The following is a 212308-nucleotide window of genomic DNA, read 5'->3' as shown; positions in this document are numbered from 1 at the left end:
TTTTTTTTGTGAGACGGAGTCTGGCTCTGTCGTCCAGGCTGGAGTGCAGTGGCCGGATCTCAGCTCCCTGCAAGCTCCGCCTCCCGGGTTTACGCCGTTCTCCTGCCTCAGCCTCCCAAGTAGCTGGGACTACAGGGGCCTGCCACCTCGCCTGGCTAGTTTTTTGTATTTTTTAGTAGAGACAGGGTTTCACCATGTTAGCCAGGATGGTCTCGATCTCCTGACCTCGTGATCCGTCCGTCTTGGCCTCCCAAAGTGCTGGGATTACAGGCTTGAGCCACCGCGCCCGGCCCTTAATTTTCTAAGCACACTTCCTAGTGACACCTGGCCCAGTTTGACACCTGTGTAGAAGCAAGAGTCAATGAAAGCATCTTCAGACATTCTAGGCTCATACTCTCAGAGCCAGCTGGACTTTGTTTTGGTATTGGTCCTGACCTCTGGGGTGACATATGCTGTTCTTCATTGATTTTGTTCTTGTATGTTTTGAGACAGAATCTCCCCTTGTTGCCCAGGCTGGAGTGTGGTGGCGCAGTCTCTGCTCCCTGCAACCTCTGCCGCCTGGGTTCAAGCAATTCTCACGCCTCAGCCTCCTGAGTAGCTGGGTTTACAGGCATGTGCAACCAAGCCTGGCTAATTTTTGTATTTTTAGCGGAGACAGGGTTTCTCCATGTTGGGCAGGTTGGCCTTAAACTCCTGGCCTCAAGTAATCTGCTCACATTGAGCTCCCAAAATGCCGGGATTACAGGTGTGACCCACCATGCCCAAAATGTTTTTGAATTATAGAAAGCCCCTTGGGTTTGGTGGGAGGGAGTGAGGGTTTCATCCATGATACAGGGACACTTAAAAAATTAGTTTATTCAAATGTACCTAAAGGAATTGCTTGATAAATTAAGGACAGCAATACTTCTGGCCTTCGATAGAAATGATTAGAAGGTCCTTCTTAGATAGAAATGGTTAGAAGTCCAGAGGAATCTGGGAAGGAATTTCTAAATTTTCTCTTTCCATTGACATATGGTACCAGGGTATAAAATTAATTTGTCCTGGTATATATGCATTTATTTAACAGATATTGGGTACCTAATACATATTAGAGAACCATCCCCTGGATTTTCTTGATAGAGAAAGGAAAAGTTCTGGAGAAATGGTGGAGTCATTCCCAGGAATATAGCTTTGTAAGAAAATTTTCCTGGATCAATTGGTAACGTTTTCTGGAACCACTAGGTGGTGATAGTACATTATGAAAATGACATGCTTTCTTTGACACCTTTCAAATAACTGCAGGTGTCTGGTCACTTCTGAGGCCAGTGTCTCCACAACCAAAGAAATGTCTTAGTGAGTAAATGAAGAAAAACACATTCCACCATTTACATGTATAAATTTACACATGTAAATTTAAATGCTCCGGGGTACTGGTAGTTCCTTGAGAGAAGGGTCTGTGCCTATCATTTTCATGGTTACAACCCCAGGTGATAGCCCTGGCATGTAGGAAGCCCTTGATCAATGCTTGATGAATGAATCCATCTCTGAACAATTTTGATGATCATTGAAAGGATCATTCCAAGAGTGTGGCAAAAAGGTGGCACATGTCCAAAAGGCCTAGGATTTTGGGAAGTTAGGAGCTATTGATGATCCTGACAGATCATCAGTTGGGCAGAGAATCAGGAAGGCAGTGTTTGGAAGGGCAGAAATACCGAAAGTGATCTGAGGCACTTATAATTCTTTGTATCCCCAAGCTTAACTTGGCCAGATTTCATCTGTTAAAAAATACAGGGAGGGGCTGGGCATGATGGCTTACGCCTGTAATCCCAGCACTTTGGAAGGCTGAGGCAGGCAGATCACGAGGTCAGGAGATCCAGACCATCCTGGCTAACACAGTGAAACTCCGCCTGTACTAAAAATACAAAAAAAATTAGCCTGGAGTGGTGGCACGCACCTGTAGTCCCAGCTACTCGGGAGGCTGAGGCAGAAGAATTGTTTGAACCCAGGAGGTGGAGGTTGCAGTGAGCCAAGATTCCACCATTGCACTCCAGCCTGGGCAACAGAGCAAGACTCTGTCTCAAAAAAAAAAAAAAAAAAAAAAAAAAAGAAAGAAAAATACAGGGAGGGTGTAAACCAGTAAATTCTGAGTGTATATATATATATATATATATAATTTTTGGGAGGTCTATATTACTTCTTGGGATGGCTTTGCCTTGGACGGAATCCTCTTCAAAAACCTTTTTTTTTTTTTACTTTTCTCTGCCTCTCATTCATTGTTTTATTTGCCCATTTATTTGCTATAAATTCATTCCTCAAATATTTATTGAGCACCTACTATGTACAAAGCACTGGTCAAGCTTGTGTGATCATCTTTGACCTTTTCTTTTTATGGCCCATCTGAATTCGGTTAATCACCAAGTCATATTAGGTGCAGCATCCAAATCTATCCACTTCTCTCTGCTTTTTCTGCTATTACCCTAGTCCAGGTCTCTGTCTTCTTGCATCTGGGTTACTGCATTAACCCCTAGTCTTTTTTGTTTTGTTTTATTTTTTGTTGAGACAGCTCTGTTGCCCAGGCTGCCAGGTTGGAGTGCAGTGGCGCAATTACGGCTCACTGCAGTCTCAACCTCCTGGGTTCAAGCTATTCTCCCATCTCAGCCTCACAAGTAGCTGGGATTACATGTGGGTGTCACCATGCCCAGCTATTTTTTGTAGAGATGGAGTTTTACCATGTTGCCCAGGCTGATCTCAAACTCCTGGGCTCAAGCCATCCTCCCACCTCAACCTCCCAAAGTACTGGGATTATAGGGATGAGCCACCACGCCAAGCCTAACCCCTGATCTTTACCCCGACCATCCATTCTTCCATCTTTCCACCATGTGAATATCATGATACATCTTTCCTTAAAACTCTCCTTTCCCCTTAGGATCAAGCCTAACCTCTTTCACTTGGTTTACAAGCCTCACAAGGCAGGGCTGTGACCTGGCTTGTCTCCCACCACCCATTGCTGCTCACTCTCACCTTGTTCTATGTGCTCCAGCCAAGATTTTTTTCTTTAGGTTCTTCTAACGAACCATGTCCTCTCTTACCTTCTGACTTTTTTTTTGGTACTTTTTCTTCGACTTCTTCTTCCCCCTTCTGCCTATGTTCTACTCATTCTTTAGGTCTCAGCTTACATATGACTTATTTGGGAATAAGCTTTTTCTGACCACTGTCAAGATGAGGTTCCCCTCTTTCACTTTTTCTCTTATAGCCACTATTAGGGTTCACATCTTGTCTGTTGCCACCCTCTGCTGCCAGACTGACTTCTGCGAGTGGCAGAGCTCTCTCTGTCTTCACTGTATAAATATCCAGCACCTCACTGAGCACCTGGCACACTGTAAGTACTTAATAATATATGTTGAATGAGGGAATAAATGAAAAAAATATTTAATGTGTCTTCTTTCTTCAGTGTACTTATAATTCAGCAGTGTGAGATAAGTGGTACAAAGAAAGAACTACAGTGATGAAAAGAAGGAGAGGTCGCTTTGGATATTACCATTTAAGGCTGGGTTGGGTTTTGGCAAGTGAAGATGTTTGTGGAGGTGGTGTTTGAAGTGGAGGGAAGTGACATAGGTGGGAAAAGTTTGGGGAGCGGGCAAGGAGCATAGTGTTCCTATCTCAGAAGAGTAGGAGTGGGACTGAAGACAGCTTGTGACTAGATTTTGCAGGGCCTCGACTCTGATAGCCAATGGGGAGACATTGATGGCTTTTGAATCAGAGAGTGATAGCACTAAATCAATGCCTTAGAAAATGCTAATCTAATGGCAGAGTGAAACATGAATTGGAGAGAGACCAGCAAGATCAGTTAGGAGGCTATCATAGAAATCAGGCCTGAATTATGTAAATGTCAATAAGAATGGAGACAAAGGGATACTATGCAAAGGAAGAATGAACCAGAACCTGGAAACCAGAAAGGAAGAGTAAGGGAAAGGGAGGAGTGAGGTGCTTTATTATTGGAAATGTGAAGTCAAGAGGAAGAACCAATTTAAGGAAAGATAGAGATCATTAATCAAACCTTTACAATGAAGTTGTGGTTGTATATACATTTTACTTATGAAAATTCAATCAATGTGTGGGGTTAAAACAAAAGCCCAAGTGGGAGGGAGTGACAAAGAAGATGTACTACAACTAATGGGAGCTGTTCCAGCTCTACCACTCTGAAAATATGTCCCAGAGGGAGTGTGAGATGGGGAAGGTCAAGTTGCTATTCCTCATTTTATGTCAACCATGTGTATTTTATGGTTGACATAGGGATTATTTAAGGATAACTGTGGTTATTCATGATTTATGTCTTATACACTGATTTTAGAACCAAATTCTCAAGCCAGATTTTGCTTTTTATTTATTTATTTTTAATTTAATTTTATTTTTTGAGACAGAGTCTCACTGTGTTGCCCAGGCTGGAGTGCAGTGGCTCAATCTTGGCTTACCGCAACCTCTGCCTCCCGGGTTCAAGTGATTCTCCAGGCCTCAGCCTCCTGAGTAGCTGGGACTTTAGGCGCCCACCCCCACTCTTGGCTAATTTTTTGGTATTTTTAGTAGAGATGGGGTTTCACCATTTGGCCAGGCTGGTCTCGAACTCCTAACCTCAGGTGATCTGCCTGCCTTGGCCTCCCAAACTGCTGGAATTACAGGCATGAGCCACCGTGCCTGGCCAGATTTTGCTTTTTATTTTTGTGTATTTTTATTTTATTTATTTTTACTTTTTTGAGACAGAGTCTCACTCTGTTGCCCAGGCTGGAATGCAGTGCTGCGATCTCAGCTCACCACAACCTCCGCCTCCTGGGTTCAATTGATTTTCCTGCCTCAGCCTCCTAAGTAGCTGGGACTACAGGCACATGCCACCATGCTAGCTAATTTTTTTTTTTTTTGTATTTTTAGTAGAGACGGGGTTTCGCCGTGTTAGCCAGGATGGTCTCAATCTCCTGACCTCATGATCCACCCACCTTGGCCTCCCAAAGTATTGGGATTACAGGCGTGAGTCACTGTGCCCGGCCAGATTTTGCTTTTTAAAGCATGTGCCAGGCCCCAGGTTGGGCAGTAGGCAGATACTAAGAAAATGCATGTCAGTCACTGCATTGGAGCTGCTGACAGTTTAGTTGGGTAGAAAGATATGGAAGCAGACAATAAGCACTACAGTCTAGGTGAGCAGAGAGAAGGGTGGAGGCAGAGGGAAAGGAGACTGGTGGCTGGTGTGTCAAGGCAGAGGTGGTGCTGGGCCCTGGGAATGGAGAGACATCTGGGAGTCATTAGAACAGGTGAGCGTAGCAATAGGCATGCATGAGCTCTCAGAAGGAAATAATATTGAAGAGGGAAGAGGACTAAAGGCCACAGCCAGGAACACACAAGAAGGTAAGCAGAGTCAGAAAATAGAGGAGTTGTCAGAGAAGCAGCAGGAAAATTCAGGCAAGGGGGTGAGGACTGTGAATAGGCAAGTGGTCTGCATATAATGAAGAAGACAATGGTGACTGCTAAGTGAATGAAGTTTCAGCAGTGTGGCGAGGGCAAAAAAAGGGGTCCCCAGGCTGGAGGCAGTGGCTCATGTCTGTAATCCCAGCACTTTGGGAGGCTGAGGCAGGCGGATCATGGGGTCAGGAGTTTGAGATCAGCCTGGCCCATATGGTAAAACGCTGTCTCTACTAAAAATACAAAAATTAGCCGGGCATGGTGGTATGCACCTGTAATCCCAGCTACTCAGGAGGCTGAGGCAGAAGAATTGCTTGAACGTGGCAGGCAGAGGTTGCAGTGAGCTGAGATCGCACCATTGCACTCCAGCCTGGTTGACAGTGCGAGACTCCATCTCAAAAAAAAAAAAAAAAAAAAAAAAAAAAAAGTAGAAAAGAAAAAAGGGGTCCTTGAGTGATTGGAAAGAATCTGGAAGCAAAGGGAATACATGCCACTTCTCTAAGTTCCAGCTCCAGTACAACTAACTTAGATATGTCCTCTAGTTTCCAATCAGATTTCCCTGGAGAACGTTTGGGATCTCTGGATGCCATGACCTCTGCCCCTGTTTCTTTACAGTATGGTCAGCTATGTCCATTGGAGGGGCACTTCACCATCACAGTACATGGATCCAGAAACAGACTTTACTCTACATAAGCCTTACATTCAAACCTGAGTGCGATCCAGCTGATCTCAACTGTGGTTGTTGCATTTTAGACTACACATATCTATATTATTTTCTTCCATAAGTAGAATCCATATTCCCACATGACTGCAATTGCTAACTTGCTAATAGCTTCCCTGGAGTTTGCTTCTTGCAATTATCCCATCAGAAGGCAACATATGCAGTTTATTACGGGATGCAGGGAGCTCTGGGTGGTGTTGTTTATTTTATTTTATTTTTTAGTCAATGGTTCCTATCCTAGTTATATTGTTCTTTTAAACAGATTTAAATAATAAGAAAAACTCTTTTATATATACCCACGTAGTTAGCATTTCCAGTGTTCTCTTTATTCCTTTGTGTAGATCCAGACTTCCATATGGTACCATTTCCCCGCAACTTGAAAGACTTTAACATTTCTTGTAGCGCATGTTTGCAGATGATGAATTCAGTCAGCTTTTGTAAGTCTGAGAAAAATCTTTATTTTGCCTTCATTTTTGGAAGATATTTTTTGCTGGGTAAAGAATTCTGTTTTTTTTTTTTTTTTTTTTCTTCTTCTTCTTTTTCTTTTATTTTTCTTAAGAGTCAGGGGCTCACTCTCTTGCCCAGGCTGGAGTGCAATAGTGTGATCATAGCTCACTGCAGCCTCAAATTCCTGGGCTCAATCAATCCTCCCACCTCAGCCTCCCGAACAGCTAGGACTACAGGCATGCACCACCATATCTGGTTACTTTTTAAATTTTTTTTGTCGAGATGGGTCTTGCTATTATTTATATACCCAGGCTGGCCTGAAGCCATCCTCAAACCATGCGCTCGCCTCGGCCCCCAAACGTGCTGGGATTACAGGCATGAGCCACTGCACTCAGCCTGTTTTTTTCTTTCAATACATTAAAGATACTGCTTCCCTGTCTTCTGGCACATAGTTTCTGATGAGAAGTCTGATGTCATTCTTATTTTTGATCCTCTGCATGTAATGTGTAGTTGTTTTTTTTTTTTCTGGCTGCTTTTAAGATTTTATCTTTTTTCACTAGTTTTAAGCAATTTGATAATGATGTACTTTTAGGTTTCTTCACGTTTCTTCTGCTTAGAGTTCATTGACCTTGGATTTGTGGGGTTTATAGTTTTCATCAAACTTGGAAAAAGCCAACCACTATTTTTTTTTTTTGAGACGGAGTCTTGCTTTGTCACCCAGGCTGGAGTGCAGTGGTGTGATCTCGGCTCACTGCCAGCTCCGCCTCCTGGGTTCATGCCATTCTCCTGCCTCAGCGTCCCGAGTAGCTGGGACTACAGGCACCCACCACCTCGCCTGGCTAATTTTTTTGTATTTTTAGTAGAGATGGGGTTTCACTGTGTTAGCCAGGATGGTCTTGATCTGCTGACTTCGTGATCCACCCGCCTCAACCTCCCAAAGTGCTGGGATTACAGGTGTGAGCCACCGTGCCTGGCCCACTATTTCTTTAAATGTGTTTTCTATCCCCTACTTTCTTCTGGGATTCCAGTTATTATACATATCTATTCCAGTTAATAATAGGTATCTATTAGGCTGCTTGAAGTTGTCCCACAGCTCACTGATGATCCATTTATTCATTTATTTTGGTCTTCTTTGTGTTTAATTTTGGGTGGTTTCTGCTGCTATGTCTTTGAGTTCACTGATCTCTTTTTGTTCAGTGTCTAACCCAGTATTAATCCCACCTTTTGTGTTTTTTATCTCAGGCATTATATTTTTCATCTCTAGTTGTTCAATTGGGTCTTTTATATATATATAAATTTACATATATAAAATATTTATTATAATATATATAATATACTCATTATATAATGATTACATAATATAATAGATATATATATCTTCCATGTCTTTACTTAACATATTCTTTTTTTATTTTTATTTTTAAACAGGGTCTTGCTCTGTCACCCAGGCTGTGATTATAGCTCACTGCAACCTTGTACTCTTGAGTTCAAGCCATCCTCTCATGGAGCTAGGACCACAGGCATGTGCCATCATGCCCAGCTAATTTTAAAAGTTTTTGTAGAGATGGGGTCTAAGTTGCTCAGGCTTGTCTCAGATTCCTGGCCTCACGCCATCCTCCTGCCTCAGCCTCTCAATGTGCTAGGATTACAGGTGTGAGCCACCACACCTGGCCTACTTAACATGTCATTTCTGAGTTGGTTTCTATTGATTTTCTCCTTATTATGGGTCATATTTTTTCTGCTCTTTGCCATACCTGTTCACTTTTTATTAGATACCAGATGTTACAAATTTTACCTTTTTGGGTTCTAGATATTTTTATATTCTTACAAGTATTCTTGAGCTTGTTCTGGGATGCAGATAAGTTACTTAGAAACAGTTTGATCCTGGCTGGGTGCGGTGCATGCCTGTAATCCCAGCACTTTGGGAGGCCAAGGTGGGCAGATCACATGAGGTCAGGAGTTTGAGACCAACCTGGCCAACATGGTGAAACCCCATCTCTACTAAAAATACAAAACTTAGCCAGGTGTGGTGGCATATGCCTGTAATCACAGCTACTTGGGAGGCTGAGGCATAAGAATCGCTTGAACCTGACAGGTGGAGGTTGCAGTGAGCTGAGATCATGCTACTGCACTCCAGTCTGGGTGACAGAGCGAGACAGTCTCAAAAAAACAAAAACAAAAACACAATCAAAAACAGTTTGATCCTTTTGGGTCTTGATTTTAAGTTTTTTGTTTGTTTGTTTGTTTGTTTAGATGGACAAGTGCAACATTTAATCTAGGGCTGATTATTCCCCACAGCTGAGGCAAGACTTTTCTGAGTATTCTATCTAACACCTCCTAAGGAATTAGAAGGTCTTTCCACTCGGTTGATGAGCTTAAGAACTATTCCTGGCCCTGTGTGAGCTTTAAAAATTGTTCCCTATAATTCTTCGGTGGTTCTTTCCCCAGCCTTGGGATACTTTCCTCAAACTCATGAGCTCATTAGCACTTAGCTGAAGATGTGAGTGGGGACCTCTGGGGCTGTCTCTTTGTGTGACTGTCTCCTCTCTGGTACTCTGCCTTGGAACTTTAGCTGCCTTGGCCTCCTGTACTTCTCAGTTCAGGGATTTGGAGTTGGCCTCAGTTCCCTCTCCCTCTTGGAAAGTCTGTCCCGGGAATAAGCTGGGCTGATCACAGGGCACAGCTTGTCTGTTTTCTGTTTCTCAGGGATCACTGTCCTTCGTTGCCTCATGTACGATATCTTAAAAACCACTGTTTCATGTATTTTGTCCAGTCTTCTGGTTGTTTCAGGTGAAGGGAAAATCCAGTTCCTGTTATTCCATCTTGGCTAGAAGCAGAAGTCTATATTGTTTTTTAATTTTGAAAAACTGAGGGCCTCTGGAATGTAGGATTATGCCAGGCCAAGTTCTCATTATCAGGCCAGGAAAAGCAGCTCTTGAAGAGGCTGAAAGGGCTTCCAGCCTGACTGTGAGGGCGCTGAGTCATTCCAGCAGAGACGGGGCACTCTGCTTTTCTGGCTCTTATCAAGTCTTTAGCTTTTATCTTTGGACTTAACTTACTAGTTCACATTCCTTTGGTGGTGAAGGTTTAGGTCTTTTCCACTTTGAAGCAGTATCTCTCAGCTTACACTTGAAATCTTGAATCTTTTACTTGGTTCTCTTCAGTCCCTGTTTGTGTATTTAGGTCACTAGAGGCTTTTACATCTGGGGCAAATTAAAGTTCCTCAGTGATATTTACAGCAACCAGCATCTGTTCCTGTAGAGAACAATGAACCCAAAGATACTATGTTGTTCTACCTTGAAGATGACTTGCAGAGACACGTTTAAAAGGCAAATCCTTCATTTCAAGGGTGAATAAAATACCACGTAATAAAGCATTCCAGCTGGTTAAATTTAGGACATGAAATATGGTCTGGCTTTGAGCCCAGGGTGTTTTTCCTTTCAGAGTAAATGTGGTACCTTTTCATTCATGTGAAGTCGTTGCCCCCCAGCATTTTATTTCGGGATGAAAGGTCAGCAGGGACTGTCTTGTTGCTAAATCTAATGGACATTTCTCAGTTATTAACCTACTGGACCTCTTAACAATATTTGACACTGTCGACTGTTATTTCCTTAATACATCCCTTGACTTTTTCTTCCCATTTCTGGCCTTTCTTCCTCTGCCTGTTTTTTCAGTTGGTACGATTCTTGGTTCTGTCTTGAGCTTTCTCACATTAAACATTACCTGTGGGCTGTCTTATGCATGCCCATGGCCTCACAGGAAATTCCTAAATCTATATTTCTAGCCTAAGTATTTTTTGCTGAGCTTCAGTCCATTATGTTCAACTGTTCACTTGACATCTTCACTTGGGCGGCACATGGGTCACTCCACCTTAGCAGGCTCACAGTTGAACTCATCCATTCTCCCCTCAGTTCAGCCCTTCCTCCCATGTTCTTCATCTCTGTAAAGGGCACTTCTAAACAATTTCTCAAGCCAGAATTCCTTGCATTCCATCTTCTACTCCATCACCATGGCCTATTGATTCTATCTCTTTCCATCCCTACTGCCATTTCGCTAGTTTGGTCATTGTCATCTTTTACCTGGATGACTAGAAAAGACTTCTAAGAGCAATTTTTGCTTCCAACCCTCATGTCATGCAAATGCCGCCACCCCTAACCAATTCATTTTTTTTTTTTCATATTCTAGCCAGAGCAATCTTTCTAAAATGTGAATTAAAGGCTGTTGAGATCTTGCTTAAAATCTTTTACAACTGCTATATGCTCTTAAAATAAAGCCCAGGCTCCTTATAATAAAATATGAAGCCCTGTATGATTTTTTTTTTTTTTTTTTTTTTTTGAGACAGAGTTTCACTTTTGTCTTCCAGGCTGGAGTGCAATGTGGCGACCTCGGCTCACTGCAACCTCCTCCTCCTGGATTCAAGCCATTCTCCTGCCTCAGCCTACCGATTAACTGGGATTACAGGCATGCACCACCACACTGGCTAATTTTGTATTTTTAGTAGAGATGGGGTTTCACCATGTTGGCCAGGCTGGTCTTGAACTCCTGAACTCAGGTGATCCACCCACCTCAGCCTCCCAAAGTGCTGGGATTATAGGCATGAGTCACCACGCCTGGCTGAGGCCCTCTATGATTTGGCCCCTGTTTGCCTTTTTGCATATTACTGATTCCCTCACAGTCTAAGTTCCCTGCCACATTTCCCATTGTTCAGTTCCTCAAATGTACAACATCCCCTCTCACTTTCTGGCCTTTAAATGTTTTGTTCTTTCTGCCTGTAACCCTTCCTTCCTCTCCTATACTTGGCTAACTCATCCTGCAGGTGACTTTCTTTGGACAGTCTTCCCCGATCTCCTTTATCATCTTGGTCTGCCTAGCTCCCCAGATTAAGTGAAATGTCATTCTGTGCTTCCGGAGGTTGCTGTGTTTCCTATGTTGTAATGCTCACTCAATCTCCCACTTGACTATAAACTCCATCTTGTTCACTGCTATACGTGTCCCTAGTGCCCAGTTACAAGGCTCAGCTCCATAGGTGCTTAGCAAACACTTGTTGAATTGAACTTTAATGTGTCAGTAGCCACAGAAGTCTCAGTCCTGCTAGACTGCTGCCTCGCCACTCCGAGCAGGAGGACTGCTGGGAGAGATGGTATTCTATAATGGTTCTTTTGCTCGGAGCTGGCTTTTTGTTTCCCCACTGTTTATTTACTAGCTTAGCAACCTGATTCAGTTAACAACTCTGCATCTTTGTTGCTTCATATATACATACAAATGCTTGAACTTTCTGAAAGCAAATGATGTGACCAGATTGTTTTTCTTTTTTATTTCCTTGGTTACTAGAAAACCCAGGTAGTTTTTGAGGCAAATTCTATAAGACCTTCAAGAAACAGATGATGCCAATGCAATTTTGGCTATTTCAGAACCTAGGAAAAAAATTAAGAGTTGTCAGCGCTAGGTAGGAAACTAGACAAAGACAAAAACCAAATAAGGTTAGAAACAGGAAACTATAGACAAAAGGTCAAAGGTAAAAATCCCGACATGGACCAATTTGACTGATGACTACAGATGTAAAAATACTAATAAAATATTAGCAAACCAAATCCCACAGTGTATGCATGATCAAGTTGGCATTGATCTCAGAAATGCAAACATGGTTCAAATTTTGCATATTACTAATTGTAAAATTTGCAAATTTATACAGCCAGTTTGCAATGCTTTTCTCTTATAATTTAAAGTATCTTTGTATCTTGGCTTTCTTTCTCTTTCCTAAAGCTGTTTATTTGTAGTTTTCTTTTTATGCATTAGTCAATTATTTTTCCTTTCTTGTACAATGCTTATTCATGTTCTTTGGTACATCTGTCTTTTTCTACTTGACTTATAAGATTTCTTTGTACATATTTGCCATATATTTTATAAACATTTTAAATTCTTTCTTTTTTTTTTGAGATGGAGTTTCCCTCTTGTTGCCCAAGCTGGAGTGCACTGGCGTGATCTCAGCTCACTGCTACCTCTTTAACTTTATTTCCTTTTAAAATTTTCTTCTGGCCGGGCTCAGTGGCTCACACCTGTATTCCCAGCACTTTGGGCAGCCAAGATGGGCGGATCACAAGGTCAGAAGATGGAGACCATCCTGGCTAACAGGTGAAACCCCGTCTCTACTAAAATTACAAAAAATTAGCGGGGCGTGTTGGCGGGTGCCTGTAGTCCCAGCTACTCGGGAGGCTGAGGCAGGAGAATGGCATGAACCTGGGAGGTGGAGCTTGCAGTGAGCCGAGATTGCGCCACTACACTCCAGCCTGGGCAACAGAGCAAGACACTATCTCAAAAAAAAATTTTTTTTTCTTCTGAATTAGCTTATTCCTCTTCTGACTTTTTGAAATGAATTTTTAATTAAAACACTTTAAATCTTTGTTATTTTCTAAATAAATTATCCCCTTGAACTTTCTACTCTATTCCATTGATCTGTCTTTTCTTTCTAGTTTTATTTTCTAGTTTTATATTATTTAACACCATTTAACATCTGGTAGTCCAAGTTCCCTTTATTATTATTTTTCTAAGTTTTCTTGGTTATTATTGGGCTAGATGATATCTTAAAGTTACTAAGCTTCTTTGAGAGTTATTATGAAAATGCACCCAAATAAATCCATTTAGTCCCTTCCTTTCAAAACTCAAGTATTCCTTATTCTTCCAGATATAGTCAGTCTTTAAAAAAATGCCTGAAATCCACCCGCCTTGGCCTCCCAAAGTGCTGGGATTACAGGAGATCAAGATCATCCTGGCTAACACAGAGAAACCCTGTCTCTACTAAAAATACAAAAAATTAAGTGGGCTTGGTGGCAGGCGCCTGGTAGTCCCAGCTACTTGGGAGGTTGAGGCAGGAGAATGGCGTGAACCTGGGAGGCGGAGCTTGCAGTGAGCCGAGATCGTGCCACTGCACTCCAGCCTAGGTGACAAAGCGCGACTCCATCTCAAAAAAAAAAAAAAAAAAAAAAAATGCCTAACATCATTGCTTGATACTTTATTAAGTGCTTCAAATCAATCTGTGTATATGAATACGGTATATATGTAGTGTATGTGTTTTGTGTGCATGTGTCTGTGTGATGTGTGTGCTTATATATATGCATAGGATGCATATATAATGTGTGGGGTGTGTTTGTATATGTATGTGAGGTGTGTATATAGTGTGTTTATGTATGTGTATATGTGCATATGATGTGACTGTGTGTATACATGGGATATGTTAAGGTATGTGTATTTATGTGCACAGAGTGTATTATTGTTATAAAGTGTGTGGTATGATGATGTATGTGTGGAGCGTGTGTGGACATGTGTGAGGTGGAAGAGCCCCAGGGGGTGCTAGAATGCTCAGGACATGTGAGAAAGCCAGGCTTGGTCAAACTCTCCTGCCTTCTTGGGGAAAGCAGGGCCATGACCATGAGCCTTTCTGGATGTTGCTTGTGGACAGCAGTATGGGTTAATAGGGCCAGTATCTCCTGAAGTGCCCTGCCCAAACTCCCACTCACCTCTCTCCTCCATCTCTTGAGGAAAGGGTAATCGACCTGTTCTTTTAGGAAAAGGAAACTTCCAGCATGCTACTAAGTAAAGGAGCCTTACTGGTGGTGGTGAAGGTGATATCACCAGAGGGGCCAGCTCAGGATCAGGCTGGCCTTGTAATCTTCCAACTGAATAGGTCAGCTGCTGAGTGGGGCAGGAATCAGGAGGGGACCTACAAAGCAGTGGGATCTTTGTTCCCATTACTGGGTGTAAGTGCCCAGTGTGGGCCTCAGTCTTTTCTCTCCTAGGTCACATTCAGACAGCACACCTCTGCCCAATTCTCCTTCTGGATCTCACCCTCCTGAGTGTTGCACCTGCAGGTTGCTCACAGCCTCCTGAGTCCAAGATAGTCTCCCCTTTGGGAGGAGGCTCTACAGTGGTCCCTGGCAAAGTTGTGAAGAGGTGACTGTCATCTTGGGCACATCACCTTTTCTTTCCCTGTGGGCCTTGCTTTGCTCTGTTTCCTGAACACCATGCTTTCTAGTTCCTCCTGGGAGTAAACACCCCTTGCATGGGGCATCTTCAGGCCAAACTCATGCTCCCATCTTGCTCCTGCAGGTCTGCCACGTCTCTGTGCTCAGTGTCCTGTCTACATCCTGTAGCTTGAGCCTGAGTTTGCCCATATTCCCTGGTTGGATGGAGTGACTGAGCCCTGACATCACTCTACCCAGAAGAGATGAGTGAACTCAAACTTCTCCAGCCAGGAAGAGGATCAGGCATGCCCAAGTCCAGGGTGCAGGTAAGTCCATCTGTCATTGGCTTGAGGCTAGAAGAGTGGACCTGCTCTTGTTAAAGACAGTGTTCACTGTGTGTGTGTGTAACCGGGGTTGGAGGGGGAGAGCGGGGTGGCGGGTGCAGTAAAGAGCAGGGCAGGACTTCACGAAGTGCCAGGATTCAAACAATCCTATGGCATTTATGTGACTTATCACCAGTTTGCTGATTCAGGGCTCCTTCTCCAGTTTCTGCTTCTCACTGGTGGCCACCTGACCCTGTGGCGTTTGCTCTCTGCACCTGGTGTTGGCCATGGGGCAGATGTGGAGGCCAAGGAAGAATAGGACAGTGGTGTTTAGGGCAGACAGGCCTGGGTTCAAATTTCAGCTGTGCCTATTCCTAGCTGTACAAACCTTGGGCATGTCACCTGTCTTCTCTGCCTGAGGTTCAGATTTCTTCCTGGTAAATTGGGGCTAATACTTATTAGACATACTGTGAAGATTAACTGAGATGATGTGTGTAAATTGCCCAGCTCAGCCTCTGGCATCTGGTACTCAACACATAACTCTTCTCTCCACTTTCTCTCTTGCATCTCCCCATCTTGTTTTTGAGTGGATCACTGAACCACAAATATCCACTTGGCGATGAAGTCTGGGGAACAGGGACAAATACCAACACTTCCCATTTTTAGATTTACGAGACTAACAGCTTTCCTTCCCGCAGTGGCAACAGTCAGAGATTTGCAGAGCAGATGTCTTGGTGTGAAACTGCTACCCGGAGGTGTCCTGTAAATGTTTGCCGACAAAGCAGCACAGGGGTTGACCTTCCAACTCTGCCTCACTGCACCAGGCTGGGGGATTCGCCCATCCCCTCCGTTTCCTGTGCGTTCCTGTTTCTCAGAGGCTGTGGGCCTGTCCTGCTGTCCGATGGCATCAGGCTGTGGGATGGGGGGCCATCAGGTTGGTTGGAGCAAGCTGCTCCCATCTGGACCTGTGTCAGGCAGCACTTGTCCAAGAGGAGGCTCAAGAGAGTGATCCAGGACACAGGGTTTGGGAAGGGGATGCAGCGTGGTGGGGGGCGACCTGTCCAAGAGCAGAGAACACTTCTCCAAACCTCATTGCCCTGGACCATCGGGTGCTCCTTTGCTTGGATCTAATGATTATAGGTGTGAGCTTCAAAGCAGGTTATAAACCCGACTAATTGCTGGTCTAGGAGAGCTGGACGAAGAGGCCAAGCCTGCCCAGAGTAGAGTGGGCACCCTGGACTGGGGCCTCTCGTGGGACTGGCCCTTCAAACTGGGAGCGCGGTGCTGGGGCCGGGAGCCCCGGGGTGACCGCACGGTCCTGCCGGCTCCTGGGGTGGCTGCCCTCTCTGCTCAGCGCGGGTCGGCGGCGCCGCCTCTCCCACCCCGGCCCTGCGCTGCTCTGGCAGGTGGAACTCTCCCCATTCAAACCCGCGCGGGCCAATCAGGGCCGGGCGCGCCCGGGCCGTTCCAACGCGCGGGGCAGCCCTGCCTCCCGCTCGCGCTCCTCCCGCCCTGGAGACTCCGGTGCAGGGGGCGGTGAGCCTGCTGCCTCGGTTACTGGGGAGCAACACAGCCGCCTTGGGTTACAGGCACTCCTGTCCAAGTCGCAGTGGGACGCCATGGAGCGCTCCCTGCACCGCGTCTCCCTCGGGAGCCGGCGTGCCCACCCGGACTTGTCCTTCTACCTCGCCACCTTTGGTAAGTGCCCGCTGGGGCCAGCGGCAGGGGCTGCCTCACCCTGTTCCCAGCGCCCGGAAATGCAGCCCCTCGTGGTGACAGGCGAGGCTGGGAGCAGGTGCTCTTTCTATCTGGGGTCACCTTCTCTGGCCCCTTTCTCCTGTGACTGCCCAGGAGGGGCTCAGGGCACAGGCTCAGTCCAAGCAAGTTGCTGAACACCACCTGCTGTCCGACCATGGGTGCCATCTGCAGTTGGTTCTGCCTCACTTGGCTGGAATAATCACACTCTAGTTAATCTTTCAGAGACCAGGGTTGTCAGGTTGTCACCACTGAGCTTCTCATTAGCAAGCAGCTTAGGTTAAATCAAGGTCTTGTTATAGCAACAGGAGATCTCATTCACCCACTTTCCTTTGGCTCAGGGAGAGGACAGGTGCTGGGCCCTTTGGCTCTGCTGCCTTGCAGGCTCACCTTGGAGGCTGCAATCTGACTTTGTTGGGTATCTGAGCCACAGTGGAGATGGGAGAATTCTCTCCTCCAAGACAGAACAATCCCTTAGGAGGGTCCCAGGGCTGCCTCAGGGTTTGAGGTGGAAAGAAATGAACAGTAGGCTTCACTCACAAGCCCCTAGGTAGCAGACTGAGTTCCCCCAAATAACAGCTGGGCGGCAGCTGCCCAAAGGCCTGGACAAACCTGTCCTTCCTGATAGCCATAGTAAAGGTAACAACCCTACCCTAGAGGGTAGCCCTTCATTTCCTCACTGGTCCTGCAACCCTCTGTGGAGAGGGGTTATTTTTCCTCTGTGAAGACTTGAAACTAAGAAGTCTTCCATGAGCCAGTGGCAGAGTTGGTAGCTGAGCTCAAGCCTTCAAGAGATGACCCGTCCAGCGCATTTTTGTTTGAACTTGCATACAATTTCCTTCTAAAGGTTGGGGCTATTATTGCAACATAACTGGACATTGCCCAGCTTTCAAAGACAGACTGCCCAAGGAGTTGGTCCCTCCCTGGGGTTCCTGGCTCTTCTACTTTCAGGCTTACTCCTGCCCAACACACTTGGTTTTCCACAACCTGCTTTTTTTTCCCTAGGGGTAGAGGGAATGATGGAAGAGCAACGGCTTGGCCCCTTGAAATTGCCTAACATCTGGCAGCAGGAATTCTCTGGTCCAGTTGGTGGAAGATAAAGGGCAATTAACTAGCCATCATTTGTTGAGCACTTACCATTGCCATTCCTTATGTCAAATGTTTTACCTGCATTATCTCATTTAGTGCCCCAGCCTAGGAGGCAATTCCTGCTAACCCCATTGGGATGCAGGACTCTATGAGACAAGGGTAGTTTCCAGGATGATCTGCATTGGCTGGGCTAGGAGTGGTCAGGAAAGGGTGTCAGGGAGCTGTGAGGCCCTCTTACCTTAGCTGTGTCCTGATTAAAAAGTAAAAATATGTTTGCTTTTTTCCTCCTTATTACCATGGTAACATGTGTTTACTGCTGAAAACTGAGTTAAAAGAAGAAAGTGAAAATCACTTGTAATCTGACTTCCCAGGGAGACAGACCACTGCTAACTTTCTGATTTATATCCTTCCATGCTTATTTCCATACCTATTTCTCTCTCTCTCTGTGTGTGTGTATTTAAACATCAAATTTCAATACAATTGAGGTCAAGTTTGTATGGACAATTTTGTAACCCATATGTTTTCCTTAGTGGCCTGATGTGAATATTTCCTTGCATCGGTCCATATTCTTCTATTGGATTAATCTCCCTGCCAGATCTGGGAAGTTGGGGAGGGTTCAGGCCCAGCAGGGAGTGGATCTTCCTGCCCAGCCATGGCCTCAGGGCTGAGTCCGATGGGTATCCGGGAAGGTTGCTGCTTGAAGAAGTGGCTGTGACCTGAGTGTGCAGGAGGCAGGCAGGAGCCTGGGTGGGGTGGGAAGCCACCTGCTCTTATTTGTGCAGGCTCCTCTCACATCTCTCATGAGAGTATTTGAGAAATTCTCTCCTGTTTCCTGCACTGGCTGTGTTTCCCTGGGTGTCATTTGTCATGGTGCCGCTCTTTCAGGCTGCTGATTTTCTTTATCCACTATGATCTTCGCTGATCTACTTATGAGCAAAGATTCCTGTCAGTGGTTTCCAAGCCTGGCCAAATATCAGAAACATGTGGGGAGCCTGTTAAAAATACACAGATTCCTAGAATCTTCTTCCGGAGACTCTAGTTTAATAGGTCTGGGGTGGAGCCTGAGAATATGAACATTTAAGAAGCCACAGAGTGTTCTGACTGTCATCCAGGTTTGGAAGCTATGGATTCAGCATCAGTTTTGTAGCCAATGGGAACCACTTTTACTGTGAAGGTTTTGGCTAAGTTTTTCAGTCCACTGGCCTTTCCTTAGCATAGTAGGTAGCCCCTGGCCTTCTACAGTGAACTTTGCCTTGGTAGAACCAGGTGAAGATGTTGCTTAGCTGGTAGTTTCCTGAACACAGACGTGTAAAGGGAGCGTAATCATCTATGGAAATATAAAGAGACAAAACTGTTTTGATCTGAATTCCCTTTGGGGAGAGTATTGCATGATATATATATATATATATATATATATATGTGTGTGTGTGTGTGTGTGTGTACACATGAACACAACCCCTTGTCCCCCAAAAGGGATATGTTCAAGTGACATTAATTGAAAGACACTGCCTTCTGAGGAGGTGGCCTTACTTCAGGGGAAGGGAGTAGGCAAGTTGAAGCTAGGATCCAGCTACTCTAGAGGGATTTTTTTTCTTTATTGTAAAAACTGATGTAATGTGAAGTCATTATAGGTATACATAATATTTTTCTCCAGGATTATGTATTTTCTTTTGATTAGGATATTTGCTAGTTTTTCTTGTAACAGCTTTATTGAGATATAATTCAGATATATGCAATTCACTCATTTAAACCATACAATTCAATGGTTTTTAGTATATTCACAGAGTTGTGTAATTATTAGCACAATTTTAGAACATTCCCTCAAAAAGAGATATTATGCTCTTTAGCTTGTGCCGTCATCCCTTGTCCCCAGCCCTAAGCAATCACTATTCTCTCTCTCTCTAGATTTGCCTATTCTGGACATTTCGTATAAATGGAATCATATGTTTTTTCGTTACTGACTTCTTTCACTTAGCATAATGTTATAGCAGATATCAGTACTCCATCCATTTTTATGGCTGAATAGTATTCATTGTATCGATATACCACATTTTTAAAATTTATTCATCTGGTGATGAATATTTTGGTTATTTCTCCCTTTTGACTATTGTGAATAATACTGCCATGAACATTTGTGAACAAGTTTTTGTGTGGACAAATGTTTTCATTTCTCTTCATATACACACAGTATATACCTAGGAGTAGATTTGCTGGGTCCTATGGTAACTCTGTGTTTAACTATTTAGGGAACTACTAAACTCTTTTCCAATGTGTGTGTATCATTTTACGTTCCTATCAGCAGTGTATGTGGGTTTTGGTTTTTCCACATCCTCACCAACACTTGTTATTATCTGACTTTTTAATTCTAGCCATCCTAATGGGTGTGAATTGATATTCATTATAGTTTCGATTTGCATTTCCTGATGACCTGTGATGTTGAACATCTTTTTCATGTGCTCTATTTATATATCTTCTTTGGAGAAGAATGTATTCAGATCTTTTGTTCATTTTAAAATTGGGCTCTTTGTCTTGTTATTATTGAGTTGTAAGATTTCTTTATATATTCTAGATGCAAGCTCCTTAACAGATTTCTGATTTGCAAATATATTCTCTCAATCTGTGGGGTTTTTTCACTTTCTTGATAGTGTTCATTGAACCCCAAACTGTTTTTTGGGATGGGGTCTTGCTCTGTTGCCCAGACGGGAGTGCAGTGGCACGATCATGGCTCCCTTTTGACCATGCAGCTTTGACCTTCTGTGCTCAAGCGATCCTCTCACCTGAGCCTCCTGAGTAGCTGGTACTACAGACTTGCACCACCATAGCTGGCTGAATTTTCTTATGTAAAAAAAACTTTTTGTAGAGATGAGTTCTCCTTATGTTGCCCAGGCTAGTCTTGAACTCATGGATTCAAGCAATCTCTTGCCTTGGCCTCCCAAAGTGCTGGGGTTATAGGCATGAACCACTGTGCCCAGCCAGAACCCCAAACATTTTTAATTTTGATGAAGTTCAATTTACTTTTTCTTCTGTTACTTGTACTTTGTGTTATATCTCAGAATTCACTGCCAAATCTAAGGTTCTGTCAGTTACCAAGAGATTTACCTGTATGTTTTCTTCTAAGAGTTTTGTAGTTTTGACTCTTACATTTAGGTATTTGATCCACTTTGAGTTAATTTTTGTGTATGGTATGAGGTAAGAGTTCAGCTTCATTCTTTTGTGTGGCTATCCAGTTGTCCCAGTACCATTTGTTGAAAATACCATTATTTCTCTGTTGGATGATCTTGGTACCTTTATTGAAAATCAATTGCCCATAGACCCATGGGCTTATTTCTAGGCTCTTAATTCTATTCCATTGATCTATCTATTATCATTCCAGTATCACACTGTCTTGATTACTGTTGCTTTGTAGTAAATTATGAAATCAGGTTGTATAAATCCTCCAATTTTTTTCTTCTCTTTTAAGATCATTTTGGCTGTCCTGGGTCCCTTGAGTTTCCATATGAATTTTAGGCATAATATTTTATATAGAAAATAAAAAACCCAAGTTCACAAAAATGTTGGATAAATAGTTTTAAAATATCATCTTGAAGGGATACCAACTTATTAGTTTGACTGATGAATCAGAGACCTGGGGTCTCTGAACCAAATTTTTAACTTGCTTGGGATCTCTAGTCACCTGGATGTGGTGAGTGGTCAGGAGAGAGAACAGGTTGCCTTTTCTACAGGGTATCTGGGTCTGGAGATGATGGGCAAGCTGGACATGTTCTGAGGTCCACAGGTGGCCGTGGACATTGGGTGACACAACGCACCTCTCTTTAGAAATGCCAGCCCCCTGTAAACCTGCAACATGAAAGCTGTCGGGAGCAGCTATAAATGCAGGCTCTAGAGGACTGCCTGGAGTCCCTGATTTGCCAGAGGGAAGTTGGGAAGATGTGGTTCTGGAGACAGCGTAGACTTAGGAGTGTTGTTGATTTGCTCGACATTTAACATTTTTTTTTTTTTTTGCTTCATGTTTGTTGTGTTGGCACAATGTTAGCTGGGGCCCGTTCCACTCCTGTCTCTGCCTCTCTTTAGAAGCCATGGAGATAAATAATTCATTTTCTGTAGTGAGAGTGAAGCTTGGGAACAGATGCCAGCCAGCTGCGTGGTGTGTTGGGCAGTGCACGGTCAGGCCCTGAGCTGGAGGCCTTCAACGTGTCCCTGCCAGCTGCCCCTGACGGGCACGTGTTTCCATTCCTGCTGCTCTGAGCCTGGGAGATTCCCTGGCATGGCTGGGGAAACCTATCTAACTGTTTCTCAGGAGCTCATCATTTGCTGGTCATACTCCTCAGTATTTGTTGGCTTTTGTGTCATTCAGAGTCCATCTGCTCGGGAGCTTTCAGAAATTCCTCAAAGTTTCTAGCCTGTAAATAGCCCTTTGTCTACTTTTCCCATTCTGCTTTGTATGTTCTTTTTAAACATTTAAAAATTTTTGAAATATTATACAGACAGACAGAAAAGTGTCCCCCCCAATAATGTGCAATCCAGTGACTTATCACAAAGGAAATACCTTTGTAACTTTCACCAGAGTCAAAAATTGAACATTTCTAGTATTCAGAAGACTTATGTTGATAATGTAGTTTTTTCTTTATCATTTACTTCAAAATATTTTCTAATTTCATTGTCATTTCTTTTTCAATCCTTGGGTTAGTTAGAAGTATGTTTCTAAATTTCTAAATATTGGGGATTTTCTGGTAATATTTTTATATTTACTTTGCATTTTAGTCAGAGAATATAACCTCCATCCTTTTAATTCTTTGAAATTCTTCAAGATTTACTTGATGGCTCAGCATAGAATTAGTTTTTTTTTGTTGTTGTTGTTGTTTTGAGACTGAGTCTCACTCTGTCACCAGGCTGGAGTGCAGTGGCACAATGTAAACTCACTGCAGCCTCCCCTTCCCAGGTTCAAGTGATTCTCCTGGCTCAGCCTCCTCAGTAGCTGGGATTACAGGTGCCCACCACTGTGCCTGGCTAATTTTTGTATTTTTAGTAGAGGTGGGGTTTTACCATGTTGGCCACACTGGTCTCGAACTCCTGACCTCATGTGATCTGCCTGCCTTGGCCTCCCAAAGAGAGTAAGTTTTTATAAATGTTCTGTGTGTACTTGAAAAGGATTCTGCAGCAGTTGGGTGCAGTGCTATTTGTGTATGTCAAGTTTAGGTCAAGTTTGCTCTTTATATTGTTCAAATATTCTGTATCCTTGTTGATTTTTCCTGTTTTCTCTGTCAGTTACTAAGAGAGATATATTCGAATTCCCACTGCGATTATAAAATTGTCTATTTTCCATTGCAGTTCTGTCAGTTTTTCCTTTACATATGTTGAAGCTATATTAACAACATACAGATTTAGAATTATTATCTTTCTGGTGAGCTGGAATTTTTATTATGAAGTCTATTATTGTTGTGAAGTCTTCTTTATTTCTAGTAGGGATAAAGTCTACTTTTCTTGATATTAACATAGCTACCCATGCTTCTTTCAGTTAATATTTGCCTGACATACCTTTTTCCATCCTTTTTCTTTCAACTTTTCTGGATCTACATTGTAGGCGTACTGTGTCTATAACAAAGAACAGGCACATGGCTGGGAGTGGTGAGTGGCCCATGCTTGTAATCCCAGCACTTTGGGAGGCCGAGGCGGGAGGATCTCTCAAGCCCAGAAGTTTGAGGCCAGCCTGGGCAACATAGTAAGATCTCATCTCTACAAAAAATAAAAAAAATTAGTTGGGCATGATGGCATGTACCTGTGGTCCTAGCTACTTGGGAGGCTGAGGCAGGAGGATCACTTGAGCCTAGGAGGTCAAGACTACACTGAACTATGATTGTGACACTGTACCCTAGCTTGGGTGACAGAGTGAGACCATGACTCAAAACAAACAAACAGTACAGGCACAGAGTTGTTATTATTATTTTCTTCTCAATGCAGACCTAGGATGATACTTTCCTTCAAAAAAATCTTCGTTTGTCAGGTGCTTAGGGTCACTGGGATAGTCTTAATTCAGTGTTAGGACTGAGAGTACTTGAAGTCGAGCTGTAGTCCCTAGAGGAGCTGTGTCTGATTACAGTTCATCCTATTCCTATGGAACAACCCTTCAGGGTCCCTACACAAAATGTGGGGCTCAGAAGAACCCTGCTTCTCGTTGGGCCCTGGTCCCTAGTTCCTATTCCTCTAGCCCTGAGAGGCAGGCAGAAACTCCCTCAGCCTCTTGATCTCTCAATCAGCCCTCTGGAATTTGAAAACACTCCAGGGGAAAATTAGCCCAGAAAAACACTAGGCTTCCTTCTACAGTCCTCCAACCCCCTAGATCCTACCTGGTAGCTCCTCTCTCTCTTGTTTATCTAAGAAGATGCTTTAACATACTTTGTTTAGCATTTCTAGTTTTCCTTAGTGGATCTGTCATCCCAGAAATGGATGTCCCCTACATATGTTTTTTAAGTTTTTTGACTTGGTTTTGTTTTTTTCCTCCCTTTCTGCCTCTCTTGGTCCTTTCCTCCTCCCTCCCTGCCTCTTCCATCCCTTCCTTCCCTGCTCCCTCTCTCCATCCCTCCTTCCTTTCTCCCTGCCTGCCTGCCTGCCTACCTGCAGTTGTCTGAGCAGGCATTACTGGGGCTGGAGGGTCCCTTTCCAAGAGGGCTCATTCACATGGCTCTGGGCAGGAGGCCTCAGTTCCTTGCTACCTGTAATTAGGAGGCTTCTGTTTCTCATTGCATGGACTTGTTCGTAGGATTGCTTGAGCTTCCTTATTATGTGGCAGCTGGCTTCCCTCTAGGCAAGTGATACAAAAGTGAAAGCAAGAAAGAACTTCCATAAAAAGATGAGTAACCTGGTTCAAAAATGGGTGAAGGATTTGAATAGACATTTTTTCCAAAGAAAAATGGCTAACAGCACATGAAAAAATACTCAATGTCATTAGTTATCAGGGAAATGCAAATTAAAACCACAATGAGATACAATTATACTAGAATGAGTATAATAAAAAAAGAGACAATAACAGGCATTGAAGAAGTTAAGGGGAAATTGGGACCCTTGTACATTGCCAGCCAGAATGTAAAATGGTGCAACCACTTTGGAAAAGTTTGGCAGTTCCTCAAACAGTTAAATGTAGAGTTACCATTTGACCCAGCAATTCTACTCCTAGGTATAAATCCAAGAGGAATGAAAACACATGATCACACAAACATATGTACACACACGTTCAAAACGGCATTATTCATAATAGCGAAAAAGTCGAAATAACCTGAAATATCCATCACCAGATGAGTGGATAAACAAAATGTGGTATATCCATACAATGGAATATTATTTGGCCACAAAAGGAATAAAATACCGATACATGCTACAATATGGGTGAACCTTGAAAACATTATGGTAAGTGAAAGAAGTCAATCACAAAAGACGATGTGTTGTGTGATTCTATTTACATAAGTATCCAGAATAGGCAAGTCCTTAGAGACAGAAAGCAGATTCGTGGTTGACAGGGGCTGAGGGGAGAAGGGAATAGGATGTGACTGAGAAGGAGTATGGGATTTCTTTTAGGAGAGGATGAAAATGTTCTAAAATTAGTTAGAGGTGGTTGATTACAGAATACTGTGATGATACTAAAAGAAAATTACATGCTTTAAATTGGTGAAGTGTGGCCGGGCGCAGTGGCTCAATCCCAGCACTTTGGGAGGCTGAGGTGGGTGGATCATCTAAGGTCAGGAGTTCGAGAGCAGCCTGGCCAACATGGTGAAACTCTGTCTCTACTAAAAATACAAAAAATTAGCCAGGTGTGGGTGGTGCATGCCTGTAATCCCAGCTACTCGGGAGGCTGAGACAGGAGAATAACTTGAACCTGGGAGGCAGAGGTTGCAGTGAGCTGAGATCACATCATTGCACTCCAGCCTGGGTGACAGAGTGAGACTCCATCTCAATAATAAATAAAATCGATGAAATGTATGATATGTTAATTATATCCCAATGCAGCTGTTAAAAAAAGAAGGAACTCATAATGCCTTAATATCCTAATGTTGAAAGTCATCCATTGTAATTTCCACCACATTCTATTTGTTAGAAGCAAGTCACTAAGTCCAGCCCATGTCTGAAGGGAGGAACTAGGCTTCACCTCTTGAAAGGAAGAATATCAAAGACTTTGCTGACAAATTTTAAACCCATCGTAGGTATAGAGAGGCTAACAGTGGGGTCCCTGGACCGCCTAAATGCAAACCCCACCTCTGCTACTTACTGGCTGTGTGATTTGGACAACCTGTTTTAGCTCTTTTTTGAGCTGGGGTCTCACTCTGTTGCCCAGGCTGGAGTGCAGTGGTGTGATCATGGCTCACTGCAGCCTCAACCACCTGGGCTCCGGTGATCCTCCCGCATCAGCCTCTTGAGTAGCTGGTACTATAGGTGCACACCACCACGTCTGGCTAATTTAAAAAAAAAAAAAGTTTTTGGAGAGACAGAGTCTTGCTATGTTGCCCAGACTGGTCTCAAACTCCTGGCCTCAAGTGATCATCCTGCTTCAGCCTCCCAAAGTGTTAGGATTACAGGTGTGTGCCACCATGCCCAGCCAACCTGTTTACCTCTTAATAATCTTCAGCTTCCTTGCCTGTAAACTGGGAAAAAAGTAGTAACCATTTCATGGAGTTATCATGAGGAATAAAGGAAATAAAAAGCTTTTAGTAAAGTGCTGAGTACCTAGTAAACCTCTAAGAAACATTGACTTTGTTCTCTCCATGTGTATGCCTAGCCTGGTAGTTCACTATGGTCCTGATCTCTGGGTTGAGATGTGCATGAATCCTGTAGGATGTTTGGGTCTGAGCCCCCACAGGACTGCTAGCCAAGAGTAGATGCTGACTGCAGTAGATTCAGGAGTTTTATTTTACCAGCTTGCCCAGATGGACCTAGAATCCCTTGTGAGTGATCCATGGGAATCTAAATTATCAAGAGACCTGAATGCTAATTTATTAGTTTATGCTGAAAAATAGAATTTCTGACTTATGCTGGCCAGAGCAATCTCTTTCTGGAAGGAAAAAGAGCTCGGGAAACCACATTAGTGTCAGCTTTCACAGGCAGCAGAGAGTCCAGGGGATTGAACTGACCCATCACAATTTTTATCCCGGCACTGTGAGTCCTGTGTCCTCACCTTCACAAACCAGGGCCACTTTTTTGAATGGAACTCAAGGTTCTCCCTCTTTTAACACAGTAGCCATGGGAGATTCTCCTGGGTTATGTCTGTAGAGCTGTGTGGCTGCCTATTTCCTAGTGCCACTACAGCCTACCATGTCTCCCTTAGATCAAGCAGGCAGTGAAATTGGTAAACACATGCTTAACCCTTTCTGAGCCTGGATCAGGGCTGGGGTGTGGATGAGGCAGCTGAAGACCACAGAGAGGGGATGTGCCTGGCATCTGGCTGGGCTACCTCTCTCCTGTGAGCAAGACTTGAGTACAGACGTGTCCTCATAAATGGAGGAGAAATCTGTGGATGTTAGTGGCTGGCTAGGCTCCATGTAGAACCAGCTGCCTTTGTATGTTCATCTGGATATCATCACCCTTCCTGTAGCTTTTAACATGTGACAGTTCTTAAATGGGCAGCAGCTTCTGGGGTGAATTGGATTTTAGGATGCCTGCTGCTTCATGCTAACCAGGCAAGTCCATCATAGATGTATTCTCTGCACATCTCAGGGTGGCATGGGCTCCCCCTGGGACACATTCCAGCTGATCCCTGAGTCTAGCAAAGGTGGGCAGTCCCCATCTACTTCCTTTATTGTCTGAGTATGTCTCTTTCTAATGGTGGCCTGCGGGTTGGAGTTCATCTTCCTGTGGTCCTCTATTGAGTGTTGTCTGCCAGACTGAATTTCTTTAGCTGGTGTCCACATCCATTTCCATGGTGCCCAGTAAGTCTGAGCTCTTCAAGTCCTGTGCCCAGCAGAATATGGGTTTGTTGCCTTTTCCAGGCTTTCTGAAGCTGACTCCCGTCCAGTATTTTTCTTGCCATATGGGGCCCTGTCTATTTTCCCTTTGGCTCTGGGCCCTGGTACACGCTTGCAGCCTCTCTGGGCATCCATCACCACCTTTTGCACATAGTGTTGGTGTCCAACTGCGGTCTCATTGGAACAGGGGCCGTGCCCTGTCGAAGGGCCCTGCCCAAACTCGATGAGGATGACTTCAAGTCCGTTAGCCTGAACACTCCCCGAGTCTAGGGAGGAACTGGGAGTGTTGAAAAAACCAGAGGTGTAGGGGCGGGAATATTATTGAGAAAAGTTTTAGGTTTTTGTTTTTTGAGACAGGGTCTGGTTCTGTCATCCAGGCTGGAGTGCAGTTGTGCAATCATAGCTCACTACAGCTGCAACCTCCTGGACTCAAGCAATCCTCCTGCCTCAACTTCCCAAGCAGCTGAGACTACAGGCATGCACCACAGTGCCCAGCTATTTTTTAAATTAATTTTTTGTAGAGAAGGGCTCTTGCTGTATTGTCCAGGTTGGTCTCAAACTCCTGGGCTCAAGCGATCCTTCCACCTCAGCCTCCCAAAGTGCTGGGATTACAGGCACGAGCCACCACATGCCACAAAGACAAATTTTTAAGGGAACAAGCAAATTTCAGAACAATACATATGGTATGTATCTGTGGAGGGAGGCGAGTGGCGGGGTTGGGGGCGGTTCTGAAAGGATGCCAAATTAGCTGGTACCTAGGTGAGCTGAAGGCTCCAGGGATTAAGCCCAACTTCCCCTTCACCTGGAGGTTTCTTTCTCTAGATTGAAGACATTTCTAGGAGGCTGCCCTCTCTTTTTTTCATTTTCTTTTTTTTTCTTTGAAACAGGTCTCACGCTGTTCCCCAAGGTCCAGGCTGGAGTGCAGTGGTGTGACCATGGTTCACTGCAGGCTCAACCTGCTAGATTCAAGTGGTCCTCCCACCTCAGCCTCCCAAGCAGCTGGGACTATAGGATGTGCCACTATGCCCAGCTAACCTCTTGGTTTCTTGAGAAAAGCTGTGGCACCTGGTACTGTCCCTGATGGTTCTCCCTGCCCCTGGATCTGAAGGTTGTGTTGGCAAACACAGCGGGCACAGTAGAGGAGGTGCATGCTAGAGGGCTGTGGGTGTTCCAGAAGACTGTGCACAGGAAAGAGTGCTGGAGTTGGGGTGGAGTTCTAGTCTCCAGCCCTGGATTCTCTGGGCCCAGAGCAAATCACCTTCCATCTCAGGCATGATGTTCTGGCTACAAAATGAGGAGACTGGACAAGATGACTTCAGGGACCTGTGTGTCAGACATTTGGTAGAGTAGCCTGATGAGGGGAAGGAGGGGACAGGCATGGCCGAGGGAGGGATCTTGTGAACTGGGGCTGGTGTGTCCTGGCCTGGGGAGCCTGGAGTCTGGTCTGCTGGGTTTGGTTTCTCTGCTGTAACAGCGTACAGGGCACCCTGGCCTTCCTGAGAAGCCCCTGGCTGGCAGGACCTGGAATGGGAGCTGTGCAGTACGGTGCAGACTCGTCTCAATCCTGAGTCAGCCTTTGTCCCTAACCCTTCGTCAGCTCCAGCTTCCTGCTTGGCCTTGCCCAAGTCCCTGTCCAACCACTGGGCTGTGAGCCCTGTGAGGGCAGGCACTTGCCCAGCCTCGTGCAGATGCCCAGCAAATATTTGCTAAATGGAATTAGTGACCATTTGTGTCTGGAGATGTCTTGACCCTGACTTCTGGGCAAAGGGCCACTGTTTGTTAGGTGATAGGTGTTGTGGAGCACAGGGCTCCTGTGGCTTTGGGATCCAAGCATGTTTGTGCCAGAGCTGGCTTTGCACAGGTAGTAGTTTCAGAACAAATGTTTCATATTAAACATAGGTGTCTTTGAGTTGGTGAAATTCAACCCATGACTACTGGCTTCATTTGCCTGTTTCCAAACCTCTCTCTCTGCCACCCCACACTAGATCGGGCACAGTTTTCATGGGTTTCTCAACTCTAGGGAGCCACAGTGAAGCAATTGCTCAGACTTTGAGATAATGATACCGTCAGTTCTCCCGGCGCCTTTCATCCAAGGAGTCTTCCTCACCCACCAGCGTTATCTGATCACAGCTTGGAGAGTGCCATAACCCCTATTATTAGCTCCACCTCACATCCATGACCACTGTGGTCCTGAAAGAAGAGGGCAGTTAGGGCTGGAACTGAAAGAGGATTCCTGGGCTTCTGAGATCTGGGTCCTGGACAGGAGAACAGCAGATATTTCTGATGGATGAAGGACTGGACCAGGGTTTGCGGGAGCCTGAATTGCTTGGGACTGAAGCTTAAACACCAGAAGTATGAGGGTCAAGTGATGTCTGGGTCACAGTGATTGGTGGACTTATTCAGAGTTAGGAGACACGAAGGGTTCTCCAAACCTGTCCTCTAACCGGCAACAAAGCACAGCCCCAGCCGCCAGCCTAGTTTCATGAGGCATGTCCAGAGGTGGCCAGATGGGATGATGAGGGGATGTCTCACTGTGCTGCGAGGGATTGTGGAAGGACTTTGGAGTTCAGGTCTCGAGGAAAGAGCCCAGAGAATGCAGGACTAGAGCCGGGCGATGAAAGTTACTGAGCAACCACTGTTGGCTTAATATAAGATGCAGCATTGAATAATCAGAGCTCTTTCAAAGGGGAAAGGGCTCCCACCACAGGAAGCAAGCTCCCCATCGCTACAGGTGACTGGAAAGGGGGAGGGCACTGCTAGTCAGGGTCGTCATAGATGGAGCCATGCCTGGGCTTTCTGGTAGATGTGCCCTGCCCTGCTCTCTGATGTCTCCAGTGCCTGTCCATGGGGTGGACTGAGTTCAGCAGCTTTTTGAGGTCCCAGGGAAAGTCTGCTGGACTGAGAGAAACATTTTCGATGTCTCTCACCGAGGAAGAGGAGTGTGGCCCTCTCTCTCTTCTCTGTCTTGGCTGGAGGCCATTGGGTGTCTGTGAGGATGACCTGAAGTTTTGTCCTGTTTTTTCCTTTTTTAAAAACTTCAAACAAAAATAGGAAAAGCCAGGGGATAAGCCTCGCCTGGCCACTCATTCTTGCCCTGCCTTCCAGCCCCGTCCTACTGTTCTCTTTACATGCCCCCTCCCTCCCTGCTCTCCTCCCTTCCTCCCTGCTCTCTCTCCTCCTCCCCTCCTTTCTCCTGCCTCTTTCCTTCTTCCTTTGTTTCCTTTTTCCTTTGTTTTTAATTATAGAAGTGCTATAGTTCATTGATATATTCCAATTATTAAAACAACAATGAGGATAGACTGAAATTCCTCTTGACTACCCTCCTCCAATTCCTAGTCTGTTCTCTAGAAGGGATCACTGTTTTTAATTTGGCATCCTTTCAGAAGCCCCCCTCCCCTGCCAGATACATACCCTATGTATTGTTCTGAAATGTGCGTGTTCCTTTAAAAACTCGTCTTTGTGGGGTGTGGTGGCTCACGCCTGTAATCCCAGAACTTTGGGAGGCTGAGGTGGGAGGATCGCTTGAGCCCAGGAGTTTGAGCCCAAGCTGGACAACACAGCAAGCAAGAGCCCTTCTCTATAAAAATTAGTTAAAAAATAGCTGGGCACTGTGGTGCATGCCTGTAGTCTCAGCTGCTTGGGAGGTTGAGGCAAGAGGATTGCTTGAGCCCAGGAGGTCGAAACTGTAGTGAGCTATGATTACATGACTGCACTCCAGCCTGAGTGATAGAACCAGACCCTGTCTCAAAAACAAAACAAAAAAAACCTAAAACTTTTCTCAATAATATTCCCCTGCCAGGTCATATGGAGCTCCTCCGTTCTTTATAACAGCTCATACTATTCCATGTACAGCTATAGATGGTTTACTTCACTATTTCTATATTGATGAACATTTCAGGTATTTCCAGTTTTTCCTTAAACAATGCTGTAGTGCCAGCCTTCGTGTGCACATGTTTGTGTTTGTCTACAATAGTGACCTGGAATGAAGACTTTTAGGTGGAAGAATATGCACATTTAAATTTCAGTAGATCTTGGCAGAAATTACCCTCCATTTACACTCCCTCCAACAGAGAATGAGAGTACTTGTTTTCCTACACCTTTACCAACATTTGACAATGGTCCCGCAGTGAGAGCTCCCAGCATCCACCTGGCTGCCCGTACAGTAGTGAGCTTCCCATCACCAGAGGGGCACAAGCAAGGCTAGACAACCACTGCTGGAGGCATTCGAAAGGGACTCCTGATGAGTTCAGCAGGGGCTGAACGCTGAGGTCCCTTCCAGCCAGAGACTGTGTGAGTCTTTGAATGGCTTCACACAAACAAAACAGCATTCCTGTCACCTTTCCTCCAGTTTTTTCCACCATACCCACCAGGTAGCTGAGGCAAGGTTGTTTCTGTTGCTGTTTCCTTAGGTCAGCTGAGGCTGTCCATTGATGCCCAGGACCGGGTTCTGCTGCTTCACAGTGAGTATGGCTTTGTGCAGGCTCACCAAGGAAGGGGCGGGCCACTCAGCTTCCTGCCTGAGGCTGGGGTCAGGGGATGGTGGCACCATAAGCCAAGGCTTCTTTTCTCATTCTTGTATAGTGTCCTGCCATATGTCTATTGATAAAAGCCAGTATTCACCTAGGGCTCTTTCTACAGAGCAGCCCTGGTCCTGCCTTGGATATGTCTGGAGTCCACATGGTAGACCTTTCTCACTGACAGGCTACAGTTGCCCCTGGGTATCTCAACTTCCTTCTTGGCCCCAGCAGAGCAGGGTCACTGAAGAGTTTTCCTATCTTCCCTTCCTTCTTTAATTCCATCCTTTCTTTTTTTCTCTATTTTTCTCATTCATTCGTTTATTCATTGGTTCACAGGCAGCATAGTATCATGGCTAAGATCACAGTCTTTGGAGCCAGACCACTATAATTTGAACCCTGGCTCTGATACTTGCTGAGGGGTCTTGAACAAGCTCAGTTTTCTCATCTGTCAAGTAGTGGTGGTAATAGTATGTATCTTACAGGTTGCTACAAAGATTAATGAGTTACTATTAGTAAAGTGCTTAGAACAGTGCTGAACTTGTAGTCAATCCTGAATAAGTTTTTGTTAGATAAAATAGAAAACCGGCCAGGCACGGTGGCTCACATCTGTAAACCCAGAACTTTGGGAGGCCGAGGCGGGTGGATCACAAGGTCAGGGGTTTGTGCCCAGGCCTACATAGTGGCCAGCATAGTAAAACCCCGTCTCTACTAAAAATACAAAAAAATGAGCTGGGCGTGGTGCCAGATGCTTGTAATCCCAGCTATTTGGGAGGCTGAGGCAGGATAATTACTAGAACCTGGGAGGCGGAGGTTGCAGTGAACCAAGATCATGCCACTGCACTCCAGCCCGGGCGACAGTATGAGACTCCCTCTCAAAAAAAAAAAAAAAAACAAAGAAAACCATACATTCCAAAAATAGCGATTGAGCATTAGCTCTGTGCTAGAGGCTGGGAGGCTGGGAACACCAAGGAGAAGCACCCACCCCTGTCTAGGTGGTATTGATGGGATGTCAGGGAAGACTTGCCGGAGGGGGTGATGTCCACACAGTATCCTAAAGGAGGAATGGGCGTGAGCCAGGCAGAGAGGAGCAGGGAGGGTGTGGCTAGCACTTCATGCACAGGGCTAGCAAGTGCAAAGGTCTGGGGGTCAGAGAGAGCAAGATGCATTTGAATAACTGTCTAGCATGGCTGGAGCACAGCACAGGAAGAGTTCATACTCCACCTGTTTGTCTGTCCATGTGTCCATCCTTCCAACCAGCACATAAATAGTTACATGAGTTGATCTCATGGCCCCCACTGCCAGGACTCTTCTGTTTAGCGCAGAAGGCCCTATCTCTCCAGCCTCCCTGGCTCTTGCTGCTGAAGGTACCCTCCACCTCCAGCTCTATCCAGTTACATGCATTCCCTTGAATGCATCTTGCTTGCTCCTGCCTCTGTGCCTTTGCACCTGCTGTTCACTGTGCCTGGAATAACCTGTCTTTTTTTTTTTTTGAACTCCTTTTGAAAACTAACTCTCTCTCTGCTCTGATTTTGCAAGAAATATGCCTGCCTTCATCATCATTAAGACTCAGGAAGGAAGGCTCATTTTGCCTTATTATTTCCCCCTCCAGGAATCATCCCCCCGACCCACCTGTCTGGGCTGGGTTTATTACTTTCTCCTTTGTGTCTTTGTCACAGCCCTGACTACACTGTGCCACCTGTGTCTGGTCTCTCCGTCAGACTGAGAATGCAATGAGGGCAGGGACTGGGTCCGGTTCATTGCCACTGCTGGCCAGAGAGACCCAGGAGGTCACCAGGCCTGGGTCCTGCCCTCAAGAACCATGCCCTTGAGGGAAGGGATGCACACAGGAACAGTAACTAGGATACTGGGCAGAGTAGACTAGTAGGCACTTGGGTCCTCTGGTCCTGGCCATGGGGGGCTCAATGTGAAGTTCCCAAGGAGCAGTAGAGGGGTGTTCTCTGCCTGCCAGGGCCTGACTCCGGCTGTGCAAATAGTTTTTGCAAAATGCATCTTGGCCTCCACCACTCCATTTGTCCTGCACAGTTTGCTTTGGCTTCACCCCAGTCTCAGGCCCTTCATCCCTTCCCGCCAGTCCCCACTCCTTCCTTTGGCTTCCCAGACTACTGGGAGCACTGTCTTAGCCGAACCCTAGGGCTCAATGAAAACCAGACATAAGGCTGGGTGCAGTGGCTCACACCTGCAATCCCAGTGCTTTGGGAGGCTGAGGCAGGTGGATCACCTGAGGTCAGGAGTTTGAAATCAGCCTGACTAACATGGAGAAACCCTGTGTCTACTAAAAATACAAAATTAGCCAGGAGTGGTGGCACATGCCTGTAATCCCTGCTACTTGGCAGGCTGAGGCAGGATAATCACTTGAACCCGGGAGGTGGAGGTTGCAGTGAGCCAAGATCATGCCATTGCACTCCAGCCTGGGCAACAAGAGGGAAACTCCATCTCAAAACAAAAACAAAAACAAAAAGAAAAGAAAACAAAAACAAACAAAAAACAGATGTAAAAGGAGATAGAACAGAGGCTCAGGTTCTGTCAGGTCTATTGTCTGCTTTCTATAGACCTCAGGCAAATGGTGCTGCTTACTGTCGGGACCACACCTGCACCCACCCCACACCTCTCCCCTTGCCTTTATTACCTCTCCCTTTGCCTTTATTTATTATTATTTTTCTTTAGAAAACATGTTTTGAGCAATTACTTATTTACCAGGCACTCCTCTGAGGACTTCAGACACATTACCTCATTTAATTGGCACAACTACCATGTGAAGTGCATGTTATTATCACTAATCCATTAAAATGGCAAATTCTGTCCCAGGCAAAGCAACTCACTCTAGCTTATATGGTGAGTAAGCAGTGCAGCTGGATTCATGCCTGGGTCCGTCACCCCCTGAGGCCCCAGCTTGTGACGCCTGTGCTGTGCTGTCCGCCAGCCACGGCAAGGCTCACAGCATACCGTGAGTGCCACAGTATGGCTTATGGCACGCAGTCAGTGGCCCCTTCATTCCTAGAAGGCAGTCGTGTGTGGTAGAGCACTAGGCTGGCAGTCAAGAGACATGGGTTCCAAATCCAACGGTCATTCCCATTGTTCTGTGATTGTGGGCAAGTTTCTTACTATCTTTGTGCCCCCCTCCCCGAAGCCTCATTTTCCCCATTACATGAGGGGTTGGATTCTATAAACTATAGTTCTCTTCCAGCTATAAGATTCAGGGAATTGAATATACTCCATTCATTTGGTGAATTGAATTGGCAGCATTGGTGAGGGTGCTGCCAGGGCGTGGGAGATGGTGGGAATGGCCTAGACTGGAGCAGGTTAATAGCCAATGGTGGTTATGCAGGTTAAGGGCCTGGTAGTAGGGGTCATAGCCCTGCTACTCAACAGATATGCTTTTCTTTTCAGGTCTCTTTATTCGTGTGGGTGGATATTCCTATGTGTGTCTCTCTTTCTCGCTGTGTGTGTGTATGTTTCCATTCATCCACCCCAATGTCTGAATTCTCTTTTAGTTATAGAAGGTAAAGGCCTGATCAGCAAACAGCCTGGTGCCTGTGATCCGTATGTAAAGGTATGTGGTAGGGCCAGAGGTGGGGAGCGGGATATTGAGGGGTGATGTTACTGGGCTCAGTCCCAAGGTTCCAGCACACCTGTGGGGCTGGTGACCTTTGAGGAGGCAGTTGCCATCTCACTCATCTTGTCAATAGGCATTTATTGGGCCCAGTGCTGGAACAGACCCATTCCCTTAGCTCGGCTGGGTCCCTGGTGCTTCCTGTAATAGCCAAAATCTTAAGGGAGATCTTGGTCATCCACATAGGTGGGCAGTGAGTATGTGGATGGCTGAAATCCACAGGCGATCCCAAGCCCTCTTGTGAAAAGCACCGTTTTCATCCACTTTCCCCCCAAACTAGGGGCAGGATGGCTAGATTTGGGCAGTAGAGTGGAGGGAGTGTCTCTGAGAGCTGGAAGATCCTTCTGGGTTGGCTTTTGCCGTAAAGACAGGGTCCTTGCAGGAGTGGGGCTCTACTTTCAGTGAGAGCCAAAGGCCAGGAACTTCCTAAAGTGTGGCAGCTGGGGTGCCAGTTGCTGGCCCTCAGCATTCTTCCTGAAGCCTTCAGGCTGATCAGAGGCCCCTGCTGGCAAGGACTTGATCAGGAGCAGGGCTAGAACAGCCCTGGGGTGAGAGCATGGATTTGGGGCCTTGGCAGGAGGCTGACCTGGAACCTTTGTGAAGGGAGCATTCAGCAGCTGCTGGGAACTTCTAAGAGAGGAGGCCTTTCACTTCTGGGGAAACCATTCTGCTTGGGGGAAGAGCAGAGATGATAAAGTCGTCCCACAGCTCTGGCTGAGCCGTGGCTGCCTTTTTGGTACCACCCACCATGAGGCCCTGTCCTGGCATCTGCTTCCAATGCCTCTTGCCCTGGGCTCCTTGTTCCAACTTGGAGATGTGCAGAGTCAGCTGCTGAGCTTAGGTGGGCCATGAGATCCACTAATCATGCTTCCTTTTTTCCAATTCAAGATTTCTTTGATCCCTGAAGATAATAGACTACACCATCAGAAGACGCAGACTGTTCCAGACTGCAGAGACCCAGCTTTCCACGAGCACTTCTTCCTGTAAGAGTCTGGTGCAGCTGGGCCCTAGAGAGGAGAGGGAAGGAGTGTTTATCTGGAAACAGCTCTGTTTGCCAAATCTAGAACTAGGTCTATGCAAAAAAAAAAAAAAAAAAAAAAGAAAACACAACAAAACAGTGCCTTCTAAAGGATGTCTTTGTTTTCTCACTCACTCGTGTCCTTGCATCCCTGGCACCGGGCCCAGCAGTGAGGTCCGTAGTGATAAGGTATCACTTGTCTGGCTCTCATAACTAAAATGCCCAGCCTGGGGCTGGCAGCCCCTAAAAAGTGTAGGCAATTTCCCACTGTTCCTTGGGCCAAGCTTTCTCCTTTAGCTGAAGGAATTTTCCAAGCTGAAGGATGTTTTACCTCCCTGCCCCCCTTTTTACTTCAACTTTCTAACCTCTCTGAGCCTTGGCTTCCTTATTTGTAAAATGGGGCTAATAATAGTAGCAACCTCAGAGAGCTGTGGGGTATAAATGGGACAGTATAACATAGCACAGAGTACCAGCTATTATTATTTCTTTCCCCAATCTCTAAACTCTGGGGCCAATGGGAAGGTAATGGACATTTTGTATTTTCCTATTAGTGAAAATTAATAATAATATTTTGGTTTTTTTCTTACTACATAAAGTAATTTTGGTTATGACAGGAAAATAGAAAATATAGATGAGTAAAAAGAAGAAAATAGAAAACATCTATCACCCTCCTACTCACAGATATGCCCTACTGTATTTCTTTTCAGACCTTTTAATTTGTGTGGGTGTGTATGTTTGCATGTGTGTGTATGTCTGTGTGTGTCTGTTTACAAAAATGGATTTTTTTTTTTTTTTTTGAGACAGACCAGGCTGGAGTGCAGTGGCACAATCTTGGCTCACTGCAAGCTCCACCTCCTGGGTTTACGCCATTCTCCTGCCTCAGCCTCTGGAGTAGCTGGGACTACAGGCGCCCGCCACCACGCCCAGCTAATTTTTTTTGTATTTTTAGTAGAGACAGGGTTTCACTGTGTTAGCCAGGATGGTCTTGATCTCCTGACCCCATGATCTGCCCGCCTCGGCCTCCCAAAGTGTTGGAATTACAGGTGTGAGCCACCACGCCCGGCCCAAAAATGGAATTGTTTTATAATAGCATGTTGTAACCTCCTTTTTATCCTTAACAACATAATATAAACTGTTTTATGCATGGAGGTACTCATCTCTTGCTTTATTTGTAATATAGTTTATTTAACCAGCTGTTGATGTTACTTCCACATTTTTGGAATTATGACTGACTCTATGAGTCAGCCATGGTCTAGAGCTTGGCCCTAACTAACACTCCAATGGTCTGATTGACTTTGCAGCCCTGTCCAAGAGGAGGATGATCAGAAGCGTCTCTTGGTTACTGTGTGGAACAGGGCCAGCCAGTCCAGGTGAGAAGAGCTGCTGAGCTGGAGGGGGACTCTGCTCTGGGCTAGTGGGTGGCGGCCAGGTGGCCAGCATACAGCAGGGGTTCGATTAGTGCTTTCTGGATAAATGAGTGTTAGTGGCAATACTAAATTGCAGAGGCTGCCCCTCCTTGAGTCCCCATCACTCCAGGTGTTACCAAGGACTATGTTATCAATGAATATTTGCTGAGCACTTGGTATCAAACAAGGCACTGTGCTGGTCACTGAGGATGCCGACCAGCTTACACACGAATTTTATTCTCAAGGTGCCCACTATTCAGGTGGGGACACCAGGCACTGCATGGAGAGAAATTACAATGACAACATGTACATGCTCAGTTCTATAGGACTCTAAGCACCTTGAAAAACAGGCTTATTTCTTTTTTAGTCATCATGGTACCTAGTGCCTAGCACATAGGTGTTTATTAGATCTTAGCTGCATGAATAAAAGAATGACATGAGTAATAAAGACCATCAGTATGGGAAGAGGGAGAGTTCACTGTGGTCTGAGATGATCAAAGAAGGCTTCATGGAAAAAGTGGAATTTTGAACTTGGGCACAGATGAAGAATAATACAACTAAAGAAGAAGGTTGGAAATGACGTTCCAGGCAGGGCACAGCATGAGCAAAGGCAATGAGGCAGAAATACCCACTGTAAGCTCAGGCTGCTATGATGAGACCAGGTGGAGGAGTGTAGAAGTTTTGTGTAGGAGAATCCTAACAGGCTGTCTTGCAGGCAGAGCAGGACACAGGAGGGCAGAAGTGGCCATTAGTGACAGCAGTTAGAGCGGAGCAGGGGAGGAATGCTGGGCAGGTGAGCATGATATTGGCTGTTAAGTGACAGCAATGGACTGCCATGGCCCATGGTTAGCGGCAGTGGCTCATTTGGCTGGTGCAGCATAACGAATCTGGGATACCCCATTGTCAGGATCATTTGTGGAGCAATCACATCACTGAATGGTGACTGAAAAGGGGCTTCCGTGAATGAAAATCAGCTCAAGTCAACATCTGAGACCTGGAAAACATTTTTGGGTTCAATGCTGTTTAGTACCCTAAATGTTATTAGCTAATATGTTTTTAAAGTCAGGGTATATTTCACCTACAAAATGAAGGATTTCCTTTTTAATAAAGTATCCACTTTTCATCATAGGGTAGTATTGTACAATAAACCTCATTCATTCATTCATTAATTCATTCATCCATCCAGGTGCCATTTCCTGGGTATCACTGTGGCAACAACATGCTGGGGATGCATGCATAGGGTCAAAGACTTTCCTATTGGATCACCCATAGAGACTTGGAGCTGAGAGTGAGGAGGGGAACATCATGTTAATAACAAGAGCAATGGCTGACTGGGTGCTGACCTAGAGCCAGGGGTTAACAGTGCAGATTAAAAATCTCATTTAATTCTTACAACAACTCTAAGAAGAGTATGGTTTTGTCCTAAGTTTTCAGAAGAGGAAACTAAAGTTTTGAGAGGTTAGGAATTTGCCTAAGGTCATACAGCCAGTTAGTTAACAGTAGAGCCGGGATGGAATCCAGGCAGTTGGACCCCAGGGTCCTTCCTCTCAACACAGTACTGACTCATGGGTGGACAGGTGAAAGGACAGAAGAAAGAGCCAGTAAAGTAGAGAGGGCAGGGCAAGAGTGGAGTGAGGAGGGATCTGTAAACTCATTGATGTTGCTGGAAGGTTAAGTACAAAGTAGGGACTGGCTAAAGATTAGCTGAAGAGGTTGGTATAAGCCAAGTCAGATGATTCTGTAGATTCTCTTTGGAGTGTGAGGTTTCTCCTAAGGGCTGGTGGTTCTCGATCCTGGATATGCATCAGAATTCCTTGGGATGCTTGTCAGGAACCTGGATTCTCAGGTGCCACGTCAGATTAATTACATCCAGCTCTTCATGGGCAGGGCTGAGAAATCTGCATTTAAACATGTTTGCAGAGTGAACCTCCTGCAGCCACTTTGGTGTCTGGGAATGTCTGGCCATTGGGAGATACTGAAGTGTGTTGAGCCAGGGAATGACGGATGCACATTCTAGATCTGTTGCGTTGGTAGGTCTTTGGAAGGTTGGGGTGAGAGAGAGGCTTTGGGGCTAGGGAGGGGAAAACAGACTCAGGCCATATTTAGGAGATTAAATCAGTAGTGTTTAGTGGTGATTTTGCTGTGAGAGCAGTGTGAGAAGTCAAGGGTAACTCCTGGGTGACTGGCGGTGTCTCCACCTAAGACAGAGTTACTGGAGGTGGAGGTGAGTCAGCTTGGGATACGGTGAGATGCAGGTGCTTGGAGGGGAGCCAGGTCAGAGCTGTGAAGGAGGGCTTGTCTTTGCCTACCTGTAACTTGGGAGACAGAGAGATGGGAGCCACGAGCAGGAAGGCAGTGGGTGAAATTCTGAGCAAGTGAGATGTCAAGGAAGAACATCGAGTGCTGAGGACCAAGGGTCTGATCCCTGTCTTTGAAGGGACAGGCCAATGAAGGGAAGGTCCTGAAGGAGACAGCAGAGTGTCAGAGAGGCATATGGACACCCAGCAAGCCCTTTGGGTGGAGGCAGACACCAAACTGCTGGAGAAGGAGCCAGTCATGCCCTTCATGGTTTTTGGAAAAGAGAATGAGGCCAGGGAAAGTGAGTCAGCGTCATGGGGCAGTGTCTCCACGTGCTGCCTATTTTGGGAAAGTGAGATGCCTTATTAAAGAAAATACAGCCAAACTCACAGTCACAGTCCCAGCCCGAAGCTCAAGAGGATCAGGGCCTTTGGAGCAGAGGGCCCTGTGAAGCTATGAGCAGTATGCAGGCTGGCCTGGCCTCCTTGCACTCTCCTCGTCCTCTCTCCTTTGTCGATCCATTTCGGAGCAAGAAGCCCTCTGAGCTGGAGGAGGCAGACAGAGTGATTGCAGGAAACTTTGGCTCTGCTGAATGCTCTCAAATCAAATTGTGCCTCTCCGAAGGACGGACATTCAACTTATCAACATGAAAGACGGTTGTGGAAGGAAGGAAACAAACATTTATGGCATTCTTCTCTGTGCCAAGCACTTTACGTACATTACCTCATTTTATCCTCATCATGATCCTGAGAGGTAGGAATTATTATTGCCCCTCTCTTTAGAGAAGAGGAAACTGAGGCTTATGAAAGCCGAGGCACTTGCTTGAGGTTATGTAACAGTTCATATTTATCAAGCACTTACTGTGTGTGGACATTAAGCACATGGCACACATTATCCAATTTAACCCTCACAACACCATAAGAGGTAGGTATTATTATTACTGTTCTTTTATAGGTGAGGAAACAGGCACAGAGGCGTTAGGTAACTTGCCTAAGGTAACACAGATAGGGTGCCATGAAAACAAGATGTAGATGCAGGCTAGCTGACGCCAAGCCCAGGTTCTTGTAGCCACATTACAGTACACTTGACCATTTCACATGGATGATAAATGACTCCAGAGCATTACACCCGTCCACTTTCCCCTTCTCCAGTGAATTATTTTAAAGCAAATTTAATTATTTTAAAACCTCATCTCATCAGTATATATTTCTAAAAGATGGCTTTAAAAAATAATCATGATGACATTATCACACTTAAAAATTAATAGTAATTCCTCAGTATGCCATTCAATATGGAACTCAGCTATTTAAAAATTCTGTTTGATAATACGGCAAAAGCCAAATTGAAGCTTCTAGTATTAATCGTAGCATTTTCAGAATTTGTGGCCAGGGAACAGACTTGGAGAGAATTATAATGTTATGTACTAAGGTGAAAAATGCATATATGTATTATATTTATACCTCCAAAGATTATCTTCAATATATATTACATATTATTATAAATTATATAATATATAAAATATAATTATAACTTAATTATAATTATATATTGGTATATATAATTATATATAAATTATAATTATATATTGACATATAATTATATATAAATTATAATTATATATTGGTATATGTAATTATATATATCACTTAATTATAATTATATATTGGTATATATAAATTATATATAATATACAATTCTTTATATATTATTATATGAATTGATATATAATTAAAGAACATTAATTATATATGTAATTAAAGAACATTACATATATGTAATTAAAGGACATAATCTTTTTTTCAAGCAATTTTTTTTTTTGAGACGGAGTTTTGCTCTTGTGCATGATCTCAGCTCACTGCAACCTCCGTCTCCCAAGTTCTAGCGATTCTCCTGCCTCAGCCTCCCAAGTAGCTGGGACTACAGGTGCACGCCACCATGCCTGGCTGATTTTTGTGTTTTTAGTAGAGATGGGGTTTCACCATGTTGGCCAGGCTGGTCTCGAACTCCTGACCTCAAGTGATCCACCTGCCTTGGCCTCCCAAAGTGCTAGGATTACAGGCACGAGCCACCATGCCCAGCCAAGGACATAATCTTTTTTTGTTTTTTAAGATGAAGTCTCTCTCTGTTACCCAGGCTGGAGTGGAATGGCACGATCTTACCTCGCTGAAACCTCTACCTCCTGGGTTCAAGTGATTCTTCTGCCTCAGCCTCCCGAGTAGATGGGATTACAGGCGCATGCCACCATGCCTGGCTGATTTTGTATTTTTAGTAGAGACAGGGTTTCACCATGTTGGCCAGGCTGATCTCAAACTCCTGACCTCAAGTGATCCGCCTGCCTTGGCCTCCCAAAGTGCTGGGATTACAGGCATGAGCCACTGTGCCTGGTCAGGGCATAATCTTTTATATTAATAGTAGCTACATTTAAGGAGATTCTGCTTGTGATTTGCCCTGCACTGTCCCAGGCACTGTAAGTGTACACTGTCCTTTAATCTGTTTCATAAATAAGATCTCAGTGCCAAGTACAGTGGCCTAATGTTAGAAAGCTTGTGACCAGCGATGGGTACTGAGCTTACAGAAAAGGTGAATGGAAAAATCTAAGTTCAATTTAAGTCATCAAATTAAAAATCAATTAGGATTAAATGGTATAACCCTGTAAGAGAAATAGTTTACCTGAGAGTGAGAACTAAAGTGCCTTTCCTCAAAAAATAATAGATTTTTTCATCTTGTAATGAGTCTGCAACCCTATGCTCAAAAGTAAACCGAATACTATTCCCCATATGTGCTGCATGAAGTTACTTCTAAGCCTTTATACTGGCTGTTCCCTCTGCCCAAAATGCTCTTCATTCTCTCTGGCTCAATTCATAGGTCTTCTTCCAGCCTCTCAGCCCGAAGCTACCTCTTGTGTTCCCGAACCTTCAGAATATGTTGCCTGCACTGTTCATCTGTCAATCTCACCCTGTCTTGTGACATCCCCTGTATTGCTGTCTTGAACTGCTATTTAAATTCCTGGATGTTTGTCTTGTTTCCTTAACGCTGTGGCCCCTTGCCCAGTGCCTGCCAACCATGGGCGTGATAGATTGATCCATTTGTCAAGCCTTCACTAAGTGCACCAAGCCCAGAGCTGAGGGATTGGTAGTCAGAAATAACCAAGGCTTGGTTCCGGAGACTTTGCATCTAGTGAGAGTTCAGGCACTCCTCAGGGTGAGTGCTAGTTCTCAAGTTAATAAACTGATTGCTGTATTGTCATATACTCAGGTTGCTTTAAAAGAAGTCTTTCTTCCTCCAAAGATTTTTCAAAAGCAGGCATAAGAAATAGCTAATTGAAGAACACTTAGAGAGAGGTTCCTGCTTATGGACATTAATTGTGGCAATTTACCCTGCCTGAGTTATCGTGAAATGGTAGGAGGCCCCTTAGCAGGAAGTAAAACTCAAGAGAGGCTATTAACCATTTAACATTCTCTAAACAACAGGGAATGAAAATTTCACTTAGTGAAGAGCAGAGAGAGGCTGCGGAGCTAATGCATTGGCCTGGAAACTTCGAAAGTTTCAGCCCTACCCAGTAGGAAAGAAGTGTACAGCAGAGTAGTGTGGGCACCTGGATAGCAGCTGGATTTCTCTCAAATGTGTGACAAATAAAATGAAATCGGTTTGAGGACTTTGGCAAAGTCTTGCCAAGGCTTTTCTGGAATGGCAGCTCAGATTAGTGTCAGCTGTTTATGATAGTCACTGCAACTGCCTCCTATTAGTGCTGACTTGGCTACTTCCCAAGGAGGAGGAGTATTTGTTTTTGGTGGTGGGCTGGGGAGGTGGATATGGAAGAGTCACTTTATTGGGGTGAGCTCATTGTCCCTTTTGAATAGGTTATTAATAAAGCCTTGGATGATGAGAGAGGCAAGGAAGAAGGGAGCAGATGGAGCCAAGGCTGGAGGAACTGGGAGCAGGAGTGATGAACTGAGAGCAGCTGTTAAGAGACAGCCAGAAGCAGGGGCCTCAGCCCTGGGCCATGGGGCAGGGCATGAGTTTGCAGGCAGGTGGACCAGTTTTGAGGAACAATCCCCTGGCATCTTGCCTCCCCACCCCTCGCTTGACTTGGCTGCCTGTGAGAAGCTAGTTTTGTTTTGCTTAGGACTGTCAGGTGTTAAGCTGCCACCCTTTCCGGAGAATCTGAACAATATGTCTTTATCAAGACCTTATAGATCACTGGTCTTTGACTGGGGCGGGTGTAAGTGGGTGTTTGGCAGGATCCACTGGAAAGCTTTCTCCAGGCTCCCATGCTCAAACCCCACCTTGGACCAACTAGTTTTGGGTGCTCAGGAAGAAGTCCTGAGCCATATACCTCAGACAGGCTGTTCAGTTGGATTTGTGGTACGCTTCTGGCTAGAACCACTGCTCTAGCTCAGGCTCCCTTAGACCAGGTTCTGGAAAACGCATCTCTAGGGAGTTTACTACCTATCCTGCAGCCTGTTCCATCTTTGGCTTTGATATTGTGCCTTCCATAGGACATGCCAAATCTCTCAGCTATATGGGTCCTCCAGCTATTGAAGCCAGCCTCCAGGGTTATGCTCCAGCCTAAATATCCATGATGTTTCTTGATTAATAATTATTAAACCAACCTGTGAGGGAGTCCAAGTTGAGGATGGGGTAAGAGAGAGGAGAACAGAAAGATAACATAAAAAATCCCCTACTGTCAGGATAGAACAGGATGTGGCACAATAAAAGTCCTTAAAAGTAGACTGATACTGTCTTTTTTTTTTTCCTGATTACAAAAAGGATACTTGTTCCGTATGAAAACAGTGAAAACTCATGAAAGAAAATTAAACCCCTAGTAATCCTACCTACCAGATATAACCACTGTAGTATTTTTGCGGGTATCTTTCTCATTAAACTCACATTACTCATTAAATTTACAGCTTTGTAAACTTCCTTTTCTCTAACAATAGCAAGATATTTTTGGACTTTATTAATATTAATCGATGTTATCATTATTATTTTTTTGAGACAGGGTCTCGCTCTGTCACTGCAACTGCCTCCTGTTAGTGCTGACTTGCTCACTTCCCAAGAGGGAGGAACAGTAACACACAATCACAGCTCACTGCAGCTTTGACCTCCCAGGCTCAAGTGATCCTCCTACCTCAGCCTCCTCAATAGCTGGGGCTACAGGCTCATGCCACCATGCCCTGCTATTTTAAAATTTTTGTGTAGAGATGGTGTCTCCCTATGTTGTCCAGGCTGGTCTCAAACTCCTGGGCTCAAGTGATGCCTTCCAAAGTGCTGGATTACAGGTGTGAGCCACTCCACCCAGCCCATGCCATCATTATTAAAAGCTGCCAAATCTTAGTCCCTGGTTATTGGACATTAAGCCTCAATGATGGACATTCTTCGGGAACTCTGAATTCTTTTTCTCCTCCTCCTCCTCCTCCTCCTTTCTTCTTTCTTCTTCCCTGATTATTGGACATTGAGCCTCAATGGTGGACATTCTTCAGGAACTCTGAATTCTTCTTTCTTCTTCTTTTCTTTTTTTCTTTTTTTTTTTTTGAGACGGAGTCTTGGCTCTGTCACCCAGGCTGCAACCTCTACCTCCTGGTTTCAAGTGATTCTCCTGCCTCAGTCTCCTGAGTAGCTAGGATTACAAGCATGCACCACCATGTAGCGCAATTTTTGTGTTTTTAGTAGAGACAGGGTTTTGCCATGTTGGCCAGGCTGGTCTCAAACTCCTGACCTAAAGTGATCTGCCTGCCTATGTCTCCCAAAGTGCTGGCATTACAGGCATGAGCCACCGTGCCCAGCTGCAAATTCTTTTTAACCAAGAAGATTGAACTTAGCCCCTTGCCATAGTCTGACATCCCCGTGAAGCCTGACCCTGGCCCATGCTTATCTGCCCTGCTGGTGGCCGGGTCAGATTGGTCTCAGCAGCTTTTGTGTCAGGTTGGTTTGGACCTTGATGCGTAGCCATCTAAGAACTGCTCAGCTCCTTCCTTGACCTGAGACAAAACTTCTTGAGCTTGAGGTCCCATAACTGTTCTCCACTGAGCATCACCAACTGATGTGGGCAAGGAGGTTCCCTCTGGGGACCAGCTCTTCAGATCTACCCAGCACCAGAACAGTTAAAACTCGTGAAGTACTTCTGAGCTTTTGTGTTTGGTAGAGGGAGTGCTGAACTTGTCCTATGACCTTGGGAAAGGGACCGACTCTGAGTCTCCATTTCTCCCTCTGTAAAATGGAGATAATAGCTCTTCTCTAGCCTGCCTCACAGAGTCAGAAGGATCAAACGTGATGATGCAGGTAAAGTGCTTTGTAAACTACAGTGCATCAGGCAAACCCATGCTATACTTGATAATGGACCTCCCAATAGAGCCCAACAAAAAGTGCTGACTCAAGCCTTAATTGTTCTCCCAGACAGAGTGGACTCATTGGCTGCATGAGCTTTGGGGTGAAGTCTCTCCTGACTCCGGACAAGGTGGGTCCTGAGGACGCTTCTCTCAGAATCATCCCAACTGGACCGGGCCGGTACAGGCAGGGTTTCTCTGTCAGCCCTTGAGCAAGGCTTCTCTCTGTGAGATGGTGCCCCACTGAGACAGTTGCCTGGTGGGGTGGCCTGCATAGCAGCACTGTGTTTGTTACCTGCCTGAGAGTTTGGGTCCCCTTCTTGGTTTGTCTTGCCAGAGAGCAGTTGTTAGGCAGCCCCAAGTCTTCCCAGGAGGCTCTGAGTCTGGTGTCTTCTGTTGAAGATACTGGCAGATCCCTTGGGGCTCAGTGCACTCCTGGGCCTGCCCCAGAAGATGAAGGCCAGGTGCGCCCATGGTCTGTTCCAGGGGTCCTCTTCTTGTGTCTACCAGGCCTGATATTTCTGGGCCTAACAGGTGCTCAAGGATGGAGTGAGCAGCACCATCCTCTGTGGAACTTTCCTTCAGGCTAGAGGAGGACTCTTTGGGACCCAAGACTCCTTGCTCTGGGTCACCAGTCCCTTATCAATTTCTATGCTGCACTGGACCCCCCAAACTGGAAGGTGGAGGGTGGGGAGCACTCCTTTTGCACATCCCTGGAAATGTCCTGGTGGCCTGTGGCATGGCCTGCCATGCAGATTTGTGTCCTGGGGTGGGTGACTGAGGAACCTTTATCCTGCTTGTGAGTCCTAAAGAGCTTCTTTCTCTCTCTCTTTTTTTTTTTTTTTGAGATGGAGTCTCACTCTGTTGCCCAGGCTGGAGTGCAGTGGTGTGATCTTGGCCCGCTGCAACCTCTGACTCCCAGGTTCAATCTATTCTCTGCCTCAGCCTCCTGAGTAGCTGGGATTATAGGTGCCTGCCACCATGCCTGGCTAATTTTTGTATTTTTAGTAGAGACAGGGTTTCACCATGTTGGCTAGGCTGGTCTCCAACTGCTGACCTCAGATGATCCACCTGTCTTGGCCTCCCAAAGTGCTGGGATTACAGGTGTGAGCCACCACGCCTGGTCTAGAGCTTCTCTTGACTGCAGCCTTGGCTTCACTCTCCTGGAAAAGATGTTCCCCCTGCAGACTGCTCAGGAGCCACAGGATGCCTTTTGGCCTCTCCATCCCTCTTTCACTCCTTCACTTCTGTTCTGTCAACAAATATGGCTCCTACTGTATACCAGGCATAGTGCAAGGTACATCAAAGAGCCTGTGCACGACTTAGTCGGGGAGACAGGCAAGTAGATGGTTGTCCTCTAGGATAAGAGGCTGTGGGAATTTGGCAGAAGGGAGAGCCAGCTCTGCCCTGAGCATCATGGAAGGCTTCCTGGAGGTACAGGCATGGCAGCTCAGGGGCAGGAAGGCTGGAGAGTCTTTCTCTCCTGTGGGAGGGTGTCCAGTGGCTACTTTTGGAGGGGGATTGGTGGCTGCCTGACTTGTGCCTCTGCCTCCTGTGTCTGAGTGTGTCATTCCTTCTCTCGTGACAGGAGATCAGTGGTTGGTACTACCTCCTAGGGGAGCACCTGGGCCGGACCAAGCACCTGAAGGTGGCCAGGCGGCGACTGCGGCCCCTGAGAGGTACCTGCACACCCCCTTCAGCTTCCCTTCCCAGGACCTGCCCCCTCCCTCCTTTCCTGCATAGTGGCATCAGTTCTGGTATTTGGTGGCCCCTGCCACCCAGGCTGCTATTAGCCTGCTGGGTGCAGGGACTTCTCAGGAGCACCTGCTAGAGTGCACGCTGCAGGCAGCCTCTTGCCCATGCCTCCACTGCTTGTCTGGTTGGACTTTCATTGGAGAGGCTATGGCCTGACCCCATGTGGTTTAGCTCCCTTGCTTGTGGGGTACTTTATGCTTTCCCAATGGCTCCTTCCCAGCTCCATGTCTCAGGGATCCCCCAGGTTGCCTTGCTCACCTTGGGATACCCACCTCTACAGACAGGGCGTTTAGGTCCTGCCATGATTCCTGAGGCTCAGAACACGGATTTCATGGCCCTTTTCTATGTTCTGCCTTTCCCACATGCAGCCCTGGCTCCTGAGTCCTTGTCTGGATCGAGCCTCAGGTGTCCCCACATCCTGAGGCCAGGAGTGGTCCTGGGCAAACCCATGGGCCTGTTTCCCAGCACTGTCCTCTGGGTGGTCTGAGGAGGGGAGCCTTCTGTGCCACCAGGCGTTTTCTGATTCTGTTCTGTTGCCTTCCAGACCCACTGCTGAGAATGCCAGGAGGTGGGGACGCTGAGAATGGGAAGAAACTAAAGGTAGGTGGGGACAAGCTAGGGCATTGTTCCAGAGGCTGGATCTCCTCCTTGTCAGCCCCTGGGCCCAGGAAACCCCTAAAGGGGTAGCATTTGGTGCTTGAAACTCGGCAAGTCATGCACTTGGAAGGAATGATTTCTTGACTTTCCTGAGGTGTATTACAGGCAATAAATGCTCTTCTTGGGGTATCCATGATTGTGGCAGGGGTGGGGAAAGGGCCAGGCACCCACCTCTGGAAATGCAAGCATCTGGATCTTACTAACTTTGGGCCTCTAGAAACCGAGTCCTCCCCTTCCCACAGGCTTTCTTGGCCCCCTGCTTCCCCTGGGACTGAGGCTGAATCACCGTCTCAGGTTAGACCTGCTTGATGTCAGGGGGCAGCTGTGATTCTGAACCTGAGACCAAGGGGTTCTCACTCTATTAGGGCTTAAAGTCTGGAAAGGAGCCTTTTTCACGTAAGGAGTTGGGAGAATTCTCCAAAATTCATTCCATCTCTTTGCGGAGCATGGCAGGGGATCTATGGTTTTCTTTAACAAATAAGAGAGGGAATTACTTGGCCAGGCATGCTGGCTCACGCCTGTGATCCCAGCACTTTGGGAGGCTGAGGGGGGTGATCACCTGAGGTCAGGAGTTCAAGGCCAGCCTGGCCAACGTGGTGAAACCTTGTCTCTACCAAAAATACAAAAAAGTTAGCCAGACATGGTGGTGGGCGCCTGTAGTCTCAGCTACTTGGGAGGCTGAGGCAGGAGAATCACTTGAACCCAGGCAGCGGAGGTTGCAGTGAGCAGAGATCATTCCAGCCTGGGTGACAGAGCAAGACTCTGTCTCAATTAAAAAAAAAAAAAACAAAAAAACAGGCCGGCCGTGGTGGCTTACGCCTGTAATTCCAGCACTTTGGGAGGCTGAGGTGGGTGGATCACTTGAGGTCAGGAGTTCAAGACCAGCCTGGCCAATATGGTGAAACCCTGTCTCTACTAAAAACACAAAAATTAGCCAGGTACGGTGGCGGGTACCTGTAGTCTCAGCTACTTGGGAGGCTGAGGCAGAAGAATTGCTTGAACCTGGGAGGTGGAAGTTGCAGTGAGCCGAGATCGCACCACTGCATTCCAGCCAAAACAAACTCCCAGCAATTCATTAGCCCCTGTATACCAGGTGCTTTTACCTAATCTTAACTGCCCACTCTGAGGCAGGTGTTACTTTGGCATCTCACAGATGAGAGGGACATACACGGTTCAGAGCATTAGGCCCTCTCCGTGGCCACACAGCTGGCAGGTGGTGAAGGCAGGCTCTGAGTGAGGGCTGGCTGCCTTTTCAGTGTGCTGTGGCACACTGCCTCCTGTGCATGGCCTACCTGGGAATATACAACGTTGCTGTAGTTCCTAATAGTATCTTACATATTACACAATATCGGCATATTACAATGTACCAAACATTTTCATGTTCACTGACTCAAGTCATTCACTTATTCATCATTCATTAAATATTTACACCTAGGGCTGGGCCCTGTGCTAGGTGCTGGGATGCATTTCCGGACCTGTCCAAGGCCCTTCCCCATGGAGCAGTCTAGAGCTGTGCTGGCCGGTGTGGTGCCACCTGCCACCTGTGGCCACTGAGCACTTGTAATGTGGCTGGTGTGACCGGGGAACTGAGTGTCAACTTTAGTTTTAAGTAATTTCAGTTTACCAGGCACATGTGTCTAGCTGCGACTGGGTTAGACAAAGAAACTTGCCAGGAGTAACTTGTCAGGTTTGTTTTCTGTGGCTTCATTAGTTGAAAAGCTTTCCTCTGCCTTCTGTGGGGAACTGCAAAGACCTTTCCCCCTGTCTCTCTACTTGCCACGCACAGAGAGCATGGTGATCAGGGGGTCTGCCTCATGATTCATGGAAATTACATGGGTGTCAACACCATAAGTTTGCTTCCTCCAACATCATAGGTTTCTTGGTGGCTTGTAAAATCCTGCTGCGTGTTGGATTCTGCACACAGGCCTCGAGCCCCTGGGGGCCTTTTTCTGAGGTGTATTGGATTTTCCTGAGCTTGCGCGCTCAGAGATGTCTGTGGGACTCAGCAAAGAGGGTGTCCTTGTCAGAGGCTTGGCTGTGGCTCAGGGAGAGCCCCCGGAGTCTATCTCTTCAGCTCCTGTGCTGTGCACGTGGGGAGATGGAGGCCCAGAAACCTAGGTGACCTGCCCACAGTCACACAGCAACAAAAGCTGGGCTGAACCAAGGAACCCTCTGTCATCAAGGACTTGAGTGCGTGGCTGGGCTTCCCCAGGGGCTCTGAGATGGGCAAAAGCAGCTGGGCTCACCATGTGCTGCTCTGCAGGATGCTATCCTGGGACTGCCAGGCAGGAAGTAGGACCCGGGTTCTGGTCCTAGCCCCACACTGCCCTGCTGTTTGATCATAACCTCTCCAGGCCTCAGTTTGTTTGTCAGTAAGATGAGGAGGCTGGATTGTCTGATGGCCTGGAAATCCCTTCTACATTTGACTTGATGGTCCATGTATCACCAGATCCTGACAGCAACCCACTTCCATGGACAAAAGACAAATAAATTGACTTTTTTGTTTTTTGAGACAGAGTCTTGCTCTGTCGCTTAGGCTGGAGTGCTGTGGTGTGATTTCAGCTCACTGCAACCTCTGCCTCCTGGGTTCAAGCGATTCTCCTGCCTCAGCCTCCCGAGTAGCTAGGACTACAGGTGCCTGCCACCACGCCCAGCTAATTTTTGTATTTTTAAAGTAGAGACAAGGTTTTACCATGTTGACCAGGCTGGTCTCGAACTCCTGACCCCAAGTGATCCACCTGCCTTGGCCTTCCAAAGTGTTGAGATTATAGGCATGAGCCACCGCGCCTGGCCGAAACTGACTTTTAAGTAGTTTCCAAGTGGCAGGCAGGTCTTCAGACTCTAAATGTGTTATGTTCCCTGTCTTGAGATGGGATGTCTGTGAGTGTAACCCCCTAAGGTGTCCTTGGATTCTTTAGGCTGGGGTAGTCTCCTGGATTTCCAGTAGGGACACTGGGACTTGCAGGGGGAGGAGGAGTTGTTATAGAGCAGCTGCGTTTTCTGCCTGGGTTCGGAGGGGTGTTTGTGAGAACATTGGAATCACAAAGTGGCCCATGGCGGAGAATGCAGCCAGAACAAAGGGGCCCTCTCCCCGCCGGGCCCGGGGAATACTAACTAGTTGACAGGAATTTTAATATAAAACTCTCCCTCTTCCTTGTCATTCTGAGGTTTCAGGAAGCCTTCAGGCTTATCGTGCAGAGGCACACAGCACAGACAGGGCTTGGGGAGGTGAGAGGTGATTTCCTGCCATTCTTCTGTGGGGCGGGCTTCCCAGGGTGCTCATGCCAGGCTGACGGGTCCAGTGTGGGCTCCCGCTGCTGGGGGAGAGCTGGGTTTTCATGGAGCGGCAGCTGAGGCAGGACCTGCAGCCATGAACCGCTTCAATGGGCTCTGCAAGGTGTGCTCGGAGCGCCGCTACCGCCAGGTGGGTGCTTGGCCTCTTGTGGGGAGCCTGTGGAGTGTTCAGGGATGGGGGTAGAGGGATCATCTGAGCAGGATCTTGCTCCCAACAAGGTCTTCTGTTACCCACTCCTACTCCCTGCAGGCACACTTGGATATGGGGGAGGAGGATAGAGGCAGGAGCTGGACCCAAGGCCCCTTTAGGGCCCAGCTCTGTGTGGAGTACTAACCACTGGCTGGGTGGTGTTTTTGGTGAGATAATCCAGCTAGCTTTCTGTTCTTTTTATTTGGGGAGGGGCTGTGGGTGTGAGATTGAAAATGCCATGGTTGCGGAGCAGCTGGGAGCAGAGTTTGTATTTTTGCTAACTTTCCTGCTTCTGATGGGACAGCAGTGCCCATTCTGCCCCCTGTGCGTGTGTGTATTGGCGTGTGCTCGTATGTGAGGTCGGGTGTTTTCATGTTTATGTACATACATATAACTTTCCTCCCCTCTACTGCTGATGCCTCACTATGGCTCAGGATTCCTTTGGCTTTGGAATCCAACTTTACAGTGAGGGTTTGGCCTCAGCCTCCGGTCTTGGAAAGCGGGCAGAGTGGGCCATGATGATCCCATTAGCCCCCCTGTGCCTCTTCTAGAACTGTAATGGACCATTTTTTCTCATAAAATAGGAATGGGATCAGGGATGGTAAAGGCAAGTGATATCTAATCTGAAAGGGAGTTCTGAAATTGTTCTGAGTTTTAAAAAATCACATAGAGAAGCCCCTCTGTTTGTTTTAATGACCAGACTGGACTGTGGGTCCTGACTCCTCTGACAGGCAGTGCTTAGGTCCCAGGAGGATGCCCAGAGGGGCCTCTGCGCCCCGCCCCCCCACACACCTGCCTGCTAGGGGACCCAATATTCTCTCTCTAGCCCTCCCCAGCTCTGAGGCTCTGCCCTGCAGGCCCCACTCTGTGTTTCCTGCCCTCCCGGAGCTGGGAAAAGCAGCCCCTGTGACACTAGCATCTGGATGACAGAGTGGTGAGACAGAGAGAGCACTGGGGATGGGACATCTAGAAGTTCTTGGTCACCTTGGGGCTATGGGCTAGAAGATGGGGCATGCTCACCATCAGCGTGGGGCCAGGAGCAATTGTGGGCTAGACCTAGGGCTCAGGGACTCAGAGTTCAAGATGGTTTCTGTGTTAGAAACCAGTGCCGAATTGAGAGCAGCAAGCTTTTGGTCAGGTCTGAGCTCAAATCTAGCTCTGCTCCTCTTTAGCTGCAGCTTTTGAGCAAGTCACTGTTCCTCTCTGAGCCTTTATCTCCTAGTCAGTCAGTAAAATAGGGATAATGAAATCCAGCGATGGTGCCGTGGGAGTGAATGGGATGATGTGTGCGAAGAGCCTGGCTCAGCATCTGCTGTGCATATCTATCTAGGAGGTGTTTAATACATGGTGGCATTTGGGGATTACAGTCTAGGCAGCACAGAGGAGCAGAAACTAGACAGGAGAACAGAAGTGAGGGGCTGGCATGGGTGAGACCTGGGAGCAGTGGCTGTTCCTGCCCTGGACAGGAAAGAGTGAGAACCACCTGCAGGAAGGACAGGCTCTGTCAGAAGCTGCCAAGGACTTGGGGCAGGGCTGCTCCCTTCACCTCCTGGTCAGAGCAGGGCTGAAAGCAGGAGGGTGGAGGAGGTGGCACTTCGGATCTTATCTCCTTTCTGTAAAATGGGTGTACTCATTTCCCTGGGGGCTGTAGGGATGGTCAGGTTCTTTGGACACTACCCTCTCAGTGTGGTCAGTGATCATGGTGGACAGAGCATAATTCTGCTTCCTCCGAGCTAGAAGGTGAGCTTGCCTCCTGGCACCCTCTCCTCTTCCGCTCCTTCACACCCCCAACTGGCTTGGACTGTGGTCTGGGCTGGCACAGGAGAGTAAGGGGCCCCAGCCCACAGTCCTGCTTGGATGTGGGGTCTGGGTGTGGGAGGAGGAGGCTGTTTTCTTGGAGCACACTCCTCCCCAGACCCCACTCTCCAGCTACTGCCCCAAAACTGGCCATCCAGAGCCCAGGGTGCCGGCATGGATTTTCTATGCAGGGGGCTTTGGCCCTGGGTGGGGTAGGGGTGGGGAAGTGCTGGATGGGCTTTGGGACCCCGGCTTGTGCTTAGGTTGAGGGTTGGCTTGTGAGACCCCTAAAAAAATCCTCGCTGGTTCCATGGAGGGGGCCAGGCTCCTGGCGTCTTCCCTGGCCTCAGGCGGGCCTGGCAACGAGTGGCTGCTCCTTTCCCCCAGCTTTCCATACTCACACCCGCGTTTGTTTTTCTTTCTTTCTTTCCATTTTTTTCTCTTCCTGTCTTAGCTGCGTGTTTTCCCAGAATTCTTATGGGAACAGGGTATTTTCCTGCCTCCTCCCCCTTCCCCTTGTCTGTCAGATTTCCTGTTTTACAAACTCGCTTTGAATCCAGGCCCGGGGCTGGTGGGAAGCAGAGCCTCAGAGGTCCCTGCAGCTTCCAAAGCCCTTGGTCATTCTGGGCTCCCTCCCACTCACCTTCCTCATGCCTGGCCCTGGGATGGTTGGCAGGTGAATGAGTGCAGGTGCCCAGTCTTGCAGGGACAACCCTCAAAGGAAGGAGACAGAAGTCTCCTGACAAGGCCGGCACCCTTGACCTTTTCCAGGCTTGCTGAGCTGCCTCTTTCAACTTGCCTGGGACACCCTTCCCTGTGCCTCACTAGGGCCTACCCCAAGTCCCACTTTCTCTAGGGGGTCTCTTGGGACCCCTTGAATCCCTTTTCTGATTTGTGCTGTCTTTAGCAGCCAGACTTGGCTGGCATACCACCCTACATCCTCCTGTGGGTGGGAAACTGCTAGGTTGTCCTCCCTACAATAGCCTCTGCTGAATTCCTATCGTGTGCCGAGCATGGCGTCCACAGTCGGAGCATAAAGGACTGAGAATGGCCCAGTCCTCCTGCTTTACTTTAGTGCCTGCTGTGCCCTGCTTTGCTCTGGAGAGGTTTGTGTACCCTCGTGCTCCTCTGGGAGGCAGAGACCAAGGCTGTGTGCTTCTGTACGTCCGCAGAGCCTGGCATGCAGTAGGAGCTCAATAATTGTGTGCCAATTTGAAAAGAAAAGAGCATCCAGATGGCAAGGCCCTCTCATGGACTTCTGAAAGTAGGAGTTGTGGACCTGTCAAGCCAATGGGCCTCAGCAGGCACATGAGTCAGTGGCTAGTTCAGGCTCAGCCAGGAAGCCTATTTGTGACTTTACCTGCCCCTTACCTGGGAGTCATCACTGGATGCCTTGGGGCCCTGGCCACAGATTGACCCCCAGAACCCCAGCTCTCTTCCTCTGACCCTTGGCCTGAGATGGAGTGAGTGTGTCCCAGTGTTCCCTCCTCTGTGCTCTGGGAGAGCAGTGACCAGGCTGGTCTTGTCTTTGGGCCCTTAGCACAGGGCCAGCCCCAGGCTAATGCTCTGTGAACTTCTGTGAGAAAGGAGGAAGGGAGCCAGGAAAACAGTGGATCAAAGGTGAGGCTGAGTTGTGCAGTGCTGATGGGCCCTTGGGTCAAGGGCTGAGCTGCTGGGGCTCAGGATGGCAAGGTTTGCTTTTCCAAGACCTTGTCCATCCCAGGTCCTCCCCATATCGGCATGGGTTTACCTGCTGAACTCTGGCCTTCCTGCTTGGCCCACAACCCAGTACTCAAGTTGTCTGGGCTGAGATAGGGACACTGAGGGACTGGCCAGCTCCTTTGTGGCTCCAATTCCTTTGGAGAGGAGGGTGGCTCTTGGCAGGGGTGGGCTGTGGGCTTCCTGACCTTGGGATAGAGGCCGGAGCCTCCAGCTTCTGGCAGTGACTGGGCAGGACTGTGTCCTAGATCACCATTCCGAGGGGAAAGGACGGCTTTGGCTTCACCATCTGCTGTGACTCTCCAGTCCGAGTCCAGGCCGTGGATTCTGGTAAGTGAGTGACAGGGGGATGCCAGCTCCCCTTGCCCACCACACATATGGGCTTTGCAAACAGAGGCTGGAACTAAAAGGGGAGCCCCAAACTGGAGCAAAGTGTCCTGGCTTTTCAAAATATTTTTAAGTGACCATAGGTGAAACTGCCATTTATAAAATATGCCCACTTTTTTTGTTGTTTTTATCAAAATGAAAATAGGTTTTTATATTTTGTTTCCCAATCAGTTTGAACAGGAACTAAACCTATATTTTCAGCAGTGGCTGCATGGGAAAACGAGAGTCATTTGTGAACTCTATTTGAAGCTGGTATTGTATCCTATCCTGAGCCTGATCAGCGCTTAAAAAGAGCCATCCTTCCCTACTTTTTACAAGTGAAGATTTCTCTTAATCACAGAGTGAGCATCTCAAAGACAGAAGCCAGGGCTCAGTGGTCAGGGTGTTTCCAGTGCCTGCACAGGGGTGGGCATGAGGTTTGTGCACAATGATTGACAGAGAAGGAATGAATGGAGTGTGGGAACCTGGCCCTAGGGAAGGTTCTCAATGGAGTAGAAGGCCCTGGGGAGGGGTAAGGGCCTGGGTGGAAGGGTGGACTGCAGAGAGGTGAGCCAGCAGTAGGGGAGGCAAGCAGGGAGAAGGGAAGGCAAAGGGATGCCTTCTTTAAAGACTCTTGAGAGGCACCAAGTTCAGCCCCTCATCTCACAGATGAACAAACTTAGAGAAAAAGGGAGGTCCTTGTCTGAGGTCACCATGGCAGCAAAGGACTCCAGGTCCTTTGAAGGGGTCTTGGGCTTCAGGGGCCCCTGAATGGCTTTTCTTTGTCCCTGCAGGGGGTCCGGCAGAACGGGCAGGGCTGCAGCAGCTGGACACGGTGCTGCAGCTGAACGAGAGGCCTGTGGAGCACTGGAAATGTGTGGAGCTGGCCCACGAGATCCGGTGACAGGGGGCAGCGGGTGGCCTGGGGCCTCAGGCTGATGGCACACCCTCCCCACCCCTGGGCACACTGCCTTGCCTGGCCCAGCTCTTGCTGCTCCCTCCTTTGCCCAGCTGTGAGCAGGCAATTCCTTTTGCTCCTCAAGGAATCTGTTTCTTGGCCTGAGAATGGAAGGTTCAGGCTCAGAGCACTTTCGGATTCCAGAGCAAACAGCAGGGAAGATGCTCTCAGACTCTGTGGTTCAGGATGGGGCACCAGGGGGTTGCTTTCTGCTTTAGCTAATTATTTCTGCTACCTTAGAGCTAAGTCCATTTGTTATTTAAGGACATGAAGATGTTGCAAATGTTTCAATTGCACAATTAAAAAATTATTCTTGAAAATGTTGGAGTCTCCCAAATTTTGATCCCCTAGGGTAACACCCCGATGGCCTGATTTTAGGTCTGCTTCTGGAATGCCAGATGAGGGCTTGCACTTAGCTGACCTCCGAGCTTTACTTGCTTATATCTTGCTTATGACAAGCATCATGGATTGAGTATGGAACTCTTTCCTGTTGAACCTGGCATTGACCTCAGGGTCTTTCTCAGCCACTGCCCATCAATAGGAATTGACCTAGGTGACCCATTTGCTGTCTCTTCTTTAAATGGCTTCTTGCATCCCTTCCTGCCCCAACACTGGGGTCTTCCCCGCTGCATCTGCCTCCTTTTCCCCCCCATCATCCTCCCTGCCCTGTGGGCCCTCACTCTGGCTGATACTGGTTTTCCCCAGGCTCAACCTCTCTGTGTGATCCCCCAACTTCTAGGAGCTGCCCCAGTGAGATCATCCTACTCGTGTGGCGCATGGTCCCCCAGGTCAAGCCAGGACCAGATGGCGGGGTCCTGCGGCGGGCCTCCTGCAAGTCGACACATGACCTCCAGTCACCCCCCAACAAACGGGAGAAGAACTGTACCCATGGGGCCCAGGCACGGCCAGAGCAGCGCCACAGCTGCCACCTGGTATGTGACAGCTCTGATGGGCTGCTGCTTGGCGGCTGGGAGCGCTACACCGAGGTGGCCAAGCGCGGAGGCCAGCACACCCTGCCTGCGCTGTCCCGTGCCACTGCCCCCACTGACCCCAACTACATCATCCTGGCCCCGCTGAATCCTGGGAGCCAGGTATGGACAGCTGGTGTGGGGAAGGTGAAGGGTATTGGGTCCCTGTGGGAGGCCAGGAAGACTTGAAGACCCAAAGTTGTGTGATGAGGAGCCTGCGAGGGGCTGCGATGTTGGGCAAGGAGATGGGGTATGTGCTAGCTCTGCCTTCTTCAAGGCTGTTCTTTGTGGGGAGGACAGATGGGTCTATGTGGCCTTGGGGCACAGATCCAAGAACAGGGGCATGCACAGGCTGGAAGATTTCAACTCACAGAAGGAACAGCTTTCTACCAGCCTGTGCTTTTCCCCAGTGGAATGGGCTGTGTTGGTAGGTGGTGAGCCCCCATCATAGGAGGGGTGAAAGCAGACACTGCATGATTGCATGGTGGGATGATGGAGTGCACTCCCCAAAACATTAGTCCCATGAGATACTCTAGAAAAAAGGTGTTCTGAGGCCAGATAAGCTTGAGACATATCCCATACTCTCTTTCTCATCTAGGAGATTCCCAGTGCAAAGGAGCCTAGTAGAGGCTCTTTTGGCAGGTGGTGTCACCCAAATAACACCGCATTTCCCAAACTTGCCTGATGGGGGCACCCTTGAGGGCGTGGTTGGTACCGTCTTACCATTCCAGTGTTCCATGGAATGCACTTTGGAATGAGCTGCTGTAAAGGAAGTTGGGGACTTGCCAAGGGGTTAGACTTCATAACCCATAAAGCCTCTTTTAACTTGAATATTCTGGGATTTTGTGTTCTCTCCCTGCCTCCTCCCTCAGCTGGTTACCAGAACCGCTGTTTTTCTCTTGTGCCCTGAGGTGCTCCACTTCCTCTCCCCTGGGGCCCCTGTGTCCAGCAGCCTCCTGGGCTGTCCTGCCCTGCTCCTGGGGCTGAGGCGGTTCTCCTGTCTTTCCCTTACAGCTGCTCAGGCCTGTGTACCAGGAGGATACCATCCCTGAAGGTGAGTCTCCTGCTGCTGCTGTGCCCTCCTAGCTCAGAGAGACAGCAAGGGTCAGCTAAGGCCTGGCCCAGCCTCTGCCCTGAGTTCTGAGGCCTTTCCAATGGAGTCAAGATCACTTAGCCTATCGACACAGACTCTCTTTCCATGTGGTACCTTTTCTCACTCATGGAACCAATGTCTTTCTTCCTTGAAGCCAGAACTAAGAAGGAGGAGAGGGGATCTTACCAGGGCAGTTTAAGAGACAGTGTGTCCAGGCCTCAGGCATTCAACTGATATTCATCCAATTTTACTGAGCAACTGATATATGTTGGGTGCCAGAGGCAATGTGGTTGGGCTTGCATGGAAGGGAGTCATGGAGCGTGGAGCTGGGAGGTCTTGAGTTAGAGTTCTAACTATGTGATTTTGAGTAAATCATGTCCCCTCAGCTGGGCATGGTGACTCATGCCTTTAATCCCAGCACTTTGGGAGGCCAAGGTGGGTGGATTACCAGGTCAGGAGATCGAGACCATCCTGGCTAACACGGTGAAACCCCGTCTCTACTAAAAATACAAAAATTAGCTGGGCGTAGTGGTGCGTGCCAATAGTCCCAGCTACTCGGGAGGCTGAGGCAGGAGAATCACTTGAACCTGGGAGGCGGAGGTTGCAGTGAGCCAAGCACTCCAGCCTGGGTGACAGAGAGAGACTCTGTCTAAAAAAAAAAAAAAAAAAAAAATTGTGTCCCCTCGCTGAGCCTCAGTTTCTTCATTTATAAAATGGGGTCAATAATTCCTACCTCAGGGGGTTGTTGGGAGGATCCCATGAGAGAATGGTTGTGAGTAGTTGCCTGTATCCTGAGAGATGCTGTACAGAGGGTAGCTGTCTTTGAAATGCACAAATGTCTCTGCTGTTGGATGGATTCTTCTTCTTTGGCTTTTAAAATCGGGATGGAAGGTGAGCTCAAAACCACTTTCTTCTCCCAGGAAGGCTGAGATATCGGTCTTGAGGCTGAAGCTGGCTGGGCATTCCTTGAGATCCTTCAAGTGCCTGCCAGAGAGCTTTGACTCGGAAGTCCATCTGGTGTCTGGACCGCCTTCCTTGACAGTGGCTTTTGCTTAGCCACTCATAGACTTTTTTTCCTTGCTGTTCCCCTCTCGGTGATGTGAAGGCGATGCTTATAGGGGTAGTTGGAAAAGTGCTTGTGCCTTTTGCGTGTGTAAAGCACTCCTATCAGGCTCAGGAACGCTGATGGAAGACACCTTCTTTCTCTCCGGTCCAGGGCATTTGGGCAGTTGAGCCTGGTCAGTTGGAAATAAATCTGTGTTCCTTCTGGGGAGAAGTCCCACAGCAATTCAATGATGAGTTTTATTTTTATTTTTTATTTTTCCATAGATTCTTGGGGTACAGGTGGTATTTGGTTACATGAGTAAGATTTTTAGTGGTGATTTGTGAGATTTTGGTGCACCCATAACCTGAGCAGTATTCACTGCACCCTATTTGTAGTCTTTTATCCCTTGTCCCCCTCCCACCCTTCCCCCCAAGTCCCCAAAGTCCATTGTATCATTCTTATGCCTTTGCGTCCTCAGCTTAGCTCCCATGTATCGCTGAGAACATACAATGTTTGGTTTTCCATTCCTGAGTTACTTCACTTAGAAAAATAGTCTCCAATCTCATCCAGGTCGCTGCAAATGCCGTTAATTCATTCCTTTTTTTTTATGGCTGAGTAGTATTCCATCAACGATGAGTTTTTAAAAAGCTTTCGGTCGGCACATTAGGTTAGAGTGAAGATGCCGCTGCTCAGTAGGGAATTCATTAGGGTTAAGGACTAGGCCTGGCTCATTTGTGTAGGTTCAGTGCAGGACCCAGGGCCTGGCAGATAGCAGATACTCAGTAGAATTTTGGTTGTGTGACTGACTGAAGGAGAATGACTTGGGTTGCCTCTGAGGCTTTGGAGTCTGGTCGTGGAGGAGGGGGACTGGAGAAGTGTGCTGCCTGGAGTGGGCCCATGCACACAGCTGGTGTCTGGGGTTGATCCCTTCTCAGTTTTAGAGGTACCTCTGTGTCTCCCTGCTGTGCTTCTAGTCTGTATCCATGTTGCATTCCCCTCTGAGAGTATAATACACAGTAAGTCAGCAAGAGCACAGTCATCTAAGCCATGGGGAAAGGGACAAGTGAGGAAATGATGATGATATTAATAACCATGGTAGCTCTTTGAATGCATTGTATTAAGATCTTGACTTTATGTATTCTTCATAATAACAAATCTTCACTCTTTACCAGGGATGAAGTCTTTGTAGCTCACAGTTTTAGGATTCAGAGGAAAGGGTGAAATTCAGGGCACATAATTTCCCTTAAACACACTTGGAGTTGTCCAGAGGTTAAGGCTGTCACCAGGGTGCCGGCTTCTCAGTCCCCCTCCTCTGGCTGGGCTGCCAAGATATAGCCCTTCAGGAGTGTTGGGCCATCCTAAGTTGAATAGAAGGGAGAGTTAAGCCATCCTGAGTTGAATAGGGTCTGGTGCCCTTCCGGAGCCTGGAGTGCCTGCCCGGCTGTGGTTGGCATGTTTCCCAGGGCTGCTGGTGTCCTTGACATTGTCCCTGCCCTGTAAAGGTGACCTGGCTTCAGATTTGCCACTGTCAGGGCAGGGTGGCTGCCAGGGCTCGCCTCAGAATCTGGGAGCAAAGCCCTGTAATTACTGTATTTGGTCGGTGAAGCAGGTGTTGGAGGAAAAAGGGGTGATATGGGGGTTTGGACCAGACATCGGTAGCAGGTGGGAAGTAAATGAGTTTGCCTTCACAGAACTCAGTAACTGGGTTGCAAGCTGTACTGTTCTAAAAAAAAAAAAAAAAAAAAAAAATCAGTTTTGTAGAGCTAGAGCCACTCCCAATGGCCACATATTATCCAGGGGTGGGTGGAGATTGGACACGAGGGCATGACTGCTGCATGGGTTGGGTTAATCCTGCCTTGTATAATTTACTGACCAAATGACCAGTCACCCTACCATTCCAGACCTGTTTCCTTGTCTACCAAATGGGGCTGAGCCAACTTTTCCTCTCTGAAGGCAGAGTTATGTGTTGGTTGCTTTAGGTGAGGCCTTTGGTGAGGATTCTGTGACAGCCCTGGGCTCCTGGGCTAGAGAAGGGAAGAAATCAATTTTTTAATCTGAGACTAGGGGCCCAGGACCCAGATTTTGGCATCTACAAAGGGTACCCATCTTTAATTTTGGTCTATTTTGCTCCAGTCACCTACTTGTCAGTCCTGCATGGTTTTGCCTTCTCTGCTCTAGGCTTGACCATGTTAAATTAGACTGTCTAGATCCAGGCTGGCCATGGGGTTTCATTCAAAGCACAGTTTGAGACCCAGCAGCCTTGCCTGTCCTTCTACTAGCCCTGATAGGTAGATTACTTGGAGGCTTAGGGTTTGTGATAATGCCCTGACTACTCACACTGTGGTACAATCCACCAAACTCTTCCATCAGGTCTCTTGTGTGAACCTCCCACTGGCCCTGGGGCAAGCAAGGCAGCAATCAGTATTATCTCCACTTCAAAGTGGAGAAAACTTTGATTCAGAGAAGGAAGGAAGCTGTTCAGGGTTACACAGACTGTCTCGAACTTGGGAAGTCAGTGATCAAGCTCGGGTGTCTTATCCAACTCAAATTCAGTGAGGATCTTGAGACTCAGGATGGTGCTTTAAGCAAAGGGTCCAGGGCCTGGCAGCACACACCCCTCTGGGGCTGATGTGCAGGGCCAGATCAGACAGGGAGCTATGTGACATCTTCCTTGTGTCTGTTCCTCCTGTGCCCATCCTGAGCTCATGCTCATTCTACTCCTCTCTATGTGACTCACAGAAGAGGCAGGAAGTGGTTTGAGTTATGGTGGTTTGAGCACTGCCCCCAGATTCGTCTGTGATCAGTGGTCACTTGTCAGGGGCATGGGGGGAGTCAACTTGTTTTTCTCACCTTGCTCGGTGAGAAGGGGCAGGCGGTGGGAGGAGGAAGCCAGTGTGAAACCTTCTGAGGTGAGTTTTTCCTCCGACACCGTGGGTGCGCGTTGGTGGGGAGCTTCCCTGAGGTATAGCTGGGGTCAGGCCACCGGCTCCCCCCTCGCGGCCAGGGCTGCTGGCAGCAGAAGGAGGCCTGTGCCCGGGACCCAGGCTGGGCACCCAGGTCAGTGAGGACCTGGTAGTTGCCACGCAGTAGCAGGAATGCCTTAGAAGGGGCCCAGGAGTGTGTGGAGTTTCCCCTAACTGCTCTGGAGTTTCCTTCCCACCTGCTTGGTCCAGGAACCCCTGACTTTTTAGCAACTTTGTGTTTTGTCCCTCTGCCCACTAGATGGGACACGATAAAAACTTGTGCACAGGCTGGGCATGGTGGCTCATGCCTGTAATCCCAGCACTTTGGGAGGCTGAGGCGGGCGGATCACCTGAGGTCGGGAGTTCAAGGCCAGCCTGACCAACATGGAGAAACCCTGTCTCTACTAAAAATACAAAATTAGCCAGGTGTGGTGGCGCATGCCTGTCATCCTGGCTACTTGGGAGACTGAGGCAGGAGAATCACTTGAACCTGGGAGGCGGAGGTTGCGGTGCGCCGAGATTGGCCATTGCACTCCAGCCTGGACAACAAGAGCGAAACTCCATCTCAAACAAACAAACAAAAAACAACAAAAAACCTGGGCACCATCCCTTGTTCAGGGTGAGGGGTGTGTGTCCATCAGTGTCCCCTCAAAGAGGGACCCCCCCACCACCATTACAGCCTCTGCTCTCCTTCCTGGGGGTGGCCTTGTTTCTCTGTTTCTCTCTCTGTCTTTCCTTATGATTAGAATGCTTTGTGAGTTGGTGGTCAAGCTGGAGTACCTCCTGAATACAGTGAAGCCTGGGATTACCAGAGTCCTACGGGGCACCTGACTCCCAAACTTGCTTTTCCAAGTGGAGAAATCAGAACAACGAAACAACGAGTTAGCAGCTAACTTTTATCACACACTTACTAGGTTCCAGGCACTGTTCCAAAGACTTCACTTAGAGCATTTCATTTAATCCTCACTGTAACCCAGTGAGCTTGGCACTGTTATTGCAGTTGAGGAAATCAAGACTCTGAGGGTGAAATAAATTGCCCAAGTTCACCGAGCTGGTAAGCAGGGGAGCAGGATTGAGCACAGCCACCTGGCTTCGAAGCTTGTGTGCTTTACTGTGACCTGGGGCAGCAAGTGCTACTCCTTATTCTAAACTGACTGGAGTGGGCCAGGCTGCTCTAGCTCCCTTGACTCCAGTACATCCTGGGAAAGCCTTTGGTCTCTGCTGCTGCTGCTGTGGATTTTTGTCTGTGGGGCAGGGAGGGAGGAAACAGGTTGGGCTGGGCTGAGGTTGTGCAGGGAGTAGTGGGAATGGTGTGGGGGTCTGGTGAGGAGAGCGTGTGCCCTGCCACACAGGCTGGTCACCACTCTGCTCTAACTGATTGTTCCACATGGGACTGTGGGCTCAGTGAGGCCAGATCTTCTGATTTTTCAAATCTGAGCGATTTCTTGATTTTTAAAAGCGTGAGGCCAAACTGGAAAGTCCGATCCAGGCCTGGGGCAGCAGGTGGAGCATGCTGCCTCCGTCATAGCTGGTGGTGCCCAGCGCTGTGCTAGCCCTGGACTTGCTTTCTCACGTGTCAGTGTCTCTCACTAGAGTGTGAGGGAATTCCTTGAGGCCCGAGCCCATGTGAGGCCTCCCTGTGTTTCGCATCGTGCGCAGGACCTGGCACAAAGTAGCTGCTCAGTAAGTGGTTGTTGACAGAGTGAGTCCGTGCCCCGTTTCTACAGAGGGGACACCTTTGCAGGAGTGATGAAAATGTCTCATAGTCCCCCATCTCTGTTTCACAGAATCAGGGAGTCCCAGTAAAGGGAAGTCCTACACGGGCCTGGGGAAGAAGTCACGGCTGATGAAGACAGTGCAGACCATGAAGGGCCACGGGAACTACCAAAATTGCCCAGTCGTGAGGCCGCATGCCACGCACTCAAGCTACGGCACCTATGTCACCCTGGCCCCCAAAGTCCTGGTGTTCCCTGTCTTTGTTCAGGTGAGCCCGTGACTGGTCCTAAGGGTTCCCTCAGGAGGAATGGAGAAAGAGGAGGGCCCTAGCCCCAGGACTCAGGGATGATACCTTATCCCAGGACTGAGGGCCCCGTGTTGGGAAAGATAAGTAGCTTTAGATGCACAGGATTCTAGGGGCTTATACTGAGGGAGCAGAGATTTCCAGGGAGATACACAGGAAAAAGTGAGGCCGGGGGAGCCCAGCAAGGAAAGGGTCCTCTCTTTCCCCCACCTTGCCTCCCCTTTCTCTGGGGACAGGGCAGGTACACCCCAGCTGCTTGTTGCCATGTCACAGGGCCTGTTTGCTGATGCTCCCACTCCTTGGCTTACCCAGTGGTTTTTTTATTTGGAAACAACTGAGGGGAGACCCTTGGGGTCTGTGGCTTATCTGGTCTCCCTGGTCTCTGCAAACATGTTTGACCTGTATTCACTGGTGGCCTGCGATTCACTAGATCTCTTATTCTCCAACGTCAAACAAAATGCTTGAAGAAAGATAATGAAATGAACAGCAAGCTGGGCCTGAAATCCCAGTTACTTGGGAGGCTGAGGTGGAAGGATCGTTTGAGGCCAGGAGTTTGAGGTTACAGAGAGTTATGATCATGACACTGTACTCCAGCCTCTTCTTCTTTCCCCTTTTCCTCCCCATTTATCTCTCTTTCTCTTTAAAAATAACCTTTATTGGACTGGGCATGGTGGCTCAGTAATCCCAGCACTTTGGGAGGCCTAGGTGGGTGGATCATTTGAGGTCAGGAGTTCAAGACCAGCCTGGCCAAGACAGTAAAACCCCGTCTCTACTAAAACTACAAAAAAAATTAGCTGGGCGCAGTGGCAGACACCTGTAATCCCAGCTATTTGGGAGTCTGAGGCAGGAGAATCACTTGAACCTGGGGGGTGAAGGTTGCAGTGAGCCGAGATCATACCACTGCACTCCAGCCTAGGAGACAGAGTAAGACTCCGTCTCAAAAAAACAAAACAAGACAAAACAAAATAAAACAAAACCCGAAAACCTTTATTTATTCCAACACCCAGATATGATAGTGTGAACATTTCAGCATCTTTTCTGTGTGCATGTACACGTTAAAAAACAGATCTTATTCTATATTTTATATCATGTTGCCTTTTTAAAATGAAAATTGTAGCATGAACCTTTCCCACACCACTAAATGTTCTGTGCTTTATGGTAGTTGCCCTCTCTTCTATTATATGGGTATACTGTATTTATTTAACCAGTTCTGTATTCAGATACTTCTGTCTACTATTTTGCTATCGTAAATAACCCTGTGATGAAAATCCTTGCTCATGGATTGCCTCTCTGATTATTTTCCTTGGGAGAGATTGCTGAAAGGGAAATGACTGGGTCATGGGTCATAAACATTTTAAAGACTCTTTATACATATTGACAAATTGCTTTGCAGGAAGATTCTAATGGTTTATCATCTTACCAGCAGCATAGACGTGACTTGGCCCCAAGGGCTTCATTTCTGCCTATGCCTCTCTGGTCTCCCTGGCATCCCAGTCTGGGCCTGTCACTGTCCAGTAGGCACACTTTGTTAGGATGCAACACATCTCTGGGAGCTCACGTGCCTCCCCTTGGACAACTCTGTCAGCAGGTCCTGGCCTTGGCCTTTGTGTTGGTCTCTTTCTTAGCATGTGACACAAAGTTCTTGGCATATACAATGTCTAATTTTCTTTCCTTTTTTTTTTTTTTTTTTTTTTGAGATGGAGTTTCGCTCTTGTTGCCCAGGCTGGAGTGCAATGGCGCGATCTTGGCTCACTGCAACTTCTACCTCCCAGGTTCAAGCGATTCTCCTGCCTCAGCCTCCCAAGTAGCTGGGATTACAGGTGCCCACCACCATGCCCAGTTAATTTTTTGTAGTTTTAGTAGAGATGGAGTTTTACCATGTTGGCCAGACTGGTCTTGAACTCCTGACCTCAGATGATCCACCAGCCTCAGCCTCCCAAAGTGCTGAGATTACAGGCCTGAACCACTGCACCCGGCCTGTGTCTAATTTTCATATTCATTTTAATATTTATATAAGAAACTATTTTTATTCAAGAGACAGTCTCTCGCTCTGTCCCCCAGGCTGGAGTGCAGTGGTATGATCATAGCTCACTGTAACCTCAAGCTCCTGGCCTCAAATGATCCTTCCACCTCAGCCTCCCAAGTAGCTGGGATTTCAGATCCAGCTTGCTGTTTGTTTCATGATCTTTCCTCAAGTACCTTACTTGATGTCATGTACTTAGAAGCCATGTTAGAAATATACAGTCATAAGGACAAGTGCTGCTGGGTAATCCAGAGGTTAGGGAGCTTCCTCTGGGCTGGGCTAGGCAAGGTGATGGAATAGGGTGAAAGGTTTGGGTGTGAATTGACCCTATGGGGATTGGCTGAGAAGGAGACAGTCAGTTCGAGTGTGTTATGAATGCAGAGCAGGGACTGGCCTGGCCTTGAAGGAACTCAAGTGACCAAATCTCTTGGCATGTGGCTCTCAGGATGCCTCCTAGTCCTGTGAGGCATGAACAGGATAGATGGGGGATGGCGGGGGCTGGGAGGGCCCAGGAGCCCAGTGCAGTGGGGGGTGGGAGCTGGGACTGAGGACTGCAGAGGGCCTAAGCCTGTGGTTAGACTTCCTGTCAGTGAGTGTAGCTCTCACGGAGAGGGTTGATGGGGAAGGTGGCAGCAACAGTTCCACAGGACAGCAGCGTCTGTCTTTCTGTTTCCATCTTATGTATGAGGGGGTGTGTGGGTTCTCGGGTTGGTGGCGGGCTGACAGTCTTCTCTGGGTCAGAGGGTTCTCTGTGGCTGGCTTTGACAAGCTGCCACTTCCTCCCCCCAGCTCCTCACCCAGCCTCTTTTTGAACTGCCCACTCGGCCTGCTTTATTTCCAGCCTCTAGATCTCTGTAACCCTGCCCGGACCCTCCTGCTGTCAGAGGAGCTGCTGCTGTACGAAGGGAGGAACAAGGCTGCCCAGGTAAGACTTTCACTTGCGTTTTTTAGGGGGCTTTCTCTGTGGGCTTCATTGGCATCCTCCAGGACCCTCACTTTGGTCTCTTCCTGAGTATCTTAGAAGTGTACACTCTCAGGGTAGGGGAGACCTGAAAAGGACCCCTCCACTCTCCCTAGCAAAGGCTACAGCTTTTTCTTGTACATCTCCTTTCAAAGCTGTTGAATCCTTCTTTGATGGTTAGAAAGTTTCCCCAGCCCCTAAAGACACCCTATTGTTTGCCCCACCTTCCTCTCAGGAGCAGAAGAGATGGCAATTTACCCTGGCTGTGGGGGGTAACTTTGGTGGTGGGAAGAGTAAAGCTATTAGCCGAAGTGAATTTTTAGACCAGCATCAGTTTACCCAAGTTTTCTGGGCCTGTATTAGCCCAAATCCCACATCCTCTTCTGAGAGATGAGTCTATGATTTCACCTGGGTTCTAGCTCTTCCAGCAGGGTGCTGACATGGGAGCTGTGCCACCCTTCTGGGAGCTGGCCTGGGATGCTTTTCTCTAACTGGGAGAACTTCATTCATCCACACAACCCCGGAGCTGGCCAGTTCAGTCTCTGAGCTTAAAACCACTTGGGTATAGAAGTTGGAGCCCTGGGCTCTGCCCTGGCTACCTAGGGCCATGGGGTGAGGGTAGCAGACTCCTTGCAGATCAGGCCCCAGTGTAGAGCTGCCTTGGCTGAGTCGAGTGGCAGCTTGGGGTAGTGGAAAGATCAGGAAACTTGGAGACAGGAAGTCTATATCGAGACCCAGCTCTGCTGCTGGCTCACATGTGATTTCTTCCTTCTTCCTCAGTCTTCCTATCTGAGCAGCAGCAGCAGTATGTGTGTATTTGAGGCAGTAAGGGCAGGGTCAGAGGTTGGTCTCTAAGGACCCTTTAAACCTCAGCCTTCTGGGACACTATGTGTGACTGTGGCTGAAGCAGGAGGTTGGTTTGTTTTTTAAGTAAGCAGACTGGACTGGACCTCATCTATTCCAAATGCACATTATCTTTTTCAAGGGAGTGCCCTGGGGGGCTGTATGCTCCCTTCCACCGCTCGCTATTGTCTACTGTGTGTCTGGACCTCCTCTTCTCCGAACCTCTTCTTGGGAACTTTGCAAACTTTGGGAACTTAAAAATCTTTGCATATCTTCTGAGTTGTCTCAGTGGGAGTAAAACTTCATCTCTTGGGAGGGATTTAAGTTTTAGGGATGAGAAGTCGCTTAGAGCTACGTTTGGTGAATGAGAGTGTAGTGGAGCTAAATCAGGCATCCAAGCGTCAGAAATTGAGGTGTGGCCATAAATTCACCAGACTCACAAGAAGCCAGTTAGAGATGGCAGCCACCCTGAAACGTATACATAAGTCTAAATTCACTCTTCTGTTTGTGCACTTACCCTTGAATCTGCAAACATTGAGCACTTACTGTATATCCTCATTGTGTATGCATTTTACATACTTGACCCCAATTAGCTCTTGCAGCACCCCCATGAGAGGCACGATTGTCCCCACTCTGTAGTTGAGGCAACTGAGGCTCCAGTGAGATTCACCGGGACCCAAGAGTCTCCGAGCTGGTAAGGAATGGAGCCGGGATTAGCACTCGGGTCTTTCTGGCTCAGCGATGCTTTCTATGACCCCACACTGCTTCTGGCATGTCTGCATAAAGACAAACTAAGGAACACAAGCTGAAGCCAGAGCCTTGTGACAGTTGCAGTTCGTCCAAAAACCCTGCTTTATAGATCTCTGGAATCTTAGAACCAAGAGACTCCTTTCCCTTTGCCTTGAAGATTGAAGGAAGCAATTTGAAGACAAGTAAAATAAATATTAATATATTCCTTTTTCTTGAAGTATGATAGCAACCAAACATGTAGATCTGGGCACCCTATCATGCTACTCACACCAAAAAAAAAAAAAAAAAAAAAAAAAAAATTCAAAGGGATTTGGATAAATTCATAAAATCTCAGCATTGGTTAGGCTTTCAGGAGTCATCCATTCTAATTGCTTCCTTGTAACTTTCCAGTTAAATGGTTTTCTGATTGGTGCTTGAATCTTCTAGGGCAGCCATTAGAGCAGTGGTTTTGTTACTGGGGAGGGCTAAATTGTAGAGCATTATCCCTTACGCTCAACAGAAATCTTTATTTGTGGAATGTTCCTCCTTGGTTCTTTGTGCCATCACTTCTCTGGGCATGGTCAAGTTTGCTAACATCTGTGAGCTGATCCAGTCCCACACCATGAACTACCCTCATCACACCCCCTTCCAGAAGTAATAGACTTGATTAACGTGCCCTGAGGTCTATCACCCTGTGCGAGGTCCTGGGAATACCATGAAGCACAAGACAGACACACCCTCCCTTTACACACTGACTCATGGAGTTTACCATTAACTAAGGCACCAGTGTGTTTTCAGTAAACCCTGCTCTTAGGTCAGATTCCCAAGAAGAAGCTTGATTAGGGCCACTTGGGAGAAGCCACCCTCCAAGTGGTAAGGACCCCCTTACCAAGTGGTCCCTCAACTCTGACCCTTTGGAAAACCAGATGTGTCCTTGGAGCAAGTGTGGGAAAGACACCGGGTGACCCCCGTGGCCTGCTGTGGAACGCGACAGGTGATTGGGCCATGGAGATGGGCATCACTCTCCCATGGACTGCCGTGGCCCCTGCTGGTGCCGGTGAGATGGGGGAGTCTACATGCCCTCCCTGGCGCGCTTGCCCCTCTGCTCTGCCTCTAGCTGTGTGCCAGTTCTGGCCTTTCCCTGACCCAACCTTTGGGAAATTTTTCATTTATGTCTTAATCACTTCCTGTCTAGACCATATTCTCAGCCCTGGGAATCTGAGCCAGAGTGGTGGCCTGGGCCTTTTCTCACCTTGCTTGTGGTTCTTCCCCAGTTGCTGGTGGCTCCTCCCACTTGCCCTACTTCCACCCCTCTCTGGGCCTGGGCTGTTTTTATTTTTTTATTTTATTTTCTTTTTTCTTTTTCTTTTTCTTTTTTTTTTTTAACTTTCTAGGCTCCTGACAGATTGTTGGCTCTAGCCCTTGCCCTGCCAGCCTCCCTCTGGGTCTGGAGGTGACTACCAGATTTCCCTTGAGTCAGGGAAGACACGTTTTGTGGGACTCTGAGGGTTTGCCTTGTGTTTCTGGCTAGTTTGGAGCCTTCTTTCCATTGCTCAGACTTTGAAGTCTTCTCAGACAACCAATTCCTTGACTCCTTCTGAGCTCTTGGGTCATTTTCTTCCCCTCTTTTCTTAACATTATTATTACTATTATTTATGATTTTTGCCTCATTTGCTCCTCCTGTTTGGTCTCTGGATTCTTTCACATTCAGGAACTGAACAGCTGTAGGCACATTGCTACCTCTCTGTATAGTGAGAGCTTTAGGTCAGCCATACCTGGGTAATGGTCCCTGGCTGTGTGGCCATGGACAGGTCACTTAACCTTTCTGATCTCTAGGGTCCTCGTCTGTAAATGAGGGCATTGGTGTTAATTTACAAGTGAGGATCCACTGAGCAGAAAGTAAGCGTTCAACACATGAAGGCTTCTCTTGGGCTGCATTGAGACAGGGCTGTGGTGGGAAGGGTTAGGGTCATCACCAAGATGCCTTAGAGCCCAGGGTTCTGGAGTCTTCATGTTTGGGCCCCATCGGAGAAGCCAAAGCCCCTGAGAGCTCCTTCAGGGACATCTCCCTGTTGTCTCTGCAGCCCAGATTTCCTCAAGCCTCTGTATTTGTGCTACACTCAAGAAGCCAAGCCATCTTTTAATATATATTCTATATCTTTAAATTACAAAAGTAACAGTGATTGCAAATATAATACACATTAAATCAAAATGTATCAATTAAAATCCCACTCCCTGGAGTGAGGAGTGTGGTATCTTAGCTATTTTAAAAAGGTATAACTATGAGAAATTTATCGTTTTGTCTTACAAAATTGGACTCTGTGCTAGGTATTTTTGCACATTGCACTATTTTGATTTATGATAGACAGATTTCTATTTCTGCCCACATAGCTAGCTGTACTTAATTTTTTAATGGTTGCATATAATTCTGCCATATGAAGGTAGCATAATTCATTTTATTCATCTTCTCTTGATGAATGTTTGTCATTTTCTTTTCTTAAATTACAAAAATGCTGCTGAGAACATCCTTGTATGTTCATATTGATACCTCCTTGTAAGTGTTTCTGTAGGGTAGAGTCTCAGAAATGGGGCTATGGGGTCATTTTTAACAGGTTGATAGCTGAATGTTAACCTGTTGGCTTTGTAAATGTCACCAACAGTGCAACACACACTCATGGTACCCTTCAGTGCATGCCAGGCCCTTCTGGCTGGTTCTTCTTCAGAAGAGACATGGTGTCAGGTGTTTGATACCTCAAAGGGAAGTTCACATAATTAATAACATTTTGTTTTGTTTGGAGAATCTAAAATTGGATTTTATTGCTTTTGACGAAAGTCCACTGCAGGATTTGCAAAACAAAGAACAGTGTAATCTTTAGTGGCATTAGAGGATCAAGTATATTTTCTTAGCATAAAAATATGCTGAGCGTGCCTGTTGGTTTACCTATAAAGTCTAAGAATAGCCTCTGCCTTTATATTTGGAGCAGCTAATGCATAAAAGAGGAAAAAGTGATGTGCATGTCTGTACTAGAGTGTGAGTAACTGGCTGTTTCTTGAACTGATTTCTCATTAATGAAATTAAACTTATCCGCAAGGAATTTGGTAATATTAGCTCACATTGTGTGGCGCTTTACTCAGTCTGCAAAGAGCTTGTGGAAGGAGCTTGTAAGAACGCCAGGCAGGGACTCTTCTCCCTGTTTGGACTGTTGAGAAAACTGAAGGGGTTAGGGAGTTTAAGCCAATTTTTTTGTGGCTAGTTAGTGGCAGAGCTGGGATAGGAGTCCCCTGATTTCTGACTCTCAAGTCCAGTGCTCTTTCAGCCAGACACTTACAGCAGAATAAGAGCAAATATGGAAAATCCTACAGCTTAAGGGTGGCTCCAAGCCCCGGGTGCTGGGCTGGAGACTCCGGGAGCATTTGGTCAGAGAGGTAGGCCTAGGGGATCAGGCTGTGAAGAGGCTTGCAGAGACCAGCTGCCATGAGGGCCGCTTTCCCCCTTCTGTTTGCCTTTTTCCTACTTTGAGGAGTAGAAGTATAGGAAACTGGAGGGTGATGGGGCCATCTTGACTGCAGGTCAGGTCTGCCCTTGGCTGAGGCTGTACTGAGCACTGCTCCTGGTTCTGTGTGAGATGATGAGGATGTGTTACCTGGGGAGGCTGTGGCTCCCCACCTTCTCGGGGAGGTTGTGGCTCCCAGCCTCCAGGGGACAGCAAAGTAGCCAGTTCTGTTTGCTCTCTGTCAACCCAGGTGACACTGTTTGCCTATTCGGACCTGCTGCTCTTCACCAAGGAGGATGAGCCTGGCCGCTGCGACGTCCTGAGGAACCCCCTCTACCTCCAGAGTGTGAAGCTGCAGGAAGGTAAGCAGATGCTCTAGGTGCCCGGAGCCCCTCTCAACTTGCCCCAGTCCCTCTGGGCAGCCCTCTGGGCCCTGGCTGCCAGTCATCCACAGGGCACTGGAGTGTGTGCTGCTGGGCTCTGTCCATGGGCCGGTAGGTCTCAGACACTGGCATTTCTTCCAGGCTGGTAAGCCTTCTGATATACCTGAGCTTTTCAGGGAAGTTTCTATTCTAGAGACTTTCCAGGAAAGCTATGGAGTGGGGTAGGAGGAGCTTTGGATTCAGACAGACCTGTGTTCAAATCTTGGCGCTGTCCCTCCATACCGGGATGACTGTGGGCACTTTCTTCAGCCTCTCTGAGCCTGTTTCCTCCTGCGTAAATAGGGAGAAAAATAGTCACTCACAAGGTTGCTGTGAAGATTAAGCTAGGTCATAAATGCAAAGTGCCTGGCCCATAACAGGTGCCCAATAAATACTTGTTGCCACCCACTCACCCTACAGATCTGTGGACACAGACCGCAGCTTGGCCCTACCCAGCTACATGGCCCTGCAGAGCCCAAGCTGCTGGGCCTCAGGCGCATGTGGGAGCGTGGAGGGAATTTCTAACCCAAACTTTCCACCATGCCCTCCACTCGTGGGAGGGGAAGCCAGCTGGGAGTATCTGTCGGTGGTTTGGTTTGGCGCCTGAGGTCTCCGCTGAGAGGGGCTCGGTTTCCTCTCCCAGATCATGAAAACAACAGACCTGTTTGAGGATGAGTGACGGGGCAGAGAGGAAAATATTACCCAGTGAAAGAATTCTGTTTTGGCGGGGTTTGCTCCGGGAAAGCTTCCTGGCTGTTTGCAAACTGTGCTGTGTGCTCAGTGCCTGAGTATTCCTCCTCCTCGGAAACCCATTCAGTGTGAGAACCTCCACTCTCACTTCCCCACAGGAAGCCACTGACAACTTCTCCATCGCGGGCTCTGGCCTTTCCCCTGCCCATGGAAGGGAAAAGCAAGTCACCTCACTGGGTCAGCTCCTCCCTCCAGGCGGGCTCAGCCTGACCACGGGACAGTGGGAATGAGCTGCCTGAGCAACCCAGTTCCAGCACTGGCATTCCCAGAGTTCCCCATGCCTGCTGGAGGCAAGCAGGTGGGAGCTCCAGTGGCCTCTGTTCCTGAGCTTCCCTGCCATCCTCTCCATACCCATCCCCTCTCTGGCTCCATCACACCCAGCTTCCCAGATGCCCATTCTCCCTGTCGCTCCAGCCTGGCTGCAGTGTGCATATTCACACATGCACTCACACTGAGTCCTTTCTTCTCTGCTTCCCCCTCCCTGCCCCCAGCCCAGACAGTCTAGGACCCTGTCACATTTGAGGGAGGAGCACTGGATGGGGCAGGGCTCAGTAATATGCCCTGGTTGGTATAAGTGGTACCGTCACTCTGTTGTGCACGTTACAAGGCTGAGGCCATAACCCAGGACCCTGGTTTGCTCAGCTTCCTGCGAGAAGGAGGGAGGGAAGAGAAGGCTCGCATTGGCTGTAATTTGGGTGGATGTGGAGGTTGTGGGAAGAAGGCAGTAGAGGAGCCGAGGGCAGTGACTGGGAGTCTGGGGTCTGGGTGTGGTGCTGCTGTGCTGTGCTGTGTGGCTTCAGCTGGCCCTTTCCCTTTGCCAGGCTTCAGTTTCTCTGACTGAGAACTAAGGGTGGGGCCAGCGCTTTGTGTCCCTCCCAGCTCTGACACCCCCACACAGAACCCCAGAGCTTGCTGTGAGCAGCTGGACCATGCCTATACTATCCTACCTCTACCCCTCTGGGGGCTGGATGGGGAATGGGTTGGGATCTCCCCTTCTGGAGGCCCCAGGCCCAAGACTTGAAGCTGGGGGTGGGGTGTGCTCCATCCTCCACTGGGTGTTGGTCAAGGCAGGTGGTGTGGGGACTTGGGGTGTCACAGAGAGTCTCTCCAGGTGCTGAGCTATGTTTGAGCCACAGCCTTGTGCAAGCCTGGCACTGTGGCTTCCTCTCCCTGCAGATGGAGTGCGAGCTGCACGAGGGCTGAGGATGGCCAAGGCAGCACTTCTCAGGAGAGACCACCATGGCCAGAAGAGCCCCTTGGGTTGGCGTGGGAGAGGGGCCTGTGTGTGCGTGCATGTGTTTGCCTGCCCTGGATTTTTTGGATAGACAGTTTGGGGCCGAACTCCAGGGAGCCTGAGAGCTGCTGAGAAGATGGAAATGGCTCCGTTTATAGGTGCACAATCCAACGCTTAGATTTCTTTCCAGGTACTGATGGAGCCCTTGCCTTCCCCCAGCTGCCCCCACTCCCCTGAGATAGGCTTGTGGGTCCAGAGGCTCATGGAAGTTTAGTGACCCTTTCTCCTGCAGTCCAAATTGGAGCCACAGGACCCAATGTTCTGAGTCCTGGCGTCCAATTTCCTGCCTGCCTCCCCTGTGCCTCAAGAGACCCGCTGCAGCAGCAAGGGCCTGAGGCTTTTAAGGGATGCATTTGGGACTTCAGCTGGAGCCTCTGTTGGCAGAATGGTCTCTGATTAATATTGCTCATGACTCCTAGGTTTCTTATTTGTCTCTTTCAAATCACCATGTATGCAGAATTCAATTTGGGGCAAAGAAGATGGCAAACAAGGAATGCACCCAACCTTTCTGGTTGGCTGGGGCTGGCAAGGGCTGCTCCCTGGCCGGGGAGAAGCAGCCCCACACTAGGGACCAAGGTCTGCCTGTGTAACTTGTCTGAAGAGTCCTTAGCTCCATTGGCCAAGCATACTCCCAGGGCCTAGCCTGGGGCGTGGGACACTGAGTGTGCCTAATCAATGTTTGTTGTGTGAATGAATGACTAAAAGAGCAGAAGTGTTGCCTCAGTTGGGGAGCTGGGGGTGCACCTCTCCCCCAGGGCTCCTGGGTGGTAGTCACTTAAATCTTGTCGGCCCCGTCCTGCCCAGCCTCCCCCAGGCTTCAGCAGGGCCGAATGGCAGTGTAATGGGAACAGGCGGAGAGCTGGCGCTAACAATTGGGACATCTCCGGTCAGCCGGGGCGCATTGTGGTCTCTTCCTGCCTCTGCCGCCTGCTGGCTTTGCTACTCTTTGTGTTGCTGCCTCCCAGGCGGCCAGCGTCACGCCCATAGTGTGTCTTTCTGGCCTGCTCTGGTGTCTCAGAAGTGGCCTGGAAATGTTCTGCTGCTTCTTGGGCTCTCCATTCACCTTGGAGCCAGGTAGGCAGTTGCAGAAAGTCAGTTGCATTGGTCTCAGCTTCTGCGATGTTTGGAGTTAACTCTTGGCTAGTCCCCATTTTCTGAGCACGTCCTCAGAGCCCACATCAGTGATAGCAGTGCTGGGGTGGTAGCAGTGGAAGGGACACATTGCCACTTCTGGGGCTCATAGCCTGGTGGAATGTAGATGAGTAACCCATGGAGGGGTAGAAGTGTGACAATGCAGGCAATCCTCGGTTCAAAGCTCGGCTTTGCCACTTACTCACTGTATGTCCTATTCATGTTGTTCTCCCTCCGTGGGCCTCAGTCTCTATATCTGGAGAATGGGGGCAATACCCACCCTGCTTGCCTCAGACAGTGAAGGAGGTTTGCTTAATTGTTGAGTTTTGGATCGCAGACCAGGTGAGAGAGGGCTCTGGGAAAGTGGTGGAGGGGTCAGACCTGAGCCAGGAAGCTATCTCTGGGGTCCACCCAGCCCGTGACTGGGGATCCCTCCTGTATGGTCCATGTATTCCTTGAGGGAAGCGAGGCCCACACTGGAACCCAATGGCTAATTGTTGAATTTCAAAATGGCCAAGGCAGTTGGAATGTTTAATGGAAAACCCAGATGTGTGCTGCCCTTCTCCTCCCTCCTAGCCCCCAGTTCTAATGTTCTAGGAGGGGCAGAATTTCTCTTCTGGGTCAGCCCCTTGCAGCCTGCTTTTCTACAGCTGCAGCTCCTCTCTGGCACCCTTGGCTTCTTCAGTTTGTTTTTCTTTTATGAGGCTCTGAACCATGCTGAGTGCTGCCCCCATTCCATCCTCCTCTCAAAGTGCTGCCAGCACAAGGCTGTGACGTGGAACAGATTTCAGGGAAAGTTTGCAGTAATGCAGGGAGGTTGGGGAAGGAGGCAAGAGTGTCACAGTACAGAAAAGTTGTCAAGGCAATCCATCCACCATTCCCTGCCATAGGGAATATGTCTCAGGGAGTGTTCCCCTAACCTCAGCCTCCTGTTTCCCTGAAGCTCTCATCTCCTGGGCTTTCCTCTTCCTTCTAGAACCTTCTCTTTTCTCGCTGCCAGCTTCTAACACCCAAATTTCTGTTATTTTCTTACATAGATCTTTTTGACTCTTACTTGGCACTAGAATCTGCTTCTGGAAAGCCAAAGAAATGTCCCAGTGTGTTCTCTTAAACAAAAGAAACCACCTCCTCTTGTCTCTACCCTCAGCAACACAAGGAACCAGCAGAAGCTTTGAAATTACAGTTTTCTTAAACATGATGGACTTCTTAGGCAAGACACCCTCCCTCCCCAGCCCATCACTAGGTGGGAAGAAGTAGAAAGACTTATTCTCCCTAAGTCTGAAGTGAACCCTCATTTACTTATGGGAGATTTTTTAATCTGGCTCTGGCTGGCAGCCCCTGACCCTAGGGATAGCTTTGTCTCAGAACTGCCCATATACCTTGCTTCAAGGGACCCTGGACTTCACCCACACCAGGGCCCTTATTCACTGCTTTTCTTAGGAATTGACTTGACCCACAGTCTCTATTTTTATCTTGCTGTCTTCTCTTTGCAACTAATTTTGGTGTCTTTGATAATTTCTTTACTTCAAGTATGTGTTAAGGGTTCTACCTTGAGCTCAGCACTGGTCTGGTGCCTTGAGAGGACAGAGGAGCTGGATAGGGCCTATGTGGTGGGCATTTGAGGTGGGGTGTGTAGTGGTGGGAGTGTGGGCACTGGATCCAGCCTACCTGGGTCTAAATCTTGATTCTCTCTCTTACTCCTGGGCAAGTTACTCAATTCATCTGTGCCTCAATTTTCTCAAGAGTCTTGAGTGAAAAGAGCCCTGCCTTCCAGGGGTTGTTGTGAGGGTCAAGCATATCCATGGGAAGCATAGGGAACAGTGGTTGGCATGGAGCACTGTGGTGCGCCAAGGTCCTATCCCTTTAAGCATTTACTGTTTTACGTGCTTGTGGTTGCTTCCCTCAACAATGACAGTTTGCCCAATGAGGCCCATTGCACGGTCACAGGGAGAACCATCCCGGGCCCATGCCCAGACAAGTGCCCTAAGCGGGAGTGCTGCCAGGCCCTGAAGAGTGACTGCAGTGGGCAGGGCTGGTGTCCTGGAGGAAGGGAACAGTCTGCTTCTCTGCACTTGCTCTTCCTTGAACACAATTTGTGCTTCTCTTGGAATGTCCTTTCTTCTCACCTTGAGTCCAAACTCAACAGGACCCTCCTTCAGGAAGCTTTTCCCAGAATCTGAGTGTTATCTCCTGGTCCTCCTGCTTCTGAAGCGCTCTGAGCAATCACCTTTCCTCGGGGTTGACACTGGACCTTAGCTCCTCTGCTGGAGGAGGGAGTTGCTGACAGTCCTCCCAGATGCCTCCCAGGTAGAGAAGAGCTAGTGAATGGTTGCGACTGGGATCCTGGACCAGGGGTTAGAAGTCTCTAGAAAACACACAGAGAGGTGAAGCCTGGGCCTGGAAGCCATCTCTGTGCTCCACCCAGTCTATGACTGCACAGCCCACCATTCCTTGGTGGAAAACAAGCCTCCCTATTGAATTTCAAAATGGCAAAGGCAGTTGGAGCATTTAAAGGAAAATCCAGATGTGTGCTGCCTCCAGGTCTCTCACTGCAGAAATCATGGAAGGGAGGAGGCCTCCTGGGATGGATGAGGGCTCCCTCCCTCTACCTCAGGCCCAGAGGGTGCTCCTGGCTACCTCTCCTAGGGAGGAGGTTTCAGCATTCCTTGGGCCAGGCTGACCCGCAGGCAAATGCCTTAGAGCTGTACATTACCCTGGTTAGTTCCTTAGCCAGTTTTCCTCCAGAGACTTCCCTGCCTCCCATGCCTGCCTCTGTCTTTTCCCAGGAAGTGCCACACACAGCCTTCTGAGCAAGACAGCTGACTGTGCTGGAGCAAACTACTGAGGCTCTGTAGCCGGTTCTAATGCAAATCTTACTTTTTGTTCCCTCCAAGGTTCTTCAGAAGACCTGAAATTCTGCGTGCTCTATCTAGCAGAGGTGAGTCCTTTCCTCTGGATTTGAGGAGAGAGATCTTCGACCTGGTGCTTGAGGGGAGACACTGGGCTGGGATCTAGACCAGTGTTCTAATGGCAGCCTCCACACCCACTCAGGCCAAAGTCCTGGGCAAGGCCAGAGGAGCAGTTTTTTTGCTAGGTAGAATGGGACTAGCCATTCCTGCCCCATGCCTCTCTCACCTCTGTGTTAAAGAGCAGTGGAAAGGAAAGTGCTTAGAACAGACCCTTGAGATTTTCTGTGCAGGACCTCCTGAACTGCAGGAATCTCAGTGGGGGTGTGGCTGGGCAGCTGTGCATCACCCTGTTTACTGGTTAATAGCCCTTCCTCTAGAGATCACCCTGATTCTTGCACCTGCCTCTTGCTTCCACGTTTCCCAGGAAGTACCACCCACGACCCCTCATACAGGGTCTTGTCAGTGTTTCAGAAGGTCTGAAGGTATTTGTACCTTTACCTGGGCCAGATAATACAGGCTAAAGCAAACATCAAGTGTCTGGGTTTCAGTCTGGAATGATACCCACTCAGTGTAGTTGAGATTCCTGGTTATCTCAGTCTGATCAGCAGCTTAGATAGGCAGTGCTGTGCCTTTGCTGAGCAACATCTGGCAAGTAACTTATTACTTGATATGGCTTGGTAGATAAAATATCATTCAAGCTGAGGTTTCACTCAAGAGATCCTTGAAGATGAAAAAATTGACAGCCACTGAGCTATACAAATACTTTTCAATTTTCAGTGAATTTTCTGTTCACCGCAGGGCAGTGTCTGTTCCAAGCAAGGAGATATTAGACACATTCCTGCCCTCTGCCTTCGCTTGTTTGTCTCATGCAACAGTCCAGGGAACCTATTTTATGGGAGGTGGGACATGGTCTGTATTGGCTGGCCAAGAGGAACACACCCTTTTGAGAAGGAATTGTACACAGTTTGTGATTGAAAACCATTCCTTCAGTTTCTAGCTAAGAAGTGCAAGGCCAAGAGAGAGTCTTTGAACAGCCCCCTGGAGGAGAAGACAGTTGATGAGAAGTTAGCTTTAGCGGAGGGCAGAGAGTTCCAAAGAGGCAGTGGACATTGCTGCGGCTCAGCTGGGGAACTGGGCTGCCTGAAATGCAGACCTGAGGACCAAGAGGGCATTGGATGTCCTCCCCTGTGTCAGCCACATTCCCCTTGGGGTACAGGAAGTGGCTGGTGGAATCACTTCAGTGCTGGAGGGTGTTTAGTTCCACAGAGCCAAGCAAGCAGAGAGGAGAAGCCATGACCAGGCTAGGCTCCTCCTCCAGCCTCACCACACTGGGTTCTCATTCTCTGGGGCAGTCCCTGAAAGGAGGCTCCAGGTTTTTTAATGCCAATAGAGCTTCCTGCCAGGTTGGGTTAGTTATTCCCAGAGAAAAGGACTTCTGCTGTATTGTTTCCTGGGATCTGTGATCTCCCAGCTTCCAGAGATTGTGAAGGGATATTGATTTGGGGCTTTTTGTTTCAGTAAAGTGCCAGGTGATCTGATCCCCAGGGGCTGTGGGATTGAGCTTACAGGCAGCTAGAAGCCTCTCCCTTCTCTTGGTGGGTTGCTATTTAGGAGAAGCACATCTGTAATTCAGGAAAGACAAGATGCCTGTTTGCTCTGTAGCCTGGGCCACTCTTAACATGGGTGGTTTTGGATCCTATCAAGAGCCTGAAACTCAGATCTTAGTTGGAACTTCTGAAAAGTGATTTCTCTTCATTGCCTGACATGCAGGTGGCACCCAGAGAAGCAAAAGAGAATCAGGATTTGGAGACATTTTTTGACTCTGCATTGAGAAAGGCCCAATTGCCTGGGTGGTGGCAGCTCTGATTGTTCTCTAGCTGCAAGGTCCTGGGTGGTGTTATCCTAAAGTAGTCCTGGGCTCTGGGTCTCTATTGCCCGGACAAGTGTGTTTCTCAGTTCCTGCAAATCCACTGGACAGATGCAGCCCACAATTGGCTTCAGAACACAGGGGGCTCTGAAGTCAGTTGGGTCCATGGGCACATTGGTTGGGGACTATTCTCTAACCTAGAATCTGATGTTGGCTCCATGAATTTAAGAGTTTTGGAGTTAGGAAGACCTAGATTTGAATCTTGGCTCTTCCATTTTCTGAGTGATCTGGGGCAAGTTACAAACTCATCTCTGAAATGGGGCTGATGAGGCCTACCCTGCAGGGTTGTGGTAATGATTAAATAAGATTCAGTAAGACTTGCATCCAAAGCACTTAGCACAGAGCCTGGCACACAATGAGGGCTCAATAAATGGTAGCTACTGTTATTGTCAGTTTCAAAGTAAGGGGAAGCACTTTTCATATTCATTTACTCTCCATTAGAGAAATCACAAATGATTTATTGGTCTTTTAAAAAGAAAGCTAAGAGGAATAGCTCATATTCTTTGTAATGTGCATATACAGTTATACAAATATGGTAAGATCACAGGCTCTGGAGGAGGCAGAAGACAAACAGTGAATCTCTCCTCTCCCGAGACCTCCTGGGGCCAGTGACATAACCTCTTTGAGCCTTAGTTTTCTCATGTGAAAAATGGTAGCAGCTGCTTTCCTTCTTACCTATGTTATAGGGTCATTAGGAGAACTGAATTAAATGACAGAATTTTTATCAAAGCAAATGAACCAACTTAATTTATGGCTGAAGAGGTTTTGGTTTTTACAAAGATACAGTTAATTCAGGAGCAAGGAGGTAAGGCAAGAGGGGATTTTAAAGAGGCCAAGAGGAGGTGGGTGTCTGGTTGAATTTCAGGATGCCCGTGTTTAAATACACAGGTCTGTGCCCAGTGCTGCTGGGCCAGGGCCAGTGGATCTGAAAGGTCTGTGCTTGGCTGACCACCCCATAGTCAGGAGGCACTGTCTGAGTGAGTTACATGAAGAGGCCTTCAGGGCGGCTTATGGCCTTGACCCCAGAGCCTGGTATTGAGGGCACAGTGGGCATCAGTGTTGAGACCAATGAGTTGGATCACACCCTGCATTAAAAGAGATGGGTTACTTGTGAGGGAAGCCAGGAAGGTAATGAGTGTCCCCAATTAGACAGATTTAGGCAGATGGGAATTCAGCCTCCCTGGAGGGTGCTGGCTTAGTGCTGTCTCTCTTGGCCTGGCCAAGAGAGAGAGACCAAAGCTTAGGTCTTCCAAAAATGTTTGCCCGTCTAAGCCAGCCAGCTCTGCCCCCTGCCTTGGAAGCCTTCTGGGTCCTCTAGTATTAGAGCTTCAAGCTCTGAGAGCCAGAGACCCAGCCCTACACTCTGCTGTTGAGACAGGCAATATGGTCACTATCTCAGGTGAAGAAATATGGCTTTCCGAAGGAGATTCCCATGGTGCAGGGCAGCGGAGGGTGGTTCTTGTGGTGTCAGTAAAACGGGCATAATCACGGCTGTTACCTTGCAAAGTTGTTGGAAGAAGTGTCAAGGTATCACTGGTAAGTGTCTTAGCACTGTGCAGGGCATGGGATTTGAGGGAGCTGCCTCTGTATTGAGGGTAGGTGGCTCTCACTGTGAGAGGCTCTCCCAGCATGGGGGGAACTTTTTCATACTTTTGTAGGGAGGGGGACCCAATCCTGGAGCTTAGAGCAGTGGACAGTTATACAAAAAGCTGCAAGCGAACTCTGCAGCTGCTCTGACACCCAGCTACCTACAGAATTTCTCCTGGAGGCTTTGCATTCTTGTTGCCTCTTGGTCTAGTCTGCAAGGGGGAACATTCCTGCCAGCCACAGATGTGGCAGCCTGACCAGGTGATGAGACCTCCCCAGGTGTTGGAGATGAGATCCCAGCATGTGGTTCTCCAAGGCTTTGAGCTGCAGCTCTGCTCCTCATTGGTAATGAGACTCAGGGAGGTCCTTAGCTGCTCTGAACCTTGGCCATTCCCTTCCATAAAATGGGGACAACAATCCATACCATCCCTGCCTTTCACTGCATTGCCAAGATCAACATGAGATCATGGCTGGGAAAGTTCTTTTTCTTTTTTTTGAGACAGAGTCTCACTCTGTCACCCAGGCCGGAGTACAATGGTGCGATCTCAGCTCACTGCAACCTCTGCCTCCTGGGTTCAAGCGATTCTCCTGCCCCAGCCTCCCGAGTAGCTGGGATTACAGGTGCCCACCACCATGCCTGGCTAATGTTTGTATTTTTAGTAGAGACAGGGTTTCATCATATTGGCCAGACTGGTCAAACTCCTGACCTCAGATGATCGGCCTGCCTCGGCCTCTCAAGAGTGCTGGGATTGCAGGCATGAGCCACCGCACCCAGCTGGAAAGTTCTTTTTAAAATTGATAGTTAGACAAAAGGAATTATTACTAAGGCAGGATTCCTGCTTCAGAACAGAAAGAGAAGAGGACATGGAGGCTCAGAGAGATTAAGGAATGGGCTAAAGCCCACCCAGCTGGGTAGAAGCAGGACTAGGAGTCTCGGGCCAGGGCCAGGTTCATGGAGTGATGGCCTTTCCAAGCTGGAAGGGACCACAGTTCCTGCCTCACCCCCAACCTTTACATGGGAACACTGGAGACGGGGAGCAGAGGGCCTTCTGGTCAGCATCTGCCTCACCCGGCTTCTTCCTGGGAAATCTTGGGGTCTTCTGCTGGCCACATCCTTCCCCTGCCATGGGCTAGAGGGTTCTGGGCAGCGGAGGGAAGCTGTTAAGTGGAAGCTCCAGGAGTGCCTCAGCGCACCACCCAGTTCCCTGAAACCAGCGGGCAGGGCTTTCTTTCCTCTTTCCCCAGATGCTTTTAGGAAGATCAACTTCTGAGCACTTTTGGGCCTGAGAGGAATGGCTGGCACTCAGTGTGGGATGTGCCCCCACTCTGAAGGGTGGCATTCCTAAGGGTTGGGTCGGATGCAGAGTAGAAGAAGTCCCTAGATGCTATCATCTGATGCGATAGTCCACCCCAGCTCAAGACCTGCATTCGCTGTTTCTGGAACAGCTTCTCCCAAACATTGTTTTTGCTGGCCCCTTCTTACCGTTCATGCCTTAGCTTAGCTTGTGTATTGGCCTGTATAAAAGGCCTGTATAAGAGGCCTTTTCTGATCACCTCAAGTACGACCTCTCCCTTTATGACCTTGATGACATTTTCACAAGTTGTAATTACAGCTGTCCCTCAGTATCCACCAGGGATTTGTTCCAGGACCCCACAGGTACCAAAGTCCAAAGATGTTCAAGTCCTTGATACAAAATGGGGTAGTATTTACATATAACCTATACACATCCTTCCATGTACTTTAAATCATCTTTAGATTACTTATAATACCTAATACAATGTAAGTGCTATGTAAATAGTTGCTGAACTGTATTGTTTAGGGAATAATGGCAGGAAAAGGTATCTGTACATATTTAGTTCAGATGATTTTTTTTTTTTTTTTTTTTTTTGAGACAATGTCTGCTCTGTCACCCAGGCTGGAGTGCAGTGGCACAATCATTGCTCACTGTAGCCTCAAGCTCCTGGGCTTCAGCAATCCTCCCACCTCAGCCTCCCACGTAGCTGGGACTACAAGCGCACACCACCACACCCAACTAATTTTTTTTTTTTTAACTTTTGTAGAGACTGGGTGTCACTGTGTTTCCCAGGCTTGTCTAGAACTCCTGAGCGCAAATAATCCCCCTGCCTTGGCCTCCCAGAATGCTGGTTTACGGATGGGAGCCACTGTGACCAGCCTAAAATATTTTTTCAAATATTTTTCATCCTCTGTTGGTGGAATCCATGGATGTAGAACCCATGGATAGAGAGGGCTATATATTATTTCTTTAATTGTTTATTTGTATAAATAATAAATATTATTGTATTTGCCCCTAACCTGAGAGCCCATGCTTAGTCTGTCTCATTTACATCTCTATTTCCAATGCCTAGGACTATCCCTGTCACAGAGCGGGTGCTCAATAAATAGTTATTTTATTTTATTTTATTTTCAAGGCTGAGTCTTGCTCTGCCACCCAGGCTGAGTCTGGCTTTGTCGCTCAGGCTGGGGTACAGTGGTGCGATCCTGGCTTACTGCAACCTCTACCTGCCAGGTTCAAGTGAGTCTCCTGCCTCAGCCTCCTGAGTAGTTGGGATTACAGGCGTGTGCCACCATGCTGGCAAATTTTTGTATTTTTAGTAGAGATGAGGTTTCACCATGTTGGCCAGGCTGTTCTTGAACACCTGACCTCATGATCCGCCCACCTTGGCCTCCCAAAGTGCTGGGATTACAGGCATGGGCCACTGCGCCCAGTCAATAAATAGTTATTAAACAGATGAATTGCTGAATAGTAATACTAGTGACTGTTTGTTGAGGCCTGATTGTTGTCCCCCTTGCTTGCCCTCCTAAGTAGCTCTGAAAGCCAAGTGATGCCATTATATCCCCATTTCACAGGCAGCTTGGGACTTTCCTGAGGTTGACAGCTGGGAAGTGGCCCAGCTCGGATTCAAACCAGGCCTGTCCAACTGCAAAATGAGAAAGGGCTTGATAGAAACACTGTCTTTTTTTTTTTTTTTTTTTTTTTTTTTTCTGTTCCAAGGGATCAGCTGATGCTCTTAGCTCCCTGGCTGAGTTCATCTAATCGCAGCCCTTTGGGGTTATAATCAAATTCCAGTGGAGGCAGACAGAGCTTGTAATCCCCTGATGAGAGTACCCGGTTGTGGATGGCAATCCTGGGCACGTACCACCATCCCTACCCCATCCCTAGCACACTCTGACTGCTTTAGGGGTGACTCTCTGGGTCCCTGAAGCTCCCTGGTGCTTGTGCCAAAGCTGACCTGGATTTCACCTCATCCCAGAAGTCCGCCCTGGCAACCAGAGCTTACCAAGGCCATTGCTTGCTAAGCACTATACGAGGCCTAGATGAAAAAGGCCTTTCTAAAAGGGGTTTATAGTTTAGCTGGGGAGAGGAGACTGTAGTACTTAACAAGGTTAAATAGTGAAGCGGGACCTAAATGTCAGCAGTGCTGGGGATGTTGCTGCCCTTGACTGAGCTGAACAGTCACTAATTAGACCGAGATCATGTGCTGGGCAGTGGGGCTGCAAAGGGCCACATGACCCTACCCGTCAAAGACTTTCCAAAGGGCCCTGAGTTGCTATTTGGGTTCTGTTGGTATGCCCGTCCAACCACCCGTTCAGCCTTGGCCTTGAGATCAGAGGAGAGCGCTGTGAGGGAGATGGGTTCTGTAAGCCCGGGGAGGTGGGGAGGGTTCCTGGCTCCACAGAGCATCAGCCCAAGGCCCTGGCCCTCTGGGCTCCCCATGTGCTCTCCCAGCTGCTGCTTTGTGCTGCCTGCCCCTGGGGGTGACCTCATCGGCTCTGTCCTGCAGCTCTCCACAGGCTTCTGCTGTGTTGGGAGCCACTGCCTCCCTCCCCTCCCCCAACCTGTGGGCCAACAGCTTGCCAGTTGGCCCTTGAACCCACTTCCCTGCGCCTCTGGCTGCCTCGATGTCACTGGGGATTAGTGTGCATTTGCGGCTTTTGGCGGACACTCCCCTCCCGGCTGCAGCCTCACCCTCTGGAGCACAGGGATGGGCTTGGGCCTGGGAGCCCCCTGAACCAGGGAGCAGCCCTGACTGTCCATTTCTCTGTTTTCCCTGACGTCAGAAGGCAGAGTGCTTATTCACTTTGGAAGCGCACTCGCAGGAGCAGAAGAAGAGAGTGTGCTGGTGCCTGTCGGAGAACATCGCCAAGCAGCAACAGCTGGCAGCGTCGCCCCCGGACAGCAAGGTAAGGGCCTTGACAATGGCTGTGGCCTGACTGCCTTGTTTCCCCTCAGCCAGCCTGGACCCTTGAGCCTCTGCATTGAGCTGGGGGCCAGCCTGAGCTTCCAACTTGGCCCTGGGCAATGAGCTCTTGGCAAGCGGGGGCCTATGCCCGAATGTCTCTCCTCCTTGGCATGTCATTGGGTCTGCTGAGTGGGTCTGACAGTGCTCATGTACAGCGACAGAGTGAAATTAAGCGTGGCCCATCAGTTCTGCACTCTGTTCTTTGGTTTGCCTATGGCAAGGTTTAATTTGGGCTGGCCTCCCTGATGCTGCCTGGCATGCGTTCACCTCTGCCATTGGGTAGCCTGTGCCCAGGGGCTGCACACTGGTGTTTAACATTAGCCCCAGGCAGATGCGATAGAGGGGATGTTTGCGGCAGAAGCTGTTGTATGCTGTATAGTTCCATGTGGGCCAGAGCCAAGTAGAGCCGACTGCTGGGGCCTGGGGACTGGCTGGCAGGAGCATCAGGGAAGATTAGAGATTCCCAGGGGAGGCTGTTCTGGGCCAGGCACTGCTCAGCCCATCCAGTGCCTGGGGAGAGGGGATGGAGTAGGAGCTGGACCACACAGCCTTCCCCTTTGAGACTCCGATGCCAGCCACAAAATACAGTTATATTACCTCATTGGTGAGTCATTCGGGTCCCTTCTCTTGCTAAGAGTGCTGGGCATTTGGGAATTGGGTCTGGTTGGCTGCAAGAGTTGCTGAGGTGGTTCCTCTGCTGGATCTGGGGGAAGAGGAGAGATGAAAGAGAGCTGCAGCCTATGAACTTGCTGGCCTTTTTGCTTCTCCCTGGTGCGCTCAGGCCCCCATGCCATGGGCAGCAGGCCTATGCAGGGGGCAGTGGGGGTCAGGCCTTCTGAGGCAGGAGGTGGGGGAGAGGCAGTTGGCAACCTCTTCTGAGGGCCAGTGGTGGACAGCAGCTCCCCAGCTATTCCCGAAAGGAGTGAGGATCTGAGAATTACATCATCTTAGCTGTGAATGTTCTCTTGTTTTACACTAGCTAGTGGCAAGAATAACTTGGATGAAGGGAGACAGTAGGAAGAGCACAGACTTCTGAGCCACCCTCTACCACCAACTGGCAGTGGGAACTTGGGAAAGTCACTTTGCTGCTCTGTGCTTTGATGTCCCCTCCAGTAACCTGGGACAATAATCCTTCCCTCAAAGTGTTGTTGTGAGAATGAAATGAGAGGGTGCATATACGGGCTATAGCACAGTGCCTGGTATGCAGTAGGCACTCGCTCAACCATAGCTGTGGGGAATGCATTGCCCCCTGCCCAGCCCCAGGTGGTTTGTTGCAACACTGGCTGGTTGCCACTGTCAGGTTCTTCTACTGAGCAGAAACCTGTCACCAGGCCTATAGGTTGCCCTGCCCCACTGATCCTGGGTTGGTCACAGTCAGAATCCAGGCTAGTTCTTCTTCACTGGGGTGGCCCCTGGGACGTCAAATGGCTGAACCCATGCCCTCAGTTTTTTTTTCCTTTGGGCTTGTGCCTCCTCTTCTCGGGGAAAGAGCTCTTTGTGCCTCACCATCAGAGTTTGCTGACTTTGGAGTGTGTTAGCAGCAGCCTTCTCAATACCTTGGAGAATCTCTCCATCTTCAGGTTCGGGAGAACAGAGGGTGACTGAAGGCAGGCTGTTTCTGGGTCAGGCTCTGGTCCCTGAAGGGCTTTGGGCTTGGCTGGCTGACCCTGGAAGGGCCCGAGGGTTTGAGGCCTGGCTTCAGGGCCACACTAGGATGTATGGGAATCCTGGGCAGAGCAGTTTGGACACCTCTTCAAACCCAAACTCTTCAAATGCGTGTTCCATGGAGAAGCTGTGTGCTGGACAGGAGAAGGATGAAGGAGGGGGCCCGAGTGCTGGGACAGCCTCAGAATTACTTCCCAGGCCTAAGAACTGGGCCTGGCACCACACCGGCACACCCCACTTGGGCCACCCTCCTAGGAAGCCCACGATATAACTGTCTTTTGTCAGGCAGGCCCTAGAGGTCTCACTGCTCAACTTTCCCCATCCCTACCGCCAGCATGCACATGCAAAGAGTCTTAGCAACTTACTCCTTCTAGACACTTACGGAATGCTTCCTGAGAGGAATTCCAGTAAATATGATTCTCTCCAGCCGTAGGTAGTTCTAGCAGTGCTTTAGCAACCTTACTGACAGGGCCCACCTGGCTGTCCAGCTGGTCCACAGCATTGCCCACTTGTGCTCAGTTCCATCAGGTCCTGGCAGCCTCGGGGTGACCAGGAACCTCTTTACCAAGGGCTGGCCACTAAGGTCTCCGTCTCCAGGGCAGAAGAAGAAGGGCCAAGCAGAGCTCAGAGGCTGACTGCTTGCTCTTCAGGTATAAGGGTCCTGCTGGACCAATTTGCTCTGAGATGGAGTGTCGCTCTGTCACCCAGGCTGGGGTGCCGTGGTGCAATATCAGGTCACTGCAACCTCTGCCTCCTGGGTTCAGGTGATTCTTGTGCCTCAGCCTCCTGAGTAGCTGGGAACCCAGGCACATGCCACCATGCCTGGCTAATTTTTGTGTTTTTAGTAGAGATGGGGTTTCACCATGTTGGCCAGGCTGGTCTCGAACTCCTGACCTCAAGAGTATCACACCTTTGAATGCCTTTTCTGTGTTCTTTCTGAGGATGCTCCACCTTCTGCTGAACAAAGGAAAACACTGCCTAGACCCCCCACCCTACCCCTGCCCCACCCAAATGCCTCTCTGGGAAAAGGGGTTTTATAAGGCAACTTTCCAAACTCCCATGCTCCTTTCAATAGTGTCTGCTGACACCCAGATGTGGGGGATTCTTTAAATATCTTAAGGAATGTAAAGCTCTTCCCAAATTCACAAAACATAATAAGTGCAATTTACCTTGAAGATGAAATATATGCTTGTTGGGAAGGTGGAGGGAGTCAGGGGAAGATGGACTTAAAGAACAGTTGGGAGGTCACACCCTTGCTGTGGGACCTTCAGCAGCCGCTGACTGCTGTGGCCTCGGTAGTCCCATCTGGGCACTGGGCCCATGGCTCTTTCTGTCTATCCAAGCTTTGTAATTTTCGTGAAAGCCGAGGGCCGGGGGCCATCTAGTCTCCATTTCTTGTAGAAATAAATGAACTACTTTCTCTCTTGTCTCAACTTCCTACTCCTGTTCATCACCCCCTCCTTCCTCTTCAGAGCTCTGCCCCTCTGTTGCTTCATTGTCTGTAGCTGGGGGCCACCTACCTTTATTCTTCTGCCTGGGAATCCTTGTACTAAACTCCCTGCATGGGGAACTGCTGCGAGGCTTCTAATCTAGAATAACCCAGAGCCGGGCCCACCTGTGGCCATTCAGGTTCTAAGCTAGAAGGGAGAGGCAGTTATATATTCTTTTGATTATTCAAGCAAATATACATAATAAACACCTTCTCAGTGCCAGATACTGGTTTAGATCCTTTGGGGTCACAGAGATGAATGAGACCTGGTCCCTGTCTCTGTGGAATTCTCCTAATAGGAGAGAGGTGAGGAGGGCACTGGAGTGGTGATCTGAGCATGAAAGCCATGCTTGCGGGTCCTAAGAAGGATCCAGTGGGGTCCTGGCTATCCAAGCATCATCTATGCCGTGAGCCTCCTGCTCAGTATCCTTCATGTGCCTGGTGCTGCGCTGGGCTCCAGAAAGCCTTCTGAGAAGCATGGAAACTGAGCCCTTAGGATAAGGGCAGACACAGTGCATTGGGGCCTGGCCCCATTCTCAGGGCAGGTCCTGTGCTCCACAGAGGGGACACAGAGCAATCCATCACTCCCTTTCCTCAGGAGATCACAGTCTGGTGGCGGAGACAGACATGACAGATAGTTCAAAATGACATAGTAAGCGATGTGACCTCAGGTGAGCCACTTAGCCTCTCTGAGACTCAGTTTTTGCATCAGTAAAGTGGATGGATTAAGAGTCTTCTTGTGAGGATTGAACTCAGGATGTGCTTTGCAAAGTGGCATGCAAGACGAACTCTGAACTAGCCGCTATTGTTCTCACTGTCATGGTCTTAAAGTGCTGCCCATATGGGAAGATTCATCGGGGGCCTTGTTCATTGAAGCTGCTGCTGGTGCTCGGAGCACATGTGACAACTGCTCCATGTCACTTCCTGGTAGACACCTGCCATATTCCAGGGGCCCAGGCAGGGAAACTGAAGCCTTCTTGTCTGCTCTTGCTCTAAGACTTCTCCCAGATGTGACAGTGAGGTGTGTGCCACCTTGTCATCTCCACTGGGGCCACTAGAGACAGCCCTGGAGATGCCAGGGTGTGTGAGTGCATTAGAAAGGAGCAGAGGCAGGTCCTGCAGTCAGGCAGCCCAGCCTGAGTAGAAAGCGAGCTAATTCCAGTTCTGTCTGGTTCCACAGAAACTCCACCCTTTCGGCTCTCTCCAGCAGGAGATGGGGCCGGTCAACTCAACCAATGCCATCCAGGATAGAAGCTTTACCTCATCAGGACAGACTCTGATTGGCTGAGCAAACCCAAGGGCGGGACTCTGCTTCTGGCAACTTAACCCTTTCTTGGGCATCCCCTACCACACAGTAACCTCACCTCAACTGGACCCGAAACAGAGGACCAAGATGGTGGGCCTAGGGTCATCTGAAGGGAGCGGTCCCAAGGGTGTGTCAACAGAAGGACCACAGTGGTGTGAGAGGCCTTGTGGGCATGCAAAGACTGGCAGCAGAAAGCCCCAAGAGGAGAGGACTCAGAGGCTTCTTCCTTCCAAGGAGGAGGAGGAGGAGGACATTCCATGTCTGGGCTTCCAGTGATGGCTCCTGGACCTGCCTTGGGGGCAGCAGGAGAGGTTGGGAGAGGTCACCCTGATGAAGAACAATGCCATGATCTGCTGCTGCCAGAGGACATCTCTGCCCATTCACTCATTTTCCACCTGTACACATTGACTCATTCATTTGATGGATATGTCGGGTGCATCTACTTTATGCCAGGCTCTGTGCTAGGAGCTGGGTATACTGTGGAGAAAAAGTCGGATACGGTCTCGCTGTCATCAAGATTTCAGTCCAGCTGGGAGTGAGCATTAAATAAGTCAGCACCAACACACACACATGCACACACGTGATGGCAAACTGTGATCATCTATGAAGGAAAAAGCACAGATTTCTTCAAGAGGGAATTGTACTTAGATTGCTGTGTGTAGGGGTGGGGATGGGGAAGAACATAACTTTTAAACCTAGACTTGTGGGCTGGAGAGGAAGGAACCAGTCCTGGACTTGGGGAAGAGTGTTCCTGGTAGATGGAATAGCACATGGAGAGTCCTTGAGATGGGAAGGAGCTCGTCGGGCTGGAGGAATGGCGAGCAGGCCAGTGTGACTGGAGCTTAGTGAGGGGCAAGACACAGTGGGTGAGGGCCTGACTGTGCAGGGTTTGGTGGTTGATGTCTTGTTGATTTCATTCTAGATACACTGGGCAGCCATTGAAGGCTTTTGAGAAAGGGAGTTGCAGGTACATTTCTACAAGATCAGTTTACACATAGGAGGGACCCAAGTGGGTGTGAGATCAGTTAGAGGGCTCGTTCAGTTAACCAGGTGAGGTCTGTCCTGCTGGCTTGTCCTGGATGGTGGCTGGGGAGGTGGGTGCCTGAATGCCAGGCTCTGGAGGAGAAGAGATGACTCCCTGCCTCATCCCCCTGCCTACCCTCTTCCTCAATGGCCCCTCTCTCAGTGGATGTGAGTGAGGATTAGGACCTTCCTCACAGAGCCACCTTTTGGCCAGGCCTGGGTAGGGGGCCAGTGCTGAGTTCTAGGAATGTTCCTGGAAGTTGGGAGCAGTGAGTGCTCAGCCTGGGCTAGGTGGGAGAGTTCACGGCTGCCCAGGCCTTAGCAGGGGCCACTGTGCTGTCTTTCCATCCTATGCTGAGCATTGTGATAGAAGCTGCCACACAGTGCCCTGGAAACTGACTTGGCTTGCTTTCTGTGGGGCTCCCAAGGGCCAGGGACTGGGCTGGAGGTGGCTTAGCAGCTGTAGTGGAGACTGTCCTGCCACAGGGCTGAAGGAAGACCAACCAAGGGGACAGCAGTTTGAGCCCACCCCACTGACTGCCTGCTGCACGGCTCATGGGCAAAAGTGTATCAAGAGGATTAGAGTCACTTGCATAGGAAAAGAGGATCAGAGAGGCTGAGGGCTGGCTCAGGCCAGAGAGGCTGCCCGACCTTGGACATTCTTCGTGTTGTGTAAGACCTCAGCATCTTTAGAGAAAGGTTCTTGTGCCCCTGTGAGCTTGCTCAGCTGCTATGGCCACTTGAACCCCAAAAATAGTGGCCTAGAAGAGAATACACCCCTTACCTCCCACTTATCCTCCTCTCAACCTAGAAAAGATCAGACATATGGACTCAGCAGTCTAATAGGGGATGGGCTGGATCTGCCCGTGACCAGACCAATGCCCCCCACCCAGCAGGGGAGTAGACGCTGCCTGGACTGGGACCAGTGATACACAGCATCTCTGTTCTCCAGGGCTCAGCCGGCCGGGGGGGGGAATTGTGAGAGGCTGAGCAGCTGGGTCTGCACAGACAGCAAGCTGCACTTTGATTTCATTTGATTCCCTTACAAAATGACATAAGGGGAATGTGAGGCACAGGAGACTCGCCTGTCTGGGAAGGCAGCAAGCTCGTCTCTCCTGGACCTGGTGACCTACCTGTGTCTACCAGACAGGTGCAGAGGACAGAAGCTCTGGCCACAAAGAAATGGACAATCTGAATGCAGCACACAGCCCTAGGGACAGGACTTTTCACCCAGCCTGTCCTGACAAGCTGCTGAGTTGAGCAGATGCTCACATCAGGGTCCCAGGCCCAGCTGTTAGGGAAGCAGACATCAGTTCCTGGTGGGCCTTGGGCAGTGACTGTGGGGAGCCATAGCACCATTGCTGCTCTGCCTCTCAAATCGATGGAACAATTAATTTGGCTCCACAGGCTCAAGAAGATGAAACATGACCTGATGGCCACTGCTGTCCAGCATCCCAGTCCATCCTAGCTGTCCAGGATGATGAACAAGCTATCGAAATTGCACTTGAGAGCTATAGTCACGGGAAGCATTGCTGAGCCCCTCCCTACTACATAAATCATGCTAAGAAGCACACAATGGCCTCTTTCCTGATGGGCCAATTGTCTTGGTTTGGTGTCTCAGGCCCAGGAGCTGGGAGGATGGGAGCACAACCATTTATTGTTGTAAAGACCATCTGTGCAACTTGAATACAAAGTTATTCTTTAGTTCACCACTCACCCCCGACTCTCTGATCCTATTTTCACGTGTTTTTTTTTTTTTTTTTTTTAATGCCTCAGGCTCTGGGTCTTTTAAAACTCTTCGTCTATCCTGTAAGCCATCAGTCCTGGATCTCTGCTGACCTGGGTCTTTTGGCCATTTGGGAGTTGGGACTTTGCAGACCTTTTGGAAATAATGACATTTATTTATATATGTCTTATATTTTTATTCTTTATTTTTTTCCCCATAAATTCTCCCACCAAAGTCCTCATTTGTCACACATGGCACCAAGGCACCAAGAGGGTTTTGCAAAGTGAAGATGCAGGCAGTTTTGCAACGTGGAAGGACTCCGCACAGCGAAAGCCCCACAGTGAGAGCCTGAGCTTTGGAGACAGCAACTGGGGTCCCCAGGCATGATCTCCCCTCAGCCTCCCAGCAGCCTTGTTTTATGGGTGAAAGAGACCAAGGCTCTGAGAAGTTAGATGTTTTATCCTAGGTCACACAGCTGGCTAGGGCCAAGCTTGCCCTCAAGCCGAGGCCTTTGAACCTCATCTACCGCTCATTTCAGATAAAAAGGTTTGCCTTTTAGGGATAGAAGTAAGAGAAATCAGTCATCTCCAGGAAGAGGCAAGAGAGGGATATCCGGCATGTCGGAAGCTGTGGCCCATCAAGCTGTAGAGGGGATGCTTTTAGGATAAATAAAATGAGATGCCTTAATTTCCACCCAGTGGAGGATAAACTTCCAGAATGCATTTTCCTGAGGGTGGCACAGGTTGAAAAGATCAATAGCTTCCCACAAGATTTGAAAAAAGCCTAAAATGAGAGATCAGATTGAGCTCCTTAAGACAGGTTCTCAGGGAGCTCTGGAATGGGTAGCTTACACCCCTTCCCCTTTTGAATTTGGCATCAAAAGGATCAGCAGACAGAGTCCTGAAGTGCTTGGCAGTGATGGAATGTTGGCCAAAGGCAGAGAGGTATAACTTCAGGCTCAGGGTGGCTTGTGCCCAGCGTAAGTACTGGAAGGAGGCCTTTGACCTGAGACCAGCTGAGGGCAGGGAGACAGCCTGCCCATGCTGAACCTGCCAGGTTTTGTGCCCAGGTTTTGCTAATTGACTGATTTAGAATCTCAGCCCTGAATAACAGGGAATCGGATCTGATTTCAGCCATCTCCCCCAAGAGATGCAGACTCTTCTCCCTAAAAAGCTGTTTCCAGGCAGCTTCCAGCTCTCCTCCCAGTTCCCTGCTGCTGCCCTATTGGTGGACAGACTGCCTTCTTCGCTGTCTTGCTCTTGGTCTCAGCTGTCTTGCTATTTTTTTTTTTTTTTAGCTCCTGAAGAAGACAGTGCAACCTTACCCTCTATCCTGTCTTTGCCTTCTCTTCCCTGAAGACTTTCTCTCAATAGAGCCATCCATCCTCCAAACTGTTCCCAGATCCTTGGGTTTAAAGGTAGAATGATACCAGAAGGTAATCTGATGGGCTCTTACAAGAGGAGCCAGGCACAGGGCCAAGCTTTTCACCTACCCTGTCTCATCTAATCCTCATGCAGACTTATGAGATGTGTTATCCCTGTTATACATTTACTCTCACTATGCCCAATTTAGAGATGAAGATGCTGAGTCTCAGAGAAGTTAAGAAACGTGCCCAAGGTCACACAGCTAGTGGGTGGCTAGGATTGAAACTTGGGCAGCCCAGCTCCAGGGCACCTGCTTTGGATTATTTGGCTATACAACTTTCCTGTAAGTGCGGACCATCCAAGCTGGGAGGGCCAGGGAGGCTGGGCTGTTACATTCCTGCTTAAAGACCATTGTGGGAGGCCACTGTCTTCAGAATAAAGCTTGGCTTTCCAGGCTCTCCTTGGTAGCACTACACTCCTGCTTTGCACCTGGAGCCCAGCCATACCGCACTATTTCCCCTTCTCCAAACTCACTGTATACATTCACAGTTAGGGTGTTTGATCTGCCTGATGTTGACTGCCCTCCTTGGCTGTCCCCGCCGGATGTAATCCTCAACCTTCAAGGCTTAATGGCTCCTCTGAGAACACCTTTCTCAGGCACGCGTCAGGAGTCCTGACTTCCCCCTTCGTGGTTCCCAGAGTACTTTTTCTGCCTTAGCACAATTCATCCTTAGCACCTGGATGACTATGAGCTTCCTTCTTGGGAGCAAGTGGATGTTATATTTTATTTGTCTTTGGTTCTATTTTTGTCTGGTCCATAGTAGGTGCTCCGTAGAGGTAGGATTGAATTAGGCTGTCCAGTTCAACTCTCCTATATTCTAGAACTAGACGAGGAAACAGGTGCACAAAGAGAAATGACCTGGCCAGGATCATGAGAAAGGTTAGTGTCAGAGCCAGGACCAGAGCTCATGTCTCCTGATTCTTTGGATTCAGAGCTTTTTCCGTTGCACCTCAGCTTTGTGGAGACCAGAGCATGGATCTACACTTGGTTTATGAAGGTCTGACCAGTTTCACTTCAGGGTCATGGATACCACCGTGTTCCCATGCTGATGCTGGGGAATTCCCAGAGGGAAAGGAAACCCGGTTGGAGCTGCTGCTGTGGGTTGCGGAGCTTACACACCGGGCCCCTTGCTCGCAGAGAAAACCAGCGGGCGATTCTGAAAATCTTGCCTCGAGTCCTGATTTTGCTGTTACTTACCATGTGACCTTGAGCAAATTGCTTCACATTTCTGATCATCCATTCCTTTACCAAGAAAAATGAGGGAGTTGAATTCAGATGGTCTCCAGGAGTCATCTGATTCCAGAATATCAGGATATAACAGTAAAGATGAGTATGATAAAGTAGCTACTCCTCTCAGAAAAGGTGGAGATCCTGGTCTAGGGGGAGAATTGGCTAGGTTCTTCATCACAGTCACTGTCAAGAGACACATAGGTGCTCCATAGAAACAGTTCCATGAGGGATTTCAGAGGGGAGAATGGGCGGACTGCAAAGCCTCAGTACTCTAATACCAGGCGAAAAGAAGAAAGGGAACAGGCATTTTAGTTTTCACATTGAAACAAGAGTATATGTGTTTGGCCCTATGCAAATGTTGTTCCTGGTGAATATTCATCATGTACTCATCACACATAGGTATATTTTAGACAGAAAGGGGTCCTCATCACAGACACCCAAATTATGAGCACATTACTGCCTCCTCTCCCCTAGTGGTGCGTCTTCCAGCCTCCCGCGTGGGAGGCCAGCACAAGACAGGCTCTCCAACCCTGTATCTTCCCATTCCCTCCTTCCTTTCTGCTCAGGTGGCTGGGCACACACACTGAACTCTTTTGTTTCAACTTCATGTATATATAGGTTGGTGCAAAAGTAATTGTGGTGTTTTCCATTAAAAGTAATGATGAGAACTGCAATTACTTTGGCACTAGCCGAATATGTATGCAAGTACATTCTTTAACCTTTCCAACTCCCAGTCCAAGGCATCAGGCTAATTTCCGTGCGGAATTTGTGGTCACTGGTTTGCAGTCCTTTCAATTATGGTGTGGTCAGAAGTCTCCTTCAGACTCTTCCCCATAAGTCGCCATTGACTTTTTCATTACCTTTAGTACCTACCCACTTCTGCTGGGATAACCCTACCCAAGATAAATTTTCAAAAAAATTGTCCTAAATGTTAGTGGGTTTCTGTTTTGGTTTAAGTCTATTACTGCAATATGGTTTTCTACTGTTTCTACTTGATGGAAGACTATTAAGGGTTAAGTAGGCTGGCCTAGGAAGCTGACCACTATTTATAACATACTTTTGAGTGGGAAAATGCATTCAGAGGCCTATAATCAATACTCAGGTGGACTTTGGAAATATAGCATTTATTTTATGAGTGACTAGAATATTGGTAGAACCATAGAAACTTTGAATATGGAGCTGGAAAGCCTCCTCCCTCCCTCACTGAGATCAATTGATTAACAAGCTAGATTGTACTAACCAAGTGAAAGAGGCCAAAAGTTGGCCAAGGGCATGTAGTTGGTGACTTCTGAAGATTCTGCTGGGCTGGGGGTGGATGAGGGGCACAGATGGTCTCAGAGTTGTCTCACGTAGCAACTCACTGTGTTGGCCTTAGGAAATACAAGTCACCATGTTGGGCTGTAATGGAAATAGTGAGAAAGCAGCTCAGCTAATGGCGTGGGGAGAGGTTGTCTAGTTCTCTGGCTTGTCTAAATTCCTGGCGTGTGCTTGCTGGAGCAGAATGAATGGGGCTGCTGTGTTTTACCTGCAGCTAGGAGCATGGCTGGACTAGTGGAGACGCTCCCTGACATCTGTTCTAAAAATAGCAGTGGGAATGGAGCTGAGGGGAAGAGGAGGGGGCTCCTTCAGGAGCTGGGTGGGGAGACCTCACCCCCTTCCTCTTCCTGCCAGGCCCGATGTGCGGAAGTCCCATGGAGTCACATAATTCCCTCTGGGAGGGTCCTGGAGCCATCAGCTCTCACACCCCCTCCTCATACAGGCGAGGAGGCCCTGGAGGCCCAGAGAGCAGAAAGCACTGGCTGGTGGCGAACAAACCCAGGGAGAAGGGCCCAGTTGGCAGGCTGTTTTTCCCTGGCTGTTTCAGCACAGTGGCTGCAGGCCTTGTGAGGTTTGCTGTCACTGCCTTTGGGCGCACAGAGCCTGGGAACTCCTGGGACCGGATGTGGTCAGGCTTCCTGAGAGTCGCCTGGCAGGCGAGGAGTCCCTGGCTAGCCCATCCTGAGCCCTGACCTCAGCCAGCCGGCTGTCCAGTGCCACACCTCCTCTTGCTGGTGTCCCCTCCCTTGCTGACTTGTCCTCCTTTCTTTGGACTGTCTGCAGGGAGGGAGGACAAGGACCAGCCTAGATCTGGGCTGCAGGACAGAGGCCTTAGTAGCTCAGGACCTTTCCCTGCCCCTCCCCAGGAACAGAGGCAGCTGAGGTGGTAGTAGGCTCCTGCAGGTTTAGAGACAGACAGGCCAGGGTTCAAATCCTAGCTCTTCCTCTCACTAGCCATGGGATTACTGGTGGGTCACAGAACATCTGTAAAATGAGACAAGAATGCTGATTTCACTGGGGTCTTGTGGAGATCAAAGGGGATCTGTTGTAATGCCTGGCATGCAGTAGGTACTCAATAGTAGCTCTTGTTGCAAAACCAAGCCATGAACATGTATCTGACTTTCTATAACCCCCTTCCTTGGGGCCTCCACTCATGGGGCATGGGAAGTTGTTTTTTTCTTTGTTTGTTTGTTTTAATGCAGTTGACTTTTGTTGTTGTTGTTGTTGTTGTGTTGTAGCAAAAGTAATCCATGTGATTGATGTTTATTATGAAGAAAACATTTAATACAGATGAACCAGGAACAGGGAATGAAGTTCATCCTTAATCCCAGCACCCAGAGATAAACCACTGCTAACATTTTGGAATGTGTCCTGTCAGGCGTTCATTTATACATACATATATCTTATTTGCAAATTGGGGTTACTGGTGCAATTTTCTAACCTGCTTTTTCTCCCCCATTTAACAGCATAGTGTATCCATGTTTCCATTTCAATAAATATTCTTCTACAACATCATTTTTAGTGCCTGTGGAGTATTTCATTGTGTAGCTGAAACATGCTTTATTTAAGTAATCTTCAGTTGTTTATCATTCAGGTTGCTTGCAATTTTTCTTTGTTACAAAAACCTCAGATAAAAATCCTTGTACAGGAGGCTGAGCTGGGAGGATGGCTCGAGCCTGAGTTCGAGGTTACAGTAAGCTATGATTACACCACTGCACTCCAGCAGTGAGACCCTATCTCTGAATGAAAAAAAAAAAAAAATCCTCTTAGGTATATCTTGGCATCCCCAGCATCCAGCTCAACACCTAGTACACATTTCACTCTAAATAAATATTTGTTGGGTGCAGTGGCTCATGCTTGTAATCCCACCACTTTGGGAGGCCAAGGTGGGTGGATCACCGAGGTCAGGAGTTCGAGACCAGCCTAGCCAACTTGGTGAAACACTGTCTCTACCAAAAAATACAAAAATTAGCCAGGCATGGTGGTGCATGCCTGTAGTCCCAGTTACTGGGGAGGCTGAGGTGGGAGAATCGCTTGAACTTGGCATGTTGTTGCAGTGAGCCGAGATTGTGCCACTGCATTCCAGCCTGGGCAATGGAGTGAAACTTCATTTCAAAAAGGAACTAAATAAACAAATATTTGTTGAATGAATGAATGTTTTGTTAGAATAAATGCCTGTTAGTAGAGTTTTGGGTCAAAAGTTATATATTTATAAAATAGATTATTGATCCTATTGCCAAATTACCCTGCAGAAAGGTTGTACTGATTTCTAATCTCATCTAGATTGACCAACTTATCCTGGTTTGCCTGGGATTTTCCCTTTTTAGCACTGAAAATCTTGTCAAATCAAGCAAACTGAGGTAGTCTGGATAAGAAAATGTTTATTCCCCCTCATCATTACCAACATGGTATATTGTTACATTTTTTAATAGGTTCATTTTTTTCATTATTAGAGATGTTGAACATTTATTTATATGCCTTCTAGTCACTTGTGTTGCCTCTTTTGGTAATAGCCTGTGCAAGTCTTTTGCTCATTTTTCTATTGGGACTTTTATAGTTTAATTATCAATTCACAAAGAGCTCTTTCTATAATAAGGATATTTGTATGTTAGCCTTTTTTTTTATAATTTCTTTAAACTACAGATGTTTCTGACTTATTAGTCATATCTATAATTTGTTTTAGAGTAGTTTTATTGAGATTTAATTCAAATGCCATACAATTCACCCATTTAAAGTACACAATTCAATAATTTTTTGTGTATTCACACACTTGTGTAACCATCACCACAATCAATTTTAGAACATTTTCATTATCTCAAAAAGAAATCATACTACTTAGCTGTCATCCATTAATTCCCCCATCTCCTCCAACCCAAAGCGACCATTAGTTCATACTTTTCATCTCTGTAGATTTGCCTATATTGGACATTTCATATAAAGGGAATTATATAATATTTGGACTTTTGCAACTGGCTTCTTTCATATAGCATAATATTTTCAGGATCATCCATGTTGTAGCATATATCAGCACCTAATTCCTTTTCATGGCTGAATGATATTCTGTTGTATGAAATATCACATTTTGTTTAATCGTTCATCAGTTGATGGACATTTGGGTTGTTTATACCTTTTGGCTATTCTGTATAATGCTGCCATACATTGGCAGTGAGACCCTATCTCTGAATGAAAAAAAAAAAAAAATCCTCTTAGGTATATCTTGGCATCCCCAGCATCCAGCTCAACACCTAGTACACATTTCACTCTAAATAAATATTTGTTGGGTGCAGTGGCTCATGCTTGTAATCCCACCACTTTGAGAGGCCAAGGTGGGTGGATCACTGAGGTCAGGAGTTCGAGACCAGCCTAGCCAACTTGGTGAAACACTGTCTCTACCAAAAAATACAAAAATTAGTGTGCAAGTTTTTTTGTATGGTCATATATTTTTATTTCTCTTACGTGTATACCTAGGAGTGAAATTGCTGGGCCAAATGGTAACTAATGTTTCACTTTTTGAGAAACTACCAGACTGTTTCCCAAAGTGGCTGTACTGCTGGGCGCGGTGGCTCAAGTCTGTAATCCCAGCACTTTGGGAGGCTGAGGCGGGCTGATCCAGAGTCCAGAGTTCAAGACCAGCCTGGGCAACATGGTGAAAACCTGTCTCTACTAAAAAAAAAAAAAAAAAAATATATATATATATATATATATATATATATATATATGCTGGGTGTGGTGGCAGGCACCTGTAGTCCCAGTTACCATAATGTATTTAATGTATTGATGCATGATTAGATTGTTTCTAATGTTTTGATATTCTGAGCAATGTTGCAATAAACATCTTGCTGCGCTTTTCTGTTAGGAGAGAGTGTGGCACACACTGCCGAAGTGCTCTAAAAATGCTTTCCTTCTGTTTACACATGTCATCTCCCCAACACTGTTGTTCTTATCCCATTTTATAATTGAGAAACCAGAGGAACAGAGGTTAAGTACATGTACAATTTGCATTCCTACTCACAGTGAATGAGAGTTCACCCTATGTAAAATGGAATGTTAAATTGCTTTTAATTCTTTGTTGGTACAAGAAGTGAAAATTTATATTTAATCTTAATTTACATTTATTTCATTATTAGTGAGGTTGAGATTCATTTTACTTTATTTTTTGAAATGGAGTCTTGCTCTGTCACAGAGGCTGGAGCATGGTGGCGCCATCTCGGCTCACTGCAACCTCCACCTTCCGGGTTCAAGCGATTCTCCTGCCTCAGCCTCCTGAGTAACTAGGATTACAGGTGCATGCCACCATACCCAGCTACATTTTTGTATTTTTAGTAGAGATGGAGTTTCACCATGTTGGCCAGGCTGGTCTTGAACTTCTGACCTCAAGTGATCCACCCACCTCAGCCTCCCAAAGTGCTGGAATTATAGGCATGAGCCACTGCGCCCAGCCTCTTTTTATATTGATCAGTCACCTATATTTCTGCTTTGGCTTGTCAGTTCATGTCATTTGCCCAGTTTTTGACTGAGACATTATCTCATTTGTAAGAGCTCTTTATGTGGTTAGAATATTAACTGTGTGCTTATTGTATGGGTTATAATTATTTTTCTAGTTTGTTATTTACCTTCTAACTTTATAGTATCTTTTATCATTTAGAAGTAAACTTTTTTTGTATCAAGTTTTTTTGGGGGGGTTGGGAGCACCTATATTTTCTGAGGTCTTTCCTACCCCTAGATTATGAGAAATATTCATCTAAACTTTATTCAGGTACTTTTATTATTTTATTTTTTGCATTTATACTTTAAATTCATCTGCAATTAATTTAGTGCCTGGTGTCAGATGGAACTCTTATTAGTTTTTTCCCCCAAATGGTTTGGCCAGTTTTTCCAACCCAATTTTTTTGAATTGTCTCTCCTTTCTTCACTTACAGACCAAATTTCCACATATGGGTGGTTTCGGCTTCTAAGCTCTCTCATCTCCCTCGTTGATCTGTCTATTCCTACATCAGGTTAGATAGACTTAATGACTTTAGCTTCAGAATATGGTTTAGTAGTAAACATCCCAAGGCCAACCCCTATTATTCTTCTGCAAAATTTCCTTTGGAGTTATACACCCTAATTCTAGTGGCTTTACCGTTACCTTTGTCACAAACATATTTCAACATCAGGAATGACACCAGATCCATAGTAGCCTGTTCTCATGGCCTCTAACCCATAATGATCATGTCGGCTGGACCATACTTTTCTGCTTTCCTCCATACCTCCTAGGTATTGTTCTAATTATCTGGAATTTCAGTTTCCGGTTGTGGTGCGATCTCAGCTCCTGCAACCTCCACCTCCCGGGTTCAAGTGATTTTCCTGCCTCAGCCTTCTGAGTAGCTGGGATTACAGGCACCTGCCACTATGCCTGGCTAATTTTTGTATTTTTAGTAGACAGGGTTTTACCCTGTTGGTCAGGCTGGTCTCGAACTCGTGACCTCGTGATCTGCCTGCCTTGGCCTCCCAAAGTGCTAGGATTACAGGTGTAAGCCACCATGCCCGGCCGGTTGTGACTATTTTTAAACATTAGCACTATTCTGTTTTAAGAATCATTTACTTAAAATTGCACTTTTAGTTATCAGTAGTTAAGGCTCTAAATGTTTCCGTTTTCATGGCTTGCCTCTGTCTCTCACATACCACATCATCTCATTCTTGACTTCTCGATTTTAATTCACTTTTGTCTGTAGAGCTTTCTTGAGTAATTTTTCCAGAAAGGGTCTGTGGGTGGTATCCTTTCTTATCCTGGTAAGCCTGAAAATATTTGTCCTCATGTTTGAGTCATAGTTTGCTTGAATAGAAATTTCTAAGTGAATCGTCCTTCTCTCCCAGAAGCCTGAGAGCAGTGTTCTGTGGCTTCCCCGGTATTTAGTGTTTTAAGAGCAGTTTTTCCTTGATTCTCTAAAATTTATTTATGGAAACAACCAGGATTCCTCTTTCCAATCTTTGGAATTCAGAAATTTCCCTAGATTATTTCTAGTTGTTTGTTTTCTTTTGGTAATTTTTCCTGGTCCTAAGTAAGTAAGTCCTTTCAGTCTGAAGACCCAAGTCTTCCGTTAGTTCAGGGAAGTTTTCTATTAATTTAGGAATGGTTTCTATTCTGTGTATTCATTCTCCTCTTTCTGGACTTCCTACTACAAATAATAATAATAATAATAATAATAATAGTAATAATGGTGCATAACATTAAAGCGTGCTTTCTTTCTGTGATAATATATAATCTTCCCAGCACTATTGTTATTATCCCCATTTCATAGACGAGAAAACAAAGGAAAAGAGAGATTGAGCAGATTATACAAGGTCTCCTAGTTAGGAGGTGCAGGCCAGGTTCTAATCCCGAGCACCTGGCTCCAGAGCCCGTGTCCTTAGCTGCTATACTATACTCCCTGCCTGTTGGGTCCCAACCCCAGAGCCCACCCTGCCCTTCCCCTCAGTACTCTCCAGTGACAATGTTGAGTATCAACAGTCAGGGACTCTGTAATCAGTGGGGGAAAGCTTGGGGATGCTAGGATGATGGATCTGAAACAGACTGGGCTACTGAGACCAGAGACGGGCAGGGATTGTCAGAGGTTCTCCAGTGAATTTAGAGTTGGGACTCTTCCCCTCCCTCCTCTTCCCTTGGTCTCAGCCACCCTCTTCAGGCCTCCTCTTTGTCCCTGGGACTGCTGCATTGCTTCTTGTGGGTCTCCCTCTTCCTACTTCTGTCCATGTAGTCACCTCTGTCAACAGCAGCCACGATGACTCTTCTTATAGAACACATGCGGTCACCTTCACGCTGCTGAGTGTTTGTTGAATGACTGTGTGAGTGAGCAAAGAAGTTTACAGTGCCTACTGTGCATCAAACACTGTGCTAAGTACTGGCAATGCAGCATGCATAAGTGACAAAAACCCAACTCAGATTAGCTTCTAGCAGTAAATGGAATTTACTGGATTAGGAAGGATAGCCTTCAGGCCTAGTTGGATTCAGACCCTTGAGCAATGTCACTGAGAACTGGCCTCAGCTTCTTCATCTCTTGGTTCTATTTACTTAGGTGTTAGCTCACTCCCTTAGTGGTAGCAGTGCTGCTGCCAGAAGGGTCAGGGTTATGGCCATGGCCTTGGAGTTGGACTCCCTCAATCATTTCATCAGAGTCCCTGGGCCTGAGCCTCATTGGCACAAGTAGGATCACAAGCCCATCCCAGCCACTGAGGACAGTGGGATGGGTTAAACTAATGGACTGAGTCCTGGGTCATATGCCTTTCCCTGGAGCAGGAGTTGGGTCAGTTCCTTGTGAATCACCTGGCTTGAGAATGAGAGAGGGAAGGTTAGTTCCTCAAGTGAATGGGGTCTGGTTAGGCAGATCTCAGATGTCCTCTACTTCCCGGCTCATCAACCAGCATGGTCCTCACCCGACAGAGCTGACAGTCTAGTGTGGAGCCAGGACACCAGTCATGAACAGCATATAATAAATCGATGACAGTGGTGACAAAGGGCCTAATGAGAGTGCCTACCGGGAGGACCTGGGGAGAGTTTCTGAGGCAGGGGAGGCTTGGGATGTAAGGATTGTTCTAGTTGGGGACCCTAACGCAGGCCAGTGTAGGCGGGAAGACAAGGAAGGGGAATAGAGCATGAGATGAAGCTGGAGGTGTGTTCAGGATCAGACAGCGCTGGTCTTGAGAAGCTGTAGGAAGAAGTGTGACTTTATCCTGAGCGCAGGTGTTGATCGGTGTTGCTGATGTTGGCCTCATAGGGTTCAGAATGGTGAGGAGGAAGGCAAAATGAGAGGCAGGGGGCAGTATGGAGCTATTGCCCTCAGCCAGGGAGAACTGATAGCGTCTTGGACTAGGGCTGAGGCACCAGGGATTGAGAGAGAGGTGAGAGATCCACAGGATGTATAGCAGGAGTTGTCTGCAAAATTCTGTGATTAATTGCACGGGGAATGTTCGGGAGAAGAATGGTGCTCAAAAGTCTATCTCAGGCCAGGCGCGGTGGCTCACGCATCTAATCTCAGCACTTTGGGAGGTCTAGGCGGGTGGATCACTTGAGGTCAGGAGTTCGAGACCAGCCTGGCCAACATGGTGAAACCCTGTCTCTACTAAAAATACAAAAAATTAACGGGGCATGGTGGCAGATGCCTGTAATCCCAGCTACTTTGGAGGTTGAGGCAGGAGAATTGCTTGAACCCGGGAGGCGGAAGTTGCAGTGAGCTGAGATTGTGCCATTGCACTCCAGCTTGGGCAACAAGAGTGAAACTCCATCCATTAAAAAAAAAATCTAGCTCAGGGAAACAGTTGGTGCTATTCTCTGAGTTGGGAGCAGTGGAGGAGGGGTGATTTGGGTGGCAGGATCAAGTCCTGCTGTATATGTAAGTATCATGATAGGGTCTGAGTTAGTGAGTTCTCGTGAAACAAAGCCATTTAAATCAGGACTCCTTAAGCTACCTGTGGTGAGGGGCTTTGACATTTTGTAGCATCACACTGCATGTGATTTATTATGCTGGCTTGAGAACACCTGAGCCAGCTCATGCCCTATTCAGTGAGACCAGTCCACTCATCTCATGCTTGGACGTGGCAATGTCAAGTCGAAGGTCTTTAAACACACTCAGTCTTGCTACCTATCTCACTGCAGACTGGTAACAAGCAGCCTGTGAACCCATATGGTTCTGCAGAACACATTTTGAGTGGACTGATCTAGTTCAACCCCGGTGCATTTTAGGGACAGGGAAACTGAGGCTTGAAGGTGGTGGGGGGGATTGGCCTTGCCCCAGGGTTCGCAGGAGGCAGCAGCAAAGTTAGCATTTCGGTCTTTCCCCCACTGACCCTTTGTTTTGATGGCTTGGCTCAACCCCAGCAGTCCAGGCAGTGGGTGGACCCAGGGGACTGTGTGGAGAACTGTTTCCAGCAACCAAGGTCACAGGCCTGGTCTCCCCGTAGCTGAGTCAGTGGCTTTGTGCTGAACACTTCCCAGGAACATGGGCTGACAGGACACAGCCTGGCCCTGGAGCTGGCACAAGCACAGTGGGTCGAGGATTGCTCCCAAAACCTCGAAGTCTCCGGACAGCATGTGGCTGGTTGGACCGGAGCCAGGAAGGGAGACAGTCATGGCTCCCAGCCATCCTGACCTGCTACAGCTGCCCAAGGTCAGACTGATACTGCTGAGGTGACTGCAAAGCGTGCCCCAGGATGGAGGCAGAATCCAGCCAGCAGCAGGCCTCGGGGCTAGCTCTGTGGGGGGGACATTTGATCTCCTGGCTTTTGCTGCATGTGGGCTTCTCCTTGCTGGGTCGGGAGCCACCGTTTCCATTAGCAGGTTGGGAATCATCCATTGCTGCCTCAAGTTGCTGAGGAAGAGGCAGATATCAAGGGGGAGACAGTTGGGGAATAAGAGATTAGGGGCAGAATATACAGTTAAGAGCATGGGCCTGGGAGCCATGCTGCCTTCTGGGCTTCTGCCTTGTAACTTTTCTATACCTCAGTTTCCTGATCTGTAAGCTGGGCATGATGAGAATAGCCTGTTTATCAAAAAATGGAAATGATTCTCAGCTATTAGAACACACCAGGCCCTCATCTGTTAGCCCCTCAACAGGTGTTATCACATTTAATTTTACTATTTACATTAACCCTCTCAAGGTGAATTCTGTCTTTTCACAGATGATAGCAACCATGACATCATAGCAATAACAATGATGGCTCTTATTTATTGAACACTTACTGTGTACCAGGCATTCCACATATACCACGTCGTCTAGTCCTCCTCAGGGTCCAGTGAGGCCCATTTTACAGATGAGGAAACTGAGACTCAGAGCTAGTAAAGGGACTTGCCCAGGATAATTCACACTCAGATTGTTTAGACTCCAAAGACTGTGCTCTCTCTAAATTCCACTGGCTGAGCTGATTCCTTTAGTGAGAGGGCCTGGAGGGGCGTGGGACTGTCGATGGGAGGGGAGGAGTAGGGCTAGGGCCACTAGACACCCACTTCCTGGTCTCATTTTAGAGATGGAGGACTGAGGTCAGGAAGGGGAAGGGGCTTACCCTGGATTCTGCAGGCCACAAGCCACAGCTCCCTGTGAACCTGAACCTAAGGATACCTGCTCTGTCTTACCCCACCCCACCACTTGTGGCGGGTGCCCCAGAACAAGGCCCGTGCCACCAGGAAGAGCAAGACCTACACCAAGCAAGCAGTAGGAGAATGTGTCCCTTGCCCGGGTGCTAGGGTCCTAGAGTCCAAAACATGGCAAGGCAGCCCCCGCCTGCAGCATCAGTGGCTTCATCTGCCATGACCCCCTCCAAGTTCCATCCCATGGGTGGGCTGCTCCGGCCAGCTCTGTATCCTTAGTTCCTAGTACTGGCTCCAGCACAGAGCAGGGATTCAGTGGTTATTGAAATAACTAATTAACATTTCTTGGCCGATTCTGCAGTGGGAGGGCCTTTTTGCATAGAGTCTCTAGACCCCCAAACCAGGGCTGTGAGCCCCAGGGAGTAAAAGCTCAGAACTTTCTAAGCGAGTTAGCAGATTCAAAGCTTGGACTGCGGTGGCCATATACAGACACTTCCAGAGAGTTTCAAAGAGCAGCCTGGGGTTGTCACTTTCTTCTGTAGTGAGTTGGACAGTGGCAGGGCTCTACAGAAGTTGAAGCCAGTGTGTACCCAGCACAGTCTTGGGGTGTCTGGGAGTGATGAAAGCTAAGCAGCTTAGTAGGGGCAAGGGGCTAGTCTTACTCTGAAGTGCTCTGGAATTCCTGGGACCACATCTTTGCCTGGCTTCTCTCTCTCTCTCTCTTTCTTTTTTTCTTTTTGAAATGGAGTCTCGCTCCATTGCCCAGGCTGGAGTGCAGTGATGTGATCTCGGCTCACTGCAACCTTCACCTCCCAGATTCAAGCAATTCTTGTGCCTCAGCCTCCCAAGTAGCTGGGATTACAGGCTCATGCCACCATGCCCAGCTACTTTTTTGTATTTTTAGTAGAGATGAGATTTCACCATTTTGACCAGGTTGGTCTCAAACTCCTGACCTCAAGTTATCTGCCTGCCTCCACCTCCCAAAGTACTGGGATTACAGATGTGAGCCACTGCGCCCGGCCCCTCCCCTTCCTTTCCCTTCCCTTCCCTTCCCTTCCCTTCCCTTCTTTGTCTTTTCTTTTCTTTTCTTTTCTTTTCTTTTCTTTTCTTTTCTTTTCTTTCTCTCTCCCTCTCTCTCTCTCCCTCTCACAGGGTCTTGCTCTGTCACCCAGGTGGGAATGCAGTGGCACAATTATTATGGCTCACTGCAGCCTCAACCTCAACCTCCTGGACTCAAGCATCCTCCCACTTCAGCCTCTTGAGTAGCTGGGATCACAGGCACACACCACCATGCCCAGCTAATTTTTATTTTTTTTAATTAATTTTTTTTTTTTTTGTAGAGATGGAGTCTTCCTATGTTGCCCAGGCTGGTCTCAACCTCCTGGGCTCAAATGATCCTCCCACCTCAGCCTCCCAAAGTGCTGAATTACATGATCATGATGGGGTCTTGGGAGCATAAACCCACAAGGTGCATTGGTCTTCATGCAGTGGAAGCAGTAAAGGAGGACAGTGGAAACCTCGCTGTGGTGTGGACTGTAGGGGAACAGCCTGTCTCTGGCATCTGGCTGCATCCCAAGCTGTTGCTGCATCTCTGTCTAAAGACTTGGGCTCTGCTTCAGGGCACTGTATTCCAAAAATAGGAGGCGGGTCCCTGCTGAACCTCCCTGGTCCTAGCCCTGGGAGCTGCTGCCAACCTGTGTGAACAGTGGGGAGTTTGTTCTCCACCACATCCCTAGGGCCCAGCACAGTGCCTGACCTGTGTGGTTGGGCTGTACAGTTCTCCATGTAACTGATGGGCTCATCTGTTCCATGGGCTGCCCTGGGCCATGGTACAGGACACAGTGGAAAGTGAACACAGTGGAAAGCTTCATCTGTAGCCCTGCACTTACTAGAGTGTGACCTTAGGCAGGTTTCATAGTCTCTCTATGCCTCTGCTTACACATCCATAAAATAGGGATATTAGAAATCATATCTGAGGCCGGGCGCGTGGCTCTTGCCTGTAATCCCAGCACTTTGGGAAGCTGAGATAGGCATATTGCTTGAGGCCTGCAGCAGTTCAAGATCAGCCTGGCCAACATGGCAAAACCCCATCTCTACTAAAAATGCAAAAAATCAGCTGGGTGTGGTGGCGCACGCCTGTAGTCCCAGCTACTTGGGAGGCTGTGGCACGAGAATTGCTTGAACCCAGGAGGTGGAGGTTGCAGTGAGCCGAGATCGTGCCACTGCACACAAGCCTGGGTGACAGAGCAAGACTCTGTCTCAAAAAAAAAAAAAAAAAAAGAAATCGTATCTGATAGAGTTATGAGGATTTAATCAATCAATCAGTATTCAGAAAGTACTTAGAGCAGTGCTATCATGTGTCAAATAAGTGTTTGTTATGTGAAATATGTGGATCAGTGATTGGGGCCCAGGTCCTGAGTGCTGACCCCTGGGCCTGTGGGCCGCCTAGATCTTACCACTCTCTAGATCCCAATTTATCCTGTACTGAACAGCACAATCATTTATGTACCTCTGAGAAGCATTGGGATGTGGTGAAAGGAGCACTGGACTGGGAGTTAGCAATCTCAGCCCTGCCAGTCAGTTACTGTGTTTCCTTGGGAAAGCTACTTTCCCTCTCTGGGCCTCAGTTTCACTGGCTGTAAATGGGAAACAACAGTGAAAGATCTCTGAGGGCCCTCTGGCTTAGATAGCCTGGCTGCCAGTGACTCCCCTATCCTGCCCTAGGCTATACACTGGGAGACCCCCCAGCCCTGCTGATTTGTGTCTGGAGCTATGGGAGGCAGAGGGCAGTGGCTGCCACAGGGCTCCTCCAGTCATGGGATGCTCTCCTATCCGGGCCTGGCAGGCTCTGGGCCTTGGGGCACTGAGCTGCTCTACCCTTTCCTCACCATGCTATGGTCCAGAGCATTGACGAATGTATTCTGGACTCGTTCTGGAACTGGCGCACTGGGTTGGCAGAGCTGCTTTGCCCATCACAGCATAGGGTGTAATTTTGGAGTCATTAGTCTCACTCCATGGCTAATGTCCGCTTCTCTCACTGGACTGTCAGCTTTGTGAATGCAGGGCCCAGCCTATCAGTTCTCCACCGCATCCCCGGGGCGCAGCACAGTGCCTGGCACACAGTCTATACTCTGTAACTGTTTGTTGATTGAAAGAAGGTGACAACTCAGCTGAAGCTCGAGGGCACCTCTGATGTGAAGGAATCCTACATTCAGGCTCCCCACCTTAAGAAAATCTTATCCCATGCACCGGAAATTCCATCCTGGAAACCAGCCAGCCTCATTGGTGATTGGTCAGCTCCATTGGAATTGGCCATCTCTTGAGACTCACCTCCTTAGCTTCCCAGGCCAAGGGTGAATCCTGCTTTTCAGGAGCCAGCAGGATGACAGCCTTCCAATCTAGAAGATTCCTGGGCCCTGCAAGGACTGCCTTGGTTCTGCCCCCAGAGGCAAGATGAAACACAGGTTGGAGTTTGTGAGTGACCAACTCAGAGGAGGGCTGTTCTGAGTCGACCTGATAAAGAATGTTTTCTTGTAGCAGTGTTCATGTGTATGCTTGTGTATGTGAGAGAGTCAGGAACAGAGAGTCAGAGATAGACAGGCGCAGGGATACAGGCAGAAACATCCCGAGACCCTGGGGGGGATCTCTACCATAGGGAGAGAAAGAGACAGAGAGACTGTGCTTCAGCCTAGGTGGCCAAGATGGGCGGGCTGGGCACGGGAAAATAGAGGCTCCTTCTGTCCATTTTCTCTGTGCCATCATTCCAGGATGCCTGCTGCTCTGGTGGGCGAGCTGGCAGAAGTTGGGCATTCCCAACTTGGGTCTCAGGGACAGCCCAGGGTGCATTTGTTGACATTGTGACAAGCTGCAGCGCCAGAGAACAGCTCTGTGCTGGCACAGCAGCGTCTTGCAGTTGTTGGGCTGTATGGTGGTTAAGAGCGGGCAAGGTGAGTAGGAGCGAGTAGTTTTCAGTCCTGGCTATATAGCCAACCGGCTGTGTGACTGTGGGCAACTTCCTTTGCCATTCTGTACCTCGGACTCTTCATCTGTAACTGGGATAATCATAGTCCTCCTCACAAGCTGCTGGTGAGGATTCAGTGAATTAATGCAGGCAGAACTCTGGAAACAGGGCCTGGCACGGAGTTCATGGTCAAGAAAGGGTAGCCAAGAGCCAGCTCAGAGAATCCTCTATTCATCCCACAGGTGGGCGGGTCAAGGTTAGCAGCCCCATTTTACAGATGAAGAAACTGAGGCTCAAAGAGGGGCAGGAATTTGTTCAGTGACACCCAGTCAACTAGTGCTGGAGCTGGAACTGGAGCTGGGGACCCTCTCCTCCCAGTCCAGGGCTTGTTCACTGCCCCCGCAGTTCCTCCTTGGGGATGTCTCTGTCATTCACTAATTGCAATGGGCTGTTACAGTCCAAATTGCCCTCCCAGCTGTCTGTCTCCGGGAGAGGAAGCCCCAAGTTCTCTTTCCACATAGGATTCCCCAGAGTTTAGCATTCAAAGATTCAGCTGTGTGCTGGGAAGGGACTGAAGCTGCCACCCGCCCCCCGCCCTGGGGGCGGTCACATTCTGGAAGTCAGCGTGTGCTGGCTGCAGGACCCTGGGTTCAGTTGTAGCCTCCCATTGGGACAGGAACGGCGTCGGGGTGGGGGTGTGACAGGGAAGCCTCGGTGATGATTGGCTTGGTCTTGTAGGGAGCGGCTGCCGGCAGGCTGGCTGGAGGCGGCTTTGCTCTGCCCCAGCCTGGGAGCCCTCAGGATGTGTGTGGGGTGGAGCCTGCTAGGGATCCCAGTGCCACGGGGTGCCGTTGTGAGGGATGGATGCCTCTCCCCCTGGAGCAGCACTTTGGGGCTAGCTTGGGCCCTGGGGACAAGCCACAGGGGACCCACAGCCCATGCGTGTGAGCATGTAACCCGGGAGCCAGCTGGGCCCTTCGCAGGGTGGGCAGAAGGACGGGCTGGCCCAGGACTCTCTTCTTTGAGACATCCCGGACTCCATCTCGGATGAAAGTGCTTTGAGAAACCACAGAGTTTTCTGTTTAATGGAAGAAAGAAATCCAGCCTCTCTCCAGAGTGGCGGTGGCCGGCTGGACAGGGTGTGTGTTTGGGAAAGACGCTGGAGGAGGAGGAAGAGGAGGAGGACAAGTAGGAGGAGGAAGAGGAGGAGGGATGGGTGATGCAAGGGTTTTTAAAGCGCTACCTAGATGTGGGAGGTGGAACCCGGTCATTTGGTTCTGCTTTTCCTAGCAGGTATCGCTCCCCTGGGGAACTTGGGTAAGTCCATAAATAGCTCTGCTGACACAAAGGAGCTCTGTCTGGGGAAGGCGGCCGCTTGACACGGCCGCCAGGAGCTGCCACAGCCACGGCCGCCCGCCTGCGGGAGGAGCCGGGTGGAGACCCGGGCGGGCGAGCTGGCAGGAGCAGCAGCCAGGAGTCGCCTGGGTTCCTGCTGGAGTGTGCTGGGTAGGTGCCTTGGTGACAGGGCTGTGTATGTGGTGGGCGGGAGTCCAAGCCACCCTGTGCCCCTGTTTCTATTGTTTCTTCCCCAGGGCAGCCATTGATAGGCATGTTGCAACCAAACCATTTATGCTCTGTTCTGAGATAGCTCTGTGTGTGTGTGTGTGTCTGTCTGTCTGTCTGTCCCGCTGTCTGTCTCAGGGGCTGGGAGCCCTGCAGGTTTGGGGGGATGCTTCCTCTGTTGGCTGCTCCCCACTTCTAGGCTGGCCAGCCAGCTTTTCTTTCTGGGAGAAACAAGAAATGTTTGGTGGCCAAGAAGTCGGGACACTGCATGGGAGGGGAGCGCTCAGTCAGCAGGGTTGGCTATTGTGTCAGGGGTGCTGGCCGCACACCAGGCACCAGGGATGGAAGCTCGTGTCTGGTTTCACTGGCGGGGGAAGAGGTGGTCTCTGGAACTAGTCTCAGTGGGTAGCCTTTGGTCCCAAGACGGCCTCTGCTGAAATGTCCTCTGGAAGCACAAGCAAAGATGCTCTGCCTCCGAGCTCCAACCCCATGGGAGAGGGCCTGCACCTGCTTCCTTGGCTCCAGCTGAGACCCATCAGGCAGGGGGTGGTGGTAGAGACAGGCTCACACCACCGAGTTGGCCACTGTGAGCAGACAGAAGCGAATTATTTTCCCAGCCTGGAGGGTCCACATCTCTATTCTTGTTCCGGGGTGTCCAGGAAGAACCCTTGAACCTAGGACTCAGGGCAGGAGGATAAACCTGGACCCAGAAAGGGAGGAGCCTAGTCCAAGTTTGAGCAGCAGGTCTCTGGCTGAGCAGGGACCAGGATGGAGGACTTCTGCCTCCTAGAACAGCAAGAACAGGATATGTGGGAAACCATTTCCCTGACCTGTGCTAAGTATTATAACTCAACTTCAAATCTGACCCTCCTGGCCTGAGAAGCTTGGTACACCAGGCCCCGCAGCGATGCTTGAAAACTTTCCACATCCTGCTGCCCTCAGGCCTTCTGGCTGGGTGGCTATCTGGCTCCCTCTCCCAGTGCTAGAGTGGGTACATCTCCTCGAGGGAAGGAGCTGCAGAGGCTGCCCTGCTGGTGCCTGCGGGATCCCAGCCAGGGCACTGCAGGCATAGTCAAAGTTTCCACCAAGGCCCCTTGAGTCCTCTGCGCCCAGCCAAGGGGCACCTCCCCTTTTCCCCAGCCCTAACACGTGGTGTGGCTTAGCCTAGGGCAGGCCCTTCAGGGAGCCGAGTTCCACAACAGGGCTCATTGCAAGCCCAGACTGGCTTCTGAGAAGCAGGCAGATGGTGAAGATGAGGCAGTTGAGGCAAGTGACCACTCCTCGTGAGAGGTCTCCAGGGCTTTAAGCCAGAAATTGTTGATGGGGCTTCTGATTGTAAGTATGTGGTATCGGTGAAATCTGCACTTCCAGGCTTTCTTGCCTTTGCACATGCTATTCCAGCTACCTGGAAACCCCTCCCCTCCTATTCCCTTCTCTCCCCTCCTCTCCCCCCTGCTCCCCTCCCCTCCCCTCTCCATGTCTTATTCTATCCAAACTTCCACAACTAGAGCAAATACTCCAGCCAGAATGAATCTGTCCATTGGTGGTGGCACCCATGAATATTGCTTTGTGTCCTATTTATGCAGAATCTGGGCCTTATTCATCCCTTAGTCGCAAGGACCTGGCCAGGGGCCTGGGGCATGGTTGTGGGGCATGGTTGGAGAGGGGCTTTGCATTGTCCTGGCTAGGGCAGGTTTTCTTTGAGGACAAACACTGACGTGCAAGTCAGCTGTGTCTGCCCATCTCCTAGCTCTGTGCCCGGCATAGAGGGCCTGTCAGGGAGCCCCTTTAGGAGAGGCCTAGGTTCTGAATGTCAAAGTTGTGTCCATAGGGCCAAGGGATGTGGGCTGGGTTTGATAGGAGCTGAGGCGGGGAGAATTTTGGCTTCATCATGGCAGGGACTATAGGGAGAATCCACTCAGGGGTCATGCTGGGCTAGGTGGTATCCACAACATAGCCTGGGCCATGAAGAGTGGAGGGGTATCCCTGGCTGGTTGAAATGCAGTGTTCAAGATCCTTTGAACAGACTACAGGGGGTTGGAGCTCAGCTCCCTGGACCCTCTTGGGATGGTGCCAACCATAGTAGGTCTGGGGGGATTGATCCTCAAGTCAGTGGTCTGTGTGGCTCCCTCAGAATAGGCACAGCTGAGGAGAGAGTGCCTATCCCCAGCTGGGTCCCTGGGGGCCAACAGCTGCTTCCCATTTGGCCTCTTAAGGCCCTGGAGATGGCAGTCTCTTTGCCTTCTGTTAGGTTGGTGTAAAAGCAACTGCGGTTTTTGCCATTAAGAGTAATGTAAAACCACAATTACTTTTGCACCAACCTAATAGATAGCTAGATAGAGAACTGAGGCAGGAGAGGAAGGACTTGCCTGAGGTGATGTGCGACTCAGCAGGAAAGCAGAGACAAGAGCTCAGGTTCCCCAGCCCAGGCCTCTCTGTACTGCACCAACTGGATGTCTGAGTATCCAGGTTTCATCTTGGGGCTCTCTCTTTTTCTGGACTCACCAGTTACATGTCGCTTTTGGACCTTCGGGCTTACTGACTAGAGCCCTGCTATCCTCTGGGAAAAGCAGCATGTGCAATAGACAAAGCCCTTGGTCGGTGGGCTGGAGACTGCAGCACCTTCTAGTCCCTTCTTACTGATGATCTCAGGCAAATATGTCTTGTTTCTCACCTCAGTTTCCCCTTTGTAGCAACCAGGGACTGGACCAAGTATTGCCAGGTACCTTCCAAATATCCAGTTCTCTGATTCTCTGCAGGCCATTTCCTCTTCCTGGCTTCCAAGAGTCAATGGTCAGGGCCAGGGCTTGGTGCAGCAGGGAAGCAGCCCCCAGCCTGTTCCCCAGGTGCCTCTGGGAAGGAGGCTTCTCATGCAAGCTGTAGCCCAAGCCGAAGCTGGGAGGTTTGTTGTTGTTTGTGGAGCCAGATGGTTTCCAAGATGTCATTGCTTAGGGGAAACCATCATTCCTCCCAGGAATAAACAAGGCTGCTTATGGCTCAGCCCCCTAAGACCGGAGAAGCTGGAGCCACTCACAGCAGACCAGCCAGGCTCAGCCCCATGGAGTGCTGCCTGCCCCTACACAACCAGCTGTACCCTGGCTTCCAGGATTGGAGTGGGGATGGGGGCAGGATGGTTGGAGGGGTGTTAGAGCCGTAAGCCTCTTGGGAAATCAGAGCTTCCAGGCACAGACGAGAGGGAAGAGGGTCCCAGGATACCCTCTTCCTTCTGGCAGTGGGCCTAAGTCATCACTTGAGATGTGTGGATAGCTGTCAGGTATGCCCTGTGCCCCAGATGGCCCAGGGCTTCTCCCCTCTCCCTGCCCTCCATGGGCCAGCCCGCTTGCACCTGGCACCATGGCTCAGGCTGCTGCTGGAGAACTGTCAGCGGCTCCCAACTTAGAAAGGGGGGTGTGCAGGAAGTTATTTGGAACTGGGCATGCCTTTCACTACATAACCAGGGCTCTCTGTGGTGTCCTCAGTTCCCTCTTACTGAGGTTAGCTTTGGGCAAATAGCAGAGCTCGGGGACTTGGGGAAGGGTGGCAGAGGGTAAGGGAACAAGGGGAGAGGCAGAGAAAGGTCTTGGTAGCGCCTCTGGGGACCAAATGACTGGCAGGAACCTTGACAGCAAGCTGGAGGCAGCCAGGAGAAGGACCGTGGAATGGGAGGTGGCATGGCCGTGCCACTCCTCAAGTCAAGGGTTGTAAGTAATGTCCAGCCAGAACATGAAATCTTCACTTCGTAGACCTCACTTCCTCCAGTTAGTTCCCAGTTGATTCAAACAGCAGCAGCTCTGTACTGTACTCTCTCCCTTCCTTGTACGGCCTCTCTCCCTTCCTTGCCTGCCTTCCTTCCTTCCTTCCTTCCTTCCTTCCTTCCTTCCTTCCTTCCTTCCTTCCATGTGTGTTGAGCACCTACTGTGTGCCATGTACTTGCAAATTACTGGAGGCATAGATCTAAAAGTTCCAATCTTTAATCTAGTGCCAGGATGGTCAGGTAATGGACATTAACAACACAGCTTTAATGGAGAGGCAAGGGGTGGTGGTGGGGAGCTGTGGGACCTGCCAGGGAAGCACCCAGTTCAGACTGGGACCCTCAGCAAAGCTTCCTACAAGAGGTGAAGCTGAAGGTGATTGTACAGATGCTTGCCCTTTGAAGAGCAGGTCTCCATTCCAGTCTACCCACCCCTCTGAGATGTAGACATGATTCCCTCCATGGAAATTGTTTTTGTGAGTCCAGCCTCATGCTCCTCATTGTCTAGGGAGGTTGTATAGGAATATGGGCTCTGGACTTGAGGGAAGGCTCTCCCCTACCTTACAGTCGTGTGCTCTTGGACAAGAATGGAGCTTCTCCTGCCTTCATGTCCTCGAGCAGTGGTCTAGCCTCCTCGGGTTAAATGAGATGATAGCTGTAAAGCACTTAGACATGTTTCATGTGACTGGACTCTGTGTCCTGCCAGCAGTGGGAGTGCCACTAGCACCTATCTCATGGGTGGCTGTAATAAAATGCAGCGATGTACGTGAGGCGCTTGGCATGAGCAGGCATTCAGGAGGCAGCACGGCAGCGTTTTGCTGGAGGGAAGCAGTTGGAATGCGCAATCAGAGATGTGTACAAAGCAAGGAACTCACTGAGGAGCGGTGGAGCCTCAGCCCAGGGAGCAGAGGAGGAGATACTGGGATGAGGGGTTTTATTTGTTTTTAAAATAAACCTTTTAAATCGAAGTATAGCATACTTCCAGAAAAATCAGAAGAATACAGCCAATGAATTTTCACAAAGCATAGACCCCATCCAGGTCAAGAAATAGAACATTCTGGTACCCTAGGAATCCCCACAAATAACCCTCTTTTAGTTTCTGTGACCTCAAAGGTAACCCCTGTCCTGACTTCCTTTTTTTTTTTTTTTTTCAAGGCAGAGTCTCGCTCTGTTGCCCAGGCTAGGGTGCAGTGCACTGCAACCTCCATCTCCCAGGTTCAAGCAATTCTCCTGCCTCAGCCTCCCCAGTAGCTGGGATTACCAGCGCATGCCACCATGCCCAGCTAATTTTTGTATTTTTAGTAGAGACGGGGTTTCACCATGTTGGCCAGGCTGGTCTCGAACTCCTGACCTCAGGTGATCCGCCCTTCTCGGCCTCCCAAAATGCTGGGATTACAGGCATGAGTCACTGTACCTGGCCCTTGTCCTGACTTCTCTCATTGATGATTGGAGCCTATCCTTTGTGTAAATGGAATCATTGAGTACATATTATTTCATGCTGACTTCTTTTGATCAGCATTTTGATGGCAAGATTCATCAGTAATATTGTATCGTTTTATTTTGTTTATTCTTGTTGCTCTGTGGTATTTCCTTGTATATACCACCACAGTTTATCTAATCTGCTGTTGATGAACATTTGTGTTGTTTACAGTTTGAGACTATAATGAATGGTGCTGCTATGAATATTCTCATACATATCTTTTGATGTACTATGGATGCTACCTAAGTTTTGCAATTGCTGAGTTATAGAGTTGTACAGAGTTAGCTTTAGTAAATACCGTGATATTATTTTCCAAAGTGTGACGGGAATACACTCACTTCAAGGTGTACATGAAAGAGCCTGTTATTCCATGTCCGTACCAACATTATTGGTATTAGATATTGTGATATCTAATTGTGGCTTTAATTTGAATTTCCTTGATGTCTGGTGAGGTCGAGTCCCTTTTTCACGTGTTGACTAGCCATTTGGATGACCTCTTTTGAAAAGTGCCTGTTCAAGTCTTTCCCCCATTTTCCTATTGGATTTTTTTTTTCTGATTAATTTGTAGGAGCTTAAACAATATTGTAGATATGTGTTTATTGTTGGATATGCACATTCCAAATATATTTGAAGAACAGAAGTTCTTAATTTTAACGCAGTCCAATTTGTTAATCTTTTTTCTTTTATGGAGAGTGTTTGTTGAGTCCTGTTTCTTTGCTTATTACAAGGTTATGGACATATACTTTTATGTATTCTTTTAGATGTTTTATGTTTCATATTTAGATCTAAAATCCACTTGAAATAGATTTTTGTCCACTATATGAAGTACAGGTCAAGACTCATTTTCTCTGGATAAATATTCAATGTATTCAAAATCTATCCTGTCTCACTATAGGGCAATGTCACCTTTGTCAGAAATTGAGGGGTAATACATGTGTGGGTCACTTGAATTTTGAAGGATGAGTAGAGCTTCGGCAGGTGGACGGGGGAGGGGAAGGTGCTCTAGGCAGGACGTATGGTGTGAGCATAGGTTTAGAGGAGCCTGAGGGTAGAGTGTATCAGACTGGCTGGAGGGAAAGGAGGAGAAACAGTGTGGTGGAGAGGTTGGCGGGGGCAGAACACACAGGGTTAGAGGATGGGACTTTATCCTAGAGGGATGGAGGCATTTTGAACAGGAGAACAAGGTAGGCAAGTTGGTGCAGGGCCGAGGGAGATAAGATAAAGTCTTATGACAGAGGGAGGCAAGAGGGTGGGTTTGGAGAAGATAGTAAATTCAGCCAAACCTAACCCTGACATCACCCCCAAGCAGAGATAGGGTGCGCCTGCCTCAGAAGGCAGCAGTGAGGCCAAGGGTACCAGAGGCTTGGGAGGGTGACCTTCAGCCACAGGGTTGTGGCTTAGTCTCATGTCCACATGTCCATTCCGGTGTCCTTGAGTGAAAAAGCCTCTTTTTTCTGGGTGGACCCCCCCACCACCCAGTGTCCCCAGAGCTGCAGGCCCTGAAGGAGGAGGGCAGTGGGGCAGACTGGGGCAGACAGAAAAGGAAGGGAGCATATCTGGAAAGGGGGACCTTTCTGTTCCTCCTGCCCTTGATGCCCCCACAAGGAGACCTGGCTATGCCTTGGGCCCTGAACTCTGATCTTTCTAGGCTAGCTGAGATGCAGAGCTGGACAGACATGCTGGGGAGAACAAGACCCAGTGAGGGGAGTGATTTGGCCCAGGCCATGCAGTGAGCCAGTCCGACCCAACCTAGGGGCAGGCTGAGCACAGACTCGTCTGCCTTCTCAGCTTCCAAGTTTCCTTCCCTGAAACCTGCAACTAATAGGACTCCTGTTCTAGGCTGCTGTAAGGGTCAGAATATGCCAAGTGCCCTGTCCCGGAATTGGATGCAGAAGAGGGAGCTGATGATGTCAATGATCATGATGAGAGTAACAATTATGATTATAGAAATTGCAGGTGCTTATTGAGCACTTACTAGGTGCCAGGCCCTATGCTAAGCCCTCCCCACAGAGCTGTGAGGTAGGTACTCAATATTCACATTACCATTTTACAGATGAGGAAACCTGAATAGGTTAAGCAGCTTGTGCAGTGCATTGACCTAGGAGGTGGCAGAGCCAGGGTTTGAAGCTAGATTTGCTGATCTCCAAGCCCCAATTCTTCATCAGCAATAGGCTTCCTTCCTTCCACCTCTGGCTCTCAGTTGTCCCTATTCTCAGAGCTGTTGCTTGCAGTTAAAATCTTAGTTTTTGGGTTGGTCCCTGGTGCCCACTCATGAGAGAGTCAAGCTGTGGAGAGGAAGGCAAGGAGCAGAGGCGCACCACCATGGGCTACTGTGTGCCAGGCAATGCCTCTGTATGCCCCATAGCAGCCCTGTGAGGAAGCAGCATACTGGCTGTGAGGGAGGTGGCATATGGGTAGGAAGTGGGATTCACCCCCAGGCCCTCCTGCTTCCAAATGCTGACCTCATGACTGCAGCGCTGTTTGTGTCCTTTCCTGAGGTCGTCCTGGCGTGGCAGAGCTTCTTTGATTAACCTAGCATAGAACATCACAGAGAAGCCACACGTTTCTAGCTCTCCCCACCTGGAAGGGGCCCCTGGGAGGGAGAGGATTTGGGAGGGTCACCAGGTGTACAGAATTCTGCACTGCCCCTCCCAACACCAGGTGTCATTTTCCTGCCCCTCAATATCCAACCATGTGGAGTCTGAGCAGGGCCCCTGCGTCTGGTATTGCCCACCACTGCCTAGCACAGAGCCTGGCCCAGGTTTGTCCTCAGGAAGCATTCTTTGAAGGAAGGGAAGGAGGAAGTGAAGAGAGCAGGAAAGGAGATCACAGAGGAGTAGAAAGAGCAGGGCTTTGGAGTCAGGCAGACAATGGTTTCAATTCTGACTCTTCCACTGACTTGCTTTTTGATCTTGTGTAAGTTACTTAACATCTCTTAAGTCCTAGTTTTCTTATTAAAAATGATACTGATCTCACAGGATTTGTTGGAAGTAGAGCCTAAAGTATAAAGCAACTGTCACAGTGTGCGGCGTGCAGTAGATGCTCAGTTAATGATCTCTCTCTCTCTCCTCTTTGTCATCATTATCTGTTTCAAACACCTCTAGCTTTACCTTCCCTACCTCTGCAGCACTAAGTAAAACTGCTTTCAGGGTAACGTCGGAATTCCTTAATATATCCATGCTCCTGCCCCATCCAACCACCTCCACTTCCTTGAATGTTCCCTGCTGGCTCTGGCTCAGCCTGGAATATCCTGTCCCATCTTTTCCCCCATTACCTCCTGCCAGAGCCATCCTAGTTGTCCCTGCTGCCTCTACTTCCACAGCCTCCTAAGGTGGTAGCAGGTGGGTGAGAGATTGATCTGGCACCTCCAAGTCAGGGAACATGGCTTGCTGCTGTTTGGCAGCAATAGCCAGCACAGGCCCTGGCACATGGCTGCAGCTCTGTCGGTATTTGCTGAGTAAGTCTTGAGGGAAATGGTGTGAATAAGCCAGACAAGATTCTGATGAGCCAAACAGGACCTGCCCAGGGCCATGACAGCAGGGCAGGCTGGGTCTTGGCAGGGCAGCAGAGAGCCTTCTAGCCAGGGCATCTGAGGCAGATTGAACCAGTGCTCACAGGGATGGGCAGGAAGTGGACTTGAGGGATAGAGAGCTTAGGGAAATGAGATGGCCCCAGCCACACGGACACACGGAGCAGGCAGAAAAGCAGAGTGCTGGGTGGGAAGGGGAGTGAGGATGGATCCCACAGGCGAACCGATTCCTCAGCAGAGCCCCAGGGGTCCTGGAGTTCCCCTTCTTACAAGGCGTCAGTCACTACTAACTCAGGAAGAGACTGGGAACTCCCCTGTTCTCAACTCTCAACTCCCTGCGTTTCAGAGAAGAGAGTTGGAGGTGTTGAAGGGGTGTTTGGGGTGGTGGGTGGGGACAGAGACTACGAGTCCACCCCACGTTGAAGCAGTGGTGTCAGAAACAGAGGCGAGAGGAGAAGGGGTCTGGTGGGGGGGTGACAGGGCAGCACGATGCTGAAACCCAGACCCCAGGAGCTGCCTCCCCGCCCAGGGAGAAGCTGGGCATCCAGGCAGGTGGTGGTGGGTCTCCAGCAGGCTGCAAATGGCATATCCTTCTGGCTTGATCAGGCGATAGCCAAGAGTGGGGAGGGTTTCTGAGGGGCCCTCCTATCTCCTCTTTCCTCAGGGATTCCCTTTCCATGAGTGTTGGCTTTGTCCTGAGAGTCCCTGTGCGGGGGTGAGCTAACCTTCTGTTCCTCAGTATTGCTTTCTGTATAGTGGGTGCACTCCCTACTGTGGTGTGCCGCCCTCCTGAACCTCACAGAATTCGTCTGTGGTCGAATTCCTCCTTTGCCCCTCTCTCCTCCTGCAGTTGGGCCTCTGTTTGGGGATCATGAATGGGTAGCTGCCTCCAGGGAACTTGCCAGCCCCCAATCCTGCTCCAAGGTCATGCCTCTTCTGCATGGGCTCCTCATTATAGAGAGGGTTTTATGTGTTGGAACTGGTCCTGGGCAAGGTTCTGGGCTGGATTTTAGTGCTGATTCTGTTGTATGACCTTGGCCTTATCACTTCCCTTCTCTGGGCCTCACATAACAGACAGTCACCTTGCCTGTTACCTGACGCCACTTTCCAGAATTGTCTTGGGAGTCAGAAAAAAGTAAAAAGGCCTGGGCCTTACTCGTAGGGAATGTGATGCAGCAGGTCTTAGATTGGGTCCAGACAGGCATTTTTAAGATGCTCCTCAGCATTTTAAAAAAACGAGTGTGTATTTTATATAAGCTCCTGGGTGCTGCTGCCGCTGACTCTTGGGCTGCACTTTGAGGCTAAGAGTCTAGATGGTCCTGTGAGGTTCACTGGATTGTTCTTTCTTTCTTTCTTTTTTTTTTTTTTTGAGACAGAGCGAGAGTCTTGCTCTGTCACCAGGCGTACAGTGGTGTGATCTTGGCTCACTGCATCCTCCCCCTCCCAGGTTCAAGCCATTCTCCTCCCTCAGCCTCCTGAGTAGCTGGGATTACAGGCACCTACCACCATGTCCAGCTAATTTTTGTATTTTTAGTAGATACAGGGTTTCACCATGTTGGCCAGGATGATCTCGATCTCCTGACCTCGTGATCCGCCCTCCTCGGCCTCCTGAAGTGTTGGGATTACAGGCGTGAGCCACCGCGCCCAGCAATTGTTCTTTCGTTCATTTATTCATTCATCAAACACTTCAGGTGAGGAGTGGTCAGACATGAGGCTAGAGGGAGACAGAGCTACAGAATTTGGACTTTATCTGAGAGGTGCTGGGGAGCCAGCCACAGCAACGTTTTAAGCAGAGGAGTGACAAGTTGAGGTTTGCATGTAGACGGCTCCCCTGACATAGCACAGAGAATGGCCAGCAGGGTCCGTACTGCCACTGTGAGCCCCGCATCATCCTGATGGGAGATGACGGTGGTCTGGAGGGAAGTGGTGGCAGTGGACATGGAGAGAGTAGCAACATCCTTTTTAAAAAAGATGAATCAACTTTTTAATTTTTCATTTTTTGAGACAGTCTCATTGTATTGCCCAGTCTGGAGTGCAGTGGCATGATCTCGGCTCACTACCACCTCTGCTTCCTGGGTTCAAGGGATTCTCCTGCCTCAGCCTCCTGAGTAGCTGGGATTACAGGTGCACACCATGTCGCCTGGCTAATTTTTGTATTTTTATTAGAGACGGGGTTTCACCATATTGGCCAGGCTGGTCTCGAACTCCTGACCTCAGGTGATCTACCCGCCTCAACCTCCCAAAGTGCTGGGATTACAGGCTTGAGCCAACATGCCCGGCCTCAACTTTTATTTTTTAGAGTAGCTTTAGAAATTAGCACAAAGTACAGAGAGTTCCCATATACTCTGTCCTCCTTATTGCCAACCTCCCTAGTGGAAAGATCCTTGAAGTTGTATAAGTGATGATCAGGATTTGAGGACTGACCATGGGGCTGGTCGTGGAGGAAAAGGAGGAGAAAATGCTGGCCAGTTCCCTGGTTTGGGCAACTGGTGGTGGCTTCATTGATACAGGGGTCATGAGAGGAGGGATGATGAACTTGTGGGGAGATCACACATTCAGTGTAAGGCTTGTTGAGTTGGGGGCACTGATGAGATATGCAGAAGGAGGCCTCCATCCCTGTTCCTGGGCTGCAGCCACACGGCTGTCCTCTGTCTCAGCAGCATGCTAAGGCTCTTCCTGGCCTGGGGCCTTGGCCTATGCTGCTTCCTCCTCTAGTGAGCCCCACCCTGCCCCTTGAGCAGATTTCAGTCTCCAGCCGTTCCACAGGGCGGCCTTCCCAACCCTCCCCTGGACTCTCTCACAGCACCCGAGGGTTTTCCTTCACACCGCAGATCTTGGTTTCTGTTTATCCTGTGTTTACAGCAGTGATGACTTGGTCAATATCCCTCCTTCCTCTCTAGTTTGTAGGCTCCACAAGGACAGGGATCGTGTCTTTCTTATTCCTTCCTTTATGCACAGAGCCTAGAACAGTGTCTGGATGCAGAACTATTCCATGAGGATTTGGTGAATGCCTGTGGCATCTCAACTCAGGAGAGGGGTCTGGGCTGGCAGTGTGGACTGCGAGTCATCAGTAGCCAGATGGTACAGATAGCGATTGTGGCCTGGGGAGTGGATGGGTTCCCAAGGGAGTAGACAGGACTATGATGAGAGGGGCCCTGCAGCAGGTCCTGAGGGACAGGCAGACAGGCCCATGAGAGGATGGAGAAGGGGTCAGTGGAAATTCAGGGAGGGAGATGTTAAAACCACGCCGTGCTGGGGTGACCATAGCTATTGTTTATTGGGTGCTCATGTGTGCCCTCATGGTGCTGAGCTCTGGATACTCGTTAGCTCATTTATTCCTCTCAACATTGTGAGGAGGTTCTAGAAATCCTGTGTTCTAGAAATCCTATGTTATGGCTAAGGAAACTGAGGCACAGAGAGGTTAAGCCCAAGGTCACCCAGCAAGTAAGTGTGAAGTTAGTATCTGGAGCTCCCCCTAATGTAAGCACCTCCTCTATCCTCCTGAATTTTGCCAAACCTGCTGTGTTGGAGAGAGTGGAGGTAGAGGGGACAGGAGAATGGCCTGGAGGGTCTCTGAGCTGGTGATGGAGGAAGCATTGGGTGTGCCAGCCTCTGGGTGGTCAAGAGGCCAGACCTGGAGGAGCTGGGCTGACGCTGAGCCGGGAGAGCTAAGTGTTAGCTGAGCCGTCAAGGTTCCTGGAAGCTAGCATTGAGTCAGGGACCTGAAGCTAGGGAACCAGAGCATGCCACGCTTGAAGGAACAGCCCATCTTGAAAGCCTGGAGGTCCAATGTGGGGCAGGAATTCTAACAGCCTCTCCCTTTCTCAAAGGACTTTACAGTTCACAGAGTGCCTGCCTGCCCTTTCTCAGACTTGGTCCCCTTAGTCTCTGGCATAGGAAGCTGCAGGCATCCTCACCCTCTTTCATGGCAGAGAAAACTAAGCTTGGAGTGGGGTAGCTTGGGGTCACACAGCTAGCAAATGATGGAGTGAGGAGTCCAGTCCAGGTCTTCTGGCTGCATGTCCAGTGCTCTGTTGGTAAAATCCTGGCTGTTAAGGGCCACCCTGAGACAGAGGCAAACCCCAGTTTACACACCCCAGTGCAGGAAGTGGTTTTCGAGGGTAGATGCAGAGCCCGGCATCCATGGTGGCTGTGATGAATCATCAGAGTGAGAGCTGCAGGTTGTCCCTGGGTCAGCAGACCTGGCTGCTCAGTGAGTAGCTGTGTGATGTTGGACAAGTCACTTCCAGCAGCCCACCACTACCCCCAACCCAACAGCCGGTGGGCGTCTGGGGCCCAGGAGCCAAAGCTGGTATGAGTGTGAACTCTGGGTGTTATAGCTGCCATCCCTCCTTAGCCTGTTCCGAGCTCTGGATTGGATTTGGGAGAGGATTTGATTAGGTCCTAAATAGTGGCTCCATTTAGAGGGCCTGGTTCATTTCCTGTGTGCTTACAGCAGATGAGACACGGGCAGAATTAACCTGGTCTAGTCAAGCCAAAGAAGTGATGGATGGGAAAGGCACAGACCCGCACCTCGGAAGGGCGGGGCAGTGGCTTCCAGCACTCTGGACCCAAGGCCCTGGGTGAGCAGGCTGGTCTCCCTGGCACCCTGGCTGGATTCTTATTACTCCAGCTGGTTGTAACAGCTGCCTCACAGGGTCCCCAGCTGCCTGTACTTCCTCTATCGGAGCAATCCCCATGCTCCTTGAGACTAGTTATCTAACCTCTGTTTTTTCTGCTTAAGTGAAGGCAGAGATTGTGTCTGACTTGTTCCCTGCCATCCCCCCAGTACCTACCTAAGTGCTTGGAGAATGAATGAATGAATGCATGAATGTGTGCATGCCCCAGTCCTCCCTGCCACCCACAAATCCTGCCCACATTCCCCAGAGCAGCTTTGACACAGCACAGCTCTGCCTGTGGCATTTCGTTGCTCACAGGGCAATCCCATGCCTACCATGTGTTCTGCAACCTCCCCCTCATCTTTGCCTCCCCTCCTGTCCTAATTTTCTCCTACACTTGCCACCCCCGCCCCTGGGTTTCTCGGGTGTCCTGTAATTGCTCCGGAGCTCCCGTCAAACCACTTCCCACCCCAGCTCTCCCAAGAACACAGGCCGTACCAAACCTGCACGCAGTCCCTGTTCATACAGGCCTGCCTGCGAGCACAGAAAACCATGAGCTCTGGGCCCCGTTCACCAGCATCTGCTGGTGTGGGATGCACCCAGGTGAGGGGCCTCAGGCAGCACTCCAGGCGGTTCCTCCTCCCTCTACAGCCCCCTGAGGGCCCCAAACACTTGTGTGTAAGGCTGCAAGGAAACAGGCAGAGACCCTGGGCAGGAGATGTGAATTCTAATCCTGAATCAGCGTCTCATTCTTAGGTAATTCCCGTACCCTCTGGGACCCCAGGTTTCTTATCTCTAAAATAAGACCATTGATAGCTCTCATTGTGTCAAAAGCTTTTCCAGGGCCAGGCACTGTGAGGAGACTCAAATAGTCCTGTGAGTCCAGTGTGATATCACTGGGCTCAATTCCAGATGAGGAAACAGAGGCTCTGAGGCGTTGAAAGGCTTGGCCGGAGTTGCACAGCTAAAAAGTGGCCCCATTGGGATCAAAATCAGCCTGGCTCGGGTATCTGAGCGCATAACCACTGGGCCCTCTGCGAACCCTTCCGTCTTGGTTAGTTTCTCAGCTGATCCCTCTGGGTAGGGGCCCTCTGGGGACAGCACCCCTGCCTGAGCGGCACTTCCCCTCCTGGCTTTGTTTGGTTTGGCCTCGATTTAGAACAGGGTTGGCAGAGGCAGGCTGACTTGCATTTCTGGTTTTGGGTTTGTTGCTGCACTTTCCCCAAGGGGTGGGCGGGCTCCGACTGTCATCACCACTGGGACAGGCCTGGGCCCCACCCTCACCACCCAGGAAAGGGGAAATGCAGCCTGCTCCCCACTCAGTGCCACTCTGTGCCAGGCCCTGAGGGCACCCGGCTGCTGCTTCCTTCCACCTTTCCCCAAGGACTATCAGAGGCAGGTGGCTGGGCCAGGGGGTGGGTCGGGGGGAGGTCTGGCCATGTGGTAGGGTGATAGGATTGAGGGGCCCCAGGGAGCTGGCTGCAGGGCAGTTTGTTCCTCCTGATGGAGAATGCTCCCTGGTGGGTGGGGAGATGGGCTGGGGACTGGGTTGCTCATGGGGACAGAGATCAGAAGTGGGCTTGAGAAGAACAGGGCCAGAAGGCCTAGGCTCTGGCCCCAGCCTAGCCCCTGATTTGTGCAGGGTGGCTTTGGGCAAGTCACTAAGTCACTGTCCAGACTGGGCCCTCAGCCTTCCTGTCTACCCAGTGGAGGGTCTTTCTGTCCACCTGAGAACAGCCTGATGGGACTGAAGCACAGCCCTTAGTTTCCAGATGAGAATTCTGGACTGGAGTCCCTGACATTACAATTGCCAACACTGACTCTGGTGTTTGACAGAGTTTGGGGTACGTGGGAAACATGTGCCACTGGTTAAGGTCCTTAACTTCAGAATTTCCCTCTAGATCAATGCTTTTTAAATCACTACCTCCAACACCACCATCTCCTGTAGGAGCTTTCCGCCTTTTCCAGCATACGCTCCTGATCTGTTACTCAGGCACGCTGGTTATCCCATTTCATAGATGGACACCTTGAGGCCTGAAGGTTGGTGACTGGCTCTACCTGACACGCCTGTGTGATTCTAGGTTGCCCTTTGCTCCTCTGGGCCTCAGCCTTTCTGTCTGTGCAGTGGGGATTTCGGATCGCTCTTGTTCCAGAGTCTGAGACTATAAGGTCTGAGAGGGCCCTTGTGTGGAGTCACCTCTGAGCTGCAGGCAGGATTTCCAGGGCAAGAAGGCCACAGCATCAGCAGGTACCTGTCTTTGGCCTGTGAGCCACAGCCTAAGGCATGCCCTTCCTGACCTTAGCCAGATCATGCTAGAGTCCTCCGAGGCCTCCCCTCCCTTGTCCAGCCACCGTCTCTGCTCTACAGGGCTCCACTTTCACTTTCACGCTCCCAGGCTGTGGCTCTTACCCGAGCCGCGCTTTCACATCCGCTCACATCTGTGCTCCCAGATGCCAGCGTGACCCCTGACACGTGTGTGCAGCAGCCTGCAGCTGCTCCAAGCCATGGCTGATCACTGACTCCCAGCTGTGGGGCTTCACCATTACAGACCCCCCGGGGCTTCAAAGACTTCTCCGCTTCGAGCATGGCCTTTTGGGTATCAGGGCAGCTGTATAATAGTGGGTAAGTCACTGGCCTTTGGACTCAGTTTTGTCATCCATCAAATGGACATTAATGATTTCTACAATGAGAGCTCTTAATCCACGTTCTGGGGGTACTTACCTCTGAAGTTTTCTGCCAGTGTGCACATGTGCCCGCATGTGCACACATTCCCAAGCATCTGTTCAGTTCCTGAGTATGGGTGGGGTATTTCTCTTTCATTTGTTCTCAGCAGCTATGGCTTCTTAAAGGACAGAACCTGGGCTCTAAATCAATAGTTCCAGCTCCCGCATTCCTGGACCTTGAGTGGGAGGGGCCCAGCCCAGGCTTGAGAACTGCCTCCCAGTGTGGTTGTGGCACCATGGACACTCCTGACTTTCTCGGGGCCCCAATCTTCTGGTGACATAGCTGCTATTCAGACTTTCATCAAGAGAAACATTTTTCTCTTTGTGCATGAAATCTACTGTTGAAACTCAGCAAAACCCCCTAGGATCCCGAGGGTTGTGTGTGAGGCAGGAGATGCTGTGTTTTTTGAGGAATCCTTGAGGTTCCTCCAAGCAGTTGAAAAATCCCTGGATGGGTGATTCCTCAGGGAGGTTCCATGTTTCTGTGACATCTGGTGAGTCCAGGTGTGGACAATATTTTAAAGTTCCGGTTTCATTCCAGTTTACTAGTTTCAAAAAGATACTTAAGCGTTCAGAGCATATTCTTGTTTGAATGATTCATTAGGATTTTTTAAACTTTAGTTCAGGTAGGAGACACCCTGGGCTGGGTGCAGTGACTGCCCTGGGTTTGGGGCTTGACTTGGTTCTGGTCCATGAGCAGAAACTGCCCGTTCTCCTTTATCCCCAGAGGCGACTTTGACCCTGTTTCCTTTTCTGTTAAATGGGGACAGTGATGCTTCTTTTATAAGGTTGTTGGGAAGGCCATATAAGAGAGTGGGGTCAAGCTGCCCTAGCAACTGCCAAGGCAGGAGCTAGGTAGACAGTGGTTACCTCTCCCTCTTCTCCTGTAAATGACCAGCTGTGTTTTTGATGGAGTGAAAAGTTCAAGCAAGAAGACAGGGTGAGAATTGTTACACAGCTAAGTCAAAGGGGCTTTGGGGGTTCCATCTGGCACCTCAGCTTTCAGACTGGAGGACCGGGATTCAGGCTACTGCCTGATTTCATGTCAGCTCATGCATGGTGTCTGGCATCTCGGAGCCTCCTCTTCTGAACCGTTCTTGTTTTCTTTTTGTTTCCCAGATGTTTGAGACGGAGGCAGATGAGAAGACGGAGATGTCCTTGGAGGAAGGGAAGGGGCCTGGTGCCGAGGATTCCCCACCCAGCAAGGAGCCCTCTCCTGGCCAGGAGCTTCCTCCAGGACAAGACCTGCCACCCAACAAGGACTCCCCTTCTGGGCAGGAACCCGCTTCCAGCCAAGAACCACTGTCCAGCAAAGACTCAGCTACCTGTGAAGAATCCCCTCCAGGCCCAGACGCCCCGCCCAGCAAGGATGCACCACCATGCCAGGAACCCCCTCCAGCCCAAGACCTCTCACCCTGCCAGGACCTGCCTGCTGGTCAAGAACCCCTGCCTCACCAGGACCCTCTACTCACCAAAGATCTCCCTGCCATCCAGGAACCCCCCACCCAGGACCTTCCACCCTGTCAAGATCTGCCTCCTAGCCAGGTGTCCCTGCTGGCCAAGGCCCTTACTGAGGACACCATGAGCTCTGGGGACCCACTAGCAACCACCGGGGACCAACCTGCAGCCTCCAGGCCAGCCTTCGTGATCCCCGAGGTCCGGCTGGATAGCACTTACAGCCAGAAGGCAGGGGCAGAGCGGGGCTGCTCAGGAGATGAGGAGGAGGAAGAGGCCGAGGAGGGGGAGGAAGGGGAGGAAGGGGAGGAGGACGAGGATGAGGACACCAGCGATGACAACTATGGAGAGCGCAGTGAGGCCAAGCGCAGCAGCATGATCGAGACGGGCCAGGGGGCTGAGGGTGGCCTCTCACTGCGTGTGCAGAACTCGCTGCGGCGCCGGACGCACAGCGAGGGCAGCCTGCTGCAGGAGCCCCGAGGGCCCTGCTTCGCCTCCGACACCACCTTGCACTGCTCAGACGGTGAGGGCGCCGCCTCCACCTGGGGCATGCCTTCGCCCAGCACCCTCAAGAAAGAGCTGGGCCGCAATGGTGGCTCCATGCACCACCTTTCCCTCTTCTTCACGGGACACAGGAAGGTGAGAAAGCTAAAGGGGGAGGGAGAAGGGTGCATGCAATGTGGGGAGGGCTGGCCCAGGGGCTGCAGGGAATGAGCAGTCACCGTGTTCCACCCCCGCTGTCCCGGCAGCCTCCCAGCGAACCTTCCACCTGTTGGACAGAAGGTAAAACTGAGGCCCAATGGGACCAAGAAGGCAGAGCCTGGACTTAAAGCCATGACTTTAGGACTCTAGATGCTGTGTTCTTATAGCTCCACTGGTCCCCACAGAAAGCAGAACAGGTGTAGCTTAGCCCAGGCCATTGTGTGTTTGGATTTAAAAGATCTGAGGTAGTAGCTGGAGAAATAGAGTTACAGCTTAGCCAGACTAGAAATCCATCAGCCAGTCACAGCGACAACACACATTTATTCCATGTCCGCATTATCCTAAGCAGTTTACATTAACTCATTAACTCTCACAATGGCCCTTTGAAGTAGACAGTATTTTGGTGCCCATTTTACAGCAGAGGAAACTGAGGCAAAGAAAGGTTATCTAATTTGCTCCAGGTTACACAGTTTATCAGTGTCTGAACCAGAATTAGAATCTGGTTCCAGGGCCAGTGCTCTTAACCAACCACCACACTGTTTGCCTCTCATGAATATTTATATGTAGATAAATAAGTATTTATTGATTTCCTGCTGTGTGCCAGGCCCTGCGTTCTGCAACAAGGCAGGAGCCACAGAAGTGTGTGAGGCTGGTCTCAGCCTGAGAGAAATAAGTTATCTGTGTGAGCCTCGAAAGTGGCCTAACAGTGAACAGATTGTGCCATGATCTTGAAGTCCACCAGCTAGTTTGGGTCTGGGCTCTGTTTCTTACTATGTGGCTTTGGTTGAGTCACTCAACTCCTCTGAGCCTTAGTTTTCTTCTCTGAAAAGTAGGGGTTAATAGCACTCACATCCCAGAACAGTTGAGGATGAATGGAAGAAGCTGGTGCCTGACAACACTAGCCACATGAGCGGTGGCCCTCAGGGAATGATGGGCCCCACTCCTTCTCCTGAAATGCAACAGCCTGTGCAAGGTGTTGGTGTGAGGCCAGGTGAGTAGGGGTGGTCAGTGCCCATGGAGTGCAACTGACTCAGAGATCTAGAACTTCAGGAGAACAGACCCCAGGGCCTAAGGTCATCAGGGAAAGCTTCTGGAGGAAGAGACCTCTCAGCTTGGCCTTGAAGGTTGAGCAGGATTAGAATAAACAGAGAGGTAGAGGCAGGCATTCTTTGGCTAGAGCAGAGCATTCCTAAAGGACAGATGCCTGGCACAGGTGCTGCTATTCCTCCCTCCAACCAGCGGCAGACATCACTAACGGATTCCAGCATACTTCCTCACCAAGTTGGGACATGTCCTCAGAAGCCTGCTCAGCTTCTTAGCCACTAGCAAGAAGGCAGACTTGGCATCTGGGGAGATGCCTTCTGCTGAAAGCTAGTCATTCTCAAAGGGCAGGCTGGGGCCCTCCAGAAAAGGGTCTTGAACTTTGGCCTGGGAACTGAATCTCCGTTTCCTTATCTGTAAGCATGTGTGGTTCTCACACTGTGGTGTGCTCCGGAATCACCAAGCGGAGGTTATTAATATATGATTCCTAGTCCCCATACCCAGAACTCTACAATCAGAATCTCTAGGGGTGGTTCCCAGACCCTGTATTTTAAACATGCCCTGAGGGATCATGATCTTGCCAAAGTTTGAATATCACCATCTTAGGCCATTTCTTGATGGTTTCTACAAGAGAGAGTCTGGAATGCTGTCCTTCCAAGGCAAGGCCTCAGGCTCACTCAGATCAGGCCTGGCCACTCTTCTTAGGAGGGCGGTTGAGGCCCACCTGGCTTGGGCTTCCCCATCCTGATTCCCCCACCACACCCTTCCCAGTTCTATTTCCCTCAGCACACTTGCTCCAATAAAACTATTTATGTACAGATGAATTCACACACATTCATGTGTATGCATCTATCTAATTCCCCGGCTCAGTTGGCCTCAGCTCCTATTTTGGGACAGATACTTATGCCTGGGAGTCCAGCAGGCCTGGACCAGCTCTCTTTTGTCTCAGCTTCCTCCGTTGGGTTTCCAAGGTTCCCACTGGCACCCTCCGCTGTCCCACCAACTTTTAGCCGGTCACTGCCTTTCTTGTGTTTGAGTGGCTGAGCTGGCAGAGACATCTGAGACTGCCTCCAGCCTGGTGGTGGCCACCCTTCCATGTGGCTTCCACACACCAGTCCCTGAGCCCTTTGCCATTCACATCCTGCCCTGTCCCGCCAGCAGCTTCAGTATGAAACCCACCCTTGTGAAAAGGAGATGAAGCCCAGATGGGACAAACACTGTGGTCTAGCTCCATCTCTTACTGGTACTGGGCCTTGGGCAAGTCCCTGCCCCTCTGTGAGCCACAGTTTCCTCACTGGTGAAGTGGGTATGGTAATAATCCTTCCTAGGGTTGCTGGGAAAATTAAATAGCTTAACACAGGTAAAACATTTAGGGGAGTATCTGGCGCTCAGCACCTGGGGGGTGCTGCATAAATGGTAATCATGCGATGAGGAGGGGGAGGGAGAGAAGAGCAGTAACCAGGGTAGTACTGGCGGTGCCACCATTCAAAGTATCACCAGACCCCATTTCTCACCTTCCTGACACCGCTGCAAGGTGGACAGGCACTTGTCTTACAGTGGGAGGCTGAGGCTAGCAAGAGATGTTTTGTCCCCAGCCACACAGAAGCAAGTGATGATGGCGCTGGACAAGGTCTCACCCTTGTCCAGTCACTCCTCTGTGGCTCTACTGCAGACCCTGTGACCTCATGCTGATGAGGGTCCAGGGGTGGGGGACTGGCAGAGGGACCGCGGCGGGTTCCCCCATGACTTCTGTCTTCCTGGCTTTGGCCTGGCTCTTCTGGGAGGGTCCCCTGATGCTGATGGGCCACTATTCCCAGGCAATGCCAGGCAAGAGGTGAAGAGGGGAGGGGTGAAGTGTTCAGGCTGTGGAGTCAGACAGACCCAGGTTCAAGTCTCAGCTCTGCCTCCTTCTCCCTGGCTCTGAGACCTTGGCCAAGTTGCTCCTTTCTCTGAGCTTCGGTTTTCTCTTATGAATGGAACACAGAGTCCCCCGGGAGTTGTCCCAAGGGTTCCAGGGAGCAGTACATAGAAAGCTCGGGCTGGTCATTTGTGCTGCCGTGCAGATAAACTGAGGCTGTCCAGAGCGCATGCTGCCTGCCACAGGATGACATTCAGTCTCGCCGTTGTCACCACTCCACACTCCTGTTATCTTGCTGTCTTGTGTGCTGAGCAATTTCTACTGCGAGTAGGAATGTCAGAACAGGCAGACCTCAGAGATGGTCGGCTCGGCCATGGTGATCTCACAGATGGGACAACTGAGTCCAGAGAGGGAGAACACCCCCTCCGCCACCCCCCCACCCCGCCCCCGCTGCCACCCTCCCCATCCCCCACGATTCTCCAGCTGGCCGTCCTCCGGGTCTGGCACCCTGTGCTGAGTTGAGTGGTCTCATGGTGCCCCCTGCCGCCAGACCCCTGCCTTCCTGGCTGCTCCCTGGAGGACCTGCAGAGCAGATCCACAGGCCTTTTTCCTGGGGAGTCAAGGAAGCCCTGAAGAATAATTGTGTTCGGGTCCAGGATGCTGCCATTGAATTCTATTCCAGCCTTTCTGGCTCAGCACAGAGGGTCATGGGCTATTCTTTGACAGTGAGGAGACCACAGGCTGCAGCCCTTCCCTGGCCCTGCTTCCTTCCTCCCCTACAGGGGACTGGCCTGGGCAGAGGTGGTCCACAGAGGGTGCCAGCCCTGTTTCATAAGCTCCCATGTAGGTTAGAGGTCAGACAAGAGGACCCCAAAAATGCCTTCCAGCTCCAAGATGATAATACCTTCAAGTCTCCTGTTTACAAAAAGCCTAAAGAATTATTTCAGATGTGTCAACAAGTAAGTATAGAGTTTAGATCCACTGTTTCCATGTGGTTCCATGGGGCTTGCCAGGCTGGGCTGGATCAGAGAGGGCAGCCATGGATGGCAAGGGAGCCCCAGAAGTTCAACCAGGACCAATAGGGGAAACCAGCTGAGCCCTGCTTACAGACGAGCCTTCTGTCACCAGTGGGCTCTGGACCCGGACCACAATTCTCTGCTACTTGCCAGTTCAGAGAGCCCAGGCCAGTTACCAAGCTGCCTTGGGCATCGGTTTCCTCAGCTGCACACTGAGGGAAATATCAGTAACTAGCTCTTAGAATTGTTGCCAAGATTAAATGAGATAAAGTATGTTAAAACACTTTGGCCCAGCGCCTGGCATGTAGTGAATGCTCAATAAATAATGGCAAAACCCACACTAGCTGAGAGTACTTGCTCACTGCTGTGTGCTGGTTGCTGTGCTGAGCACATCCCCTGTGTTAACTTACATAATCCTCACCACAGCCCTTTGAGGGAGGTCCAGTTATTACCCACATTTTACAAATAAGGAAACTGAGGCACAGAGAGGGATGTAACTGAGCTAAGGTCAATGAGCTAATAAATGATTGAGCTAAGCTTCAAATCCAGGCAATTAAAAATCTACACTCTTAACATTACTATAATTACAGTTATAATTACAGTAAGAATTATAATTATTGTTCCAAGAGGTGATGAGCTCCTAGTCCCTGCAGGTGGCTGGATGAGGCTGGGCAGGGCCTGGGGATTCTGCCTGGAGTGAAGGAAGGGCTGCATGATCCTGGACTCACCTCCATCTGCTTTTCAGCCGGACAGGGTCGCATAGTGAGACAGTAGGGAGAAGATGGAAAGGAGAATTCCTTTGAAGGGCCTTTGCAGGCTGGGCCCTGGGCAGGCCTTGCTGCAGCTGTGGGAGGGAGGAGTCGGGGGGGCCACTCTGGCCCCCTCCAAGGTCACAGGCCAAAGCCTCCTGGCAGCTATGGGGAGTCCCTAGGGCTGGGAATCAGAACCCAATTTTTTCACCTCCATTTCTCCTTGGCCCACAGCCTCTTCTTGGTGCTGGGGTTTCCCCAGCAGCCCAGGGGGCCGACTCCTAGGGCCAGAGCTGCCCAGCACCTCTGTCAGGCTGCTGGGCTTGGGTCAGTACCTGCTGAAGACACTCTTCTCCCTTCAGTGGAAGGAAGAGCCCATTTCACAGCAGCACAGAGGCTGGGGATGGCCGCTGGGTGGGAGCGGTCCCCAGGCCCATTGTGTGGAGCCGATAAAGTACGGAAGCTGAGGTTAGAATGGGAGGAAGCCCAGGGCCCGAGGGCTCTTTCCCACGGGTGGGGGCCTTGGGCATGGCCTCACCAGGCCAGCGTAACTGCAGCCTGTGTGTGCACTGAAGGGTGCACTGAATGGTGACAGTGGTAACACTCACTGGGCAATGACCCCTGGTTACTGAGGTTAGTGTAGGTGCCAGGACTGGGCCTTGGGGTCCAGAGTTTATCCTGGTGAACCTTCCATCAGCCCTGTGAAGTGGCTGTCAGTATGCCTAAGCCATAGCTAAAACAACAGAAGCCGAGAGGCTAGGAAACTTACCCAAAGTTGATGAAAGCAGGATTTATATCCAGGTCTGGTTCCAAACCCTTGCTCTGAAATCACACACCATACGGTGTGTGCCTCTGTGTGCACGTACACACATGTGTGTTTACAGCGCTGGTGGGGCAGCATTCTCAGGAAGGAGGCAGCACTTCCCGAGTCTTTCACGGAAACATTAAAATGTGTTCTGACCTTGCATTTCTGAGTAGCAGCATCCTCTGGTGGAGAAACACAGGTCTTGAATTGAGGCAGATTCCACCTCTGTCACTTACATGCTGGGTCTCCTTGGGGAAGTGACTTAAATTCTCTGAGCCTCTATTTACTTTATAGGTTTATTGTGAAGTTTAATGAGATAGTATCTGAATTATGCCCCATCCAGGGTCTGGCCTATAGTATGAGCTAAACGAAGGTATAATTCATCCATCCATCCACTCATCCACTCATTGATCCATCCACCTACCCACTCACCCACCCATCCGTCTATTCACCCATGCATTCATCTATCTATCCACCCACCCATCTGTTCACCCATGCATTCATATATCCATCCACTCATCCGCTCTTCCATCCATCCACTCATGCATCCATCCATCCACTCATCCATCCATCCACCCTCCCGCCCACCCACCAACCCATATATTCATCCATCCATCCATCCATCCACTCATCTATCCATTCACCTATCCACCTATATCTATTCATCCATCCATCCATCCATCCATCCATCCATCCAGGCAGGCAGGTGGGAGACTCACAAAAGCATCCTCCGGGAAAGGAACTGCACATGGAGATGAAGACCTTCTGTTGGTTGGAAGGCAGAGTTGAGGAGGTTGCTGAAGTAGGGGCCAGGCTGGAGAGAGAACTGAAGGAGTTGTAACTGATGTTAAAATGGAACTTTCTGCCCTAATTCTAAGATGGTAGATCCAGATATGTTATGGAGTTTGGACGTTATCCTGAGGGCACTAGGGAGCCATGGAAAGCTATAAGGCAAGAGACGTGCGCTCAGGCCTATGTAATGATTTATTTTATGCACTGCTGACCATCTGAGGTTTCCTTTGAGCTTCAGAATCCTGACTTAATCATTATGATCCTGATTTTAGAAATTAAGGAACAGAGGTGGAGAAAGAGGCAGGGATTGGCCTAGTGACACAGCAGAAGCCCTGCTCTCTCACCTGCTCACTGCCTGCAATGAAGCCTCTGTCATGAGTGCCAGCTGTCTGGCTTCTCCCCAGCAAGCTGGGGACCTGAATGTCCCAGGAGGAGATCCCTGTGGCCAGAGGGTCTGCCAGGCCAATTTCACTTCATGGCCAGGCTGTTCCCAGCAGGGGGTTTCCCTCCCTCACCTGTGTGCCGGGCGTGGGGGGTTTGGGAGTGGAAGGGGCTGGTGGCAGGAACTGTTGGGTCTCCGAGCCTCTCTTTGCTTAGGCAGGAGCTCCTGAGTGCTCAGACTGCATCGTGTCTGTCTTCTCTCCACAGATGAGCGGGGCCGACACCGTTGGGGATGATGACGAAGCCTCCCGGAAGAGAAAGAGCAAAAACCTGTAAGTTGGGAAGATCACTGGCTTCTGCACTCCTCTTCCTCCCCTGCCCCAGGGGTCTCTCCTCTAGGGGTCCAGATGGGGAGAAGGCGTTGTGCCTGGTCCTGTCCACAACCCCAGACAGACACCGAGGAAAAACTGGATCTTGGAACTTTGCAGTGACCCCAGAGTGGGGTCACCTGGGTCCTGAGCATTCTCTCCAGGTGAGGCAAAGTGCTGATTCAGTACTCGGAAGACAGTGAACCAGAGGCCACCAGCCCGGTTGCCCTGGCTTTAGCCCAGCTTCTGAGCCAAGCAGGGCCAAATGGCTTCGACAACTCCTTTGCTCCCTCTGGGCCCACGAGTGACCTGAGAAAGGGTGGAACTAACAGTCATGGGGCTCCTCTTTCTCCTCCTGAGTTCCTGCATGCTAATAGTCTCAGGCGTTGCCGGGAGGGGGCGCTGCTGGCCCAGCTGCCGAATCCCCAAGCCTTTCTGGCCACACTCAGGCCTTCTTATACTTTGGGAGGTTTGTTAGATGTGTCGATGAAAAAGACGTGTGTGTGGGTTCTCCTCAGGTCTCCTTGTATCCCCAGGCCTAAGGCCCCGGAGACTCAGGGGAGGTATAGGGAGGAGGCAGTGGGGTGCGTGCACAGTGACCCCTCCACCGAGGAAGCCCCTCCCTTCCAGATCCTGTAGCACCCACCACTAGGCAGGAATTGGGCTATGGGGAGGAGCCTCCTGCAAACCTTTTCCCTGGCCTTGACCTTGGGTGGGGTCCACTACCCTAGAAAACCTTTCTCGCCCCAGCTGCCTTGACCTCTCCAGTTTTCTGCAGCAACTGTTGGCTTCTCTTACTCCACAGCCAGTTGCACTTTCTTAGCAAGGTGAAATGCACAAACCAAAACAGTCCTTTGCACCAGCCATCTTCACTTAACCTTTTGTAGGATGAGAGAGGGTCCAGGGGGTGCCAGGACTGTTGAATGTGGCGCTGAAGTGGGAGGTGAGGGAAGCAGTGTGTGGCAGCAGAGGGCAGGCACCCCGGGTGCTGGAGCTGCCCTGTCTAGCCTCCCTTCAGTGTAGGTGCTGTCTTTTGAATTGCCTGAAGCCCGCACATTTTTTTTTTTGGAGACAGAGTCTCCTTCTGTCACCCAGGCTGGAGTGCGATCTTGGCTGGCTGCAACCTCTGCCTCCCAAGTTCAAGCAATTCTCGTGCCTCAGCCTCCCAAGTAGCTGGGATTACAGGTGTGTGCCATCACACCCAGCACATTTTTTTGTACTTTTAGTAGAGACGGGGGTTTTGCCACATTGGTCAGGCCGTTCTCAAACTCCTGGCCTCAAGTGATCTTCCAGGCTCAGCCTCCCAAAGTGCTGGGATTACAGACATGAGCCACCACGCCTGGCCTCTGAAGCTCACACTCTTAAAAGCTTAGACGAAGAGTCTTAGAACATCTAGGCTAATAATAAAAATAATCATTATTGTTTATTATGCCAGGCACTGTTGTGTGCGTACTTCATATGTGATCTAATTTAATCTTTACTACTACTTGTATTTTACATTCCGTTCTTTCTTATTGACCTTACCCTTATTTTACACATGAATAAACTACTGTGCAGAGGCTAAGTTACATGGTAAGAAAGTGGTGGAGGTGGGACCTGGAGACCTGGCCTGCTGGCTTCTGTTTGACAGGAAACAGCTTGACAGAGAAAAAAGCTTGATAGGAAATTTGAGAGGTCAGGAAACTTGTCAAAGAGTGCACAGCTGGTAACTGCTGGAGCTGGGATTTGAACCCAAGACTGTCTGTTTCCAAAGCCTGGGCTCAGCCTCCCCGTAGGACTCTCCTTCATTAGACAGGGTGTCTAGGTCTTAGTGCCATTTTAAGCTTGAAGAGCTTCAGAGGTATAAATGCTTCAAACTTACCAAACCCCCTTGAAAGATTAAAATTAAAATTTCTTTTGCGCGTCTTTAGCTTTGTGATTTTTGAATAATCAATTTTTCATTTTCATTTTTGGTTTCAGTGAGCATTTTCCATCTTTGGGAGGATGGAGACCAAACCTTAAAGTGAAAAATTAATTATTTGAAAATCACAAAACTATGTACACAACATTACATAATTAAACTTTAAAATGGTGTTTTTGTAAGTTTATAGGACTTCTGCTTCTGAAGTTATTCAGGCTTAAAACTACTAGGACGTTGGGGAACTGCTGTGTATTCATGACTGGATGTCGCCAATAAGGGTGACTGAGGCTGAGAGGCTGGCTGGCAGGAGCCATTCTCTGGGAGGTGCCCTGTACAGGGGGTCTGGGGAAAACGGTGGGGAGGGGGGCGGCGCGAACGTGAGCAAGAGGCATTTAACCCCTTTCTTGCCAGCAGTTTCACCCAGTGCTGAATTCTGCTGCCTCCTTGGGGACTGACAAAGCTAAAAATGGTTCTTGGCTAAAAATAGCCTGTCCTGCCACCCTGGTGGGCAGAGCCTCCCCTGGCTCCCTCCTTCCCTCTCAGCAATTTGCTGACTTGTTGTCCCCCACCCCCAACCACTGTCTTCCTGCTGCCATGGTAACAAGGAGGCCAGTCACAAATAGCTGGGACTGGCTTCCTGCCGGGGCGGCCCCAGAGGCCGTCCCTTGCAGACACATGCCCCTTTCACGGCTCCCTCTCAGGGTTGGCCAGAAGGAATTTTTTTTTTCCGCTCCCCGTCCTGGTCCCTCCCATTTCCTGGCTCCTCCTGTCTGAGTCCCAGCCCGGCTTGTGCCCGGGAGTCCAGTCATCAGGCCAGAATTCCAGCGAGCGCGTGTGGCTGCAGCCTGCACCCTTGCTGCCAGCTGCCCAGGACGCGGGGTAGGGGACAGGAGCCAGAGGGGTGTTTCCTGCAGACCGTTCTGTGGCCCCAAGGTGGGGGGCCCTACAGAGATGCTCCGAGGCATGTACCTCACTCGCAACGGGAACCTGCAGAGGCGACACACCATGAAGGAGTAGGTGCCCTTGACCCAGCTCTCCCGACCCTGTATTTGCGGGGGCGAGTGGGCCAGGCTGAGCAATCCTCTTTTCTGCTTCTGCCCCCAGAGCCAAGGACATGAAGAACAAGCTGGGCATCTTCAGACGGCGGAACGAGTCCCCTGGAGCCCCTCCCGCGGGCAAGGCAGACAAAATGATGAAGTCATTCAAGTAGGTCCTCCCTGGCACCTGGGGACCCTTTGGGGACTCACTGCCTCCCCGGGGAGTAGGACTGAGTGCTGGGTTGAGGGGAAGGGGCTTGCCGGCTTGATCCAGCTCTGGGGAGACAGAGGCTCTCACAGACGGAGCCGAGTACCTGGCGAGCAGCTGCCCTCACAGGGAGGGGCTGCCCTAGGGGGCAGGCTAGGTGGGATGGAGGTAGGGGCTGGAAGGGACCCTGGCCCCAAGAAAGAGGGTGGGCCTCCTTCCTGGGCACCCCAGCTGGGCTCAGCTACAGCCTGGGCCCAGGGCAGTAAACAAAGGCCTCCAGGCCCAGCTTCCCCCCAGGTCCCCAAGCCTCTCAGTGCCCTCACTGTGTTTCTTCCCTCACCCCTCAGGCCCACCTCAGAGGAAGCGCTCAAGTGGGGCGAGTCCTTGGAGAAGCTGCTGGTTCACAAATGTAAGTTGGGCTGGCCTACCCCTTCCCTGCGCCCTCCCTCCCTCTCCCCTTCACCCCCATCCAGACCCTGTATAGCTGGTGCTAGAGAGGCTGCCTTCCCTTTCCTGGGCCGTCAGGGTGTCCTGGGCCGTCAGGGTGTCCTTGCTGTTGCTGTTGCAAGGCCCTCGGTCTGGCCTTGGAGCCAGCTTCTGCCAGCCCCTCCCCATCCATGGGAGCTGGCACTGCCTGCCAGAGGCCCGTGGGACCTGTGTGCTCAGATCCGTATTCCCAGAATAAGAATAAACATTTCTACATACTGAGGGCTTTCACGGGGAGTAATGTGCCTGCCATCTCATGGACTCGGTCCCATCGGCTCCTCTCATGGCTCCGTGAGACAGAATCGATAGTCCCCATTTCACAGATGAAGACACTGAGGCATAGAAAGGGAGAGACCCGGCTGAGACCTTGAAAGAGGCAGTGGCAGGGCTGGGGCTACATCCCAGGGCTCCTGGCTGTCGGAGATGAGCATTGTACTCCGTTCCCAGCACGCCCATATTCAAAGTCCTATAGGGGTAAGCTGGGGGGTCTTAAGGGTAGGAGAAGCTGACTCTGCCTCTTACCCCAGGATCTGTTCTCCACACAGACGGGTTAGCAGTGTTCCAAGCCTTCCTTCGCACTGAGTTCAGCGAGGAGAATCTGGAGTTCTGGTTGGCTTGTGAGGACTTCAAGAAAGTCAAGTCACAGTCCAAGATGGCATCCAAGGCCAAGAAGATCTTTGCTGAATACATTGCGATCCAGGCATGCAAGGAGGTAGGACCTCAGGGCAGACCCTCAGCCCCTCCAATCCCCAGGACCCAGTGGCTCTTCAGCTGCAAGGTGGCAGCCAGCAGCATAGGAAGGGGAGAGGCCAGAATGACTCCATGAGCCCAGGTACCCAGCGGTGAAGATGCAAGCTAAGATCAGGGGAAGAACAGAATCCCAGTTAGTAATAAAAATGGCCACCACCAAGGCACTGCCACATGCCAGGCATGTGCTGAGCCCTTTGTGTATGTGCTCTCATGTTTAATCCTCACAACAACCTGTGAAACAAAGAGACAGGCTGGGTGTGGTGGCTCATGCCTGTAATCCCAGCACTTTGGGAAGCCGAGGCAGGCGGATCACTTGAGGTCAGGAGTTCGAGACCAGCCTGGCCAACATGGTGAAACCCCGTCTCTACTAAAATTACAAAATTAGCCAGGTGTGGTGACAGGCACCTGTGGTCCCAGCTACTCAGGAGACTGAGACAGGAGAGTTGCTTGAACCTGGGAGGCGGAGGAGGTTGCAGTGAGCCGAGATCGCACCACTGCACTCTAGCCTGAGTGACACAGCAAGACCCTGTCTCAAAAAAAAAAAAAAAAAAAAGGAGACAGCCTCAGAGAGATAAATCATAATTGCTCCCATCTATTTAGCGCCTACTGTGTGCCAGGCAGGATGTGCAAAGCGCATTATATGGATGATCTTGCTTGGTTTTCACGCTTTGAGGAATGTACTATTATTGCTAGCTGGTAGATAAGACAACTGAAGCTCAGTGCACTTAAGTGATTTCCTTGAAGTCACACACCCAGGTGTGGCACTGCTGGGATTTGAACCCAGGAAGCCTAACCCTCGGAGTGGTATTTTCAGCCTTATAAATGCTGCCAGCCCCGCAGGAAATGACTGAGCCAGGACTTGAATCCTCTGGTCTGAGGGTCTCCACTTCAGATGAACCTTAAGATGTGGGCAGAGGGGCTTGGAGGTGAGAGGCTGGATGGGCCCCTTCCAGGCACATGGGCCCTACGGTCAGTCCCCAGCAGGCAACCCTGACCACATGCCCCTCTGCCTCCGCAGGTCAACCTGGACTCCTACACGCGAGAGCACACCAAGGACAACCTGCAGAGCGTCACGCGGGGCTGCTTCGACCTGGCACAGAAGCGCATCTTCGGGCTCATGGAAAAGGACTCGTACCCTCGCTTTCTCCGTTCTGACCTCTACCTGGACCTTATTAACCAGAAGAAGATGAGTCCCCCGCTTTAGGGGCCGGCCCCTGGCGTCGAGCTCAGCGTTCACACCAGGCGGGCTGGGTCTCCTGCCCACCTGCCTCCCTCCCCACTGTGACGGAGGGGGCAAGCAAGCCCCCAGAGGCTGTGTCTCTGGACAGACGGATAGACATACGGAAGCGAGGCCTGGACCAAGAGAGGCCCAGGCTACTGGAGGAGTAGAAGGATGGGCCCCGTGGGGTCCCCACTGCCCCGGTACGAGGGGGCCCAAGGACCCTGGCAGGCCCCGGCCGAGCCAGATCTGGAGCTGCTGCTCCCTGCTTCGGAGACCGCGGAGGCTTCATGTTGACCAAGTTCCTTAAAGAACTGGCTGATGGGGCAGGAGGTCCAGGCCTGGGCTCTCAGGCCCTCCAGGAGGGCCACTGGAGCTCGCAGCTCAGACCCCCACTTTGAGTTTTATTTATTTAAATAGTAGTTGGATGCTTGGCACGTTGTCCTGTAATAGGAAACCCTTGCCTCATCAGTTTTCCTGATTTACAAGTGCAATATTTTAGCCAATGCCTTGTGAGAAGCTGCCACGCAAAGGTGGACATCATTCTTCAGCTTCAGGGAATGTGCTTGTCCCGGGCACCAGTGGTGGGCACCTGGCCTTCTGGACCGAGGCAGCCTTGGGGGACACTGCAGTCTGGCTGCACACCGAGATCTGGCACCCCCTGGGTGGGGTGTCCCTTGGGGGCTTTTGGGAAAGCATGGCACCCTCAGACCACACAGTAGCCGAGTTCTGGAGCAAATAAAAGGCCTGTGTTATTTCTTGTTCTTGACCCTTTTTGTGTGTTCCTGGTCTCAAGCCTTCGCAGGGTGGCTGGGGCTGGGAAGGTTGGTCATTGGGCTGTTGATTCAGCCACTTCTCTCTTGCCGTCACCTGCCCCCATCCTGGAGCCAGATACACTGATACACTAGTGAGGGCTGCTCTCGCACGCCTTCCTCTGTGCCAGGCGCCATGCCACTCATTCTAGTGGTCACTGCATCTCCTCCCCAAGCCTGGGAGGTAGGGCTTATCCCCATTTTACAGATGAGGAGATGGAAGCACAGACAGGGAAGGTCACGTAGCCAGCAGGTGGCAGGGGTTCAGCCCAAGTCTGACTGGCTGCAAAGCCTGCACTCTGCCGGCTACAGGATGGAGTCCTTGCTTGTCGCTGGCTGGCCACATGCCTTTCAGCAAGTTCCTTCACTTCTCCGCCTCGCCACACCCTGAGGTTCGAATAGAACTTTCACTTGGTGCAGGGATGGCTGGTGAAGGTGGATGGGGCCAGAATCTCGGGAAGGGTGGCGGTGAGCTTATGGAGGCCTCTGGACAGAAGGAACAGCTGTAGAGACAGGAGATGGGACTCACAGAGTCTTTCTGTGGCCCCAGGCAAGGCTTTCCCCACTGTACCTTTTTTTCCCCTCCTACCGAACAGAAGATGCAAATTTAGGAACGGCCCAGGGCATTCTTCAAGAGAGGACGTGGGCCACTTGCCTAGAAGTGGGCAGAAGAGGCCCAGAGCCCAGTATAAGCTGATGCCAAAGCTGACCCCACATATACAACCTCCCAGGGGCCAGGGCATGGCCCAGGGTGGGGTCTGGCTCAGCAGGGCTGTCTTAGATGAAGCTAGATGGAGTTGATGCAGGAGGAGCTAGGCCCCGTCTCCTTGGATCTTCTTCCCTACCCAGGGTCTCAGAGACTTGCAGCTGCAGATGACATGTACAGCTCCCTCCTCCCTGCCCTGCCTCCCCTCATCCATCTCCCTGGGCAAGGCCAGCCCTGTTGGCCCCTCTGCATAGTGAGAGGATCAGAATTGTTGGTCTCTGGAGGCCTTCAGGGAGTTGGACTGAGCCCTCTTCAGGGTTACAGGGGTCTAGGGCCGGGGCCTGGGTGTGGAGCAGGTGCTGGGTAGACCTTCATCAGGAGGGAGAGGTGGGCTATCTGACTGCCACTCTGACCGCACCTGACTTTTCCTGCCCCTCTTGCAAATGGGATCCCTAATGCTTGCTTGAAACATTGCTTGTAAAAAACCAGCAGATCAAACAATTGAAACCTTGTAACAGGTTTCAAACCTTGAAACCCATTTTGGAAGAGTCTTCTGTGCAACAACAGTCGCCCGGGTCAGCAGAGAACCCCTTCCCTCTGCTCCCCAGCAGCTGCGGCCTCTCCTTGACTAGCCCTTACCACATGGACTGAGTCAGGCATGGGTTTTTCTGTCTCCAAAGGCTGCCAGGCTTTGGAATCAGGCAGTCCTGGGTTTGAGTCTTGTCTTTACTGATTTGCTCTGTAACCTTGGCGAGTCACTGCCCATCCCTGAGCCTGCAAAAATGGGGATGATTCTACTGTCTTCTCAGTGCTGGGATGAAGAGCCGGTGAGCCAGTTCTGTAGAAGGGTCCTAAGCTGCGGTCAGGCATACCGTAGGTGCTGGATACATGTTGGCACCAGAGTGTGAGCCCCTCCAGGAGCGGCACTGGGTCTTTCTCCAGGACCCGGCAATGAGCGTCATTGGGCTTTACAGACTGAAGAGCTTTCCCACTGTAGAGACTGACAGCCTCACTGAGACTGGAAGGGCCTGGGAACAGTCGTGCTCCTAATTCTGAACAAGGGCACCTTCCAGGTTTTTTCCAGGCCTGAGATGTGGGGGCCTGACAGCTGCGAAAACTGGGGCCCAGGGAGGACTATAATACTACCCCCTACTCCCCCAAAATGGTAGCGGCAGCACTGGGTCTGAGCCTAGGACTTCCCTGCCTGACCAGGCCTCTCTCACATCTTCTGCTGGGAGGAGCCACTGGGTCCACAAGGAGACCCACCTTTCCAGTTCTTTAGATTCTGGGGATTCAGTTTAGGGCCAGGCCTTCCCGCTTCTACCTTCCCAACCTCCTGGTTCCCAGAGTTGCCATGGAAACCAAAGTCCAGGAGAACAAAGTCAGGCAGATGGAATTCCCATTTCAGAAGGCCCCACTGCCTGGTTTCCATTACACACACCCTGGTTCCCTTGGCCTCCAAGCGGCTTTGGCCGTGCAGAGCAGCTGGAGGGCAGACTAGAAAGGTGTCTGGGTACCCCTTCCCCCTACCCCCTTCCCTGGGCCCTGCCTGGGCTCCCTGGAGGACTTTAGGTACATTCTCTGCCCGCTTAGGCCTCAGTTGCCTCATCTGTACAGTGTCATTTGGGCTGGTTCCCATTTTCTTTCATAGGAGAGGAAGGAGCAGTGCTCTCTGGTCTCTGGCAATTCCAGGCGGTCACTGTGGGGTCGCGGAGCTGTGAGGTCATTCCATCCAGCTCCTCGCCATCCCACAGATGGGAAGACTGAGGGGAGGGAAGGGAAGCAGGACTCCTCACCATAGAGGTGAAGGGCCTTGGAGTCAGGCTCTGGGCTCAGTCTCTGACTCCACCATTTACTACTAGCTGCAAATCTTTGAAGAAGTCACATACCTTCTCTCTCCCTCGGCTTCCTCATCTATAAATTGTGCACATTGGCACTTAACCCAGAGTTGCAATGACTAAGTGAGGTCGTGCATGCAACAAGTTTAGTTCAGTGCGTGGCGTGGGGTAGGTGCTTCATAAACATGAGCTGCTGTTAGCAATCTCATTATTCAGGGTCACAGGATGAGTGGCAAAACTCATTCTCCACTTGCCCAGGCCAGAGAAGATGGGGGCCCTTTAGTCTCAGACCCCAGATCCTTGTCCTTCCAGGAACAGTTTTGCTGGAGGACAAAGCCAGCCAGTTCCAGGGAGTAAGTCAGAAACAGCCTGTTCCGTACTGCTGCCCAGTCTTGGCCCTGCCGGGAGCAGTTGGGGTCAGCTGGCAAATAGCTTGTGGTGGGTGGAGAGGCAAGAGGGCACAGCAGTGCCACTCAGTTGGATGCCAGCAGGAGGGGGTGCCACTCAGTTGGATGATAGCCGCAGAGGTGCCAACTGCAGCCAGGCTTCTGGTGGGAGAGTCAAGTCCCTCACGCTCTCGGCCTCTGCCATGTGAGTGACGTGCTCTCTTGACCTGTCTTGGGCCAGCTACGGCCTCCTAGACTCTCCAGCTTGGAAGAGACCATTGAGTCCAAACTGCTGCCCAGCGCTTAGGACCCTTGGATTTCTGTTGATTCCTTCCATGACGGAGCTCAGAAGGGCCTGGGAGCCCCTTGGGGGTTCCAAAGTTCTCTCCATCTGAAGTCGGGTCCTGGGGCGGGGTGGGGAAGGAGGGATAAGTTAGTACCACCCCTGCAGGCCTCCTGCCCAGGCAGCCACCCCTGGACCTACCGGATTCTCCAGCTTCACTCCTCCCTGCTCCTCTTGCTTGCACCAAGCTCTCAGCTCCCCGCCCTACCTCCCTGCCTCTGCATCCCCGGGTCCCTTAGCCTACCGTCCCCTCCCCAAACTCCTCTCACTGACGTCCCACCCCAGAAGGCCTCTCTGCTTAACCTCCCTTCCTGCCCAAACCTCAGGCTCCTGGCGACTCCCCCACAGCCCCACCTTTCCCTCAGAGCTCTTAGGCCCTCAAGCAATGGACCTGACAGGGGTCTCAAAAAAGTCACTTGTTTGTTGTTGTTTTGCTAACAACTGGCAACATCTGTGGAACATCTGGCTTTGCCTCTCCTCTCCCTAGCCAGGGAAGGGAGGAGGAAAGGGGTACCCTGGGCCCCCTGCTGCAGTGGTGCCCCCTTCCTTGGGTAGGAGGAGGCAGTGGGGAATTGAGGAACAGCTGTGGGACTGATCCCATCTGCCGGGTACAGAAGAGAGTGGAGGCATGGCTGGGAGTGGGGAGGGCGGTACCAGGCGGCAGGTAGCAATAGGAGCCTAGACCACGCAGAGGCACACACCACACATTCCATGCCTCATTGCCATTGATCCTCACAAAGCCCTGGGAGGAAGGGCTGAGTATTATTTTCAGTTTACAAATGAGAAAATTAGGATTTAGAGAAAGTGGACAGCCCGTCGTGGCTGAACAGGGACGGGGACCTCTATCCCTGACTTCCAGGCAGCCTCAGCCAGGCCTTTCCAAAAGAATCCACATCTCCAGTCAGTCTGCGAGACTTAGTGGTTCAGCTGGAGTTGCAGATGGGGGCTTTTGATGGTTCTCTTTGGCTTGTGGGCAGAATTTTTCTAAGGAAGTCCGAGGAATAAGTGAGCTTATGAATGTGCGGATGTCCGGTCCTGCAGGGAATCTCAGTTCTTGGTAGAACTGTGTGACAAGTTGCTTTACGTCTCCAAGCCTCAGTTGTTTTAACTATGAAATGGGAATGATAATTCCACCTCCTGGGACTCGTGTGGACTCAGCAGGTTCACGAATATGTGTGAACCCTCAGCACGGGGCCAGGCACAGACGGAGCGTGCCCTGCGGGGCAGAGGGAGGGAGGCTGGTCCAGGAGGCGCTGTCAGGCCAAGCCCCAACCAGCTGTGCAGGAGGAAGCTGCCCCCGCATCTGCTCCAAGGCCAGTGACTCACCGACACAGGCAGGGCCCCAACGGGGTGGGGTTTGCGCCCTAGGTTCCACATGGGCTCAGCGGGGTCCTGCCTGCCTGCTGTTTCAAAGGCAACCGAATAGCATCTGCTTTATCAGGTAGCTGGCCTGGCAGTCAGGAGTTCTGGGCTCTGCGCTCAGATCTGTCCCAAACCTCTGTGTGACCTTGGATGAGGCCCCTCTCTGCTCTGGTCCTTGGCTTCTTCTCTTGACACACAAGGAGAATCCAGCTTTTCCTCCTGTGTGAGGATCTTCTGAAGGAGCAGATGGTGCTCTGTGGGGTGTGGGGGGCTGGGATCCAGGTCAAGCTGCCTCTGTACGCGGCGGGGTGTGTGTGCATGGGCGTGTGTATGCACGTGTGTATGTGAGCTGTGCATTCGAGTTGCTAGGGCTCTGTTGAGCTGCTTCCCAGGGTATTGGAAGGCCTACTTGGATGGAGCAGTCTGTTTACCAAGGAGTCCCACAGTCTACAGGGTTCATGCCCGTGGGGACACTGCCCCCTGTGTCCTCCAGCCAGGCTGGGGACCTGATCTGCTGGTTTTTTACAAGCTCCTGCCCTTGAGGCAAAGTCCATCCCCACATTACCCCCAGCGCACACAAGCACAGCACCCACTGGGGCTGCCCCTCTGGGGGGAGTCAGCGCAGTTTGCTATCCCCAGGGAGATACAAAAAAGAAGGGCCTGAACAAAGGCAAAGCTGATGGCCCCCCCAAGACTGGAGGAGAATACAGTCTCTGGGCCCAGTTCTGCTGCCAGTCTGTCAGTGGCAAGTCCCTTTCCTCGCTGGGCCTCACATTCCCCATCTTAAAAGTGGGTGGGGCATGTTCAAAGTGCTCTCCAGGAACCGTCCGACTGACGCCTCAGGCTGTATAGCTTTTCCTTCTGAGGTGCTATTGCAGCAGGAACTGGCTTGCTCTCGAGTTCTATCCATTCTTTTTTTTTTTTTTTTTTTTTTTGAGACGGAGTCTCGCTCTGCCGCCCAGGCTGGAGTGCAGTGGCTGGATCTCAGCTCACTGCAAGCTCCGACTCCTGAGTTCACGCCATTCTCCTGCCTCAGCCTCCCGAGTAGCTGGGACTACAGGCGCCCGCCATGTCGCCCGGCTAGTTTTTTGTATTTTTAGCAGAGACGGGGTTTCGCCATGTTAGCCAGGATGGTCTCGATCTCCTGACCTCGTGATCCACCCGTCTCGGCCTCCCAAAGTGCTGGGCTTACAGGCTTGAGCCACCGCGCCCGGCCTTGAGTTCTGTCCATTCTAAGGCAGGGGAGGGTGGTAACTGGAGGCATGGGCTTCGGAGGCTGACAGACCTGGGCTTGAGTCCAGGTTCAGATGATTCTTTACTGCGTGACCTTTGGCAAGTCACTTAACCTCTCTGGGCCACTGTTTCCGCATTTGGAGCGTTAAAGAGATTATAACTAGGTAATAATAGTTCTTACCTAGTACAGTTGTTGTGATCAAATAAAATACAGTATAGGGGTGAGCTGTTTGCATTCAGCCCCTCTGGTCTGCCTTTTGGTCCTCGAATGCACCACGCTTCCTTCCATTCGGGGCCTTAGCACTTGCAGTCCTCCCTCCCTGAAGACTCCCCCGCTCCCTTAGTTAATGATAATGACGATGAGGAGGATAAGGATGATAGCTAACATTTAATATTTTCCAGGCACTGTGCTAAGTACTTGACTGACGTTTTATTTTTTCATGCTTCCAAAAATCCTGGGAGTTAAGAGCTGTTATTATTAATCACTACAGCATAGTGCCCCGAGGCCAGGCCTGGGGGACAGATTGCTTAGGGGAACTCCCAGCTCTTCCACTTAGTTGTGGAAACTCGGGCAACTGACTTCACTTTCTGGGCCTCAGTTTACCCAGTACTCAGTACATGGGGATAGGAATAGTGCCTGTACTAGAAGGTAGCTATAAGACTCCACAGTTACTACCTGCAGAGTGCTTAGAACCATCCCTGGCACATTGTAAGTGCAGTATCAATGTTTTATCAACTAAATGTCTATTTTTCAGATAAAACAGTTGTGATGCAGAGAGACTGCGCCTTGTCCAAGGTTCCATAGTAGCAAGAGGAAATGGGATTTGAACTCAGGCTGGGCTGGCTCTGAGGCCTGTGCTCTTCAGTAGGCTGTATCCCTTCCCCCGATAACCCTGACTATAAGAAGGCCCCTGCTGACTGCTCCCAAAGTCTCCTACTCCTCTTTCATGGCGCTTGTCACAGGTTGTAATTATACACAGGCATGTGTTCATTCATTGCTGTCTCTTCCTTTCAACCATAAGCCCCTCAGGGCAGGAACACTGTCCGTCTTACTTCTCACTGTATCCCCAGCCTTATCAATCACAGTGCCTGGCGCATGGGAGGTGCTTAATAAATTATTTATTGGATAAAAGGCCATATATTGCTTAGCATGGTGGGTTGCACAGGACAAGCCCATGAACAAAAAGTCTGGATAAGAAGCCACTGCATGAGTAAAGACTGAGTTCTGTTGTGAGTGACAAAAACACAAGGCAGAAGTTTCTATCTCTCCCATAAAGGAAACTTGGGTATAAGCAGCCTAGTGCTGGCGTGGCCTTTTTGTGATCATCAGGAACCCTGATTTTGTCTCTTCTTTTACTTTGCCATCCTCAAAATGTAGCTTCCGCTTCCTGTCCAAGATGGCTACTTGAGCTCCAGCCATCATGCAAGGCTGGAGGCCAAAAAAGAGGGGGTAAAAGGTAAATTTCAGTTGTGTCTGAGAAGGTGCTCAGAAACTGTCACATGACACTTTCCCTTACACCCCATTGGCCAGAACTGAGCACATGGCCACACCTGTTTAGAAGGAGGCTGGGAGCGGTGGCTCACACCTGTAATCCCAACACTTTGGGAGGCCGAGGTGGAGGATCACCTGAGGCCAAGAGTTTGAGACCAGCCTCACTATGAGCCTCACTACGGATAACACAGTGAGACCCTATCTTTACAAACAATAAAAAATCAGCCAGGCATGGTAGTGAACTCAGGAGGTTGAGACGGGAGAAACCCTTGAGCCCAGGAGTTCAAGACTGCAATGAGTATGATGGTGCCACTGCACTCAAGCCTGGGTCACATAGTGAGACCCTGTCTCTGAAAATGAATAAGTAAATAAATGAGAAGAAGGAAAGCTGGGAAATGTAGTGTTAATCTAGATAGCCATGTGACCAGATAAAAATCAGAGGTTCTGTTACTCTCGGGTAATACAAAGGCAGAGCAGATGTTGGGGACAACAAGCTGTCTCCGCCACTGTCATCAATGGCAGATGTCCATCCTCGTAGGGCTATGGAGAGGAGGTGGGGCAAGTGGGTATGGGTCAGCTAGCTATCGATACAACAGTGCTGCAAAACAAACCACCCCAGGCCGGGCGCAGTGGCTCACGCCTGCAATCCCAACACTTTGGGAGGCTGAGGGGGGGCAGATCACTTGAGGTCAGGAGTTAAACACCAGCCTGGCCAACATGGTGAAACCCTGTTTCTACTAAAAATACAAAAATTAGCCATGTGTGGTGGCACATGCCTGTAATCCCAGCTACTTGGGAGGCTGAGGCAGGAGAATCGCTTGAACCCAGGATGTGGAGGTTGCAGTGAGCCAAGATTGCGCCACTGCACTCCAGCCTGAGCGACAGAGCAAGACTTCATCTCGAAAAAAATCATCATCATCAATCAATCAATGAATCAATCAATAAAACCCACCCCAAAATACAATGACCTCAAATAACCATCACTTATTCTCTCTTATGCTTCTGTAGTCAACTGACCTAGGAGGAGCTGGGCTGGACACGGCCCCTCCCTGTGGACTGGGCTCAGATCTGCTCACTGTAACTCTTTTCCCCCAGGCAGAAGGGTCAGGGTCTACCTGGGGAAAGTTCTCACTGCAGTGAAAGCGTGTGTATGTGTTTTAAACTTTTAAATTTTGAAATAATTATATATTCACAGGAAATTGCAAAGATAGTATAGAGAGGTCTCATGTACCCTTCACCTGGTGTGCCCCAATGAGCACATCTTACATAATTATGGTACCATATCAAAAACTGAAATTGACATTGGGACAATACGTATGTAGAGTTCTATGCCGTTTTATCACATGCAGATTTGTATAAACACCACCGCAATCAAGATATGGAACTATTCCATCACCACAAAGATCTCCCTCGATACCCTTTTATAGGCACACGCATTCCCCATCCCTAACCCCTCGCAACCACTAATCTGTTCTCTATCTATATAATTTTGTCATTTCAAGAATGTGATATAAATGGAATTGTACAGTATGTGACCTTTTAAGATTGTCTTTTTTCACTCAGTATAATGTCCTTGAGCTTCATCCAAGATGTTGTGGGTATCCTATTTATGTTGCGTTCAATCCTATTTATTGCTGAGTAACATTCTGTGGTGTGGATGTACAACTGTTTGTTTAGCCATTTGCCTCTTGAGGAACACTTTGGTCATTTCCAGTTTGGGGCTATGACATATAAAGCTGCTATGAACTGTTGTGGAGAGAGTTTTGTGTGGATGTAACTTCTCATTTCTCTGGGATAAATGACCAGGAGTGCAATTGCTGGGTTGTGCTGTAAGTATAGGTTTAGTTTTTAAGAAACTGCCAACTAACTATCTTCCAGAGTAGCTGTACCACGAGAGATCCAACGTCTCTGCATCCTTGCCAGCATTTAATGTTGTCCCAATGTTTTATTTTAGCTGTTCTAACAGATATGTGGTGATTTTCATCCAGGTCTTAATTTGCATTTTCCTAATGGCTGGTGATATTGAACATCTTTTCACGTACTATTTGCCATCTGTAGGTCCTCACTGGTGAAATGTCTTTCCATGTCTTTTGCTCATTTTCTAATCAGATTGTTTGCTTTTTTACTGTTGAGTTTTGAGAGTTTATACAGTCTATGTATGAATCCTTTGTCAGATATACGATTTGCAAATAATGTTCTCAGTCTGTAGCCTGTCTTTTCATCCTTGTAACACTGTCATTTGCAAAGCAAAAGTTTTTACTGTTGATGAAGTACAATTTGTCCTTTTTAAAAAATGGATCATGCTCTTGCCGTTGTCTAAGAGCTTTTCACTAAGCCCTAGGAGCTGTACAGTTAGTGAGGCTGTTACATATAAAGCTGCTATGAACTACTGTAGAGGCAGTTTTGTGGGGATGTGACTTTTCATTTATCTGGGATAAATAACCAGGAGTGCAATTACTGGGTTGTACAGGAAAATCCTGAAGATTTTTTCATTTGCTTTCTTCTGAACGTTGTATTGTTTTACATTTAAATCTTTGATCTAGTTTGAGCTAATTCTCGTATGATGTGAGGTTTAGGTTGAGTTTCTTCTTCTTTTTGCACAAGGATAGCCAATTGCGGCTGGGAGCAGTGGCACACGTCTGTAATCCCAGCACTTTGGGAGGCTGAGGCAACTGGATCACCTGACATCAGGAGTTCAAAACCAGCCTGGCCAAAATGGTGAAACTCCTTCTCTACTAAAAATACAAAAATTAGCCAGGCATGGTGGTGGTTGCCTGTAATCCCAGCTACTCAGGAGGCTGAGGCAGGAGAACAGCTTGAACCCGGTCAGCAGAGGTTGCAGTGAGCCGAGATCGCACCATTGCACTCCAACCTGGGCAGCAAGAGGGAAACTCCGTCTCAAAAAAATAAAAAATAAAAAAGGATAGCCAGTTGCTTCAGCACCATTTGCTGAAAAGACTATCCTCCTTCTGCTGAATTGCTTTTGTTAAAAAACAGCTTTATTGAGGTATAAGTACATGTGGGACAATTTACCTCTTTCAAGGTTACAATTCAGTGGTTTTTAGCGTATTCACAGAGTTGTACAATCATTATCACAATCGATTTTAGAACATTTTTATCAGCCCCTAAAGCAACACCATACCCATTAGCAGTCACACCCTCCAATATACCTCACTCTTCCAGCCTGGGACTATCACGAATCTACTTTCTGCCTCTATAGATTTGCCTGTTGTAGACCTTTTATGTAAATGGAATCACAAATACGTGGTCCTTTGCAACTGGCTTCTTTCGCTTTGCATAATGTTTTCAAGGTTTACCGTGTTGTGGCGTGTTATCAGTAGTTAGTTTCTTTTTATTGCCTAATAATATTCCATTGTGTATACCACATTTTATATACCACAGAATAGACCACATTTGATTTATCCATTCATTAGTTGATGGACATTTGGGTCGTTTCTACTTTTTGTCGATTATGAATAATGTTGCCATGAATGGGCATGTACAAAGTTCTCTGGGGGACTTACATTTCCACTTTTGGGTATTTACCTAGATGTACAACTGCTGAGTCATAAACAAGCTCTGTGTGTAACCTTTTGAGGAAATGCCAAACTTTGCCATTTACATCTCTACCAGCAGTGTGTCAGGAGTCTAGTTTCTACACACCTTCACCAACACTTGCGATTTTTTTTTTAAAGACAAGAGTTTTACTCCTGTTGCCCTCGCCGGAGTGCAAATGGTATGATTTTGGCTCACTGCAGCCTCTGCTTCCCCAGCTCAACTGATTCTCCTGCCTCAGCCTCCTGAGTAACTGGGATTACAGGTGCCCGCCACTGTGCCCAGTTAATTTTTGTACTTTTTGTAGAGACAGTGTTTCATCATCTTGACCAGGCTGGTCTCGAACTCCTGAGATCAAGCAATCAGCCCACCTCAGCCTCCCAAAGTGCTGGAATTACAGGTGTGAGTCACCACACCGGGACTTATGATGTCTTTTTTATTACAGCCATCCCAGTGGGTGTGAAATTTTGTACCTTTGTCAAAAATCAGTTGGTCACACCCTGTGGGTGTATGTCTAGGTTCTCTGTTCCAATGATCTGTGTTTCCATCTCTCTGCCAGTGCCACACAGTCTTGGTTACTGTACTATACGATGTCTTAAAATCAGGTAGAGTGGGCCGGGCATGGTGGCTCGCGCTTGTAGTCCCTGCACTTTGGGAGGCCAAGGTGGGCGGATCACTTGAGGTCAGGAGTTCGGGACCAGCCTGGCCAACATGGTGAGATCCCATCTCTACTAAAAAAACACAAAAATCAGCCAGCTAAGGTGGCAGACACCTGTAATCCCAGCTACTCGGGAGGCTGAGGCAGGAGAATCATTCGAATCCGGGAGGCGGAGGTTGCAGTGAGCTGAGATCATGCCACTGTACTGCAGCCTGGACAACAGAGTGAGACTGTGTCCCCTCCGCAAAAAAAATAAAAAGTAAAAAATAAATAAATAAATAAATAAATCAGGTAGAGTGGGTCTTCCCATTTTATTCTTTTTTTCTTTTATTTTTTTTAAGTCTCACCAGGCATTCAGGGCCCTTCTAGAATGAGCCTGGGCCTCCCCTTGAAGATGCCCCTCCTGCTCTGCCAAACAGCCCTCCTGCAGCCTCTCATTGTCACACCTAGACTCCTCCTCATCCCTTGCTTCTGCGGTCCCTGCCACCTGGGATGCCTTCCGTGTCTCTCTTTGCGTTGCCAATTCCAGCCTGTTCTTCCAGGCCCTTTCTCCCAGTCCTTGGCAGGCTGAGCCCCGCCCCACCTCTGAACTCTGAACTCCCTCTGAAGGTCTGCACCAAGGCTCTGTCCCTTGGGGAATCATAGCAGCTCTTGAATTTTCCGTTAAATATTTTGCGGGTGTGAGTTTGGGCTCTCCAGTCAGGGTGATCTGGCAGTCGGCCAAGCTGGCCTTCACCCAAAGCAGTGACCAGGAAGAGCACGGGCACCTCTTGACCCCCGGACTGAGAGAAGCAGCTGGACCCAAACACCCGGTGGGGCTATTTTTAGTTGCTGGTTCCCGGCAGGCCTGGCCTGGTTTGGGCCTGGATGGAGAACAATGAGCCATTGAACCTTATCGAGCCCCTGGGCCCTATAAGGCCAGGAGGAGGGTAAATGATAGAGCGAGTGGGGGCAGTGCTCAGAGGTGGACAGGGGTTGCGTGGCCACCTCCCCCATGCCGACTGGCAGGAAAAGCTTCTACCCAAGCTCTTTGTTGGACTTCCTGTGGGGCCAGGTGCGGAGTCGGCAAGTATTTTGGGAATGCTGTGTTTGTTAGCGGCGGCAGCAGCCTTTCCAACAATTCTTGAGCCCGTTCCGTGGGCCAGACATGGTGCTGAGCACTGCGTGTCCTCTCATATTTATCAGCCTCATTGTTCACATGTGGAAACTGAGGCCCAGTTCAAAGAGGCCAGGAACCTGCTCACACACAGCAAATAAGAGGAGGAGTCAGGATTCAAACCCAGGCCCTCTCTGTCTCCTTCCAGAGTGTGGATGCTGCAGAGCCACCCAAACCAGCCTGCTACCTCTCAGGCCCCCCCCCCGGGACCTATGGGCTTCAGTCTCTCCTCTCTAACGACTCTGACTCCATGAATGACCTCAGGCAAATCACTTGTCTTCCCTGGCCTTGGTTTACTCATTGGTAAAATGTTGGGGAGCCTTTCATTCAGGGCGTATGGGATGGTGCTTTGCAGATGGGGAGGGACCAACATTGTCCAGCCGCCATCTTCCCGTGTCTGACGATTTTAAAAGCCGGTGAAGCCAGTTCTGTTCACCACAGAAGGTCTTCACCCAGGAAACGCATTCTGGGCGTAGTGGTTTCTAGGTCCTGTGGGATGAATGGTCTGATCTGCCCAGGCTCATTAATAGGTGAGGACAGCACAATGAGCAAGATGCATGAGAAACATCTACATGAGTCTGCTAGGGTGGCCAGAATGCAGTCCCAAGCCTGGTGGTGCCTTAAGTAGCAGAAATCTATTTCCTCCCAGTTCTGGAGGCTGGAAATCCAGGATCCAGGTACAGCAGGGTTGGCTTCTTCTGAGGCTGCTCTCTTTGGCTTGTCGTTGGCCATCTTCTCCCTGTGTCTCCATGGGTCTTCCCTGTGCACCCTTCTGTGTCCTCTTCTCCTCTTCTCCTAAGGACATCTGTCCCATTGGCTTAGGAAGACAGCCATTCCCACTCTAATGACCTCACTGTAACTTAATAACCTCCGTAAATGCAGTGACATTCTCCAGAACTGGCAGTCAGGACTTCAACATTGGAAATATGGGAGACCATAGCAATGTTGATTTAAAATGACTGACAGTTGCCACTTTTGCATATTGGCAGAGAGTAAATCCTGTCAGGTGAGGCTCCTCCTGGGACCTCCAAGGAGCAGAAGTTCTGAATAGCTTTGGCATTAGAAATGAGAAGGGTGAGGGGACCCAAGAAGGGAGAAGGAGTTTCCAGAACACTCTGAGAGGTTAGGTTTCCCGACTCCCAGCTTGTGAGAGATTCTCTGTGGGGAAAGATGGTTGACAAATTCCTAAGAAGCATCATGTCTAACCCTGAATGTCAAGTTGTTTGGTGGCCAGCATTGGGATTGCTGTTATCCAAGTTAACTCAGCATTGCAAGGCCCTTGGGATAAGAGGAGGGTTGGGGTGTCTCCAGAATGGAGCCCAGGAGGTTGCTGGGCAGAGGACAGCTGCAGGTGCTGAGAGCAAGGAGGACTGGCAGGTGGACGCCCACATTTATAGGAACTGGGGAGAGGACACACCAGGATGGTGGGTGGGGACCAGTGCTATTTCATCCTGATGGGACATCAGTGACAGGAGGATCTGGGGACACCAGGCAGCTTCCCCTGGGAATAAGGTACCTATACTGGCCTGGAGGGGTGGGCATCAAGGAAGGCTTCCTGGAGGAGGTGAAGACCAAGGTGGGTCTGGACGTGTGTCATAGATTGCTAGAGAAGGGTAGTGGCATTGCAAGCACGAGACCCTGCGAGGCTGAAGCCTGGAGGTTCTGCAGACTCCGGATCACATCTTCCTGTGGCCCAGACCCCAAACTAAGCTCTTTCCATGGTGACCAAAGCAGGCGGCCATGTGGGAGTGGGGAGCTGGCTGTGGCTTGGGTGTGGGGTGCAGGCTGAAGAGGTGCAGGAAAGACAACAGGGGAAGCTGGCCTGACCAAGAGGGGCCTGGAATGCCCAGCTGCAGACTAGGGACTTCGTGTTAATGCAGCAGTACTCTGCAGGTGTGGTGTGGTGTGGCGTGTGTGTAAATGTATATGGATATCATCCATTTGTCTGATACATCACCTGGCAGCTTTGAGCAGGGGAGAGCTGAGCGAGATGACTTTAGAGAGGGAGGACCTGATGGTGTTTGATGAGTCCCCAGTGCCCAGCGCGGGGTAGACACGGAGTGGTGAGCAGGACTGTGGCGTTCGGTGTGGTCAGCTGAGAGGTCAGGTAGGGCTACTCAGGGCCTGGCGGTTGGTGTGGATGCCAGGTGACATGTTGACCAGTGGCCCTCCAGTTTCTGAAAGGACTTGGTGGTGACTTTCCAAGAATCACTGTTTCTCCCCTGCAGCTTCTGCTGGGGTCAGGAGGGGAACCTTTGGACTAGTCAAGTCCAATTCGTGGCTGACCAGAGCAGCTGAAGAGGGGAACAGGACGCACGTGGATTGAACGCCTCCCTTGTGCCAGGCCTGTGCCAAGGACTTCATGCACCCGCACGTGTTCCTCCCAACCATCCCAGGAGGGAACGGGTGGCAGCCCCATTTTACAGAGGAGGAAACTGAGGCTCCAGGAGGGAGAAGGATTTGCCCAAGGCCAAAGGACTGGGGAAGCATTGAATCTGGGTTTTTTTTTTTTTTTTTTTTTTAAAGCCCATCTTCCAAGAAACTCCCCTGGGCCCTACCTGGGCTGCCTCGGTTTCCAGGAAGTTGGAGGGTGAGCCTGTAGCAGCCCTTCCTGCCTGGGTACAGAAGGGGCTTTGTGGGGAAGAAGCTGCCTGGGAAAGGTGGAGAGTTGGGCAAGGCAAAGGCCCACGACGCTGGTGTGCCCACCTGCCTCCTGGCTCTGACTCTGGGCAGGGCCTGTGTCTCTGCAGATAGGACAGAAAAGGCACTGCCCCTTGGCGGAGTAAACCCCTGGACCCTGGAAGCTGCCACTGACTTCCCTACCTGATCCCCAAAGCCAGGAAGTTACCCTCCTGGCTCAGGGGGCTGCCTTCACCTCTGTCTCCTGTCTGAGCCTGTTTCCTTTGATACAACGGTGCAATGATACTCCCTTGATGGGTGAGTGCAAGAGGGAAGTAAGGCTGCATTTGCAGAGAGCTCAGGCCCCTGAGAGCCAGCTCCAGGTGCAGTTGCTGGGCTGTAATGATGACTCTGGGTGTGCTGTGGTTTTCATTGTCACAGCCTTACCTCTTCTCTGCAGGCTGTCTCATTGGTACTGCAGGGTCTTAAAGGCCAGGTTGACCATGAGGAGGAGGAAGGGTCTGGGCTCTGATCCCTGTCCTGTCGGTAATGCTGGGCCATGTGCTTCTCTGTGCTTTGGCTTTGTGGCCTATAGCTATTTGGGCTGGAGGATTTTAAAACTGGGTGCCACCAGAGGCAAAGACTGGTCTGACATCAGGGGCGGGGGCTGGTGGGGAGCAAGTTCACAAAATTGGTAGTAGCCAAGCGTGGTGGCGGGCGCCTGTAATCCCAGCTACTTGGGATGCTGAGGCAGGATACTCACCTGAACCTGGGAAGCAGAGGTTGCAATGAACTGAGATCACGCTACTGCACTCCAGCCTGGGCAACAGAGCCCTGTCTCAAAAAAAGAAAAGAAAAGAAAAGGGCTCTTTCCCTCCAACTACCTTCTCTCCCCATGGTGCTTTGCTCAACAGATTGGCCTGGAACATCTCTAAAAGGTGTCACTTTGGAGAGTGTGCTTGGGGGAAACAGGGACACTCTCCTCTGCACAGCCCCCTCCCCCAGTTCCAGATGTGCCTCTGGCTGGTACCAAGAATGGCCTCTGATTACAGCATCCACACATGCCCACATCAGACACACAACACACATTAGAGACACACAGCCTGTGTCAGACACACAACACACATTAGAGACACACAGCCTATGTCAGACACACAGCACACATGGCACACATGCTACACGACACACATCAGACACAACACACACTTATACATACAACATACATCAAACACACAACACACACAACATACATTGACACACACAACACACATAGGCACAGCACACATCAAGCACATACACAGCATGCATCAAACACACAGCATGTATCATACAGACACAATACACACACAGCACATTTCAAACACATATGACACACATACACACCCATCTCATATGAAACATGTCAAACACATGCACCACACACACCACACAAATTATACTACAAATACACACAATACACATAGAAAAACAACACACAACCACATAACACAACAAATACACCATACATGTTATACAAATAGAGGACATACGCATACATCACACATAGATTTACACACGTCACACCACACACAACAAACACACACACACATACCAGTAGAGCGCTAGAGCATTTAGTATTTTTTGATTGAGAAAATGCATTTCAACCAAAGCTCTAAGAGTTCAGAGTCTTAAAATGATTTGGTCTTTCATTCCTCCCAACAGAATCTTCAGACAATTGAAAACCAGCCATTCAAAGATGCATCAAACACGTTCTGTATTCCAGGCCCAGATGAGCCCAGGTCTTGGGGATCCAGGCACCCCAGTGGGAATGCAGCACATCCCAGGGCTCTGGAGTGCAAGTGCGGCAACCCCTGGTTCAGGCCACCATTCAGCTACCTGCTTCCAGTGGAAGATTGGGCTGGAGCCACTGGTGGCTCCAAGTCCCTCTTGCTTCTCCACTGCTCTTACTCAGGCATATGGCTCTCCTCTCCACATCACATGCCCGAGGTTGTGTGCGTGTGCACGTTTGTGTTTGTATGTGTGTCGGGGAGGGAGGCGGGCATCGTGCCGGCAGCCTCTCACTCTGCCCTCACTATGAGCTCACAAACCGCCGTCCTGAAGGATCCCCCTGCAGAGAAACTTCCCGGCCAGCTCCACCCAGAAGAGAGAGCAGATGGAAACTTGGAGCAAGCCCTCATCCTGGGTCAGGGAAGAAAAGATTCTTTTTTTCCCCTTCTCTCTAAAAATATGCTCAGGGCTTTTTTGAGCATTGATGCAATAGAAACCAGCTGTGGCCCAGAACGCCCCCGCAGCCTCTGCCCAGGGAAAAGGAAAACAGAAACAGCCGTTGGAGGCGGGATCAACGCCTGTGTTTGGGCGCCAGGCCCAGCCTCTAGCCACCTCTGACCTGGAATTGTGTCCCAAATGGGCACCAAACAGTCCCTGTTTATTTGTCCTGTTGTGGGTCCAGGAGTCACTTAACCCTTCCTCTTTCAATTCTTGGCATAGAGGATGAGAAGATGACAAGAAGTGGGCGTTTCTTAGACTCTGTGCCCAAGTACTTCCCCATCTCATGGAGACAGATGGGCACATGAGGTATCCAGATACAGCCTGAGCCTGCCTCCTCTGGTAGCCTGGGGGAGGGAGAGGCCATGCTTAACCTGGGGAGCAGGAAGGCTTCCTGGAGGAGGTAACATTCAGATGGTCTTAATGGAAGGAGAAGGGAAGTTCTAGGATGGGGACACAGAATCCAAAAGACCAGGAGATGGGGATAGTCATTACTGTGTGGTGACCAGGATGGAAGGCAAAGGTGGGGGACCCGGGGGAGCCGCTGGAGAGGAAGGTTGGGACCCTGAATGCTGGGTGAGATGTTCACTGGGTGATGGAGAGCTGTGGAAGGTTCTTGAGTAAAGGAGTGACTTCTCTAGATCTTGGAGGATATTTGGAGGGGAGGCTGATTACCTCATTGGAGCTGAGAGCTTTGTTGAGGAGTTCCTTAGAGAAGGAGCTACGCCTTCTAACTGAGTTTCCTGGTACTCTGGCTCATCCCGTGACACAAGCCTTTGGAGAGGTGCTAGTGTGGACAGGTGCTATGGATTTGGAGTCAGGGGATCTGGCTTTCTACTTCTGACTCTGCTGTGTGAACTTGTGTGCCCTCGAAAAGACTGTCCTTCTTAGGCCTCTAGTTTCCCACTAGCAAGAAGGGATCATGAGGGCTTTCCGTTTTTCTGGAATGTCATTGCTGGAGGATTTGTTGGTGTCCAGCCTGAGCTCTGCTGGCCAGAGGAGGAAGGTGGACTCCAGACTGGGGAAGGGACTGCCCACATTCACCCAGCGCTGTCAGCAGCCAGCAGTGTGGGGACCCGGGCACCCAGGCTCCAGGCTCTAGAGGAGGATTTCGTGCTGTGGGTTTGTGGTTCTTGGAGCCCCAGGTGCTGGCCTCTGGCTACAGCTCTGTCCCCAGAGAGCTGCCTCTCTCATCTGCAGCTCAGGCCCCTGCAAGTGGCCTGTGCTGGAACCGGGTGGAGGCGCCTGCTTTTCGCTCCTCATTCCTGGAAGGAACTCCAAGTGGTGCCAAACGGGACCCTCATGTCATCTTGTCTCATTCCCTCCAGCAGCAGCTCTGTGAGGCTGGGTTTGTCACCCTCTTTTGTAGAAGACAAAACTGAGGCTGGAGAGGTGGATTGACTTCTCCCAAGACCTGCAGCTGGTACTGAGGAGAGCTGGGATGTGAGCCCTGTCTGTCTGCCCCTGGCTGCTCTGCCACGGGGCCCTCTCCTTCCTGCTGCACTCCCGCTCCCTCCAGCCAGACCTGAGCTCTGCCAGGGCGTCTTGTTCACTATCGGATCTCAGGGCCCCAGGCCGGGCATGTAGTGGGAGCCTAGGAAATATTTTTTGGAATGGATGCCCGGCCTACCATTGCAGGGCGGAAAATCCGGGCTAGGCCGGTGGCTCCACCTCCTTGACCAGAATCCTTTGCTGGCCGGAAGAGTTTACCATATTGGTGAACCTCGATACCGTGGCCTTACACCATCTTCCAGTTCCCACGTGGCAACCAAGGGAGGTAATGTGGTCTCTCCCCCTGACGGCCTGCGCCCCCTGTCCCCCAACCACGGCCAGCCCAGCAAGGTGAAGGGCCCCAGGGCAGACACTTGCAGATAAACAGAGGTGGCAGTCCGTGGTTGCCTCAGACCAGGGAGCCCAGAGGAGAGGCTGAGAGAGGGCCTGTCACAGCTGCCAAGGGTGGTTGGGGACCCTGAAAAATTAGAAGGGGCCCCGCAAGCACAGACCAGCTAAAAGTCCTTAAGTGGTAAGCGTATGTACATTGCAGGCTGCTGCTTCCTGGACCAACTCTTCCATGGCCCTGGGTGTCACCCAGTGTTTTCTGGAGCCTCTGAGTGGTGCCCGCTGCCTGGCAGCAGCCCCTGGAGGCAGGCACTTCCTGGCATCGTGGCAGATCTGCCATCCTCTTGCCCTGGGCTCCTCACAGTCTTGCAACCAGGTTCCCCAGCCAGCACGGAATTCCCCTCTTTCTCTGCCTCTGAGGGCACCCCTCCTTCCTGCCCTGCTTGCTTTCCTGTCGTTCCTTGCCTTTGGTCCTGATACCCCCTCTACCTTCCTCTGTAGTATCTCTGAGACCCACAGCAACCTGGAGACCCAGAGAAATAATGCTAATAACAATAACTACACCACCAACGATGTTTTCAGTACATTGTATAAGCGCTGTCAGTGCCAGCAGCTGTGCTAAATGCTTTGCACTCACCATCCCCTTTAATCCTCACAATAAGCTTAAGAAGTAGCTAATTATGCAGATTCCTGACAAAAAACACATGGCCCAGTTGAAGGTCGCAATTCTGTAGGTGTCACTGTGTGTTGAAATTAGCTGGGGTGTGTCAGATATGCCTTCTGCCTGTATCCTACTGCCAGGGGTTGTGCTTTAATGGCTCTGGGGAGTGGCCCAGGATTGGGAATTTTTAAAAGATCCCAGAACATTCTAACATGCACACAGGTTTGGGAACCGCCAGTTTTCCTGAAGAGAGTTTAATGAAGGGACTTTAAAAAAGTTTTATTGCAGTATAATCAACACACAATAAACTGCATATTTTCAAAAAATACAATTTGGTAAGTTTTTAAAAACCATTTTAACCATTTTAAATCTATCATTCCACGGTATATTTTTAAGTATATTCGTATATAAGTATGTTCATATTGTGCGAGCATCTCCAGACCTTTTTCATCCTGTAAAACCAAGACTGCACACATTAAACAACTCCCCATTTCCCCCTCCCCCAACCCCTGGCAACCTCCATTCTACTGTCTCTATGACTTTGATGACTCTAGGTACCTCGTAGAAGAGGAATCACACAGGCCGGGCACAGTGACCACACCTGTAATCCCAGCACTTCGTGAGGCTGAGGTAGGTGGATCACCTGAGGTCAGGAGTTCGAGACCAGCCTGGTCAACATGGCGAAACCCCATCTCTACTAAAAAGACAAAAAAAAAAATTTAGCTGGGCATAGTGGCGCACGTCTATAATCCCTGCTACTCAGGTGGCTGAGGCATAGAATCGCTTGAACCTAGGAGACAGAGGTTGCAGTGAGCTGAGATCATGCCACTGCACTCCAGCCGGGGTGACAGAGCTAGACTCCATCTCAAAAAGCAAACAAACAAAAAAGGAAGTGGAATGACATAAAATGTCTCTTTGTGACTGACTGATTTCACTAGCATAAGGTCCTCAAGGTTCATCCTTGTCACGTATGGCAGGATTTCCTCCCTTTTTAAGGCTGAACAGTATTCCGTTGTATGTATGTACCACCTCTTCTTCATCCATTCATCTGTCCATGAGCATTGAGGTGACTTCCACCACTTGCTATTGTGAATAATGCTGCTATGAACATGGGGTTCCAGGCATCTCTTTGAGACTTCGCTTTCAATTGTTTCGAATATATATGCCCAGAATTGGGACTGCTGGATCATCTGGTAATTCTATTGTTAATTTTTTGAGGAACCACCCTACTGTTTTCCACATCAGCCGCACCATTCTACGATCCCACCCACAACGCACAAGGGCTCCAATTTCCCCACATCCTCGCCAACACTTGTTATTTTGTTTCTTGGATGGCAGCCATCCTTACGGGTGTGAAGTACTAGCTCGTTATGAATTTGATTTGCATTTCTCTAATGATGAATGGTGCTGAGCATCTTTTCATGTGCTTATCGGCTGTTTGTAAATCATCTTTGGAGAAATAATGAAAAGACCCTGGTAGGGGACGACGATGCACCAGAGACTAGTGAAAGCAGCATGTTGTAACCACCTCTAGCCCTGTGGGCTAGAGGAGAGCATTGGGTACCGGAATCACAGAGCAGGAGCTGTGGAAGGGGCTTTCCGACAGGATGGGGGACCCTGGGACAGGGATGCAGCCACAGCCAAACTATGGCCCAGCAGAGGGAGTGGGAAAAGTCCTCCACCTCTCTCTCTTCCTGCTGCCTTCCAGTATCCTACCTGGGTGAGGTCAGCCTCCTGGGGATCAGAGCAGGACAGGGAGGGGTGAGAATGAATCCGGTGGTGGTGGGGGCAAGGGGGAAATAGAATCACCCAAAAAAGAGGGATATGTTGCTGACTCCATTTTACAGTTGAGGAAACTGAGAGTCATGTTTGGCACAGTTTAGAGGGAATTGGATCAAGATTTGGACTTTGGTCTAGGTGACGCCGGCTTGATTATTCTAACCTGGAAGCTACACTGCCTCCTGGCAGTGGGCAGCGCCCAATGAGGGAGGGTGCGGGGACAGTGCCCTTCATGCCAGATGCCACCCCTCCCTTGAGCTTGACCAAGGCTGATCTGCCTTCTCCTTCCTTTCCCTTCCCTTTTTGTTTTGTTTTTTTGAGATGGAGTTTCACTCTTGTTGCCCAGGCTGGAGTGCAATGGTGTAATCTTGGCTCACCACAACCTCCACCTCCCAGGTTCAAGCGATTCTCCTGCCTCAGCCTCCCGAGTAGCTGAGACTACAGGCATGCGCCACCACACCAGACTAATTTTGCATTTTTAGTAGAGACAGGGTTTCTCCATGTTGTTCAGGCTGGTCTTGAACTCCCAACTTCTGGTGATCCGCCCACCTCGGCCACCCAAAGTGCTGGGATTACAGGTGTGAAGCCACCGTGCTCGGCCTTCCTCTTCCATTTAGAAAGCAACAGGTCTGAAAGGCAATTCTGTTCTTGATGAACATGCAGGCAGGAGAGGGAACTGTCACCCTGCTGAAGACACACAGCTCTTCCATGCTCTGCCTTATGTGTAACTTGTTCTTATCTGCTCCTGGAGCCACCACCTGCTACAGCGTAGAGAGACCCCACAGACTCTCTGGATCAAACTACTCACTGTCCAGAAGGAGAAACTGAGGTCCTATGTCTGTGGCTAGAACCCAGGCCCCCGGGGAGCAACCCAGGACTCCATCCAGTGTGACCTGAGCCTGCTTTGCTTATCAGAACCGGTCTTTACCACCCTTCGTATCCTGGGAGCCCACAGGTAGAAAGATGGGCATTGCAGGTCACTGTGGTTCCCCCACTGAAGCAAGTTCCCTGGCTCGCAATTAGCCAGTGCTCTGCTGGTTCACAATGTGCTCCAAATGCTAGATCAAGAAAGGAATTGGGTCGGTGGGCAGGACGCATGACCAGCGCTCCGGGAGGAGAGCTGCTCTCAAGCAGTTTGGTGGCATCAGCAGCCTCTGTGTGGTCAGTCAAGCAGGGCAGCCAATTTCCTCTCCTTTCAGTCCTAACTCTGGACTCCTGTACCCGGAGGGGCTCCCTTTGTGCTCCTGCAGCCCAGAAGACCTCCGAGGCTTGACATGAAAGAGTCGCAGGATCTTGGACTGTTCCAGTGGAAGGGCTCCTGGCAAAACCCAGATGCATTCTCTTTTTGTATGGATGGAAGGACCGAAGTCCAGAGAAGTGGAATAATTTGCCCAGGGTTGTGCTGAGATTTGTGAAGGTGCCGGATGCTGGTGCGCTGGTGGCTGGCATGCTCTGAGACCTTCCTTCCCGCCGTTTCCCTGGAGTTCTGCTTGGCAACCACCCGCCTGCATTTTTGCAAAGTGATGTCATCTGCAGATAATGGTTTTTCCGTTCCTGGTGGAGCAGGAGTTCCAGATACAGCACTTTGGGGGAGGGGCACTACAGAGCTCATTGTGCACCCCTCAGGCAAGTGGGGCTGTGTAGACCCCTCCCCTCTGACAGCCACATCTCAGTTGTAAGGCAAGGCACACTCCCAAGCCTGGAATGCCCCAAATGGCAGGGGCCCCAGAGACAAGCCTCCCCTGCCTCCTCCTTGTGCACTTGGGAATCTGAGGCCCAGAGAGGGCAGAGCCTTGCCCAGGCTCACACAGCATTTACAGGCAAAACCTGGACTCACATCCTGACTCCTAACATCTGCGGCCACTTGCCCATGTTTGGGGGTTTTTCACCCTCAACACTGTTGACATTTTGGGCCAAGGAGTTTTGTTGTGGGGGCTGTCCTTTTCATGGCGGGATATTTGGCAGCATCCCTGGCCTCAACCTCCTAGAGGCCAGTAGCACCCCTCTCCAGTTCTCAAATCCAGACATTGCCCAATGTCTTTCACCTAAGTTGAGGTGGGAGAAAGTAACCCTCTAGCTCCTAAGACTTTTATCCACTGCCATAGATAGGCAGGAGAGGGTTCTTGAGTCCAAGCCCAAAGGGTGCTTTGTCTGAGGCTGGGACTTAATGTCAGGTACCTTCAGGATGGGAGGCAGGCCTGGAGGGGGCTGTGAGGGGCTGGAGATGGTCCAGGCCCTCCTTCTGGTTAGGAACACTGCTTCCTCTGATCACTTTTCTTGGAGCAAAACTGCCGATTTATTTTCCTGGGGAAATAAAAATAAATACTGGCTGTTGTAATCTCATCCCTGATCCCATCTGGAAAAAGCAGGCTCATGAATCTTGGCCGCCCGAGCTCTGAGGACTGTGTCTGGCGGAACCTGGAGTTACAATGGGCCTTCGAACATCGGAACAGTCACGGCTGACATTTCCTTTCCCGTTACATGGCTCCTTGGAATGTGAGCCCCAGGGGGCAGCCCATGGGCAGGCGGAATTTGGTGGAAAGAAGCCCCAGGCGCGGGCCAGAGGCCAGCTCAGCTTCTGACTTGCTGTGTGACTTTGAGCCACTTTTCTATTCCTCCTTGGGCTTGATTCCTCCATCTGCAGAATGAGGGGAGCCACGTTCATCAACAAGGGGTCCATGGACCACCTTGTATCAGAATCATTTAGGGAATGTGTTTATGCCTGTTCCTGATACTTCTGATTCCTCTTCCAGACCTCCTAAAGTTTTTACGCACCTCTAAATGATTTTGATGTATGTAAGTTTTGGGACCCACGACACCAAGGACTTTGAATTTTCCACCCAGTCTCAAGTTTGAACACATCACAGTTCTTCAGCCTCCTTCCCCCTCATAACGAAGTGTAGAGTTATGAAGCTAGAGGGTAAAATTATGGGGTGGGCTGGAACTGGGCATTGCTCCTAACAATTATCTGCTTTCAAGCTCTTGGCAGGGTCTCTGGGGTCCTTGATCCAACTGAAATCACTGTTAAAGCACTTTATTCCTCCAGTAATGAAACTCGAGCTGCTAGTTACAGAGTTTGGTTTCAAAATTGTGCCATTTATTATTTTTGTTGGATGGGCTTATAAACCCTCGTATAGTCATACATCATTTATAGTGCATTATTCCACAAGAATGCATTTTCCAGATGAGATTTATTTTTTCTGTTAAAAACTTAAAACTGTTCTTTTTTTTTTTTTTTAAATGGAAGTCTTTCCCCATGTGTTAACTATTTATACCACCTTAAGTGAAGGTCAGGAAATGTAATTTTACTCATTCTCAATGCTCCAGGGTTGTCTTTGTGAGTTTTAACTACCGCATACATTGACGTACATTTTAGGGACTCCTAAACTCACTGTGCCTGAACTGTGAATGTCCCCCAAGCTGATTAACCCTTGTATCTGCTTTTAAAAGTTCTGCTTTGCTTCTATATTTTTAAAGATTTCTTCCTCGTGAGATATCAGCAGTTACTTCTCACCATGTTATCATGACTCCTTCGAATGAAAAACCAATAATCCATGTGTATCAGGATGGTATGTAGTGTCAGAGTTCATAATCGATGAATGAGAGGATTCTCTGATGGGTCAGGGGCATGGATTTTTGACGTTTATTTTGGCAGCTGAGAATAAGGGGTAGTTTTTTTTCTTTCTAATTTTCACCCCAATACCAGATGCTTTCTGAGAGCTTTCTAGATCAATGCGAAATGAGTGTAGATAGATTTTTCCACGGAACTAATTTACATTCCGGGTGAACTCATTTTGCTTCTGACTTAGAGGTGCCTTCATTTCCTTCTCATCTGCACCCTCTTCTTGGAGAAGCTGCTCCACCCCTGCCCATGACACAGGACACATGACCCAGCCCACTGGGCCCCCTGATGCCACCTGGGCCAATCAGATTTTCCAGTCAGGAAATTTGCGATTGGGATTCAGAGCTGGAAAGAGTCGCCTGTTCTGATGGGAGCTGCACTTGCGGACTGTGACTCAGAGGCTGAGGACCCAGGGAGCCCCACCCCCGTGTTCCCTGGGCAAGCCCAGAGTGAATGTGGAAGCTGAGCTGTGGCGGCTTCCTGAGCAGACAGTCCGTGTGTGTGTGTGTGCGCGCGCGCGCGCGCGCGCGTACGCGCGCACATGCTGGAGGATGGGGCAGGACACAGGGTCCCAAGCCCCTGAGGGAGGGGTTTGTCCTAATCAAGTCACAGAAATCAGGACGGGGAGAGCATGAGTCTTGTTTCCCTCTCTGCATTTGGGAGATTCAGGCCCCAGGGAGAGGACAGACCGACCCATGGTCATCCAGAGGGGACGTGGTTAAGCTGGTCCTGAGCTCTGCCATGCATGTTCTGTTTTCCTACCCTGGCAGCTGGCTCAGAGCATGGACAGGCCTTGTCTCTCTTCCCTTTCTGCCAAATTCTTTTCTGTTGGGAATCTGAAGACTGGATAGATGCAGTCATGGCATGATTTGCTCCAAATATCTCCCCAGCAAGTGGTCACAGTGTCTACAATTCCATCACCAGATCTTCCATTTCCAGGAGTAACCCTGGGAAGGTGTATACCATGTGTCTTGTTCACAGTGGGGATTAATTAATAGTTCAAGGAGCCCAAAGTAAGGAGACCCATGTTTGATGAATCTCCAGGCAATTTATACCCACCACACAGCCTTATGGAGATAGCCCAGTCACACCCATTTTACAGAGGGGAAAACTGAAGTTCTGAGAAGTGAGCTGACTTGCCCAAGGTCACATAACACATAGGATTGGGGCTCATATCTGCATCCAGAGTCCAGGCTCTTTGCCCTAAAGCAAGCTCATCTGATCTGGGAGCTGGGGATAGGCTGAGGAGGCGAGCGGGTGACAAGATGAACTTGTCCCATGGAGTCATTCAGTGGGAAAAGTTGTGGTTTGGGAATTAGGGCTAAATGGTTCCTTAATCTTGGACATCATGGTGGGCCTCAATTTCCTCACCTCTGCAGGAGGGAAGGACCGACTAGATGCACTCTGCAATCCCAGAAAACTCAATGGGCTGAGGCAGGAGGACCTACTGGCCATTGAAGACTGTCCACTCCTGGTCCAGATTCCAAGTGACCAGGCAGAAAGAGCATGGACTTTGGAGTTTGATTCCCTGGCTTTAAATCGCCCTGCTCCACTCGCTACCGCAGTGTGGACTCAGGTAGGTTAATTAACTGCTCCAGCTTCAGTTTTCTCATCTATAAAATGGGGATAATAATAGTATCTACCTCGTAGTGATGATTAAATAAGTTAATGCGTGTAATGCCAGGACAGTGCTGGGTACCTAGGAAATGTTTAATGCATATTCATTATTATTGTCATTCCTGACACCCTGTGGTGTGCCCCTTGGGGATGAGAGGGTTTAACTGAACATCTGCCTCTTCCCGGATGCAGTGGCAGCCCTGGGATCTGGCAGCAGGCCCCTGTGGGCTTGTTTCCTGGGCAGAGTGAGTCCATCATCACTGAGACATGACACATGGCCTGGCCACCCCCTCTGGGGCCGCAGGCAGCTGATCCTGGGCTAAAAATACCAGTTTCATGAATGGAGCCAGGGAGTCCATTCTGGGATCCACAATTAGTGTTTGTGTTAAAACCCATTCTCTGACTCTCCACCCCTGGGCCAGCCTTAGCACCACCCCTTCTGTGCTGCTGGTTCCTGGGAGACTGACCTTCTCAGCTCCCAACACTCACTCAGGGTTGGGGGTGGGGAACGGAAAGGAAGGGGAGTATGTCTGATAGGTCCTTTAACAAGTAGGGAGGCAGCCGGTCACCCAATTCCCCTTCCACTGAGTCAGGTAGAAATTAAAATCCCCCTTTATAGTGGAGGAAATGAATGTTTCTAAGATTGCAACCTGGGGATATATAGTTAAGTCTGGGTTCTGGGCCAGTGCTCCCTCCAAAGTCTCTTTTCCCTCCGCCTGGTGCCACCCAACATCCCTCTGGGGAGGGGTCCTGACTTGGAGGCTGGGAGCTGACCTCAGGCATCTTCCATCTCTCCTGAGACTTGAGGTACAGTCATCCCATGAAGGATCAGAGCTGGAAAGTGGAGGCCTGGCTCAGGGAGCAGCAGAACCAGAGCGGAAGCTGAGCTGGAGTTGCCCTGATGGGGCTAAGGTGGAGGCTCAGGCCTGGGATGGGCAATTGGACCAGCAGGTCCAAAACAGCAGAAGCCAAGGCAGGCAGCAGTCTCGGAGATGCCCTCTGACCTGCCATGGACTGGAGCCTCTAAGATGCTTTCTCCTGAGGCTGGAGCTGATGAATGGCATCCTTGGGATGTAACCTGGGTGCAGCCAGCAGGTGGGGATGCCATGTAGGGCAGGAGCTCAGGCCCCCTAGAGGGGGTCACACCTGGCCGGGCCACTGCCCTGTGAATATCCTTTCCAGGGACCCTTTCTCTCGCTTGTTTGTGGCCCCCACTAGACAGTAAGCTCTCAAGGACAGAGCCATTGGGAATGAATGACAAGGTGAGTCTTGGGGCCCAGGACCCCAGACAGCAGCTGTCCTTACTGAGAGAAGGGTTAGGGCCCCCAGAGGCATGGAGAAGGATTAAGGCCCAACTTACTCCACTTGGGGACCACCCTGATCACAGAAAACACTGCCCTCAGGGACAGCTGTGCCCAAAGGGAGGGCCTCAGCCTCTGGCTGGAGAAAAAGCAGGTGGTAAAGATGGTGGCCCTGTGCTTTCAAGCTTCTCAAGCCAGATCCCGAATAGGCTCACAGTGTGTATCTGGGACTTTTAGAATCTGGGAAGTTGAGACCTGTGGAAGTTTGAGAACCTGGGAAACTTCAGAGCTTTCAGCATCTTTTGAAATCTTGGACATTTTAGGATCTAGAGAATCTTTAAAGCTGGGGAACTTTAGGAATCTTTTGATGTTGTGGAATTTGAGAGATTTCATTTTGGGTCCCTGTTGGTCTTAGAGTGGATGGCGTCCTCTTGGTGTAGAGGAGGACATTTGTCAGCAGACCTGACCCCTGTCCTCCCACCAGCCCTCAGAGCCCAGTATTTCAAATATCTCAACTTTATGAAGTTTGAAACTTCAGATTTTAGAAATGAAATTGTATTAGTTATCTTAAATGTTTGATGTTGTGTTTCTTAAACATTTGTTGGCTTACAGGATTTCTAAGTTTCTGGCTCTTTCTTTTGTAAATGATTTTTTCTCTCATGTCACAGATTCAACAAATATTCATGCTGGGGTGGGATGCAGAAGTCGCCTACTTTCAGAGATGGGGAAACTCACACCCAGAGAGGGCATAGCCTTTTCTCAGGGGCCTCCAGTGACTCAGAGCCAAATCTGTGCCTTTTGGCTCCTGGATCTCTGAGCTGCACCCACAGGACCCCTATGCCCACCCTAGCACCCCTGTTCTCCATGGCGGCCCCACCCTAAGGGTTTCCTATGCCATTCTTCAGAACTTTCTCCTTCTCCTAGATCCCTTTTCTGCAAAATGAGGCTGGGGAGTTCTGAGCCAAGCCCAGGCCCATGTGCCTGGAACCAGAGACAGCATAAGGAGCAGATATTGCCAGGTCACTTGCAGTAGACTCCAGGAGGAAATGAGGAAAACAGAACCTCCGCCATAGCCTAGCCAGGGCTTTCAGAGCCTGAGAAGCTCTTAGGAGAAGTGGAGAGTTGCTCAGAGCCAGGCTAATTTGTCATCTCCAGCCCTTCTCTGGTGATCAGCTTGTCTCTTCCTCTACCTGCCCTGTTACCTCTTGTGTCTTCTCCTCCCCTTTGTGTCGCATGCTTTCTGCTTCCTGCGGCCTCTGCCTCCTTGTGGTTTCTCTTGCTGTCCAGTTCCGGTGAACTCATGGCTTCTGTAGCCCAGTTTCTCTTTCCTTCCCTCTGTGAATCTTTCCTGCTTCGACTCTCACTCCCAACTTCTTAACTTATACTCAGTGCCCCAGAGAGAGGACTTGATTTGTTTGGAAGTCCCCCACCAGGACAGGCAGTGGGTTAAGCGAGTTCTTATATGAGGTCTCTGATTCCCTAACTCCAGCTAGGTGTTCAATTATTCAGTTCAGTTCTGACACTAACTCCGGTAGTCAGTGCAGACCCCAAAGTTCAGGGCTGAGCCCCACGTGGCTGTTACCCTTCAGCCACCAGTCACAATCCAGGGACCATCTATACATCTGGCTGTCTGGCTCTGAATTTCAGGGTTCCCATAACCTCCTCTTCTAGTTAGATAATTTGCTAGAACAACTCACAAAACTCAGGAAAGTGCTTTACTTACTATTACCAGTGGATTATAAAGGATACTACTCAATGCAGAGAACAAAACATGGGGTGGTTTGCACAAAGCTTCCACGCCCTCCCAGCGAGTCCCTGTGTTCACCAGCCCTGAAGCTCCCAAACCCTATTGTTTAGGGGTTTTTCTTGCAGTTTCATTATGACTGATTAAATCAGTGGCCATTGGCGATTGAATTCAATCTCCAGCCCATCTTGCCCCCATGGAGGCTGGGGGTTGTGGGCGTAACCAGCCCTCATCATGAAGCTCTCTAGGGCTCCTCCATAAGTCATCTCATTAGCATATGAAAGGCAATATGTTCAAGGGTTTTAGGAGCTCTGTGCCAGGAATCAGAGACCAAGACCAAATATTTATATTTTATACCACACCAGGTCACTTCTCAGCCCACTGGCCAACTTCAAGATTGGCTGCTCTTAGGTCAAAATACCTACTTGGTCAGGGGTAAAGATCACTCAGTATCATGTGTGGTGTAAGCTGTTGAGATTGGGCATGGATGCTGGCAGGTGACTGACCAGCTGGACAACTGACGGATGCTCACCTTGGCCAGTGTAGGCACAGATAGGGCAGGACCCCATTCCTTTAAGTGTTCCATCTTCGGAAATCCCCTCTCCCTGTCTTCTTCCTTCTCTTCATCCCTTCTTTGCTATTTTTAAAGGGCATATTGGAAATAAAACAATTGTCAACATATTCAGCCCTCCCGCAGCGGGCTGCCAATCAGCACAGTCCATCCCATGTCTACTTCCATCCCCTCCACCTCAGCCCTCACCTCCCTCTTTGCTCTTGTCCCCCTGGGCACTCAGGTCTCTGTTAGTTTCTCAACGGCTTTGCACATGCTGTTCCCTCTATTTGGAACGCTCTTCCCCATTTCCCACCCCTGGCTGGTTTTCCCTGGCCACCCACTCTGAATGATGCGCTCCTCTTACATATGTGTCCTGTGTGTTTCCTTACTGGTACTCGTCAGCCTGCTGATAGACTTATTTGCACAACCATTTAATAAATCACTGGACCGTCTGCTCTAGGTGGGCAGAGATTGGATCTGTTTTGTCTAGAACAGGCCTGGCTTGGTAGATAGCTATTGAATAAATGAGTGAATGGATGAATGTCGTGGAATCAGAGATGACTATGATTCATAAAGGCTTATATGTATAAGTGAATTTGAAAAAAATAGGAACAATTTGAATATTCAATAACAGCCAATTTAAAAATATATTATAGTAACCTACAATGGAATTTGCATGGCCATTAAAATCATAATTTAAAGGCATATCCATGACCAACAGCATTAGTCATTAGGGAAATGCAAATAAAAACCATGATGAATTGCCACTTTACACTCACTAGGATGGCTGTAACTTTTTAAAAAGGGAAAATAACTGTTGTTGGTGAGGATGTGGAGAAATTGGAAGTGGATATGGAGTCTGGCAGTACCTCAAAAAACTAAACATAGATTTACCATAGGGGCCAGGCACGGAGACTCATGCCTGTAATCCCAGCACTCTGGGAGTTATGAGGCAGGTGGATCACCTGAGGTTAGGAATTTGAGACCAACCTGACCAAGATGGTAAAACCCCGTTTCTACTAAAAATACAAAAATTAGCCAGGTGTGGTGGCACGTGCCTGTAATCCCAGCTACTCAGGAGACTGAGGCAGGATAATTGCTTGAACCTGAGAGGCAGAGGTTGCAATGAGCCAAGATCATGCCACTGCACTCCAGCCTGGGCAACAGAGGCAGACTCCATCTCAAAACAAGAAAAAAATAGCCAGGCGAAGTGGCTCATGCCTGTAATCCCAGCACTTTGGGAGGCCGAGGCAGGTGGATCACCTGAGGTCGGGAGTTCAAGAGCAGCCTGACCAACATGGAAAAACCCTGCCTCTGACAAGAATACAAAATTAGCTGGGTGTGGTGGCTCATGCCTATAATCCCAGCTACTTGGGAGGCTGAGGCAGGGGAATCACTTGAACCTGAGAGGCAGAGGTTGCAGTGAGCCAAGATCGTGCCATTGCACTCCAACCTGGGCAACAAGAATGAAACTCCGTCTCAAAAAAAAAAAAAAAAAAAAAAAAAGAAAGAAAAAAGAAAAAAATAGTTACCACAGGACTCAGAAAAATTTCACTCCGAGGTATAGATCCAAGAGAAGTGAAAATATATTCATGCAAAAACCTGTAAACGAATACTAATAGTACATGATTAATAATTTCCAAAGGGTAGAAAAACTCAAATGTTGATCAACTGCTAACGGGATACACAAAATGTGATCTATCTAAACAGTGGAGTATAATTTAGCCATTAAAAAGAATGAAGTACTGATTTATGCTACAACTTGAAATGTTTAACCTTGAAAATAAGCCAGTTACAAATAGTCAAATGTTGTAGAATTCCAATTATATAACCTATCCAGGTGCCAAATCTAGACAAATAGAAAGCAGATCCGTTGCCAGGAGATGAGGGGAAGGGAAGTGGAGATTGGCTAGTGTTAGGTCAGTGCAGAAGTAATTGTGGTTTTTGCCACTTAAAATTAAAATGTCAAAAACTGCAATTACTTTTGCACCAACCTGTTAATAGGCATAAGATTTCTTTTGGGGATGATAGAAATGTTCTAGAATTAGGTAGTGAATATACTAAAAGCCCCTGAATTGTACTATTTATTTATTTATTTATTTATTTATTTATTGAGACAGAATCTCACTCTGTTGCCCAGACTGGAGTGCAGTGGCACCATCTTGGCTCACTGCAACCTCTGCCTCCCGGGTTCAAGCGATTCTCCTGCCTCAGTCTCCCGAGTAGCTGGGATTACAGGCACCCACTACCACGCCTGGCTAATGGCTAATTTTTGTATTTTTAGTACAGGTGGGGTTTGGCCATGTTGGCCAGGCTGGTCTCGAACTCCTGACCTCAGGTGATCCACCTGCTGCGGCTTCCCAAAGTGCTGGGGTTACAGGCGTGAGCCACCGTGCCAGGCCTGAATTGTACACTTTAAAGTGGTGAGTTTTACGTTATGTGAATTGTATCTCAAAAAATAAATTAAACCCCGTCTCTACTAAAAATACAAAAAATTAGCCGGGCGTGGTGGCGGGCACCTGTAGTCCCAGCTACTCGGGAGGCTGAGTGAGGCAGGAGAATGAGGCAGGAGAATGGCGTGAACCCGGGAGGCGGAGCTTGCAGTGAGCCGAGATGGCGCCACTGCACTTCAGCTTGGGCGACAGAGCGAGATTCCGTCTCAAAAAAAAAAAAAAAAAAAAAGTATGTGCAATGAGAGAAGACAGTGTTCATTGTTTATTAAAGGAAAAGCACAAGGCACAAGGCACATAACTTAGCTGCAATATCTACCATACTCTATACATACCAGAATTCTTAAAAAGTAACAGTATTAGAATGTGTGTTGGGTGTGTGTGCGCGTGCGTAGCAGATGCAGATGCAACCACACACTCAGACATCTAAGAAATGTCATGTGTGTCTCAATTTTAAAATGACCTGAGAAAGAAGCCTCTGTGCACTCGCTTTAATCCTCTTTCTTCCTGACTACTCAAACCTTGGCTGGGTTGAAACCGCAGCCTGGAGAATGGGCTTGGAGGTGAGAAGAAGCGACATTCTCTCTATTTCTGGACCAGAGAATTCTGCAGTGGTCTGGGCATTCTCATGATTGCCTTGGACTGTGTTTGCAATTTAAAGGACCGCTCATTACTAAGAGCAAAGAAGTCACCCCCACCCACCCTTCCTGGAGTTGTCCCACTGACTACATTTTGAAGAGATAATGGGACACAAAAATAAGGTTGTGCTTTTGATTACATTACCAGTCTGGCTTACTCAACCTGCTGGTTCCAATAGCATTATTTCTGAACCTGTTGCTAGCTAGGCATTGGGCTACTATAACAAAGGTTTGCCTCATTTAGCCTCAAAAACATCCTAAAGGCAGGCCATACCCTCCAGATGATCCAGAAGGAGAAGCTGAAGCCCAGGGTGGTTACATTGCATGTCCTTGGTCACACAGCTAGTAGGTGGCAGATTTGCCTTTCTGAGCCTCTATCTCCTCATCTGTGAAATGGGGATGCTATGGTTACCTTGCAGGGTCACTATAAGGATTCACAGAGGTGAATGGGGGTGCTCTGCGCACCGTAAGGGGTGCGTCAAGGATCACATCTTCCTCCTTGAGCCTGCCTCCCCGTCTCCTGGCACTGTGTCTCTGGATGAGACTGGAGCTGTGTTTGGCCTGGTAGGTCCTCACATCTGGAAGGCATAGGCTTGCTGGCACACTTGGCTTTTGGGTTCTGGAAAGCCCCGCTCCTGTCCCCTGACCTCCATCTCTGGGCAGCTGAGAGCAGCTGACTCCCCACAGCCAGGCTGGTGGGGTCGCAGGCTCTGGGAAGGATTTCTGCCTCCCCAGAGAGGGCTGGCTGGCTCAGCCTTCTCGGACAGCACTCCGTGTTCACCTCACTTCATGACCAAGTTTCTGGTTTACTGGGAACCAGGCAGAATCTGCCGAGTCCTCAAAATATGAGAGGCTGAGGTTTTCTCTGCTGGTGTCTGTCTGGCATCCTGCTGGTCCTTACCAAGGGATCCAGGGAATTGGGTTTGCAAAAATCTGGAGTGGGGTGCAAGACAGGCCCTTGTCCCCTGGCTCCCAGCCTAGTGGCAGGGCAGCCTCAGCCTGCATATTGGGAGAGAGGCTCTCCCCCAGTCCGCCAGTCCTCTGTTCCAACCTCACTTGCTGTGTGATCTCAGGCAGAGACCTTTGCCTCTCTGGGTCTCATGAACCCGTGTGTACAAAGAGATGATTGGATCTCCATTCATTGTGTGTGTGTGTGTGTGTGTGTTCATGGGCTGTGCATGAGTGTGCCTGTGTGACAGATGGGGAAATTTGGAAATGGGGCGGCATTTTTGGTTGTCACAAGGGTGAAGGCAGGATGCTCTTGGCATTAATGCTGAGAATCCAGGGATTCTAAGTGTCCTGCAGTGCACAGGATAGTCTCATATCATGAAGGCCATTTGTGTCTCATTGAGAAATTCTGGGCAGGATCATTTCCCAGGTCTGTGGCTTTTGATATTTTAAGATTGTTATTGGAAAGGAGCTCATTGCTACTTAATCTGAGGAGGTATTTTTCTATGCTAATGTAACTATCATCACTTGAGTCAACAGGCACAGAGCCAAGGAATGAAGAACTCCCTCAAAGACTGTCCCATAAGAGGGTGGGTCTGGCTAGCTGGAAGGCCCCTTGGTGGGTGTGACTGTGGGAAGGTTTGGGATTAAGGGTTGGAGGGATCGGAATTCCTAGTCTTAACAGACAGAGAGAGCAAACCTGAATGGGTGCAGGGCGAGGAGGCGTGGGAGGAGAGGAGAGAAGAGAAGGCATGAGTGGAACACTAGGTCCCTGGAAGGTGGGGGCCCTCGGAGGCAAAGTGGGCAGAGGAAGGTTCTTGGAGGGGCACAGTTAGGCAGAAAAGGATATTGCAAACCAGGGATGTCAAATGTTCAGTGTGAAGTGTGTACTGTGGTGTAAACATGCCTCCACATTCCATCATCATTTCAGTCTACACCCACTCACATGCTTCTTGGGAATAGGTGGTTTTCCTGGTAATTGAGGAAGGGGCTGAATGGTTTATGTTAGGTGACACACTGAGGAGCTGAGATGGTGATGAAAGGGCCACTGAGATGAACCACAGCTGGTCTGACTCAGAGGAGGCAGTGGTGAGGAGCAGAGAGACTGCGAGAAGGCAAGAGCCCCCATGAGAAAATCTCGGGGAGGGCTTGCAACTTCCACGGGCCTGTAGTGAGTTACCATGGCTAAACAAGCAGGTTCCCCGTTCAGGGTACCTGGGCCCAAATCGCAGCCCTGCCCTTTCTACCCATGTGACCTTGGCGAGTCACACACACTTCTCTAAGTGTGCTGGCGTCCTCATCTGTGAAATGGGGGTAACATTAGTGCTTCCTTAGATTTTGTTGCGAAGATGAAATAGCAGGATCCGTAAAGGGCATTGAGCGCTGCCCCTGACACGCTTCTCAGTTGATATTAGTTGATACTGATCACAGACTATGGTTCCTATGCTCCGTTGTCTCTGGGGGCAGGGAGGTGGCGGCTGACATTTGGATTTCAAGTACGCTTTCTCATCTAATGCTCACACCAAGTCCACAAGGCAAATATTTGACTCCTTGTGGTGCAGATAAAGAATCAGAAGCTGACTGGGCACGATGGATCACGCCTGTAATCCCAGCACTTTGGGAGGCCGAGGTGGGCAGATCATGAGGTCAGGAGATTGAGACCATCCTGGCTAACACGGTGAAACCCCGTCTCTACTGAAAATACAAAAAAATTAGCCGGGTGTGGTGGCAGGCGCCTGTAGTCCCAGCTATTCGGGAGGCTGAGGCAGGAGAATGGCGTGAACCTGGGAGGCGGAGCTTGCAGTGAGCCGAGATCGCACTACTGCACTCCAGCCTGGGCGACAGAGCGAGACTTGGTCTCAAGAAATAATTAATTAATTAATTAATTTTAAAAAAAAAGAATCAGAAGCTCAGAGAGGGGAAGTGGCTTGCCTGAGGTCACACAGCTACGAAGCGCTGCAGCCAGGGTTTGAACTCAGGTCTCCCTGACTGCACAGCCCTGCTTCTGCTCCTCCAGGCAGCCTCCTGAGTCATCTGACAGTGGAGTAAGATGCCTTGAGAGGTAATGAGCTCTCTTTCACTGGGCCAACTGGGAGAGGACTCTGCTCTGGAAAGGAGAATAGACGGTCCTTGGCTCTAGGACTCAGCTCTTTGATGCAGCTGTGGGCTTTGGGAAGGATTGTGGGGATTGCTGATGAGCTCTCAGGACTGGGTCACAGAGTTTGAACACCAGGCATTGCTAAGAAACCTGGCTGATTCACAAAGCCCCCTTGCTGCCCTTAACACACGTAGTGCAGTGTGTGTGTGTGTGTAGATGTGCTGAGTTGACACTGCTTTCTTTCCTTCACCATCTCATAAGGAACAGTCTGCACTTGAGGTCACAAATGTTGACACAGGACATGGGCACGAAATTCCAGGAGGACAGTGACAGTAGGGCTGGAGGCTTGGAGACCACTGGATGCCTGACATTCTTTATGCAAGAAAGCCTGACGCTCTGTTCTCTGAGACTGGCTGGAGGGGACCCTGCCTCAGGAGACACGGGGAGCGAGGGCCCCACAGGTGGGCTCAGCTGCTTGGGAGCAGCAGACAGTGAGTCAGGAATCTGCTGTGCCACCAACACACTGGGTGACCTTCTCGCTCCCCATCTGTCCAAGAAGGGGCCTTGGCTAGGTTGCTTCCTGTGCAGTGGAGAGGGTCGTGGAAGTCTGATTTGAGTTCCTTGGAATTCCCCAAGCTGGGAAAGCTCAAAGCATTTCCCTAAAAGGCCTGGTGGGTGAGGGATTGGCCCAAAGAAGCATGGCTGCATCAAAGAGAGGAAAGCAATGCTGTGCAGGAATTTCCTATAGGAAAGGTACGAGGCAGATTCCTGGGTTGCGGGGTGTGGGTGCTTTCTCCCTGCTTAGGACACAGGATTCCCAGAGGAGAAAGAACAGCTGCTTCCATACTTCTGACCGAATTTGAGAAAATGGGCTCAAATTACAAGAGGGATTACAGTTAGACACTTAGTTCAACCAGATTAAGTAGTCACTTGGATCCTTTTACGCTGAGAGGGATTTGGCCTGAAGTTGTAAACAGGTTTAACAAAGCTTGGAGAAGTCTATAAACTCTGAACAAAGAGGGAGAAGTAAGGAAAAGGGGAGGTTTCAGATCAACAAGGGAGCTCTAGGCATTGGCCATCTTGCTGGTACTGCACTGGGCATCTTGGTAGGGGCACATGGTTCCTTTACCCCAGAACTTTGTAGTACATTGCTAGAAGAATCTGAAAACTAGAGAGTAAAAATCCAAAACAAAAGGAAAAAAAAAGTCAAAGTTCAAATCCAGGACATTAAACTTGAGCACACACTGAGGGCCAAGTCCTTTGCCTGCATGAAATCGTGGAGTGTGTGGTGAAAAGTCAATATCAGTAGAGGGGCTGTGGGCTCAGAGACGTTGCATCCTTTGCCCCCAGGGTCACACAGATCTAGCTTTCTCTGCTGTGCCACAGACACCCGTGCCAGGTGCCCAGGCTGGGGGCCTTTCTCATTCCTTCTCTGTGTCGGGAGCTGTGCTGCATGGTGGTGGTCGGGGGCTGTGGATCAGGAACAACAGGACAGACCCCATTCTCATAGTTATACACTTTCTATGGCCAGTTTAGAGAAGGAATTCCTGCCATTGGGAGCTCAAAGTCCCAGACCCATTCCAGGGACATAAAGGCAGTGGATGCAGTCTCCTGTGGAAACGTGGGTTTGAATCCCACACCTGGAAAAAAAAGAAAGAAACATAAATAAGTAAATAGAGGCAGTGAGAGCGCCAGACAGAGCTGCAGGGGCTCAAGAAATGTGGGCTTAGGGAGGGCACTAGGTGTGAAGCCTCCTTGTGAGAAGGTGGGCAGGCCAGGTGAGAAGAGATGTCCCCAGCTCCAGGTTCACTGTGGTCGGAGATCTTTGAGGAGCCCCAGCCACATGCTGAACGCTGCCCTTGCGGGCAGGATTGCAGGCTGATTAGAGACACTGGCAATCAGGCAGATCTGGATGCCAATCTGGTTCCAGCTCAGTGTGACTTTGGGCAAATTACTTGCCCTCTCTGAGCACCAGTTTCCAAACAAGAATAATAGTACTTTCCTTGCAGGGATGTTGCATAGAAAGCATTTGTCCTAGCGCTTGGCACATCAGAAGTACCCCCTAAACAGTGGCTGTTATCACTCAGTTTATGACTGGGAGAGTCCCTTCTCCACTTACTCCCTGGCCTCAGTTTCCCCAGACAACAGGATGGCCTCTGAGCAGCTCTGAGAGGCTAAGACTCCACTGGACTCCAAGCAGGGGCTAAGCAGGGCCTGGTCCCCACGGAGATCGAATTTCCAGTCCCTCAATGGAGCCAAGTAAACACAGGGGAGACAGCACGGCTCCCTCAGCCGCCCACTAACGACCAGATTCCGAAGCCACCGCAGCCGCGGCTGCCCACTCTGATTGCGTCTGGCTCCAGCATCCCCAGCCCTGCTGCTGTCACCCTCATGGGACCCTGGGGTTTGGGTTAGGGGTGTGGCAGAGATGGTGCAAGCCAGCCTCGTGGTGGTGGTGGCGGGTAGGGCAACATTTTCAGCTGCTTCCAGAAGCAGATGACTTGTCTCTTGGAGTCGTCCTTTCCAGCTGCCACCTCCCTCTGTTGGTGACTTCACTGGACCACTAAAGCTGCTGACAGAGAAGACAGAGCCCAGGATGCTAAGGAAACTCTCTCCCCGAGTTGCACTCCTTTCCCCTGAGGTCAAGACCAGTGGCCTCCGTTTTATAACCTCTCCATTCTTCTATTCTCTGGCTTTTCACTTTCCAGGAGAAACAGTATTTACTGAGCACGACTATGTAGGAGACATAGGTGAGCAAGACACAGAATTCCAAGCCCTCAAGGATTTCTTAATTTCTGTCTGTTGAACTCCTATCCACCCTTCAAAATCCAGTTCAAATATCCTCTCCCATCTCTCCATGCTGCTCATCTCATACTACTCCCTCACTGGTTCTCTGCACGTGGCCACGTGACCTTTCAGCAGTTGTGGGTTGAGGGGACACAGACAAGCTCTTGCCCTCCTGAGGACCTCTACTGGGTGTTGCACCCTCTGCCCCCTCTCACTCACCATGCTGAGCAACCCATGCCCACTCGTCAAATCTCAGCTCATTCGTCAAATCTCAGCTCATTCCCCAGCATATTCAGAGTGAGGGCCCATGAACTTTACCTGCAAGGCCACTGATATGATTTGGGTCTGTGTCCCCACCCAAATCGCATGTTGAATTATAATCCCCAGTGTTGGAGGTGGGGCCTGGTGGGAGGTGATTGGCTCATGAAGGCGGAATTCCCCCTTGGTGCTGTTCTCGTGATAGTGAGTGAGCTCTCCTGAGATATGGTCATTTAAAAGTGTGAGGCACCTCCCCACTCCCTATTCCTCCTGTCCTGCCCGTGTGAGGTCCTGGCTCCCCCTTCACCCTTCCGCCATGATTGTAAGTTTCCTGAGGCCTCCCCAGAAGCAGACGCTGCTATGCTTCCTACATAGCATACATAGCATTCCACGGTTCCTATGGAACCATGAGCCAATTAAACCTCTTTTCTTTATAAATTACCCAGTCTCAGGTATTTCTTTATAGCACTGTAAGAACAGACCAATATGGCCATTATTTTGGTCTGCAATTTAAGCATTTACAGCATGTTTATTTGATTCCTGCCTGTCTCCCTTCCTGGAATATAAATTCCTTGGGGGCAGGGAGTGTGTATTTGGTTACCTTTGTCATCCCAGGGTCTAGCATGTGGAGGACTCGTAGTATGCAGGGGGGAACTCCCTCTTCCATGAAGTCTTCCTTGATTTCCTCGGGCACATATAGTTTCTCTTTCAACCTCACATCTCCCAGCATTTTCTTTCTTGTTATATTTTATGATATTTTTATTTTCAAATATTTCATATAGAGAGAAAAGAGTGTAAACATATGTGTATAGTTTAACAAATAATTTTAAAGCCAACACCTACCTAACTAACACCCGGGTCAAGATATAGAACATTAGCAACAACTAGAACCCCCAGTGCAACTTTCTCTCTCTACTAGAGTTAGTTGATTTTTGATCATTTTTTGCTTTATTTTATAGGTTTGCATCTACATAGGCATTCCTAAACCACAGAGTTTAATTTTATCCCTTAAAAGTCCTTTTTATTTATTTATTTATTTTTATTAAATTTTTTAGAGATGGAATCTTGGTATGTCGCCCAGGTTGGTGGACTCAGACTCCCAGGTTCCAGGTTCAAGCGATCCTCCCCTATCAGCCTCTCAAGTAGCTGGATGCCATGCCACCACACCCAGCTAATTTTTCTGATTAATATAGAGATGGGGTCACCCTGTGTTGCCCAGGTTGGTCTCAAACTCCTGGGCTCAAGCCATCCTCCCGCCTTGTCCTCTCAAAGTGTTGGGATGACAGGTGTGAGCCACTGCACCCAATGATGTCTTTTCACTTTCTTGATTGCACTTTCTGGTGATCGGACATATAAAAATGTAATGTAATAAATGCAACAAATTTTTCCTTTATGCTTACTGCTTTTTAAGAAATCCTTTCCTACCTCAAGTGCGTAATATCTTTTAAAAGCTTTATGGTTACTTTTTATATTTAGATCTGCAGTGGGGGTTTTTCTTTTTGTGGTGTGTAGTAGGGGGCAAGGTTCGTTTTTTTCCCTGCCATATGGATATCTGATAGACTCAGCATCATTTGTTGAAGCACTGTCCTTTTCCCACCACATCACAATTGTCATAAATCATGTGTCCATCTATGCCTGGGTCTGCTTCTGGATTCTGTCTCATTGGACGGTGTGTTCATTCTTGCACCAACATCACTCTTACCGTAGCTTTAATTTACAATACCCTGTACTATGCTAAGTCTTAACAGCTGGTAGGGCAAGTCTTCTATCTTGTTATTCTTCTTCAAGAGTGTCTTGGCCCTTTGAGTTTCCATATACGTTTTAGAATGTATCTTTCAAGTTCTACCGACACACACACACATACACACATGCATGCACACACACAGCCCCTCTTCATCCCTGAACTCTCTGCCTTCATCCTTTGCAGCACTTCGCCCTGGATCATGGATATTTATGTGTCTGCCTCCATCCGTACTCAGCATCATTTGTTGAAACACTATCCGTTCCCCACCACATGACAGTTGTCATAAATCAACTCTGATTGCATCTGGCTCCAGCATCCCCAGCCCTGCTGGGGTATGCCTGAGTCAGCTTCTGGATTCTGTCTCATTGGATGGTGGGTTCATTCTTGCACCAACAGCACAACTTACGATAGCTTTGCCACAGTAAGCACACCCAGGGCTGGGACAATGGCATTACTCCATTTCTGCATCCCTGGGCCTTCCTTCCTTGCTGAATGGTGTGGAGGACACAGTCTACAATCATCTGTAAGGTTTCAGAGAGTGAGAGTGAGAGAATGAGAATAAGAGAGAATTTGAACATGGTCAATGCTGTGGATGGTTCCGCCCTCCACTCCACCCAGGGAATGTATGGCCTGGAGTGAGCGCGAGATTGGAGACCGGAGTCTGTCATTCTTCCATTCTTCCTGGAGGTGTTAGTTCCCAGGTGCCATCTTTCCAGACTGAGTGTGGATCTAGTGTTTAAAAACACATATGTTGCCAGGCACCATGGCTCACACCTGTAATCCCAGCACTTTGGGAGGCTGAGGCAGGAGGACTGTTTGACCTCAGGAGTTTGAGATCAGCCTGGGCAACATGGCAAAACACTGTCTCTATCAAAATACAAAAGATTAGCTGGGTGTGGTGGTGGGTGCCTGTAGTCCCAGCTACTTGGGGGACTGAGGCAGGAGGATTGCTTGAGCCTGGGTAGTCAAGGTTGCAGTGAGCTGAGATTGTACCACTGCACTCCAGCCTGGGCAACACAGTGAGACCCTGTCTCAAAAAAAAAAAAAAAAAGAGAAAAAAGGCCCGGCGTGGTGGCTCATGCCTATAATCCTAGCACTTTGGGAGGCAGAGGCAGGTGGATCATGAGGTCAAGAGATTGAGACCATCCTGGCCAACATGGTAAAACCCCGTCTCTACTAGAAATACAAAAATTAGATGGACATGATGGCGCATGCCTGTGGTTCTAGCTACTCAGGAGGCTGAGACAGGAGAATCTCTTGAACCTGGAAGGCGGAGGTTGCAGTGAGCTGAGATCATGCCACTGCACTCCAGCTTGGAGACAGAGCAAGACTCCGTCTCAAAAAAAAAAAAAAAAGAAAAAACCCACAAATGTGTGTGGATGTGTGCACATGTGTTTGTAACAAGGCCCCAGTAAGCCAACCAGCTTTCATTCAACCAAAGAAACTGCAGTCGGATCCGTGCTGGGGAAAAGCTGGCTGTGATGGACATAGTGAGAGATGTTAGAGAATGTTGGACTTCAACATGGTGAAATTCCATAAAGAATTTTCAGGAATAATTTTAATGGTGCCCAGTGTTCTCCTTTTATGCTGACTTTATTTATTTAAGACAGAGTCTCACTCTGTCGCTCCGGCTGTCGTGTAGTGGCTCACTGCAACCTCCGCCTCCCAAGTTTAAGTGATTTTTGTGTCTCAGCCTCCCGAGTAGCTGGGATTACAAGAGTACACCACCATGCATGGCGAATTTTTGTATTTTTAGTAGACACGGGTTTTTGCTATGTTAGCCAGGCTGGTCTTGAACTCCTACCCTCAAGTGATCTGCCCACCTTGGTCTCCCAAAGTGCTGGGGTAACAGGCATGAGCCACCACGCTCGGCCCTAGTGCTGACCTTAGAACCAACTTCCATAGAGGACAGGACTCTACTTAACCTTCTATGGTACCAACCTCCACGGCAGCGACTCTGCTGCAAGCTTCTTGAAAGCAGGGCCTATGTTTATCTTTCCCATGATATGTTTTTCCCAGGAACTCGACACATTGTAGGTCTTTAGTAAATGCTATAGGATTAAACAATTCTACAGTCTTACTTGCCTTCCACAAACATTTTGTTTACTTTTTAGAAAGCAATCTTAGTGAGATACAGTTTTACTGGCAATAAAATGTATCCATTTGAATGCATGTTTTAATGTGTTTTGACAAACCTATACGTCTATGTAACCACCACCATGATCAAAATATAGAACATTGTCATCAGCTCTAAAAATTCTCTCATCACCCACACTGTCAATACCTCCCACCCCTGGCCTTAGTCCACATGGATCAGCTTTCTGTCACAATAGACTAGATTTGCCTTTTACGGAGTTTCATACGAGTGGCATCATACAGCCAAGGATATTTTTTATCTGGCTTCTTTTAGTCAGTACCGTGTTTCTGAGATTCATTCATGTATATATCAGTAGCTCACTTCTTTGATTGTGCAGTACATTGTATGGATATATCACAGTTTGCTTATACAGTCACTGTTTCATTGACATTGAATTATTTCCAGTTCGAGAGTACTGTATTTTGAATAAAGCTACTATGAGCATTTGTGGACAAGTCTTTATGTGAACATGTGTTTTTATTGTTCTAGGGCAGGGGTGTCCAAACTTTTGGCTTCCCTGGGCCGCATTGAAAGAAGAATTGTCTTGGGCCACACGTAAAATACACTAATACTAATGATAGCTGATGAGCTTAAAAGTAAAAAAAGTCCATGCATAAATTTCATGATATCCACCACCACAGATAAGCAAAAAAGTCCTTGCATTCAAACAGTTGGACATGGCTGCTCTACGGTAAATGCTTAGGAGTGGAATTGCTGGATTATGTGGTTAACGAATGCTTAACTTTCAAAGCAAATGTCCATCTGTTCTCAAAGTATCATTTTACATCCTTACCAGCAACATATGGGAATTCCAGTTGCCCTGCATTCTGTCTACACTTTATATTGTCAGTCGTATTAATTATAGCCATTCTGGTGTGTGTGTGTACTGCCATCTCACTGTCATTTTTGTTTGTATTTGCCTAATGACTCTAATAACAAATGACGTCAAGCATCTTACGTGCTTATTGTCTATTTGTATACTTTTCTGGTAAAGTGTTTGTTCAAATATGTTAAAAATGGGATTTTCTTATTATTACTGAGTTGAGGGAGTTGTTTATATGTTCTGGATACAAATCCTTTCTCAGAATCTTGTATTGTTGGTAGCTTGCCTTTTCATTTTATAACATCTTCAAAGAGCAGTGCTTTGGATTTTGATGAAGTTCAACTTATATAATTTTTTCGTTTTATGGTTAGTGAATTTTGTGTCGGATCTAAAGAAATCTTTTCCTAATCCAAAGTCAAAAAGATTTCTCCTATGTTTTCTTCTATAAATTTAATAATTTTGGTTTTTTATGTCTAGTTCTATGATCTATTCACATTAATTTTTGTGTGTAATAGGAGGTGAAAGTCGGGTTCATTTTGTTTCCATATTGATATCTAGTTGTTCTAGCACCATTGGTTGAAAAGTCCATCTTTCCCCCATTCAACTACCTTGGCACTTTTGTGAAAATCAAGTGACTGTATATGCTTGGGTCTATTTCAGGTCTCTCTAATCTGTTCCATTGATCTTTATGTCAAACCTTTTGCTGGTAGCACATTGCGTTAAGTACTATAGATTTATAATTGGCTTGAAATCAGGTAGTTTAAGTCCTTTAAATTTGTTCTTCTTTTTCAACTTATTTTATTCTAGATCTTTTGTTTATCCATATACATTTTATAATCATCTGGTCAATTTCTACAAAAAAAAAAAAAAAAGACTGCTACATGTTGATTGGGATTGCATTGAATCTGTAGATCAATTTGGGGGAGAATATATAGATCAATTTTAACAACACTGAGGCTTTCAATCCAAGAATATAATATCTCTCCATTTCTTTGGGTGTTCCTTAATATCACTCAGTAATGTTTTATAGTTTTTCTCCTAGAGGTATTACATATATTTTGTTAAATATATCATTATATATATATATATATCATGTTGTTTGGACACATCTGTAAATAGTATTTTGTAAATTCAATATTTAAGTGTTCATTATCAGTACATAGAAATACAATTCATTTTTGAACATTGACTTTATATCTTGGAACTGTGCTAAACTCACTCATTAGTTCTGGTTGCTTTTTATTAGATTCCTTAGGATTTTCTATGTATACAATTATGGGGCTTGTGTTTTCATTTTAAAATATTGTTTTACTCCGTCTCATCCCACATGTATGTATTTTATTAGGATTGTTTATTTTATTTCTGTTTCATGCTTTATTGCATTGGTTAGTGCCTCTTGTATGGTATAGAATCTAAGTGGTGAGAATGGATATTTTGACTTGTTCCCAGTTTTAGTGAGAAAGAAATTTTCCCCATTAAATATGATTTTTACCCTGAGATTTTTAAGGTACTTTTTGTCTAATTGAAGAATTTCCTTCTATTTCAAGCTTGCTGAGAGTTTCAAATCATGCATGATGGTTGAATTCTGTCTTTTTTACCCCTGAATTTATTGAAATAATCATATGGCTTTTCTCATTTATTCTATCCAATATTGTGATTAATATTAATTGATTTTCAAATGTTAACCCAATTTTGTGTTCCTGGGATAAATGTAGTCAGTCATTTTATACATTGCTGGATTCACTTTGCTAAAATATAAAGATTTTTGCCTCTCTGGTTATGAGGAACATTGTTTTGTAGTTCCTTCTTCTCTCCCTCCCTTCTTTCCTTCCTTCCTTCTTTTTCTTGCATTGTCTCTGTCTACTTTTGGTGTCATGGGAATGCTGACCTTCCAAAATGAGTTGGAAAATTCTCCTATGTTATTTGAAAGAGTTTGTATAATATTCGTGTTATTTTTCCTCATTGTCTGATAGAATTTATCATTAAGCTATCTAAGTCTGGAATTTGTTTTGTTTGCAACGTTTAATTACAAATCCAATTCCTTAATAGACATAGAAGTATTCAGATTTTCTATTTGTTTTCGAGTTAAGTTTTGGTAATTTCTGTCTTTCAAGAAATTTTTCCATTTCACTTGAGTTGTCAAATTTTTTGGGAAAAAGCTATTTGTAAAATCCCCTTATTATCCTGCTAGGATCTATGTTGATGTACCTTTTGAGTTCCTGATATTGGTTATTGTGTCTTCATTCTTTTTTTTTCCTTGATCAGTCTGGTTAGAGATTTATTATTTTTTCCATCTTTTGGTTTTATTGATCTACTCCGTTTGTTTTCTCTCCTTCTAGTTCTTTGATTTCTATTCACTAATAATTCCTCCCTTCCCCTTCTTTTGGGTTTATTTGCTCTTCTTTTTTAAGCTTCTTCAGGTGGAAGCTTACATTATTGATTTTAACCCTATCTTTTTTCTAATATAAACATTTAAAGCTATATAGTTCCCTTTAGGCACTCTGTTAGCTACATCCCACTCATTTTAATATACAGTGTTTTCATTTTTATTTGGTTCAAAATGTTTCTTATTTGCCTTGTGATTTCTTATTTGACCCATGTGTTATTTATAATGACTTTAATTTCCAAATATTTATAAATTTTCAAAATATCTTTCTGTTACTGATTTTCAGTTTAATTCTGTTGTAGCCAGAGGTCATGCTCTGCATGATTTCAATCTTTTAAAATTTGTTGAGACTTTCTTACAGTCCAGCATGTGATCTGTCTTAGTGAATGCTCCACGTGTGCTTGGATAATGTGTATTCTGCTGTTGTTGGGTGGAGCGTTCCTTAAATGTCAATTAAGTTCAGTTGGTTGATAGCACTGCTGATATCCTTACTGATTGTTTAAATCGTTTTTATAGTGTGTCCTTCTTACACAAACGAGATTGTTATATTACAAGAAAAATCAGATGATTAAGATGTAATAGGGTACTTGAGAAAGCAGAGATTCATTGTTGTTTTTTTTTTTTTTTTTTTAATGAAGAGAAGTGGGATCATAAAATCATCTTGAAGCAGATCCCTCAGTTAACTGAGAATACTTTGAATGGCCTTCTTAATCAGGTTGTTAATCAGAAGGTAGAGCCAGAGGGCTTCAGTCTTCGGGGTTACAGTGTAGACAGCCACTCCCTTAGATCTCTTGCAAACTGAGTAGGTACAGAGCAGGGATAACTACTCATGTAAAAAACCTTTAGAAGATAGTACAGTACTCTGCCTGTTTAAGAAGATCATTCAAAGGATTTCTCAATTAACTCCAGGATCTGCTTAAGTTGCCGGGTGGATAAGGTGGTTCCATCTGAGTCCCCAGGGCAGGAAAGGGCCATGAGACCCATGGAATGATCTTATGGAGAAAGGTGGCCTAGCCAGTGAGCTGGGAGGGCTTGGAGGCAGGCCTGGTTTCGAGGCCCACTGCTTGGGTGAGTGAAAAGGTCACATCCCCACTAGATGTCGGTCTGGTTCTCAAGGAGGTTACCACGCGTGTGCACAGATAAAATATTCACAAACTCTGATACTCATGAATCTGGGAAATCTAAACTTCTTGCCCTCTATAGCAGGGGTCCCTAACCCCTGGTACCAGTCTGTGGCCTGTTAGGAACCAGTGGCCTGTTAGGAACCGAGCGGCACAGCAGGAGGTGAGCTGCGGGTGAGTGAGCATTACAGCCGGAGCCCCGCCTTCTGTCACATCAGCAGAGACATTAGATGCTCCTAGGATTGCGAACCCTATTGTGAACTGTGCATGCGAGGGATCTAGGCTGCAGGCTCCTTAAGGGAATCTAACTAATGCCTGATGATCTGAGGTGGAACAGTTTCATCCCGAAACCATCCCTCCCCATCCCCATCTCCATCTCCTGTCTGTGGAAAAATTGTCTTCCACAAAACTGGTCCTCGGTGCCAAAAAGGTTGGGGACTGCTGCTCTATAGGACCAAAAGTTCCTGACTCTCACCTTCACGATGGTGGAATCGGAAACAAAACATGAATGCTGGTGACTGAAGGGACCCTGCCACAGAGTGCAGTTTCATGAGAACTCACCCCGCCAAGGAGAGCAGCGGCAACAGGGCAGTCATTCACTGAGCCCTGGTTATCAGCCAGGTACCGGCAGGCAGGTGAGTCAGTTCTTACCACAACTGGGTAAGATGAGTCCTATTGCTGTACCCATTTTAGCTTCGAGGAAGTAAAGGCTCAGAGAGTCCAGGAGATTTCTTCCTGTCCCACAAAGAGAGTGAAGTTTGAATCCCAGACAATCCAACTACAGAGTTCATGCTCTTCAAGCTGGAGAGGTGGCCCAGTCGCGGAGGTACTCGAATGCCAGGCTAGGGAGATTGTACTTTATTCTGAAGGCGGTGGCAGGCATGGAGAATTCTGCAGCAGAACCAGAAGGATCCCTCTGGCAGCTGGGTGGAGGGTGCCTTGCAGTGAATCGTTAGTTAGGAAGCTGTTCAAGACAGAAAGAATCACAGTTAAACCCAAGTCAGCCCTGAGCACCGGAGATGAAAGTCTGAGGGGAATGAGGATAGTGTGGGAAAGAAGAAATTTCATCCAGTGTTGGAAATGGGCAGAGAGGCAGCTGGATGGAGAAATGGCAGGCAGCATCAGAGGCACAGTGTATGAGCTTCGGGATAGGCGTGCGGGTGGGGGTGAACCTCTTTCCTCTGACTCCTTGCTAAAGCCCAAGGGGAACAGGAGAGAAAATTCTGGACTAGAAATCAGGAGCCCAGGGTCCCAATACCCTTGCCATGGGATTCACTGTATGACCATGGGCAATTTCTTCCCCTTCCTTCAGCCTCAGTTTCCCCATATGTACACTTTGCAGGGTTGGTGTGAACAGTGCCTGAGACCGGTTTTGCAAGACCATAACTGGTCTTTCCATTTCCACTCCTGGTACTTCTAATCCATCCCCCTAGGGTGACCAGAGGGAGGTTTAAAGTCAATTGCATCAAATGCCTGTACTGGTTTCCCCGCCCTGGCCCCGCCTCCTGCTGCCCAGCTCCACTATGTTCTTAAAACCTACCGCTGGCTTTCACTGTACTTAAAAAGTGTCCCAGCCCTTTCAATGGCCTTCAAGGCTCTGCGTGATCTGACTCCCGTTCACCTCTGGAATCTCATTTTCTCCCCCTCCTGGTCCTTCACTGCATTCCAGTTATGCTGGCCTTCTTTTCAGTTTCTCTCAACTCACCCAGCTCTTATCTCTGAGCAATTGCTGTTCCCACTGCCTGGAATGCCCTCCCCCGTATCAGTTATCAGTCTCAGTTAACTGCCAGGTAACAAAACACTCCAAAACCTAGTGACTTGAAACAACCACCATTCGTGGTTTCTTGGGAGGCAGTGGTTTCTTGGGCAGCTCCGCAGATCTGGTGGTGCTGGTTGGTCTCAGTTGGTCTTGGTTGGTTCACTCAAGCATTTGCAGGCAGCTGTGGATGAAGCAGGTGGTTCTGTGGATCTGGATCTTGGCTGGGCTCCCTCACGTGTTGGTGGTTGATGGACAGTTGGTTGGTCTGGGCTGGTCTTGGCTGGGGTGGTTTAGACAACCAGGCTTCTCTTCCATGTGCCTTTCCTTCTCCCTAGCAGGCCTGCTGGGGTGAAGGCAGGGGTCCAAGGTAAAAGGCAGAATCCTGAAGCATGTTTTCAGCCTCTGTGTGGGTCATTTCCTAACATCCTATTGCCAAAGAAAACCACATGGCCAAGGCCAGAGTAAAGGGTGGGGAAATAGACTCTGCCTCTTTTTTTTTTTGAGACAGGGTCCTGCTCTGTCACCCAGGCTGGAGTGCAGTGGTGTAATCATAGCTCACTGCATCCTTGCCCTCCTGGGCTCAAGCAACCCTCCTGTCTCAGCCTCCTGAGTAGCTGGGACTACAAGCGTTTGCCACCATGCCTGACTAATTTTTTTTTTAAATTTTTTTATAGAGATGGGGTCTCTGTATGTTGTCCAGGCTGGTCTCAAACTCCTGGGCTCAAGTGATTCTCCTATCTCAGCCTCCCAAAGTCCTGGGATTACAGGCATGAGCCACTGTGCCTGGTGCTAGACTCTGCCTCTTTAGTGATAAGAACCAGCTATAAGATCACTGGGCAAAAGTTCTGGACACAGAGAAAGGAGAAAAATTGGGGTATATTTCTCTCTGCCCCCTTCTTTCTACCTCGTGCCTTCTCATGCACTGATGCCTCCTTGAAGGAGCCCTCCCTGACCATTCTGAGGGCAACAGTTGTTCCCTGGTTTTTCTCAGCCACAGCTCTGCTCTGCTTGGACCACATTTGTCCCAGAATACAAAGTAAGTGTTCAGCAAATATTTCTGCATCAACTAATAACCCATCACTGCCAGATTCCTGGGGAAAGAATGGTACTGTGCCCAGGAGTGGTCAGTGCCTTCTCCTTAAGTGCCACATCCCAGAAGTGCAGCCTTATAGAAAGCAGCTACCACATCAGCCTGTCCCCTGTCCCCAGAGGAACCCTAGACCCTGAGGCTGCCCTTGCCATTAGAAATGAGGTTCTCAAGAATGGCTGAAAGCTTGTTGACCTGGTGGCCGTGCCCTTGCTGGGAAGTCGCCCTGCTCTGGTAGACAGGGTCAGGCCATTCTGTCCCAGGAGACCCACAGGGCTTGCTCCATTGTCCTTCACTCTTGAAATAGATTTTATAACCATGCTGCTGAGTGAAGACCTCCAGAGTCTCAGAACTCAGGTCAGAGCCTGCAGGTCCTGAACCCCTGTGTGGTCAAGGTGGATTGGGGCTACACAATAGGATATGGACAGGACAGGCCTCAGGGCCCCGCCTCTACCTCCCAGCTGTTTCCACCTACCCAGTCCCCATAGGACTTCTCTGTCCCTCTGTGTTGTGGCTGTAATGGCATCTAGAAACCTGTCTGCTTGCTGTTTGGGGCAATGTATCGGGAGCAGGATATAAAACCAAGACCTCCTTCATTCTCCCCAACACTAATGTCTACAGTAGTAATAATAATAACAATAACCACAGCAACTACTATTGGCTTGGCATCACTACATGTAAGACATTTTGCATGCCTGGACTTATGTAATTCTCATAGTGATCGTGAGACTTGGTAACATCATCATCCCGTTTTCCAGATGAGAAACCAGACAGGGCGAAGGGTGTGCCTGAGGTTGCACTACTAGGAGGTGGCACAGTGAGGATTCGAACTCAGGTCTGACGCCGAAGCTAACACCTTCCTCCACCACTAGGCCCGGGCTGCCCCTCAGCCTCTCCTCCAGCAGCCACACCTCTGGGTGGCTGCCCTTCCCTCCCTGCCCCTCAGCCCCGTAGGACCTGCGTCTGTGTAAAACACTCATGGCCTCTCTTTGTGCCCCCTGAGTCACTGAGCATCTGCCCTGGCTGGCCTCCTGGTGACTGGGCTGGGAGCAGGCCTGGCTGCTGTTGCAGGGCCGAGAGAACCATGTGCAAGCTACAAGTGTTGTCCTGCCAGGGGCCTTTGTCTCCCCATAATGGGACCCGGCGCTCTCTGCAGGCCCCCAAGGCCTGAGAGGCTGTGGGCCAAGGCCTTGGCAGAGCGGCCGGTTGAGGGCGCTGAGTGGAAGCAGATGTGCCTGGCCCACTGCCCAGAAGAGCCTTTCCATCTGGAGCCCTCGGGCTCGGGAAGGATGCTGTGAATGTGAGAGCCGCATGGGGACTGGACTCACACGAGGCTCCCTTGGACCAGAATATTTTAATCTGTTCGGTTTAAGAAAGAAACAAAGCTTCCATTTTTGTTGCATATGCCAGAGCTGGTTCTGAGCTAACGGTGGTGAGAGATTGACACCCAACCTCTGATACAGCTTATGGATGGGGAAACTGAGGCCCAGTGAGGGGGGAAGGACTTGCACAAGGTCACCTAGCATTTTGTAAATGTGGACATGCTATTCCAATTAGAGTGACAATTGGGGCAGACCTGGGAGGGGTCCCCAGTCTTCCTAGGGCAAGGTACGTGTGGGCATCTTTCTTGTCTAGCCTGGGTGTGGGTTGCAGAGCCATGAGGTTTTCGGGAAGGGAATCCCCTGCCACTCCAGGAAGGGGAGAGATAGCCAGTGTCCTCCTGTTCAGTCAGGCTAAGTCCTACTGCAGAGACAAAGGGCACCTTCACCAGTTACTGTCAAAACTGACATGTTCAGGAAGGGAGGGGACCCTGCCTTTCTCCAGTGATCCTGCTCATGGGGTCTTTTGAGAGAGACAGCTCTGAACTGAGATTGGGAGCCCTGAGTTCAAGTCTGGAATCTGCCTCTGACATGCTTTGTGACATTCGACAAGCTGCTTCCCCTCTCTGGGCTTCCTTTTTTTCCATCTGCAAAATGGGGATAATAGTATCCTAATGTCTTCTGGGATAGCAAGAGTGCACTTTGAAAATCTGGTCCCTCATCCATTTCTTGAGAGTGTCCAAAATCAACCCTTTGAGGTGGGAGGAGCAATATTCTCACTGCCTAGAAGGGAAGGGACAGCTCAGAGAGGTGAAGTGACTTGCTCAGACACACAGCATCCGTGGATCAATGCTGTGGGGTTGGAAGGGTTTCCTGATTCCTAGTTCTGTGGTCATCTCCTCTCCAGGAGACTTGATGTCCTCTGCCAGACCACATGGAGACAGCAGACATGGCCTTCAGTGGCATCCTCCACCACCCCTCATGGTGAAACCGAAAGTGAGGGCAAGGGCCAAAGCACTGAGCCTTGCTTCACCTATTGGAATGGGGTCCTGAGGATCGAAGCGACACATGGCCTGCCAGTTGCCTGCAGTATGCCTGTTGGAGTGTGAGGTCAGCCAGCCTCTGCTTGCATGGTTCTCGGACAGGAAGCTTACTATTTGCTCAGGCAACCTGTCTCATCCCAGTGACTGCGAGAAAACATCCTCGCCCGGGCTGAAACCTGACTCCTCTTCAAGGTCACTCCTGTTCCCCAACCCCCAAACTGTGCACATTCTGCTCCCCAGCCTGGGGTGGCCACAGTCCCTGAAAATGGGTGAGCCTGGGGCTGCCTGGATTTGAGAACTTACGGCTCTCCCAGTCTCCCCTTCCTCTCACTTGACCCCTGATGCAGAACAGCCTCCTTTCCTGAGGCTCTGATTACCCTGGAGTAGGCAGACGGAACCTTTCTCCTCCACCCCTGGCAACACTGCCGGGCAAGCGCACCACATCCTGCTTGTCCTACTGGAAGATGCCTCCCTCTGCATGGGGGAAGGGATGAGACCTCCGGGCCAGGCCAGCAGGAAGACTCACTGGTCCAGAAGTTGGAACACCTGAGTCACTTGACATGCACTCTCAGATGAACTGCTGCGCTGCTCTGTGCCTCAGCCGCTTTCATCTGTAGAATGGGATGGTCATGATGCCTGGCCAGTGGGGCCCATGGAGCTTGTATAAAACCTGGTGGGAGGGAAGTTTGGAGTAAAAGCCTTGCAGATGAAAGCACTGGACACAGGTGAGGATTGTGTGGAGCAGAAGCATCTCACCCAGTTGAGATTCTGGACAAATCGGAGCCTCCTTGTCTCTCTGCAGCTGTGAACGCCTATCCACACCCCAAGGCCTCCTGCAGCTGTAGACAGGTCCCTCTCTGCTGGGTCCCTCTCTGCTGGAAACTTCACAAATCCCTGGGGCCCAGGGATGCTTTGGGGAGGGACAGAGCCGTGGGATGAATAGGGTAGGAAACTGATGTTCTCCTGATGGCAGTTTAAAACAATTTTAAAATATTGAAACAAACATGGATTTATTATGAAACAAGAGAATTTGACATGAATTTGGAAGCGAACACATAAGGCTAAGGAGACTCAAGGCAATTGCAGGCTTTTGCCTCACTGTGCTCTGCCACGCACCCTACCTCCTGTTCCCTCCCATCCCCTCTGTCCCTGCTCCCTCCTGCCCACCCCCTGGCGTGGGCTATTCTCTTTCTGCAGTGCAGAAACTTTAGAAAGACTGTCTGTGTGGCCCTGTGATGGAACAGGTCAACCCAAACCATCACATTTCTGATTAATGACCCCCAGGCCCCTCCTCTACAAATTCTACCCTTCTTATTGATTACAAACATACTATTCAGAAACCTTGGTGAAATGTCCAAGCTCGTTTTCCTTCCTTAGAAATGGCAGTTGTTGTTGCTGTTGTCATCATAATCTTCATCACCTTCTTGTGTGGGCGGGTATTAGAATCTGCTGTTCTGAAAAACATGGGCCTGAGCCTGTTTGACTCATGGTCTCAACCTTGAAAGGCTCAAGCTCAGAGAGGCTTATGGCGTTCCTTGGACCATCTCTTGCCAGACTCTGTTCACTTGCACACAGGTCCCCTGGAGTCATTGGAATGCAGATTCCTACTCGGAGGCCTGGGTTTCCAACAATCTCCCAGGTGAGTCAGTGCTGCTGGTTCTGAGACCAACTTGGGCCCCATAGGCAGTTGGTGATGGAACTGGGCCTGGCACCAGCCTCCTCTACCATGATAGCCTGCCCATCCTCCTACCACCTGCCATCAGGGTGACCTGGAAAGCACTGGGGGGCTGGAGACAAGTCTCAGATAGTTCTGCATCAAAAGAACCAGGCCTTCTCTTGCTATCTGTGTAAATAATTATTGGGAGGCCGAGGTGGGAGGATCACTGGAGGCCAGGAGTTGGAGACTATATAGCAAGACACCATCTCATGTTGGACAATATAGCAAGACCCCACCTCTAAAAAAAGGTTTAAAAATTAGCTGGATGTGGTGGCTCATGCCTGTAGTCCCAGTTGCTCGGGAGGCTGAGGCAGGACGACTTGAGCCTAGGAATTTGAGGCTGCAGTGAGCTATAATTGTGCCACTGCACTCCAGCCTAGACAACAGAGCCAGACACTGTCTTTAAAAAAATTAGAAAATCAACATTCATAACCTCCAATGTGATAAGTGGTTCAGGTGAGTATCATCAGTGCATGTGAAGAGACCGTGGAATACAAGTGGCTGGGGAACAAGATTTTGAAGTATCACTCCGGAGATTTTGTATTCACTGCAGAGGGGGATGTGCATTGAGGATGGCAGGGCCAGGCAGCCAGCACCTCCCCAAAGCAGTCAGGCTGGGCCGTGTCCGTGTGCTGTGAGCTGGCAGGACGTGCGGCCCTTGCTGGAAAAGTTCTGCCTGAAGCTAACCTGGGAATTGTAGGCTATTCTGCAGGACATGTGGCCTGGATTGTTCAGAAGATTTAGTGTCATGAGGAGTAGAGTCGGGGGGTACACACCAGCCAAATGCCGTGCATGACACTTGACAGGATCCCGGATTGGAAAAATAAACAGCAGCATGTTATGGAGCAATGGTGGAATGCGAGTGTGGACTTTGTGTTGGGTGACGTTGCCCAACGCTGATTATCCCTGGTGTGGCACTGGTGTGAGATTACGTAGGAGGATGACCTTGGTCCTGAGAGATGGAGAGGTATCTGGGGGTGGAGTATCATGATGTCTGCAACTTAATTTTGGATGGTTTGGCAAAAGAGGGGGAGGAAGAAGAGAGATAGAGCTTGATGAAGGGGATACAGTCAGATGTTAATGGTGAATCTCAGATAGGGATATTCTTTCAACTATTCTGTGTGTTAGAAAACCTTCCAAATTAGAATAAAATAAAAAAAAAACAAAACAAAAAACCAAAAAATGCAAATAGGCTGGGGCATGGTGGCTCACACCTGTAATCCCAGCAAGGAGGCCAAGACGGGTGGATCACGAGGTCAGGAGTTCGAGACCAGCTTGGCCAACATGGTGAAACCCCATCTCTACTAAAAATACAAAAAAAAAAAAAAAAAATAGCCAGGCAGGGTGGTACGTGCCTTTAATCCCAGCTGCTCAGGAGGCTGAGGCAGGAGAACTGCTTGAACCTGGGAGGCGAAGGTTGTAATGAGCTGAGATCATGCCACTGCACTTCAGCCTGGGTGACAGTGCAAGACTCTGTCTCAAAAAAAAAAAAAAAAAAAAGAAAAAAAGAAATGTAAAAGAAAAAAGAAAAAGGCATGGAAAAGCCATAACTCTCTGCTGAAATCTACAATACAAAGTCAGGACTTGCATCCTGTGGCAGAAAAACATCCTAACAATCCTCCTTCCCCAACCTCCACTCAAAGCTTTGCTTACCACAGAAGCTGCTCCTCATAAAAGCCCTCTTTCCCCTCTCTTTTTCTCCCTGCAAAGCTGTAAGCACTTGTGTCAGTAGCCCTCTGCATCCTACGCCCACCCCGGCTCCCCTGCCCTGGCCCCCAGGCCTTTCTTTGTGGGGTATCCCAATCTTTCTCAACACCTGTTTGGTGGCTAGGGGTGCAGGTTCGCAGATGGGACGCCTGGTGTGATGTCTCACTGTGGCATTTACATGCTGGGTGGACTCAGCCAGATGATCTAACCTTTCTATGCCTCAGTTTTCTCATCTGTAATATGGGGGAGAACATCAGTGCCTGCCTCATGGTGTTGCTGGGAGGATTAAATGTCCTAACACGCCCGGAACATGGGGCAGAGAGTAATTGCTCATGAATGACACAACTGTCCAAGGTAGGTTGCCCAGCCCAAGGCCTTGTCTTTTTGGGACAACTGGCTAAATGAGATCTGGCTCCCACTGTGGCTCCGCAGGCATCTCTGTTCGTGCTGCGGTGGGGAGATGGACACTCATGCTTGCTCTGTGTTCCCTGGCCTCTTCCTTCTCCAGCACGGGGGATGACAGCACCAAGCCACCATCCTGACCTTGGACATGGACGCACCTGGCTGTGGCCGCTGGGTGGAAGCATTCAATTACAGATGCTCCAATTTTTCCCTTGCTCTCCTCCTGGGCTGGTACCCAGGGGCCACGCCCAGCCAGCATGAAGTTGACTCTGCATGAGTGAGAAATATATCTTTACGGTTTGAAGCCTCTTGGATTTAGCAGTTGTTTTGTTTCCAGTATAACCTTATCTATTCCCACTGATAAAACAGGGTTGCCCTGTCCCAGGCTAAGCCTCCTTGGAATGCTCATCTAGATGAGGGTCAATCTTAACTGCAACTTTCCAAGCATCTCTGAGTCCCAGCCAATGCGCTCACTCTGTTAGAAGCCTCCATGCTTAGCTCCGCTGGCCTCCGCAGCCCCCTTGCCCTGGCCAAGGGCCACTCTGAAACATGATAACAGAGAGGGCTGCCTCGTTTCCCCCATATATAGGCTCTTATCAGCCTCATTCGCCCTAGGACGTTTGGTCATTGTCTTAGTCTAGACATCAAAATTAAAATCTCTTATGAGCTCATATTCTGGGGAAGTTGGGTCAGGCTGTGTCAGGGCCAAAATTCCTCTGCCTCCGGCCCAGCTGCTGCTACAGCAGAGATGAAGCTTGTTGGAAGGGAAACTAGGGATGAGGGACGGAGCCTGGAGAGGGAGCAAGAAAGCTGGGCTCTGCTTCTCATCGTGTCATCTCGGAGAGCCACTTTTTGTCTCTGGGCCGAAGATGAAATGGACTTGCCTTTCCCTGCGTTGGGGCCTTTGCACAGGCCCTTCCGTCTGTCTGAAGCTCTCACATCTCCCTTCCTCTTCACTGGTTAACTCTTGCTCAGCTATCACATCTCAGCCTAAAACACAGGGTCATTGTGCTCAAGAAAACTTGAAGGCCTGCTGCCTTCAGCGCACACCTTCCTCTGATAGTGTGTCCAGAGGCTGTCTCCTTGCTAGGCTCAGAGCTCCACGAGAGTGAGAATCTGTTTACCTCTCTGTGACCCAATTAAGGCTTGCTGAAGGAACGAGCGAGGTGCATAAATCTGCTCCGCGAGAGCCTACAGCTCCCTGGCACATGGCAGGAGCTGCAAGAGGGCCCCCCTTGTCTCTTTTCTGCTCCCTCTGCCTGCTTGCTGGTGGGTTGGAAATCCTCGCAAGGATTAAGTGTGTCCTGAGTGACTTGGCCCTTTGCTGCCTCCTGGCGTCCACTTCTAAGATAGCCATCCCCAGATGCTTCTCCCACTCGTAGAGGAAAATTGAATGGCTTCCATGTGTTGTGGTCTCATTCATTTCCAACAGCAGCCTTGTGAGACAGGAATGATCATCCCCTGTTTGACAAATGAAGAAAGTCCATGTTTGTTCATTTGTTTATCAAATAATGATTGAGCACCTATCATTTGCCAGACACTTTGTTGGGAGCTGGTGCTTCACTGATGAAAGGCACCAATGCTCTGCCTCATGGAGCTTATGTTCAGGTCTGCAATAGGGAAGGCAGACAGTAAACAAGAGAACAAACATTTTGTGTTGGCTGGGCGCGGTGGCTGATGTCTGTAATCCCAACACTTCGGGAGGCCGAGGCGGGCAGATCACTTGAGGTTAGGAGTTTGAGACCAGCCTTGCCAATGTGGTGAAACCCCATCTCTACTAAAAATACAAAAATCAGCCAGGTGTGGTGGCGCATGCCTGTAGTCCCAGCGACTCGGGAGGTTGAGGCAGGAGAATCGCTTGAACCTGGGAAGTGGAGGTTGCAATGAGCCAAGATCACGCCACTGCACTCCAGCCCGGGTGACAGAGCGAGACCCTGTCTCAAACAAAACAAAACAAAACAAAATCCATTGTGTGTGTGTATGTGTGTGTGTGTGCACATCTCAAGCACACTTGAGATGCAGGGGACAGTGGCTGGGCTTTGGTGGTCCAGATGTTAACTGATTTGTCCAAGATCACAGAGATGCAGCTAGATTTGAACCTAGTAGCAACAATTGTAGCTAATAACTCTAAGTCCTAGCTCTGCCATGTGCTGCTGAACTCAGTGCTTTTTACATATACACTACAACAGCCCTACTATTATCTTGTTTTGCACATGGGGAAATAAAGCACAGAGAGGCTAGTAACTTTCCCAAGATCACTCAGCTGCTCAGTGGTGGAGCTAGGACTCAATCCAGGCAGTGTGGTTCCAGAGCCTGCCCTTTAACACTGGAAGACAAAATTTAGAAGTTTTCACATCCAGGGCCTCGGGGATGGTGGCCACAAACCCAGTGTGCTACTCTCCTCCCAGCCCAGCCAAGTAGACCATCCTGGACAGTCTCCTCCCCTGAGATCATCCAAGACGACTGTGTAGCTTCCTGTCCCATGAGTTGGAAAGGATGGGGAGGAGAGAGTGCTGTGGAGGGCCTGTATCCTCGGGAGTCCTGATGGACTGGCCATGGGGACAGAACCAACCCACCCTGGGCTGTGAGGTGAGAGGCTCAGAAGGCAGGAAAGGCTCCTTGGAGGAGGTGAGGGGTGAGGTGGGCCTGGAAGGTTGAGTGGGATTCAGATGTCCAATTCAGTGGGAGGAGCAGAAGACAAGGGAACGGCTGGGGCAGGGGAGAGGGTGGCGCCAAGACTTGGAAGGAGGAAAAATGAGGCTGCATCAGGACCCGAAGCTTCCGGGCTTCTTCCCCAGGCTCGGGAGCTGTTGCGGGTGTCCAGGTGAGAGGGCAGGAGCAGCCAGGGGGCAGAGATGAAGCCAAAGGCGGCCGGGACCCAGGTGGGCTTCAGAATCACATGCCCCCACCCCCAACTTTAATTTCTCCAACTCCCTGCTCACTCACCCACCCCTTGCTGCTGCTTGATTGCCCCAAACACAACCCCACCCTGGGAGTGCCTGGACCCTCTCCCTCCACATCCGCCTGCCTAGAGCCCTCACTTCCTTCCTGTGTCTGCTCAAATGTCACTTCACACAGAGGTCTTCCCTGACCACCAGAAATACTGTATTGCTGGTGGTTGCAACACCTTCCACACGCTGTACATTTCCCTTTGCTCGGCTTAGCGCACAGGTGGCTTAGCGCTTGGCAGGCTTTCCACCCATAGTTTTCGGCTGTGGGTGACTGCTTGGCGGAGTCCTGAACAATCTTCAGCTGCAGCTTTAGTGTCCGTCATCTTGGTTTCCTGGGAACCTCAGCCATCTGTCATCCCTGAGACAGACCCTTGGAAGGCTCGGGATGGGGAAGCCAACACACACACACACACACACACACACATCTACACATGGGCATGAATCATATGCACACACATATGCCCATATATATACAGACCCATGCACACATACGTATGCACAACACATACACAAATGCTCACACACATATGCACAACACGTGTGCACACAAGATGTGCATATGTGTATATAGGTGTGCACATGTGAGCACATGTGAGCGCACCCATGTGAGCAGATATACATGTGTATGCCATGTCCACACATGTATGCATGCACATATACACATTGCACACACACACAACATACAGGCGTGCATATGCATACACCACAACATGCATATATACATACGTATACGTATACATACGTATACGTATACTTACACACATGCCCACTTACATGCACATACATGCATTTCTGACTTGACTCTGACCCTCTCCATTCATCAGGGTTGTGACCATGTTGTCCCAGGATCTGGTACAGAGACTGGCTCAGCTATCTATGGCCACAGCCACAGTCAGATCATCAGAGCTCTGGGGCTGCAGCCAGGTGACGCCACCGATCCTCTGCTACCACCTTGTGGCCACTTCCCAGATGACACCCGTCAGTGACTGAAGCCTTTCCCTGGTTCTTGTCCCAGCTCTAAGCTCCCGGGCACAATCCACAGGGCTCCTGGGAAACGTGTAGTCATCCCTGGGCCTTGTGCCCTGCCCTAGAACAAGTGGATGGCTTTGCTAGGTGCTGTGGGTAATGAGTGGGGCCTGGAGTAGGACGCAGGCCTGACCTCTCCACTGCCCCATTAATCCTGTCTGCCCAACTCTGCCGCACCCAATACCTCCAGGCCTTCTCAGGGCTGACTCCTCTGCCTGGAGCACTCCACTCCCCAGTGCCCCACTGCCCAGCGAGCTCCTTGAGGGCAGAGCCCTAACCGTGCTCATCTCCAGTACAGACGGGTGCCCCATGAATGTGGGAGGGAGGAAAGGAGAGAGGAAGGGAAAGAAGGAGGGGGTGAGAGCGAGGGAGGATTTCCTCGCTGGACTTCCTCAGTTTGAGCTCTGAAAGTCCCATGTCCCAGGAAACCCCTCAGGCCTGAGCAATCTCTCCCATTGGTCATCCTCCTAGAGCTGGTGCTGGTAGGAAGTGGTGGGGGCAGGGTGGGGCCCTGAGAGAATTCAATAAAACAAAGTGTGGAGGGGGCCTGCCTGGATTGATGATGATGGCGTGCCTGGAAATGAGAATTAATGAACTCCGCTGTTTGTGCCTGAGCTGTGAGCCGTACACAAGCCACAGTATCTGCACAATTTTACCAGGGAAAAGTCTCCTGAGGATATAGAGGCAGAAAAAAAGCCTGGGCCATGACCCATGCTTTGCTCCCAAGGTTACTGCTTCCGCCTCTGCTGCCCCCAAATCATCCACCTTAAATAAACACGGAGAGTCTAACACCAACGCTCTACGTGCCTGAAGAATGGACCAATGTGAGAACTATGCTTCAGACTAGGAGCAAAATCTTTTTCCATCAAGGGATGTGGGCTGTGCCAAAAATAGAGCTTCATGACCCTATTAGGGGTTAGTTCTCAAACTTGATATGGCATTAAAATTAGAGAGGGATTGTTTAAAATGTAAACTTCCGGGCAGACCCACCAGAGGTTGTGACTCAGAGCATTTCAGGATGGGCTCCAGGATTCAGGTGGTTCTCATGCAGGGGTTAAAGGAAAAACGCTTCAATGACGCTTGTTAAAAGCATGGTAACAAAGACTTTAGTTAGGACCCTTGATATAGGTATAGGGATCATTGCAACAGGGGGAGAGATTGGACTCAACTCTGAAGACAGCATGGGCAGGTGGGACTTATAGCCGAGGGACAGGGTGGGGTCAGTGGGTGGAAAATTACTAAGATGAAACCTTCAGGGTGAGGGGGATTCTGGTTAAACCTACCTAATGGGATTCTGGGGATTGTGGTTGAAGGCAGGCCAGGGAGATGAGACATCCCCTGGGGGATGGTGGTGGGTGAGGAACCTGATCACATATGGAGGATGATCAGATGTCAAGGATGGGGGTTGCTGCTACACTGACTTAGCAGGGTTCTTTTGCTAAAACTGGACTTCATAAGGAAGTGCACAGATGGGCCTAGGAGAAGGTTCAGGAGTTTGACTAAAGTTTGGGCAAGCCAAGAATCCTTGTCACAGGTGACTCCAGTACCATAAATAGAGGACCTCTTCTGTAGGGATGGATTTAGAAAGATGGCATCACACGGATCTGAGCCACCTTGAAGGAGCAGGTGACCAGGGCATTAGTTCTGAGCCCCTTGGTGTTATGGCTTTCCCCAGGCTGGTGCCAAGGGAAGAACTGGGAGGTAGCAGGCAGCCACACCCTGAATACATGTGCCAGCAGGGGTAGGCACATTGTACCCTATGCCTAAGAGAAGCAGAATTAACAAACCGCTGGTCCTTAAACCAGGGGATTAAAGGAAAGATGGTGTTTCTCTGCTCATGTTATGTGACTATTTGTTTTTGTTTTACCAATGTAAATGGATGTCACCGAAGCCCTGGGGTCTCCTACCATAAGGAGGAGGCTGAGTGGGGAGGAGGGGCAGCCTCTTTAGATGTCATGCTTGCATTTGCCAGAGCCTTGGAGGCAACTGACATGGGGGCACTGAGACAGAAGCCCAAAGTGCTTTCACAAGGAACTTCTGCCCAACCTTGGTCCAACATGCATGGCAACCTCACTCAAAATACAGAGACGCAGATGATGGAGGTAGGAGGAAGTCACAGAAGATCAGAGTTTTACTACATGGAAATTTGCTAGCAATTGGAAATTTGACTGCTATTTGCAAACGTCAACTTCCCCTCCCACTGAAGGGCTGGAGGAGATCACCAGTCAGTGGAGAGAGACCTGATCCATCATCTGGCCTCATGTGCAGATGAGTTAGGAAGGAAAAAACCAACATGGATGCTGTGGATGAAACAATTGTAGTACAAGGGAAATGGTGGGTGAGCAAACCTCCAAAATGACCCACCACAGGTCATTTCAGCCATCCTCAGTAGAGCACAGGAAGGTAGAAACCCTGCAGAAAGCAACAAGATGAGATGGAAAAGGAGGTAGGTGAGAGAGACAAGGACAGGTTGCAAGGAAAACAGAAAAGCACAATGGTCACCCTGGTGGTCGTCACAGCAGACCTAACTGATGCCTCAGATCATTGAATTGGTGATTTGGAGGAAGAGTGCCGAGGAAAAAAATACATTAAAATGATGATTGATAATAGGATCATTTTGAAGAAATAGGGAATAAAGAAGAGATGACCAGTGAATGAAAAAATGGTGTTCATGAATGAGATTTCAGAACAAGAGAAACAAACATTGTAGTCAAAGAGGCAATACCAAGAAACTCTTCTGAGCTAAAAAAGAAACTGTGTGTGCAGATCAGAAGGACTCTCTACATTTCAGGCAATGTGGTAGCAAAAATTTCAAATTAGAAAGCAAAAGGAAAAGTCCCAAAAATTATCCAGGCAGAAAAGGCAGCTATATACAAAAGATGTGGGGAGGAAGGGATAGAGAGCAATCCTAAATGGCCAACTGATAGGGGCGAACATGCATATTGGGCTTACTATGTCCCAGGCATGAACTAAATGCTGTACACACATTTGCTCGTTCTATCCTCCTATGAGATAGGTCCTGTTATCATCGTCTCTGCTAACAGATCAAGCTGAGACACAGAGAAGTTAAGTAATCTGCCCAATGTGACACAGCAGATGACGGAGCTGTTATTTGGCCATAGGCAGTCTAGGACTTTAATCTGTGCTTTTCCAAACTACTTCACTCCACAGCCATTATCAGACCACGGCAAGGCATCTAAGAAGTTTGAAAATATTGTAAGCCAAGAATTCTAGACCCAGCCAACTTGCATTTAAGTAAGAAAGCAAAAGAAATTTATTCTCGGACATGCAGTGGCTCAGAAAATATACTACCTCTGTACCTCTTTTTAAAAAAATTACTTGAGGAAGTACTCCAACCTATTGAGGGATGAAACAAAATTAAGAGCACAGGTATGAAGAAATGATGATATAAAAAGAACTGGTGGTTGGGCACGGTAGCTCATACCTGTAATCCCAGCACTTTGGGATGCTGGGGCAGGTGGATCACCTGAGGTCGGGAGTTCGAGACCAGCCTGACCAACATGGAGCAACCCCACCACTATTAAGAACACAAAAACATTAGCCTGGCTTGGTGGTGCATGCCTGTGATCCCCGCTACTCCAGAGGCTGAGGCAGGAGAATCACTTGAACCCGTGGGCGGAGGTTGCAGTGAGCTGAGATCCCACCATTGCACTCCAGTGGGCAACAAGGGCAAAACTTCGTCTTAAAAAAACAAAAACCAAAACAAAGCAAAACAAAAAAGAACGGGCAACAACACCAATTTTAGTTAAAACAGACAGAATTTTAAATTATTATAAATCTGGCAACAACAGAATACAAAAAAATCCAAATGTATAATTATAAGGGTAGTTATATGACAAAAGGCCAATAATGTAACAATTACAGCCTGGATCCCCAAACCTCGGACGATATCAACAAAGTTCAAGGAGAAAAGAAGGGAGGCAAACTAACTTCTCATCTCAAACTGGGGAACGTGCACAACATCGTAACAACTAGAGAATGCCACTGAAATGCTTACAGGTCTTCATTAGTCACATAACGCCAGCATATATCTTTTCTAAAACATTAGTGAATATAAAATCGAAGTAAACATGATCTGTTTAGTTTTTTAAAAAGTGCAAAGCAGACAGGCAACCCCACACCCACAGAGAGGTGTGCAGGTTGCCTTGTACGTCGATTGATGTAGGATGGCAGAACTGTGCCTCTGGAGGCACTGCCACAGCAACCTTCTCCTGCCTCCTCCTCCTCCTGCCCCCCTAGGACTTGACCTCCCAAAAGTGCCGCATTGTTGCCAGTGTTCTCATTCTTCACCTTTTTTTTTTTTTTTCTTTTTTTTAAAGACAGCATCTCACTCTATTGCCCAGGCTGGAGTGCAGTGGCACGATCTTGGCTCACTGCAACTTCTGCCTCCCAGTTCAAGCCACTCCTGCCTCAGCCTCCTGAGTAGCTGGGACTATAGGCGTGCACCACCATGCCCGGCTAATTTTTGTGTTTTCAGTAGAGACGGGGTTTTGCCATGTTGACCAGGATGGTCTCAAACTCCTGATCTCAGGTGATCCACCCATCTTGGCCTCCCAAAGTGCTGGGATTACAGGCATAAGCCACCGCACCCGGGCTCATTCTTTAACTTTTGTGTACCTTTTGAAGGTTGGAGAAGGACAGCTACCAGTGTCCTGGCTGGCACGGGCCCTGATACCAGTGTCCTGGCTG

At 49.1% G+C, this 212308-nt stretch overlaps 1 protein-coding gene across 10 annotated transcripts; it reads left to right on the top strand.

The window, feature by feature from the left end:
* The first annotated feature begins 14703 nt into the window (after positions 1–14703).
* Positions 14704–146425, top strand: RGS3 (regulator of G protein signaling 3). 10 transcript variants are annotated; one of them, XM_031934133.1, is made up of 23 exons: positions 14704–14879; positions 32077–32127; positions 35697–35755; positions 36704–36798; positions 38135–38203; positions 46934–46994; positions 48452–48542; positions 49163–49218; positions 56524–56605; positions 57436–57541; positions 58339–58690; positions 59582–59621; positions 65456–65652; positions 68553–68636; positions 73989–74100; positions 80230–80273; positions 87840–87962; positions 132009–132983; positions 139956–140020; positions 143061–143162; positions 143549–143610; positions 144233–144399; positions 145456–146425. In XM_031934133.1, the coding sequence occupies exons 6-23, from the start codon at positions 46956–46958 to the stop codon at positions 145639–145641; spliced, it is 2883 nt and encodes a 960-aa protein (XP_031789993.1). In that variant the 5' UTR covers positions 14704–14879; positions 32077–32127; positions 35697–35755; positions 36704–36798; positions 38135–38203; positions 46934–46955; the 3' UTR covers positions 145642–146425. The 10 variants fall into 10 exon arrangements, with proteins under 10 accessions (XP_031789993.1, XP_023079557.2, XP_023079558.1 ...); XM_023223789.3 differs by lacking the exon at positions 14704–14879 and adding an exon at positions 16433–16574; XM_023223790.2 differs by lacking the exons at positions 14704–14879; positions 132009–132983; positions 139956–140020; ... (2 more) ...; positions 144233–144399; positions 145456–146425 and adding exons at positions 16433–16574; positions 92356–100717.
* Positions 146426–212308: the final 65883 nt, after the last annotated feature.

The sequence above is a fragment of the Piliocolobus tephrosceles genome, chromosome 14 (assembly GCF_002776525.5).
Source record: "Piliocolobus tephrosceles isolate RC106 chromosome 14, ASM277652v3, whole genome shotgun sequence".
Lineage (NCBI taxonomy): Eukaryota > Metazoa > Chordata > Mammalia > Primates > Cercopithecidae > Piliocolobus > Piliocolobus tephrosceles.
The sequence above is the reverse complement of the archived record's forward strand: the minus strand, read 5'-3'. Positions and strand labels throughout refer to the sequence as shown.

What these genes read in the sequence shown, in the direction of transcription:
- RGS3 (XM_023223789.3), top strand. Translation starts at nt 16,496, where the DNA reads ATGGAGCGCTCCCTGCACCGCGTCTCCCTCGGGAGCCGGCGTGCCCAC. An exon ending in AACAGGGCCAGCCAGTCCAG is followed by an intron (nt 38,204 to 46,933) that starts GTGAGAAGAGCT and finishes TTGTTCTCCCAG; the next exon opens with ACAGAGTGGACTCATTGGCT. An exon ending in CGCTGAATCCTGGGAGCCAG is followed by an intron (nt 58,691 to 59,581) that starts GTATGGACAGCT and finishes TTTCCCTTACAG; the next exon opens with CTGCTCAGGCCTGTGTACCA.